General features: G+C 33.7%; 16 protein-coding genes and 4 long non-coding RNA genes across 45 annotated transcripts in view; 11 read left to right on the forward strand and 9 right to left on the reverse strand.

The window, feature by feature from the left end:
• Window positions 1–9,359: 9,359 nt before the first annotated feature.
• On the reverse strand, window positions 9,360–17,228 carry LOC132704911 (ATP-dependent (S)-NAD(P)H-hydrate dehydratase). Its single transcript, XM_060675231.1, has 2 exons — window positions 16,982–17,228; window positions 9,360–10,204 (listed from the first exon to the last, which is right to left on the reverse strand). Exons 1-2 carry the CDS (start codon window positions 17,211–17,213, stop codon window positions 9,444–9,446), a joined length of 993 nt encoding a protein of 330 aa, XP_060531214.1. The 5' UTR covers window positions 17,214–17,228; the 3' UTR covers window positions 9,360–9,443.
• Window positions 17,229–17,902: 674 nt separating this feature from the next.
• On the forward strand, window positions 17,903–22,311 carry LOC132704834 (V-type proton ATPase catalytic subunit A). The gene is made up of 10 exons (XM_060675108.1): window positions 17,903–18,036; window positions 18,488–18,576; window positions 18,630–18,742; window positions 18,799–19,026; window positions 19,084–19,221; window positions 19,273–19,424; window positions 19,475–19,599; window positions 19,657–20,105; window positions 20,159–20,320; window positions 21,329–22,311. The coding sequence occupies exons 2-10, from the start codon at window positions 18,501–18,503 to the stop codon at window positions 21,728–21,730; spliced, it is 1,845 nt and encodes a 614-aa protein (XP_060531091.1). The 5' UTR covers window positions 17,903–18,036; window positions 18,488–18,500; the 3' UTR covers window positions 21,731–22,311.
• Window positions 22,312–23,302: 991 nt separating this feature from the next.
• LOC132705747 (protein kinase C and casein kinase substrate in neurons protein 1) lies at window positions 23,303–63,081 on the reverse strand. Of its 5 annotated transcripts, XM_060676610.1 has the most exons (12): window positions 60,409–60,562; window positions 56,205–56,335; window positions 43,020–43,217; window positions 34,216–34,396; window positions 33,974–34,162; window positions 33,892–33,903; window positions 32,018–32,244; window positions 30,879–30,999; window positions 30,669–30,773; window positions 27,294–27,436; window positions 27,068–27,222; window positions 23,303–24,345 (listed from the first exon to the last, which is right to left on the reverse strand). In XM_060676610.1, the coding sequence occupies exons 2-12, from the start codon at window positions 56,228–56,230 to the stop codon at window positions 24,236–24,238; spliced, it is 1,467 nt and encodes a 488-aa protein (XP_060532593.1). In that variant the 5' UTR covers window positions 56,231–56,335; window positions 60,409–60,562; the 3' UTR covers window positions 23,303–24,235. The 5 variants fall into 5 exon arrangements, with proteins under 5 accessions (XP_060532593.1, XP_060532596.1, XP_060532594.1 ...); XM_060676613.1 differs by lacking the exons at window positions 56,205–56,335; window positions 60,409–60,562 and adding an exon at window positions 62,914–63,081; XM_060676611.1 differs by lacking the exons at window positions 56,205–56,335; window positions 60,409–60,562 and adding an exon at window positions 47,616–47,713.
• A 140-nt stretch (window positions 63,082–63,221) lies between these two features.
• LOC132705749 (alpha- and gamma-adaptin-binding protein p34-like) lies at window positions 63,222–64,670 on the forward strand. The gene has a single exon (XM_060676616.1). The coding sequence runs from the start codon at window positions 63,821–63,823 to the stop codon at window positions 64,595–64,597; it is 777 nt and encodes a 258-aa protein (XP_060532599.1). The 5' UTR covers window positions 63,222–63,820; the 3' UTR covers window positions 64,598–64,670.
• Window positions 64,671–65,028: 358 nt separating this feature from the next.
• LOC132705748 (26S proteasome non-ATPase regulatory subunit 8) lies at window positions 65,029–66,120 on the forward strand. Its single transcript, XM_060676615.1, has 4 exons — window positions 65,029–65,211; window positions 65,264–65,632; window positions 65,688–65,873; window positions 65,943–66,120. The coding sequence occupies exons 1-4, from the start codon at window positions 65,074–65,076 to the stop codon at window positions 66,072–66,074; spliced, it is 825 nt and encodes a 274-aa protein (XP_060532598.1). The 5' UTR covers window positions 65,029–65,073; the 3' UTR covers window positions 66,075–66,120.
• A 52-nt stretch (window positions 66,121–66,172) lies between these two features.
• LOC132705746 (CWF19-like protein 2 homolog) lies at window positions 66,173–68,376 on the reverse strand. Its single transcript, XM_060676609.1, has 2 exons — window positions 68,251–68,376; window positions 66,173–68,194 (listed from the first exon to the last, which is right to left on the reverse strand). Exons 1-2 carry the CDS (start codon window positions 68,251–68,253, stop codon window positions 66,518–66,520), a joined length of 1,680 nt encoding a protein of 559 aa, XP_060532592.1. The 5' UTR covers window positions 68,254–68,376; the 3' UTR covers window positions 66,173–66,517.
• A 352-nt stretch (window positions 68,377–68,728) lies between these two features.
• LOC132705622 (TNF receptor-associated factor 6) lies at window positions 68,729–70,950 on the forward strand. The gene is made up of 6 exons (XM_060676321.1): window positions 68,729–69,056; window positions 69,109–69,418; window positions 69,471–69,622; window positions 69,683–69,925; window positions 69,980–70,117; window positions 70,632–70,950. Exons 1-6 carry the CDS (start codon window positions 68,866–68,868, stop codon window positions 70,819–70,821), a joined length of 1,224 nt encoding a protein of 407 aa, XP_060532304.1. The 5' UTR covers window positions 68,729–68,865; the 3' UTR covers window positions 70,822–70,950.
• A 403-nt stretch (window positions 70,951–71,353) lies between these two features.
• Window positions 71,354–75,508, reverse strand: LOC132705621 (iduronate 2-sulfatase). The gene is made up of 5 exons (XM_060676319.1): window positions 75,275–75,508; window positions 73,797–74,274; window positions 73,470–73,742; window positions 72,185–72,444; window positions 71,354–72,127 (listed from the first exon to the last, which is right to left on the reverse strand). Exons 1-5 carry the CDS (start codon window positions 75,482–75,484, stop codon window positions 71,810–71,812), a joined length of 1,539 nt encoding a protein of 512 aa, XP_060532302.1. The 5' UTR covers window positions 75,485–75,508; the 3' UTR covers window positions 71,354–71,809.
• Window positions 75,509–75,707: 199 nt separating this feature from the next.
• On the forward strand, window positions 75,708–97,497 carry LOC132705620 (breast carcinoma-amplified sequence 3 homolog). 2 transcript variants are annotated; one of them, XM_060676317.1, is made up of 9 exons: window positions 75,708–75,846; window positions 77,429–77,730; window positions 79,204–79,422; window positions 79,482–79,739; window positions 79,793–79,981; window positions 81,310–81,898; window positions 83,300–83,795; window positions 87,626–87,864; window positions 91,989–97,497. In XM_060676317.1, exons 2-9 carry the CDS (start codon window positions 77,440–77,442, stop codon window positions 93,170–93,172), a joined length of 3,465 nt encoding a protein of 1,154 aa, XP_060532300.1. In that variant the 5' UTR covers window positions 75,708–75,846; window positions 77,429–77,439; the 3' UTR covers window positions 93,173–97,497. The 2 variants fall into 2 exon arrangements, with proteins under 2 accessions (XP_060532300.1, XP_060532301.1); XM_060676318.1 differs by lacking the exon at window positions 75,708–75,846 and adding an exon at window positions 76,032–76,132.
• Window positions 97,498–100,225: 2,728 nt separating this feature from the next.
• Window positions 100,226–101,740, reverse strand: LOC132704557 (polycomb group RING finger protein 3). The gene is made up of 2 exons (XM_060674628.1): window positions 101,592–101,740; window positions 100,226–101,486 (listed from the first exon to the last, which is right to left on the reverse strand). The coding sequence occupies exon 2, from the start codon at window positions 101,332–101,334 to the stop codon at window positions 100,657–100,659; it is 678 nt and encodes a 225-aa protein (XP_060530611.1). The 5' UTR covers window positions 101,335–101,486; window positions 101,592–101,740; the 3' UTR covers window positions 100,226–100,656.
• A 264-nt stretch (window positions 101,741–102,004) lies between these two features.
• On the forward strand, window positions 102,005–104,920 carry LOC132704555 (coiled-coil domain-containing protein 22 homolog). 2 transcript variants are annotated; one of them, XM_060674625.1, is made up of 6 exons: window positions 102,005–102,173; window positions 102,229–102,728; window positions 102,893–103,239; window positions 103,292–103,665; window positions 104,331–104,496; window positions 104,552–104,920. In XM_060674625.1, exons 1-6 carry the CDS (start codon window positions 102,124–102,126, stop codon window positions 104,780–104,782), a joined length of 1,668 nt encoding a protein of 555 aa, XP_060530608.1. In that variant the 5' UTR covers window positions 102,005–102,123; the 3' UTR covers window positions 104,783–104,920. The 2 variants fall into 2 exon arrangements, with proteins under 2 accessions (XP_060530608.1, XP_060530609.1); XM_060674626.1 differs by having other exon boundaries at window positions 102,076–102,173; window positions 102,237–102,728; window positions 104,552–104,919.
• On the reverse strand, window positions 104,865–111,590 carry LOC132704556 (uncharacterized). Its single transcript, XM_060674627.1, has 2 exons — window positions 111,422–111,590; window positions 104,865–106,916 (listed from the first exon to the last, which is right to left on the reverse strand). The coding sequence occupies exon 2, from the start codon at window positions 106,191–106,193 to the stop codon at window positions 104,895–104,897; it is 1,299 nt and encodes a 432-aa protein (XP_060530610.1). The 5' UTR covers window positions 106,194–106,916; window positions 111,422–111,590; the 3' UTR covers window positions 104,865–104,894.
• On the forward strand, window positions 106,931–111,214 carry LOC132704558 (uncharacterized). Of its 12 annotated transcripts, XR_009619284.1 has the most exons (16): window positions 106,946–107,008; window positions 107,121–107,138; window positions 107,767–107,818; window positions 108,009–108,059; window positions 108,250–108,301; window positions 108,492–108,543; window positions 108,727–108,778; window positions 108,963–109,015; window positions 109,206–109,257; window positions 109,448–109,499; window positions 109,683–109,734; window positions 109,919–109,971; window positions 110,166–110,217; window positions 110,650–110,701; window positions 110,886–110,938; window positions 111,016–111,214. It is a non-coding gene; the product is annotated as an uncharacterized LOC132704558 (long non-coding RNA). The 12 variants fall into 12 exon arrangements; XR_009619281.1 differs by lacking the exon at window positions 107,121–107,138 and having other exon boundaries at window positions 106,947–107,008; XR_009619288.1 differs by lacking the exon at window positions 107,121–107,138 and having other exon boundaries at window positions 106,968–107,008; window positions 109,824–109,971.
• An 857-nt stretch (window positions 111,591–112,447) lies between the features above and the next one.
• Window positions 112,448–143,563, forward strand: LOC132704354 (myotubularin-related protein 13). 2 transcript variants are annotated; one of them, XM_060674301.1, is made up of 22 exons: window positions 112,448–112,725; window positions 112,786–112,859; window positions 112,915–113,070; window positions 113,184–113,312; window positions 113,873–114,171; window positions 114,405–114,567; window positions 120,183–120,501; window positions 120,555–120,924; window positions 122,646–122,660; window positions 125,690–125,798; window positions 125,855–126,597; window positions 127,495–127,931; window positions 129,480–130,167; window positions 130,223–130,639; window positions 131,710–132,069; window positions 132,832–133,680; window positions 135,564–135,711; window positions 135,767–135,976; window positions 138,129–138,282; window positions 138,335–138,538; window positions 138,596–138,678; window positions 142,732–143,563. In XM_060674301.1, the coding sequence occupies exons 1-22, from the start codon at window positions 112,671–112,673 to the stop codon at window positions 142,822–142,824; spliced, it is 6,075 nt and encodes a 2,024-aa protein (XP_060530284.1). In that variant the 5' UTR covers window positions 112,448–112,670; the 3' UTR covers window positions 142,825–143,563. The 2 variants fall into 2 exon arrangements, with proteins under 2 accessions (XP_060530284.1, XP_060530285.1); XM_060674302.1 differs by lacking the exon at window positions 122,646–122,660.
• A 641-nt stretch (window positions 143,564–144,204) lies between these two features.
• LOC132704356 (cytokine-like nuclear factor N-PAC) lies at window positions 144,205–193,246 on the forward strand. Its single transcript, XM_060674306.1, has 10 exons — window positions 144,205–144,340; window positions 144,402–144,438; window positions 144,554–144,621; window positions 144,677–144,794; window positions 144,928–144,996; window positions 145,244–145,312; window positions 145,788–145,967; window positions 147,529–147,702; window positions 180,964–181,098; window positions 192,328–193,246. The coding sequence occupies exons 1-10, from the start codon at window positions 144,306–144,308 to the stop codon at window positions 192,988–192,990; spliced, it is 1,548 nt and encodes a 515-aa protein (XP_060530289.1). The 5' UTR covers window positions 144,205–144,305; the 3' UTR covers window positions 192,991–193,246.
• Window positions 159,413–175,533, reverse strand: LOC132704355 (leucine-rich repeats and immunoglobulin-like domains protein 3). Of its 2 annotated transcripts, none has more exons than XM_060674304.1 (7): window positions 175,247–175,533; window positions 166,974–168,418; window positions 166,758–166,917; window positions 165,018–165,250; window positions 162,129–162,273; window positions 161,927–162,067; window positions 159,413–160,519 (listed from the first exon to the last, which is right to left on the reverse strand). In XM_060674304.1, exons 2-7 carry the CDS (start codon window positions 168,365–168,367, stop codon window positions 159,872–159,874), a joined length of 2,721 nt encoding a protein of 906 aa, XP_060530287.1. In that variant the 5' UTR covers window positions 168,368–168,418; window positions 175,247–175,533; the 3' UTR covers window positions 159,413–159,871. The 2 variants fall into 2 exon arrangements, with proteins under 2 accessions (XP_060530287.1, XP_060530288.1); XM_060674305.1 differs by having other exon boundaries at window positions 175,199–175,533.
• A 6,802-nt stretch (window positions 193,247–200,048) lies between the features above and the next one.
• LOC132705319 (uncharacterized) lies at window positions 200,049–200,781 on the reverse strand. Of its 2 annotated transcripts, none has more exons than XR_009619379.1 (3): window positions 200,650–200,781; window positions 200,186–200,600; window positions 200,049–200,132 (listed from the first exon to the last, which is right to left on the reverse strand). It is a non-coding gene; the product is annotated as an uncharacterized LOC132705319 (long non-coding RNA). The 2 variants fall into 2 exon arrangements; XR_009619378.1 differs by having other exon boundaries at window positions 200,056–200,354; window positions 200,405–200,600.
• Window positions 200,782–209,727: 8,946 nt separating this feature from the next.
• Window positions 209,728–210,563, forward strand: LOC132705507 (uncharacterized). 2 transcript variants are annotated; one of them, XR_009619446.1, is made up of 3 exons: window positions 209,728–209,864; window positions 209,914–210,328; window positions 210,382–210,563. It is a non-coding gene; the product is annotated as an uncharacterized LOC132705507 (long non-coding RNA). The 2 variants fall into 2 exon arrangements; XR_009619445.1 differs by having other exon boundaries at window positions 209,914–210,109; window positions 210,160–210,563.
• An 18,076-nt stretch (window positions 210,564–228,639) lies between these two features.
• Window positions 228,640–288,358, forward strand: part of LOC132705205 (AF4/FMR2 family member lilli) — a 166,841-nt gene continuing 107,122 nt past the window's right edge. The window contains exons 1-2 of one of the 3 annotated variants that reach the window (XM_060675661.1): window positions 228,640–228,742; window positions 278,521–278,641. In XM_060675661.1, the coding sequence (XP_060531644.1) occupies window positions 228,690–228,742; window positions 278,521–278,641 (174 nt within the window). In that variant the 5' untranslated portion in view covers window positions 228,640–228,689. Of the gene's footprint in view, window positions 228,743–248,128; window positions 248,408–268,122; window positions 268,467–278,520; window positions 278,642–288,358 lie in introns of those variants that run through there. The other 2 variants (XM_060675662.1, XM_060675663.1) reach the window with 2 other exon arrangements.
• On the reverse strand, window positions 249,865–267,973 carry LOC132704830 (uncharacterized). 3 transcript variants are annotated; one of them, XR_009619329.1, is made up of 6 exons: window positions 267,767–267,973; window positions 258,449–258,801; window positions 257,215–257,258; window positions 257,111–257,152; window positions 256,652–256,844; window positions 249,865–250,593 (listed from the first exon to the last, which is right to left on the reverse strand). It is a non-coding gene; the product is annotated as an uncharacterized LOC132704830 (long non-coding RNA). The 3 variants fall into 3 exon arrangements; XR_009619328.1 differs by lacking the exon at window positions 267,767–267,973 and adding an exon at window positions 258,889–259,050 and having other exon boundaries at window positions 257,115–257,152; XR_009619327.1 differs by lacking the exon at window positions 267,767–267,973 and adding an exon at window positions 258,889–259,050.

Here is a 288,358-nt window from a genome sequence, read left to right on the forward strand (position 1 = left end):
ATCATTTTTTGCAGAAAATATACAGGATGGGTCAGAAAGCAGATGCTCCTTTTTTTTCATGAAACAAACATAGTCTTCTTGTTTCGGCGAATTAAAAATTATCAAGAATAAAAGTGTATAACAAGCGGATCTTTTTGTGAAATAATTTTATTGATCGCATGTGGACCGTTTAAAACGTTTCCAATGGATCAAACCGTTCGGAAGTTATAGCGATTTAATTCGGCGTCTACAGTAAAACTGAGAACCAAGAACGAACAGACAAAAAAATTAAAAACGTTTTTTTTTCTCGATTTTATCTGTACCAATGGCGACGCTGTACGATCGACCGTTGCCGAGATATAAATTTTGTTGCCAAGATTGCATTCGAAATATCGTCTACGCGTTAGGCAGTCTACAAAACACCTACGCAGCTTTGTATTTTAAAGGATTCTTGTGCTAGAGAAACTTCCGCAAAATTGATGTAATTTTATATTGCATACACCCTGTTTAACGTGTCTTTCAAGTCCCGCCAAACTTGCAAGTTTTGGCAGACTTTGGTAAATTTTAAAATTTGTATAAGTACTAGACATTCCCAATAATATTTCTCGAAATAAACAACACACCCTGTATACAATACAAAAATGTTTGGAGTAGAAGTTATCCTAACAGTAAATGAGTATCATAGAGTCAAGACTGGAAGCAAAAAATAGTGATTTTCAAATATCTCGAGCAGTGTACTTGACATACAGTGTGTCCAAGATAAGGATGCACAGCATGGGGATCTCGGAAACTATAAGAGATACAGTGTCGGTTAAATTAGACAAAAGTTGCGCATTTTGATACCGAACAAGATCCCGTTTTACAAATTTGAAAATTCCAAGCCGTTCCGGAAATATCCGAGAAAAACCGAAATATTGCGATTTCGTTTTTATTATTTTTTAAAGCTATTTGAAAAGATATGAAAAAACGGAAAACACTTTTCCATTGGCACTTTTTAATCTCTCCAAATTGACGTTAACAAATTTTCATTACAGCGTTTCGATTCCATGGAACCACCATCAACTTTGATTTTTCTTATGGGACGGAAAAAAAGTACACACAGTATTAGGTTGTGCTTTTCATTGCGAATTCAACGATGTACGATACAATACGGTTACTTATGTTTTTATCCAGAAAAATGGTTTTTTAATACATTTCTAGTATTTTATTGTAGTAGGCCATGAGATCCGAACGATGAAAGACAAAAGAAAATGGTTGACAAGTTCGAGTTAATGTGTTTATTTATTTACTAACTCTAACTGTTCATTTAACATAACAACTAAATCCAACAAGTTAATGAAAAACAAATTCTATAACAAATGTTCGAATAAATGACCTCCATTTTCTAGGCATAAGTACGCCCGTCTCACGGTAGACTCCAAAACACGACTTAACATTTCAGGAGTAATTTTATTAAACGCTGCTCGTACTGATTGACGTAATTGTTCCTCGTTGTCAAAACATTCTTTGAATACCTCATTTTTTATGTAGCCCCATAAGAAAAAGTCCAAGGGAGTTAAGTCCGGGGACCTTGGAGGCCAAGGTGTTTCACTGTAAGTCCCAATGTATTTTCCATCAAACCGTTCAGTTAAATATTGGCGAACTTCTCTGGAGTTATGGGCTGGGGCACCATCTTGTTGGAACCAGCAGCCTTGCACAGCGCCTAGCGGTAAATCATCTAAGGCATCTTCTAAATCGTGCCTCAAGATGTCAAGGTACCGCTCGGAAGTTAAGGAATTATTATAGAAAATAGGGCCTATAATCTTGCTACCAAAAATCCCACACCAAATATTAAACCCAAAGCGAACTTGATGTCTGGATAGTCTATTAACACGTGGATTTTGTTGCGACCAATAGTGTGTATTGCGCCTGTTATAAATACCGTTATTGGTCACCATACTTTCATCAGACCAAATCACTTTATATGGAAAATTAAAACTCTCATCACACATCCTGGTATACCACTCACAAAAATGTCTACGTCGTTCGTCGTCACCCGGTTTTAATCCTTGACATATTCTGAATTTGTAAGGCTTAAATTCATTTTTCCTTAAAATAAACTGAGCTGTAGATTTAGCTACCCCATTCTGGTCTTCAATTTCTCTGGTAGAAGTTTGTGGATTTTCGATAACAGATTGTAGAACAATGTATTGGTTTTCTTCATTGGAAGGTTTTTGTCGGGATAATGCAGGCTTCTTAAATGATCCATATTCTTTCAGATTAAATAACAAACGCCGAAAAATACTCTTGTCAGGTTGTCTCCGCTCTGGGTATTTGTTAGAATACATACGCTCGGCTTCCACACAATTTCTTTGGCATCAGATGTAGCAAGACAGCATATCACATTTTTCTTCGTTTGTAAAATTACCTCCCTCCATTGTAGAACAAAATAAATTAGAAAAAGACAACAACAATAAAAATACAAAAACAATAACTAAAGGAATAAACTTATGATCGACTGATAACAAAGACAAATAACATTAATGTGTCATTGAAATTGACTGGATGTCATTTTGTCATGGCCTAATCCATTTAAATGCTGAAATGTATTAAAAATCCATTTTTCTGGATAAAAACATAAGTAACCATATTGTATCGTACATCGTTGAATTCGCAATGAAAAGCACAACCTAATACTGTGTGTACTTTTTTTCCGTCCCATAAGAAAAATCAAAGTTGATGGTGGTTCCATAGAATCGAAACGCTGTAATGAAAATTTGTTAACGTCAATTTGGAGAGATTAAAAAGTGCCAATGGAAAAGTGTTTTCCGTTTTTTCATATCTTTTCAAATAGCTTTAAAAAATAATAAAAACGAAATCGCAATATTTCGGTTTTTCTCGGATATTTCCGGAACGGCTTGGAATTTTCAAATTTGTAAAACGGGATCTTGTTCAGTATCAAAATGCGCAACTTTTGTCTAACTTAACCGACACTGTATCTCTTATAGTTTCCGAGATCCCCATGCTGTGCATCCTTATCTTGGACACACTGTATATCTGGCGTCTCTGTTGGCATCCGTACATAATTCATACAAGGTGGTATCCTGGCAATATACATTTACTCAAATGTATATTTTTTAGGTTTTATATAACGGAGGAAGTGGCATCCACCTTTGCTATTTATAGAACGCACAGAAAAACGACGTGTTGCACTTAATTGGTACATTACTACATTACAATGTTCTAAATTAGGTTGGTGCTATTGGTTTGCTCTTATTTTAGCGACATTTACTAATATTTAGAAAAAAATTGTTTGAAACGTCATGAGGATACAAAAAAAACTCAAAAATCGCTAGAAAATTTTTTTATGGCTCTAAAGGGAAACAATAAAGCGTATTAACTATTGCTATCTGTCAAAAAAACAATAATACCTGTGGCTGAAAATATCAAGTTTAGTTTCATTACTTTTTTGAACCGTCTAAAAAGATTTAGAAAAAAGTAATTTCCTGTCTAGTTTTGGTTAACATCTTTTCGGTTTGCAGAAAACATTAAATCCAATTGGAGGATGTACTTGCGCTTGGGAACACCAAGACCAAGTACAAGACACCAAGACAATGTTGACTTCCATTAGATTAAGACAATAATCACAACTATCACTCAGATATTTAGAATTAGACAACAATGAATTGGAACATGTTGCTTTATTTATGGGTTTAAATGAAAAAAAAAAACAACAATCAGAATTTTATCGTTTGCTAGACGACGTTTACCAAACGACTTAAGTGAACAAGATATTTATACTTTCACAACACAAATAATCATCAGAACGAACTGAAGAGTAGGTTACAACAATTGCTGCGGAAGAAATCCTTAGAAAAAAAAACAAAAAAAGAAAATTTAAGTTGTTACCGTGAACGACAATCAAAAACAAATTACCAAACGGTTTTTGAAAAAACATATTAAAAATAAAAATCGTATAAATCGTGAACTGTCCTGGGATAATAAAAATTTACGTATGCAATAAATTTAAAAAAATATGCTGATCCGAAGAAGATATTTTATTTACAATTTTATTTACAAATTTAGAAAATCGCTGGAAACGGTTTCTATCAGGAGAAGTGAATACATAAAAGTATATTAACTAGACATTAAACATTGACCATCCAAATTTTAAGTAGCAAGAGGTTCGAGTGATGCTCATTTAAGCTTTTGAAAAATGTTTTTGAGGAATACTAGAAAATATAGATTTTATAATATTCTTCTCGGTTTGATGTAAATGAATGCAAACTTTTGAAAGATTTAATTTTCATTTCATTAAGTTATTTTTTATTTATTTAAATATTCAAAAAAATTTTTTTTGTTTTCTAGCAAACCAAGAATTTTAAGCGTTTTTCAAAAGCTTTCAAATAAAGTATTCCTCTGCTCCTTATTTAAGATTTCAGTCGAAAATCTTGCTGTATCCAAGGGATTGCAGATTGGGCTTAATTAATATACATTTTTTGTTCTCACTTCATTGGATACCCTCACTCGATTCTGGATTTCGGATGTGAATTTCGTTCTGTCCAAGGGATTGCATTAACGGATAAGAGAAATGCAAAATTAAATATAATAGTCTTTTTCCTCTAATAACTATGCGTTTGAGTGATTTAAATAAAATTTTCTCGGAATTTGTCAGCACTTTTTCAAATTCGGAAGATGGGATTGAATCCTGGTTTTCTAAAAAGGCTAACAGAGTCATTCTTTGGAGTTCCCCTACCCTCCTTTTGTTAAAAATCATGACACTGCAAAATATCCCTTCCAGTAAATCTCGATAAGCTTTTTCGTTGTGATCATTTTCTGCCAAGACAAGTTTGGCTTGTGAAATAAGATTTTTAAGATACTGGTTCAGTTTCTGAAACAAAGAAAAACTACCTAAAAAAATGATGAAATTTAACTATCTCTATTACAAAATCACTTTTTTTATTGGTAATCTAAACTTTCATTCAAGTCATTAAAGATTATTTCATAGTCTGTATTTGGTGAGATATTGTTTTCTCTCTTACTCTTTTTTTTTAATTTTATTTTTAAATCAATAAAAAACTGTAAAACAAATAAACTTAATATAACCGAAACACAATTTTCTCCATCTTCAGGAGAATATCAAAACTGATTTTTTTATTGGAGATGTCAACTTGGGTACTAAAACGCGCATCTATGAGGTAAAATTATGTTTCGGTTTCTGATAAAACTTGTATTATAAAACAAATTTTTTCGACGATTATGCAAGAAGCTACTTTTTTCCCAATATTTACACAAGTTTCAAAAAATGTTAAATTTAAATTAATCTTGCGCTACAGGTATTAATGTTGGTTCATTAAATTTTTTGTAAGCCAAATTCTGTCCGGCTTCGCTCGAAACCTCAATTGCCGAGTCATTATCAATAAGTTTTATTAATCCCTTGAAATTTTCTATATAATCTCTGCGAGGATATTCCTTTTGAATTTCAATAGAACACGCTGTATTTACTACGTGCCAAAGAAGGGGACTTAAAACTTCGATTTTCAGCGTCATACTCTGCTATGTTTCTTGTAGCTAAAACCAGTATTTTAAACATTTTAGGTAAGAGAATCTCAGCTAAACTAAGTGTTTTATTATTTTTGAGTGTTCTGACGCTAATGAGTAAACGAGCTAATCGTCTCATGTTCCGCTTCGCTACTACCAAAAGAAGTTTTTCTTCTTGATTTTTTATATAGCGCCTACCAACTTCACAGATAAGTTGATCTTTCTTAGCAACCAACGAAGTTTCATCTGCTCGTAACATGTTTATAAGACCACTAACTTTTAAAGTATCATTTGGTCGAAAATTCCCAACCATTACGGTTTGACCTTCAATCTGTGCTTGAAAGCGTTGACTGGATCAGAAATAAAGAAACATTTTTTTCCGTGGCGACGAAGGCCTAGCCTTGACAAAATTTGCATACAATATACTCTTCAAATGGCTTTTTTTTTGTTTGTCATTACAGGTACAATATTTGATGTCGAAAAGTTACCTTCCCAACGAAGTTTGTCAATCAACTTAATCCGTTTCTTCGATTTCTTCTCTAGCGACAAAATTTCCTGTACTTGGAATTCGTCCCAGTGATTACGCTCCATGTGCCTTAAGAAATTTCCGACATCTTGATTACAATATAGGCATTGATGTTTTCTCCTAACATGTCGAGTTTTTTCTGGTGTTTTAACTTCGGAATCCAGATTGTCATTTTGTCTGAGACTGACACAGTAATTGTGGTCAACGCTATTATTTTCTTCGGGAGGTAAACTTGGTTCTTTTGTTTGCAGCGTAGTATATGTACTGTTGGGCAATTCTTGACGCAGTTCAATAGGGCTGGCTATCCAAAAAAAATCATTTTCTCTGTATCCACATTCCCAAGAACTTTCTGCTTCGGATTCTTCTGGTAATATATATTCCGAATCGGAAACTATTTGTCATATCTACAAAACAAAAATTTAACAATGTAAAGAGGTTACGTAATTTTCATTTTTCACTGATAATTCCATACATTATAACAATAACTTTAAAAAATATATCTGTGATTTAAGCCAGATACCAAAAATGCATTTTTTCGAGAAAATTTCATTCATTTAATTCATTTTCTTACAACTCATTTTTTTACAAGAGTAAAGTAACCTTATTTAAAAGTTTTTAGCAAAATGATATTTCAAAATTGGCTCTAATTGTTTTCATTAAGTTTGGATGACAATATTTTTTTGCTTCTTTGGTTTAAAATATCTCATTCAGAACTCATAATCTGAAGTAGCAATTTGCTAAACACTTTAGAATAAGTTTGCTTTACTATTGTAAAAAATTGTTAACGGTTTGGACACTCTGTATACAAAATAATATTTTTTCGTCAATCAAAAATTTTGATAAAGAATGTCCTTTTCTTCAAAGGCGAAAGTTTTTGTCCGTTTGACATCTTGTTTACCACATCTGAAATTCAATATTGTTTTTATTCGGAGTTCAGTTTCAATTTTCTCAAAATTTGAAAACAAACTTACTTAACTTAAATAAGAAACACGGGCACTATTTTCAGCCTTTATTTCTAAAACCAAAAAGTAAATGTGACGTATCATCTAACTGCAGTAAACTAGGAAAATACTTGATGACAAGGTTATACTGCAAATTGCAATTGCAACCGGTTTTTGAAAAGTTTACATTTATCTCAGAAAACATGCATTTTCGGCCCTTTGATTGATTGATAGTATTGTGTTGCTTGCTATACATACCTGAGAAAATATGAAGCTAATACAATAATTATAAAAATTCCTATCTGCTAGGCTCTTGTCTCGAGCTAGATTCAAAATACGTTTACTTCTACGATTCATTGTTAAGTTACGCCGACACAAATTTTTACAGTTAATGAAAATATTCAGAAACGTTGGGTTTAAGAGGTCCCAATGTAGCCACTAAAAATAAAACTATAACGCGTGGTCAGATGGGGAAGCCAACATAACCTGACAACATATTTCCAATATACACGGTAAATTATGGAAGTCAAAGTAACCGTTGCCAATATCGTCACTATATACACATAAATTGGGGAAGTCAATGCCACCGCTAAATATATAACCACAATACAGACACAGAAATCGATGCTAGAGACACAAGCGGAATCTCGGTGAACCACCTCGTATAATTTTATCCAACTAACGTGAAAATTGACGTCCGCAATTTTTAAGTGTTTTTGAATAAGTGGTGCTCAAATAAGTGTAATGCCGACCTAACTTTAAAAATTCAAGTTGGCATCCGTATATCGGAGTTCACTTTGTCCCGGATGTCACCTTAACCGAGGGTTTTACATGGGAGCATCACATATATATATATATATATATATATATATATATATATATATATATATATATATATATATATATATATATATATATATATATATATATATATATATATATATATATATGTATATATATATATATATATATATATATATATATATATATATATATATATATATATATATATATATATATATATATATATATATATATCTTCCGCGTTTTCTGGTTTAACGATCGAGGCGAAGTAGGGAGCACCTGGAACAAGAAAGTATACCGCTGATATTGCATCTTCACTTTTCAGTTCTTGGAAGTCAGTTACGACAAGAGGACAAGCTGTAGTGTTTTTGTTAATGTTATAGTCTATTTCGGAAAGAGGCACGACAATAATACCTGATTGCAGGTAGTAAAGTCCAGTCAGAGCAATTGTGCGGTTACGTCATAGCATCACATCGTTGTCTAGTTCATTACTTTGTTTAAAAGTTTTGAAATATGCGTCAAATCAAAATTTTTAAATTTAGCAAGTATTTACTGTCTCCATACTTAAAACCATCTTATTTTTATGAACGAGCAATTTAAAATTATTAAGTGATTAGGTACTTTTATGTCTTATTGTAGCGTGTTACCGACGCATTAGATATTTCTCTAAAATCGGTGCATAAGCTTGTTTTTGACGGTCGGGTAAACAGTTTTCGAGAAAACAATTTTTTTATGGAAGCAAAAATAACCCAAAAAAAATTTCAACAGTTTCTGTGGGTATCGACTTTTATTTATTTGCCATATTTGAAGTCGATTGCTGCAAATTTGAGACACCTATTACACTCTTTAATACAGCACAGAATATCCCGCACACAATTTGTGAAAACCTTAAATACAAAAGTGTTAGCCGTCCATATAGCCTACATGGCCATGTGAAAGAATACTGTTTTAGTTCTGATCAATTTTCAGTAAAAGAGGAACTCAATTTTCAGTTTTTTTGCAAATACCAGGCTTGCCCTCTATGTTTTTGAAAATTAACAACAATAAGAGTTTATAGCACTGCATCTCGCGGATCTTTTTGTTCAACGAACGGTTTTCGTGCAAAGACTTTTTTTTAAACCTTTGCAAACACAATTTTTAAATTTTTTAAAATGCTTTCCGACCCCCAGCCCCACTAATTTCAAAACGTTCCGTGAACTAAGTTCTATATGTGTACCAAATTTCAAGTGCATAGCTTCAAATTTCGGACATTTATCAGTAAAACATTAAACAGTAAAAAAAGATGGACGCTGGGGTCCGATAGCGGCCATTTTTTATTGAATTATGTATCTCATAGACTGTTTAAAAAGAGCTAAATATAAATGCCGTAGGTCAAACCGCTGGAAAGTTAATGCCGCGTCTACAGAGAAACGGAGAACAGAGGACAGAGAACAGACAAAAAGTTTTTTTTTCGACGCTGATTCCATGTGTGTCAATGGAGAATTCTGTAATACTTTTTGCTGTACAACGCACGGTTACCGAGATATGAATTTCGTTACCAGGCGCTTATGCTTTCGAAAAGTTCAATTTCATCGATTTTTGGAAAGTAACAAGACACTACGAAACCGTTGGAGCTTAATCAATATATTTCATCAGACAAACAACCACACATTACATTCCCATGTGCCCGCTCGTCATTCCAGTTCGAAATCTTCCTGGAAAACGTCGTGTATTTCTTTAATCATGTCCGTTACCACCATACTCCGTCCCATTTTCCCGAAAGCTCGCGAATTGCAGTCCCTGGTAAGTTTACTGGCTGCGTAGCACGCCACTCCCGGTTCCCATCGTTTCTCCAAAGCCCAAGCCAGAAACGTCGACATGGCACCTCCCAACAAATCGCCTTGTCCTCCGCAACGTCTTCCCGAACCACCGCCCGAGATCTTGATGCTCTTCCCTAAGGTGATGATTTCGTCTTCGGCGTCCTTGCAAAAAATCACGACGTTCGGGCCCGTAAGTTTGAGAAATTCGCTCGCCTGTTCGACCTTGGTGCCATCGCCGTCGTTATCACCGACCAGCCGCTTGAATTCCATCTTATTGGGTGTGAGAATCACGACAGCAGGGTAATTTTTCAAGATCGCGGGATTTTTCGCCACGAAAAACAACCCGTCCGCGTCTATAATTATCGGTTTGCTTTTGGCCCTGCATACTTCAACTGCTTTCTCGAACACCCGCTCGGTGGTATTCAGTCTACCCAAACCGGGACCTAAAAGGATCACGTGCAATCTCTCGAGCCACGGTTCGATTTTTTCTATCGCTTGTGGGTCGTCTAAATGCGGAAGAACCATCAGTTCGGGACTGTACGACTTGATTACGGATGCCGCGTCTTTAATAGTGAACACGTAAGCTAAGTCGGCACCTACTTTCAACGCAGCTATAGCGGCGAAGTAGGGAGCACCTGTAACAAGAAAGTGTACCGCTGATATTGCATCTTCACTTTTCAGTTCTTGGGAGTCAGTTACGACAAGAGGACAAGCTGTAGTGTTTTTGTTAATGTTATAGTCTATTTCGGAAAGAGGCGCAACAATAATACCTGATTGCAGGTAGTAAAGTCCAGTCAGAGCAATTGTGCGGTTACGTCATAGCATCACATCTTTGTCTAGTTCATTACTTTGTTTAAAAGTTTTGAAATCCGTGTCAAAAGACGCGTCAAATCAAAATGTTTAAATTTGGCAAGTATTTACTGTCTCCATGTCTCCATCTTATTTTTATGAACGAGCAATTTAAAATTATTAATTGGTACTTTTATGTCTTATTGAGCGTGTTGCCGACGCATTATATACTTCTCTAAGATCGGTGCATAAGCTTCTTTCTGGAGGCATCTTGAACATAGTTCAGACCAGTATCGCAGCAAACGGAACACCCCTTTATAAGGTACACGAGCATAGGATACGGACACCAATTTATGCTATGTACCCAGCAGGTATGAAAAAAATTTGAAAGTGTCCCTCTTTCCAGATGAATAATATAATTTGTAGCACTGCCTCTTTGTACGTAAAGTCTAAAATCTGTATAACCTTTTTGTAGTTTTTGGATAAAAAAAATTCATTCCTTTTAATAATTACTTTTCCTAGCCTATAGGACAACATGTCACTATAGAACCGCTACGCAAAAATTTACACGAAATCAATGGTATTGATATTTCGCATGGTTCATTAATTGATGGATTAAAAAGGTTGATGAAACAACCATGCATTGCACATTTTTAAGAGAATACATGAAAACCAAAATGTTGCCTTTTCATTCAATCCAGTGTTTTTGGACGAGACTTGGATAATTAGAAAAAGCGGAGTGACGATTCTCTACAAACAGTTCAAAAAAAAATGGTGAACGAGTTTTGTGGAGTATGCCAGTCTTATTTTTAAATCGGGTTGCAAATCAGACTACCATGATTCAATGAATACTGAAAATTTTGAAAGTTGATTTATATTTCTTTTTTATGGGAAAAGTACACTTTTTGTGACCTATGAACAAAGATAAAAATGTTAAGGTTTGTACCCACGGAAACTATCAGTTACCCAATACTAATATGCTTTGGGAAAAAACTACCTTATGTTTTTTTTTTTTACTTGTTGTTCAGTCAACAACTGAACTAAGATGAATGTTAATTAATTAATTAATTAATAATAATGGACAATGCATCTTATCACTGCGGACTTACTGAGCCAATCAAAGGATGAAATTCTCTCGTCGAATGGCTGCAAAATAGGAATATTAGCCAAGTATAATCGAAGATCAGCTGTAGATGTTAGTGAAACAACACTTGCCAGAAAAACAGCATATTATTTCAAAGTATAATCGACAAGTTAGATATGTTATAGGTTCCACCAGACCCGTAACATCGAATGCTGTACCGCGTTTATGGACTGAACCACTTGCTCAACTACAATAATAATACTTCTGATGGAGTATTCAAAACACTTTCACCTGAAAAATGGAACACACAGAGCGTCTGATAAGTGAGGCTTGGGAAAGGAAAAAGTTGATCGATGCATCTAATATTCTCCAGTTGGTATCGATAAGCATGAATCTGATTCGGAGGAAAATATTTTTTCTGATGATGACTAATTTTTGTTCCCAATTTTTGCTCGTTGCGTTATGGGTTTTCGTTGTTGATACATTGGGAGTTTTTCAAAAATAAGCCTATGCAATTGATATTTACTTTCTCCCATATATTTGATGCATTTTATTTTGTCCGTTCTTAGAAATACGCCACTGAACCAAGTTGCCATAATCTCATTATAATATGGCATTTTTTTGCGAATGACCGTTTTATGGCCGTGTTTCTAATAGGTTCTACAATGTATAATATGATGACTAATACCCTTACAAAATAGAATTTTAATTTATTTTTTACTATTGCTTATCCGCACTTATTTTAAACTAATGAATTAATTTAAATCGGAACTCATCTAAAATGGTAGCAATGTTAACTGCACAACTGCTCTAACTGGAGTTTACCACCCGTGTTTAGGTCAATTTATGGGTTTTGCCTATTATTATCCATTCAACAAACAAAAATTAGGGGACAAACATCTACACAGTTTATTTATTATCTTCTGAACGTAGTAATAAAAGCAATATAATTTTTAAATTAAACTTTAAATTAATACTTTTTTATTTAAACAATTTAAATGTATCTAAATTAATATTAGTAACCTATCCCCGGATTATGGCTGAACCCATTACGACAAAGGAATTATATTGTTCATTTTTGATCTATGCAACTTCGATGTAAGAAGTTTTATCCTGACCCTTTTAATAAACTCTGTAGGTCACTGTCGAGATATAAATGACGACCCTGTACATTGTATGTATTATTTTTTATCAAACACTTTATGAAAAATACAGAAATAAAATTTTAAAAAATCAGATCTCATATATCATATATATGGCCAAATGTCCAAGGAATCTATAATTTTACTGTGTACTTGTCCATCAATATCGTGAACAGTAATAGTTATAATAGTAACCAATTTTTTTATAGACTTTATACTGTGTAACTAGAGTTATTCTTGAAACATTGAAAAATTTCCATTTCTATTCCCTAAAAACTTCTCTCCAAACGAAAATCGAAAATCGGGGAGTAGAAATGAAACCGGCTGGAGAGGTCCTGCATTGCCAAATTTCTCAACAACATTTAAACCAATGAAAGTAGGTAATTTAATTTTATGCCCTGTCCCTCCTTAATATATTATTCTAGGTTTGGGAGAATATTGGATCTTTTACTACAGTCCATTGTTTGTTTGACCGTGGTCCATTGTCGATGTTGGCTTTTTGTACTTCATTTTAATTGTATAGAAATAAGAAAGTATTTGGTTCGTTTTGGTTAGTTTCTGTTTGTGGTTGAGTTGATAGAGAAGAGAATTATTTAAAAATACGCACATGCTAGAGGGAGAGTACAACTTGGCAAAATGATAACAAGAAAAGTCAGCGCCGAACAAAAGGATCTGATGATTTCGTATGTAACAGAAAAATCTCAAATATTAGTGTTTACACCCACAAGCTAATGAACAAGAAGTTCAGTCATAGTTAAATTTTTTGTTAGAAACCTGAAACCGTTTGATCAGGCACATCTCTTCCAATCCCAATCTCCTCCCGAACCTCCTCACGATCGGTGTTGATAACATTATGCCACTACGCAAGTTGGTTGGTTGATGATTATTGAGATTTTTCGGTAGATATTAATTTAGTAATAAAAAAAATGTGACTAAGCAAAAAAGGCAAAAGAAAGAAAAATCCATTGCATATGCGACAAAGAACACATTGGAGAGACCGGACGAAAAATATCAACTAGGCTCAAAGAACACGAAAGAGCCTTACGACTATGATACATAAACTCATCAGCTGTTGCCAAAGACACTCATGAAAAAGGACATAAAATATTATTCGATAAAACTAAAATTCTTGCATGTAATCAGTTCTTCTACCAACGACAAATCCGAGAGTCTATAGAAATCTATAAACAACCTAACAATCTTAACCGCGACTCAGATCTCTACCTGTCACGAATTTGGGAATCAGTCATCCGAGACGGCGTTTATGCCCCTCATTTAGCTCCGCCCCCTTCAAACAATATATAAGCAGGTACAGAGTAAAATACGGGCCAGTTTCAGTCAAGCTCTAAAGAAGCCAAGAGGATGATTGGTGAAACGTCAGCAATTTCGTCAGCAAAAACCGACGCAGGAGGAATCCAGAAGTTTTGTAAAAAGAAAAAAATGTGTTTGTGCGTAATTCATGGCCAATAGAATAGAAATGTCTCGACAATACGTCAAAATTTTTGGGAAACACGCTCTTTTTTGGCTATTTAGCCACAACATTTCTATTTCCTAAAATTCTAGAATACCCTAGAGTTAATGGTGGAGGGCAGGTGCATTCCCTGCACGTCGGCAACCGAAAAGCGCTCGATAAAGTCAACATAACATTCTCATTGCGAAATTGCCTTAAGCTTGTGCAAGTAAAACGTTTGCGATGTTTTGCCTGATATATTAATATAATGATGAATATATAAACAGCGATAACTAACACTCCCGCTTATTTTCGATTTTCGAATACTCTTCACCAACTTCGGCATGTACCAACTGGTTATAGAGCCCACTCGGGTATACTGATAACTCTAGTTCGCTTATTCAGGTACTGGTCACCAATAATTTATACGTGTGTTTTTTTGGACCTTTAGAGATTTTTCGGCATTCGATAATGAATTGTTTATGAATAGTCTTAGATCAGTTAACTCGGATCTTTTACACTCTTGCAATAATATAAACGTACAAGTTTATTTTCTTGCGTATAGTATGAATTATTTATTTGATTGTCATACTCCATTAAAAACAGTTTGAATTAAGAGACCCCGAGCCCCTTGTTACCGAAAACCTTAAACTTTTAATAAAACTTCACGAAAAGGATATAAACGTCTCATGTCAGATATCGCTTTAAACGAGTATAGAACATTAAGTAATGTTGTGGGCATATTTGGTGAGTACATTTAAGCCTGATCCTATATATTGTTGTAGTACTTTGAAGAGAATTCAAGTGCACAGTAATCCTACTTTAATTACTGAATACAATTTAGGCCAATCTAATATTTTTAATCTTGCTTTTACTTCTTTTGGAACTGTTGTTGCTATTGATTTTCGGTTTGTGTCTGTAAATCAAACTAATAAACAATTAGGTCCTAATTCATTCCGTCTTGCTAAAGTTTTCCGGGAGGAAGTCAATCAAATTTTGGTTAAAATTAAAACTAATACTCAGCGCTTAGACAACATTGATGTCAAAATATTTTTTTTGACCACTCCGTATTTAGTCGATAATATCACTTTCCATTTAACAAGTTTCTTTTGTCTAGGGTTTTCCCGGACTCTTGGAAGCAAACTGAAATCATACCCCTTCCCAAGAGCGTCCAAGTGGCATTAATGATTTTAAACCAATCAGTTTGTTGCCAACCATCTCAAAGGTTAATTTTTCGAAGGAACTTCCACAGCCGACTGTAATACTATTTTGATCATCAACAACCGACGCAGGAGAAATCCAGAAAATTTGTGAATAGCATCTCAAAGGTTATCGAAAAAATTGTTGCTAAACAACTTCGTCAGTACTTATAACAAAATCCTCCCAGACACTCAATCGCGTTTTTGATCTCTTCATAGCACTACTTCTGCTTTGCTTCATATTACTGATGTTTTATTCAGAGCAGCCAATTCTAAACTAAACTTGCGTCCGACACCTTGAATCACTTCCTTCCCTTAGCAGAACTGAAATACTTCGCGATAAAGGTGCAGCTCTTTCATATTTTTTTTAAATTTTCTTTGTCAGAGGCACCAAAGAGTGGTTAGAGGAAATACTCATTCAGATGCAATTGCTTTGGGGAGTGGCGTTCCCCAATGAAGTATTCTGGGAACTATTATGTTCTTAGTTTATGCAGGCGACTTCTTTGCTTTTCTTAAATTTTGCAAATCTCGTCAATACACCGATGATACTCAGTTATATTTATCTTTTGTTGCTAGTAAAGCTTCCAATGCTATGTTATGCAGATGTTATTATTTGGAAATAAAAGGGAAGAGATCTTTTAGTTATAATGCGGTTAAAATATTTAATGAAATATTGTATACCATTTCTTGTATTTACGATGTATATAAGGGTATAATTTGGTGACAATTACGGTGTTGACGGTATTTTCTTGGTTCTTGTGGTTACAGGGAAGAGCACAATTTGTGAATGTCGCCACTCTTGCATTAAAACTAATATTGTAATATTATGATTATTTACAAAGACAGCTTACTATTACTGTTATTATTTATAGCTGCTAAGATTCGTACGTACACTTAAACTTCTCATAAGTTTCTGGTCTTATGGCATTTTTGATATGCAAATAATCGATTAAAGAAAGAATTGCGTATGGAAGCCTAACTTGGGCTGGCACAGACACTGGCCTTATCGTATTTTTGATATGAAAAAGAATTGAGAATAGAGGCCTTAATTAGGCTGACACCGGCACTTTTAAAAATAAAAGAGCAATTTTTATCTAAGTGTTGAGTTAAATCTTAATATTGCGAGCTCAGGATTCTACAGCGACGTTTCCGATTAGTTATGTATCTGCCCTAAACTATAATATAAATAACATATTTTAATAATATTTTGCAAAATATATAACAAAAATTAGCCCCCCCACCCAATTCCAAAAACAAACTCATTTTATGTATCTCAATATTTTCCAAAAAATATTTTCTTGTAATTGGAACCCCCTGTATTTTTATATACCGATTAATATAGTAAATTGTACTCTTTTCAACAGCTGATTGTTGTTTTGCTACATATAAATAGAGCAACTGTGTAGACTACAATTGCCAATACCGAAGCAACAAGCTTGATACTTTGAAAATCGAAATTTCGAATTATTTTACCGAAAAAAAGTGACAATTTCAAAAAAGTTACTTAATCACAACTCTTTTAGGCAAAGTGACCTCTTAAATCACATCAAAACGTTTGTTCACAAGTGAGGAAAAATATTCCTGGTTGCATATTACGAGTACCAATGTTTGAATGTTTTCAGTGTTTCCTTATAGCATTTAGCAAAAAAACACAATTCGTATAAAAATACACACATATTTTACATACTTTAAAAATTGTGCCTCGCAAAAATTTAAAAAAAAACTATATAGCCATTACATCGACTTACCGGTAAATTCGATGCTCCCGCCAAAAACACCAACTCGCCCTGCTTGACCTTTATGCTTGCCGCTCAAAAGAGGCGGCGCTAAGTTTTTGGCCTTAACAATTAAAGAAGTGTCAGAAACTGTAACGGCAGCCATTGTTCCAAAACACAGGGTCGGTGTAGATTCAAACAAGTTTAAACATTCACGAAGATGGGTTTTTAGCAGACTTTGAGAGTACGTGAAGGTTTTTAACATAGCAAAACTTATAGGTTAGCCTATGAATGAAATATAAAAATATCATATTTCCTCTTCGGTTTAAGCAGAGTACTCTATCGTTTCGTAGTTCAAATTAGTTCCAACGTGAAGAGAAATTTTTATTTCACTCTCCTGCGGCTCCATCTATCAATAGGAATTTTAAATATCTTTAAAAATTATAAAGGCAATAAAAAAATCTTATACGAGCCTAAGCAATAAAAAATAGGCATATCTAACATCCACAGCCCCTGATTACCAGTTTTGATAGACACTGCTCATTAACCTTTTACCTCTAATTCCCTACAGCTGACGTCATGACCTTATACCAGATGTTTCTGACCCGTGCAATTTTTCTTAGGTTAGACGAGAATTTACTAATGGATTCTTACAAGTTTAATATAAAATAGGAATTTGCTAATTGAGTTTAGAGCGGTAGGTATTTAACTTAATCAGTACAGATAACCGTGGTTTAGCCGCAGTCAAATCCCATGAGCTTACGGATATAGAAAAGAAAACAGTATAAAATCCAGAAATAACTCAGCGAACAACAGCGACAAGTAGTTGGTTACTTTTCTTTCCGTTTGACTAATTTGTTGCGCTTTGCTACTCCGCTTTGATTCACAATCTGTAATCCATGGTATTTCCATGGATTATAAAATCTTTGGGACGACCACTTTCTTTTCATTGCCCATGAATGGAAAAGGTCAACTGAATAATTGTGAATTGTCAGTCAGCTGATTGTCTTGTGATAAATTTCCCTAAATTCTGATAAAATTTCCAGGCATCTATTTGAGTTTGGCGTGTGAGGTGACTGAAGGAACATGTAAGTTTGTAATTGGGGTTAATGGTTTCCATTTTAGAAAAAAATACCACGCTACAATATTTACTCTAAGACAGACAACATAATATTGATTTTTCTCTCTAAACGACGGGTATTGAATGTTTTAATAGTTTGAAGTAGGTTTTTTGGGTCTAATTGATTCAGTGTGCAGAGGGATTGTAGGGCCTTTGACTGCCTAGTTTAAAAACTATCATAATACTGTTTTACTTCACATTAGCTTAACAAGGCGTAGTCCAGTTCGTTTAGTTAGTATCACAATTTCAAATAAGCGTTAGGAACTTTTGCATCTCGTGCCAGTGGCAACTGAAGTCAGCTGACTTGGGCGCTTATCAGTGATGGTGATCCAAATTAGAATTTTGATATTCACGTGACTTTAGTTTCGACCAGCAAAACTTTGGTTTTCTGAATATTGAAAAGGATTGTATTTTTTTAGACAATCAGCCATTATGTCGAAATTAGCAAAAGTAGGTGACGAAGAACGCGAGAGTGAATATGGATACGTTCACATGGTTTCTGGACCAGGTAAAATATGGGTGCAGTTCTTGTTCAAACACTCTATAAATGTCGATTTTTAGTCGTTACGGCTGAAAAAATGGGAGGCTCTGCTATGTACGAATTGGTAAGGGTGGGATACCATGAATTAGTAGGAGAAATTATCCGATTGGAAGGTGATATGGCAACTATTCAGGTAAGGTCTTATTACTTTATTGTATCAGAAATGCCAAAAATCTTCACGGCTTACAGGTATATGAAGAAACATCGGGGGTAACTGTAGGTGACCCTGTGCTAAGAACAGGAAAACCATTGTCAGTTGAGTTGGGCCCAGGCATCATGGGTTCTATTTTTGATGGTATTCAGCGTCCATTAAAAGATATTAACGAAATGACTCAAAGTATCTATATTCCCAAGGGTGTAAATGTACCTGCTCTTTCAAGAACAGCCCAATGGGAGTTTCAGCCAGTGAGCATAAAGGTGAGAACTCATTCACCACTATTAAAAGTTTATGGTTAATATTTGGAAACATTTTAGTTGGGAGCACATTTAACTGGCGGTGATATTTATGGTTTGGTTCATGAAAACACACTGGTGAAACACAAAATCATTCTACCCCCGAGGGCTAAGGGTACTGTAACTTTTGTTGCTGAACCCGGCAATTACACAATTGATGTAAAAAATAGAGGTCTCATTTTGGATCTGTTGGTGACTTTTCATTTTTAGGATGTCGTTTTGGAAACCGAATTCGATGGAGAGCGCACAAAGTATACAATGTTGCAAGTCTGGCCTGTACGTCAACCTCGGCCGGTGAGCGAAAAGCTGCCTGCCAATCATCCACTACTCACCGGCCAGCGCGTTCTCGATTCACTTTTCCCGTAAGTTTTAATTCAATTTCATGAATTATCTGTTAATCATTTATTTTCAGTTGTGTTCAGGGTGGTACAACTGCTATTCCCGGAGCTTTCGGTTGTGGCAAAACTGTAATTTCTCAAGCACTTTCCAAGTATTCAAACTCTGATGTAATTGTTTATGTAGGATGTGGGGAAAGAGGTATTTTTTGTTGCAACATATGGGTTCACAAATTTAATTTTTCTTTTTTTTTTCCAGGAAATGAAATGTCTGAAGTACTTCGTGATTTCCCGGAGTTAACTGTGGAAATTGAGGGGTTAACTGAATCTATTATGAAACGTACCGCCTTGGTAGCGAATACTTCCAACATGCCTGTAGCTGCTCGCGAAGCTTCCATCTACACTGGAATTACCCTGTCCGAGTACTTCAGAGACATGGGCTACAATGTGTCAATGATGGCTGATTCAACTTCGCGTTGGGCCGAGGCCTTGAGAGAAATCTCAGGTCGTCTGGCTGAAATGCCAGCCGATTCAGGTTATCCCGCCTACTTGGGCGCTCGTTTGGCCTCCTTCTACGAGCGAGCTGGTCGCGTCAAGTGTTTGGGTAACCCTGACCGTGAGGGATCAGTTTCCATTGTAGGTGCCGTATCGCCACCTGGTGGCGATTTCTCAGATCCTGTCACCTCTGCTACTTTGGGTATTGTGCAGGTTAGTTTCGGAATATATATTTTTTAACGCTACTTTACTATTTGGGATTGTAGGTGTTTTGGGGTTTGGATAAAAAACTGGCGCAGCGTAAGCACTTTCCGTCTGTCAATTGGCTGATCTCCTATTCGAAGTACATGAGAGCGCTTGACGACTTCTATGATAAGAACTTTCCCGAATTCGTCCCGCTCAGAACCAAAGCCAAAGAAATTTTGCAAGTATGTAGGAATTACACATGGTTATTTCTTGTTCCCTTACATAAAATAGTAAAATATTTGCAATGAATTATGTCAGGTGCCATTTTATCATCTAGGTTTATAATTTTACACTCAAAGTTTTGAATTAGAGTTCTTCAAAGGATCTATCATTTTTACGACATAATCCGGTTTTAACTTTGGTAAATTTTCATGACGGTTTAACCGCAGGCCTACCACGCTTGGGTTTTTTTTTTTCAACCCTCAATAAATAGATTCGCAATTCCACAATAACGTCCCAAATCTGTACTTCGGTACTTCTTGCATTCAAAATCGTCCATTATAAATAAATTATCTACAAAAGATTTTGTATTGCTTTCCCAGGAAAATACTTTAGAGTCGTTCTGTTAAACCCTTAAAGTGGAAATCAGTTTAAGCTTTCTGAAGTATTTTTAATATAGGAGGTCAACCTATCTAATGAGGAAATTCAACTTGAAATCGACCTACCTACCTTAATATAACAAATTGATCATAGAAAATTTCCCTACTCTTAAAATATCACAGTCCGCACGGCACAGTTCTTGTCGACTAACATCTTAAATACGGCCCTGGCTTGTGGTAAATGTTGTGAAAAGAACACATTTATGCCGTGGTAATAATTTTTCATAATAGGAACTTTTAAGAGCTTTTTAGATATTTTTTCAACACATTGTAATATATCAAAGGATAGGTGAACTTTCTTTAAAAGTCAATTTTCCAAAGTTCACCTGGTAAATGACAGGGACGTCTCTGCATTTGGGTTCAAATTGCTAGCTGATTTAGTTCAAAGTAGGAGTAGTAAATTCTTAGTAATAGCGTGCAAACCTAATTTAATTTTTGGTAACGGTCATTTATAATAATTTATTGAGGTCTTAATTTGTTTATAAATATTGAGGAAGTGTATTATGAATATATTTAACAGTGGACGCTTGAAGATTTACTCATTAAACCCATCGCAGATCAATAATCTAATCACAAATTCTTCTTTTTCAGGAAGAAGAAGATTTGTCAGAAATAGTGCAGTTGGTGGGTAAAGCGTCGCTGGCCGAAGCTGATAAAATCACCCTGGAAGTTGCGAAACTGCTAAAAGAAGATTTCCTACAGCAAAATTCCTATTCATCTTACGATAGATTCTGTCCCTTCTACAAAACCGTGGGAATGCTTAAGAACATGATCGGTCTGTACGATATGGCGAGGCACGCCGTCGAAAGCACGTCGCAGTCTGAAAACAAGATCACCTGGTCGGTGATCAGAGATTCCATGAGCAATATCCTTTACCAGTTGAGCAGTATGAAATTCAAAGATCCCGTCAAGGATGGTGAGGCGAAAATCAAGGCAGACTTTGATCAATTGTACGAAGATATCCAGCAAGCGTTCAGAAACTTGGAGGATTAAACTGGGTAAATGCATAAAGCTGTTTTTAGACGATGGCCTTTTATAAAAAAATATATCCTCACCGATTCAGATTCTTTATCAATTGTTGAGTGTAATAAGAGCTAGGTCGATATTACTGTACAATAATTAGTTGTTAATAGTGAAACAGTCTCTGTGTGATTATGGTTTGTAGTCGCATTTGGTTAGGGACTTAACAATAAACGAAGACTTAGTCCACATAGATTTTGTTATATTTGTAAATGTTGTAGTAAGGTGAGGGTAAATGTACTACTATTCCCTTCATTCCAATTACTTTTAAGTACACACTATTATGGTTCGTTTCGATGTTTTAAAAAGGTGCATTAATAAGTTTATTCCAGTATTATTACTCAAAAACATCTCTCGATGTCCTTTTTATTTTTCTTTTATTTCAAACGCTATTGTATAATCAATTTCGTACTAACTACATACTATGTAAAGTCATTGTACAGTTTCCAAAATGTAAAACGTGACGCCCACTAACATAATCGTAATTTAGATCGGTAAGTGTAGTGCAATTTATTGTTCCATTTTGAACGAAATAAAAATTTGTTCCATGTTTATTTTGTTCCTTTGTTTTCAAGAATCTCTCATTTGTAAGAGGCGTTCTGCTAAAATTTGAAATATGGCAGAAAAAATCGTATTTCATTCAATGACACTATAATTCTTGACTAAATGAATAATTTAATCTGAAACTCACTAACCAGTAAGTATTTATCAGATTCACCCATTTTAACTTGCATATATATTGTCACACCATGTTGGAAACCTTTAAGCAAGTTAAACCAACTGAACTACTTGTATTTTAAATATATGTGACGTAATTGCTTTAAATGAACTTATTCGGAGACCTTACGACTTCAAGTACAAAGATACGTTCGTTGTCCTGAGATACTACAAATACTATTGTAATGTACTTTGTTTAAATAATACTTTTAAAAAAGGGGACCATATTAGCTACTAGATAAAATTAACATAGGTATACAATAAATATTTAAATAAATTGGCGCATTTTTAACCTTTGTATGATAAGATGTATTACATAGTAGCGCTTTCAACCAAAAATACCTTCACGTCCAAGATTGTCGTTGACAGCCTTGGCTGTGAAATTTTTGGTTATGTTTTTTTTTCGAAATTTGACCAAGATGCCATTAAATCTTCGAAGAAAAAACGACTTAAATGTGTTTACAAAAAAATGGGTAAAGCTGTGCACTGTAGTGTGTGAAGTCCATTAGCATGCACAGATAATTCAATTCTGGACAAAAATCCCATAGGCCCCAATTTACTAATATACAGAAAGAAAATTATCAGAAAACATACAAGTTATTGAACAAAAACAATAAATAAAAGTAATAAATGAGAATGCAGATGCTATGCTAAGAATCATGGTGGTTCCCAAGTGACGTCACCCCCTTAACAACTTCATACACAAATCATTGGTTAAAGCAAAGATGTGCCTTTCCTGTGCCTAATCTGGTATGATCTATCGAAATCACAACTAAATTTTAGTCCATGGAAACATTTAGGTCAAGTTATTGTAAATTAAAACATAAACTCTCTTAAAATAATACTTTATTAGTACCGATTTATATACAGTTGCTCCTTTTCTGATAAGAATGGTTTCTACATAACAAATATTTAGAAATATATATTTCTAGTTAACGAATTATTAAGATTGAGGCGTTCGTTGCGCTATTAGAAATATATGTAATCCGATTAGATAACTGACAACCAAATCTGTAGGAAAGCGTCTCCACTTAAAAAAAAAAAAAAAAAAAAAATGGACTTATAAACAACAAATTTCCAAATTTGAACCCTATTTTTGGTTGAGCAATTGCTTTAAATCTAGTTTGACACATTTTTAAAACTACATTTGAAACTATCATAGTATCAGTACCGTTTTTCAACAAATCCAAACGTTTCTTATAATACAAAATTTAGAATAAAACAATTCGGTAAGTTATGTAAAAACATTCTGTGAAGATTATACAAATAATTTAACCAAGTAAATAATAAATTCCAATAGAAAACGATTCAATATCTTCGATGGCGAGAGTTATTGCGTTTCCTTTATTGCATTTTTATGTGCATCGGCCGTTGATAAAGGAATCGGTTAAATCATTTGCACCGACCCAAACTTAAGATCTCTAAGATTGTTAACATAATTCTCTAAGCTAGGTAACAGGCCTATCGTTTAATTTTTATACGTATCAATGTTAGCTTCATTACATATTACCATGGGAATACTTTCGAATATATTATATACTATAAATTAAACTTTACATTTGTACAAAATTTCGCAATCACACGCGTACGGATCGACGGCTCTCAAAGACATTTCTAATTTTAAATTAGCAAAATGAAAATGCATTTAAATACATTTAAAATAATTAATAATAAATAACGGGATAAACTTTACCAGTTGTATCCGAATAACTAACAAACCTGGATCGCTGGTTAATAAAATCAACAAAAATAGACTTTTTATTACTGAACCACTTCAACGTAGTTGGCTGGGTACAATCCGACTCGGCCGTCTTTTCTGCCTTTACACCAGCCTTGCTCATCTTCATCTTCCAACTTTTCAAACACGTCACCTACAAATTAATTAATCTCTCTCTTCTGTTCATACTAATATGGACATGCATGGTCAATTCAGATCTCGCCAGACCAGGTCACCTTTAACCAAGATGACCGCTGACACTTCGTCAATTGGACGGTTGTCAGTTTGGATCTGACATTGGAACTCAAAATGTCCAGCGAAAAACGATTTAAGTGTGTGGAGAAAAGGTTGCCGGAAAACTGCCAAAACTTTCGTAGAGAAAGGAATATTTTCCGCACATGCCTATAAATTTCATACACTAACCTGCACTTTGTACCATTTCTTGCTAAAAAGCGATCTCCACGCACTTAACACATTTTCCTAGAACATTTAACTAAACATGGACACATTCCATATAGATACTAGAGATATAGAGACCCTGTCTAAGCCAATAATACAGAAACCTATGAAGCAACTCTGACTAAGAATTTAGAAAAGGTCGCTTATAACCAATGACTATTTTCTCAAAATATGAACAGATCTCTATATCTACATTATCTAATAGCTATATGCGCCGAACTGTCAGTCGCCATAAGTGTTATTGGTTAAAAATTATATTTCAAATGACCGCGTATGAGCATATTGAATTGTTCAGTTCCTGTTCCTCTGAAGGTCTATTGTGTAATTGTGATTCTTTATGTTATATTGGTCAAATCGAGCAGACCCAGCATAGCTTGCCCCGCTTTTTAATTTCGTATCTAATGATTTAAGTTGTTTTAAGTAGGGCTTTCGGTCGCTTGCACATATTAACCAACTAGCAACTAGAATTTTTCACTACAGGGGCTAGATTTAGCAAATCAGCGCTAAACAGGGATTTCATATAATTCCATAATAATAATAATAAATCCATTATTTAATTTTTGTTTTATTATTTAGCAATTTTTTCTTGTCTATTTTTTGCCATGAACATGTGCGTTTTGTATAAATCACTGCAGAAGTTATGTTATGTTATTTTCACACTTTTTTTGGGTTTTAGATATATACCAAATAATTACGTTAGTATTGCTCGGCGTCAATAATAAATTACCAATTAAGGTAAAACAACTTGTGACGTTTTTTTTTGTTATTTATCAAATATAAAATGCAGAACTTGTTAAATAAAATTTATCAAAAGTTAAATGCTTTTGCCTTATATGGTTTGTTTTTTACCAGAATATGTGTTTTTTAGTATAATAAGAAATTTTGGCTTTTATCAATTATTTATTCAAGCAAATTATTGGTGACTAACGTTAACAATTTCAATGTACTTACAAAAGTTTTCTACTCAAATATTTTATTTTGAATTTTACAGATCAATGCAGATTTAAAAAATTTATTGTGTATCGGCACGTCAAATCAGTAAAACACCAGCTCAAAAGGCGAAAATTGAAACGAGGAGAAACCACCCAGCAGATAATATAACATTATCTTAAAGTAAAACCAAAAAGCCACGAACAAGCCCCGTTCAATAAGGACTTATGTATGGCATTCATTGGGCAATTTTGACTAATATTGTAAATTAAACATCCAGATGAGTTAACTGTACATAAAGACAGTATTGTGCCATTTACAAGCCAACTGCATATGACATTTAAAAAGAAGTAGGTAAAAAAAATGTATGTCAGTAATAGAATAACACAAGCTTCAGAATCCTAAAAAAGATTTCAAAAGTTTTTATATGCAATTTTACTAATTTCGAAAGAGGGCTGGATTTGTAATGGGTGTTTTTTTTCGATGTATAGAACTTTAAGTTGGCATTACTGTTCAAGATGGCGACCGATTTAACAGCCGTCAATTGATTTATTCTCAGTTTGGTTTGGCAATTCATCATGAATAGACTCACGCTTGAACCACGCTTGTCGAATGGGCCCAAAACGAGATTGCCGTTGTCCCCGATTTTCATAAGCGAATTTTGTTTAGCGATGAAGCGCACTTCTGGTTGAATGGCTACGTCAACAAACAAAACTGCCGCATTTGAAGCGAAGCTAATGGTCAAGTATATGTTGAAACCCCGTTACATCTAGAAAAATTGACTGTTTGGTGCGCTTTATGGGCTGGTGGATTCATTGGTCCGTACTTCGCAACATGTCACACAGCTCGTGCGACAATCGATTTATTGAAAGACACATTTGTTGACCGCCTAATTTCACGTTTTGGACCTGTGAATTGGCCTCCAAGATTGTGATTTGACACCGCTAGACTACTTTCTGTGGGGCTATGTAAAGTCATTGGTCTACGAAGACAACATCGAAAATTGGACGTCCAGATTGGACTACATCCGCGCCAGCCGTGGCGGTCATATGCCAGAAATCATATTTAAAATGTAATGCCACAAGATTACGAATAGTTCGTCAAATTTCCGAATTGAATGCTGTGAAAAGTTGTATTATCTTAATGTATCAATGGCATTGTTACATTGTTAATTTTATTAACAAAAATTTTTATAATAGCCAATAATATTTTGCAAGATTTTCATGTTTTAGGTTTTATGTTTTGTAAGTATGTATCAATATATGTAACTAACTTTGATTATGCTTTTTTTTTGTTGCATTTATATTTATTCAAATAGGTCCATGGTATATGTAAATCAATTAGAGGATTTCTTTATAATTTTTCATTTAATAAAAATGCATATTTGCATTTTTTGTTCAAATGCGCATATATTGGGGTTTTTCCTTTGCATTTTTCCGCTCCTTATAAGGATTTTTTTAGAAATATGAAATGTAAATGAAACATACCAGCTTTAAAGCTAAGTTCGTCATTTTCTGCCCCTTCGTAATCGTAAAGGGCCTTGACAGGTATTCCGGGCTCACCGTTATCTACCAAAGCGTCATTTTCCCAGTCTTCTTCTTCAAACGGATTTGAGTCGTTGGCTTTGTTTGACGATCCGTTTCTAAAACGAATACTTCTCTGCAGTGTCCGCCTCATTGAGATACAAACTTTCGACTTCAAGTAACAACTTACGTTATTGTCGATATTCGATTCGACGGGCTCTCGATCTTTTCTACAGCGGGTTGCGGCGATTCGGGTGGAACGTGAACGGGGGTGTTATTTGGTTTAGCTGCCGCCGCTTTGGATTTTGACGATTTTTGATTGATCGAGTAATCCTAAAACGTGAAAAAAACCTGTTGAACTGTTACTTTAGTTTAACTTTTTTTTTACTTTTACACAGAAAACGGAAAGCTTTGTTCACATCCTCAGTACGGCAGCTTGGCGTTAATCAGGAATTATTCAGAGAAATATAATAAAGATTATGCAAAATCACAAATAGCTCCTCAGTTATGATTAGATTTTCGAAATGAAATTCTTTAACAAGGGGCACAAGAGACGGCAAAAGACTTGTATTGTGTTATTTTTCCAAACTGAAACGGGTATCCAAGTAACATTAAAAAAAACTATTTAAATTAAACCCAACGATCTGAATAACACTTGTCTAAAAAAAATACAAATATGCCATATAGTGGATGGCTAAAATACTGAACAAATTCATTTAAAAAACAGGTATGGGATTTAAAAACAAAAAGCTCGCACACGTCCGTCATCATTTCTTCTTGCGCATTTTTACAGTAAACAGAAAATGTACAGGGCGGATCAAAAAGCTTTTTAAATGGAACACTATTCTTTTAATCCATTTCCTAAATTTTTATGAGCAAAAAAAATAAAAAACAGAAATTTAATTTTGAAATGAACAGGTAAGTAGTAAAGCAGTAAAGTTCTTAACATGTCACAATTACATTGCTATCAGTAAAGAAAATGAAGATGGCGCATCTAAATGAAACTCAAAGAATTGAGAGTTTAATTTTTATTGGATGTTTGTTTATATTTGATATGGTTTAAGGCAAAATATCCAAAAAGATCCATTACAAGATCCACAGTCAATTAAATCGAGAGAAAATTTTTAGAACCGGGGCACATCAAAGAAGCTATTCTATTAGGTGTCGAAAATGCCAAACATTACTCAGGATATTTGCCTTATTTCGTATCCAATTTTAAATTTTAATTCATCCAAACTTGGGGTTTATTCTTATGCACTTTTGATTTTACATATCCCCAGAAGAAAAAAATCAGTGGAATAATATCTGGATATATTGCAGGTCAATCTACTGATTCCCTTCTACTACTCGAGGAGCACCATCCTATTGAAACTAAATCTGTCTACTAGGCACATCAGACTGATTCGGCTTTGGGAAAGAAGCAAGAATGGGAATTAAGTGATTTTGAAGAAATTGTATGGGGCTCCAGAAAATTTTGATGGAAGAAATAAGGTTCAATAATTTTGTTATTCAAAATCCCTGCCCAAACATTTATTGCTTTGTGGATGTTGTGTATGATTTTCTCTCATCCATCGTGGATTAAGAATACTCCAAACACCATCTGACTATAAAAAAGTGGATTTAAGTTGCATGTTTCCATCCTAGTTTCACAGAACTATAGTTTGCGGTCAGGATTCATCTTCGTTCAGCTCCTATGGTAATGTAATTCTTGTATGGACAATGCTTTTGTTCTTTTAATACACGGAAAGCTGTTCCTTGGCTAACATGATTATTTGAGGCTACTTTCCTCAACTTGTTTAATGTTTAATCTTGTGTTTTCATTTACATGCCCTGCTTCTATAAATTATCTCTTAATTTTAGGCACTGTGGATCTTAGTCTTTCTGTTAGTGCAAACTTCTTCTGGAGTTTTCTTCTCTTCTTCATTCAATTCTCTGGGTTTCATTTAGATGCGCCATTTACTAGTAGATAACTAATCTGTTCATTTCATAATTTGTTTTTATTGTAGATAGATAGGTATAAGGTTATGCTACATGAATTATACGTGAAATTTGACACAGAGTTCGAAAATAGATTTACTTTTTCACCCACCCTCTATGTTTTCTGTTTTTCTTTAGAAAATACGTGAGAAAAAATTATGATGGGCATGTGCTAGCTTTTTTCTTGAAATGCAATACCTGGTTTTTAAATGTTCCACATTTTAGCAGTTTACTGTATATTAAAAATTATATTTAAATTACAAACTCGTGAAATCAACTAAATTTAAATGCATGCATGCAACTCTCAAGTTTGTTTATAAACAGACTGATTAGAAAAAATTTAGTGGCGATTATTCCACTCAAGGGAATGATTCCAATCCGTATATTTGCAATAGGTATAATAAAATTGTTAGTGAATAAAATACATTCTTTAATGGTGTAAAACAACTTTTTCACTTGATTTCAGTAGGAAATAACCAACTTTCATTTTATAAGTTTAAAAGTAAAAAAACTCATTATTATTTATTATAAGAATTTACCCCCTCCCTCTCTCTGATGTAGTGAAATATAGTGCTGCGTGTTTCTTTACAAATTTACAGATCTGATTCTGGTTTTGTGCTTATTCTTTTTAATGTGTATTAATATCCCGCATTCTATTTAATTATGAATTAATATTACTGTCATTCTGGTTTCTTGTAATTACTCTCGTCCGGAGGTCATTGAGGAAAATTTTAATACAAAAGTTGTATAATTTTTGCCATATTATCCTTTAGACTTGTAAAAGAAAACAAATGCGCATCGCAAAGTTGAGAAGCAGTTTTTTGATTTTTACATGGAACACTCTATATATTTTCTGTTATGACGAAAGAAAGAAAGTATTAATTAACCAATAATACTAAAAAATATTATCTCTCATTCTATGATCAATCACATTTAAAATTAAGTCTGGATGATCTCTATTGAGCATGAATATTTCTTATTCAATTTTTTGGCTCAGCAGTTATATATTTTGAGGTATGTCATTGTATACACGGTTTTTTAAAAACCCCAATAGGAAAATATCAAGAGGTTTTAAATCCGGGCTAATTAGCCCGCCACTGAATTGTGTCATGTCTGCCTAACCAATGATCATATGTCTAAAGATAAAATCTAAAAGGTAATACTGCGAACATTATGCAACTTTCGTATTAAAAGTTTTTCTCAGCGACTTCCTTTAACCCCTGAAGTTGAGTACGCAAATATAAAAAATAACCCTGTATATAAAATCCAGATTATTAGCGCCAATTTTTGTATACCGTTAATTTACATTGCGTATATATTACATTTTCTACATTTAATTTTTGTTTATTGTAAATTCTGTCAAAATATTTATAGATTTTTACTTGCGTTTCTATTGTTAGAAAATATTATATTATTTGATTGATTTTGATTCACTAGTGCAGAAGGCACTAATGAATTGAGAAAATGTTTGCTACTGTATGTATTGCCAATTGTTCCGTTCCGTTTCGGTGCAAAGTTTCTCACATTGAGTGAGGCGTTTTAAAAATAGCATCAAATTTAACATAATAAAAAATTCTGTTAAGCATACATGCAAGTCTTCACCAACAGGTCGCTGATGTATAAGAGTTATTCCGGTAGGTGCCGAGTCCTTCGATTTGCCCTTGTGGATGTCCCGGAACTCTTCCGTGTAATCCTAATTTCATGCGACAAACCAAAACGAAAAACAAAAAAATCAACAACAGAAATTCGAAATAAAATCAAAATAGACATGCGCGAGAAATTAATGCCGATTAATTACCTCAAACTGGGGCCAATTCATCGCCATGTTAACGCCGTGATTGTTAGACCACCACTTCAAATCTTTCTCATAATCCGCGTTGTTGATGGTGTGATACAATTCTTCGTATATTTGATTGAGCCTGAAACAATTTAGAGAACCGTGCATTTGTAGTTTGTTATTTAAAGCATTATGGACATATTGTAAATGTCTAGTTTTCATTTTATTATTTTTTCGGGTTTTTATGAATTTATATATATAAACCTATAACTTATTTATTGGCCGCGAGTACAGCACCAATAAGTTATTCTTCTTCCTTTCTTCGCGGTATTAAAGTCTTGAGCTTAACTGGCCATCTATACCCGCCGGCGCCCTTAGGCGAATGATCCACTAAAAATCACGATCAAGCGCTAAACCGGTCGCTCTCATCGTGTGGTTCAAAAAGTGCCGTTGAACGCATCTGGTCATACGCGTGGTGATCAACAAATTTCCTCACCACCCGAGGCACAGAGGACGCAGCACGGGCCGGCTCCTCCGGAAGGAAGATCAAAAGCGACGTAGGGTCAGTTAAGTAATCAAAAATGTTTTGATCCCGTCTTGAGTAATTTTTTGCGACTTCTTACTGTGCTAGCTGCGGCCAAAATCCGTTTCCGCGCGGACAAAACAGGGAAGATTTGTCATTGTCAATCTATGTGAGTAGAAATCCTACTGTCCTCAGAGAAATTATAATATATATAGATATGCATATAATTAATTAGAGAGGATATCAAATGATTTAAAAAACAAAGTCTTCCGGAATTTCGGAAAGAAGCTTGTTGATAAGTAAAGATTAAAAATGAAACAAAGTGACTGCGCTAATGCATGGGCGCAGTCCTTGATAATTAAGACGGGTTTATTATGAGGGTCGTTTTAGATTTTATTTTATTTTTTAAGCATACAGTTTATGGAGATACGGTCACAATAATACTCATGAGTTTGCGGAGTAGTGGAATCAATAAATGAGTTATTATACCCCTTTTGCTTTGAACAACTCAATTAATATCTAATAAGATTTTGAAGCACAATTTACAATAACTGCAGGTAAATTAATGTCGAAATGAGGCACTTCGTACGTATATAGGTGTTAGTAGAATTTTATTTTAAGTACTTTTCATACTCACATTGGATCCTGAGATATATTAAGATACTTGTGAATGTCGAATAATGTCGCCTTTATAAAGTTTAACCTTTGAGCTTCCATTTCTTGACATTTATCGAAAACGACAGTCATGTCCTCCATATACTTGGGATTATATTGGTTGATTTCCTGTAGAGCCAGCTCATACTTCTCCTTGCACTTCTGTACTTCCTCTTTGGATTTTTGAACCCTATCTTGCATTTTTTTTACCTAAATTTGGGAACAATATAAGATAAGGGTGGAAAATAGTTTTTTATTGTCAATAAAAAAAATAAGTTTATTGAAAAGCTATATCAGGTTCAAGATGTTAAATGCCACTCAAAATATACATGGTAATTTAGGTCCATTTTAACACTACAGTGAACGGTTATTATTCATTGTTCGTTTTTTTCCCACATTGTCGAGTCAGGTACCTGCTAAAGATGCCAAAAATATACTTTCGTACTTACATTTAGCTGGTTCAGTATTGGCAACAGACAGCGATATTATAAGCTTTCCAAGATTTCGTTGTTTTTATTAATTGTTGTTTCTGTTTGTTTGGAAACGTTTTTTTTTAAGTATTTTCAGTGTTTGACTTTAGGTTTATTTTCACATTAGTTTGAAACTTGTTTCGGGGACGTGTGGAGTGTGCGCAGTTGGTCTTTACCGGTTGGTCCGAACCGGGTTTCAAACCGCTAGTCTGTTACTCCATCAATTAACAGTTTGGCAAATGTTCGGACTGTTCCGGCAAATTGTTATAAATATTTTCATTGCTAAGATAAAAAATAATACCACAGTTTTCACGAATATCAAAAATCATCAAATTTTATCTGAAGTTGTGAACTGATATTCAGTCTAAAATCTCCACAAGGATTCTACTCTAGGCGGAAGCACAATATATGAAGTAGCCAAAATTTCCCTATGCATATGTCACTTTGCTATGCTATGCGAGGTGTGAATCATCAGCCTTATATAATAAGCCTTTTAAAGCAAATTTTGTTAGTTATGGGAATGGGAGTGAGGTGGGGTGATTGAAATATTCCAAAAATATAATCCATAAAATTTAGATTGAACTTCACTTAGAATAGACCCTTATGTTTATATGACAGTCCATAATTATATCAAAGAAACCTAGCCTATAATAGACGTGCAAAATAAATGTTCCTTATTTCCTAAAGGTGTATTATACAATCTGATTAAATATTACATGTGGTGCTTCCACAAAGTCGAGAACAAGAATGAGGAAAAATGATTTTGCATGTCTATTTAAGGCTAGGTTTTTTATATGATTATGGACTACCATATAAACATAACAATCTCATAGAAAGAACTTGTGGTGAACTTGAGGAAAATTTAGAGAACAGCAAAATTAATAGATCAAACGAGCTTACCTGTAAGTAAAATTCAATCAAAATTTTATGAGGTTTATATAAAAATGAGAATTTACACCTCGAATAGCATAACAGGTAGAGTGACATGTGGGCAGCAAAAATTTTGGTTAATTTAGACAATGTGCTTCCACCTAGAGTAGATTCAAGATACTGCCTTGTAGTGAATGGGAATGTGGATGATTCTTAACTTTTTGATGAGAAATTGCTGAGAGTTGCTAAGTACCAACCATTAAAGATAACCTAAAAAGAGTCGGTCGACTTTTCTGCTTCCTCGATTATTAAAAATTAAGTTGACTGCATTTCTCTCAAATTTGACAGGCGCACAAGAACGGTTTGAAACTGGTAAGAAACAACCTTTTATGTGTAGGCAGGTACTATGATTATGTCTCAGACCAAAAAAGAAAGAAAATTTACGTGCAGTGAAGAGTAACAGAACATATTAAACATGAAAATTAGTAACAAAGATGAAAATATAAGGAAAGCTTACCATTTGCGTCTTCTATGAATGCGAACGAGTACAAAATAATCGTAGTGTTAAGTGAATGATACTTTTTGTAAATATCACATACCTGATCAGCGGAGAAGGAGCTGTCGCCAGCAGCGTTCCTCTCCTGATTGGCGGCCGATCTTTCCGTTTTGCAGGACGTATGGTAGTCGGTGCGCGTTTTCTCCACCTTTTGCAACAATTTTGCCCACGGCTTTTGCGCCTTCTTAAAATTATCGTCCATATCTTTCTTCTCTTTTATATTCATCATCGACTGCGGGGGTCAACATTAGCGACAAAGTAAATTACGAATTATCGTTAGCTTACCTTGTGATAAGTGTCTTTTTGCCATTGCTTAATTTTATTCGTGACGTCGTTCGCTAAACAGTCCCTGACTTTAGAATGTAAATCGTACCGCCTGTCGGCCTCCACCAGCACTCCCTTCCACGCCGCTTCCGTGGTGCCATACTCGGGACCCTTCTCGATTAGATCGTTCCACTTTTTAGACCTGCAAAACAACGGCATTATTAGTAAAATTTTGCACTTTAAGTATTTTATAGTGTATGGGTAAATGTTGTTAGCACCTCAAAGATGTAATTAAAGACAAGTTATTTTTTTAAATGGAACTTGGTCAGCCTGACAGTATTTCTTTAATAATTAATAAACTTTAAAAAGTATAACCGGAAAGCAGTATTACTGGAAAACTATGAAGCTGCGTGTTGGGGATGATAAAATATCTTCCGGCTGATTCAGCAGTAGTTAGAGATAACGCATAGAGAAGGCTCCAACTACAACTTGGAAAAAACAAGAAATTATCGACTCCTTACCCAAAAAAAAAATCTAAAAATAATTTGATAAAGAAGCAAATTTACGCAAACATCGTTTTATGAAATACGCCGTGGAAGATATAGCAGGGAAACGGACGACGCACAAGGACGAAAGGAATTGTAACAACGTAAAACACGACATTCAAAATCAAAGAAAACCTTAAAATGCTGTTTGATCAAGCCATCGAAGAAGCAACAGCAAAGAACTGGGGAAAAGCAGTCCAGCATGTTATTAAAGAAAAGGAGAAATAGTGGGATCTTGACTACTTGATTCATCGGACCGTCGGTGATTTGATTATAACGTTGATATTTTTGAATCATATATTTATTATAATATAATATATTTTTTATATGTTTAATTAAAACCTAACTATTTATTTATTATTTTATGGTAATTAAAAAAATATTACAAAATTTTGTATAAGTATCTTTTAAACAAATTGAAGGTAAAGTTGAATAAATCCGTATCTTCGCTGTAAAATAGTGTCTGTCTCTTTTATATCTAAAATTACGGTTTCTAACAAGCTTTTTTTGCACACTCTTTATCCGATCGACATACTTGCGATAGATCGGATTCCACACAGGGGATGAGTATTCCAAGATAGATCTGATGCTGCTATTATAAATTAGAATGAGACTAATTTGTGGTTGCCAAAGCCTTTGGTGTTACGTAATACAAAAAGGAAATTTCTCAAGCCCTTCTTTACAATATTTTCTACATGTGTTTCAAATGTTAACTTGAGTAACTCACTTAAGTTTTATGTTGTTTAATTTTAAGTCAATAGTAGTCGGTTCTTTTTTCCTCTGTATATATCAAGATTTAAAAAAAGTCTGCGAATTTTACGGTACATAGTACTTTTAAGTCATCTACGATTGAGGTAGCTGTGCGAGACTCCAGACGTGCGACTTTTCACCGTTCACAACCACAAACTGAGTTCTATCGGTTAGGTAACTAACCAAAACTATGCACATAATGCCTGATTTTTAATTTTTTAAATACGATTCCTAGTGGGGTCATTGGGGTCACTCCGTAGTCCCTTTGGGGTTTTATTACCTACACCCTTCTGAAATACTATTTAATCAATTGTTCCTTTTCTTAATTTTTGATAAGAATTAAATTTATATGTTTCTTTGGAATACGTTGAAACTCGTTTACTTCAAATGAAATATTTATATTAAGACCAAAATAATGTGGTCCTTAACTGATTGGGCATTAACAAAATCATTTCAAATTTCGAACGTTTTTGTTTCAACAACAAAACGCTTGTTTTTTTTCCAAAAGTAAAACCACTCTTTTCAACCATAATAGTCTTCTTCTTCTATGACATATGGCCTTTTAAGCACGTTTTCATTTTTAAAACACCTTAATTATTTTTAACTTGAATGTTAAACTTAATGTTTTAATTTCTGATATTCAATTATGATCCAAACTGACGTCTACATCAATAAATCGCAAAACAGAACGTTGAACCCGCTACGCTCTATATATGTATACGAGACTTTTAATTCTTAACCGGTTTCATTTTTGATTTAAATACTGTGCCTTACTAAACTCCAATACGAATATTTTACTAACCTCGTTAACAACAATTTTATATTACAACGCCAATTCCAATAATGTCTAATTTTCTTCAACGCTTTATTTTTACTTTTTGACAGCTGTTTTTCTCAATATCGTAGCATATTATTAATTAATACCGGATATTTGTCAAATATCAATTTGCATCTAAAATGCTGAACTATTTAATAGTATATGATGTAATAAGTTTTATAAACGATACTTTAGGCACGTGCCGACCGAATGTTTAATAGATCCACCTTTGTACTATGAGCAAAAGAATAAAAAACAGAAATTTAATTTTGAAATGAGCAGGTAAGTAGTTAGTACCAGTATCGTCATAAATTACATTTCTGAAAGTAAAGAAAGTGAATATGGCGCATCTAAATGAAACGCAGAAAACTGAAATGTTAATTTTTATTGGATGTGGAAACAACGAGAACATTAGAAGCAGTTTCTAATTAATTAAACACAAAATATCCAGATATACCCATTAGAAGATCCACAATGAGTAAAAGTGACAGAAAATTTATAGAAACAGTGCTTGTCAAAGAAATTATTTTATTAAGTGTTGAAAATAACCACCATTAACTTCTTGGCAATACGTTAATCGGTTTAAAAACCCTTCTAAATCATAACTCAGATATTTTCATTAATTTGCCTTATTTCGTATCTAATTTTAAATGTTAAAACATTCTAAATTGTGTTTTTTTCGTTATACACTTTCGATTTTGAATATTCCAGAGCAAAAAAATCTAGTGCAGTAATATTTGGAGATCTTGCAGGCCATTTTATTGATCCCCTTCTGCCAATCCACTGCCCAAACCATCCTGTTTAAACCAAATCTGTCTATCTGAAGTAATTTTCAAGAAATTATAAATATGGGGCTCCGGTAAAATTTTGATCGAAGAAATAACGACCAACAATTTTGTTATTCAAAATCCCTGCCCAAACATTTATTTTTTGTGGATGTTGTGTTCGATTTTCTCCCATCCATCGAATATTATTTGTACTTCAATAGCTACAATTTTGTTTATCATCACTAAACAGTATCTGAAGACGAAAAAATGACACACAGTTTCACAAATCTGTAGTCTACGGCGGGGATCATCTTCGCTCAGCTCCTGTACAAATGTAATAATCACTATTATTCCTTATTACTACATCATTATTTGAAACTACTTCCGAGGATAAATGATGAGGATTATCCTCAACTTCTAATAAAATGTTTACTTTTTTGTTCTCATTAGTTATTGCACCACCTGGTCGTAGATCTTACTGTTTACTCACTGTGCATCTTGTAATGGGTCTTTCTGGATCTTTTGCATTACACAAATTACCAACTTCTTCTTGAGTTCTCGTTGTCTCCATATTCAAGAAAAAAAATTAAATTCTCTGGTTTTTATTTAGATGCGCCATATTCATTTTTTTTACTGACAGAAATGTAATAGCTATTTAACAGTTTTACTGATTTTTACTGTTCCTTTCAAAATTTCTGTATTCTTCTTATTTCTTAAATTCTTTTAAAAAATGGTATTAAATTTAAAAAAAGAACTTGGTATCCACATCTAATTTTTGACCCACAGTGTATATTTTCTGCTTACTATCAAAAATGTCCAACAAAAAATAGTAGCTTTTTAATGTTAAGTCAAGCTTTCGCGCAAGTATTCAGGCTTCCTTAGAACTCTAAAATGTAAAAGGGAAACACTCCATCATAAAATCAGAAAAAAACACACAAGGCAGTTAAATATATACATCAATTTGCCATTAACCTCTAACAACAGAGGAACACAAGACTCCTTGCTACAAATAGAGAACCACGTGTTAGCCATTAGTAAAGGCTGATCTCCAATAGGCTAATAGTAAAACACATAATGCACTATATTCACTGTAACAAAAATTTATTTATAATTAGTGTGGTGAACTGTGAGCAACTACGACAGAAATCATTACAAAAGTTGTGAAATCATTTTATCTTCTGATAGAGAGGATCTTTGATCAAAAAATCGTCGTTTTAAGTTACTAGGTGAAATAGGTCAAAGACTGTAAGGGCTTCCTTGAAGGTACGTGACAATTCAGTTAGCTCAACTCAGGACGCTCCCCTAATGGAAAGGTACCTCCCAGGATTTATCAGTGAAGGAACCTTAAAAATGCACAACGCCCAAGCTCATGTCATAATCTAAGCAACCTCCGTTTAGAAAGACAACCGGCCTTAGAGATGTGGCACTGAATTCTATAAAGCAAGCTACTAATGGTGCTTCGAATCTTAAAAAACCAATGGCGTTTGTTTGTTTGAAATCTGGGAAAGTGATTGGAACCACAACAATCCTTACGATTATGATATTTTGGTACTCTCTTCTCTAAAATACTGCACTTATTCGGCTTGCGTAAGACGTCACTTTAAAACCTCAGTTTCATTAAATACAGTCGCGAGTTAGGAACGAAAAGTTTTTCGATATATAAAAAACTGTTATTAAAATTGCAGTAGTGGCTTAGCCAGAAAGTAGAGGCGAATTAGAGAGTATACGTATGAGGAATACCTAAGAACGTGATAATACTAGATGATCCCTCATAATATTGGTAATACATTTTAACGTAAGATGAATTTGAAGTTTTCGCGGCTTCCTAAGCCGTATCTAGAGAACTATTCCGATAAATTAGGTCGGCCGATTATACATTACATTACATTACATAGACATATATATATTTTTGAAAAGCATGTCATCAGACGGAAGATTATTTATTATCTTATCTTGACAATGAAATCGCACCTATTTATTTTAATTCAATTAGCATAAATATTTTTGTTTTTTTTATAAGTCTAGTTTAGGCTTCTGGTCCTAATCGGAGCAAAATATTTTTGCAGATACGGGCACGCCGTTATTTTGAATAGCACGTTTTATTGAATTTTTTTATTAATTGCATTCCTCTAAGTATTTTTGTTTATTAGTATTCTATACCTATCTGCTATAATTAAGCGTTTTATGTAAATTTTAGCTAGATATATTTAGTTAATATACACGGTCGTTTAGAGATACTGACGTGATACACAAAAAGAATCAATTTGTGCTTGCTGCTTATATGTTAAAATTATGAAAGGTAATAAAATTTGCCTGAAGATGATATCGTTTTTTAATTAAACTTCCACACATTGACATCGTTTCAGTCAAACTCTGAAGAAGTCAACAGGATGATTGGCGAAACGTTAGCTAGTTCGAGTTAACAAAAACCGACACAGGAGAAATCCTGAAGTTCCATAAAAAGTATGATGTTTCATAGTGGTACCACGAGGTTTTCGAAATATTTGCAATATTTTTTTTAAATAAAATTATTTTCGAGACCAGATGCCAAAATTTCCATTTCCATTAATATTTACTAAAGTATAAATTAAAAATACATTATATATATATATATATATATATATATATATATATATATATAAATATATATATATATATATATATATATATATATATATATATATATATATATATATATATATATATATATATATATATATATATATATATATATATATATATATATATATATATATATATATATATATATATATATATATATATATATATAATATGTATATATATATATATATATATATATATAATATATATATATATATATATATATATATATATATATATATATATATATATATATATATATATATATATATATATATATATATATATATATATGATGACATGCTTTTCAAAAATATATATGTCTACGTAATAAATGTAATATATACAATCGGTTGACGTAGTTTATCGGACTAGTTCTCTAGGTACGATAAAATATATAACCAACATTATGAGGGATCGTCTAGTATTATCACGTTCAATTCGATTCTACTTAGGTATTCCTCATGCATACTTCCCTAATTCGCCTCTACTTTCTGGCTAAGCGACTGCAATTTTAATAACAGCTTTTTATATGTCGAAAAATTTTCTTTTCGCGCCTAACTCTCGACTGTATTTAATGAAACTGAGGTTTTAATGTGACATCTTACGCAAGCCTAATAAGTGCATCAAACGCCATGGGTTTTTTAAGATTCGAAGCATCATACAGAATTCAGTGCTAAAGCTATGGACAACAAAAGGCAAATAAATGCAGTAAACACAGACATCCACATCTCTAAGGCCGGCTGTCTTTCTAAACGGAGGTTGCTTAGATTATGCCATGAGCTTGGGCGTTGTGCATGTTTAAGGTTCCTTCACTGCTAAATCCTGGGAGGTACCTTTCAGTTCAGTTTCTGCATCTATTTCACCTAGTAACTTAAAAAGACGATTTTTTGATCAAAGATCCTCTCTATCAAATGATAAAATGATTTAACAACTTTTGTGATGATTTCTGTCGTAGTCGCTCATAGTTCACCACACTAATTATAAATAAATGATAGTTACAATGAATAAAGTGCATTATGGGTTTTACTATTAGATTATTGAAAAGCATGTAGTTATATAGATGCAAGGATAAAATTGAGTTGCAAATGGATGTTAAATCTGTTAGACAATAAAGATTATTATTATCATCATAATTCTGCTTTTCCGCCAGTTTAATAGATCCTTTGCTCATATACTAAACAATATTGTGTTGGGATAGCTACGGAGAGAAATCGGAATGCGTAAGCATGACCTCATCTAATTGGACAAATACCGTTATAAGTATGTTATCGCATTTCTTATCAGATGGTGAATATTAGGTTACAATGGAACGCATTGGTGGTATGTTCGAATCATACACCAAATTAAATTACTTCGCTATATGTTCAAATAATGAACTGAACAAAACTAAAGAGTCATTTCGTCACATAACTAATTACTAATTAAAACACACTTTACTATAAACACTGACTCCGCGGCCACGAGTTTGACCGTTTTTACTTTTCACTTTTTTTTTTATATGGAGAAATGTTTTGTCTAGGTTTTCTGGATATTTTGAAAAACTTGCGTTTTCAACTCATAACGCGACCAAGCCATTTTGATATTTTCTTGATTAAAATGTCTATGACTTCGATTTGACTTGACGGGATTTGGAAAATATTCAGAAAAGGAAAGTTGACTTCTTAATATAAAAAAACAGTCATATCAAATTGGTTTTTGGCGCATTCGTCGGAGGGCGTTATTATCAATCATGTTCGAAGGGTGAAAGTATATAATAAAACTCGAGTCAGTCTATTCCTTGCTATGCACAAGAATTTGGACTTGGGCCGCCACCTCTAGAGGATACAACTCACCCAGGAGCTCAAAGTTCATGACTATAAATAACCACTGCCATTTGTTCGCTGACCATCCACAAAGTTAGCACAACAATCAAGACGAGATCGGCCATATTATGCGACATCCCGAAAAATTTGCCCTTCTACATCTCATAATAGAAAAAAAGTTTGAAGGTAAAAGAGGTGCTGAAAGAAGACTTCTGAAGAATCTAAGGCTTAGGCTGTCAACAAGATCACTGTTATGAAAGCCGTCTGCACTGCAATTTCCAACCCCTGATAAAGAAAAAACGAAATATTCTAATGTCAATGACAATAACTTGAAGTTATGGACCCATTTATAAATAAATGTATAAGCACCATCCACAGCACCTATTATTTTAAATCCTTTAATATAAAGCGTTAAATCGACATGATGCTCAATTTTATTAAAAAAACTGCTAAAATTTTTCAAGAAAACAGAAGATTTTGAATCGACTACGCTCGTAGCGGAGAAATATTTTGAGAAGATCCATTCAGATTTAAAACTTGGTTTTTAACTAATGATTTTGAGGTATTCAACAGCCAACATGGCCGCTGACAGATCCTCAATAAGTTTGAAAGGTGGCATTTTGATGGCCGTATTTTCTCAAAATATGCCCAAATGAAATGGAAAATCGAGCTAAGTGTGGGAAAATCAGTGAAAATGGCGCAAAGTGCAGGTTAGGGGGTGAAATGTAGAGGCATGCGAGGAAAAACATTCCCTTCTCCACGAAAATACCAATACCGCATGCGGCGCATCAATTTTTACCGACGATGCGAGGGTGGTATGGAAAGTTTCCGGCCTGACCAAAGAAAACGATGTTTTTAAAAAATGTTTTTGTTTTATTTTTCAACATAACTGATACATTTCTCGTAAACGTAGATTCGTTAAGCTCCTCAAAATACTGATTTACAGCTTCGATAACTTTTTCGTTGCTTTTAAATCTTTTACCGCCAAGCCATTTTTTCAGGTTAAGAAAAAGGTAATAGCCGCTGGATGCTAAGTCTGGTGAGTAGGAAGGTTGCGGCATCAATTCAAACTTCAATTCGTGGATTTTGGACATGGCAACAATGGACGAATGCGCTGATGCGTTATCGTAATGAGAAAAATTTTTTTCTTCGCCAAATAAGATCGTTTAATTTGCACCTTTTGCAACCTTTCCAAAAAAAGTATTTGATGACACCACGTTTTTCCAATTTTTCCATTGTCACGAAAACAACGGGAGCGTCTCGCGCAATGTGGTCTCAAATGCAAAATAACGTAGTGTTTAGCCTGAAAATGTACATACAAGCTCGGTAAGAGTGGTACTGTAGGGCCGCGAGAAAAAGTAAAGCTGGTGGCGCCATCTCTTGGTCAGGCCGGAAACTTTCCACTCCACCTTCGTTTGACACCATTGGTCACTTTACGTTAAAAACGATTTCTTTTCCATTCCATTAGCAAAAATACAAAAGCCGACAATGCTTGGCAAAATTAAAGAGAAAAACTTACCAGACTTTCAGGGCCTTGGCGTAATTTTTCTCTATTTCAGCTCGTTCGCTGACTAACGTCACTAAATCCGAACATAGCTTATAACCGTCTTCGATTCGTTTGGTGGTCTTTTTGTAGTTGCCCGGTTCCCAAAACGAATCGCTAGTGGCTATCAGCATGTTATCGTCGCTGTGATGTGACATTTTGAGGCTGCCACACCTAGAACACAAATTGAGAATGCGAATGTTAGAATTTCGAGTACTATATCGTATTGCAGCTTACAAAATGGAAAACAAAATCGTCAGCGAATAATCATAATCATTCAAATGCCTTTTACCAATAAAAAGCTGTTAGCTGTCATAGGTTCAAAGATCCAAATCGGTTTTTGGTAATAAATTTGCAACTCTTTTTCAGTTGCGAAGACGCTTGGGCAAATAACAAAAAATACCGGTGTAGACTAGACCAACAAAAAAAGAGTCAAATGTGTCATGGAAGAGAAACTTTTTTTTTTAAATTTGTATCTATTATTCATATAATTTTCATATTCAGATAGATTATAAAAAACATTTGTAAAGATTTTAAATATTTTGTCAATTTCCTTAGTTTCAGCTGAAAGCATATTATAGTATGTTTGTCCGGAATGAAAAGATGATTTTTTATAGCATTAGTTATTAAATTTTTTTACTGGCAGTTATTTTCATTTCTTTTCAAGTAAGAATGAATACCAGATCTTGTTTGAAGATTGTCTTTATTTTTATGTATGTAAATTAATAGTTTAAGCAAATAAATATATGTGAGAGTTAAAAAAACATTAATTCTAACAACATCTCTGCAAGATTCTTTTGGTTTTAAGTTGTAAATTAGTCGAATTATGCTTTTATCATTTTTTTGTTGAACAAAGATTTGGTCCGAGTCTACTGCTCTTCCTCAACTAATGATATTCCTTATGATTTGAGATTACTGCGTATACGTTAAAAAAAAGGAAATTAAGGAAGATTTCAATGTTAAAATAGCAACATAAGAGCTAGTAAGTTTTTTTTATACACAGTCTATTGGATAGGACAACCTTAATTGACAGTCAAGTTCTAATCCTAAGAATGTTGTATACGAATTTTTAGTTATATAATTTTGGTCTCTTTTGACACTTAACCCGACTGAAGAACTTATGTATTGACTTGTGAATTGAACTTCTACAGTTTTTTCAGGGATTAATATAAGGTGTTCTTTTAATACTGTGGGTCTGAAATTTTTGTACAGCTTTTTCAAATATTGTATTAATATAAAGTATGTTTCCCCTCTCAACCGTATTGCCCTTCCATTATGCGAGAATATTTTATTTAATTTATAAAAATACAATAAGGCAAATTTTATAAAGGAAATTTACATAAATCTCCATTATTTGATGTATTACTAGAAGAAAAAATTGCTTTTTATTGTAAACAATTAATGCTTCCACGGCTATCGCGATTTTATGAATTAATGATTTGTTGGTGACAATAACACAACAAAACAACTTCGTTGATAGTCAGTGTTCATCTTGTAAACACTTTTGTATTTCAATTAACAATTGTTAAAAAAAATCGCCCACATCTCGAAGCTACATCTCAAATCTTATGTTATTGGACGCGATGACTCAGACTCAGATGCTAAAATTCAGAATCGAAATTAGAAGGAAAGGGCTCAACTTGTCAACTACATTAATATTTTTTCAATTTCTCATAAAACTTTTTTAATTTTAATTTTAACTCTTAAAATATCTCTATATTTATGCATATGTCTGCTTTATTTCTTTTATTATGATCTCTTTGTAGAAAGCTGTTTGAAGTTCTAATGAAATATAGCTGTAACCAAACACAAACAGGTTTTACTCAATGAATGTACCCTGAGCTAAAGCATAAAGTTTCAAGTTGAAATCATCAAATTTTAAATCAAAGAACAGAAATTTTCGACGAGACCATAGTTTTTGCTGTGATTTCTCATCACATAATGGCAGCTTTCGAAGAAACCAAAGACATTTGGCAAAACAAGTAGGTGGACCCAAATGCAAAGAACGATGTCTGTTCAAATTTGCTAAAGGATCAAAGGTTGTACAAGGTCCGAGCGTTTGCAGAGTCTTTTATCAGAGAAATAGACAAATTTCGTCGAAAATATCTGCTCTTATGATTCCAAAGAATTTCCATTTGCACGGCCGTACATAAAATTGGTGCATTAGTGCAATTACTCATTATTGAATTAAAACTATTATTATTGAACAATTAAATGAATAAATAATAATTTTTTGATTAAATTAGTCCGATTTTATATTCAAACTAATTGGGAATTATTTTAACAAATGCAGGAAACAAAAAAGGTTCTGAATAAAACATACAATTTAAAAAATATTTTTTTATATCATTGCATAAATTTTTCCTTAAATTTAGTTCCTCTCGATCCTCTCAACCATTTGTGTTATTATAATAGTAATAAGCGCGAACCTTTTGAACTAACGTTTATATAAAAAACTACCCTTTACTCTAAACAAGGAATCACCCCCTTACGTTTTCCGCATTTGCTTCGAAACACCCCACATTTGAATTGGAAAATCTACCGTTTCTAAATTATTACGGGAGAGGCTATTTTGGTGAAATGTTAAAATATAGTCTTCTTGATTCAGTTTCGGATAACGCAGGCTATAATTCAAGAAGCATACAGAAGAGTCCACCTTCATTTTGGATACAACAAGAAATTATCTACTGGTTAACCACGATAATTTGATAAAGAAGGAACTATTAGATATACAAATATGCCATGGAAGATATAGCAGAAAAACATGTCATTGCCAACTGAATCCTACATAACTTATATGGAGGCAGCAAATGAAAGCATTTCTAAAGACACAACACGCCATTTGAAATAAAATACCTTAAGCTACTGTTTTATTCATTGAGTAAGTGACACCAGATAACTGGTGAAAAGCAATTCAGCATGTCACCCGAAAAGAGCAGCAAATGTGGAATTTTGACTACTTTTTTTAAATTTAATTTTTGTATAATGTCTCATATAAAATAAAGGTATCTAATACTATACTATCTAATCAACTACCTTCTACTTTTTTCTTCAGCATGCTGAGTTGATTTTTTTAATGCAGTAAGAAGTACAGATTGGTTCAACGATAAGAGTTCATTATCTGATTGGTTTCAAAAGTTATGAGAAAATGTCAAATACAAAAATTCTAAACATTCTAAATTATTTTAAAGTATACAGTGTGGCTCAAAAAAGTATGAAGAATAAAACATACATTTTTTAAAATTTTTGAAATTTTGTTTTGAATTCTTTTTAAAATTGTTCAACTCTTTTATTAATAATAATACACAGGTAAACCTAACCGTGTTTCCAATATTTTATTTATTCCGATAGCGTCATTATTTTCAATTAAATTAATTGCTACAGGGTGTTCAAAATAAATGAATATATTTGGATAATTTTAAACTGAAAGATCTCGATTTTCTTAAATGCCACACCATACATATTACTATTTTTTCTGAAAATCTTATAAAAAAGTACAATTGTTATTAAGTATCATATACCAATTTTTAATACTTTGCGATTTATTTTAAGTTTTCCAATATTTCAATTCTTCTTTCAATTAATTCAGCTTTAGGGAAATCCAAATTTAGTATTATTTTTTATTTATCGACAACGCAATAAATTTTATAAATTTGGTTACTCAGCTGTCAGGTAAAAATTGCCAATGTCATTTTGTCGTGGCCAACTAATGTTATAGCAATAGTCTTAAACAGAAAGAAGGGTAAACATGGGAAAAGTTAAAATAAATCGCAAAGTATTCGTATTAAGATCTTTCAGAAAAAATAATAATATATACGGTGTGCCATCTAAGAAAATCTTGATTTTTCAATTTAAAATATTTTCGTTTCTTTTAAACATACCGTAGCATCTAATTCAAATTCCGTTGGATCTTTTAAGTCATTTTCGAATAACGCTAATATCAAATATTAGTAAGCTACCTGTTTTTCTTGCAAGTGTGAAAACAAGAAAAATTAAAATAATGAAAAAACTATTAAGTTTAGGTATACATTATTATTAATTAAAAAATGACGAATTTAAAACAAAATTTTAAAATAGGGTGTTCTATTAAAAAATACATGTTTTATTCATCGCGGTTTTTTGATCCATCCTCTATACTTTTGAAACAAATGAGATAATGTATCGTTGACTCATTCTGTACTTTAAACCTAATTTTTGATATACTTAGCTTATTAGAACCATTTCCGGCTTACATTTTTTTCGAAAATGGCCGGGCGCTAAATGCTAAAGATTAGTTGGCCATGAATTTGCCTCTAATTAATTTTTAAAGCCTACTTACGTCCCACATAATTATTTGTGCCATTTTTTTTTGCGTTAAAATAAAATTCTTGCCTTTTTGACGGGCATTTTCAGTATTGCTGAATGCCCAATGTTCTGAACTTGACTAGAGTTGCAAAAACAATTTGCCTGCCGCGCAATCACAGTTTTTATTTATCGATGTGTTTCGAAAGTTTCCTACAACCTTCGAATGAGGAAAACTAGCAAAATAATACAAACTAATGATGATGGTGATGATGACTTTAATGCACTTACAAACGACAGAAAGGGAAGAAAACCATCACTCCAGAACGCCAAAAACAACAAAAAAAGTTCTTCGTTAACGACTAACACTGGTACTTCGCTTACCGTTTTCTGCCAAACCATATATCATCGCAAGTATGTAAAAATAGAATTTTAGCGTCGGATTTAAACGTGCAAAGCCTCCCGATTGTTTATCGGAATGTAAATAACGAAAATTTATTATGCCGAGACCATGTTCCAAATCAGTCAACTTTTTATTGGAGGAAACAACGTGCGCAACAGTAGTGGAAGATAAAAGTAAACAAATGTTTTCAAGAAAACAAGCTATTCAACTTTTTTTTTTACTTGGGTACTATGTACACATTACAACCGAATATAGACTTTGCTGTTTTTTGTTATTTTTTTATTCTAAAGGACACTATTTAGCATCGTCGTAGCTTTTCTTCCCTGTACATTTTTATCTTTAATCGCATCGTCCAGAGTTCCATCATTAGGAATATTTACCACCTAGTTACTTGCACTTTGGGCATTCTTTGGCCCATACTAATATATGTCGGCGCCCTTAGCTTTAAGTGGTCGAGACTCTTCCATATTTCGGGTTGGGTGTTATTTGTTATGGATTGTTTATTTTTGACTCGAATTATTTATCGGTCTAGACTAAACAGTTATAATTCTACAAAATAAATAAGCACGACATTTTTTATGACTATTTTGATATTTTACATACAGCCACAAAAAGTAGAAAATTAAATTTATTGGAAGCCATGGAGATTAACAAAATGAGACATTCAAATGTATTGCTTAACGATCAATTAGATTTAAATATTCTCCATTATTAAACTTAAATTATCACAACAACATTAATTAAGGTTTTATTTTCATTTTTCGGTATATATAGCAGCAAGTAGTTTGTAAATATTACATTTGATAAAGACACGGTGTTCCAGGGAGGGCTCCTCGCATAGGCATATAGGGCCAGAGCCCCGCTTGGGGATCGCCCCGTGTGTGAGGCGGGGGGCTCTCGAAGCCTGGGCGAGAGACCGGGCCGCGGGGGGCTGGAGAGTTGCTCCGGGAATGAGGCAGGCGAGGCTTATGATGGATGGGCCCGCCCTTCCTCGGACCAGGGAGCTGCTTAGACTGACCAGAAGGGAGTGTAAAGCACTAACAGGGGCCTACACAGGACATTGCAGGCTTAGGAGGCATCTTTGCTTGCTAGGCATTGGAGACGACCCGGAGTGTAGGTGGTGCATGGAAGGGGAGGAGACCCCGTATCATCTGCTCACCGAGTGCCCTGCCTTGACATGGGCAAGATTGGGAGTCTTCGGAACGGCCCTGATCGATCCGGACTCAGTGCACGGTATTGGGCTAAAGGAGTTGCTGACCTTCTATAGGAGCGGCGGCATTCTGGACGCCCTCTAGAGCGGCCTGGGGGTACAACGGGCCCATCTGGTGGCCTAAGTGCTTGGACGCCCGCGAGGGCGCCCCCCTTTAATACCAATACCAAGACACGGTGTTGTCGAAACAATTGTCATGTCAAAATACATAATTTCGTGAAAATCTGAACTTTCAGTTCTTATTTATTTTGATAAATGGATTTTTGGAGTTTGGTATTTTTCAGAAGTGAACGAAACGCTACCCGGCGAGGACAGTCTTGCTTTACAGAAGCACTGGTTAGGTCGGATTTTACGTAGCTCCGATAGTTTAATTTTGATTATTCTATTTTGTAATTGATCTAGCGGGTTGCGGATGGTTGGATTTCCTTCAATAATCAATTAAGTGATTGGACTATTTGTTTTAAGCACTGTGTTATGTGCATTCTTTTAATATGCACGAGAAGTCTAACCCTATGTCGCCCCGCTCGCCATCAAAACCTGCCCCACCGGGTTTCTATTTCTATTTTATTATTTTTATTATATTATTTATTATTTCTTACGACCTCCAACATATATATCGTTTTTGCAATGTTCACTTCGAGTCCGCCTTCTTATATTCTTCAATGCAATGAGTTTTTGAGTTATATACTCAATATCATCCAAGCCTTGTACTATCACGATTTCATCCTCTACGAAACTGAACGTATATACTGTGGACTGGTTAAGCGATTTTTGAACATTTCTGTTTTCGTTTCATTAAGGCTTTTTCAAGATATATTTTAAAGAGTGTCGGCGAAAAACAGCAACACTTAAGTCCCTTATTTGAAGTGAATGCGGTCGAGTTGTTAGAGCTTCCCACAGATTTACACTGGCACTAACCGTCGACATATTATCAAACAACTGACGCGGTTTTCTTTATCACTCTTTTTATAGATATAGATCATATTATGAATTTTTTGGCGAACTTCCACGCCTTCAAACTTATACTTGAAACAATAATGAGAAAATTGAGAATTATTGTTAAACAATACAATAATAAATACTAATATGTCAAGATAATGAGATCCTTAGAATTACTGCGAATAATAGGAACATCTTACTTAGGTATACCACTATCGCACGTCATTTTAAAGTAAATTCTATTATCTTCCCGAAGTTTTGATAATATGTAAGTCCTTCATTAAAAGAAAAAAAAACAATTTGGTCTTTTTTGTGTTATAGCAGAATCATTAATTGTAAAGATCATGTACAATACGGAATAAATTTATCTAAGTATATCTAATCTGTAAATTAAAGTTGTAGTTGTCTCACATTTTCGAAAAAAACCAATGGAAAATAATTAATATATCCAGATATATACCAATAGGAAGTATTAAAAAAAATAATCAGAAGGAAGCAGTGCACCTAAAATTAAAATATAGAATATATTTAGGATAACGAAGTCATCATATATTATTGTTAGAATTGAAACGTTGCATCGTTAAAAATATTTTAATTCGATGGACAAGTATCCAAATTGGAAAAAAAAGTTTCCTTTTGCGCCCTACAAGAAACTCTACTAATGACTATTTTACATTTCATTATGAATAATAAAACACAGTGGTTAGCACAAAGGAAAAGTTTTACTGTCGGTAGAAAATGAAGTAAATCAAAATTGGTAGTACCCTTCGCTATCAAAAACTTGCAAATACCAGTTTTGGACCAGCGTTTATTAAACACTCGCTCCGCTCGTGCCAAATCAAACTACACACCAAAGTGAGGTTCATCAAACTTGTTCCATAAAATATTATTAATCGATATACCGGTTGTCAAAGTAAGAGCAACCAGGTACGGTGTTAGTGAAACAGGCGGTTCAATAAATTTGAAAAAAAAATTAAGTAAATGGACCAAGAGGAAAGAAATTCGGGAAACTATTTTCGAAATTGTAACCAGGAGGCATAAATTGGATTTAAAAACTTAATTTCCACAAAAAATGTTAATGTTAACCATAGTTAAAGTGGGTACTATTTTACTAAATTGATATCTTTTTTGTTTAATACTGTTTGCTCCTGCACAGAGTGTTAAAGTTTTAACTTGGAGACGTTATAAAGGACTCTTTAAATTTATTAAATGTTAGAAAAATACTGATTATTTCAATACACATTTTAATATTGGTTAGTATTCAACAATTTTAGTTAAGTGCTCTAAGAGTGCGCAAGTTGGACCCACAAAAATTAAAATTAAATATGGACGAATACTGTGAATTTCCTGGGTGCAAAAGGCTACCAACATCAAAGTTTCCCAATGCATGCAAAAACAAAAAGTGCTACTGAACATCATTAAAGAAAGAAGTCAGAAATACCAACTGATGCAACTTATCAAAGTAAATACCTGCTAGTTTTCAAGTGTGTCCCATTACCAGATGATTACAATAGTTTCAACTCAAAAACAGGGTAGCATTTTTAAAGAAACTGCTGCCGAAACTCGAAAAGCCGTCGTTAATTATTTATGAATAATGCACGACATCATTCTAGACTTATGCGAAAGTGTACCAAATGCATCGAGAAGAAAAGAAGAAATTATCAATTGGCTGCGCAGAAAATGGTCTTAAATATAAGTTGTTAAAAATTGCCAAAAATTACAAAACAAACTTGCCGTAAGCTACAGACGAAATAATTGCTAAAATGGGTCAAGCAGTTTTAATGCTATAAAAGTGGTGTGGGCACAGTGCAAAATATTTTATAACAACAAAATCGTAAGTGAGGCAAGACACGATGATATTACAGTAGTATCTGTTTGGAAGGCAGCTCTCCAGATAAATAATAAAATAAAATTGGATCAGTTGTATAACACTTGTATATTTATTCCTGGCAAATTATATTTTTTACGGTATGACATATATTTTTTTTAATTTTCCGATTTTTTAGCATTGTTTTAATGTTTATTGCATGGAGTTTTAAAAAAAATTTTCATCTAGATTTACCAATTTAAATATTCGCACACCATTAAGGAACGCCCTGATCTATTATTACATAGAAAATACTGACTACGGGCGTACTAGGCAAATTAAGAAATGCTAAGTACAATTGATTCTGTCTCTCTTACTTCCAAGTAATATAAGCGTGATCGTTAGTAGCGGCTGCCTTGCAATGATCACATAAGACATTTAGGGCGGAATAACATCTGTATATAGTATAAGTGGAAGCAAGATGAACAATTAATTTATTCTGTCTGGCATTTTATTACCATGCCATCACAAATGGTACCGATCATAATAAACATTTTATTTTGATTTTAAAGACCATTTGGCCTCCTAAATAATAAATTGGCGTTTTATTCGGTAAATTCGATATAAATAGATATTAATAACAACCCGTATAGTGGAAAATTTTCCCAAAATCCATTCTGATCGTGTTAATTTATTTTATGAATACCTTAGAATAAGATATATGCGGTTTTCACTGTAACTATCTAGTGACATACAAAAGTAACATAGTCGCATTTATTCTCTTTTTATAAAAGTAGTTTATTTGCGTTTATGCGAGAAGACGCCACCTGGTGGCAGGGTCAGCAATAGCAATCGCGCCACTCATAGCAGAACTGATAGCCTATAGAAACAGCTCTTTCTAACGGTTCCAAGTTTATGAACATGTCTTTTTGGAGAAGTTTACCCATTTAAGAAAAATTTCACGGCAAAAATTGAGTTGTTTTCTTTTTTCGAGCAATTTAACCCCCTCGGGGGTTAAACGATTCCGAAAGCCACACTCTATTTATGAGTCCATTCATCAGTGGTTGTTTCTTTTTTATATTTTTAAATACGCGAATTTTATTTTTAATAAAATAAACCTGAAATCATCATATACTCTTTTAAATTCTGTTAAAAGAATCACGTAAGGTACCATCCGCACCTATTGGGAGCTTCATTTCCGATTTGTCGAGGTCATAGTTGCCGTTAGTATAGAGACTAAATGCATAATCGAAATTACCCGTGTTCCGAACAAATTGCAAAACTGGAATGCAGATTAAATTAGATTTGATCGTTTATGAATATCTTCATTATGAACAAAAATGCAAAAGGAGTTGACGTCAGCCTCAAATTTCTATACGCCCCCATCAAAGAAAATACGCGGAAACATTTCAAATCCGATAACAGAAAAATCACTCAACTAGTGAAATAAGTGGAATCCATTTTTAACACGAAGTCTAATTCGCCCAGTATGCATATCAGTAATTCAAAACTAATCAATCTACGATATCTACTTAAATAAAACGTAAACTTACGTATAGGCAGTGAGGCACATTTTATCCATACGCGTACCAAATAACAGTGCAAAAAGTCCTGATAAAACCCGCTAATTGGCTTAAGAAAGCGTATAGGATATATCGATCACATATTGTAACCTCCATTTTGTTTTAAATGCACAGTGATTAGAAATGTTGATTGAAAACGTTGCAAGCGAAAACGGCCTCAAAGTTCCTGTGAACTTGGTATAGCGAAATATCATTTAAAAAAAAAATTGAACCCTTCTATTGCCAATACTAAAGTGACAAATATTTTTTTAAAAATATATCAATATATGACATTTTCCTTTTTTTTTGCACGTCCGAGCAAACATTCTTAAAGTTAAACAAGACACATATCAACACAGATTTAATATTAACCATAAAGTGCCGGTAGTAATTGTTTCTTAAGTTAGAACATTCAGAGCCCTAATATTTGTGGAGATAAACGTAAATAAACTATAATTAATATTTTTTTGGGTCAATATTTAAAATGTATTTTCTAGACCAGTTTTCTTGTAAACGCAATCCAAATCAAGAGGATCTTTTTTACATGAAAATCCACAAAAATATTATGACCGGTTATTGATGTTTGCCATTCTAAATGTTACGCTTCAAATTAAAATTTTAATGGTATATTTTGGTAAACGATAAAAATGCCTGAATACCAAAATTTCAAAGATATATTTGAAACTGTTACGAAAATATGAATTAAAAATCATTTTCATCAGGAAACAAGCTGGGTTGGGTTGGGCACTGGGATCTGTTTTAGACTTAGACTGAAAATCTTTTACCCCAATTATGGAATACCTTGGACATCAAACCAATATATTTTTAGATGCAAAAAAATATGCTTCTGTTTTCATGGCTATTTTGTGCCATCGGTCTCAATTTTTGTTCAAAAAATGTATCTGCACATATAAAATACACCATAAAAGTCTCACAGGAACCTTTTTGTTTAAAATAAATAAGAACTAGAAGTTCAGATTTTCACGAAATTATATATTATTCAATGACATGACAATTGTTTCGACAACACCGTGTCTTTATCAAATGTCATTTGATAAAGACACGGTGTTGTCGAAACAATTGTCATGTCATAATATATAATTTCGTGAAAATCTGAACTTTTAGTTCTTATTTATTTTGATAAATGGATTTTCATCAAGTAAAAGCCACCTCAGTTCAACCTTTTTATTTTGTGATAAAACGCAACAAGATATCGAGAAACACATTATAAATATAAAAGCAAGAAAATCGGCAATTCAGCGTTTTCTTCTAATGCTTGGTGATCACATCTCTAAAATTTCCAACATATGACGACATTCATTCGTCTATATATGTTTTAAAATAATGTATATATTTAATTTAAACCTTCCAGAGGAAAGTAAATTGTTTTGAAACCTTCTGGAGAATTGATTCCGCTACTACTACCACATTATTTTGAAATTTTTGAAAAAGAAATAAATATTATAACTAAAATACAATTTCAAATAACCGAACCCAAAATTCATAAAACAATGAAATACGTAGGAGAACCAAGCAAGAAAATTTCGAAACATCTATCTGTGGTCTTCAGATTGCTTTTAAAACTGAAAACACCATAGGAAATTTTTGAATGGAAATGGGTTAAATGGATTTTCATCAAGTAAAAGCCACCAATATTAGCAACCGCTGAACGTAGATCTATGGTTACTCTTTATTAGTAATCTAGGTATTAATGTATGTCGTTCATAATATTTATAAACAGCGATAATAGATCAAAGCTCGCTGTCTGTTGTTTTAACGTACAGCTATCATAGATTAATGTATGTCGTTGCAGCTGTTACAGATTAACCGGCAGCCATGGATCTATGCTCACTGTTCATTGATTTAATATCTGTTGTGTATAATATTAATAATCAGTGGTCGTAGCTCTATGCTTGGTAATATTTATTTTGATAAATGGATTTTCATCAAGTAAAAGCCACATCAGTTCAATCTATGCTTGGTGTTTATCGAATGTAGGTACAGCACGATATCGAGAAAAAAAAGTTAAATACAAACATGGTTTGACCCTAAGTATATATTTTATTTCTTATTTTTATGTATACAGAGTGTTCTCGACAGTAACCAACTTTATTTTTTTAAATGAACAGCCCGTATTTAGCACTTTTATTAGGTTTGGGATTAAAATCTGTATCATTTCATATATATATAGCTTGCATTACGAAAATAACTTCTGAAAAAGCTTTTCTCAAAAACTATCGTATGCTATGTAATGACAAAATCAAACGAATAATTAATTTTTTTTAAATCATTCATAGCATTCCATTTAAAAAAAATTAAGTTGGTTACTGTCCTGGCACAACGGAACACCTTGTATACATCAAAATACTATAAATAAAATATATACTTAGGGTCAAACACTTTTTGTATTTAACTCTTTTTCCTCAATGTGGTACTTATTGACTGATATTGAGATAAGGTATCGAAGGTTCTTAAATGGACCACCCTGTACAAAAATCTTAACTTAATGATCAAGAAAACTAAGGTACGAACGTGTATTGTATTAATGACACCTGTCGTTAGCTCAAAATTAATGTTTGCATTCACTGAATTGATGAAGTTTTTTATTAATAACACGTCCTGTTTTCGTTCAGTGAAACTTTTTTGCTGTTAATTTATTTGTTATGTGATAATGTGAGAATAAAGTAGACTATTTGATCTAAGTTGACGAAAGTCTCACTGGTCGATAAACCTGCGATCGCTTCGATCTGCTTAACCATTCCACGTATTCACCAATGAATTTCTCGATCGGTTCTAGGACTGGTTTGATGATCTGAGACGTGCGAACGTAGTAAAGAAATAAACACGGAACAACCTACCCGACAACATTCTTAAAGTCGAAAAGGAATGAAGTAGAAACCCACGGAAAACCACGGCCCTTTTTATTGTCAAAATTAAGCGCTAATAATTTTTTACTCACCTTTCTTCCTCTTTGGGAATCAACATTATCGCTTCCGGTGAAAACTATGGCTCTAGGGTTTCAGTGACAAAGATATTGGATCAAAATCACCCGAGTTCGCAAAAAATCACATCACTGCCAAAAACCGACCACTAAAAATGGCGGAACGATTGCAATACAATACGAAATTTCTGAAATAAACACTGCTTACATTTGGGTGATGGGTTCAACTATTCGATATTGCTAAAAGATTGGAGTTGATTTCATTTTTTCTCCAATTATTGTAATAAAGTAAAGTAAAAAAAAATGTATTCGGTATTTAAAAGATCTGGACAAAGTTAGCAATTCCATTTGAATTTTTTTAATGGTTTACGTTTGCGTTATTGTCGTTTTTTGTCGTAAAAGAAAAAAAAATGTCTCGTCGCAATGATACGACTTTTTACAACGCCCTTAAATCATGTAATTTTGAATTTTTAATCTGATTTGGTCGTTCCTTTTAGCAAGATCAAAATATCGTCAAAACATGTACGCCACTGACTCATTGTAATTTTGTTATTTACTTTGAAAACTTTGAATTGATGTTAATGGGGGAGGTGAGCTTTATGGGCTGGCTGACTAGCCTGGACAATGGTAGAACATTTTGCAAGTGCTTCTTGTTAAAAAAGAAACGGTTTCACTTTATACATCTATCATTTGGGTCCTACAATTCAGTGAAAACATCGCACCAGCTCAGAATATACAACCAATTATATGCTTAAAAATACACCAAGTACTTTTCAAATATCCCCAATTCCAATAATAATAAAAACCTTATGTGGAACTCGTTAAGTTGTTTAATTAAGAACAAAATTGCGAAATTTTGCCTTCGTTAACTAATTGCGCCTAAATAAAATCGTCAGAATATGCATGCAAGGCGAGAAGCAAAAAGAAAACGGAAAAATTTAAATGTGAAACTAGTATTTAACAAATCTAATATACTGCGTGAACGTACGAGTCGAATACCTCAAAATACGGTCAATATTTCGCTTGTGGTGGTAGTGAAAGTCAGTCTCGATTCGACCGTGCATACATATTTATATTCCAATCAATACCATACGTCAACCGAGCATTTTGCTCAAATCAAAAGCTATTAACCGGTAAGTCAGAGAGAATGAAAATACTTTTCATGTCAATCGGAAGTGAAGAATAATTCAATGAAAAATATCGAAGTTCCAAATCCCCCCTGTAGATATTATAGCAAAGTTGTAACATAAATTTTTGAAGGGTATGATTAACTCATGTGCCGAGTTTGATTACATTTTACTAAGCCAATCTTGAATTGAGTTATTGAATTAAATATGATGGCAAATTACAAAAGGTCAATACAACAAACACCAGCGAATATTTTCCATGAAGCATCTCCAAAACTTGATGACGTCAAGCTGGATAATGACATTCAAATAAATAAGTGTTCACACATTCAAAATAAACTAAATATGTAGGTATATCATTGTGTTTTTCTTAGGATCAAAGTCATAATCGGTTCTTAAGACCTCCTTGTCCCTTAAAGCGTTCTTGGAATGAATTTCATTTAAAGGAGGGTTTAAACGACAAGGAAGCTCCAAGGAACGACGGTAAATTTGATCCTCAAGTTTTTTATTAAAAATAATATTTATAACAAAAAATACGGCAACAAAACATTGCTAAAAAGAAACATTATTTAAAATAAACATTATTTTTTAGGTAAATGTTCAAACAGTTTAACAATATCCTAAGCGATCATCAAATTCAGTTCTAACATTGCTTAATTGATGGTTAAATCCTGTCACATTCTAAGGAAAAGGCGGTTTGTGGCTCGTTAAGATTTTAAAATTTAACATTTTTATAGATTTGATTTTCTGATAGATTTTTGTAAATTTCGGCAAAAGGTGACCTCGGCGGCCAAAGGATTTGGCACCTTGTGCGAATAATATTCCCGTTAAAAATATTTCCCAAATACTCCCTAAACATACGGTAATTATGAGAGGGACAACCATCCCTTTGGTACCAGATCTTCGCGAACAACTTCTAGTGCGAGTTCAATTTGATTTTGTAATAATATGATGTCCGCAAATTCTCACCATAACATTTATTTTTTGAGGATATTGGCTTCGAGTATGAACAAATTCATTGGCTCCAATACTAGTTTTGAACATTTGGTTTGTTGTTGAGTGTGAATGTACATTCATCAGTGAAACAAATATTTTTTTTTTAAATCCCTATTAATATTTCATATTTCCAACATTCTTTCTTCATCGCCTGTCCGGTGCTCTTGATGCTTTTCTTATTTCTAGGAAAAATATTTGTGTTTTTTAATGTGCGCAACACTGCGGCCTGATTTTTATTTACAGCTTTAAAATCCTCGTACTAATCATTTTGTTTTCGTCCACATACAGTACAATATTCAAATCTCTGTTGTCCCTTTCTTCTGCTTTATTATCGGCATTTTTAGCTGAACATTTACAGTTATTTATTACGATGCCTTTTGGCTCGAATTGGATAATAATACGTTTCATAATTGTTGAAATCGAAGGTATAGTTTTAGCACGAAAATAACCTGATAATATTTCAGACACTGTTTAGTGCCACTTAATTATGATTTTTTCTTCAATTGGATAACGCATATTTAGCTTTAATTGAAGCGCTTTAAATGACAATCACAAATAAAAATATTGTCAAAATGTATTTTACTAGTATTTGATTTATTACCTAAAAAAATTTCTAATTTTGCTATTATATTTAATTCAATAACTGAAGATTGGATTATTAAAATTTATTCAAACGCGGACATGAGTTAATCAGTAAGTGTAAGTTATATTAAAATTTACATGGGATTCCTATATTTCGTTCATATATACTAGACTACAGGGTTCAACAGTAACTAACCAAAGCAAGCAAACTATCAAGCAAAGCAACCAAGGAGTCATCCAAACGCGCTGCAAAACAGCAATCGTCGAGCCATGAAGCAGTACTAAAAAGGATGTGCTTCATAATGGTTACACTCACAAATATTTTGACAAAATAATACCAAATTCTAAACGGGAAACAACAGAAGAAAATGAAATGATATATTTATATTACATATCGATTTGATAACCTGATTGCTTAAAAGTCTGTTATAGTAACTAATAAATAAATTTTTTGGTGAACCAAAATTGGAAATACGATAAGGTAAATAATTCACTAATCCTACTAATACCCTTTTGATATCTTGAAAAATTTCTTACTCCGCTTCTTATTTCAAAATATCCTCACTTATTACTTATTACAATAATAGTATTTTTGAGCACACATAGTTTTAAATTACTTAAAATTTACACGTGACACATTTATTTTATATTCATTATATGTTTGTAAATAATTGATAAAAACGAATAGTACGGTAACACTTGAATCGATAAGTATAGGAAACAACTGAACTCGATAAAATAGATAGATACAGCGTGTTAAAAATAATAATAATAATAATAATGAATGGTTAGAAAACAGTTTAAAAAAGACAGTTAACAGTTTAAATATATGATAAAATACTGATTTATAAACATGCAAAAATACATAGGATGTTCCAATTAAAAAAATATATTTTTGTAATGCCTACTTTTTTATGAAATAGTCTATGTAATTAAAAATATTTTTAAAATGCTTGTCTATCGATTTGATGGGACACAATAATTATATATATATATATATATATATATATATATATATATATATATATATATATATATATATATATATATATATATATATATATATATATATAGTTCGAAGTGTTTTCGGAGCGCGAGCATTGAAGATGCCCAGTGAGATTTTGGAGAAACGTCTGCAGGATTCCAGTCGGAGTTCAACAAGCGAACGGATGATATCCCGGAATATAGTGTCATCACATTTTTCCATCCGTGAATCAATACGTGAAAATATATATATATATATATATATATATATATATATATATATATATATATATATATATATATATATATATATATATATATATATATATATATATATATTTTTATGGAATTGGGAACTTCTTTCTAAATTGGTGCGATAAAGCGATGGTTTTTCGTTTAATGAAATCCGGAAGTTATGCCAAATATAAGCAAGTTATTTGAAATCACGTCGATACAGCTTCCCTGGCGCAACAATGTGAGAAATGCTATGAAATAGCGCACTTATTATGTTAGCAGTTAAAAACACAATTGACCCATTAAATATTAATCCATATACACTTCGGTTTGGAATAGATGAAATGCGTCGTCTTTTACTGCAAACCCAAACTATCCGCTCAAAACACAAATGGGTAAACGCGCTGAAAAGGAGATCCGAGCCGACTATCGACACGAAACGGAACAGACTTCGCGGCAAACTGAACTGACCCAACAACCAATACACGGAGAAGTGTACATTTCCAAAATGAAACTGGTAATGGTAATGATAAAGTGCCGCTCGTCTAATGTTGACCGCGTTTTCATCGCCACGCAGCCCCGACGGAATTTCAACTTGGGTTGCCGTTAATAAGCGGTTAACTGGTGCGAGTTTCATAATTGCACCCTGTCCTTTTTTAACGAGTCAGAATTAACACCCATCATCGCTTAAATGAATGCCTGCATCGGTTATTTCACTTCAAGATTCTTCGTGATTTAAGCAGGGAACGTTGAAATTCGTTTGCTGTCACCCTGTTCGCTAGCTGGATATTATCAGAAACCTTCTTGGTAACCGGACATATCTGGACGAATCCGTACCATAGCATTTGTATTCGCCAGTACTATACCGCACAGATGTAAGATGTAAGGAGCAATGCAAAAAGAATTGCTGCCTTTGGAATATGCTGTGGGCATAGAGTAAGAGTAAATGGTGACTTTTAAGTGAACAATCGGCAGTAGTGTAAAAATTTAAACAATTTCTAAATTGAGTAAAGGACTGTAAATTTAATATAAACATCAAACCCGCCAGTTTAATAGAATTTTTTTTAACATTTTAAGGGATTTGTTATATTAATATTAACATATAATATACCTATAATATTATGAGTTTTCACTATGTATAAATAAATCTTAATATTTTTATACGTCCGCAAGAAAAGGCAAATGTAAATAGGTAAGTACAGAATTGTCTCATAAACAACAGGCATCGAAAAAATTTACAAGACATACACTAGCTCGGTTAAATTTGAAGAAATTTGAAGAAATAGATTCCACGGGGTAGGTTTAAGTCATCTGACTGCGCAGAACTAAGTGCCTTTGCTTGATCCTAAAACCATTTTCGAACTGTCACCGAATTGGTAAAACTGCGAAAACGCTTTTAGGTTCATTTTGCATTTATATAAAACCCAAGTTATTTGTTTTGAACAACAATTTCAATAAACAACGTTTTTGTTTATTTTACCATGTTACTTACGTGTTCCTATTCAGAGGCGGCTTTGGACGATAGTTTAATAGAATCTTTGCATTTAGCATGGTAAAATAAACAAAAAAGTTGTTTATTGAAATTGTAGTTCAAAATAAGTAAATTAGGTTTTATATAAATGCAAAATGAACCTGTATAAATAATTTATCTGAAAAAATAAAACATATTCTTTCTAAATATGATATCACAGTTTGCCACAAATCTTACAAAATGATAAAACTAATTTTTACTCCCCTGAAAAGTAATAAAAAAAATCAATTTGCAATTTGAAAGGCGTTAAATGTTAAATTTAGAATTTTGCACCGAATACAAAAACAGAAAAATCTAAATAGTATTCTATTAAAAATTTCAAAGTTGTCATGATTTTTAAGTAGATCTGGTAACACTACAAACCATTATATCCCAGATCTAATGACAATCCGCCCAACGTCTCTTAAATTCTAAATATCTAGAGATCGTTCCAAAAAAAAATCTTTATGCTGTTCAAACCCAATTTAAAATACACTTTTCTAAATATAAAGACAAAAAGAACGGAATAAATTGCTAACCAATAACTATCAGCTGCACAAAGATTTTAATTAACTTTATAGTTGATCGTATTTTTTCCTTATAGCGACTTGAACTAACTCTAACATAACCCGCAATTTAATTAATACACAACACTCCGATTACTAACAAAAGTAACCGGTTCGCCTCTGTCGGTAGATACGCTTTGGCGAATAGGTAGAATCCAAATGGTTACATATAATTTTATTTGAAAAACAATTTTAATTAAAAAAAAAAGTAAATTTCTTTAAAGGTTATCGTTTTTGTCTGTGGATTGTGGTCCCCATAAAAAATAAAATATACCTACTTATTTTTGAAATAGTACTGAAATCGCAGTTTGATATTAATTAAATTTTCAGGGAGGTAACAAATCCCCAATTAAAAGAGGTAGTAAAGGCCTCGATAAAAGGTAAACAGAATACTAAATATCTTAAATATTGTGCAAAAGAAACAGGTAATATCAACACGCCCAAACATTACGAATTAACTAAACAAGTTTGGAAACCCTTTTATATTTAAACGAAGTCATCAAAGCAATTTATATACATACCTATTCTAGCAAATGCCTAAACTTAGCTTGTAAATAGGTAGGTACTACTCCTACAGGTGTTAATAAAACCACCAATGACGGAGCAAACGTTAACTTTGTGTTTTCTAATACCATTCCAACTTTGATAGTTAACTGATGATAAAATGGAATTTATGTCACAAAATCTAGCAAGAAAAATTACCAATTTTGCTTTATCACTTTGCCTACCTGGTCTAATATACACGGAAGCCGTTTGACACACAATTGGGCAAATTTACACGCACAAGTACAAACACTGCTATCGTCCTTAGCGAATCACTATAAAACTTAAAAAATAGCCCGCCCGCCAATATGAAAAAAACTCATTCGACGGAAATTGGAATGACTGATCGACTGATTGCCGAATTTTTATTCTATTCTGACATATTGTCAAGTTAGTTCACGCGTAAAACTCGTGAGGACGCTAGAAGGTGAAGGAACATTATGTCGATAATAAAGTCTCCTTTAAATTTGAGATAATGGCGATTCTCTATACTCCATGATAATGGCTTTTTACGTCTAACGCAAACTAGGAGAGGATTGTTAATCCTATTTAATTCCGATCGTTTTGTACGGGCGAATGAAATGACGTCACCTAACTAAACTGAAACATGTTTCATCCATCAAGTTTACAAAATAAAAAGATTAATTTTGGTTTTACGATACTCAGGTAACAGCTGCAATGACGATGTGGTGAGCTAAAAGGATCCAAAACAGCTAAATGCATGAAACATTCAAAGTGATAACGTGACCACCACAGATATTTAAACTTCCACCATTCAGTTAACCCAAAGTACTTTTCTGTGTTTACACATGGAATAGTCGATTTTGTCCTGTCTAAAATTTTACTTGCAGGTGTATAGAAGAATTGTAAATTTTTGATGGTATCTATATATATATATACATATATACATATATATATAAAAATATATATCAGTGATTTTAGTGTACCTTATCTGCTTGGAACTTGAAAATTATAAATAATAAAATTTAAAGAAAATATTCTTAAAAAGGTTACAATTGAATTAATACCAGAACATGTAAAGTACCAGTTTAGTAACTAAGTTCTACTGAATCACCATCCAGTAAATTCAATATGAATTCAAATCCCTTGATTGTAGTAGTTAGTTCCAGCAATACAAAACCTAAATCTATTATTAAGTTGATCACTAAACATAATCCGGAAGAAAGTAGTTCAGGTGTTATAATACATCGGTGGAATATAAACACAAAATATTATACAGCTGATGTCAGTTTTGTAGCTTTTCCAAGTAGTTATGAACGCAGTGAAGAGTTTAACAATCAAGTTGAAGCTCTAATTATTCATATGGATACCAACAAAGAATCTGGCATTGAAGACCTGGATCAATATATGGTGTTGGAAAAAGAATGCAACCCCGATATAAAATTGCTAGTATCTAATTACTGTAATGAAGAAACAAAAATATCGAGAACCAAAGCAATAGAATGGTGCATTAAAAGAGGTTTTGAATTTGTTGAACTCTATCCACTGACTACAGAGCCTGCAGAACAAGATATATTAACAGAAAAATTTGGTATTCACAGGATCATTGAAGCTCTACATGCACATACTTGGTCCAATCTTGTATTAAAACCACAAAAAACAAAGAAAACAGAAGGGGAATTAAAAGTTTGTCAAAAAGCAGATCAGGCTGATAGGAAAACTGCAAATTCCGAAGAAAAGGATTCTGTTCTTGATGATGAATTTATGGAGTTGTTTTCTCAAATTGGAATGATGAGAAACAGTTTAGGTTCGTTGTCAACACATCAACGCAGGCAATGTGCTGAACAAATGGTTACAGCATTTTGGAAAGCTATTGGAGGGGAAGAGGAAGAACTTCTGGACTTGTAAAATATTAATAAATTTATTTATTTAACTGTTAAATGTAAGACATATTGTCTATATACAATATTTTAAAATGAAATATTTTTTGTTTTATGATCAAATTTTCCTTACAAATAAAAATTAAAATAGCTATTTACTCCAAATAATGGAATTCTCAGGCGCCAATTCCTCAAAAAATCTACCCAGGAAGACCAAACTGAAAAATAATATAGAATAATCTCTTATTGCACTTGTCTGCCACGCTTGCATCTCGCATGGAAAGAAGACAATACAAATACTACTATTACTTCTCGTGTTCATTATAAATAAAATTTGCTGAATTGGCCGTTGCAGTTGATTCATCTTCTTTTCCTCCTTGTAGCCAAAATTCAGGATCATTCGACCCACCTTAGCTGGAGCATAGGCTTTAAAAAAGCATGATCTGTGATTGGCTTTGAATTTTGACATTTAATGTGATTAAGCAGAATTTCGGTATTTTGTGAATGATTGTTTTCACTGTGAAAGGTACAAAAATGTCGAAAATAAATGAAGTTGCTTCTTTATATAAACAGCTAAAATCAGAATGGAATTCACCTTCAAAAAATTTAAGCAAATGCAGTAAACTGTTATCTGATTTAAAGGTAAAATTGATTTGCATGCAAATAATTTTATATGGATTAGATTTTTTTTTAGTTGGAATTGACAAACTTAATATTTTTGCCAACGTCTAACGCAAGCGCATCTAAACAAGAACTTTTGCTTGCTAGAGATGTTCTAGAAATTGGAGTACAATGGAGCATTGAGGCTAATAACATCCCAGCTTTTGAAAGATACATGGCACAACTTAAATGTTACTATTTTGATTATCAAAATCAGCTAGAAGAATCTTCTTTTAAATATCAATTGTTGGGACTCAATTTACTATTTCTTTTATCTCAAAATCGTGTTGCAGAATTTCATACGGAATTGGAGCTTCTACCAGTTGATCACATACAAAATGATGTTTATATAAGACACCCTTTATCTATTGAACAGTATCTAATGGAAGGAAGTTACAATAAGGTATAACACTTCATTGTTTAGGTAATTTTAGATTGTACTGATTAAAATGTTTCAGATATTTTTAGCCAAGGGTAATGTACCAGCAAAAAGTTATAATTTATTCATGGATATCTTATTGGATACAATTCGACATGAAATTGCAGTGTGTTTAGAAAATGCTTATGAAAAAATTTCACCAAAAGATGCTGCCAGAATGCTGTATTTACAAAATGAAGATCAGCTTAAAACCATTGCTGCAAAGGTATGTTAGTCATGTTATCAAAAGTAGAAAGGGAAAGAAATAAAAGTCTTACCAATCTTTGCAATCTAGAAAAACTGGAAATTAGGCAAGGACAACTTTTTCCATTTTACACCAGAGATGAGATGCCATGAACCTATACCATCAGTTGAACTTGCCCAGCAAGCTGTCGAGTATGCAAAGGAATTGGAAATGATCGTGTAACTTTTGTTAAATTAAATTATTTTAATAATATACAACTTTTGCAATCTTACAGCTTTTCACTTCCTCACAAAATGAAAATGAAATGTGCATAGTGTAATACAAGATAAATCTGTAAGTTTTTTTCTGCCTCTTCAGTCAATGCTTGATCCTAGACACCTTATTTTACAATAATGCCTTGTCTTTCTGAATTTCAATCTTGTAGGACATGATAGTCACAAATACCTCCTTTATTTTTTCTATCTTTTTTTATTTAATTTACAGTATGCAGACCATAACCATACATCTCAATTTTTATTAAATTCTTAAAATTTCATAATTTTTAATTCTGCTTTTGTTTAATGTAATGGTAAACCAATCTTTCAGGCATGGCATGGCGCAAAATTTTACTCTAGGATTGTGTTTTACCTGTCTCATATATTTACATACATTCTATGTATTTAAATTTAATTTTTAGTACAATCAAATTCTTTCCACTCATTAGAAAACTGCACAACTCTATCACTTTGATCCTTAAACATTTGTCTCTTGGGTTTCAGCCACTTGCTGTGATGTAAATCTAACATTCCTCCAATAATTTCTTGCGCAAAATTCTTTGGAAATATCCTTTCATCTTCAATAACGTGGGCATAACCCTCTTCAAGGCCAAAAGAAACAAAAAAGTAAGGCAAACCCTTAGGTATTGCTTTTCTGACATCCCTGCCTTTTAATGACACTAACTTCTTGTTTTGGGCCCAATCAGTTTCTGATTCATCAATGGCTTTTTTGAAGTACATTGGAGCCATATCTGCATGTTCTTTTGATATTGGAATACATTCAATCACCATGTGAGGATGTTTGTGAAACATCATGGAACATTCAAAAAATACCGTTTTTTTATTTTTTGTCTCAAAATATCTCACAAGGGCTTTTCTGAAATTCATTAACTCTGCCCACTCATTTTCATCTGCATGGGTAGAACAGCTAACATGTCGAATGGGAACTAAGAAGCAGTGTCCTGTTGTTAAAGGTTCATAAGCAGGCAAACTTAAATAAGCATACTCTCCCATGGAGACAATTAAATGGTTTTGACTCTGCTTTGATTGAATGCACAGAGTACAATTATCAAGCTTTGTCTCCATCTTTTGATGTTCAATTATAGCTCTACTATTATTGGCTGCATCAGATTTCAAATCTGATTTCTTCCTTCTAATTGTATCAACAAATAAATTATCTAAATCATCATTTTTACGGACTTTGCTATATATCTCCACAAAATCCTTATTGTGATCATTAGGCATGTTATATTTTTCCTCCTCGAACATTTCTTTTAAAGAATAATTATCATCATCTGCAAAATACTTAACCCGTTCATTATTTTTGTGGGTTTCAATTTTCCTTTTCTTATGTTTGACACTTGAATTTTTCAAATCTGACTTAAATTTCAGTGGCTGTGACCTTCCCTGAGAATCAGTCTTTGTTAGTAAAACACCTTCATACTTTTCCTCTGATTTTGCCAATTCAATAGCCTTTCTTGCTTTATCCAGTTTTGCTGTTAATTCAGCCACAAGTGTGATGTTGCCCATGATTTCAGCTTTAACGAGCTTCCCAGCTAATAAATTTAATTCAGTCTCAGAAGTAATGTCATTATTACCCAAATCTGATTTACTACAAGTGGGATTAGAATATTCATTTGCTTTTATTTCTGACTTTGATACATTTGTTTTTTTCCAATTTGATGTCCGTCTTAATTCATTCCTTGTATGAACCAAGTTACCCTCATCTTCCTTTGGCTTTTTGAATTTAGGAAGACCATCACCACCATGTTTCCAATAGGGATTTAATTCTCTTGAGCTTTTACTTGGGTCATATTGTTTCAACCCTTCTTGATTTTTTTTCTCCTGATTTCTCTGTTTTTGACGGTCAATATTGGAAATACTGGTGAATGATGTAGGCAAATCCATCCAATTTTCTCTTTTTTGGGATCCTTCCGAAATAAAAGTTGGCTCTAACTTTTTACCTTCAGATTTGTTTCTTAAATCTTCAACTTCAACCCATTCCTCTTCTGACGAAGAACTTGACTTAGAAGCTGCTTGTTTCGCCTTGCCTCGTGTTTTTGCTTTTTTCCGCTCACCATGCCTACCCTAAAACAAATTAATATATGTTTGAAAATAGCCGTAATGAATACAAAAAAAAATACCATTTTGCATTATTTTTGTAAGAACTTGTCTGAGACAACCATAACCATAACATGCATAGAAAACAACATTGCAGTAATGTACATAAACTATCAAATACATTGGGGGATTCTGTGGTGGAGCATTGCACGCGGCGGTTTAACTTCCTGCCGACAGAATCCCTTGTATTCGTCCTCAAAAGTTTGTTATCGGTTTCCACTGTGTGGATCCTCGACCGAAGTCGGCAATGGGCAAATAATCCTAACAGCTTAGCCTAACAGTCATGTGAAACGCATTATTGTACTTGTAATCTATGAAATAGAAAGTCCCATTTATCATAAAATGATAAATAATAACATTAATGATATGTTCCGAATGATTAAACTTTATTAGTAAGTCCCTTTTAGCGAAAGAAATTTGAATAATATGCTGGTAGTTTCAAATTTTGCTGTGGATAAGCTACGATCGCCATACCAACCATAACATTTATCTATGATCATTACCAAGTATTTTGAACTATTGGTATGAGTTCATCTATTTTAGTTTGAATCCATTTCCAAATCCAAGAAAAGCTGGAAGCTATTTTTCAGAGTAATCAATAAAATGTTAATAATCTAATTCATAATAATCCTTGTATAATGGACCAAGAGAGCTCATATGACACTCATAAAACAGATGCTTCTTTAGCACAGGAAAGTTCTATTAATGATTCATTTGCCACTCCTGAAGCAAGATTTGAGTGTCCTATTTGTTTGGCATGGCTGAGAGACCCTGTTTTAACTTCTTGTGGACATCGCTTTTGCAGAAGCTGCATTTATTCATGGCTGGAGTACAAACAGTAATAATTCCTGCAAATTGTATATTTTTCCAATGTTTTTCAGAAAAGAAAAGGCCTGCCCTGTTGATAATATGAAGTTGGATATTGCAGCTGATATTTTTCCTGATAATTTTACTAGGCGTGAGATATCTCAACAGAAAATAAAATGTCCTAATATTATTCGAGGCTGTTTGAAAGATCTGTCTCCATTGGATGTCGAATCTCATTTGTTGGTGTGTGAATTTAGGCCACCTTCATTGCCTGAGAGTGAAAAACTACAGTGCACTTTTGTAAATGTTGATTGCAGAGATAAGTTTGAAGATGAACTGGAATTAGAAAGGCATTTAGAACAAAATGTGCCCAAGCACTTAACAGTAAAAAATAAGATGTTTTACAAAGTGTTGATACATATAATATCTCTTTTAGTTACTTTCACAAGCTTACGCAAATATGACTGCTAGTCAAAATGCTAGTGCAAGTACATCTGTGATTCCGCAAACCAATTTTTGGGATCCTCCCTCGAAAAATGAGTCAACTAGTCAGAGCTTGGATGATGATAGGATAAGCAGTTTGTTAAAGTAATAACTATATATATTGGCATGTTCAGTATTGCAATTATTAAAGCATTGTTATTTTAGAGCTCTATATGAAAAGATTGTGATGTTGGAACAAAAGACCCGAGAACAGGATATTATAATTGCAAATATGTCACAACAAATTTCATCATATAACCTTACAGTCACAAAGTTTCAGCAGCGTTATTGTAATGGCTGTTATATTTGGTATTTTAATGATTTTAAAACTAAAATCAGTACTATGAGGGAAAATCCTGGAATTTTTCATTATAGCCCAGGATTTTATACTTCTGCTTATGGATACAAGTAGGTTACAGCATTATTTTCTGGCGTTTAATTTAAATATGTCCTATTGTCTAGGTTAGGAATTAGGTTAAACTTGTCTCCTAAAGATGTAAACTATCTGGCCATTATAGTTCATTTCATGAAATCTGAACATGACAATGCTTTAGACTGGCCATTTTGTGGAAGATTATCCATAGAAATTGTTCATCCTACGTGAGTACATTTAATTTTTTTTTGTTTTATTTATATCAGGTCCATCAAGATACCCTAAACATTTTTTTGTAACTTGGCAATTTTACAATTCAAGAGACCTCTGGTGGAGAAAATATGACTCTAGTTTGTAAGTAAAATTGCATTGTTGTAGGAGGTTCATTTTTGCCTTGTTTTTTTTTATGTTGATATGGTTTTAAAAAATAGTTTGACATAATTCGCGATTCAGTGCCTTTAGAGATTCATCAGGAAGTTCAACATTAATGGAAAGAAATTGTTCTTTTGATGGATATTACTCAAAAAATATTAAATAACAATTAGCTTTTAATTTTGTTAGGCATTCTATAAAAATGTCCTTTAAGTTAAGGGTTCCTGCAGTAGACCCAATTCAAATTATAACTGTTTTCCTGATATTAATTTCATTTTTTGTCTACTGAAGTACTCCCAATTTAAATTCTTATTGTTCCCTAATTCACCATGATTTTCATTAAATAAGTGCCATAAATTTAATTTGCAGCCAATCTTTTCGCAATATTAAAGAGACAATGATGACCCGTCCTGAATTAGCCGCATTCAATCGTCCAGTCCAAGACATGAATCCTAAAGGTTTTGGTTATACAGAGTTTGTTTTGGTGGAGGAATTATTTGAACAAGATTTCATTGTTAATAATCAACTTATTATAAAAGTAAGGGCTCAAGCCGTCTAGCAGTGTTGCTATACTTGTGTACTCATTCCATTTTTATATTGTACAGTTATTGTTGTATTGTTATTGGTTACTTATTATTATATGCGCCAAAACTGTAGTATTATTATTAATAAATTATTTTTAACCATTGCACATATTGATATTGTGAGCTTGGCTACTTATCTATAAATAATGTGTAACAACCATTATTCTATTTTGGTTTTGTCTTTCTTAGCGGGTCATTAAATCAACTATAACTAGAAATACCCAATGTGAGTACAAATTTTGTATGTTTGTACAATTTTGGTTTGTAAGGAGTTTCATTACACAGCGTATAGGGTAGGTCAAATACACTTTAAATAATAAATTTTCATAAAAACCGCGAGTGTTATGGTATCAAAATTGTAGGGGCTTTTTCAAAAAATGTGCATTTTGCTATAGAAAGTTTTGGGCTTGTCAAATACCAGGCTGCAACCGTTAAAAAGGATATCAAAAATAAAATTTTACCCCAACGGGTAAAATGGTTCGGGTTCATCAAACGCGACGGTGAAACTAACTAACAAGTGACTTCGCGTAAAACTGAACAGAGTGAAATTTTATTTCGTCCAAAAACAACAGTCACAACTATTTACAACTATTATTCACTATAGACACTATTAATAAATTATATGACGTCTCTATTTACATTCGTTGACTATATTTCTGCGTTGCACAGTTTCTCTTTTAGACTAACCAAGACCCGCTGCTCCGCTAGTGCCTGACCAGGTCCATTCGACTCGCTCGGCACAATATTTGGAACCCGTTAGGCGAGCATTATACAAATCGGTAGCGTAATTTACGTCAAATAAATAAATGTTTGAAAAATGCTAGCGTAATAATTTAGTCTAGGTAAAAGTGATGTTTTCTAGAGATATAAGAGTGTCTTTTTTGAAAACTACGAAGGCGACTTATTTTTTAGATACTCTATTTTTATTTTCTTAATAAACAAATTACGCCTTAAAACATTAATTTATACATGCCTCCACCCCAAAATTAATTTTTTCCTCAAGTTTTTCTGGATTTCGTGAAGCTCTGGTCGCCCAGCTAAATTCATATTTTCCCCCGGATCAATCGAATGATCGTAAAGTTCCTTCCCGTAGCATTTATTCCAAGAAATGTTAAACGTGCTCGTATTAAATCCGACCCACTCGGTATACCTATATCGCCTTGTGGTCATGGAATACCCCATTATCGATATATTTTTTAGTATTGGTTTATCGCTGTTTAATTCTGGATAAGGGCCTGGACGTGGATATTGAGAGAAAACCGCCGACTTGCCTTTACTTGCCTGAAATTGGCATATCGGGTAACATAAAGGGACATTGAGTTTTCAGGAATTTCTCACGTTTCCCCACATTGCAGATGCCAAACTCCTACCTTCACTGCAAAGGGCTGTTGACTCATTATCAACAGGACACAAGGACAATGGCTTTGAAATTTGTGTTAAATCTACCAGTGTTGGAAAAATGTCTACCAGTTCTACCAGTTTCGTGATTTTCTTTTTATTTTTCGTTAAATTTGGCACATGTATCAGTAAAGGTACCCTTGTAGCTTCTTCAAAATTGCTATACTTTGCAAGTTCACCATGTTCTCCTAGCGACCAACCTGCAAAAAGTTTCATCGAATAAACAAACTTTGTAACTAAATCAGACAAAAGTGTAAGACATTAAAAGGACACATACATAAGTAATTATATGTACTATACATTAACATAATACATTAAAAAATAACATTCAAAATAAACATTATTTTTTAATTAAATGTTCAAACAACCCTCCAGTAACAGTTAAACAAAATCCTAAGCGATCATAAAATTTATTTCTAACATTTCTAACAATGCTTAGTTGACATTGTGAAATGGGGTCATATTCAAAGAAAATAGCGTTTTGTAACTGGGGAATTATGGGCGGGACAACCAACCATCTGGTCCAAATACCACTGCCCTGGAACATTGAAATTAGGATAATTTTGACAAACTTTGAACTACATATTTAAAAAACCTTAGGTTTAGAGTTTATGCTATCGATATTTAGACAATATAGTGGCCCTAGTAAGGTACAAAATGATGTCCCTCGAGTGGCAATATTTTCATAGAGACGGGAATGATCTTCCGTGCATGCCTATAAATTTCAACCCCTAATCATCATTTTGCGCCATTTTCGTTCTAAATAGCTATTTCCGCGTCCTTAACTCGTTTTCCCAGAACATTTAACGCGCTGTTAACACATTTTGAAAAAATACTGTCCTAAAAAATGCTACTCAAACCTGTCAAATTATCGAGCTGTCAGCGGCCATGTGGGATGTCAAACGCTATTGGTTGGACACGGGATTTCAAATGGCAGCGGATGCGCATATTATATAATAATCAGAATTTTTTTCATCTTCGCGTCAAAAATTCCTGTATTATCAGGACCTCTATATGTTTAGTACATATAATGAGTTATCAACCTTTTCTAGTTTAGTGCAACTTGTTAGGTTTGTATAATAGCTGCCAAATTTTGAAGCTACCAAAACGACTGGAGCTACACCTATATCGAGAACTTAAACTAATATAGAAATGAGGGGAAAAATGTTGACTTCGACGATGATTCTGCGTTTTAGCCTTCCGTAGTCTACGGTTCATACCATACCGTGATCTCCTACAAACACAATAATAGTGTTATTATCAACAGCTTCTAACAACTGCCCAATTAAATAATCGATATATGACGTCGACGCATAATAACACTGAATTATTTTTTTCAGAGCATCGTCTGAAATTGGCCCATAGGGAAAGGGAATGTTTAAATCCTTCATATCGTCTCTTGTTCTTATGTCCACCCAAGGATTCCAAGCAACCTCAGGGAGAGTGGCAGGCCGCCATCTATTTTGCGGTAGCGGAATGTTTTCAAGCGGATAAAGGTCTTCAAAAATTTAATAGGAAATTATTTAAATACATACTAGAGGTCATGTAGTACCTAAATATTCTCTTGGAAATTTAAATGGTATGTGAGGCTTCTGAAATCCCACCGCCAAAAAATAAGGGATCGTTTTATTATTCTTTTTTTTCAAAAAATGTAGCGCTTCATGTAGCGACTCTATGTCGGGCAGAGTTCCGAAAGGCTGAAAGTTCACAATTACGGGGCATATTAAATTTGCCCCGAGCGAGCCGTCCTCATTTTGGCACAATTTTGCGTTTTTGTATATTTCACTTTTCGGGTGGAACGGTCTTTGGCTCCAGCTGTATGGAAAATCGTCGCTGAAGTTCGACGTGATGCCTGGATGAAACACTTTGCCGATCGAGTGGGTATGATACCCGTTTTCTTTAAAATGCTGCGGCAGGGTTGTGTAATTCCCCACGGTTGTTCTCCAGTAACTGTGGAAGTCGTATAATCGTAATGAGTCCGGCCTACGACTTGTTAGCAACGAGTTTCGGCTTGGGGCACATAGAGCTTGCTAGAAATTATTTCAAATACCAATGAAAACAATGTTCCTTGTATATTTAGTAAAATTTTACAAAACTGCGTTTTCTTCAGAATTGCATTTCTCCTTTACTTAATATGGAGGATTATCTTTTGGGAAATAAATAGTTTATCGGACGTTGCTACTAGGAAGGAAAAGGCGGCGGGTTAGCAATATTTTTCTACTCCCGTCTGTAAAATGCCTAATTACACACTGATCTAGCGTGTAGGAAAGGTCACTTTAATACTTCAGTTTCGTTTCTCACTAATCTGAGCCACTTCGGACATTTCGGGGATTTTACCGCACGGGTTTGGGAGCGATCGGATGTTTTCGGAGATATTTCCCACGCCTTGAATTGCACTTGTTGCATGATATACTAATTATGCAACAAGTGCGGTAAGCGGCATTTGACTAAGGAGTTTATTTGACATGAGAGGAGCGAATGTTTAATAAACGAGTGATTTAAAAAGTTTACAGAACGTGTTGCATACTATACTTTTTCTACGATACATTTTCGCAAAACAACACGAATACGTTCACTGACATGACCGTGAGAATTGACAAACGGCACAATTTAAGGCGTGGGAAATATCTTCGAAAACATCCGATTGCTCCCAAACCCATACGGTGAAATCCCAGAAATGTCCGAAGTGGCTCAGATCCGTGCGAAACGAAACTGAAGTGGTAAAGTGACGCTTCCCGCACTCTAGATCGGTGTGTAATTAGGCATTTTAGAGATGGGAGTAGAAAAATACTATTTACTCAAACAAAACCAATAGAGAAACCTTTCAAAATTTGGTGAACCTTTAAAAAAAAATTATGGATATATTTGAAAATTGATTTGAACAACTATTATGAATATACGCTCAAAACATTTCAATTGCCATTTCTCCTCACAATTTTGTTAATCATATTAATAATAATCACAGCACAGTACTGCACACCTTCGTGTGTAGTACAAAACGTTTACATAATATCAATGTATTTTACTTACTTGGACAAAAGCGTTCTCAAACACAAAACTTTTGGAAGCTAGCTTGTCGATATTTGGGGTAACTGCAAGTTTGTCTTTAAAACTGCCTATAGCCGGCTTTAGATCATCTACGATTATAAACAATACGTTATTTTGCGCGACCGAACATATTTCCACAAAAACAGAAACGCAAAAATAATCAACCATCCATTTTAAAATTTTATTCTCCATTTTTAAACAAGGAGGCAGTGGGCGCGAGGAAGAGGAAACATTTAGTTCATCTCTGTCTTTCACCTTTGTTGCGGAAGGTTGGTTTCTGTCTGATCAGCTGATACGTGTTGTGATATTCTGACAGTTGTTGGCAAAATATTTCTCCAGTTTTTATTACATAGTGCGATTGAAAATATTTTTTAAAAGAATTTTTAAGCTTTATGTAATTCTTCATTAATCAACATTCAAATTGAATGTACTTCTTTGAGTTTTAAATAGGGAAGAAGTCGAAAGGAATGACACAGGTTTACGTAGCCCCAGCTTTATTGTTCTGAAATGACGCAGTTGCAAATTTGAGAGGATTGTTTGAATTGTCAGCCAAAGTAAGTGATAAAACTCCTAATTATTTTTTTACTGTTCGAAATTAGCTTTTTTGCACGTCTAGTTATGAGATGTCCTTGAAATTCAAAGTTGCCCATCATCTTTGTTTTGTTTCCACACCCTCTTTGTTTTTGCTATGTTGGTTTTTTCATTTTTTTTAAGATGTGTGGTTTCTTTTTGTAGTTTTTGCGTGGTTCGATCAAGCAGGTTTTTAACTCTTGAAAAATATTTATTTGTGCATACTTTATCTACAGTAATAGTGTACGCACTTTGTCAAAGAAATAAAAGGTAATAATTCTTGTTTAACAGAAATTTTGGGTCCTACATGAATAAAAACGGTAAAAGCTCCGGAAAATAAATTTCACAGAAAACACGTTTTATTTTGGGTGTAATTGGAAAACGATTTTTCGTAGTTCGATGTGATCTCCGAATATATATTTTTTAATTATGAATAAAAAATACAATAATAATTTTTTAGATGCTACCGACGTCCTCTTAATTTAATTTAATTTTTCTTGAAGAAGTAAAAACAATGGAAGAACACATCATATTAAAAGTAAAATTAGCAGCACCTAAAAAATCTCAAAGAAAATTTTAATGCGTATCTATTTTGAAAAAAATTAAATTGATTTGGTTACAAACATTTTAACACCATTAGATAGAGTTGGAAAACACGTTTTTATAATGTGCAATTTATTTTTAATTTTGTTATTAATTAATTCTATGTACATTTTTTAAATAAAACTTCAAATATCTCCAAAAAAAGGTATGGATCGGAACCTTGTATATGAAAAATTAATTGGCAACTTCAGATATAAGCGGAAGTTCCACACTTTCTGAAATCTAAACAACTTTTGTCTAGAGTTCAGCCGTTAAATTTAAAAAATGATGCTTTTTAATCTCGGCGGTAAGAGATTTTGTAAAATGGCAGGATTCATAGGACAAGGTTATAGGACAGCTCGTGTGATATATTTTCAGATACCACTTATCACAGCTCAAAACTTTCTTAATATTTTGGGTGCATGCTTGGATGCATAGCTGGATAGATATCTTTTTGATTAAGATTAAGAAATTAAGCATTTTAAATATTCTAAAACTAACAAAAACTATTTTCGGACGTTTTTTTTCCAAAAGAGTAAGCAATTTATATAAACTATTTATTTATTTTTTGCTACTCAGATTCAGATTTTTGGGCTGTAGTGGTGTAAATAAATAGCAGGTGTTTGGTTTTATATGTGCTGATAACACAGACACTTTTGCAAGCTATCTACGCATGCAGGAGTGGTATCAAACCTCGCTTTCAACCAATATGACCTTGTAGTGCAATATGGTTCGCTGACAGATTTTCAGTTTGAAATGACTCGCGCAGGCGCACATTGAATATCCAACCTGGAAATGATTTAATATTGGTTATTGCTATATTCAAATTTAGTAGTTATCTTGATCACTTGATCGATGCTTATAGGTTGTAAAATACAATATCATTTAGTTATATTTAATCATTGACAATCATTTAAAATCTTGGTAAAAATGATGTAAAAACTGGGAAGGTGGAAATTTGCTAATTAATCCGTTTATTTTCAGCTTAGATTAAAATGTCTGCAGAATCACCAAATCACCCTACTGGAATCGATAAAAATAGACACAATGTAGTTCTACCTCAGCCTGTTACGGACCCAACTATACTCGATAGCGTTGCTGGATTTATCAATGAAGTGGTACCAAATACAGCTAGCGACACTTTCGATATAAAGGACCAAATTCAGTGGGCTCACTTTGAAAACTTAGATTGGGATGAATCATCATTTCTGCCAAGCTACAGCAACGATGTGGATGTCCCCGCGTCTGCTTTAGTTCTAGTTCTTGGTTATACTACAGGAGTACAGGTTAGATATTGAGGAACATTTTTTATGGGTCCCTTAAAGCTCTCGACAGGCGGTATTGGGCACAAATTTTTTTAACTGCCATCATAATAATAAAGAAAAACAACTTTTATCAAAATGCAATATTTTTTTGGAAAAATAAAATAAACATTTCTCACATATTCAACTCACAGGGTTTCTAGGCAGAAAAAAAATCATATAAAGTAATTCTTTTTCTCTTATCTTATCGCCTTTTCGTGTGACAGAGAACGCAATATTTTCTTGCAACCTTTTACTATCAAAATTGAAATATTTTAACTATTTCAGGTTTACTCAAAATCTGTATCTTACTTATGTTGATGTATATAGCCACACAACTGCTATTATCATTATTATTATTAGAAATCAGAACAGAACAATTTTTTCATGATAAATGCTTATTCTTATCCAGTGTTCCACGTTGCTACAGTTAGATTAAACTTAGTTTTTGACAACTGATGATAAATAGTCCGCCACGCAAAGCAATAACCAACAAACTTATAACGTATATTTTTAAAAAATGTTTACAGTTTTATGTATATGTAGCTTTCTGGTTAGAATGGGTACCAGATATTTCTTACATAATTGAATTTAGGTAAACAAAAGTTGAGGCAACTAAAGTCTATTTGAGAAAGGTGTAGAGTAATAAAACCCCACTAGAAATGCAAAGGGCCTACAGAGTGACCCAATAAATATTTAACCCACTTTCATTGTTTAGCATTGATTTAATTGCAAAATCTCCATCGTCATCAATTTCATTTACTTTTGTATAATAGATATACTCATTTTAGGCGGTTTTCGAGAAATTAATTATTTTCCCCATTTTTTTTTTCAAAATATGGCGGCAATTAAATTATTACAGCCACATTTGAATTCGTAGAGAGCTAAAATTTAAGTTATACTTTACGGAAGTCTCATGCAATAGTTTTATTTTGACAAGTAATAGAACATATATTAAGAAGGACAGAAAAACACTGCATTGCACAGTTGAAAGACAAAACAGGCAAAGTTTAAAAGTTTTGCATTACAATGTGATAAACCTAAGTAGCACTACAAAAATTAGTAAGCAAGAATGAAAATCGTCAAATAAAAATAATAACATAGTACCCAACCAAATACCCTGCTGGATTTTGCGTCCTATGAAAAGATGAAGCTCAAAAAGGTTCAATGAAAAATGTATTTCCCATCTTTTTAAATACATTCGTATTTTTTTTCTGTATAAACATGGAGTTGTATTGGTAGTTTTTTTGTGTCTAAATATTTGCCTTAATAATCTAGAAATCGGTGCTAAAATGCAAACTTAATAATCCTGCTGGATGTCGATTAAATTTGCTTTCCAAACTGATAGAACTACCCTATAAGTTCTTTCCTAATTTCAAGCCATTTTTTTTATATTGTTTAAACGTTGTGTTTAAAATTCTTGAATGGAATATATACTATATACTATAATATACGTAGGTGTGGGCGGTTCTTGCGAATGGGGAAGCGACCGAAATTTTTTCTTGGCGCCACGGTTCCGTAAAAGTTTTGAGGATACTCCCGGCGCCGTACGTCATTGGTAATTCGAACAGGGACCTTTTCGAGTCCAAGAGACCTCTGATAGCGTTGTGCGACATCGCAATACACGGATCGCCTGCGTGTTCGTTGAGTTTTTATTCTCTAAAAACTGGTGAACAGGTAACGTGTTTAGTTTCATCTTTATTGTTGTATCCATTATTCCGTAACTTGTGCCAAAGGTGAAGCAAATAAAGTTCAAATCTATGATATCGGATGTGGTGGCGAATAGAAGGTCGGTGATTACCACGTTCATGGAAAAAATTGCAATTTTCGACGCATTTACCCTCGAGGACAAATTATCGGTGACCACTTGTTATCTGAGTCCGGGTATACAGCCTAACCCCATTGCTCTTGGGCCAAGATGGCTCGCATTTGCGGAGAAGAAACTGATCCCATCTAGAAGAAGTAGCGGCGGGAACGAGGGCGAGGGTGTTCAGGTAAATCTCGTAATCTTTTATCCTGTCTGTTACGATGTGCGTTTCATTATTAGAGTTATACCGCTACTGTTCTGCACGCTGCCAAGTCTCTGGGTAGAGGATTGAGAGAGCTAGGAGAGACTGTTGCATCCAGCTTTACGGGAAACCAGAACTTTAAACCTGGCACATCACCAAACAGTCCACAAGCGGGCGGTCACTCCGATGTATCCCAAAAGGGAATCGTCACCGTGTTGGACATTGAGGTAATTTACTGCTCTTTAAAATGATCGTTTGTTATTTTTGTTAGTGTGTGTCAGTCTAACTACAAACATTTTTTTAAAAATATTGTTTATATATTTTGTGTATTTTTTAAATAGACTATTGAAATATATGTCATAACGGAAATAGTACTGACATTAATTAACACAATTAAACCGCGGGTTAAACTTTGATTTGGGGTAGTCTTAATTTTCTTTTGTACCGAAATCCAGTTGTAAAATTGCAACGCGAAATATCGTGTTCCATTTTTGGATCTCCCAAGCTGATTGAAGTTTGGCTCAAGGTTATTATTATTCCTTGTCCAAGCCCAGAAATAATAGCAACACATTTTCTTTGCAACCAAATGCCTTATCAATATGAAAGGGATGACCGCGTTTAAGTTAAGTGGTATGGTAAGCTGTTAGAAGGGTTTTATTAGATGAAATTGTTTTTTGGGAGGTTGACAATGTGATTTTCTCAGGTTGACCCTGCATCCAAATAAACTCCACAACATTTAACCTCTCTTGCAGAATATTGGTATTTTTCAATCTAAAGCTGATCATCTGCCATTTTGAATCATTCATTGACAGTTGGTTAGCCAAGAATTGCGGGAGATTGGTTTTTGTCTTTTAGTAGGACTAAAGTGGGCCCAATACTGAACCTGGGGATACATCATACTTGAGCTGTTGCTTTTCTGCATACTGATTGCACTGAATGACTGGTGACTGAATACGTCTAAATTTTATAGATTGAGAGTCATTTTTAAAAGAATGTCATGCTCCACACAATCATGGATTACTAAGGGTTGTTTATAAACTACTTTGTGCAGCTTTACTTGGTTCTGTGATAAAGTAAGTGAAGTTTGATTAATTTTCAGTATTTAGTGGGTTTCAGACATTTAAACTCTTAAAATAAAAAATTACCCATGCAGTTTTATCATTGCAACCATTATTTCTACTGAGGTATTAATGAAACAATATTCTACTTAGCTACAACTTGGCCATCGTTTGCCGTATTTATTTACTCCAATAACCAAAACAATCGAATTTTATGAAAACCATTGTAGTTCATAAATAATATAATTCTTTAATTGTTAATTACCATTAAATTTCCATCTTCGTTTGGAAGAAAAGCATCCACAAATCATATTTTTATTAGAGAGTTGTGCAAACAATGATAAAGCAGTCAGTGCAAAATAGACGTGTTGGAACAACTGGAATTTGAATAATTTGAATTTTAAAAATAGGCGCGCCAATCTACTTAGATTCATTTTTGTGTACTTAGATAAAATACTTGAGGCTGGTTAGGGTACATGAAAAATTATTGTTTTCAGAACCCGTCAATACAAAATGGAGACAGTTCGACGCAAATGCAAGCCACCATCGCTCATTTCGTGGCGCATACGGAAGCGATCGTGCGGCTCCAGTTTGACCCCTCTGGTCTATTGCTATTAACTGCCGATAAACGGGGACACGACTTTCATTTGTTTCGCCTTAACCCTCACGGGATGGGATCGACGTTGGCAGCCGTGCATCACTTGTATACCTTGCACAGAGGTGACACTTCGGCGGGCGTGCAAGATATGAGCTTCTCATTCGACTCGCGCTGGGTAACAGTGTCGACTCTTCGCGGAACCACACACGTGTTTCCAATAACGCCGTACGGCGGTAATATCGGTGTCAGAACACACACCACACCTCACGTGGTCAATAAAATGTCAAGGTTTCATAGATCGGCGGGACTAACGGCGGAAGGAAGATCAAATAGTCCCGTTTCAATATTCGAAAGCCCGATTAGTACAAATTTTCCATATCACAATCCCAGGTATCCGCCGTTTCCACACCCAACGGTCGTGCATCCTCTTGCTCAAATCAGGCAACCCGTATTTACTCAAAATGTGGGCAGTACGGTACCCCGTCAAGGTGGGAACTGCATCACAGTGGCTCATTTAGCTAATCTACGTGTACAAAAATAAAAGTGACAATATTGTTATTTATTAAAAAATAGATATGAACTTAAAAATAGAGATTTCTCACTTTATCAACAAATTGTTGCCTTCATTTGTCAATTGACAAATTGTTGGCTTGATTTGTCAACTGACATACATTTTTTGTAGTATATTTTCAAATAACATATGAACAAATCAGTGCCAGAACAGTATCTTGGTACTTCCACTTTTGGACAATAAGATATCAGCAAAAGTTTTCTTCAGGTACTACACAAGAAGGCTCAGATAGTTTTGGTTAGTAAAAGTACACCAATTAATTTACTACTTAAAGCAGAAAATGAAAACCTTATTAATTTGCGAGGCTAGTCCAAAAGAAATGAATTGTCTTAAGAATATAGAATCAAAACAAATCAACCCAGAAGCATTGCAGTTTAGACTTTCCCCTGTGCACGCCAAAATTCGTAACTTTCAATGTCTTTTAAAAATACATACTTACGTTGGCTTGGATGAGATATTGTTTAACTATTTTTTTGATTTGCTACAAGCTATTTCAAATCTTGGCACCGGAAACAATTTCTCTTTTAAAAGCTCCACCTGTAACTGTACTTCTGAAGAAAATACTCTGGATAGTGCTGATGAATATTCGAACTAATTCAAATATAAATTTTTACTTAACACCTTTCTTTTAATTTTCCAACTCAGTGCAATTAGTCCAATCAAATTGGACCTTAAAATAGAAGTAAGATTACGAAAATTGGTACGAATGCTCAGAATGAATTGTGAAAAGGCTCCCAATGCTCAATGCCCCTCGGGCAAAAAATTTGATAGATAGTGAAAGTTTGCAAAAATAGGTTTTTCAGCTAAGCGATTAATTTTACAGCAAAAACGGTTCAAACAAAAATTGTAGATCATCCGATTCTTTACAAAAAGTGTCTCTATACTTTTTGTCATAAGTATTCTCCTGGAAAATAATTTTATTGATTATATATTATTATTATATTCACTTAATATGCTTTTATATACATTTTTGTGTAGAAACATTTTTGTAAGGAATCGGATGATTTACAATTTTTGTCTAAACTATTTTTGCTGTAAAACTCACCGTTTTACAGCAAACATTTTTTTACAAACTTTCTCCGTCAATAAAATTTTTTCCACAAGGAATTGATGGGGACTTTTCACAATTCATTTATATTAGTGTTCTGAACATTCATACCAATTTTTAGCTTTATGCTTTCTTTTGTTGCTCAGACGAATATACTTTTAGTCATTTATGTCATTTTTGTTTTTTTTTTCACCTAGATTTGAAAAATGAGTCACCGTGCAGCGGGCGACGTTTCATCAAGCAAAAGTTTTTATTTAATTTTGTTTGTAGGCCGACAGAGGTTATCATCCTCATCCGAGGACAATATAGCTTTAAGGGTGGTAGCTTGTTTTGCCCCCGCTCGAGCTTGGATAGATACCACACCCGTGCCTAGAGAAATTACTCTTTCTAAACAAGTCAAAGCCGTCGAATCCCTATTTATCATGTCGTGTCACGGAAACTTGGTGCAGTATGACTTGGAGCCGCAGCATGTCGCTCACATTCCTAAAGAACGGGTATGCGATGACTCGCCGATCGAACTAATGGTGTCGGCGAAAGCGCAGTGGACCTTGCAGAGACGCACCTTCTCTGTCGACATACCTCTGCCGTTACCGGCTGACAGTTTAAAATACGTCAGTCAGTCAGTGCCGCTAACGAAAACGAAAAAAGCGGAAGGGAACGACGACGACTGGCTGTCTCAAGTAGAGATTTTAACACACGCCGGCCCCCACAGAAGACTATGGATGGGGCCCCAGTTTACGTTTAAAACGTACACGACAACTAACGGGTGAGTAAAATTATAGGCCAGCAATGGCGAACCTTTTTGAGACGTGAGCCAAGTTTTGTTCATATTTTTTAATACTTAGTGCGTAGCTAATGCCCATTTAAATATTTGTCAACTAAACGTCATAAAAATTCAGTTGTCCTGACGCGTACAAGTGGACATGGTACATGGGCACTAAGTGTTTTGATGAACCATTATTAACGAAAATTACATTCAATATATAGTCGGTTGGATTTGCGATGGCATAGTCCGTCATAAAAGCAGGAGAGAAGGTGCCTCAGTATTTTACCGGCTTCCACTCTTATACTATGAATGGCAAAACCTACCTGCCAGTGTTCTACATTTTTCTGTTACGCCCCGATGTCATACACTCTTCAAGAATAGCACCAATTACCGGATAATACACAATACAGTAGTTTTCACTACAAAACGGGGTCGCATTTTTGATAAGCTGTTGCCGAAACTCGAGAGGCCGTCTTTAATTATTATGGATAATGCACGATATCATTTTGGATCTAGTGAAAGTGTAAGAAAATAAATTATCAATTGGCTACGCAGTAAGCAGATTAATTATTCAGAAAATGTCGGTAAAAATTGACAAAAATTACAAAACAAACATGCCGTAATGTACATACGAATTAATTGTTAAAATGGGTCATCAAGTTTTAAGATTGCCTCCTTACCATTGTATATTTAATGCCATAGAATTGGCGTAGGCTCAGTGCAGTAGTGCAGTGTTTTTTAATAAAAATATTGTAATTGTGGCAATGTATGATGATACTGCAGAAGTATCTGTTTGGAAAGCAGCTCTCCAGACAGTTAGCAAAGAAAATTGAAGAAATTGTATAAAACATACGGAAAATATAATAAAGTAATATTAGGAAAAAGAGAATACGCTTGATATAACGGTACCATCATTTGTTATTAATATAGACGAAGAATCATAATGCGATAGTGGCAGTTTCAATTTTGGCCCTGATGATGAAGATGTTTCATCGTAAATACAAACTAAATATGGTTTAGTCGTATATTTAGTCTTATATTTTATGCGGTATGATATTTTTTTTTTTATTATGACGTGGTGCTTGAGAGGGCCCTTTGCAAATTAGTTCCACCACAGAGCTATCATCCTGCTTTTTCTCAAGATTAATAATTGTTGTAACCATGCCTCAGGCCTGACTCCCGAATCATACTTTCACGATTTTAGGAATGCAGATTACTTTCTAATAAATGATGCTCTGGGTTCCACTGATTGGGAGGGGCTACTGTGGGGTCGATCTCTTAACGATATGCTTACGTTATTTTATAAGATTTGTGCCTTTCAAAAAACTAGCCCCAAGCAAGTTTCCTAAGTGGTTTACACGAGACTTAAAAACCAAAATTTTCTTGAAAAAAATTTAAGCAATTTAAGCATTCTAATTCTATTGATGATTATCGTGAATACTGTAGACTCAGAAAGTCTTGCAAAGATCTATCTATCTGTGCGTTCGTCTTGGTGAGACCTCTATATCTCATTTTTATTGAATCACTGCATTTCCAGCGCAGTTTTACGTAAAATGCTATCAAGGCTTACAACAAACTCCCTGTCCAACTGAGATCAATCACCTCACTAACTTCGTTCAAACAAAAACTTAAACGATACATTGATCTTAATAGAAACCGATCATAAAACTAGTAACTATCAAATTGTATATATGTATTTCTTTTTGAATTCACTCTAGCAGTGTTAAAATTATTGACAATGTTTTTTTCACAATTTAACTCTACCATTTGGAATAAATGTGTAAGTAATTTATATGCTATATTTTATTTTATAAATAGTGTCATATGATCGTTTTAGTGGGTTGCATGAGAGCAACTATGTTGGATGCCGCCCCCACAGTTATGTATTTTGTAAGATATCTCCTTCGAAACTGAATAACGGCCCTTTATTAATATTATTATTAGATTTTCAAAATGTATATTCCATAAATCTCCTATATTGTGCTCTGATTGACCCCGCTTGGCATATGCTTCACCTCTATGGAATCCGGATTATCACTGTCATATTCGCCGAATTGAACAAGTTCAGCACCGTTTCCTTCGCTATAAGTCGGGTGGCGACTTGGCTGACATCGATTATATGGCCCTTGAAAGCTCATTATGTTTGAAAACGCTTTAGGCTCGTCGTGACGAAGCCGACCTGATTTTGCTGTTCAAACTTATTAACTCCAGTTGTTTTTGCCCCTCCATTCTGTCAAAAATTGGATTTTTAGCATCAATTTCTCACCAATAACTCGCCTAAATAGTACATTTTTTGTACCGTACCACAGGACCAATTATGGACGTAATACATTCATCGCAAGGGCGGCCCGGCCCGGCTGCCCAATGAGAACGAGCATTTGGATTTTTTCACTACTGAGGGTAGGTTTAGAAATCAGACTCAAGCAAGCATAACATAACTTACATTAGTTATTTATTTTGCTCTCCTCAGCTTTAGAGATTGTAGCCTAGGCTTTTACTTTTAGTTTTCACTTTTGAATCAACCGGTCATTTAACTATCCATTTTTCCTAAGTTTCATGTAGAAATGGACTCGGTCCGTAAAATTAATAATAAATACATTTTCAGATTGTTTTGGTATTGTTTTAATTTTTGTTGCATGCGCAGAGGTTTCGGACAATAGTTTATTTAATAAATTGGCATAATTTTTTCATATAGATTGAACTACTCATCTTTAAGTATGGGCGTACTAGTAAAATTAATAAATGCCAATAGAACTGATTCTGTCTTTTTTACTCCCAAGTAATATAATCGTGATCGTTAGTGACGACTGTCTTGCATTGATCAAATATACACTTAGGGCGGAACAACATCTGTTGACGTATAAGTGGAAGCAAGGTGAACAATCTAATTTATTCAGTCGGGTATTTTATTGCCGACTATCCCATCCAAAATCGTATCGACTTTATATTGTGAAATATTGTGAAAATTATGTAGTCCAATGACACCCCAAATAGCATTCGAATAAACCACCTAATGTAAAACTTTTTTGGCTCTTGAGTTGTTTTCGTATGTTACCTTGTTTTCTAGCGAAAAAAATGAAAATCATGAAAATTGCCAAAACATTCCTTCTACTTCAGAAATTCAGTCTTCAAATTTTGTGTTCCCCATTATGCTGCTTTAAAATTTAACTAATGTCGATTCAAAATTATAGACACCCAGCCATACAAATTGATTGAGTCTCTATTCAAAAGATTGTGTTATTTCCTCCATATATCATTATATACTTTTAATGTGATTTCAAAAAATGTCAACGGAGTTTGCTAAAATTGTTGTGTTTTCAAAATGTTCTTGTAACCGAAACCAAAATATTTCATGATTTTCATTTTCAAAATCTTAGTAAATATGTCATCATAACAAAGTTACAGTAGACTACTTTTTGCACTAATAATTTATATAAGGTCTCTGTTTATATCCGTGGTTTATTTAAGTTTGGCGCGTTCCGGCTTCTCTTTTCAACTGGTCGACTAGCGAACGCGGTGCTCCGGTTTTTAAAACGCAGCGCCTACAAAAATTCGACCTGTCTTTCCGACCACCTTTCCGGCCAGTTCGTCACAAAATTATAATATACGTATAAGTTTTTAGTTTAGTTAATTTAAAGGAAATATTATATTAATTATCCACACAAATTAGAAAATCTTAATACATCCGCATAAACAAACAAATTGTTGTTCAATAGCAATCGTGGGTCAGTTAAAAGGATCCTGTGGGTCAGTCTCTGACCCAGGGGTCGTAGGCCCGCCATCACTCTTATAGGCTATTCCTTCAGTATTTTAAGATTTTTTTTATTTAGTACCGCCATGTCATTGACTGATGCTCAACCGGTGGATTTAAGTCGCTCCAAACCAGTAAACATGCCCATAACAAAGGCAAACGCGGTACTAATAGAGTCGGGTTCGGCCAGCAGTAGCGAACAGTCACTGTTGGATGTTTATCGGAAAAGTTGCGAAGAAATGGGCGCAGGCGGTGAGCACCAAATCAGAGAAGACCTCGCGGATGCGATGATCGAATCTCCTGGAATTAAAGAAAGTGGTAAGTGCTTTTTTGTCATATTTGTTTTTTTATTCAGCCGTTTTGCTTGGACTATTTACTAAACCCATTCTTTTTATAAAATTTTGTTTGGTTTTTATTTATTTTGTTTCGTTACGCGCCCCTGATAATTATGTCGAAATTTGGTGCAAAGAAGATGAGTACCTATAAACACCACACATGTTAAAGCTCAGATTATGGCGCTTGAAGTCTTTCTAAATAGCAACTTTTCTAAAATACTAGAATGATTATAAACTGTTCAATTCTTGGAATGTATGGGTACATTTTCTAGAACGACTTTTCCCCCCTCCACACTGTAAAATATTTTATTGCCAACAGAGTGGGGAGTAGTTTTCACGTATATGGACTGTAGTATACTTGATCTATAGTATAATCGTCTCAAGGAAATCGCTGCTGACACGAGATTTAGATAAATAAAGACAAATTATAATATCACTTAAGTTTCTTTTGGTTAGTTTGCAATGAAAAATTGATCGGCAAAGTAAGATAATTTTAGATGAAGCACTAATTCTTACTGATGATGATTTCAGCTGCAATAGTGGATATAAATTCTGTATTCACTGTGTGATGTAATGCACTTTTTTATTTGTACTGCAGAAATGTAAGAAACTAACTTCGATGTCAAATAATAATGTAAAATAAGTATTTATGTGGCGATCCATATTCTGAAATAAACAGTTTTTATTTTTATTTATGATTTTTATAGTGCCATGCGAATATAATTAGGAAAAATATTTTTTTGTAATAATTTAAACAAAACAAAATCTTATTTACTACCTTTTATTCATAAGCAGCTTCAAAGAAATTAAAAACTTTTCTGCCACATTCAGCAAATATTCAAAAGAGTTTTAAGACAAATCAACTAAACTGTGTGCGCTTAACTACCAATTATCTGCCTTCATTTTTTTTTTATTTCTATTGTTTATATTTGCTATTATTTAAAGGAATTCCGGCCTCTTGTTTAGCCTTTTATTATGTTGGAAATGTAATTGTATATATAAAATACTAATACACTAATGATCCCTTTAACTAATTGAAATGAAGAGAAAAGGATTATACAGATAAAATTATTGTGAACCAGCGGGCTTTGTGTAAACAGTTTTACAAGTATTTCCTAAAGTAAGGTGGGATGATGGAAAGAAGTTTTTCTTAATACTTGGATAATCATAAGGTATAAGGGGTATACACAAAAAATTTTTCTGCCACAATTTTTAAAAGAACTGAAAAATTAACTGCAATGAGATCGTGGTTTTACAATAAACGGCTAAGTAGGTAGGTAATCCAGTGCCAACCATACCACAGTAAATGTAACATTTTGGATTAAGGAACAAAGTTTTACCTTATGCAAAGATTTAATTTCCAAAACTTTCGCGGTAAGTACGTTAAGTTAAGCCGAATATGGTTATTCTATTCAAGATATTGCATGAAACATATCGGCGTACTTTTTTTTGTCTTAAATACATTCCTCAAACAAATGAGGAGCAATCAAATAGTGTTATATACCTAGTGTTGGATTTTTTAAATTTAAAATGTCTTAACTGCCGTTTTCAGTTGAGCATATTACAAGGCAAAAACAAAATTCACACCCTAGCTATGAAAAGTAACACCTCTCACCCGCAATCCAATCTCTATAAAACCTCTCTCCCCCATCTCCCTAATTTTGAGTTTTTTTTTATTGAGTAGTTTAATGATTCATTTATATTTCCATACAAATTTGTAACTATTTATGTTTATACTGAAAGCGGTAGTTTTTTTGTTTTTTTTTATAGCTCTACTGGTTGACATTGCGTTCCTGGGAAATAGAGTGAAGATTTGGGAATCACAGAGGCCCTGTACGATTTAGTGGATTTAAACTTTTGCCTTGATTCTACGATGTTCAATATGAACAGACAACCTAGGCAGCTAACACATGATATGTTGATATTGCAAGATCAATTACTAGTACACAAAAATATAAAAGTTTGCAGAATATATTCTTTCTTTCAAATTTGAGGATATAATATGACTAAACATAAGTGCCGTCAAGTCTCTTTCGCGCTTCTACAGAGTTGAATGTGGAACGCGAAAAAACCTAGACGCATTTTAATAGGTACAAGCTCCAAAATACAATACAAAAAGGTATTTATCATGAAAAAATATATGTATTGGTTATTAGGTTCTTTGTTCCGAACATTATTGTTTTCATATAAACAAATTCTTGATCTTTTCAAACAGGAAAGCTGTTACTTTCATTTTGCGTTTGAGCGAACGCGATCTCCAAGAAGTAAATTGTTGATCCCATGTGAGTTTCTGTAATGAAAACTTTGCTAACTCAAAATGGACAGGGAGGTACGTATAGACAAGAATAATGCAAAAGATAGTAAACAAAGTATTCAAAATAAAGAATGGAACTGTAACATAGGATGAGCCCAAGAACTTACTTTAGGAAATAAATAACTAATATCACAAGCCTCTATTTTTGTTGGGGATGATAATACCCTTATCGAAAATCGACAATGTTATGTTTATTTGATTTATCGTATGTGCTCTCCTTACCTGTAATGTATTTTTTTTTCTAACATTAACGACTGGTTATGGCATTTGATTTGGGGAATCAGCCAAAGGCAGGCGCAACTGATTACTTACTTCTAGCCTGTTTATTAATAGCTTTGAAACGATCCACTTATTTGCAAAAACTTATGTGCTTTGCTTTAGCCATTTTCTATGTATAGTCGGTATAATTTTTTTCACATTTTGCATAATTTTTAACTTGATTTCTCCTAGATTCAGAAAGAAAAGTTTGTTTTTGATGTGAGACCTTGTATGATCATTTTAATTGCGCGAGTGGTAACACGTTTGCTTAACTCGCTTACTACTAATAAGTACCTAGGTGCCCACTACAGACTACAGACAAACTTCAAAGCTTAAAGCGCCACTGCATCGTTAATTTAATTTGGATAATATAACGACATGCTATGTTTAACAAATTAATAATAATTTCTCTAGCGAAAGATTCTTAGATTGAAGAGCATAACAGATTTTACCAAGATACTAGTTTCGGAATTTCCCCTAATAAATCGGATTGGTACCATTAAAATAAACCCTCTGCCTTCTGGACTAAAGGTAATATTTAAAGGTATTTAAGCTATAAATTCAAATTGATTGACCTATAGTATTGTACTCGAGGATTATAATAAGAATAATACCGTGTATTTTCGAAAAATAAATACTACAATAGTACAATATACTACACCGGCAACGAAAGATAAACTTTAGGATATCCACGGAAGCATTTAAGAAAGCTTGTGAGTAGAATCATTAGGTATCAAAAAAATGTACCTAACAGATCTATGATATAGATATAAATTTGAACTTATTATATTTACTTCAAGTGAATAAAATCAGTTAAAAGCTGTCGATCATTCGCAATTATCCATTGTATTATTTTGTAATTAAATTGTTGTGGGTTTTTTGTCTACATGTTGGTAGCATAGGTTAGCATCATATTTAGTTTATAGGCGGAAAATCAGGGAATGACCGAAGAGTTTTGCCAGGAGTTTCAAAAAACGCCAGTGTTAATAAGAAAAGTAATGTGAGGCTAAGGAGAAATAGTAACATTCTTAAATATTGTCCTCACCTATGACAAAAGATTAATACTGTTGACAATTTTCTCTACTGTTAAATGCCAACTTTCCTACAACAATAAAGCAAGGTCGACCCTACAAGTATCATTTCTGTACAGGGAGCAGCAAATGATCTATTGAACTTAGTATTGATGTGTAAATATCTATTAAAAGATTTCATTAATTGCTCAGATAAATATTACTACTGGTGGACTACGGGTAGTGGTCTGTGGTTCTTACCTATATAATAAAATACCCCATTCCAAATCTGTGTCTGTCACTAATCACAATTTGTTTTCGTGTTCGGAAAGATCCACACCAAAAACTCCCACGATGAAGTAACGCCATTAGAAAGTTTTTGCAAAGAAGTGTGTCGTTTCCGCGTTTTGCACTTTTAAATAACCGCACCGCGTTTAACTCGCGTATTCGCGCGTAGCATGCGAACCGTCACGAATTTTGCCACAACAGGAACAGTATAACCTGCCATTGGCTTTTTCTGTTCAGGTGGGAGGTGCGTTATCGTGTCGATGAAACCCAGGTCGACTTCGGTGGCGAAAGTCGTCAATCCCCTCGGGACTGTGGTGACCGTGCAGTCGGACAGCGACAACGAGGCTATAGTCACGGAGGACGGCGTGATCTACGAGAATTGCGACGAGGCCTTGTTCAGGCCGATGGTGACGCCGCGAACGCTAGCCGTACAAAAGCCCGCCCGGCCTTACAACAGTAACATCATTACGAAAAGTTTAAAGTCGGATACGGAAGTTACGGTTCAGATACTTAATAGGAATAAAACCGAAAAAAAACAGGAGTCGGCGACCGTCTTCGACGTCAAACCTTCTGCGACAGAGGATGCGACATCTGACGGGAAAAGCCTTCCCAAAATTAAACCGCCGAAAACCAAAGAGGACTCGACTAAAAAGTTTGAAAAACTCGAAGTCATATCGTTTTCTGATACGATTAATCTGGACTTTCCGCCTCTGGAAGAGAATTTCTTTTCGTTGGAGACGAAGTGCGACAAGTTCGAGGACGCCGAAGACTGCGGTTTGGAACTTTTGGACCCGGTCGATTCTTTCTGTAAAGAGAATCCGGAAAAACAAGACGACACACTAGCCACGTCTGAAGAAAAGGAAACGGAAAATGGTAAAAAGAAATCGCTTCCGAAGAAGCCTAGAAAACCAAAACACAAACTCGGCGTTAAAATCAACCTGAATAAAGAGAAGGAAAACACCCCTGAACGATACTTGAACGAGGTTAGGGCGGAAATTGTAGTTACTCCACCAAAGCGAACGTGGGCCCGCATAGCTTCCTCGTCCAAAGAAACCGATCAGTCTCTGACGGATACGTGCGATAAGAACGTCGAGGCAAGCTTGGACGAAGTGGTCGAGCATTTTACTATTCAGTTACCCGCAAAGTCCTACGGGAGCGTGACGAATAAACTGATCGATTTGGATACGCCCGTCGAAGACGAAAAAAAGAACATCGTCTCGGAGGAGTTGATAAAAATTGATAAGTCGTCGGACGACGAGAAACCGGAGTCGGGAAGTTCTCCCGTCGACTCCACCGAAAGCGACGATTCGGGTAAAGTTAAGGGGGAAGTGGAAGACGCGGACGTGTCATGCGACGTTAAATTTATCAGCGTGCAAAACGCGCGGGCGGCGAAGAAAAGGGTCAAGAAAAAAAAGAAATAAGAGCATGGCTAATTATTACCCCATTAAAAAATAAATTTGAATTATTTTTACATTATGTTGCGTTCTATAGTCGAGACCAAGTAACTTTTAATCGTCGGCTTAGTTGCATAACGTCATCAAGTACTCGCTTCACTAAACTTGGTACCGTTCTTGCAAAAATATATTTAATAATTAATATTAAAGCCACATCAGGCGACTATGGAATTTTCTTAGAGAAAGGAATGATATTCTATGATAAGGCTAAATTTTACACACAATCTCATATAATTACTACTAGAAGGCTGCTAGAGAAACCGCTCATGAGGAAAGAGAAAGGAGGGAGTTGGGATGTTACACTTCTGCGGGGAACTGTAATAGGTCTCTAATGACATTGTTACGAGGGTGGAGTGAAAAGTCTCCGGCCTGACCAAGAAAAACGATGTTTTAATTTTTTTTTGCTTTATGATCTCCATCAACACACAAATGTGTTCTAATTTGGTTATACCAGTTTTAAACGTAGATTCGAAAATCGGTGAAAACGGCGCAAAGTGCAGGTTAGGGGGTGAAATGTATAGACATGCGAGGAAAAACATTCCCTTCTCTACGAAAATACCAATAGCGCCTGTGGCGCATCGATTTTTACCGACAAGGAAAACGATCTTTTTAAAAAATGTTTTTGGTTTATTTTTCAATATAACTTATACATTTCTCGTAAACGTAGATTGGTCAAGCTCCTCAAAATACTGATTTACAGGTTCGTTAATTTCTTCAAGACATTTTTTGAGGTTAGGAAGCAGGTAAGTCTGGAGAGTAGCGACGTTGCAGCATGAATTCAAACTTCAATTCGTGGATTTCGGACATGGCAACAATCGAAGAATGCTGATGCATTATCGCAAATTTTGTTCTTCTCCAAATGAGGCCGTTTAATTTGCACTGCGTGCTTCAAACATTGCAATAACTCTGCGTAGGATTGCCCAAGGATAGTCTTACCCTTTTCAAGGTAATCAATGTATATAGTTCCTCTTGCATCCGAAAAAAGAATAGCCACAACCTTGTTTGCCGATAAAAAACCCTTCTTTTGAATTGGTTCCCCTTTTGAGTGTATTGATGGGCCCAAGTCATATCAACAGTTATGAATCGACGCAAAAATTTGTTTGGATTGTGCCTATAAAGCGGCAAATTGTCGATAGAAATGTTTTTTGGAATCAGTTTTTGGTCGAGCGTTAGCAACCCTGGCACCCACCTTGGACACAGCTGCAAAATATTTCGCACACGTTCAGCTGACATCCTACAGGTCTCAGCTATCTCATTAACTTTCAGTCTGCGGTATTCCAACAAACATCAATCATTTTTGAAGTTGTGACTTTAACAGGCCGTCCTAAGGGATCAATTTGAAATAGTTGAATATAGAAGTATTCGATGACAGCACGTTTTCCAATTTTTCCATTTTCACGAAAACAATGGAAGCGTCACGCCACCCTTGTATATACTCGCACTGTTGCCAAATAAAGAAAAAATCTTATTTCATTTAAATTTTAAATACATAATTATTTGAGTAATCGTCTAACATCAGAGGTAATATTTTGATGTATTTTCTCCTTATAATGCTAAAATCTTTTTAGTAACTCGATATTGCCGCGCCGTGGTATTTTAGGTTTTTTGCCTTCTATAGATTTACATCCATGGGTTTCCTTAAACATTTCGAAATTTCAGTAATATTTGTGAAAATGTTTCTTATGTCACTATAAACTTGATCCAAAAAATCCTAATATTAATGCACAGGTAAATTTGTTTCATATGTGCAATAATTTCTTAACACATTTCTAACACACGACTGGCCTATATCTCTTTCTTAAGGAATGAATCGGTCTGTATACTCATATACCAGCCTTCTAGGAGTATTAATTTTATGCTGAAATCTGTCGAGTTGAAGAACTTTCAGCGACCAATTTGGTTGTTATACGTGTCTAGGTCTTATTGGTTTGTTTGACACATATAGCTATTAGATGATATAGTGGCATTACTACGGTAAAAATTGATGCGCCTCAGGTGGCAATGATATTTTCGTAGAGACGAGAATGATCTCTCGCGCATGTCTCTAAATTCAAGAGATTTTCAGAACGGCAGAAGAATTAAATTTTTTGTTGATGCAAAGATGAAGCATAAATAGGTTAGGTTTGAAAAGGGGCGGACTCAGGCGACACTCTTCTTCGTAAACCATGATTCATAGACAAATAATAAAAATAATGATTTCTATTTAGTAAATTTTAGTTTGTATTTTAGCTGCAAAAGCTTGTTAAATTTTATTCAAACGTCAACGTCAAAGGTTTAGTTGGTCTGATGTATTGTATTGTAGTATTTTATTACAGCTTTGTCAATATTGTACAGGGTGTTCCCTAAGTTGAGTTTTCTTATTTGATAGTGTATAGAACTATAGAAACATATAACTTTTCAAATAATGCAGATATTGACCTTAAAATTTCTTCCATTTGCTATGTGTGGGCCAGTAACGTCCAACAAAATGAATTTTATTTTTGCGCCAATATGCTTGTGTCGAACTACATTTTTCACAACTTTTTTCCGTTTGTCGCAACCGATATTAACAACATTAAAATATTCGTCACTGGATTCTACGTAAAAAGTAGTAAAAGTTTTATATTCATAGTTATATAGTTAAATAACAGAGTTGTAAGATATAGAAAAACCGGCCAAGTTTTGAGAACTATCCTGTGTCTCTTAATCCAATAATCTAGTTGACGTCTGAATGCGTCAATAAACATAACACTAAGAAATAGAACGGAACTCATATATATTTTTTTTAATTTCTAAATATGATTTTATCCGAACGTTTGAACAGCTAAGGTTATTTACAATTTCTGAAAAATGATTTACCGAGACCTTTGCAAAAAAATAATAGCTCAACTTAAAAACACTCTGTATATATTTTTAAAATTAAAAAAAAATCTAAGTTTTCAGGTCAATTAATCGCTATATTTGGATTCAAACGCAAGAATTGTCTACTCTCATTTCGCTAAACAGCTCTCAGTTGTACTAATAATAATATAGAGCTGTTCGATATTTTGCGCTAGATATTTGAGGTATACCAAAAGCTGTACAGTAATTCTTTTATGATTACAAACACTCGGAGATGCAGGAGGTATTGTGGGGTAGAACCATATAGATATTAGATAATGTAGCAGTCTGACTGTAAAAATTGATATACAAAGATATTTCCCTAGAGATACACTATACTTTGCACCATTTTCTTTCCAAACAACGTTTTCCCACACACTTCACTCGGTTTTCCAACAACAAACGATATTTCAGATGACCGCGCTTGCGGCGTATAGGCTTGCCCTTCTCATTTTTATCGTCGCTGTAGGTCTAGTTGCTATATGGTTGTCCCCAAAATACTTGTCTGTCGTAGAAAATGTTGATAAACTTCTTCAATCCCGAGTTTATTAAGCATTCGCTACGCTCGTGACTAAAATTGTGTTTAACTTATTGCATAAGAGACTAGTTTGATACTTGAGATGTAATGTTTGAAATTTGCAAAGAAATACTGCACGCTAAAACGTGAACAACTTAAAAAAGCTTTGCATAAACCCAGCTCTAGCGGATAAAATGCGAACTCATATACCGAAGTCTCTGACCACATATTTCAATAAAATAGCATGTTAAAACAGCGTTTTACTCTAGTATTAATTAAAGAACTGCTTTAATTGAGAAAATTGAGTAAACTTGATGACTTTTTATTTATTTATGCATAATAATTTTCAGGTGGTTTTTAAGTAGGTACTTAAGTATTTATCTAGTTCTAACATGTATAGAGTAGTTTTATTATTATTAATTTATTTATTAATTTAGCTCGGATTTTTATTCGTTTGTATAATGTATTAATTGCATACATTTTTATTTATTGAAAATTTACCTAAAATGTAAGGTGATCATATCGTAGAACTTGAACGTAAATATCACGCATTTATATTTTTGTGCTATTCTTGGAGCTACATTATTAGCAGTGGTATTTCAATTACGCCACATTGTTACCATGCATTGTTCGTGGTAGTTATGTGCCATTGTTAACAAGTCAGCTAAATTGCCAAGCGTCTGTTTCAGAAGATAAATATTACTAATTATTTTTCTGTTTATTGTATATATATTGTTTGTGCGTGGATAAACTAATAAAAATGTACATAAAGATGTATATGTATTTTAGAACAGTAATAATAAATGTTTATTTAAAATATACATATTATATACTTTTTTTTGTTATTACCTACTAGGCTCATAGCAACTCCAAAAATTAGAAATACGATCATTTTTCATTTGTAATTCTATTTTAATTTCAGGAACCGAACATAACTCATCAACCGAATATATTTATAGAGAAATAGAAGACTTAAGTATTGGTAGTAGTTTCAGTTCCGCCAGTAGAGCCTCGCCGACCCCTTCCTATGGAGAAGGACAACCTTTGCATTTCCCAGGTGACTCTAGCGGCTCTATATAAAGTAACTTTTTTTGAACCACTTTTACATTCACATTATGTATGGCAATAGGCATAGACGTTAGCAAGAAATATATGTCCATATTATTCTGCATATTATGTCGGTCGTGGTATTTACAATAAAACCAAAAAATACATAAAGCCAATCATCACCTTCATCAATCAATAAAAACTATAATTCATTCCTGGCAGTGTTGGAGCTAAAAGCAATTTAAGCAATAATATCCAAAAGTTTTGCCAAATATCTACCGAGTTATATGTTTATTTACTTTCATTTTGTGCTTGGCACATCCTTAATGTTTATATTTTTAATATTCCTATTGTTATGCTAATTGTATTATTGTAAAAATAGTTATGTTGCAGTATCTTGGCGGCTTTTTGCTTTTAACTTCTGAATAGTTCTTTTAGATAAAATTTTGTAAACACCCTGTATGCGATAACTTAAAATTCTCGTGTCAAAATAGTAATATGATGCAGTAGCCTATTGGCAAGCAAGAAAAATTAACAAAATAGTAGATGTTTTATGTCAAGTTTCAATTAAAAAAATTAAAATATCTAATGTTTTAAAAATATACACTATTCTCCATAATATACCAAATTATACCTACATGTCTTGCGATAATAACCTTTATGGTAAACTAATCTTCAATACTACATGTGTAAAATTAATTTGTATGGAAAATCACTTAAAAACATTACAATTAAATATTGTTTAACATTCATCAAACGTTTTTTTTCTTGCAACCGTCTATGTTTCTGTAGGCTTTATGATAATATAAAATAATGTACCAAAAGTGGATATTTTTAATAAAAGCACAAGGCAGATGTTCTTGGAAGAGGCTACCAATTATATGCACTAGTAATATAACTTAGTAGTTCCAAAGCAAGATCCCCACCTATTTATCAATAAAATTGATCCATCCACTGTAGTGCTCATATATCAGGTAATTCAGAATGCGACTAGAACAGTTTTGGGACTATTGAACTTTTCCAAATTATTGCTGTTCATTGTTTTATTTTAAAGCTTATAAACAAAAGGCAATTATCAACTAGCATAGATAAGAACTTCTTTTGCTTAACACTCTGCTGTTTCCGCAGTTTTGCTGTAAATTTAATGTAAACAAATGGGGTATCAATTGACAAAATATTAATTTAATATCAAGTTCAAAAATTTATTAGAAAACTGTCCTCAACAATGAAAAAATTTACTTTTTATGAAACTGCTGGATTCCTCCTGCGTCGGTTTTTGTTGAGTCGAACTAGTTAAACTAAAACCGACTCAGGAGGAATCCAGAAGTTTTATAAAAAGTATTACAGTATGCTGTGGAAGTTTCTTTGAAAAATTAATGATAAAATTTGTTAGTTGATAGTTGTTATTTGTAAGTTTAGTTAAATTCAGAGACAATATAGAAAACTAAAACGAAATAAATTTGATCTCCATGTAATTAAGTAGGTAGGATTAGTCACAAGGCATATTATTATAGTTTGAATATCTGTAATATTATACCTTTCGTACGAATTATGCCAAAAACGTTGTCATATTTCTTTTTTTATTCCATATATCTTGAGTTTATTTACTATTAACTAGAATAGCCGGCTTGCATCGCAAATTAAATATTACACTTGCAGGAAGGTTTATGGCGAGTTATCGTCTACATTCTGAACATAATCTCGTTATAAGCAAGTAAGCAATTGTTTCAGGCGTTTTTTGTCGAGATCAAAATGAAAATGTGATAATCTGAGGAAATAGTGTGATTAAGAAAATTATATTTTCTCAAAAAAAATTGGAGTGATAACTAGGTTTAGTAACATTTGTATTTTGATTTAGATTTTTGTTAAATATGTGCTGATTATTGTGTTTTTCAATATAATCATTGTGTGATGTAGTTTAATAAGACAATTGAGTTTCTTCTTCGAACTTAATACATTACACAGTCCATGTTACAACAATCAATAAAGTAGAAACAAAAGAAAAACCCATATGCTGTAAGCTGTTATATGAAAACATTTTGTTATTTTGTACTAGGACATTTTATACCGAAATAAAATAAATCATAATATTTAATTAATGTTAGTATTTTCATTTATAATTTGCTCGTAACAAAAAGTAAAACTCACCAAATTTTTGTACTTTCCGCTCCAATGAAAACACAACCTGGCTATTTCTTATGATTTCCAAAATAATTGAAATTTTGATTTATAATATGCCCCAACTAAAACTAACGAAGTTTTTGTACAGTCCCTACTTCTAAGAAAATGAAACCTAGTATGTCAAATATTAACTCAGCTAATTTTCTAAAGAAACTTTCACTTTTTATAAAACTTCTGGATTCCTCCTGCGTCGGTTTTTGTTCAGTCAAACTAGCTAACGTTTCGACAATCGTCCTGATGGCTTCTTCAGAGCTTGACTGACAGGTTCAACTCAAGCTCTGAAGAAGCCAACAGGATGATTGGCGAAACGTTAGCTAGCTAGTTCAACTCAACAAAACCTATGCAGGAGGAATCCAGAAGTTTTATAAAAAATATTAACTCAGCTGTTTATAAGTTGACAATAAAAAATTCAGATTAGTAAAAAACTGGATTTATTACTGTTCTTTAAGAGAATATTACAAATATCACGCAACACATTTGATACATATACTACAAAATTTTGAAAAAATAGTACATATAGATTCTCTTTCACAATAAAGATTGCCAAACAGCTATAAATTTTTTCGAATAGGAGAAGTAAGCAAATATACAAGGTGAAAAGAAGTTGATAACTAAACAATTGAATAAGAAAGTATGGTTTGATAATATTGCACAATGTACATTCAGAATCAACAATTTGCATTAAATAGTTAATGTATAAATTAAAAATAATAACACCTTGTAGAAGAATAAATGTTCGGTTTTATAACTTGGACCTCCTTGTATTATTTACAATTTTAAGTACTGATAATATCTACACTCAATAAACACAATCACTGGTGCCTCCCAAAGACACTAAAAAAACTTTTTAAATATCAATCCTCGGCCTATACTGCAAGGTTAAGGGTGGATTCTGAAATCTCCACCGTGTAACATAAACAAATTTTAAAGTATGATCTTTGCCCAGCAATTCATCATTGCACAAAATATCAATGTCCCTATATTTCTCCATCCCATTTAAAACTTTCATGGCAATAAATTTCTTAAAATGTAAAATAGTAGCCTGAGCAGAACATCTTATGAACCTCCTTTTCAAAGTTTTTAAACTGGAACTTATGCATTCCAAACAAACATTTACTTGTTCATCCTGCCTATGGTAATCCGATTCTGCATGAGGGTCCGCTTCATGGTCACCATTGATATCTGTATTTGGAAGAGGTATGTCTTTAGGATTAGGTAACCCTCTCACATTATAAAACTCCCTCTCCCTATTAATTTCATTCTTCTGCAAGTCTGGAACTAGTTTATAGACAATATCTTGCATAGTCCGATCGAAACTAATATACTGCAAGGGATGTGATTGGTGTATAACAATGTTGCATGTTGGACATGTATTATTTTCTTCTAAATGCTTCACAAGACAGCTCTTGCAGAATGTATGCAAACATTCTGTTACAGTAGTGGCATCAATCAGATATCCCCTGCAGATTTTGCATGTTATATGGCTGTTTAAGGATCTGAGTTTTATTTTTCTTTCCATTGTCATAATTTTACAAGTGAAAATACAACCACCAAAAACAGTAGCAATCTTTCCATCATTCCCAGAAAAATAGTTCAGCAATTCTCAAACTTTTCCTTGGCGTGTGCTTCATTAATGCAGTGTAGCTTCATACATTCTTTCATTTTTGATGACTGTTGCTAAAAAATAAAAAATAAAATAAAACCGGGAAAGCTGCACATTTAGATGGAGGATAGATGTATATTGGTATCGCTATATAAATACGTAGTTAAATAAATACTTACCATTCAATTATCTTAAAAACGCAGAGATATTATAAACATAAATGAAACATATCACCTCAACAATTACCAATTTTTCACAGAATATGAGTGCAAGGTTTCTGTGAAGAAAATTACCACAGAAATGTTACTGTTACAGTGCAAAGGAAAGAATAATCACGGATGACAAACAAGAATGGTAAAGTCCAAGGACGGAAGTCAACAGCTTTTTATTTTGGCGGACTTGGCGTGAGCTGTGAAATGTGACAAATATTTATGCACCATTTCTATAGAAACTAGGAACAATGGATTTCGTTTGAAGCATAATTTTTACCATTACAGACCATTGTAAAAAATACTGGATAATATTTGAAAAACGGAACATAGTATATCACACATTTCTTTCTGTTCACCAGTTTCAGTCGAGCGCACTGCTTTCAGACAGTAACCATCTTTCTTTGATCTTGGTTAATTTTTTTTGGTTTGCCCATAGATAAATCTGCCATCACTGAGATAAAATTATAACCTGTTTGGTATATGAATTCTATTTTTGGAAATGGAAGAAGTGGATAAAATAATTATAGATTCTTTAAAGAAATTCCATTGGTAAAGTTTTTTCCAAAATATTTGTGGTATTTTCAAATTTTTTGTAATTTTTTAGTGGAGTAGATGAAGTTACAAGTTTAAAACAATTTGACGCAGACTTGGCTGCGACGGCAATTTCAACATGTTTAGAATATATAAACTCGCAATCAAAATTACCAAAAAAATTACCACCATCGCTAAGTGCTAGAATAAAAGCTTGTTCCAATTTAGCTCTTCAAATAAGAGATATGGGCTTCAACAGTGAAGTTGGTTATCAAACTATACTCTATTGTAATGAAGTTGAAATTCGCAGAGTGTTGATGTTCCTTATTGAAAGACTGCCCAAAGAATCAACCCAAGTTACACAGATTGAGCCCACTGGGTATGTCCCAAAAACCATCAAACAAATAGAAGCAAGTTTAAGAGAATCGCTCATAAAGCATTGGTTGCCTACAGAAGCAATAAATTTAGGTATTCGCCCTTGTGTTAATGGATATGTTGTGAGCAGTTTTGGACACAGCTGTCCATTAAAAGCGGTTGATATAAATATTCCCAACACAGTAAGAGATAGAGAAGGTAAATTTACAACATTTCTGCATAATGTAATTGAAAGTGTTAATGAAGGTGATTTGTGATTATTTTTTTGTTTGGCAGTACCTATAAAAAAATTTACGTATAAAATATTTTTCAAATTCTTCATAAAATATTTACATGCAATCTACATTTGATATTATATGTAGTTTTAGAACAGTATAGTAGATACATTGGAAATGTTACCCAGCAATGTAAAGATAGGGAATTCGTACAATCTATTTTATTTATGGAAGAAGAGTTTCAATATACAGTAAAGCAACATTTATCGCAAATACAACCAAGAGATTTTAAAGAAGTGTCTAAAGTAGGAGAAGATTTAATTCTTCCTGACATAGTGCCACCAATATCGAATAGTATCCAGGACAATTTTGAGAAATATAATGAAAGTCCTGATAGCAATAATAAAGAATTTCCTAATCAAATAAAACAAGAACAAGAACTCTATGTTGTTTTACAAAAATCAGTCAAAGACTGTGAGAAATCTTTAAGAAAGGTATTGGATATGCATTAGTGGTATTTATAGGGTATACATACCTGATTTTCAGATTAAAGAAAGCAAAATAGAAGAAGAGAATTCTTTTAAAAATTCCACCAACAAAATGAAATTGAAGAGAAAAACCAACGCGGTATTGAGCAATAATGACAGTATTTCCAAGCTTGAGAAGCTGATAGAAAATTCACAAGAGCATTTTGCAAAGTTATCCAACCAGTGGGAACAAATTAAGTTGCCATTAATTGAGGAACATAGAGCACTTACTGATTCTGTTGGCTCTAAAACTTTAAGGAGTCAAAATGATCAAATTAAACTACAGAATTGTAGAAAAAAATATTCAGAAATTATGATGGAATTTAAGGAAAAAGCGATATTAGAGAAAAGCCTTGTGGAAAAATATAAAAGCTTGGATACAAAAAATAACAGGTATTTTAATTAATTGATTAAACAATTTTTAGTTTTTTTTGTGTTATGTTCACTGTTGAGTCATTTTTGGCCCCTTACTGATTTCTAATAATAATGATAATTTCTTTATTGCATTATTATATTTGCACTTATTTGTATTGGATATTGTATAAAATTGTAAACAGATAAATACCTGTCATACTGCTGACATATATTATAAAAATAAAGAATAAAATTTAATTATACTAGTGGGCAAGCATTTAATGAAATGGTGAAAACTGAATAGATTCTGGAGAAGTCTAAAAAAGCGACAAGCAACAAGACTTAATCTCAGAAAAACATTTAACATTTTATTTACTACAATAAATGTTGCATGTACCACTTTAGTAGTAATTTCTTCTAAAAAAGTGCATTTTTGTAAGGACCATAGTAATTAGGCTCCCATGAGGGAGAGAAATAAATTAGCAAATATAATTTTTTTAATAGAATTTTTTCTGATATTATTGTCGAAGCTTATGTGTGTGATGTTTTCATTAATTTAATTAATGATATCTACCAAAAATACGCCTTACACACTTTTAATTAATTATTTAGCTATTTTAGCTAAGTTGAGATCCTATCTAGTGCTACTTATGTAGTTTCAAATTAAAAAAAGCTGCTTTTTAATATTTTTTAAATTAATTTAGGGCAGCTTATACAAGAAGAATATTGGAAATTGTAGGAAATATAAAAAAACAAAATGACGAAATTCAGAGAGTACTTAAAGATACTCGCCAAATCCAGAAACAAATTAATAATTTATCTGGGCAAATTGATAGATCCTTTACTTTGGCGGATGAACTGATTTACCAGGTGAATATTAAAGGCAATAAGTTAAATTATTTTTCCTCAATATATAAAATTTTAGGACGCCAAACAAGGGGAGGTTGCAAAGACAGCATACAAACTATTGGTATCGCTAAGAAATGAATTTTTATCAATTTTAACCGCAGTGTCTGACCTTGGCCAAGCAGAGAGAGAGTTAAGAAATTTGGAAGAACAAGTTGAATTAGAAAAAAGCAAGGAAGTAAAGTTCAAGCTTGAAAAAGTGAATCATGATTTGTTAGAAATAAAAAAAGATATTAATTTACTGTTATAAATATGATTAATGAGTAATTTGTTACATAACCCGTTTTTCATTTTCTCTATGAACTTTATAAAGGATAATAAATAACCAACTCTCGAGAACATTTTAATATATTTAATTAAAACTAACTTAACTTTGACTTATCAAGCCTCTTGGCTTGCACTTCTGGCGGCACATAATCTTCATCTGCTGTAACTGTGATAGATTTTTTCTCTTCTTGTGTGTCTGTTGGCATATCAATCATATTGCTTTGAATTTTAAAATCAATTTTTTCTTCATTCTCAAAGAACCAAAGTTTCTCTTCCTTTTTCTTTAATTGTATCTGCAACTCTTCAATTTCAGCCAATCTCTTAGCCCTGAGTAGTTGTTCATTTTCTAATTGAAAGGCTCTGATTCTTTCTTGTTCCCACTTATCAAATATTAAACACTGATCACTGATATCCTTTTCTGAAGTTTCCTGATATGCCTTTTTAGTAAGATTATTTAACAACTGGTTCACATCTTCTGAATGTGTTTTTAAAGATGCCACCACATTGTTTGATGAATTGTCTTTTGGAATTAAGTCAATTACTTCTTTTATCAAACTTGATTGCACTTTTTTGCAATATTCAGTTACTTTATCTGGTTTATCATACAACGCCAAACCAAGAATATGAAATGATTGATGCAAAATATCATGTTTGGATTTACTAATCATTGCCAATGTTTTGCCCATAATTTTGTCTGGATTTGTCAAATCAAAATGATCATCATCAAAGGGATTTCTTATATATTTAACTCTTACCTTGATTTCTTCTTCAGGTTCTTCCGGCTGCTTTCTTTCGAGCCAATGCTTAGGATTTAATAAATACTTATAGCAGTGCAATAATGAGAGACCACAAGTTAAAGGATGATCTAATTCTTCTTGAAGCATAAGGAAGCTAGATACTAAAGCTCCATTGGCATATTGTTCATTTTTCCAAAATGTATCAAGAAGCAAATTTGCTGTATAATAATCTAGGAACAAACCATAATTTAATCGATCATCTAATGCTGATAAGAGATCTTCTACTTTATTCCATTTCAGCAGTATTCTCATAACTGCATGTGTAGTTGATTCTAATGTATTACCCGTATTTGCAGTTAACCTTAGCTTATGTACTAAATCTAAAAGTTCATCGGCAAAAGAGTCATCTTTTACTACATTTGCAAATATATCCACACGAACTGGACTAATAGAACGGGATTTTTGAAAACTCTGATCAAGTTCTAAGTACAGTTCCTCCGGTCTTACATTTTGTAATATAGGATGCCTCAGCCTTTGATCCCATACTTCATTGCAATAATAGGCTTGGGATAAGAATGTTCTGAAATTATTATAATTGCTTATATCCAGTCTACGTACAAAACGCTGTTTTGAGAAAATTTTAAAAACTGTCAACATTTTAACGAAATCTTAAAAATAAATTTCTCGACGAAAAAGTTTTTTGAATATGCAATTAAATTAAGTATATTTGTGTTGTAATAATGGGCTCCTATACTAGGATCAGTCGCCCATCGTCTGAGATCATCCAAACAATTTGGTAATTCCCATTTCGCCATTCCTATCAACCTGCCTCTAAATTTTTATGTATGGGTTTGTAGCATCTTCTATATTTCATAAACTATGTGTGTGGATATTGCTGTTAGAAAAAGTAGATTTGTCCTGTTCACCTCTACGAAAATATCATAGCCATCTGAGACAAATCAATTTTTACGGTAGCAGGGCCATTATATTATCTAATAGCTAAATGGTTCTTCCATTACTACATTTTAGTCTACCGTTTGTTCGAGATTGACGGCACTAAGGAAGCGTGAATTAAAAAATATAAACAGAACATATTATTTTAGACGCATTGCATTTTGATTATGAGAACGGCCGATCCCTGTCCTGCAGTTTATTATTCTGTGACGAATCGGATGGTGTGCGTAGCTTTGAACATGTAATGGCGAATCTCAGCTACTTCTAACAGAATCCGCTATTTTCGGGAACATTTTCAGTCAAAATGTTGTGCCAGGTAATAGCGCCGAGGTAATATCTTTGGATAGTATAAGTATGCCGGGGTTTTGTCGTTTACTCCAGTCCGCAATGGACTATAGAGTCTGTAGTAAAGTTGACCAACATTACCTAAAATTTAAAGACGAGGACTATTCTCTGACAAGAACAGAGGTTAGGGAAGTATTTTGTACATGTGGACGAAGCATGGCGACTGCAATTAAGTAAGTAAATTTTTCTCCCATATATTTTGTTAAGTTTGGGGTTCCAAAAAATCTGATAATACACGAAAAATTATGTGAATGTATTTTTTTTTTCTGCTCACTCTGGGGTCAGCAGGAATTACCTAAAAAGGTGGGTCGAATTTGCTTGGGAACATTTTGGCGCAATTGGTGACACTGTTTTTAAAGGTGATATTTAAAACAAGGATTCGGCAAAAAGTTACTTGATATTCTAGTAGCAGTGACGTTTTCGCCAGCATCACAACGACCATGCTCGTTACCAAATAAATTTTTGTGCCACAGACGCTATAAGTGCAACTTAGTTCTTTAATTGATCCTATATATGATTCTATACACATAGTACAAAATCGTAACAACATTTATTTTGCAATTATTATAAGCTCTGATAGTAGTAGAACACATAAAATGGTGAGTATTTTCAAAATAACAGCATTAAATTTACAAAAGTATATTCTTGTGATGAATTAAAAATAATTCTTTGTGGTTTCTGCCATAATTTCAAATGAATGGACCATTTAATTCATTACTTCTAGGCAGAGAACATATGTTATGGTGGCCATTTTCAAAATAACTGTATTAAATTTATAAAAGCGAGTTCGTGTGATGAATTAAAAATAATTCTTTTGCGGTTTCCAACAGAGACTTAGTTCTATGAAGGTTTCGAATTTCTGAAGTTATTAATTGTACTATATCTCTGCAAAGCATTGCTCATCAGTCAGCTAATGATTGCTTAATTTCAGATCAATGGTCCAGACTTTCTTTGTTACTGGTAGGTGAAGGAGACATGTAATGGTGAGTATTTTTAAAATAACATCATTCAATTTACAAATATATGTTCTTGTGATGATTTAAATATAATTCTTTTGCGGTTTCCAACGGAGACTTGGTTCTATGAAGGTTTGAGATTTCTGAATTTATTAATTGCACCATTTGTTTCTGTAAGGCATTGCTCAGCAGTCAACTAATGATTGCTTAATTTCAGATTGATCCTCCACACTTTCTTTGTTACTGCTAGGTGAAGGACACTTCAATGGTGAGTATTTTTAAAATAACAGCATTAAATTTACAAAAGTATGTTCTTGTGATGAATTAAAAATCATTCTTTTGCGTTTTCCAACGGAGACTTGGTTCTATGAAGGTTTGGAATTTTTGAATTTATTAATTGCATCATATGTCTCTGTAGGACATTGTTCAGCAGTTGGCTAATGATTGCCTAATTTCAGATTGATCGTCCACACTTTCTTTGTTACTGATAGGTGAAGGAGACTTGCAATGGTGAGTATTTTTAAAATAACAGTATTAAATTTACAAAAGAATGTTCTTGTGATGAATTAAAAATAATTCTTTTGCGGTTTCCAACGGAGACTGGGTTCTATGAAGGTTTGGGATTTCTGAATTTGTTAATTGCACCATTTGTTTCTGTAAGGCATTGCTCAGCAGTCGGCTAATGATTGCCTAATTTCAGATCGATCGTCCACACTTTCTCTGCTATTGCTAGGTGAAGAAGACATGCAATGGTGAGTATTTCTAAAATAACAGTATTAAATTTACAAAAGAATGTTCTTGTAATGAATTAAAAATAATTCTTCTGCGGTTTCCAACGGAGACTTGGTTCTATGAAGGTTTGGAATTTCTGAATTTATTAATTGCACCATTTGTTTCTGTAAGGCATTGGTCAGCAGTCAACTGCTTAATTTCAGATTGATCCTCCACACTTTCTTTGTTACTGCTAGGTGAAGGAGACATGCAATGGTGAGTATTTTTAAAATAACAGTATTAAATTTACAAAAGTATGTTCTTGTGATGAATTAACAATAATTCTTTTGCGGTTTCCAACGGAGACTTGGTTCTATGAAGGTGTGGAATTTCTGAATTTATTCATTGCACCTTATGTCTCTGTAAGGCATTGCTCAGCAGTCAGCTAATGATTGCTTAGTTTCAGATCGATGGTCCACACTTTCTTTGTTACTGCTAGGAACAGATGTAATGGTGAGAATTTTTAAAATAACAGTATTAAATTTACAAAAGTATGTTCTTGTGATGAATTAAAAATAATTCTTTTGCGGTTTCCAACAGAGACTTGGTTCTATGAAGGTTTGGAATTTCTGAATTTATTAATTGCATCATATGTCTCTGTAGGACATTGTTCAGCAGTCAGCTAATGATTGCCTAATTTCAGATTGATCGTTCACACTTTCTTTGTTACTGGTAGGTGAAGGAGACTTGCAATGGTGAGTATTTTTAAAATAACAGTATTAAATTTACAAAAGAATGTTCTTGTGATGAATTAAAAATAATTCTTTTGCGGTTTCCAACGGAGACTGGGTTCTATGAAGGTTTGGAATTTCTGAATTTGTTAATTGCACCATTTGTTTCTGTAAGGCATTGCTCAGCAGTCGGCTAATGATTGCCTAATTTCAGATCGATCGTCCACACTTTCTCTGCTATTGCTAGGTGAAGAAGACATGCAATGGTGAGTATTTCTAAAATAACAGTATTAAATTTACAAAAGAATGTTCTTGTAATGAATTAAAAATAATTCTTTTGCGGTTTCCAACGGAGACTTGGTTCTATGAAGGTTTGGAATTTCTGAATTTATTAATTGCACCATTTGTTTCTGTAAGGCATTGGTCAGCAGTCAACTGCTTAATTTCAGATTGATCCTCCACACTTTCTTTGTTACTGCTAGGTGAAGGAGACATGCAATGGTGAGTATTTTTAAAATAACAGTATTAAATTTACAAAAGTATGTTCTTGTGATGAATTAACAATAATTCTTTTGCGGTTTCCAACGGAGACTTGGTTCTATGAAGGTTTGGAATTTCTGAATTTATTCATTGCACCTTATGTCTCTGTAAGGCATTGCTCAGCAGTCAGCTAATGATTGCTTAGTTTCAGATCGATGGTCCACACTTTCTTTGTTACTGCTAGGAACAGATGTAATGGTGAGTATTTTTAAAATAACAGTATTAAATTTACAAAAGTATGTTCTTGTGATGAATTAAAAATAATTAATTCTTTTGCGGTTTCCAACAGAGACTTGGTTCTATGAAGGTTTGGAATTTCTGAATTTATTAATTGCATCATATGTCTCTGTAGGACATTGTTCAGCAGTCGGCTAATGATTGCCTAATTTCAGATTGATCGTTCACACTTTCTTTGTTACTGGTAGGTGAAGGAGACTTGCAATGGTGAGTATTTTTAAAATAACAGTATTAAATTTACAAAAGAATGTTCTTGTGATGAATTAAAAATAATTCCTTTGCGGTTTCCAACGGAGACTGGGTTCTATGAAGGTTTGGAATTTCTGAATTTATTAATTGCACCATTTGTTTCTGTAAGGCATTGCTCAGCAGTCAACTAATGATTGCTTAATTTCAGATTGATCCTCCACACTTTCTTTGTTACTGCTAGGTGAAGGACACATGCAATGGTGATTTTTTAAAAAATAACAGTATTAAATTTACAAAAGAATGTTCTTGTGATGAATTAAAAATAATTCTTTTGCGGTTTCCAATGGAGACTTGGTTCTATGAAGGTTTGGAATTTCTGAATTTATTCATTGCACCATATGTCTCTGTAAGGCATTGCTCAGCAGTCGGCTAATAATTGCCTAATTTCAGATCGATCGTCCACACTTTCTCTGCTATTGCTAGGTGAAGAAGACATGCAATGGTGAGTATTTCTAAAATAACAGTATTAAATTTACAAAAGAATGTTCTTGTGATGAATTAAAAATAATTCTTTTGCGGTTTCCAACGGAGACTTGGTTCTATGAAGGTTTGGAATTTCTGAATTTATTGATTGCACCATATGTCTCTGTAAGGCATTGCTCAGCAGTCAGCTCATGATTGCTTAGTTTCAGATCAATGGTCCACACTTTCTGTGTTACTGCTAGGAACAGACGTAATGGTGAGTATTTTTAAAATAACAGTATTAAATTTACAAAAGTATGTTCTTGTGATGAATTAAAAATAATTCTTTTGCAGTTTCCAACGGATATTTAGTTCTGTGGAAGTTGCTAAGCAAGCTAAGGCGTTGGCTAAGCAACTATATAATGACGAATAATTGAACCACATTTTGTTGCTGCTAAGCGAAAATACATGTAATGAGTATTTTCAAAATAACTGTAACCTTATAACCAAATAAATGTTTGTCAATGTTATTATTTTGTACCATGTTAGACTTTGTTCCATAAAATATTTTATGATTAGCTACTACTTCTTTGACCCCTCTTCTGATTATAAGAATAGGATGTGTTTATGACGACGCAACAATTTTTCTGAGCGGCAACTGCCCTTAAATTATGACTATTTGCTTTTCCTGCACAGAACTGGTAAATACTTTTTTTAACGCTCTTCTAAAACTCAAGTAGTGAAATATCAAAAAACTAACCTGCGCTTTAGCACATTTTCTTTTCAAACAGTGATATTGACACTTAACACACACTTAAGTCCTTTTTGTTTGAAAAAAATGGTATCTGAACATATTTGGAGAAAATACTGCCGTAAAAATGTTTTCAGTATATTATGCAACAGGTTTGTTAAGTCTGCATTTTCGGCATAGGCAGCTACTAGCTATATAGGTAAATGTCATTTGAGTCACGAGCGAAGCGCAGCTGAGCGAATGCTTAATAAAGGAATGAGGTTCGCAGTCTTAGGTAACGAAACTGATCTGTGTATAATTGGGTAATTTAGAGAAGAAAACAAATAAAAACTTTGGTTTACATGATACAATACAGCTTTATATAGAAAATTAATTACTGAACAAATTGAACTCATTTTAAATATGCTGTTTTTTAGTAACATAGTAGGATCTACATCTGAAAACAGATCAAAGATTTAAATTAGATTCGCGAGGGAACCATTGGCAGACGTTCCTGCCCGGTTCCATAAAATGTAGAAATCGGTTGAAATTAGTGTCGTTTGATTTAAAATAGTGTTTTGTATATTTGTTATCTGAAGTGATAGAGGTGCAGTGCTTTTAATTTTGGGAAATATTGTTTGTTTCAAGCGGATGTATATGGATTTGTGATATGTTATTCTATTATATATTTGTTAATGCGGTTTCCGTATAAATTTATATCCGTTCTGCTTGGAGGGTGACGGATTCGTCCAGTCCCTTTTAATTAAGGGACCCTTCCAAGTTTCAAGAAAAGTTGCAGTATTTGAAGTAAAAGAAGAAGACTTAAATTATTTAAATGCAAAGGACAATTCGATTCTTTATGTTGCCCATATCTAATCTAGCAAGGATAACAAGGAGACCATAAAAACGGACGTTGCAGTAAATTGAAAAATTGCAATATTGAAGTAATAAGCATATATGCTTTGATTTTTTATAAACCCACCTAACGTATTTTCTATGATCATTTGCATGTTATTTTTTAGTCTGTGACTAATTGTCAAGTTGTCTTGGGTTTGTGTCAAAAGTTTAAATACTAAAATGGCGTGAAAAGTTATTTAAAATTAAATAAATGGGGTGTGGCTATCTATAGCTGATTAAAAAATCTTGGTAAAAAGTTAATTTGAACTTTAGTCCGTCTTGCTGTGCAGTTAGGATATACATGCACTGCTAAGAATTACATTCACAATTTTTTAAAAATGATTCTCCAAATATTTATGCAAGATAGGCGGTTTATTTGAAAATGTCTCGATTAGCAGACTATTTTGTTGTTGTTGGATATGATCATAAAAAAGAAAGTAAGCAGATATAGGTGCATTTCTTATTCTCTTATGTATGGTACAATATTTCTGTTTCAGGAAATGGCATAATACTTCAAAGATTTCCAGATAAAGATTGGCCTGATACACCTTTCATAGAAGGAATAGAATGGGTGAGATCATAACAAGTTTTCAACATGTCACAATAAACATCTTGTGTGTTTGTAGTTTTGTCAGCCTCAGGGATGGACCCTTTCTACAGAAAGACAAGAGCCAAGATTTTTTGTATCCGTACTTACCGATATAGACGCAAATCGACATTATTGTGCATGTTTGTGTTTTAATGAGACTGTTTCTATTACTCCTAGCAAACCTGTAGATGAGGTATGTGCTAAAAAATGTAATTTTACTTATATTTTTATATACTTACAGCATTTAATGTCCAATATTTATGTTTGACTTAAGGATTTTTGACTTTTACTGTTTTTTCCTTTAAGGAAGAGGATACCATCGAAGGAGACACATCTCTTAGACCTATCATACCCTCTGTATCACTTCACAGCATTATGTATGCACCAAAGTGTCTAGTGCTGGTTTCAAGACTTGACTATATAGAAACATTCAGGGTAAGGTTATGTTATTATTTTTACATAATTTTATTATATCAATTTTTCAATAGAAATTTTAAATTTGAGGGTAAAGTAGGTTTAGTTCTTTTCGCCATAGCTATGCGGCATAAATTCATAACGCTAAGATTGCCATATTCTGAAATATCAGACTGTTTTGTAACATTATTTATTCTAAATCTGACAATAATGATATCCGAATCAATTGTTTACTAAACCTTTAAAGTGAAAGTAACTGAACTGAATTTCAATGAAAATTCTTATTTTCCTTAATGCAATTTTTCCATTAGGAACCTAAAGAAAAATAAATGAGAAAACTGTCTTCAGATCTAGATAAGTATCTGTGGAAAAATGTCAACTACAAAGAATTAAAAATAAGTTGAAAGTCACTTGCTCCCATCATGTGGCACCACATTCTTAGTTTTTGTCAATACTTCTTTTATTCTGTGGCTAATTGTTGAAATTTTGAAATTTGGATTCCTTGTGATTTTGTATCTCTACTGCCTACTATATCAAACACCACATTCCAAGTTAGTGTGTTACGTTGTAACCATTTTTAGAATTGCTTGGGTATAATATACTGCGTCTACGTCGAAAATATGCCAATACCACTAGAAACTTTGGTTGGAAACATATTAGGTTGTATTCAAGTGCCTCCACCTGGTGGTCCTCAAGTTCGGTTCAGTATTGGGGCTGGAGACAGGCAAGCGTTGCAGCCCCCTCTGTCTCCATCATTGCCCGTTACTCACACGTCTGTAAATTTGCTCTTCCAGCAACTTGGAATAAAAAACGTCCTAGTGTTATTTTGTGCCATAATGACTGAACATAAAATTTTGTTCCATTCGAAAGGCTATAACAGGTAATTTATTTTAAGGATCCCATTGTAATGAAGAATGCTATTATGGAGCACATGCCAAATATTCACTAAACTGGTAATTTCATGTTCAATTTAAAATGATTAAACTTAAAAAAAAAAGGAAAAATTTTAGCAAGAGTTTGATTTTAAAATTGGTGTGTGTTTTAAAAATGGTTTAGTTTAGTTAATTTAGGAGTTAGTGTTTGACTTGCTAAATACATAATTTACTTGGCTAGATTAACCGAAGCTTGTAGAGCTTTGACAGCGCTGATGTACCCGTTTCGATACACTCATGTCTACATACCTCTGCTGCCCGCTCCTTTGGTTGAAGTTCTTTCCACTCCCACTCCATTTATTATGGGTGTCCATTCGTCTCTAAAGGCGGAAGTAACGGAATTGGTGAGTAATATTGGTGAATGTAATAATCAAGAGGTAAACTGTTGATTTCCTAATCCAAACTCACCAGATCTACAATTACCACCATTACAGTTTGTCATAATTTGTTAATTGATTAAACATTATATTGGTTAGTAAAATTATCATGATCATTATATTGTCATTATCGACTATTGATATTTGTATAAGCAATTATATGCTTATTCCCCCATATACAGGGTACCTCTGTAAGGGCAACGAGGGATGATATTAGCTGACTGCACCATTTTAAAAACGTGTTTTCCTGAGATTTAAATAGTGCTATAAGTGACATGATTGTGATTGCGTACTTGCCACTTTGCCACCAGGTGGACTGACAATCGCAAAAATTAAAAAAAAAGAATGAATGCAAGGATGGTGGCTTTTCAAATGAAATAAAGGCCTCACAACCCAGTGAAAACCGCATCCCAATATGGTTATCCTAACATAAAATATGAATAAAAGAACTTAATCCTCAAATAAAAAGTATTTTGAAAAATTGTTTCACTTTACGGGTTGTTACTAATGTCTAATTATCCCGAATAATACCAAATAAAATGCTAATTTATTATTTATATTTTATATTTATTATTTATATTATTATATAACTTTTTTGAAATATAGTCGAAGGGCACCAAATTACATCATAGCTGTCATTTCTACATTTTGACTTGCTTGGCAATTTTCAAATATTAAGTATAATCACTTGTTTTTCCATTAATAAGGTTTAGTCAACTAATTTAAAATTTTAATAAATATTTAACAAATTTAAACTAATTAAAACGGTAATCAAGACACTTTGACAAGCATCAAATAACGACATGAAAGATGCCAGCGTTTGATCAGATAAAAAAAAAATTGTTTTCAATGCAATCTTGCTAATAGTAAATGGATTGTTTCTGTCAAACAAGATGTTTTGTTCACTTTTTAAATGGTTCACCACATTTTACTCCCTAAATACGTCAATACTTAATAAAAATAAAATTAGTCTCCAACAATGGATTAGTGTCCCAGATCGTTTTCGGTGTTAGTTTTCCCAAAATTCATCATTTTTTTAACGTTAAATTCTTTTGTTCATATTTTAGATTAGGATAAAGATATTGAGATGCTGCTTTCACGGGATTGTTGGGTCCTTATTTGGCTAAGTGAAATGAAACTCACATCGTTGCATTCAACAATGGATTAGTGTCCCAGATCGTTTTCGGTGTTAGTTTTCCCAAAATTCATCATTTTTTTAACGTTAAATTGTTTTGTTCATATTTTAGATTAGGATAAAGATATTGAGATGCTGCTTTCACGGGATTGTTGGGTCCTTATTTGGCTAAGTGAAATGACACTCACATCGTTGCATTCTATCTTTTTTCCGAAAATTTTTATTTCTTGCGATTATGTCAGAAAAATCCACCTGGTGGCAAAGTAAGCGACCACAATGGCTTCTCTCATGGCACTATTGTTAGCCTAGGAACAGCTCCGTTTAACGACTCCAAGTTTAATAAAATGTTTTAATGCTTTTGGGAGCAAACTTACTAGGATACCCGGTATATTTATGGGGCTAATTACTCGAAAAACCCATTTTAGAGTGTATTTTTAAAGTTTTGCAATTTTATTAAACTTTATTGTTTCCAAAATAGACATAACTAAATTACTAACAAAAATCTCTTTTTAAGGTTTATAATATTTCGATCATTTTTACAACTTTAGTTTAGGCCTCCCATAAATGAAACAATGAAATAAACAATTTGTTATTGAATTATTCCTATTTAAGTTAAGTTCTTCTGAAACACCATATTTAAGACAGGGAATTAAATTATGAGACTACAGCCTCAAAGGACTAAAGGAACTAGACACATGGTACTTACATTAAGATAATATAACAATGTGGCCACGTCAAGCCAAATTGTCATCCTGATATCCATGATTGATTGTGTTTAAGTGAACCAGTATAGGTTTGAAGAATGGAATATCTAGCTATAGCAATAGTACTGAAGGTGATACGGATGATGTGGGAGTGAACTGTCAAGGAAGGGAAAACGGAGAGTGAGAAACAAACATTTATATAAACATGAGGTTGGGAAAACCCCGCTTACGTGTGAAGCTTTTTCAAGTACGACAACGGGACATATTGTGTCGGGCAAAACAAATACCGAGGATGACCAGCCAAACTAAGTGCACCCAAAGCATTAGCATTAGTGGAGGAAATGGAAGGAGCTCTACGAAGTTTAGACAGTGGACGGGCGAAAAACGAACAAGATACTTTCCTCATGGGTCTTATCAAGACAATCGTCTGTTCGAAGATATTCGAAAAATGAGAATCCTAAAAAACGGGACACAGACCTATTATTTCCTGAATAATAATTCTCAAAGAATTGCAGTATGTAGACAGACGTTTTCCATTTTGTGTGCTGTGAAAAATAAAGCTATTTTTCGGCTTATGTCTCTCATTGCTCAAGGAAAACCACCGATCTATTGCTGTGCTCTGCATTCAAATCTTATATCTAATGAAGCTATTCTTGCACTTGAAGAGTATATTGGACCAGTCCGATTAAAACCGGCGTACTACAGCAGCAAACATTTAAATTCCGATCTTAAAGTGAAAATAATACACGAACTCTCCCAAAAAATAGCCCGACCAAGCCGACTACATCAAATATGATTTTTATAGGAAATGTGTCAATGACTACCAGGGGTATAGATTTGGAAGACTACAAGTCGACATTTGTTAACTGGTGAAGAACCTGAAGCTAAAATAAAGAGTACAACACTGAATGTCAATGCGAAACGTGTGGCAGTGGAAAAAATCGTGCATTTGGGAAGAGCTAATATATTTTACCAGAAACAAAAGGATGTTAGCACTATTCAAAGACAGAGATGATGTCGGAGCTATTACGTTCGATTACATGCAAAACCTTCCACTCCCGAAACTACCAGTACAAGAAATGTTTTATCTAAGAATACTACGGCTGTCATTTTTTCCTGCATGATTTAAAAACAAATTCTGCGGACTTCTACACATATCATGAAGGAGAAGCTAAGCGTGGGACCGACGAGCAGTTTACTGTGGAAGACCATCCAAAGGATGGATCCCGCTATAAAGGAGCTCCCTGTTTTTAGTGACGCTTGCGCTGGCCAGTATAGGAACAATACTAAGTACTTTCCTGTGTGTGGACATTCGTTCTCCAATGCTAAAAAAAGGGAATTTTCAGTAACAAACATCACATCAGCCGACATTCTCGACTTTAAGAGTATTTGGCCACTCTATTGCAAGAAAGCTTGTAAATCAGTAATTACAATAATAAAAAATAAATCACAAAAAGATGGAAGACATCCGGGAAATAATTCAGTATATACCAGACGATAAAAAATATTTCTATGAGAGTAGACTGACATGGCCGACTACTTCATCTGAAATACCTGCAGACGAAGAAAATTGGAAATTATAATTAACCCTTATTGTTTTTTCAAGTGTTAAGAGAATAATTTTAGTCTAACCTACTGCCTATTTTTGTGCCTTCTGCAAATAACATGTTCAATAAATGACTAGTTTCCACAACCAAACTGGTAACTTTAAAGAATGAAATAAATCAAACCTCTTGTTTTTAGGAGTTCTAACTATAAAAAAACACTGAAGTGTATCTAATTATCCTAGAAGACTCATAACATTGTATTTTGTCACATCCAAGTTAAGTACAAAAAAAATGAATAAAAAAGTTAGACAGCTTTTTTCGCTAAAGTTAACTTTCAGGATTCATTTCCTTCTAACTGGTGGCTCATATAAACTAATTAGTGAATCTGGCCCCACCCTAATGCCCTATCGATATTTTGTTCGTTTCAAATTGGATAAAACAAAAGCTATTTTCTCGTTACGTGGTCTGGTTCATTAAGACGACTATGACCGCAACCCGGCATCTGACAATTTCAGACTGACATTCGGCACGGCTATCAAATAATCCCACAACGCGAAATGCGCTGCAAAACCCATTTAAGCTTTTAAGCTTGTTGTTTATGTTCTTGTGACTCGGGTTAGGTTTTTTGTTGCACCGCTAAATTAATTTTTAACAAATTTCCAAAGTAATCTTTATATATCGCTTAAACACGTTGGTGGTTGCTCACTCTACACTTATTACACATTACACTACGACAATGTAACAACAATGTAACAAGACTACCATAGAAGAATATTGGCCACACAGAATTAGCAGAATAAAAGATAGTAAACAAATAGAAGCCTGTTTGTGGACCTTGACCCACCGCACTTGAACTCATTACATAGCCCTAAGAACAGATAGTTTCGCTTACTTTAAATTTTAGCTTATTTATAAAAACACTGTACTTATATTTTGATCGAAAATTAATATAATAAAATGTGATTAATGTAGTCCAATCTAGAATGAATCGGAAATTTTCCTTGCTTGTGTTAAACTGGAGATGACTTATCGAATAATGTTTGTAGACCTTTCTCATGTATCATTTTTTGAAAATATAAAATTCTCTCTGAATTCTCAAAGCAAGAACATTTGCGGTGCTGAAAGAAAAAGTAGTTGTTCGGGTGAGTCTCTTTGATTTAACTATTGGTAAACTAATGATGTTTAAATTTGCACCTTAAGAGTGGATTAGACGATTTTTTGCCGTTTGAATTTATAATGATATATTTATAAAATTCTTTCAATTTATTTTATTAAATTTTATATGTAGAATTGCTTTACAGAAAAACTGTTACACATTACTATTGCATTATTGGAAGGGCCGCGGGTTATATAGTGTTTATTTTCAACAGCTAAGAGCAATACAAAATCCTATAGTTAAAATTATGTTTAAAAGACCGAAATTTTACTCTATTGTTGTATTTGCAGTGATAGTTCATTATTTTTCTTAGCTAGAACTAATATTTACAGAAATCGAGCTATTAATCAACAGAACATAATTTATTTAAAATCAAAATTAATCTGCTTCCCATGTATAAAAGGAAAAATAAAATAATTAAGATGTTAGTATTTACACATCTTCTGGATTGAAGAAACCAAAAGGATCATTGGCGAAACGTCAGCAAATTTGATTATCACGAACCGACGCAGGAGGAATACAGAAAGTTTGTAAATAGTATTAGAGTAGCTTGTGGAAATTTCTTCGAATAATTAAGATATGCTCCAGAGAAGCCAAAATAATTATTTTTGATTGGTTAGCTTTTTTTTTTTTAATTTTAATTAATATTAAATTGTTAAAAATTGTTAATTTAATTAAATTTTGGGTTTGTCATATTCAGGGTGTTTAAACCAAAGTCAAGTAGGTATGATACTGTAACCTATGCTTATACTTTGAAATATCATAGCATTGTTTGAATTTATGAGATTAGTAGTGTTAGTTTACAATATCATATGTGCGCAGAAACAGTGCTCTTCATATTTGAGCTTATTAGGCGCAGGATGCAAATTATCCCGCCGAAAGAGCATTTTTGATCATTAGATTTATTCATTTCAATAACACCAAGTATGTTCTTAACCCATGTTTTCTTTGTTACAAACGCACCAAGAATAAGAATCGAATCCTATGCTATGCGTTAGTTCGGATTAGAAAGTTGATATAAATTGAAACTTGTATTTCAGCTAGACGTTATTGTAGCCGACTTGGACGGCGGTTCGATAAGCATACCCAGTGGTGTAACGGTACCTCTGCTCTCTGATCCATTACTGAGTAACACACAAGAAGCTCTCAGTTTAATTTTGCAACCGGAACTGTGTTTCGCCGATCATGCGTTCCCGCCTTTAGCAATAAGGGCGCCGCAACCGCTGATGTTAGACAAGGAAATAAGAGCCGTGTTCATGCGAATGTTCGCTCAATTGTTGCAGGGCTATCGAAGCTGTTTAACGCTCATTAGGATACACCCGAAGCCCGTAATTACTTTTCATAAAGCTTCGTTTTTAGGTGCGTTTTTTTTTAAATCGTTTTCACTTGCAAATTGTGAAAGTTATTTTTAGGAGAGAAAAATTTGAAAGATTGCGATTTTACGACGCGGGTACTAGATTGTATGTTTTTCACCAGTTTTATATCGGAAAGGGGGCCCCCGTGGCGTCCGTGCGACGTATGGGACGAGTTGTACAATAATCTGCACGACATGTTAAAAAAAGAGCAGCAAGACTCGCGTTTCGTGCTCGCGCACATTCAAGAACTTGCGACTCAGTTGTACACGAATGAGATACCGAATCCCCAGTCGTACGCTCAGAAAATTCCGATACCGCCCGAGGGAGCATTCGCTCGCATACACCAACCCGTGTTACCCACCATAAATGGCGATCTGGTTGAGGCGATTATTAACGAAGGAATGACCAAAAACGATTTGAAGTCCAGGTAAGATTTTCCGCGGAGTTAATGTTGTCAACGTTGATACACTTCAATTTCTTAGGCATGAAAATTACGCAGGTGTTAATCATTCCTTAGAATATAACGTAAATGAATTTATTAATTAACCATAGAGAAACCTGATAAAAACAGAGTTGTAGATTTTCTAGTAAGTATATAAGTGTTCACCATCGTCACCGAACTAATTTTCCCGCGTTAGGGGCGGGAACTTTGAATTGAAATGAAATAATGTCAGAGAAAAGTAATAAAACAGCAAAGTTTCCTAATTAAGGTCGGTTTATTAAAAGAATAACAAATTTAAATAGTACAACATGCAAAATAAAAAGTTCTTTGGAGTTCTTGGAGATTTGTTCGCTTTGATCGTTTATAAGCAATCATAGGACAGAACCGTACCATAACTGTTAAATTGAACTATAACAATAAAGTTTTCCGTCTTTTGTTTTCCTATGTAAATTGTATTGTAATATAGTACTATGGGATGATACCTTTTCTCAGAATTTGCAAAAAAATATCAAATATTCTAAACACAAGTTGTTTGAATGCACTTTTACTTTTAAAATATTATATTGCAATACATATTGTATTTTATTAGACAAGTAACAACTTTCTTAAATGGAACACCCTGTATATGAATACACTTTTGCATTGCTCTGAACTTTCTAGATATATTTGATAAGCTTGCCTTTCTGTTTCTGACATATTTTGTATTATATTCTAAGAGTGACCTTTGTGGATTTAAATGTATCCATCGATTTCTCCAAGTGAAGACCTTTCTTGTCTATATGGGCTTGATTTTCTTATAGAAAGAGATCTACTTTTCTTTAGAACCTGGTATCGTCCCATAATGCACAGGCCTCCCCTGGTATTTGAACTATTGGAAACGAAATACTTATTACAGAAAAAGGAAAAAAACCTTTGGGCATTTTGTTCAACTACAAAATTTTTGTTTTGGAGTTATGGTTTATTTTGCCCAATATGACACAAACTAAACTAAACTAACTAAATTTGATTTTTGCGCTATAGGCACAATGTAACCCGACTGTTCTCATTTAATTTGTCACTCTCTTTTTAGTAGTTTTCTCTATGCAGGGTTGTAATTGTGCTATGGCGTTTTGATTTAATAGGTTATGTATTTAGAAGCAAAAATATATCACCATTTTAACGAAATTAGAAAGCGAATTAAAATAAAAATGTATATAGGATGTCCTACAATTAAAATAAGGTAGTACATATAAATGATGTTTCTTTAATTTAATTGGAGTTTTTATTAATATTACCAAAACAATCAATAAGGTAATATTATTTCGTGACAACTGGAAAGTGTTATCCAGCGAGAGCAAAGGTCAGTGACACAAAAAACAAGGTATTTGATTCTTAAAATTAAATAATAAACAATGATATATAAGTACATTACCAAGACCAAGACCCAGACAGCAGTCTATAATTAGATCTCATATAAAACTGATTGGACCATACAATATTTCTTAGCATATTTTGCATCTTCTAAAAAACCAATTCCAAATTTTCACACCTTCTGACAGACACTATGGTCATTTCCATGACTACATTCCTCTTATAAAGTAATCAAAACGTACTTTTGTCAGCCGTACTATTTGCTATTAAATTTGTAGGTCTTAGTGGTAATTTTTGTTGTCACTTAATTTTTCTTTATTGTTAATATTGTTAAAACTTTTTTTGTTGTTGCATAGTGATGATCTAATTTGGTAAGTTTTGTGTTTATCTGTGGCTAATAATGTTTCATATTCATGGTTCACTTCGAATTTTTTGAATTTGGTTAGTTAGGTGAATAAAAATGAATTAAACGAAATTATAGGCGTGTTGAATTAGAACTTGAAGAACTTGAACATATGTAATAAATGTTTTCGCGCTTCTGTATCACAAATATTCATACCAAAAACAAAAACTTCACAATTTATTTTTCAACTTCACAATTGAATCGGTACATGCAGAAAGAGGACACATATAAAAAAAACTCATTTTTGGTAAATCGATAAATACTGCGGCACCTCACTGATGTATGTGTGTGCCCTGTAGGCTTAATCCGATGCCTCTAAAATACGAAAACAAATTTTGGGACAAACATTAATTTCTGAAAATACTGACATGCGTCCTTTCTGCGTCCTTCTTTAGGTAAACATATTGCCGTTTAACGAAACACCTTAGTCCAAAAGTTGCTATTAAGCGAGATACAGAGTGTCAAAGTTGCAATTGCATTTTTTTTATAAATCCTGAAATAATCTAGCTTTTTGTGCAAAATTTGGCAAATCACGATTTTTGGACATGAGAAATCCATTTTCGGGAATAATGTTTTTTAAATAAAATAATGTTTACAGGTGAAGCAACATTCACATAAGTATGCAAACATAAGTATGTGTTTGATCTAAAAAATCCCTATTTGACAATTGAACGGCATTTGTAACAGGCATTTAAAATAAACGTTTGCTGAAAAATTATTGATACATTACATATTAGGACCCACCTAACTGCCACCAAATTTAAACGCGAGCTGTACCTCAATTTTTTGCAAACTCGATTCGCCGATTGTCTGGGTGAGTTCGAGTTAGTAGAGAATAATGATTTTCACGTAAGATAGCGCACTCTTCGAGACATATTAGAGATTGGCTAAACAATCAATTTCTTTATCGTTGCTCGTAAGAGTCAAACACGTCTAGGAGTCTGAAGTCTAGGAATCTAGATCTCAATCTTGATTTTTGTGTTTGTGGAAATATCAAGCCGCTAGTGTATGAAGAAGTAGTCGATATTTGTGATGAATTATGGTACATAATTGAAACTGCCGCTCAATGGAAATCATTTTGAACATTTATTGCCGAAGAGAATTCTTTTTTTTTATGTAATTCGTTTTAAATTTGTATTTCCATAAAATTGTTTTTAATAATAATAGCACTTTAGCACTTTATTTCCAACAGGTAACATGACCCAATTACAGGAAATACTAAATATAAGTCATCCAATATATATAACAGGGGCCGTAGAAACTAATCTTAAATCTACTAATCTTATAACTAAAAAAAAAGAAAGGAAGAATGATAAAGAAAAGGGTAAGACTTATCGGTACGGATAACCCGACGCCAATCAAAGTTCATCACAATATAAATCGCAGTACAATGATAGTTTGTTGAAGGTAGCACACATTTTGTAAATATGGTTTTGAAAATGGATATTGGATCTGAGTAACTGCGGTAAGAAAGTTGATTGATATCTTCCTTCCAGCGGCGGCACATGAAAGCGTAATTGTTCCAGAAGAAACAGACAATCGACTCTGTAATGAACTAACTTATAGAGAAATGAAACAGATTGCAAGTCTCTGCGCAAGCTCAGAGGCAGTATAGCGAACCTTCTTAGCAGAAGATTGTGATTAACTCCCCCCTCAGGATAGGAACCGTCCTTCCTGAACAGTAGATACTTTAGTAACCTTCTCTGCACACTCTTAATGAACTGAGTGTGGCAGTTATAAATTGGTGACCATATCAGCGAGCCATAGTCAAGCTTGGACCTAACGTAACAGTTAAATGACAATTTAATAGTAGCTGAGCTACAAAAATGCCTGCAATTTCTTATTACAAATTCTAAAATTAGCATTTTAGTTTTCATTGATGTTGAAGTTTTTTTGAGTTTCTCGTAAAAATCTCAAAGTACATAATATTAAAAACGCTGTTAAGTTCTGGACTACTAAATTAGCTCCGTTGTATGAATAATCTAGGTTATTTTGAAATTGATGATATAAAAAATGAAATTTTAAATATTAGGTACTTAAAATTTCAAACCCAAATTTCTCGAAAATGGTGACTCAGGCCGAAATTTAAAAGGTAGAACTCTTTTTTGAAAAAAAGGTGTAAGCAGTGATATATTTGTTAAAAATATGCATACACTAAGGTGCAAAAAAGTTAGAAACTATCAAATGCACGAAAACTACCATACGTAGCGCTCTCTACAATTTACAAAAATCAAAAATGAAATTGCAACTTTGACACCCTCTAAATCGGTTAGTATCAACAAGGTAAGTTTCGTTAAATCCTAATATAAGTAAATTAAATCCTAATATGTTACACCTTCAATTGGACGAGATTCCATTTGGTTTTTCAACGTCCCTTGTCAGATTTTTATAAAATATTAACTGATCCTGTATACCTGTCAGTTGTAACAGAAGATTATGTTGAAGCCTAGTATTCTAAAAAAATAGCTCCAAAGATTTGGACTGGACATGTCGACTCCAGTTTCATTTTTCGCAATTCACCAATGCCATATTTTTAACCGTTATAAAGTTGGTTGCATGCATATTATCCAACATGTCCTCCAAATCGCGCTATACATGTAAAAGATCAATATAGAAGCTCGGCTCAACGTTTCCCACCCGCACCTGCATTTTCTAAAAATATTGTATGCTCATATAATTTTGTGCAACTTTACGAATATTTGACTGGTGAACTACAATAAGAAAATCTATAAGAAATGTTCAAAATGAAGCTTAGTTTTGGTTAGTTGGTTAGAATAGTTTTTTTTTCAAATTTCTTCAAATTCCTAAGCAACCTAGTCTTTGCATGATCAATTGAATCGCACTCGTTTGTTGTAGCTTTCGTGCTCTGTTGCTCTTCCAATGCCAATGAAAGTACAAACTGGCAGCCATGTATTTATTTGCTCAATTTTCAGTTCTTGAATATTGCACATGATGTTTTGTTTTCTTCTCATCTGGCACAATTACGTAATATTTCAGGCTATCTTCGTTAAGGCCTATTCAACCGAGAATAGTTCCTATCGGACCACACATATCGAATTTGCGGGACAACAAACACATGGTCAGCAATTCGGCTAGGCGGTTGGAGGTGATTTGTCTAGGGTTTTTCCACTTTCTCATACCTATTGAAAATCTTTACTGCAGGTTTTGAGGAATTGCGTAAATTGCATCTTCGAAAATAAAATTTCCGACGCCAGGAAAACGTTTCCGGCCGTGTTGCGGGCGCTGCAATCGAAACAAGCCAGATTAGCCTTGTGCAACGAGTTGTCCCAACAAGTCAGTGGCACGAAAGCCATGCTAGAAGATCAGCAATTCGATTTGGTCGTGCGTTTGATGAATTGTGCTTTGCAAGATGATAGTTCGATGGACGAATACGGGGTCGCCGCCGCGTTGTTGCCTTTGGCCACCATATTCTGTAGAAAACTTTGCACCGGAATAATCCAGTTTGCTTACACTTGTATACAGGAACACGCGGTTTGGCATAATCAACAGTTTTGGGAAGCGGCCTTCTATCAGGACGTTCAGAAAGAATTAAAGGCTCTCTACACGTCGAGGGTGGAAAACATCGGTGCGAAATATTCAAGCGAACTGTTGAGTCCTACGTCTTCTCGTGATAAAGACTACATGTGGCATCGGAGGTCCGTGTTGGCTCGCATGCACGAGACTTCGGCACTCGAGATTGCCGCAGAACAAATGAGGTTATGGCACAGTATCGACCCGGAAAAGCAAAAGGAGCTGGTAACCTGCGAGGAGAACACCATGTACAGTCAGGCCATACATTACGCCAATAGAATGGTTTATTTGCTCATACCGTTAGACGTGGGAAACAAGGCTAGTAAACAGGAAATTTTCGATGACGAACGAGCCAGCAACAGTATAGCGAACAGGTAAGAAAATTGAAGGCTATGTGATGTTTGTGGCAAGCAGAATCGAAGATCTCATTGTCCGAAAGTGGCCAATAGTATGGCGATGCCACTTTATCTTTTTTTTTTAAGTTTATTATTTCTGTTTTCTTTCTTTGTGGCATTTAACAATGTTGAAAAAGTTGTCTATATACGAGGGTCACTTGAGAAGTCTCCGACTCAGAAATAATAATATTAATAATAATATATTTACCAAATAAACACATAATAATCTACAGTTATACTACTTTTTTATAATACTGCAAATATAAAACAAAAAAACCCACTAAAGAAATCTCTTGAGCGTGGGCAGCGTTAATTAATACATTATATTTTTAACGAACTTTTAATATAGTTAATTGAGTACCATCAATGATCAATGATAGGATTAACTAACAAAGTTTGGCTTAAGTTCCAATAGAGATAAGCAGTATAATAAAGTCATGAGTTAAATGAATTATTTAAACAATAAATTAATTGCAGTGGCAGCGGCTGCCGTGCATGTTGCTTTGTTTAAATATGTTCCGATTCCGATTAATTATTTATTGTTAATTAAGTATTGCGATTTAAGAGTTCATATTTGGTATAATATGTTTTCATATATAAACACACATTTTAGCAAAATAAAAAAATGGGCAAATTCTCTATTCGTGTGGATGTAAAATGGTTGGCTAGTTCATTTAGTTAGCTAGTAACTTTTTTTTGAAACTGCATACAAAAATATTTTAATTTTAATTAACCTCAATCCTCAATTAAAATTAAATCAGTTTTCCTTTTATGCGTCTGTTTTACTTTAGGACTAAGCGTTACGGTTACATGTGCGACTGAAGCGCCGCCTTCTAATTATCCGTGAAAGTATGTGTTATTTAATTTATTTTGTAGTGTTGCTGAAAGTGATAGTGTAGATGCAGAATCTGGTTTTGAGGATCAAGATCCAAGCGAAACTGGCAGCACCGTCATTCGTATAGTATCCCGATTCATAGATCGCGTTTGTAATGAGGGTGGTGTGACGAGAGAGCACATCCGTAATCTGCACCAAATGATCCCCGGAGTAGTGCACATGCACATAGAAACACTCGAAGGTGTTTATAGGGAGTCAAAGAGGAGACCACCAATTCAGAAGCCCAAGATTTTGACCCCAAACGTGTTAATAGGGGAGGAATTGATAATGGACGGTCTGAGGGTGTATTTGTTACCTGATGGTAGAGAAGAAACGATAACAGGGTTATTGGGAGGTCCGCCATTGCTACCTGCAGAAGGAGCAATATTCCTTACCAATTATAGGATTATTTTTAAAGGAATGCCGTGTGATTCGTTTGGTAAGTGTGATTTAGTGACACTGCAAATAAATGTAAATGAAATAAATTGTAGATCTGTAAGTATGAGGTTTTTTAGATAATATAAAACACACTTGATATACTTACATTATTGAAAATATTTTTTGATATACTCTTGTTCTGTAGATCGCAAACTGTAAATAATCACCTCTTGTTGTGTAGTACACCGTTCTCTAAAGTCGTTGACGTGTTAGAAGTATATGGAGAATGGAAAAAGATAGGCATTCAAGAATCAGATTGCAGCCATTGGATCTATATTTTGGTACCATGGCAACATTGGCTCATCTATTTGAACCATACATCAACTTTATTTATTTAAATGGAATGCCCTATTTATTATTACATTTTTAGATTTTATGAAAAATTCTTTCTATGTAACACAACGTTGTAGCTCTCTCGAGGTGTTATGTTTAAAAAAAATATTATTTATTATTTTGTTATTTATTATTACATTATTGCGAGAGATAGAATTACAAGCTTACAAAATATAAAATTTTAAAAGCTAAGAATAATATAGAGAGGCCAGACCTTACCTTAAGTTAATATAATAATATGTCAGTAACAGTCATGAAAAAAAATTTAAGTCGGTTAATTTGTTGTATAATCGGAGGGTACGAGAGATGAATGAGCGATAAGCATATTTAATTCTATGGAACTTCTGGTGAAATGTTTGTGTAGCACGAGTGGAGTTTGGATGGAACATGTAGACCAATCCTCGTTAACGAAGGGCAGTCGATTGTAGAGTGCATCAGTGTCTGAATTAATTTTAAGTCCCTCTGTTTCCTTTGACAGGCAGACAAGGCAAATGTTATCGATGTAGACTGAAAAATTTTAGTTGGAATTTAACAGCACACCCAAATCCCTGATCTGATCAACGGAACCCAATGCGCTACTATTAATGCAATGCACGAAATCTCTAGCCTTACAGAATCTTATAACCATATACTGAAGTACATTAAGTTCCATCTATCCAGGCCTTCTTGGAGTGCTAAATAGTAATTTTGAGTGGTTGACTATGCTTAAACTATGGTGAAGATATTGAATAGTAGGGGGCCCCTGGGGGACGCCTGATGAGACTAAGATTTAGGAAGATGAAATGTTCATCGTCTGCAGCGCAATAAAGTACCGGACACACCCAAGAACTCGAGTTTCTTAATCAACAACTCATGGTGTGCTCTGTCAAACGCCTTGGAGATGTCGGTATATATTACTGTTATATTATATCTAAAAATATAATAATGTATACTAGGCTATTCCATTTTAAAAAAGGAAATGCTGCAACGATTCAATTAAAAAAAAAAAATTGAAAGACTCCGTTAATTAAGAAAGTATATAAAAATATAATATTTGCTGCATCGCTGGAATTATAGATACATTGGTGAATAGTTAATTCCTATTGCTTCATAGTACTAAGAATGCGCCCTCATTTTAACGTTGGGGAAATTAATTATGTTGAGCACTCTTTGCCATAAAAGTTCTTAAAAACGTCAAATACTAATGACATTAATTATATGTGTTATTTTTGGTTAGCTTGTGAACAAGTAGTGGTCAGATCCTTTCCGGTCACATCTTTAACAAAAGAAAAGAAAGTAACGGTTCAGTATTTAGCGCATTTGGATCAGTGGCTGCAGGAAGGACTGCAGCTTCGCTCCTGCACGTTTCAATTAATGAAACTGGCTTTCGACGAGGAAGTAACCGCGGAAAATATCGATAACTTAAGGAAACTTATCCACAAAGTGCGCCATCCGCCCAACTTCTGGCATTATTTCGCCTTCGCCGGACAAGTCGTGGTAAATGAAACGCCGCTGCACAAGAGCAAGGAGAAGAACGCCACCTTGAGGGGCTTCGCCAAGAAGACTCTACTAAAGACCGCGAGAAAGGTTGGAGTCAAGCAAAAATCTTCGTCCAAGAGACAGAAATATGTGCTTCCAAATATGAGTATTAACAGCAGCAACAAGTATATGACATCGCCGGGTAGGATGGGTCTACCTGTTAACGACTACGGTAACGACGACGACATGTCGGTCGACGACTTTGAGCCTAGCGCGTTGCCCGCCACACCCACTCAAACCGACGCGAAAACTTTGGAACGGATGGTGGAAAGGAGCTACGTGAAGGATTGGCAGAGGCTAGGGATTTGCTCTCCTATTAACAATAAAGCCGGCCAGGATCAGTTTCGATTAACTTCGATCAATTCTATTTACACAGTGTGCAGAAGGTGATTATTGCTTACGTCTAACGCACGCGCGTTGCTACAACAGTTTATTTTGTAGTTATCCGGCTTTGTTGGTAGTTCCCGTTTCCGTTAACGACGATAGTATAAGAAGATTCTGCCGGTGTTACCGGCAAAGTCGAATACCCTGCATAACCTGGAGACACGGTCGTAGCAAGGCTTTGCTTCTGCGCGGTGCCGGTCATCACGGCAAAAGTGTGATGGGAATGTTGAAAAGTCACCCGGCTCCGAACACGTCCACGGAAATGACCTCCTCTTCCGAACAGGAAAAGTATTTGTCGGCTTTGGTCGCGGCCACGCCCATTTTTTCGCAGAGGCCCGGATGGGATATGTCCGATAGTTGCTTGAGCATCGATTCTTTGCTGTTAGCTACCGAGGATCCCCTGGCGTGTGCTACCCTCACACCCGAAGTAGCGCGAAAATCGAATCCTTTTAATAAAGCGATCGGTACTTTGGGGTAAGCAAACTTTTATTAACGAGACCTTTATTACTTTTGTCACAAAATGTTTTGGTTAGTTTTAATGAACATTTTAAAAGATTCCTAATTATTTAATTTTGATATTGTTATGAAGGTGTTAGTAGAAAATATATTGTTTTTAATGTAGCATCCTACTAATCAACAAGGTTTGAAATAAATCTTGATGAGTAGTATGGATTCATCAACACATGAGACGGGCTTATGAAAAAATTAATCAAGCAAAAACTTTAAATGATACGATATTCCTACTTGCAAAGGTAGTAAATTTCTCTCAAGTAGTAATCACTGTTAGGAGATTATTGTCTTTTTCTTATTCAAGACGAAATTAATTATTTGAATCCGATGTATGGAGGCCAAGGAATATCACTTCATTTTTTAGAAGTATTTTCTCCCTATTCGTCTTTTAAATCTTTCTAGATGTAAAATAAAAGTTTCCTTGAATTCTTTATAATAAAAGTACTTAAATTTATGATATTGTTATATTTTTGTCTTAGATCAACATTTTTAATTTAGTTTTTCTCGGGTTTTATTGGCATTGCGCTAAAGTGTAATATACTAGGGTGTGTAATAAAAAACAGATTTAGGTACTCACCCGGACACCCGGTATTAATCTTTACTCCGTTCAGAATAATCCTCCAGCACTGACCAGATGTAACGCTAGACCAACTTAAAAAAACAACACACAAATTCAAACCACATGGTACCACATCCATGATGATACTGGTAAAATGTAACAAATCCGGATTTTTCTATTGATAACTATTAAACAATTAAGTTTACATTTAAAGTATTAAATATTTTGTAAAAAGGTAATTTTGAAATGTTTTTATTGAAACACAAAATTTTTCGCTGGATTTTCCAAAATAACTGGATAACTCTATAATGGTATCCATGTGTCGTTATTCATGTTTAGTTTAAAATTTACAAATACATGTAGATATTTTTGGTAATGTAATGCTAATTTAAATTAAAAATTGAAAAACTTACTGCTTTGTCTGTCGGGAACGGATAAAAATGTTTAAATACTAAATTAAAATTATTTATTCTAGTGTCTTTCCGAGACACTCCGGTGGCAAGGGTCCAAAAAATTTCGGTAGATGGGGTTCATTGAAAGACAGGAGGCAATCATCTCAAGCCTCTTTGGCGGCACAACAAAATCGTACTACGATGAGGCATTCGACCGATATGGACAGTGCAGCCGACGGAGTCCATACCTTGCAACGAGCGGCATTGTATATTCTGGGTGAAAAGGCTCATATGAAGGGCATAAAAATCGAATCTGCGCCAAAGGCGGAATTTATTCCAGTCGAATATTATGATGTCAGACATACGAAGGCAGCATTTAAAAAGCTTATGAGGGCGTGCATTCCAAGTTCTCAGAATGTCGAACCAGAGCATAGTTTTCATAAGTATGTGCATCTTTTTTTATATTTTCGGGAATCAAATATAAAAAATGTTTCTAAAGATTGATGTTAAGTCAAAAACATTAATATTCATTAGAATGCAAAATTGTATTGTATTACTCTAGTAAGAAAATATTGTATTGTATCTTTTGATTGAGATGATTAAAGAAATAGACTGTTTTAGGGTCGGTAGATCAAATATTTTTTATCTGCATATGTAAAGGATATTTATCAGATAATTTGATCCTTCCTCATAAAATATGAGGTGCATATTATTATATTGTTATCTGCTGAAACTTGGGCGTTGTTAATGGTTGGCACTATTTTTTTTTTGAAGCTAAGTAGGTCCTAAAGCTGCTTGAACAAGTTTTATAAGCTAGCAAGCTGATTTTTTTAAGCAATTTTAAAAAATCTAGAGGGAATTCCGTTCATCGATACTTTATTTATATAGTCGAATCATACTTAACAGTTCACCGTAATTGTTAAATGTTATTATTTTTTATTATTTCGTATCATAAACATCTTCCATTAAATTTTTCCAATAAGAGATAGTGGTATCTCTACAAACCTGATTTATCCTAAATTGTTACATCAGCTATCTTTTAGTTTTTTTTTTTCATACTTCATTGTAAAAATCACACTTTGCCAAGTGAAATTTAAATAGTGCGATGCTTGCGTAAATTGAAGATAGGAAGATATCAAAGCTAAACAGCAACGAATTGGTGTTCCGGTTTGTTCTAATATTTTTTGCTTCGAATATCTTTGCAGATTGATTGAAAATTCGGAATGGCTTCAGCAAATTCAAAACATAATGCAACTGTCTGGCGCCGTGGTCGATCTTTTGGATCTTCAAGGTTCCTCGGTAGCAATATGCCTCGAGGACGGCTGGGATATAACCGCGCAAGTGTCCTCTATCGCGCAACTTTGTTTGGATCCCCACTACCGAACCATAGAAGGTTTTCGGGTACTCGTGGAGAAAGAATGGATCGGATTTGGTCATCGATTCAGTCACCGAAGCAATCTCAGTGCAAATTCTCAGGCAAGCGGTTTCGCACCAACATTCCAGCAGTTTTTAGACGTCGTTCATCAAATTCAAAAACAATACCCTATGGCGTTCGAATTCAATGATTACTATTTGAGATTTCTGGCGTACCATTCGGTTTCATGCAGATTTAGAACGTTTTTGTTTGATTGCGAGTTTGAGCGGGTTGAAAGCGGAGTGGCGGCTGTCGAAGACAAAAGAGGCTCGCTGACGTCACACCATAAAAGCGTCGATACGACCTCGGACGACGAAAACATCTATCCTGGAGGACGACTGTGCGGAACGACGTCCGGAACCAATCTGGGACAAAGCGTGTTCGATTACATTGAAAAGCAACATGCTAGGAATCCCCTCTTCTTCAATTTTATGTACACGCCCGACATTGAACATCCTGTTTTGAGACCTCAGAGCCATCTTCCGTGTCTGGAAATTTGGAATTACTATTTAGATGAAGATTTACATCATGGGCCGAGCTACGACTTAGAAATTATCCAGATGGATATGCAACAGGAGGAGGAAGCGGAAGCCGCTGATGGTATATCTACTAAATCAATGAGGAAGATTGTTACTTTGGGGTAAGTGTTTTAAATATTGTGTTTATATTTTAGTTTTCACAGATTTCTTTTTTGTTGGAAAAGAGTAATTGGGGTTGGTCATGTGGTTTGGTTGGTTAGGAAAATCGAAAAGTAACTTGTCATTGGAAAACATTTGTGAATACTATAAAATTTCTCTAAATTCTTGGGGTATCTTTTGGTTTGTTTCCATATTAGAAACTTGTTTGGGATATTCTGTGAGTTCAACATTTCCTAACAGTTTGGCAACTGTCAGGGCAGTTTGAGGTTAATCCTCCAGCAAATTGTTATACTCAAGCGCGATACAACCTTTATATATGATTATAAATATTTTCTTTGTAAAAGTAAGAAAATAAAGCACGGTTTTCCAGAATATGAATTCCACATGTGGAATTTTTTTTACAAGAAAGAAGAAGGCCTAAGAACCAGGGTCTTTTGAAGGACATTGTGTCTCAGTTTAATGCAAATGAATATATGCAAGAAGAACTAATCAAAAACTAACCGATTTGATGGATTTTGTAAAAAACATTATCTTACTCATGATGTAGCTTATTCTTACTGATGGTAGTATCATACCCTGACGGATCAGCAATGTATTATGAAACACCCTGTATATGTAAGGCGATTGATGTGTGATATTGCGACACAGAATATCTGTGATATTTTGACAGAACATCAAAGCAAGGTAATAAAGTACAACATTTCTCTTTGATGCGCCGCGGAGATGATAATGATTGTTACGATGTAGACTGTATTTTTGATTGGTCAGTCTCAAAACGACTAAGAGAAAGTTGAAAAAAATGATTGTCAATCAAATTACACAATAATCGGGTGGCTGTAATCGACTTACCCAGGGTTTTCTTCATCTTCCCTGGTGTTGCAAAACTCCTAAACTCCTTATGTGTAGTGGTGGCGAATTCATCCATAAATTTGGCGATGTTGCGATGTGAGTTTATGAAAATAACTCAGTATCAAAAATAAAACAAATATGCGAACGACTAGCGGCTTCGTTGAGATACAGAAGCCAACTGCAGACAACTTGTTGAACTCCGACTGGAATCCTACACGCTTGTTGAACTCCGACTGAAATCCTGCATCCGACTGGAATCCTGCAGACGTTTCGCCAAAATCTCACTTGGCATCTTCAATGCTCGCGCTCCGAAAACACTTCGAACACTGGGAGGTTATCGGCGGTGCGTGCGGTATTTATACCCTGCGCCGGAGATGATAATGGTGCTGCTTGTGCGGGAGGGGAGGTGGCTCCGCCCCCCGAATTGTCGCGTAGTTAATTTCACCCGATCGTAGTTGCGATGTCCCCGTTGGCTGCTGCGTATCGCTCTGCTGTTTGATTATCGTTCTCCACGTATTGGATAAATGCAGAACGTCGTCTCTCGTATTCAGGTGTCCGGACTTTTCTATCTCGATATATATATATATATATATATATATATATATATATATATATATATATATATGTATATATATATATATATATATATATATATATATATATATATATATATATATATATATATATATATATATATATATATATATATATATATATATATATATATATATATATATATATATATATATATATATATATATATATATATATATATATATATATATATATATATATATATATATATATATATATATATATATATATATATATATATATATATATATATATATATATATATATATATATATATATACAAGGCTGCCCAAGATTGAACAATGATACTTACACAGCATTAAACATGCAGGAAATTCAAAAATATATGATGATCTACCAATAAACAGAAACGAATTTCTATTATGTTTTTGTCTTCAGACGTATGTCACTGTTATTTATTTATTTAATAACAATATTATAGGTACAACTGTGTCGACAAAGCAGTGCCGGACGCCTTTAGCCATTTGCTTGAGGAAATTCATAAACTGGAAAGCGAATTGGGACACCTGCCGCAAAAGTGGAAAGTCCTTTGGGATAAATTGGATATTCCGGTTACCGATTCTTTAACGGTAATTATGCGGGCTCGATTTTAGTTGAATCTTATTAACTCAATAAAAATTTTAGCGTCATTCTTCCTTCAATACCGCACTTGTTCGATCGCATGGTCGGCTGGTGCACAAACGTTCAACTCTGGAAATACTAATGAGAGGTAAAATGGTGGGAGCCGCGGAATCGTCATTGGTCTACTCTCATCCGCATAGGTTCGAGAAGTATAATTATTCGACCCCATCTCATTGCGATCTGTGTTCGAGTGTACTTTGGGGGCCTGTTAAGGTAATTGCAACTCACACCTCCAGCAGTTAGTAGTTTCTGAAAATTTCACAAAAATTAACAGTTTTTGTTCTGTATAAATTAAAATAAGTTTATCTATCAAATCTTGCTGAAAAAATAGTTCTTAAATATTTCTCAACCCTATAATATAAAGCTCCACATGACATCGCAATTCAGGCGAGTTCTTCTGTTTCTATTTTTGATAATAATGTTCTATTTAAAAGTCATTCGTCTATTATTTTAAGTTGCGCAATCTTCTCTCATTGTAAACCAATAAAACACAAACAAGAACGGTCCAGACCATTAGTTGCTAATTTGGTAAAACAACCACAATCTTAATTCATATATATGTCAGTGTTGGTATAGATCTACAATATAACAAAAAGATGTTTTTCTCTCCTTAAATGGCTTTAAAAAATTTCAAATGTACCGAAATTTCAATTATTTCAAGCACCACTATGTCCTAACCATAACGTCAAGAAGTATGTATATAAACAATTTATGTATGTTCTACAGAGAGGATTTTTATTTTAATTTATTCACCAACGGTATAACCATACAGGGTTATTGGCACTATAGGTAACAAAATATTGCTTGTCCCAGAAGTGCTAAATGTATCAAAGTTACATTTTTTAATTTTTATTTTCTTAACTTAGATTTTGTCAAAATTTTAACTTGTCAAATATTTATACATTACAGCTTCAATTAGGTTTATGATACCTAAATCTAAAGGTTAAAGAGCAGTGGCGACAGTGCATCTCCCTGTTCGAACCCACTGTTAACTGCAAAGAAGACTGAAGAAAGGAAACAAAAGCATAATGCGAACAGCCATTGCAGAGGCAATACTATTTAAAATCCAGGTAGCTTGAAATTTCTGCTAAACAGGTCGGTTTAAGGAAGACCAAACAAAATACATGATAACAGCAAAGGCAGAGCAAAGAGACAGAATAGGCCAAAATGTTACAATGGACCAATATAATATTGAAGGGGTTCAGGAATTTAAATATCTTGGTGTCAATGCCAGCCACAGCTGTTTTGCTCTTCAAAGTTCAATGAAACACGAACACGAACCTTCGACCAATTATGACATATGCATGTGAGACATGGACGCTGATAAAACACAATACGTCTAATAAAAAATACACAACAGTACCGAACGAACAAGGAATGGGAAGAACTAGATAATCACCCAGACGGCGTCAGAATAATAAAATTATAAAGATTCAGATGGGCTGGCCATCGTAAAAGACAAGAAAATCAACGTCTAATTAGATTAGTGTCGGATGGGAAAAGACCGCTGGGAAGGTCGAGATTGCATTGGAGAGAAAACTGAACCACGAGACAAAGCAAGAAAATCTTAAGATTTGTAAAATAATTTAAATTTTGTCGAAAGTAAAGTAATAGCGAACCGCGTTTTTCCAGAACATGCGAAATTATTATTTTTGACCTTATTGAAACGTTTGCGTTGTAGAACGAAAAAATCCTATAATATATGGCCTGTTCTGATTAAAATATAAAACTTTGCCATTTTTAGCACTTTCAGGACGACTTGCCTAACATGAAAGTAATTTTAAAAAATCAGCATTATAATAGACCCCCATACATTTGTTTGTATTTTGGTTACAATATCTTGTGTGGTACAGTGTGAGTAATCATGGAGAAAACATTCTCTAGAATTTACTAAAGCGTAATTGAAACAAAAATCTCTTAATAGTTTGTGAGTTACAATGCTCTCGGTAAATTGAGACCATATGTAAAATGATTATGTATATTTATTTAATCGTATCCAACAAATCTATGCTTGCAAATGTTATACAAGACAATGAAATCAGCATATCCTCTTCCCTATTAGTGTTTATGTAAAAAGAAGATTTAGAAGAACTGAATATCAATGGCAGTCTTTATACTTAAAATTTAATTAATATTAAAATTTGATTATGCGCAGCTTAGATCCTACTACTATGTACAAAATAGAAAATATTTTGGGTCATTAATTTAGTCGCGATGAAAACAAATGGAAGACATCTTAGGCAGCAGTACAGTGCATTGGTTTTAGATTTAGTAAAGTTTATATACATATATATACAGAGAAACACGATATTGATGATTCTAACGCTCTAATTTTAATAAATTTTTTTTCGATTGGTTTTTTCAGACGGGCATGCGATGTATGGATTGCGGCTATAGTTGTCACGAAAAGTGTGCCGAGAGTGTCCCAAACAATTGCACGAAATATAAAACTATTTCTGACACGAGTACTTCACAGACAATGCAGATTAACACCGGAGATAACGGATCCGTTAGTTCTGGTGGGTTATTTTACGTTCTCGAACGTCGATGACGGAGTTCTTTTAACCGCAGGTAGCGCACGACAAACGTCTAGTCAACAATACTACGAGCAATTCTCTTCCAACGTAGCAGAAAACAGGACTCACGAGGGATATTTGTACAAAAGGGGCGCGTTGTTGAAAGGATGGAAGCAGCGCTGGTTTGTGTTGGACTCGATTAAGCACCAGCTTAGGTATTATGATGCCATGGAAGATTCGCATTGCAAAGGATACGTCGGTATAAGAAAATAATGGGCATAGGTTAGAAGTTTTTGTGTAACGTTGTCAATTTTAGATTTAGCAGAAGTGGTATCGGTGAATGCGGCGCCACCAGCACCAGGTCCTCCTAAGAAAACGGATGATAAAGCGTTCTTTGATGTAAGTATAAATTTCTACTACTGATTTTATTCATTCACTGACTACTTTTATCTAAGATGGTTAAAGTGTGATCTGAAGAATCCGCCTTCTTTTGTTTTGCCTCGTTTTTAATCGATTTTTTTTTATCAAAGGAGTAATTTCATTGAAAACAGCTATTATTTGACGTCATTTTCTGTACATAGTTGTTTTTCAAAACATAAACAGCAATAATTTGATTTTGTAATGTCGGAATTTGTGCTGAATAAAGTATTTTTGTTTTTAAAATGGGTAGAAGTGCTGCAGAAAATCATCATATTCTTGTAGATGTTTATGACGAGACTAGCTGAGCAAAATTATTTGCACGTTTTAAAAGTGCCGATTTTAATTTTGAAGACAGAGAACGACCTGGACAGCTGAAAGAAATTGGAAGAATTAGAAAAGTTGCTTAATGAAGATTGACGTGAGACTTCAAGAATTGGTTACTTCACTTGGAGTTAGGAATTAGAAATGATTTGCAAGGAGGGACGTTGGGTCCCATATGAATTAAAGACAAGACTTATTGAAAAAGGAATTTTTGATTTGTGATTTACTGCTCCAATGCGAGAAAAGAAACGGATTTTTGCATCGGATCGTCACAGAAGACAAAAATTGATTTATTACGAAGAAAATCTGAGGTAAAGCCTGGTGAACGATCAACAATAGTGGCAAAAAAATATCCAGGGATCTAAGATTCATTTGGCGGGATCAGCTGGGTGTGGTTTATTATGAGCTGTTAAAACGAAATCAAACGATTGCAGGAGCACATTATCGACTACAATTGAATTAAAAAAAAAATGGCTTAAATATGACAAACTGAAATGGAACGTCCTACTCCACCAGCCGTACTCTGCATCGAGTGATTACCATTTATTCAGAAAATGGGCTGCTTCGTGGATCGCATCTAAAGACTAGCAGTTTTTCCGACGTGGGATCCGTCTTTTGCCGAAAAAGTTGTAGACAATATTTCAGTCCATGTTTTGATATTCATTTATGATAAATATTTTTCCCATTAAAAAAAAACCCTACAAATTAATTCCAAGGATTAATAGTTAATTTAATGTAATACATGATTTATTCCATAACATTAACAACAAATTTAACGCCATTTTGACGGGAAACGTAAACTTCTAGTTGGGGTCGCGAGACCAAAACAATTTTTTCTAAACTAATGATGATGTCACCTTAAGTTTTGTTAACATCGTTTATTTGGTCTTGTTGCTCCCAGATGCATACTTTTATAATTATGCTAAACGGATAATTAAAAATGGTCTAAAATTATGCTAAACGGATAATTAAAAATAGTCTATATAATATGTTGGCCTATTAGAAGTATACAGAGAATAGAAATCAATAGGCTTTTCAAAATAGACACCCACTTCATTTTTTTAACGCCCTGTATTTTTAAAATTTTGAAACTGCGTTAACGTTAGTCTTGATCTTTTTTTGGAAATAAAAATTATTTTTTACAAAATTTGGCAGAAATAATAAGGAAAATAATTGCATTATTGATCTACAAGTATTATAACATCCCGACCTAGACTAAAATAATACAACTAAAAAATATATGACCGTTAGTACAAACCATTAGTATAGACCATTAGACCATTAGTATTAAATTAAAAAACTTGTGGACTTGAACTACTTTAGCTATGGTATGTTAGAGTACTTTTAGGTCAAGAATGAATCGCTCTTTTTCTTGATAAGCTAAAATACAAGCGGTTTCATTTAAAATTAATTTCGTATTTTATAAAATGTGCATAATTTTGTATACACCCTATACGCAATATCTTATGCGAGACAGTAGCCTATTGGCAAGCTGTAACCAAAATTTCTGATTTCTAGGTAAAACTATTGATAGATAGGTAGATAATTAATTATTTTAGTGATATATGCTTTATACCAAGAGAGCGGTTACATAGAAAGTGTTTGGTTAGTGACCATTGTTTTCCATTTTCCATAATAATTCCAACAGGCCTGAAAATGGACATCAACTTCAAGGAGCCCTGTATAATAATAGAATTAAACTGAAACCAATTAATTTCTACCAACAAACAGCACTCATTAACCTCAGATGATTTCCAGATGTTATACGCCATCCCGATGTTTCCCAACGTGGGGCCCCCGCCCACAAGGGGGCAATTTGATAATAAAGGTCAATTTCAGAATACACTCTATACGACTTTATCGGTGACATCGGTGACAACAAAACAAGCAAAATCATAAAAAATCGCCGTAAATAATTATTAGGTATAATTTCGTTTGACTTTACTAACACATCAACTGGGTGATTAGAATCGTCAAGTAAACTTCCTCGGGGATTCACCGCAGGGTGTGTCGCTTGCCATGGGGAACCGAATGTTTAAAAACTCGCTAAACAACGCTGTTGTCCGCACCTAATCTGCCCAACTCAACTTCTGTAGTGCTTTGCACATCTTTCAGTTGGTGTTGATTTGAATGAGTGCCCATCAGTTAATCGTTAACGATTGATGAAGCATTTAAATTTCCAGAAAATTATATCAAGTGGAAAAAATATTGCTAATGTTTTATATACATTTAAATAAATATGTTTTTTTTAGTATACCTGTACTCTGTCATGTTGAATTCAGTATGACACATATTTTGTCGTTAGTTTTTAATTGAACTTTTTTTTAGACCATAGTAAAATGAGTGATACAAGCAAAAAAAAAGATCGTCAATATTCCGAGGAATATTTAGAATTTGGTTTCATACCTGCTGCTTACGAATCAATGAAAGGAGCTCGTTTTGAGGCGCATTTGAAAGCTAAACATAGTGCTCATATTAATTCAGATATGAGTTACTTTAAAACTTTAAAGAATTTTTTTGAAAAAATAACAAAATTAACGTCACTATTTACTGCTCGTACTTCAATTAATAATCATCTTACCGAAGCTAGTTATCAAATTTCTTTATTAATTGCTAAAACTAGAAAAAATCACATTATAGGAGAGAATTTGATAAAACCGTCAATATCAGCATTTCTTAAAACGGTTCTGGAAGAAGATGACAAAGATGTAAAACCTATGCCGCTCAGTAACAATATTGTTAGCAGAAGAATAGACGAAATGATCGAAGATGTTGACATACAACTTGTTGAAAAGCTGAAAACAAGAAAGTTCTCAGTGCAAATGGATGAATCAACTTCGATAGACAGTAAGGCAGTATTAATAACTTATGTAAGATATATTGATGAAAGACATTTTGCTGAAGAAATGTTGTCCTGTAAAAGATTAGAAAGCACCACTACCTCGAAATATATAAATATAATAAATATAGAATAAGTTAAAAAGCTACTTAGATGATATACCAATGAAAAATACATCTTGTGCGGCATATGGCGGCTCCTAATATGATGGGCAAGAAAAATGGCTACTTAAAATTGATGAAAGGTGCGAATCCAGAAATGATTCTTGTACATTGTGTCATTCAAGAAGAACTCGCAGAACTGCAAAATGATGAGTGAGTAAAAATTTTATTTAATGTAAAAGGAGCGATGGCATGGCTTTGTGAAGAAATTATAACTAAATATCCAAATGCAACCAAACATGCAAGACAACTTTTACTACCGTTTTCATCTTCATATTTAGCGGAGTGTGGATTTAGTGGTGTAAATGATTTACTGATAAAAAAAGAAATCGATTGGATATAACATAACGTGGAGACATCAGATTAAAGCAAACTAAATTGGGACCTAATATAAAATATATGTGCAGCAAGCATCGAGCGCAAGGATCGCACTAAATTAATATAGAAAACCTGTCTTAAAATTATGTTGAATTAGAATGTTCACTTTTTCATTATATGTTTTGAAATATTATTTACTGTTTTTTGATAGGTATTTCATAGTGATATCTTCCTTAAACCTATCATTTATGTTTCTTAAGTGAACAGATCGATTTTTTAATGTTAAGTTAGAAATGTTACTGTGAGGCATGGCACAAAAAAGGTTGGGAAATACTGCTCTAACCAGTTATTTGTCATCAACTTAAATTAGTCTAAAAACGATTTTTTTTTCAGTTACGTACTAGTCGTCGAACCTATAATTTTTGCGCGACAGATTCTGCCTCCGCTCAAGAGTGGATCGAGAAACTTCAGGCGTGTCTGCAATAAACAAAATACTCTTAATCCAAAGTTAGGTAATCAGTGTTGTCTTAAAATCTTATTGTAACAGTTAGCCAATGATAATATTTTATAATTATTTATGTATTTTTTACACAAGGCGAATGCACAAATATGTTAGTTTACGTTTTACGTTTTTGTAATATAGTGGAATTTTATATTTTTTTATATTAGTTGTACAGCAAAGCTCAAATATATAGAATAAATTGTTACTTTCATTGAACTTTCCGAGTTTATGTCAGTTTTTTTTATTGTTCCATTGACATTGTTTTAGAATTGCTTTCACCTAAAAGTTGATGTTGGTTCATGGTGTAATTTGCTGTCTATCATTCAAAAAGTGACCCATCACGAACAAGAATATCTAGTTCAGTTAAGTTAAGGAGAATTGTTACATGAAAAGGGCAATTCTACTATACAAATAGTTTATAGTTATGAAAGCAAAGCGTGAGCAATCCTCGTGAGATGTGGGTCTTATCAAACGGTAGAATTTGATTTTTTTGTTATGTCATTTTCAATATATAAGGAGCACCATTGAATTTCTTGAACCAAACCTAAATTAATTATTTTTTTTTAAATTCTATCGTTTTATAAAGGCATGAACGCTTTACAATAAAAGCTCTAGTTTGTAGTGGTGGTTTTAAGCATTGTTGGTGGTTAATTCTGATCATTTGTAAAGTGCATGTCATTTCACAATACAAACAAATAAAACTTGTCAGACACAAAACTGGAAATAAATGTGCTTCTTAGAAAATTAAAAACTTATTTTTAATACTTGAATATCAATTTCATTATAAATTGCACTTTGCCCACCACCAACGAATTTTTGTTTAACGTGATTAACTGAGATTAGCTAATTATGAAGATACATCAAATTTTGGTCTAAATTCTTTAAAATATAAGCAAAATAACAGCATTAAAAGGCTAAACTGTAATAGGGATCGTTCTATATGATAATATATGAAATTTCATACTAGTGGATTAGGTGACGTCATTCCTGCAACTGAAATAAATGATAGAAGTAACTAACCTAAGCACATCCAAAACTGAATGAAGCAATATGTATAATATATAATATGTAGAAACTATTTTTAACCCACCGTGCGTTAAAGATATATTATAAATTAATCGTTCCTCACTCTATGAAGGTTGCATAACTGCATTAAAGCTTAAATTTGCAATGAAACATTCTTTCTAGATAAGCATCTATGGCACTTGATGTCGTTACAGTATAATTCAAATTGAACTCAGTTGTTTTTTGTTTTCTTCATTATCAATATATAATGATAATTTATAATTCATAAAGATTGGCCCTTTGGCTTACGATTAATTGCCCAGCTTTCCTTAGAAAGAAGCATTAGTTTAAGTCGCATGCGCCATTCTTCCCCCTCTCTGGTTATTAACAGCGAGGCAAGGAACGATGGCAACGAATTCAGTTTGAGGAAGACGTTTGGGCAGTGAGGGTGTTGTTAATCATGCAAGGAAATTTTAAAGTTGGAGATTTGGTTTGGTAATTTTTTTATATTTGGCTTTTATAATTAACAAAAGGAAAATATTTTTTCTTTTTTTAGGGCAAAAATGAAAGGTTCCCCACCATGGCCTGCACGGGTAAGTATGCCGCCACTCGGAGCTGTTAAAATGCGCGCGCATTAAATTCAAACCGTGTGTTAACCTACAAGTTTGTTTTGATTTGTTAAATTTAAAAACACTTTTGTTGGTACAGGTTGAGAAAGCGACGACGCCGAGAAAAGGCCAAGTGCACGTTTATTATTTCGGTAGCAAACCCAGTCAGTAAGTTTCCTTTTATTTTGGTTTGGGTGTGTTACTTTGTTTGTTGGCATTTTAGTGGTTGGGTTCAAGAAAATTGTGTTAATCCTTTTGACGAATACAAAGACCAACTCAAAAATGTTTCCAATAGATCGGATTTCAAAGTCGCTCTTCAACAGATTGAAGAGTACAAATTGGTAAGCAATATCTTATAGAGGGTAAACTTATTTGTGTTAACAAGTTACTGTCATTAAATTGAGTATTGCTCTTAAATGGGGATAGGTATATTAAGAAACAATGTGGGTAACAGTTTTGTTTATATCTTTTTAGCAAATGGCTCCAGAGTCAAATGAAAATGAAGGGGATGAGGAAGATATCACCTCTAAGAAGGGAAAAAGGGTATGTGTAAAGATTTTTAATGATCCTTGGTTGGTTTTTAACTATTTTTATAGTAATCTATTGAATGTTTCATTGTTCTGATTACCATTTGTTGGTTGTGAACTTTTATTTCAATTGTTAAACTGATTGAAAAGTACCAATTGGTTAGTAATATTGTGTACAGGATAAACTAGATGTTTTGTAATGGTATATGTGTACCAAGTAGCCTCGCTATCACATTTATCTAATATAACTCTTTGTTCTAAAGCCAATCACTAATGAGTCAAATGAAAAAGAAGACGAGGAGGAAGATGTCAGTCCCAAAAGAGGAAAAAGGGTATGTGCCCCAACATTTTTAACAAATTTTGTTTGTTCTTTTTATTTTAGTACCCAAAGTAAATTGCCTGCTTTACTGTTTGTTGAATCTGAACTTTTGTTGTAATTTAAGTCACAAGGCATGGCATTTAATTTTCGATACACATTTTAAATTGAAAAGGTGTATAGTTTTGTTGGAGTGTTTTACAAATAATTCTATAATTCATAAACTAAAAGAAATTTGGCAACACTGTGAACAAAAAGGCAGCTTTAAATTATAGCTGTTATTTCGGAAATAGCAATAGAGATATCACTTAATATGGACGCCATCTGTATGTTGAAAATTGTATATTATTAAAATTTAAAAACTTCTTGGTATATTTTTAATATAATGATATAATTTTGCGAAATTTATCAAAAGACAAAAACTGTGATGAGGTATAACTTAGGTTGGTGGATTTTTATGTCTTTGGTTATTCTTATATTTTCTTCCTTAGACAAAACGGAAGGCGAGCAGCAGTGAAAGTGAAGGAGGCTCCATCTCAAAAAGACCACTCAAAGGGAAATCTTCCAGAAAGTCAGAATTTCTCTCTTCTCTCAGATCAGAGGAGAATGGAGTGAACAGTGGAAGTTTGGGAACAGAACTGCTTAATATGCCGTCTGTTCTTGAAAGGCCGGTAAGTATGCATTTTTTATTTTTTTTTTAAATTAAAAATTATTGTTCATTTAATATTATGGGGTTAAAACAAATTACAAATGTCCTAACCGATGCACACAACACTTGACTTTAGTAATTATAGATAACTAAAATTATTGAAAAATTGCACGTTTCAACTCTTGTTCAATTAATTTCATGTAGAGTTCTCACAGTGATTAGTGTTAAATATTTTGATGTATAAATGTTGATGCTTCCTAGTATATAGATTTGTATGTAAATATCCATAGTCAGGTCTAATTGTCTATAAATTTAATTCAACTAAACTAAACAAAATTGTGTCTTGCCAGTTTCTCTATAATGGGTGTTGTGATTTGGATATTTTTTGAAAGAATTTTTAACTTTTTAACGTGAGTGTGATAAATTCTACTTATCAAGAAATATTTTAAAAATAAGAAGGGTGGTAAAGTGGTTATTATTTATCTCTGTTGTGAAAAAATCTCTTTGCAGATATTGCCTAAAATCAAAAGGTAAACATTTAAAAAATATTTTCAACTATACATGGTCTTCCATAAAAGCCTGTTTTTAAAAGTGGAACATCAGATATATTTTTGCGATCTAAATGTACCATTTCAATTGAACTTGAATTGATATGTATGAGGAACAGTTACAAAAGTGGTACATGATAAAACATCAGAAAAAATGGTTTAGAATTTGGCAATTTGGCTACAAACATTCTACTAAACTCTTAGTTATGCGATTGATTGAATTACGATATATATTGTATAATAATATATTAGTAATATTATATTAAGGCAGATTGACAGAAATGTTTTTGGCAAACAAATTCGATAATTTAAAAAAAATCGCGGTTTAATATAAACATAATTGCATAAATGGAATGTTTTGAAAATTTGTCTTTTTTATGAAAACATCTTGTAAATTGTGGTAAACATGCACACTATTGCGCCTGTTTCGAAATTAATATACACAAATTTTATGGTTTCTTTCCCCAGCTACAGTGGTTAAATTCAAGCAGCAAAATACATTTTTTGATGTGAAATATAAAAAAAACCTGTGACGTCTGTGCCAGATTTATTTGGATTTTTTTAAGAAAACAAGGTGAGCCAGTCGTTTTTGCTTGAAGGCGGTCGACAAAATATCAATGAAATATCTAAAATCGTTTGAACATTATGAAAATAGTTTTTTTTTTCTCAACAGCCTGTAATATGAATTGCAAACCTTTCCGGACATGCGTCTATATAGTATACTAGGGCTTATTGTAGAATAGGTCATAAAAAGAAAATATAAGAATAGAATAAAAGAAATATATTGTATATTTTTGTTTAAATTTCTCCAAACTGAAAAAAAAGGATTAAAAAATTCTGTTATATATAAGAAATATACAAAATCTACTAATAGCATCTGCATCTTCAGATAAGGCATAGATTGATAGCGCTTTCCTACATAGTAGTTATCCTTAAGATGGAGGAAGGATTCATTTTATAAGAAATAGTAAATTTTTATGCAGTTTGTATAAAAGTCCAGTTTTGCATTATAGTAGTATACATATATTTCAATAGGATTCTCCGGTTGTCGATCTGAATACATGCTCGGAGTTGCTGAAAACCAAAGATATATCTGCTTCAACTCTGACATTTGGATTTTTGGGACTCGGAATAATGGGGTCGGGAATCGTCAAAAACTTGGTCGCTTCAGGGCACACCGTCAATTTATGGAGCAGGAATCCAGAAAAGGTAAGTCTTGTAGAGGCTGGGGATTGTATCTATAACGCCATACATGGTCGCTCTTAGTTATTTGCTTTCTAGACGGTTTATCTAGATATGTCTTTATTATTTTCAATTTGCGTCCGTTGGAAATATTTTTAGGTGGAAACCACATGCAAAACCAAAATTCAATTTTAATCGATGTGGCGCTTGACGAATATGACAGCGTATCATTTTGATTGCATTTATGTTAGTTAGCTATATCTTACCGTTATCGAAAAAAAAGAGTTCTAGATTTTAGGATTTTAATAGTTGCGTGCTTTAATTAAACAGAAGGTCAAACTTAGATAGTTCCCTGAAAGCGTACAGGCGCTCTTTCCTGGCTTTTTAGATGGAACATACAGGGTGTTTAAAAATAATAAGTTTTATACAATTTTTAAAACAGTTTATTGAGTATATTAAATAGCACACTTTGTATATTGTTCCATTTTCAAATTCCAGGAAAGTAACTAACCCAATTTTGGTCAAATTTCTCTATACTTAACTCTTGTAATTTCCATAATCAACATTGAACATAGTCATTTTGAAGAAAGTTTCGCACATAGAATGAAATTTGTAAAATCTCATTTTCATTTTATTTTAGTTATCTTGCCCTTTATTGACAGGCAATAATCAATCAATCAAGACAAAAGATTCCTTCCTGTCAAGCTCCAAAGTCTTCTGGAAACTGGAAATATTTTCTTTGCGTGTGAAATTTTCATGGAAATTACTATGTTCGATGTTGATAATATGTAATAATTATTAAAATTACAAGAGATTAGTATAGGGAAATTTGAACAAAATTGGTTTAGTTCCTTTCCTAGAATTTGAAAAAATATATTGGGTGTGCTATTTTAAGAAACTCAATAAATCTTGTGTCTAGAATTCCAGTACAAGATCTTATTTTTGAGACGCACTATATATTAATAAATTAAAGCACTGACCATTAAGATTTTTTCAAGGTTCTTAAAAATCTAGTAAATTAATTTAACGGTAAGATATAGGTATATGGAAACGTGAACAAAATGTACTTTGTTTGTTGAGTAGAATCTAAATATGAAATAATATACAGGGGGTGCCATTTAAACTAAGCAAGATGTTGCAACGTTTATAAATAGGCGACAACACTAAATATTTAAAAATATTTTTGAGCACCTCCTTTCACATTACCATGTATAATTTAAAGTAAATCCACTGATCTGTTCGCCAGACAATTCTAATATCCACAAATCCACTGTGCGCCACCCCATATGTTGGCTGAAGGCTTGACGTATTTTATGCATATGCAATAATATGCTAATAAAAAAAGGAAACATGAAGACAAGGAAATATGTTTTTAAAGAAAGCGACAAAAATTGCATCTGAAGCAAGCTGTAATATGATGGTGCAAAGTTCAGATCACAGGGATGTATTTAAATTATAAATCCCATGATTTACTTAGATATTGAGAAGGCGTTAAATGTTTGATAAGGTATAGTTTCTGTTATTCTGCTGAGTTAATACAGAACAGAGGAGAGAGAGAGCACAACTTGGCAACAATGAACGGCAGTCGAACATAGGTATGGCTTTATTTATTTCAACTAAATATATGGTGCTTATACTATGGTATGGCACTATAAAAACCCAAATCGTCAAATCGCTGTGCTTACGGAATAACCTTACGTGCTGCCTAGACAAGCCGTGCCAATTAGCGTAGAGAATAACGTATAATCAATACGTCCATGATGCTAGAACTTTAACAACGTCAAAACGGTTAAAGCTACAAGCCTCAAATGTTCATAGTAAGTTGTAATGGTAAAAAAAAATGTTGTAAAAGCGACATTACACAATCGTTGGGAAGTGTGTAAACTAAGATAGCTAAGGGTCTTTAATTTACCGTTTTTAGACTTGTCAAATGATTTGTTTATGAAGAGTACAATGGTTTTGTTGTGTTAGTAGAGCAAGTAACTACAAAATAAGGAAGGAGAGGGAACTTTTGACAGAATTAGTTTTTTGGTTGGAATTGACTTTTCGCTAGTAACAAAGGATTTTTGGCAACGGGTTTGGAACTAAACAAAAACATTCTCTAAAAGTTCACGGAGTTGGTTGCAAAACCCTGTCCATTCCGAAATGACTCAGACCGTTTTTTCGTGACGATAATTTGATTGCATTATAATATTTGGCTATACCATTATTTCTAACCAAGAGCAATCAAATACACAAAGTCTATTGCAAAAGCTCACCTTTTAGTTTTGGTTAGGTACCAAGTGGCTGAACACGCTTGGACGTTTTGGAACTATATAGCGACAACCTACCTTTATATCAATCCCCAATTATTATGATGTGATCTATAGAAAAAAAAAAGATTAAACGTGCGTTTTAAGGTTCTGAACACAACCGATGGTCGGCTACCGAAGACAGAATGATTAATGCGCAGATGCATTACTTTTTTTTCGTATTGGTCAATGAAACATACGTTACAAAACATAACCCCAAGTGAATTTGTTTTTGCATTTGTGTAAGTACACAGAACAAACTTGGTTCTGATTGCTTCTTAGTAGCGCTCTCCCTCGAGAGCTGTGTTGAGACGTGCAACGGTACAAATTAGGGTGAACGGAGGGTCATCAATTACCGTATCTTGTTACTTTCAAAAATAGATTAAATCGAATTTTTCTGATGTATGAAGTATATGAAGTATGAAATCTGTAGGACGTTCTCCGTTCTCGACTTTTGGTTTTTCTGGAACAACTTTGTAACCGTTTGGGCTACGAATTTGAGATTTACCTCATTTTTAACCCTCCACGAGATCTATAAGCCTATAAAATGGCCTCGATCTGACGCCGACATAATCTTTTTTCGCGATTTTCGACTGTTTTTTGGACATTGCTATGAAACACGATAAGTGTCCGAAATTTGAAGCAATCGACATCATATTTGGCACATATATGCAGTTGTTTTCTTTTTTTTGCGCGAGATATTTGAAAAAATATCTTTGGAAATCGCTATTATTTGCACAAATTTTTGGTATTTACCAAAGTGTGTCGTAACTTTAAAGTTCGACGAGATGTGAAAAACACTTTATACAGGGTGAATGCACAATTAAGTTACATCGATTTTGCGAAAGTTTCATAGTGGTCCGCAGGAGCATGATAGAAAAACAATCCGTCCCTCTAGGACAAGAAACCGCGAAGCGCATTCTTTTTAAAATTAAAAGCTGCTTCGCGCTACGCGTTGCGAATTTGGCCCGCCCACCGATGATTTTTCGAAAGCAATCTTGTTTAGTAAATACAGCGGTTTGTTGTATCCAAACTATAAAAATGACTGTCGTTCAACCTCTGTTTTAAGAGCTACAATAATAATTATAAAAAATAATTAACGTTCCAATTTGGTAAATAACAAGTTCTACGACGTCGTCTGTGACGTCATATTTTCAACCGGAAGTAACTCTGACGAGAGGAGTTTTCTTCATTATCTCCACTTACGAAGAGTTTGAGGTTATGTCGAACATCTGATAAAGGATAGATCTGTGCCTCCAAATCCCGGCTGTCATCATTATTCTTGGTTGGTTTTAACTCGAAAGACACATTATTAGGCGATAAAGTTAAATCGAAATTTGAATCTAGTAATTCCCCAACAGTAATGTTAAAAAGTTGATGAAATAAGTCTGCATCTGGAACTGTCGTGGAACTGATTTATATAAAAGTTCAAAGTCAGGAAGTTGATATTTCCTAGAAATTTCATAATTAAACAGCGTCACTAAAAAATAATTACAACAAAAAAATCTTCTCCATGTCCATAAAACGCCAACAATAAACAACCATGGTAGGGTTAGAATTTCAACCAGGTCTATGGGAAGGAAAGCCGATTAGCGGTTGCTTCGTGACATCTGACCTCAAAAGGTCAACCACCTAAAAACCAAAGTTGAAGCAGCGCCATTTTTTACCAGTTGATCTTGTTAGAAAGTCGTCGAAAAAAAAGTACCTACCCTTATCAAATGCACTATATGCAATTATACCAATTTATAATGACGTCATGCTGGTTAATAATGTTCGTTGATTAGAACAAATTACAGGTTGCTAATTGAAAGTGACATTTTCATTATACAAAAATATTATGTTACCTTGAGAATGTTAGAACAATTTATTTGTTGTTTGTTTTCTTTTTCTCAACATAACTTCCGGCTATTTGACCAACCAATATTTTTGACTTACAGTGATGGATATTTTACATAACCTTAAATAAAGATATATAAAAAATGGCTAACCATTGGACATCCATTTTTTTCAAAACTTTGTTGTCACCGCTGCGTGCATTAAACAAACATGACGCCATTGCAAATGGGTATCATTCCCGACTGTAGCGGTTATGCTTTAAAATTTTTTAAATCCAAATTAGATAATATTTTATTTCTTCATGAAGCTGTATTAATAAATTAATAAAATTACTATCTAAATTTAATTAATTTAATTTACTCGTTTGAATTGAGTTAAAGGTTTCCTATAAGAACGATGCGCGAATATTCAGTTTGCAATCGTCATTTTTGAAAAAAATCAATATTTCAAGAAAGGTGAACGTTGGCGACTTTATGGGACTATCCATTCAAATATCCCTAAAATTTTCCTAGTAATTAAAATATGGAATCGTATTTAGAATGTTCCATTAACCCATATTACACCAAACATAAAAAAAATAAAAAAACACTTTTTTGCTCTGAAATTATTTATTTTGTTGTTAAGAATACATTACATGTGTTAAAAAAAATAAAAACTCGAAATTTACAAAAAAATACTGGCACGTAAACGAACCATTGGGAAAAAACATTAAATAATGTTTTCGGGCACATAAAATGTAACATATAATTTATATATAAATATAAAAAAGAAAGTTCAAATTCGACAGGAAACAACTAAAAGTAGATAGAACCTCATTTGATACAAAAAAACGCGTAATATTTTATGGTGCGTGAGCGCACCACTGGTAACACCCGGTTTCATTTTTGGTAATATTTTACAAAGCATGAAGTATGTAAATACGCATTACACTTATTACAAACGTAAATTGTGTGGCTGTGGCAGATTCTACATCGCCTTCGGGCTTTATTAGCATGAAGAATCATGAGGTGACCTTGATTATCATAACGTACTTCATCTATGGCAAGTGCATGATTTCTTTGAGTAAGTGTTTTATCAGTTTTTAAAAGTCGCAAAGCAATGTAAGATTTAAAATCTACCTGGGAAATCTTTTCTTCGTTGACAATATACAATTTCCACGCATTCACTACTAAACTATCCAGTGAGTTACAAAATAAAGGCCACCACCATTTTTGTCCAAATACCTGGCACCGGTAATTAGCAATTCCGTTGTCATGTAAATCTACATCTGAGCCTATTGTATTGGGCAATTACATAAGGTTGAAGTATATTTACATCTTTCCGTTCTTTTCTATTATAGCGTTTTACATTCTGGACAGGGTGTACACTAGAAACAGTACTTGCCACAGTTACAACTGAATTGTCGTTCCATCAATAGAAATTTTTGATTCAGATTCATATGCTGAAAGATAGGATCCGCGGTCTTTTCTCCAAATGATTTATAATTTTCCACTGGACATTTATTTGTTCTATTTTCCCGGATAGTACCGGTGGCAAAATAACCATTAGTTTTTAAATGTACAAATAGTTTGAATGATGAAAAAAAATGGTCAAAAAGATTTTGGTGATTTACTGGCTTATCTACAACAGAAAGTAGACTCATGACAACGTCACCGCCAAGACCAAGGTCAGAATGAGGTTTATTTTGAGCATCACCATATGGAAGTGCATAAAATAGGTACCCATCAGATGAACAAAGACACCAAAGTTTAAAGCCAAAACGAATTGGCTTACCCCTTATAAACATTTTGCAGGAATGGCAGCCAAAGTAAGGTACCATTTGTTCATCTATGGATAAGTTGAACGAAAATATGCCAAACTGAGGTTTTTTTTTTATTATATCAAAGAAGGGTCTAGCTTTTGAAAATTTATCATTTTTATCCAACAGATTATTGTCAGATAAGTGCAAGTTTTACTTTATCAATTGGAATCTATTGCGGCTCATACATTTTTTTATAAGATCAATTCCTTTGTCTTCATTAGTAGACCAATAATGCTAAATACGTGGCTATGAATGATAACCCGAGAACAATAAAATACTTACAAAATTTACAAGTTTATTTTTTGACAACGAGAATTCATGGCGGTTATTGTTAGGAGCATATTTTACCGAAAATTTTAAAATCAAATCAATCACTTCGTCATCAAAAAACATAAAAAATATTTCAAGCAGAGTTTTTCCAGAAAGCCTCTTTCATATCTGATGAGTCCCATTCCTGTTCAGTAGTTGATGAATTACAGGACTGTTGAAGGACAGCTGTATCATTCGGTGTATATAACTCGAAAGCTCCAACTATATCAGTTGGTTCCCCAAACTCTATATTTTTGTTATCGTTCATATCTTCGTCAGTCAAGGTATCCACGTCGGATGGAATATAGACCGCGTCAATATGTTCTGTAAATATTTTTTCACGTTATTTTTAGCATAAATTTACAAGGAATGGAATGCTACAATACATAAGAATACGTAAATCCAAATAATACTTACGACTTTTATTGTTATTGTCCTCATCGATCACGATCTCCTGCATAGCCGCCTCTAATTCCTTTTGAGTCAAATACCTCGGAAATGCCATATTTTACGAACTGTAACTGTAACGTTGCACAAGGCACAAACTAATACTAAATAACACGCTAATTGTTGGATGTTTATTCTAAATGCGCTGACTTGTCTAGACTTGCAATAACAAAGTTTTGTTTCACAGATAAAACCAGTGGTGCATTAACGCATCAGTAAATATTTTCATAAAACAAAGCATAATCAATATAGTATTTCCAATGTATGTTTTCTGCGATGTAATCTACATGCTATAGACTTAAAAAAAAATAACAATACAAATCCAAAATATATTTTTTCACTATTTTGGATTTACTTGAAAATGTAATACAAATTTATTTACCGCTTTTGTTAACTTTTAAAGTCATATATAAGATCTTTCTTTTACACATAAATTAGTGATTTCTACGATTTTATGTCCTTTAGTAGTGGTAATAATAAAATTTCTAAATGGATGTGCAAAAATATTTCCTGGATGTGACAAAAAAAAATCATAAAATAAGTGGTGCATTAACGCGCCACTGGGACAAAATGGGTTAAAAATAAGCAATATTTCCATAATTTCAATTTCAAACATCCTGTAATATCGAATATGTTTTCACATTTTATGAATTTTTATCTTCTAAAAAGTCATTCAAAGATTTTCTTAAAGTTACGGAGCTAAGTTAACTTATTTTTTAAAATAATTGGTTATCGTGAATATTGCGGGAAGGGTTGAATCGATAGGTATAGACAAACCTTAACAAAAATGGTAAAGGGTTAATCGCTGAAACAAAAATTGCTTTAAATGTTGGCTGTTCCATTTAGAAAATCAGAGTTCGCCAAGTTAGCAAGACTTTGGAAAACCTGTATTAGATAATAAGTTTTGCGTTTTTTTTTAAAGCTATTATTGCTTTATTTTCGGTTCTATACCTTAGTTCCGTTCATTCATTTTTATTCTAAGCAACAAAAGTGTTATTGTTTCGGTTCCAACTCTGTTATCTTTTCCTACGTCAACCTGCCTCGAACAGAAAGAGTCAATCTTGCATTTAACATCAGCTTACCGGACACCTTCGTTTAATTTTAATATGTTTTTTGTAACATGCCGTGAAAATTAAGGCATAGGAAATTACTTCACCATTCAATGGACAAATTAAATTAAAATTTAAACCGCCTAAAGTTTTCTTTAAAGTCGCTAGGTTCATCAACATTCTAAAGAAAGTTTTCACAACATGTATGAATTAAATCGTTTCTTTCATCAAAAATAGGACATTTTTATAATAGGTACTTCATCTCGTGAATTGAAACGGTCTCCATGATGATAACTATATCTCTAAAAAGATTTTCTAGATTTTGCAAATTTAGAAGTGTAAGTGTGTAATTACATAACATAAACTAAACCTCGAAGTGGCATTTTTTACCTTGCCCCTTATTGGCAGCGTGCGCATTTGATGAGAAATAACATTTTCCATTATCTGATAAAGTTCAACGCTACCTACGGCCGGCTAAGGTTAAGTTTTCAAACGTAGGCGGTGTTGTCAGAAGTAATACGATGTTTCGAAAATAGCAAATATAGTGAGTTATGAACTAAAAAAAAAACATTTCATTGTAGTTGAAGGCTTTTTAAATATTTTTGTTTGGCTAGTTTATTTTTTGTTTATTCTAAAAAAACATGTAATGGATCGAAAACACCAAATTTTCTCATACTAAAGAAGAAAGAACTCGTTTCTATAGTCTTTAAACATTTGAATCAGTGGTTTGAAGGTTAATTTTTGTAGCAGAAATATTTAAAGCGAGGTTTAACGACCTAGTGCTGCTGCGGCAGGCCTAAAATCTTTTTTAACTTTAACTGTGTGGAATTTAATTAAGGAACATGCTAGTCTGCTAGTTTAAATTAACCTCATTTGGGGGTTGATAATCAAAAATATCGCGCAAAATAATGTTCTTTATGAGGTTGTGATTGTGATTCGCAAGTATTCTTCTGCATCTAAACAACTTTATCAAACACATTTTCTCCAGAGTTAAGACCGATTCTCATATGCGATTCACCGTAGATCATTAGGCCTCACTTCATGTAGTGTTAAAAAGTCTTCGTGTTTTTTTACGTGTTAGTTCTTGACGCTTCCAATTGTGTTTAAATGGTAAGTGATTACGGAAATAGCCGTAAAAACAATGGCCCTGACGAGAAAGTTGAGGAGTCAATATGAGCAACAAAAATTATAGTACACAGTTGAGGAGGGGACAACACATTCACACAATATCTATGGCACACTTTACACATCTGGTTTCGCATGAACTGTCGCTCTGATGCGCCGACTTGAAGCTTATAGGTGAATTCATCTCTCTAGACTAACGGTTTGTCGCCAAGCCTAGTGAAGTGTAGTGAAGCACGGTGAACCGCATATGAGAACCGGCCTTTAATTTTTAACCTTTTAATGCAACGTCAACAAAAAATAACGCACAAAAGCTAAAAGTGTCTATTTCAAATTAAGGTCATAAAAAAATCATTAAAGGTGCAAAAGGTCCCTATTATCACGCCTCGAACTTTACAGTGACCTTTCATCATGTCACGTAAATTTTTCTTGCAAAAATCATGTATATTTTATTACTCTTACAACGAGCTTCTTTAACTTAACAAAATTTACCCAATATTTACTTTTTTTATTATTTTCAAAATAATTTGTTTAGATTTTTTTCCTTCTGGGAATTCTCCTAAAATACTCTCTTAAAAGATAAGCAATAATAACCAAATCAAAAATTATTACAGTTTAAGAATAATTTCCATTATGTCATTTTATGTCATGGGAATGTCATGTATGACCCAGTTTTGGTATTCTGTGTTTTAATTTATTTGGTTTCTAACGACTTAATTTTCTGTCATGTATGACACAGTTTTGGTATTCTGTGTTTTAATTTATTTGGTTTCTAACGACTTACTTTTCGTGCAAGTTGAGACATGTTCAGTCCTACTACGGCTGTAAATTTAAACCTATTCAGTTGCATGTAAAAAGGGCTTATCTGACGGAGAACTTTTTTATTTTGATGAATGATTCAGAAGAAGAAAATGAAAGGGAAATGATGACTGAGGGAACATATAGTGAGTCTGATTCTGATAATATCGGGTCGTAATATTGAAGTTGCTGGTCGTATATGGAAATACATACGTAGCTCCTAAAAAGGGGAAGAGAATATGATTTTGATCGTAAAGAAAAAGGTTCACAGAGAAAAGCAAAGATATCGATTCTATGCCGGATTGTTTTTATTTTTATGGGACGAGATTTTTTACATCATCATAAAATTTACTAATCGAAGAGCCAAAGAAATTATAAATGAATATAATAAGACTCATGAAGAGAATTTAATTGAACCATGGGTAGATGTAGATGTTACGGAATTACGTGCTTTCTGTGCAATTCCGATTTTATCTGGAAGATTTAGAGAAGATTTATCAAGCTTTAATGAGCCGTAACAGATATTGCGATATATTAAGCATCCTTCGTTTTGACGATAGTTCTACAAGAGCATAGAGAAAAATAACTTGAAAGATAACTTGAAGTTGTGAAGTGTTATCTAGGAGAGGAGGGTAAACTTCTGAAAAAAAATCAAGTATCATTCGTAGTAAAGATTTTACCAACTGATTAGTATGGAAGTGGACGCAATCATTTTTTCACCGAAATAACTTTTGCGGAGATCTTATAAAAGAATAGCTAACACTAATTGTCACTATACTCAAAAATAAAAAGGACTTACCAAAGAATCTTTTGGATATAAAATCATGTGCTCTTTATTCATCTTATTTGCTGTACACTAGTGTACACTAGACCTAATATTAGTGTCCTATGTTAAACCAAAAAAATGTGTGATATTACTTTCTTCTACTCATGACGATTGATGAAATTGCTGATGAAAAGGAAAAATTGAAACCTGAAATTGTTCTGGCATACAATAAAACAAAAAGTGGGGTCAATGTATTAGACAAACTTGTGCGTGAATATTTCTTCCAAAGAAGCGCAAGATGGCTGCTTAAACTGTTTTGTGGATAACAAAATATCCAGAATGGCATGGTAATTCTTCCATTAACATATCTAATATCTTCAAGATATTGGGATGGATTTTGCTAAGCCGCATATTGAAAGAAGGACAAAGAAAATTGAAGAAAATGGTCAGGGTTTTACAACGATTGTGACTGTAGCTATAGAAAGTACAGGAAGAGAAATAACTACAGGTATTAAAAGAGTTCGTTGTCGCTTATTAGTGGAAATAATAATATATATTCTAAAAAATGCAACAAATGCAATAAATTGTACAGTAGTCTGCTACTCTAAGAACAATCGGCAACTACTGCGTAAAACATGAGGATGAGGAACCTCTTAAGGTTCACAAATATTATAATAATTATAGTTTTTTGTTTCTAGGTTCCACCTAATTAAGAATATGCCTTTTCATTTGTTTATATTTTTCGTTATATTTAAAAATTATTTTTTCAATAAGAAAGCTCAATTGAGTAAACTGTTTTATTTAAAAACTCATAAATTTTTTTAATAATATCAAAATATGTATATTTAAATAATAAAAAGAATGTGTCAATATTGACCCTATTTCATTAATCAAGTTTTGTAATAATTCCAGTCAGGTGAGTGTTAAATAAAATCAACATTTTTTTTTAACTGCTTTTTTTTACTAGACTTAAGCACTTTTTCTTTGGATTTAATGACATTTCAATAAAAGCGCATTAATTCGGTTATATTCCTTTTACTTCATACGTTCCTTGGGTTTTTATCGTAAGCAATAAATACCGCGGGATTCCAATGCTATGGACTAAAGCCCAAAAATGTTAAATATTATTCTATACGTCCCCGCCCCTAATGAATTACCATACTATACCTTAATCTACGTCCAACGGAAAGACCCATTTTTTTTGCAACTTAAGCTGGGAAAATTGAGGGATAGGAAATGTTTCAAGTAGTGCTGTCAAAGCCACTTCTGGTCACTCAAAAATCACGCGAGCGATTAGTAAAAGCAAACCAAATGGGAACTGCCTAAAAGTTTTATTTAAAGTCAATAGGTTCATCAACATTATAAAGAGAGTTTTTACAACATGTATGAATTAAATCGTTTCGTTCATAAAAAATAGACTTTGTTAATAGGTACTCTGTCTCGTGAAATGAAACGATCCCCATGCCATTGTAAAGAGAGAGAGAGAGAGAGAGAGTATTAACTATATCCCTAAAAACTTCTTTTAGATTTTGAAAATTTAGAACTATCAACGGACAAACGTATATGGAAGCATAATCACCTAAAGTGAACTAAACCTCAAAGTGAACACATCTAGACATAAAATAACGCGTCACTGTTCAGTCCTCACGAGCTCGGCAGCAACGTCACGCTCGACCAAACCAAAGTTCATCGGATAACTTATTAAACTAAAATTCGCTGCTAACAATTGGCACTAACGCAGACTACGCGTCCTCTCTCGGACACGAGTGTCGCCGACTTATAGTGACGTTTCGCGATTCACTTTGCCGTTGTCGCCTTTCTCGTCGATCCCGTCAAATTTCGATGACATGTTCTGCATGCTGGTGGAAGTCCGGACGTTTGGTTCGTCGCCGTGCGTGGGAATGTCCGCGTTGCTTTTCCCGAGATCGGGAAAAATGTATACGTCTTTGGACGTCGACGGCCCAGCGAAGCTCACCATGACGGGTTTCTCCTCGATGTAGTTGATGTGGATGCCGGCCAACGTTTCGTTGCTGGACGGCGTTAGAATCTTGGACCCGACCGATCTTTCCGTAGGTGTGTAATAAAGCGACAACCTGCTTTGATTAACGTCCGTGTCGTCTTCGATCCCGTTCAAGTTGGACAGCTTTTCGATTTTCGATTTGATGTAAAAGTCTACGCTCTCGATGTCGTTGGGGTCGAAGACGAGCGATTCCGCGCGGCCGCAGGTTCCCGCCCGGCAGTTTTCGAAATAGAGACTCGGCAGGTTTTCCAAAACCTTGTTCAAGGTTTGCTGCTGGTATTTGTACGTCTCGCGCAATTGCAGCACTTTGTGCGCGCTGAATTTCCTGATCTTGTTTCGCTGGAAAACGTAGTTCTCGCGGACCCAGTTCAGCTGGGTGGTGGAGTAGTCCCGTACCTTGCGCACCTGTAAAGGAGAAATTATTTTATTATTTTCTTATGGTCGATGTAGGGGAGCATAATAGAAACCGTTGAAGTTTAAACCTTTAGCGTTCAACTCGTTTTCTCGATGAAAACTTGGGCGTAAGACTGAACCATTTTGAATGCTTCAACGGCTGATGTTGGAATAAAAAGAAATCATAGTGTGCCAAATCCGGGGCCCACTACGATTCGTCGTCCTTTTTGCCTTTTTGGAATTTCTCCGATGACATTTGACAAACGAATAGTCATACTATTTACAAGTCTTCTGGATTCTTCCTACGGTAGTAGAATTGATTAGAGGCAAGAATTTTTATGTCCGGTTTCATGATTGTGGTCGACAACTGCTGATGGGTTCATTTGTCGTAGTCTTAAAGCTTTTTCATGTTCATTAAGCCAATTGATATTTTTCGTCCCGTAAACTTTGGAAACGGAATTTTGTCTTTGACAGATCGGAAGTATTGAGATTTTTGGACAAGTGGTAAAAAGTGGTAAAAGGAATCCAGAAAATTTGTAAATAGTATTATAGTAGACTGTGGTAGTTTCTATGAAAGAATGTTTATGTAATATCTTATTGATGCTAGTCATAGTAAAGCCCATAGTATGCCCTATTCTCACGATATAACAAATGTCAAGCTTGCTCCATCACTTCGTGCACAGCAGCAATATTGTTCACTGTCACTTAGGCTAACTAGCAACCCTTTAATACAGCTACTTTGCCGTTGCTGCTAATACCGGAATTTTTTAAGCAACCAATAAGAGCTAGCGATATTTTTCAGTTTGTCAAAATATTTGTGAAATGTAGGTGGTAATAGCCCGAGCAAACATTGCGTATATTTTCACCTATTATTAAAATATTTTAGACCAAAGAGCAAACTCCGATCTTGATGGATCGTACAAGATTCCGAAAATGAGACAGTCAGAGCAGTTGTGCAGTTACGTCTCGTATAGTGACGTAATCAAAAATGATCCTTATATATATATTGCTATATTGCTACCATAACCATAAACAACGTGATTGCACCATTGCTCTGACTGGACTTTCCAAGTTTGCGGTCTTCAGTCCTGTTGGGCAATAATGTTTGCTTGCTCCATTACTATTTTTATAGTTATATAGTTCAGTTAAATAGTTAGTCACGAATAGTTATTTGACATTTGACTTGATTTGTAATGTCTATAGAGACATAAAAACTTACATGAGATATTAAATAAAAAACCAGGTGAAGGAAAAAAGTACAGGTTGGTTAAAGTTGCAACGGTGGGAACGCATTAGGTCGGTTTTAGTTTTATGCTCGGCCATTGGGAAGTTTTTTCGCATACATCTATTTTAAAACCACCGGAAGAAATTGCACGATTCTTACCTTATGCGTTCTCTCTATGACATTTTTCGACATACCTGGTCGCAATATTGGCCGCGCAGTGTCGTCAAGTGTTGGGTTCCGATATCCCTGAAATCTTTGAGGTGTTTCGCTTGCGTTTGGTAACTGCCTTGGATCCATTCCATTTGCTGCGCGCAGTTGTCTTTGATGCGGTTCACCTGCAACGCGGAATAGGTTTAATAGACTTCTTCTGTCTGCAATCGCAGTAAGTTTACTAACCTGTTGGGTATAATTTTCGCGTAATTTGTCTAGTTGTTGCGACTTGTACTGCTCGATATTATCGAGCATGGTGTAGATCTGTTTGGCACGCGGCGACACCCTGTCCCGTTTGCAGAAACTGCAGAAATTGTTCAAGATGCCGAATCTGGAAGGGAAATGATTAAGAGAAAAACACATTTCTATACTGGATATTGAAAATACTGAAGGATATAGGGCGACCATTTTGAAAATTGATCATAACTTTTTTATTTCGGAAGATTTCTCGGTCGAATATAAGGTATTTTTTTGAGTCAAATTCAGTGGCGTGCTCAGATTTTCTCTACAATTCCCTGTTTTCTCCCAAATGAATACAACTTATTAATTTTTTATGTGAATCTTTGACTATAAACTTTAAATATGCAGGAGTCCTTTTCAATCATGTATGGATGTTGGGATTTGTTTGAAAAATTGGCGGGGATGCCAAGATGCTTAAGTAAATACACACAGCTGTCGATGTCAATTAAAGCCATCTTATACACACGCTTTAAGAATAATATAAACTAACTAACAATTTAATTTTAATATTATTGTTTGAAGTTACCTATTCGAGGAACACGCTGCATATATTTTGAGAAGTATTGGAACCATCACAATAATTTTAATGTAATATACGAAGTACTACAATTATTAGAATGCATGTAATATACACAATATAATATACAATAATAAAATTTATTGTAAACAATTAATTGAGCATAAATAAGCTGCTAATAATAATTTTGATACTTTTTTAATTGCTAAACTTAAGTTTGCCCACTATGTGTGATGCAGCACAAAATCCAATAAATCAAAATGGTTCATTGACATTGACAACTAAACGCACTGCCTACTGCCTAACAACCATACGATTTCAAAAAAGGGTTTCACTGTAAAGACCATCGTGATTGCCATATAAAATAAGAAAGTTGTATTTCATTTGTGAGGAAAAAGACAGAATTATAGATACGTAAAACAGACGGACACTATTCCCCTTTTTTTACGATTTTCACTTATATCAATTCCTTCACAACCAAGCTGCATTTTTTTTTCTACCGCTTATGTCGGAAATTTACTTTGAGGTGAGACTTTTCTGTAGACTGGTCAGATTAATAAGATAAGCAATGTTTAATTCATATTTCATTTTTGGTGGTAGTCTGATGCTCTTTTTTGTCGTTTCTGTGCATTCTGTAACCACACAGTAAAGAATGATTTTTGCGTTAAAAGTCGCTGGAAAAAGACATTTTCGAAGTTTTTTAAGTAAATTAATAGTATATTGTGCAACAAGTGCGGTAAACGGCATTTGACTCACGAATTTATTTGACACGAGCGGAGCGAGTTTTTAATAAACGAGTGAGTTAAAAAGTTTACCGGACGTGTTGCATCCTATACTTTTTCTACGACCGTTACTTTTTGGTTACATTTTCGAAAAACACGAATACATTCACTGACATGACTATCAGAATTAATAAACGTCAAAATTCAAACCGTGGGAGATATCTCCAAAAACATCCGCTTGCTCCCAAATCCGTGCGGTAAAATCCCGAAAATGTCCGAAGTGACGTGGTAGTGACGCTTCCCGCACGCTAGATCGGTGGGTAATTAGGTATTTTAAAGACGGGAGCAGAAAAACTATTTGATGATACGATACAAATTTTCTAGATTATCAGTATTTGAATGATGTTAGGTGTAAATTATTTAAAACTTATTTGATTTTGGAAATTGAAGTTTGCTTTAACTGCGATTTTTTTTTCATATTACTGATTTATTACAACTCCTCCATATAAGAAAAAATATCTTATCGATGGATCGTAGGCGAGACCGAAAATAAACGTAAATGTCATCATTATCGGATCACTTAACATTAACCTTTACGTTTTCCTGGTGGCTTATATAAAGCCTAATTTACCGAGCATCGAGAATGGGGTCGCTAAACATGAAAATATAGTGGGCAGAGGAACGTAATTTTTAATGTTTGTAGTACATAATTATTTAAAATCGCAAAACATTCTAATAGTGTTGTGTATACGAAATTTCGGTTTTTAACATCAAACGCAAACCAACGTTATCGCATTTTAATTTACAACTTGCTTAATTAAAGCTTTTATTTTGGCAGGCTCGATAAAAATAGAAAACGAGATAAATTTTAATGGGTTGATAAGCGTTTTCAGCTCTACCGAACTAATCAAAACAAGTTTCTGCAAATTTACATTTACACGAAACTTGCACAAACAAATCCGTGTTTTAAAAAAATGCATTTTGGAAATAACATTGATAGTTGGCATTCATTTGGAGGCGGAGAAATTGTAATTGAGATAAAACCGTAAAAAATATGCTTGATATCCGCCATAAATTGCCTTTATTTGAAAGACCAACTTTTGAAATTACCATTTGAAGAACATTTGTCAAAAATCAGGGGCCGGTTGAGTTTTTAATTGCCAATGGTGTCTTGTTTAACGAAATTCAATAAATTAAATCAATTTCAATAAGTCGTAAACCTTGCCCCGACGCCATTTTATTGGACAAACCAGACTGACCTTAATGCGATTCTGAACTGTCACATCAGGTGATGCCACAAAATGATTACCAATTTAAAGTTTCCCGCAAGTAAAAAAAAAAAACGTTTATATGGAGTGTTTAGAAATGAAGGCTACGTCGCAAATAAGCTTTAGTTTCTTATGTTTTAAAATAAATTTTAATTCTCATATTTCATTCCCATTTTGTACATTGCTTTCTAGCAGGAAAAGACATTTTTTTATACGAAATATATTTATAAGAAAAATCCAGTGGCGTCCGTGTTAGATTTGAAACTAGGTTTATAATATTTTTTTAATCATTTTTGTACTTTTACTTGTTATTTAAAAATTATCTTACCTGTTGAGTATATACCGCAGAAACTGTACGATCAAAGTGAGGCCGAGAAATCCGGCCGCACTTTGGGTACCAACGACGAGGCTCAAGATGCGAATGTGATTCCAATCGGTGGGATCGATGTGCAATAGCACGTCTTCCGTCTGGTTCGCGATCGGGTTGCTAGCGTAGCAGTAGTATCGACCACAATCGCTGCGTGTTACATTTTTTATCCACAACGTGCCGTTGTCCAAGATCTATAAGTACGTTAGAATTTCAACAAAAATAAACCAAATCGTATGTATATTGGAACTAATACTCTTGTTTCTGTTGAATCCTCTCTTTAACTGGGGACTGTTCAACTCATTTTAATAGCAAGGTCCATCCATAATCCATAATTTATGCGCGGTTGACAAATATCTTCAACGGAAAGTTTCACTTTTTTTTGAGATTTTATAAAAATCAATAGAAGGAGAAATTGAGTAATGTTGGAACTTGAATGAGACTCTGTGCAATTCCACATCCTTTTACTTGTCTTTGGGGCAAGAGAATAAGCATGCCTCGGGTAACTAGTCAGATACCGACAAGAAATAAGATCAAGTCAGTAATAATTATTGAAAGGGAAAACTATGATAGAGGGAAGGCCAGCCAAGTAAACTATTTGTTTCTGATTTTCAAGCATAACAAGAAATCGGTACCCACCGGAAAAGGCCTCAGAAATGAAGCAACAATCAGTGTTCGATTGTAGTTAAGGAGTTCAGACAACCAAAAACCAAGTGACCAAAAAGACTAAAAAGTGTGTTAGGTTTCGTTTTGCGGAAACAAAGGTACAGATATAAGTCGATGGAAAAGAAACAAACCCTGTTTAGAACCATGTTTTGCACGCAGTCTTTCGGAAAAATAACTTCAGCAGCAACAGCTTATGCAAGCACTTTTCATTTTTTTGAAATTCTCAAATAACTAATACGAAACAACGTTAAGGATGTATTCCACTATTATTGAATTTATACTCAGAAGCCACGTATGAGGAACAAGAAATGGGAGTAAAAGTGAATAGTGTGGCAATATGCAGATACTGTTTTGATTGCCAACGATGCTGAAGAACTTCAAGAAATGCGTAAGTGAAGTATTTGGATTTAGTCAGCCAATGCCGCATAAGAACACCTCAATCGCAATCCAAAATCGACAACTTGAAATAGTAACGGAAAAGAAATCAAAAGCAGGATTGAAATGGCACGTAAAACATTAGTAAATGTAATGTAAAATGTTATGTTTGGTCCACCTATATGGGGTAGAGGTTTGGGCGATGAAGATGAACACTATTAATGAAATAGCAGCGTTCGAATTGTTGCTTAAGATTTCTTGCACTGATAACGTGCATATATTGGTCACATGTTTATAGTTATTTCTGGAGGCCAAATTTTAGGCAAAAAGTCCGGAATAAATTAATAAATTGGAGGAGTTATTCAGAGATAGATATAAATTTGGAAATATGATCGCAGTTAAAGAAGAAGAAACTTGCTTTCTGTTACTATGTAAATAAGAGAATTTACACGGAAATAACTAAATCCTACAAGTAAAAATGCCAGTAAAGATTTACGTGTTGAAAAATAATAATTAATACCTCGTAAAAGTCATGACTAATATTACTCGCATAAAAATCTTTGGCTACTAGCCGACGAGAAGGTTTATAAATACTATTTGGAGAACACTTCTATTTTTTATTTTTCAATTAATTTTATTCAATTCAAGTGATGATTTTACCTGTATTCGCGGAGGTATAACCCTCAAGGGCGTCATGAAGCGGTCGTGGGCGTGAGGGTGTTTGTCGAAAACGTCAGAAATGCTTGGGTCGGGGTTCCAGTGGAAAACTTCTCTCGTCGGCGTGATCCAAGTGATGGACGGGGGCGGATATGCCGCGTACCTGATTCAAAATAACGCCGTGGACTTGGTAGTGATATGCGACGCGAGTTTTCGTACCTGCATTCCAGTAACGCGTCCGATTTCAGACGGTACAACCTCGTGGGCGTTTTGAAAACGATCCTGGGTTTCGTGCAATTAAGGTGGTGCAATGTAGGCAACATGTCGTTCGGATAGGCGTAAGGGCCGCAACTTAGATCGGACATGGTCATGTTCTCGCGTCTTCTTGCTTCGGCCCAGTTGGCGAACCAGTGCATACGACAGTCGCACGCCCAAAGATTGTCCGAGATATTCAAATACGTCAGGTTTGTCAAGTTGGCAATCGATTGAGGCAGAAAGGTTAAAGCGTTGCCGCCTATATCTAATCGACGGAGCATGGGCGTGTCGGCCAGCACGTAGTTCTCAATTTCCCTGAGCTTTTTGTTGTTTCTAATCGACAAGTTTTGCAACACTGGCACCCCCAGCAGTTCGCTGTTGTGGATCTCTTCGATCTGAGTGTTTTCTATGGTAAGCGTCAACAGTCTCGGGCTGAAATGCATCAGACCGAAGGTCAGGTGCGTCATCCTGTTCCCGCTCAGATTCAGCTCGCGCAAACTCTTCAGTCCCCTGAACGTGCCGCTCGCGGGGTTCGTAAGCGGATTGTTGGCCAAGTTGAGGTATTCCAGATTGCTCAACGAATCGAACAGGCCTTTGGCGAAGAAGTGGAGCGCGTTGTGGGATAGGTCCAAGGTCTTCAGCGCGGTGAGGTCCGCTAAAGAGTTCGAGGTCAACTTCGTGATCCTGTTGTTGTTGAGTAGCAGGAGTTCGATGTACTTATTGAACTTGAAAAAGTGGTCTAGGAACGTGGCGAGACTGTTGTACGACAGGTCCAGTTCTGTCATGTGCTCCATGGCGAACACTTGGAACGGAAGAGCTTGTAGTAGGTTATGCGACAGGCTTAGTTTCCGCAGCTTCTGGTCCTTGAAAACGTACCGCGGAAGATCGATGATACGATTGTAGGAGAGGTTCATTTCGACCAAGCTCGTGTAGTTTTTGAATTGGTAGTTTTTCAGTTCGGTTATGTTATTATTGCTCAGATCTAGCGACTTCAGGTTTTGCGGGTGTAAGACGTACTCTAGGACGTTGGGCAAGTGGACGGAGGTCCAACGTAGGTGGCGGACGTTTTCGACGTCCAGTCGGGCCCCGGATACATTTCTGAGCTCCAGGTGCGTCACACCCGTCGGGATCGCGATAAAATCGGCGGATCGGTTGGCGCACATCATCATCGTCGGTTTGACGTACTGGCAACTGGGAGGGGCGCTTTGTGAGAGGGCAGGGTCGCCTCCTCCGTGACGCGCGTGCGCGGCGGTACCACAGACGAACGTCGCCGTCGCCGCTGCGACCAACGCGCCCAAGAAGTGCCATCGCGACGCGCGCGTTTTACCGGCAACGATTAGCCGGTACGGGTTTCCCATATTTTTCTAAAATTCATCGTCCCACGCGGGCAGTTCCTGACACGATGGACTCTGAAAGCGAGGACAAGTTGGGAAACTTTTATAGTAGGTTATTTTAGAAAAGTGTAGAGTGATGACGTGGAAATTTCGTCCAGTTGCACTCAATTTCGGCGTCGGAAATAAGCGTGGGTAAACTTTGTGCGATAACATGATTTTCGATCCAAATTAATAATAATACTTCTTTTCAATCAAAACTACCCGTAAAAGGAAGCAATATAAATTGAAGTGACGTCACAAAAAATAACTCTGCTACGTGTATCTTTTTTCGAAACACTTACTAATTACTAATTCATTTGATTGTTTCGGGTAAACTTAATAATAAATATAATAAGATTTGAATTTCTTTTATTACACAAGTGATTATTTAGCTCTTGAAATTGTGCTCTGTTTTTATACACTAACATTAAACATCCATAAATATACATCGCGTAGACTATCATTATACTTAATTCCCTGAAAGCCCCTGTACATGACTAAACATGCTACCAAATGCGTTACTGCCCGAGAACATCATAGCATACTTCACGGCTGATTCAAAGTTAGCGTAATATACGATTTTAAGAGTTTGACTATTCATATATGAAGACATCATTCTTATACCTAGTCCTTTAGTTTAAAATTGGTTGATATAACGCTCTAAGAATTTGTTTCTGTTTCTCCTACTTTGAGTAGTTTCGTAAAAGTTTCATTTTTCAGGTAAAGTTGTTTCGTTCTGTTTTATTCGTTAGTTTTATTTTTATTTGGTATAAATTTATTTTCACTAAACCAGTTATCGATTTCAACTTGGATCCTGTATCCTTTTTTTGTAGTTCTAGAAATGTGGGACCTGGTATCAAAAGATTGGGGTCATCTTGCATAATTCCATGCTTCCTTGTGCAATACCTACTCTATTTTCCCTAGTACAAGATTACTTTTTTTATTATGTTCCCTAATTACTACTCTATGTATTCTCTGAAATAGATAGGATTGCGATCGATTTCCTCGAATTCCATGTTTTTTTCATTTATACGGAAGCAATTTTCCATCAATACAATCGTAGACTTTACTTAAATGTAATAGATGGTCTAAAATCGCCGTGGCAAACCATCCCGTTCGATATCCGTGCCAGTGATTATTTAGAACCCCGCACGAAGCCTATCAACCTTGAACACAATTATTTAAAAAATATATTGAAAAACCTGATAATAACAAAAAACTGAATTTATAGTTTAACCTCTGATAGGAATCACATTTTCACCACTGCTGTATTTGGTTTTTGCTATATCACTTATTCCTTCTTATTAGTTAAGATACATTGTTTTCAACAATAGAACACTGAAAAAGCACAACTGTTTTGCTTTTTACGTTCATCAAATAATTATTAAAATGTTCTGCCAATATTTGACAGGTTTCGGTTAAAAACAATGTTTTTATTATTTCCGTTTATTTCATTACACATTGCTAGATACATTTATTTGGGCTTGGGAAAAACACATTGTTGAGGTATCAAAAAAACTTAACAGAACTATATAAACTTATAAAAAAATTTGGAGCGTTGTTAGATTTGCAAATAATATATTTATATGCTACCTTTTTTCTGCTTAATATAAAAAGTAATCTCACTAAATTTTAAAATAATTATGATTTCGACTCTTAGAACACGCGATGCAAGGATGATCTGATCCTATGTTATAATTGAACGCAAGTCTCAAGAGATGGTCATAATTATTTTAGAATGCAATTCTTTGAGCGCAAGTCCTTAATTATGACATTCCAGAACTGTATTATCTCATATCTCAAAAATAGCATTTTATTACCTCGATAAATATAATTGCTATAATATGGAATAGTATCATGGCCCATAGGTGTACATTGTGTTTTTGCAATGATTTTACTTTTGTCCAATTCGTTTTAAGAAATTTATATTATCGTAAAACTACAGTTTTCAATACCGAAATGTGAAAAGGTGGGTAACGTGCTACGTCAGTTTTTCAAATTTTAATCCATGTCCCACCCTAAACTAAAAAATATCAACAAATTGTGAAATTTGTCTATCTCTAGTTCTACTTTCAGAGCTGATTTTCCACAACAAATTTAGTGCTTTAGTGAAACGAAGAAGCTTTACAAATTTTCGATTTGGCAATAACAAAGGATCACTTTGAGCCAGAACATTTCTGGTGGCGTTAATTAGTTAATTTTTCAAAGAAACTTCTACAGGTTACTGTAATACTTTTTATAAAACTTCTGGATTCCTCCTGCGAAACATTTTCAGTCAAGCTGTGAAAAAGCAACAGCACGATTGGCGAAACGTTAGCAACTTCCACTCAAGAAAAACCGAGGCAGGAGGAATCCAAAAGTTTTATAAAAAATACGTTAAAAAGTTCTTCAGCACTGTCAACATTGCGCAAAATATCCTGCCATAATAATAAATTATAAATATCTATTCTAAAATTTAAATTTGAAAAGTAAGAACTGTTAAAAGAAAATGTTTCTTGTCGCCAAAATAACTCAAGAGAACTTTCAAGGAATTAACACGTCCACTTTCTCTTCTTTTTTTATTATAAGGGCCCGGATATATTGCCCCTCATTATGCATTTATAACGGAGTAAAGGGAAATGACACCTTAATGACAGAGTCATTAAAACATACATCATTATTGGCGTTAAGTTGTACTGTTCGAAGTACTTTACGATTAGTAATGAACGACGAACGAATTAGTCCGTAAAAGACAGCAGGTCAAGTGAATCTCACAAGAAAAGTCCAAATAGGTCAGTAAATGTTCATGAGGAAGGCTTCAAAAGTGTAATTCAAAAAAAGGTAACTCTTATTCTCTTGAGAGCAGAAAAAAATCAGCTCTCGCCAAGCTTGCAATAAGGATTAGAGTGCCTTAAGGCAAATAGACCCTAATAAATGCTGAACTTAAGAATGTTATGGGACAGGCAATAAACAACTGCTTTCAAAAGGCAGGAATTACACTTAACCATAATAACTGATCAGGAAGATGATAATACGGAAACCTTTTTTAATAAAATTGTAAAAATGTAATGAAATCTAATAAGTTATCAGTGACACTAGAGAAGTCATTGTTTTGGTGAAAACAACTATTGAATTGAAAGAGGATTAGCAGCAAAGCACATGTTATCTGAGTTATCCGTGTATGCAAATTAGAAATATATATATTGTATTTTTTTTCACACATCTTCCCTTAGGTGGACATAATAGTTACTAAGGTGTTTTCTAAATAAAGGTTTTACTGTACATGATAGCCGTGAAAACCGGAAAAGTCGGGGAACAACATTAAATTATCCAAGTCAGAAAATTTATTTTTTCATTCTGGAACACTCGGGAAACCTATTCTTTCTGCGATCTAATCCCTCATTTTTTATGAAATATATTGGATAAATGACCTTTCTCTCCGATTTTTGTTGAGTGAAAGAAACGGGGTTTCCTGGTTTTGATTGTTGTGATAGAAGTATATCATTTGGTCATACGTGTTTTGTATTTCTATTTAATTTTAAAACGCAAAATTGAAAAATTGAGTCGTAAAGTCCCAAATGTGGCGTTGTTAAAGATTACAACCTGATGATCGCGAAACACAATTTTTAAAGGCGCATCGACAAAGTACATAAAGCCCACAATCCTAATACTAATTATGTAAATTAATTAATAGCTGACGCAAATATTTGTGTATTTGTAAAACTCTATTTGCATAAGAACAAGTATAATGCATTTTAAACTTACAGCAATGACGGCCTGACATTCACGTTGTTGTGGTTATCATTAAGGACTTATCGACTCTTAACAATTCTATTTTTTGGATTTATTATTTGTCAGCGTTGTCGGGATTGTTTTGTCGATATTTTATTTGGTCTCTAAAGGGAGGTCGACTACGCAAATCGGCAACTTTCGCATGAATCTTAGGAGAAAATAAACTTCCCACTTTATTCGCACATTTATTTGTTTTGGACCCTTTAAAACTGATATCGTCCTCCCTTGTAGCGAATGAAGCTATATTAGTAGAACTCTGTGCTTGCCAAGAAATACGCCCAAAACCTTAAGTATTTGGCAAAAATACGTGAAGAATTTATTGTATCGAAGGATTTAATAAATTTAATACATTTTTTAAAATGAAAATCATGTATCATCATTTTATTATTATACTTTAGAGTTCCCTAGTTTTCAGTCATTTTAGTTATTAGTTAATAATAATAAGAATATCTTTATCTCCACATCATAAATTTTGTTGTTAAATGGAATATAGTACTATAAAAAAAAAATTCAGTGTAGAACTAGCCACATATTATTCATCCATTTTTACTACTTCAAAGTGTCAAGAACGACAAACAAGATTTCAAATTTTCCGTTTCACGGTACTGACTTATTTATTCATGGTACTGACAAAATAAATAAACTCCCTGTTGTGACGTACTTTTAACACGATTCATTAAACGTTTCATAAATCTCAAAGTTCGAACCGGAATTCAGTGTTAACTTAAAACATTAACCAAAAAAGTCTCATTTTTTTTAGTTTGATCATAGAAATAAGAATTTGGGAGGTAATTAGTTTAATTCATTTATTGCAACAAAAAAAAAGAGTTTATAGATAAATTTTAGAAATGGACATGACACGCTCTAACATTTAGTTGATATGTTGTAGGTTCTCTCTGAATGACAAATTATATTATATAAAAATATAACGAAATATGTTCATGCTCATCTAATACAGAAATTTTATTTTTAGATAAATCATCAGTGAGAACAAATAATACAAAACATAAAAAATCGCATTTAAAACAGAATCAAGACTTTTGTTAACTAACTTTTTATTTTTTGCCCGAAATGTTCTAGTTAAAGCAAAATTTGTCCTTTGTCATTGTAAACAACGTTACCATATTTCAACAAACATTTTAATATTGTCGGAACGCCCTATATAGGTGCGGTTGATTTTATCGATAATTTTATAGAAAGAACACTTGTGTTTAATATATGCAAGACAGTTAAGTGTCCCTATTAAGCAATGTGTATTTGAATACTCTTACAATATAGCATAAATATTATCCACCGCAGATAAGTTCATTAGATTACTATTTGATAGTATTTAAACAATTTCATTCATTCATTTTTAAGGAGTTGTATTTTAAAGTTCATCAGGACAAATGTAGGTAAAAGTGGCATGATATCTATTTTTGTATTTATTAAGAAACAATTATTAATAATTCCGTAAAACCCATAGAAGTCACTAATCCCATATTGCAATTTTACAAAATTTACAAAATTAGCAAAACGAGAACATAAATTTTGATATCGCCCTAAATTAACACTTATATTTCGCCACTTGTTTTGTTTGTATCATTGCTGTTAACTTGCAATAACCTTGATTGCTCTGCAAACATGTGGCGTGTGGCGAGACTACTTGTGAAGGAAAAACATGTAATTTTTTGGTAGTTGTAGTTTCTAATTTTGCCGTTGGGGATCCTTTTCCGATAGGTTTTTGTTCAGGTCTAAATAAGGCTGTGCCTCCACAATATAGGCATCTAGCATTATCTTCGGGTTTCAAGGTCGTATACAATTTTCTATTTTGTCAAAATTTTATCCTTTTTTTAATGTTAGAGAGACAATTACAGTTATTGCTCAACTAAACAACCACATGCATATTATTTATTGCATACTTCAAATTGCTTGCATGTAAGTGATGAACTTTGTCAATATTAATATGAATTAAATGGGCAGCAAAATAATCTGATTTATTCCACTAAATTTTCCGGAAAATACTGGAAAGTAAGAAAACTAATGCACTATTTTATTATGCTGAATTAATGCTGTTGTCCCAAGCTCAGTGAATGAAAAATGATAAAATACTTATAGAGATTTAATGAAACCGCGAGTAAAAATAGCATATTAATTTAACTATAAATAACATGAACTGTTTGATTGAATAAAAAAGGGAAATGTGCGGTAAAACTAGGTGTAACAAGTACTCAGTGGCAATAGCAACTAAAAAAAATGGAAAGAGGGATTGTGGAACCTCAGGTGAAAAGTACTCTATTCAAACCTTTATTTAATACTTATTTTTCTGTGGGTTAAATCCATGGATTAACATTTGCTAAAATTGCAAAAAAGATAGGCAAGACAATTTGTATTACAGTCGGCAGTAAGTTAAAATTAATTAAAACTACGGTTAAACAGGTGTTGCCAAGTGTTTCAGTAACAAATTTATTACAGTTAAAAAAAATAAATATAGTGTCAAACGTGCTGATATTGGAACCAAAATTTATTTAGCCAATATGTGGAGTTGAAGTGATTTATCGGCCCTAAATCGCTTATTTTTAGTTGGTTAGGTAGAATTTCTTATAGTCTATTAATTTATTTTATCACCTTTTTTGCATCTAAAATTGTATACATGTAGATGTTTTTTTTTAACTCCTGGATTTTTAGTTGTTAGTGAAAGGGTATAGAAATTACATCGAGATAGTCGTATGAATGTCAGCATTTGAAATTTTGGGGCATGCGTTATTACCCAACCGTTAAGAAAAAAATGAAAACGAAAGGAAACAACGCGTTCCAACAATGACACGTTACCTATTTACGGAAACGTGCAGATGTTGATTTGTTTAGTTGTAATTAATGCACAACACATATGCACAAAACTGCGATGTTATTATTACAAAAAACTTCCTAACCAAGAACGGCATAAGATGTCAAAAGTCGCTCGACTTGAAAGCACCGTTTATATCAATTGGCACTTGAAAATTAAGTGACCAGCGAAAAGCAGCAGCATTGGCTATTTCTCGTCATGTACTATTTTTTTCTAACCTCTCGAGTCGTGTGAAGGAATCGGTAGAAATACGACACACCACTAACCAAATTTAGGAACAAACGGCCATTGCGATGAAATTCAACAGCTCCGTAGGTACTGGAATAATTTTCTTTATTGCAAAATGGTTATTGATCATCCGCGATCGCCTCTGCAAAAAGGATACAATCGCCCAGATAAAACGCTATCGATGTACACACAGTAGTACTAATTATTGTCTGTGTTGTTGAGTTCGAATACACTTTTCCGCGATAACGAATGGTGTCCCGACCCGATGATCGAAACGAACACTTCTTTTTACCCGACAACCTCGTCACCGCTCGGAAGAACGAAACTGTCCGGCTGTTTCGCTGGGCGTTCGCCGCGCTCGTAGCGTAAAATGCGGGCAACAAATCATGGATGCGACGTTGCCATATCCTCCTTTAATAAAATAATCGAGAAGCGAATTATTTTTCGTTTTTTTTTTTTCGCAGGCCCCCTCGGCCGCCTGAATGCGTTATACGTTTTTCAAAATTATAAGAATTTTCCTATAATTTTTATAATTTCGTTGAGGTTGTTTTTGAATAAAATATCCATTTAACGGAATACATCTATGACAACTATAGAATAGTTTTTTTAGGCCGTCTTTAAAGAACTTTTTCGGTGTCTCTTCAATCTACCTATTTATAGATAGTATAATAATATAATCTTTATTTTACAAATCGACAAATACTATGTTTGTATAGGACAATGTCCAAAAAATGAAATAAAGCAAAATGACGCATAATCCAAGACCACAAATAGTAGTACATAAGGAAGGGAAAAGACTAACTAAAGTACTCTTCTACCGAGTACAGGCATTTAATCACAACATATTGCTTCAAATGTTTTTTAAATGCACATAAATTATCACACGTTTTTATTTCTTTCGGTATGATATTAAAAAATCGCACACCATTTATAGTCTTTCTCAATTTTCATCGTGTTGGCTTTCCACGGACCCTATTGTTATTGGGTAAATCCATCACTATTGTATATTATGCAACAAGTGCGGTAAACGGCATTTGACTCGCGAGTTTATTTGACACGAGCGGGGCGCAGCGGAGCGAGTGCTTAAAAAACAAGTGACTTAAAAAGTTTACCGCACTTGTTGCATACTATAATTTTTCTACGACCGTTATATATAACACGAATACATTTACTGACAAAGCGTGGGAAATATCTCCGAAAACATCCGATTGCTCCCAAACCCATGCGGTAAAATCCCGGAAATGGCTCGGATCCGTGGGAAACGAAACTGACGTGGTAAAGTGACGCTTCCCACAAGCTAAATCTGTGTGTAATTAGGCATTTTACAGACCGGAGTAGAAAAAATGTTTATCCTTACTTGAGTGACAAGAGGCCGAGATGAGCCAAGTATATTTCTTTTTCTACTCCCATCTGTAAAATACCTAATTACGCACCGATCTAACGTGCTGGAAGCGTCACTTTACCACGTCAGTTTCGTTTCCCGCGAATCCGAGCTACTTCGCACATTTCCAAGATTTTACCGCACGTGTTTGGGAGCAATCAGATGTTTTCGGAGATATTTCCCACGCTTTGAATTTTGACGTTTGTCAATTCTGACAGTCATATCAATAAATGTATTCGTGTTGTTTTGCGAAAATATACTATTCTTTGTGATATATTTTTTCAGTGTTGACCATTTGTGGCAGTGTCGAATAATCGTTTTCACCGTGCGTTTCGAGGAAGTTATTTCAAAATCATTTGTCGCTTGATGCAAAAAAAGTTTGTGAAAAATGTATATCAAACTTTAATCAGTAGTGATGAGTAATTATCGGATAGTATTTTATTGTTTTCAAGATACTTCGAGAAAACCATGGCGACTATAACTGGTCTGTAAATATTAATATTTGTTTTACTACCTTTTATGGAATAACCTTTTCAATTTTTTGTCGTGAAGGAAATTTTGGACACGATATACAAAATAATATTTTTATGTATTCAAAAGCATAGCTAAATTAGAAATAAAACTCAATATACGTTAACAAAATTTGTTGCTATTATTTCAATGAACATTACCGATAAAATAACTAATAATTCTTTTTTCAATGGTTTTTCGGAAATGCCTTTTTTCCGATGTAGACGGGAGTTTTCAACCTCGATTTCGCTTGCGTCTTGTACTGTGTCTGATTTTGCTGAGTTTTTGTGGGAAAAGCGACTTTTTGAAAGTGAAATGGTGTTTTTTGGATATTGCTATTTCAAAGACTGATGCCGCAATACTGCGAAATTTGCAATGAACACATTATCCATTGTAGATTTCCAAATAACGCTCAAATGCACCGGATGTGGTTTGCATTATCTCTAAAAGTATATTAAATTTGTTTAATTTAACTTTTGAATAATACAATGATGAAAATTATAACATTTTTAAATTATATTCGCACATGCCAATGGTTTATTACCCCTCTCGGGATTTATTTTCTCACACCTTAGGTGGTTACTATAGTAACTAACCATCACACAACTCGCCCCTTGTCCTTGCCTAAATGTTTTTATTTGCATTACAACAATAGCAAGCGGTCTCTCGCTATATATATAACGTACAATAATAATTCCTTTGCAATCTCGAAGTACAGTCGATCGTCTTGTAATAGGTCTTCGACGGCAATATTATTTCTTTCATTTACCGACGTACTTATTGCTAGTGGTCAATCCACCTGCAGACTCACCAAATACTCATTGCTGATGCCGAATAATTTCTGATGGTTTTAAGCCTTCCTTGCCTTCTTTCCAGTGCTACGGAAATGCGTCTAGATCAGTCGCACATCCAGATTGACCAATATTGCACTAGACAGTTACATAACCATGTAAAGACTTGACTGCCACAATTTCCAGAACATTGAAACCATCCCTCGTACAAAACAATGTTATTTGCTTCAATCTTCGCATAATAATAGACTTTTGACAATAATTGAGTTTAAAATAAAATTAAGGAAAAACCAAATTCAAAAGGACCATTGGCTCATTGCGTTAATTATCGTTCTAAAAAAAGACGGTTATAGATTTACTAGCTAGCGCCATTGTGAGCTACAGGGCGAACTAATTCTCTGGCGTTAGATGGCGGGAAATTTGAATTAGGACAGAGCTATCTTTGAATTTTTGGAGGAAAGTAATAAAATTGCAATGCTATCTAAATAATGTAAAAATGTCATCAAGCCGAACAGAAAATCGAAAGAAAACATTTACTTACGTACGCAGATATATTTGTTGGCAGAATCTGGCAACGTGGCATCATTGTTCGCCCTTTTATGCGTAGGCCTCCTTCTTCAGGTAGAATGCAATCCCTTATTGACAGATATTTGCTGACACTAATGTCACCGAACAACGACTGGAAATAGCGGATTCTAAACATTTAAAGGGTGCCAGGCGAAAACAAGGAATGTCATTTTCTGATGAAAATGAATGAAAGGTATCTCCTATCTAAAACAATATATTATCCCGTGAAACTAGTAACGCCGCATCTTACAACAATATCTTGTACTGAAGAGTGGATGACTGTTTCTATCCAAAAATCATCAAATGTTAATCGTCAAATATTATTGCAAGGCCATTCCTTCTTTACGCCCTTAAATCGCTTAGATCGCTGGGGGCAAGATTATAAAATAATAATAATAAACAGTCAATTGTATTTTACATTGCAATTGCATTTTGCATTTTTAACCGTAGGGAATTTAATTGAGTGAGGGCCAAGTTATTCTCAATTTCAATTCTTTTCTTTGATTACTGGTGGTAATAAAATAACATTTTAGAAAATGCTGTATGCTGTATTAGAAGTCACGTCATCACAATATATAGCAAATTTCGCAATCTTTCTAACAATTTTGCCATATCGGTCAAAATAGACTAGTGAGGGAAGATTAGAAGATAGAAACGAAGATTGTGCTATGGCCATTATTACTGTATATTTTACATAATAAAAAATAATAAAATTTATTTGCCACTAGACGCTAGCGGGCGTTGTCTTACAACTCAACAAACTTGGCGCGTTTTTTTTAATCAACACTAAAGAGGAATAAAACCTTAAATCGTCCGATGATATTTGTGAAAATAATATATAATAATAGTATATTATGCAACAAGTGCGGTAAACGACATTTTTACCGAACGTGTTGCATACTATACTTTTTCTACGACCGTTAGTTTTTGGGTACATTTTCGCAAAACACGAATACATTCACTGACATGACTGTCAGGATTGGCAAACGTCAAAATTCAAAGCGTGGAAAATATTTCCGAAAACATCCGATTGCTCCCAAACACGTGCGGTAAAATCCCGGGAATGTCCGAAGTGGCTTGGATTCGTGGGAAACGAAACTGACGTGGTTCCCGCACGCTAGATCTGTGGGTAATTAGGTATTTTACAGACGGGAGTAGAAAAATGATTTTTAAAACACTCTATTCAGTGTTTGTTTTTCCCTACATAAATGTTAATATTTTTGCCAAATACTTCGGTTTGAAAAAAAATATATCAAGCTGTTGTTGCTGTTGAATTTAAAAACACGCAATGTTTGTTAAATCATAATAGAGCACCTACTATTAAATATCATATTATTATTGTTTATTATGCAGAATATAGAGTAAGGGCTTTTTTAAATGAGATCGAGTCGATTTAATTCCGTTAACCACATTACGGAGTTAATTAACATTTAAATACAAACACATTTAACCTCTCCCCACTACTTTATTTTAGAAGATAAGGCAATTTTTTTTTAAACAAAATCCGACATTTGCTGAATATTGTGATTCCATCATTTCTAATACCGTTCCGCTAAGCAAAATTGTGCAAAAATCCGATTTTCTTATCCGTTACAAAAGTTTCCCCCCAGAGGCCGTTCCAGGAATTTGAATATAATTTCCGACAATTCATCAAGGCTTCACTTAAAAAAATAGCACGAAAACAGTTTCAGTAATGAAGAAAACTGATCAAATATACCAAATAAAAAAAGAATAACATGAGTGCTCTCCGTATATTAAATTTGTGTTTCTAAAAAAGAGATGAGAAAAAATAACACTCAGTGTCGATTTTAAGCTCAAGTCTATCAAAATTATTAAAGACATTCGAGATATTCCTTAACACAAAACGCAATTCTAGTTTGTATATAAAATTTGTAAGTTTCAGAAGAAAACTGACTACGACTAGTTTTTACCTCTTCTATAAGTTTACGCACCACCGAGCTGCAAAAAGTGTCAAAATCTGTATCTAAAGAAACCAAACAAAGTAATAAATTGTAAATTTGCGATGACGGGAATCATTAAACACAGTTTTTCACTTTCACTAATCCGTTTCTCAGCAACAAATTCAGAAACATTAATTATTTTCCAGAATGACCTTTGCCAACAACTGGCGGAAACTAAATCGCATTTTAAACATTAAGCACCTGTAGGTCAACTACCTGAAACTCTCGGGACCCTTGACTACTAAGACCACTAAGTTTTACAGTGCAATAATGATTTATATAACTCCCTCGCATTAAGAAACAGAAACTATGCTATTTGTGTGGCTAGCTTTATTATTAAGAGACACACTCTACAAAAGGATGTAACGCTAATTTCGTATATTTTTGAATTTCTTCTATCATCCAACTTGTCGAGATTGTTTTGTTTTCCTCAGGTTTGCTCGGGTCGTACGAAAAATGTAATGACAATTTAGATTTGCATGAGCGTTTAATATACCTAAATCCATTTTTCACACGTATTATCGTTGTTTTAATTATTGTTGCAGTGTAAAGTGATCAAAGAACAAGCGGACAAAATGTTTAAGGAAGGACTGGTTAGCACCTTCATAGCGCCGTGCGACGTGATGCAAAATTCACATATCGTCTTCAGCTGCGTTTCCGATCCCAAATCAGCCGAAGTTGTGAGTATACATATACATTTCATTATTAAAATTTATTGTTTAATTACTGAAAAAAAATTGCAAATATCTCAACGTTCAAAAGACTTCCATTGCGAAGTAGGATGAACACTAACAAGTTTTAGAAATAAAAATGGATCCAGAACAGCCTTTGTGTTTCTTGTCGCTCGTGGTTACTGTTAAGATTTTATAAATCTATCGCAGAAGCCACAAAAGCCAATTAAACCGTCATAACTGGTTTCATACTGCAAACTTAACGTTGAGCGGTTAATGAGAAATTCTTTTGAAATTCGGTTGATTTTAAGACTGAGTATTAATTAAGTGGCGAAATAGTAGTATACAATGTGCCGTTTAAAAAGATACAAAATAAAAAGTAAATAAGTTTCTTTAATGTATTTATTTTTGAAACAGGAATGAGATGTGTTCAAAAAGTAAGGTGACTTTTATCAGCTTACACGGTTACTTTTTTTTGTGAGCGTTAGACGTGCTTTGTGTGCTCAGCGATTTTCTGCTGTCCAAAAAAATGGAATAAAGAATTTGCTTAAAATTTTGTATAAAAATGGAATACAGTGCTGCAAAACACTTGAATGGTGAATCTACTTTGATAAAAAAAATGTTTACAAGCGGTACAAGCTGTTCCAAGATGGCCAAAAAGACGCCGATGATGAACCTCGCTCTGGACGCCCCAGAACATCAATAACTGATGGAAACGTTGAAGAAGTGAAACAAATGGCGCTGAAAAATCGTCGAATCACTATTAGGAAAACGGCTGATGCGTCGGCAAGTTTTGGGCATGTAACGTGTAGCAGCAAAATTTGTTCCGAAACTGCTAATTTTGAGTAAATGGACGGTCGAAGGATCATCAAGAGCTATTAAACGACGATGATGTTCCTGATATGCTCAAAAAGGTAAGGTCATAAGTGGTGACGAATCATGGGTATATAATTGTGACTTCAAAACCAAAGCCCAGTTGTCCCAGTGGAAGAAACCAAAATCACCAATACCGAAGAAAGCACCTAAAGTTCGATCAAATGTCTTGCTTACTGTTTTCCTTGATTATCGTGGCGTACAAGGTCGTACGGTCAATAAAGAAAACGTCCGGAATTGTGGGAAAACATTTAATGCATTTTGCTTCACGATATTGCACCAGCATTACGGTGCTTGTGTCTAACTTTTTGGCCAAAAACAAAACCACAATCATGCCTCAGCCGCCATATTCACCAGATATGCCGCCCTGCGACTTTTTCCTGTTCCCTAAACTTAAGAAACCGATGAATGGAAAGAGGTTTGGAATGATTGCAGAGATAAAGACAAAATTGCTAGAAGAACTCAAGATCATAAAAGAAAGTAGTTACGAGAAGTGCTTCGAGGATTGGAAAAAACGTTTGCACAAGTGGGGATCACTTTGAAGGGGATAACATAAATTTTGATAAATAAATAAATAATTTTTGATAAGACTTGAATGTCACCGTACTTTTTGAACACAATGGTATGCTTATATATTTGCTAACATTCATAATACGGAGCAATCGTATTCTCAAATTGAAATTTTATTTTTCGTTTTATCGTTATACATTTTGAAAATAAATATATTTTTTATCCTCTCCTTAATTTTAAAAATATGTAAATTTAAATGATGTAGAAAATACTAAAAAATACGTAATCTGTAGTTAAAAAATTGTTTTTTTCTGGGTGCAAATGGAAAATAATTTTATTTTTTTGTCGGATTTATTCGTTAACGATTTGGAGCTTAATCTTAAAATATTTCTCATCCTATGGTTTATGACAAGTCATAAATTTTATCAGGTAACTCAATAACATTTAATAACTCTTTGCACTTGAAAGTCAGATGCATTTAATGGAGAAATCAATTTGGGAAGAAAAGTAATTAAATAAATCATTGTACCCGGGAAAAGTTTTTAAAAATCGTCACTGTTCCCGATATACGGAGTGTTCCAAAACAAATGCGAATAACTTAAGGATGCGATTCCATGTTTAAAATGAGGCGTAGTTTGTTATGTAAACGTTGGATCAAGAGTCAACCATTAGGGAGATATGGCGCTAGAAATATGGAGGACAAATGATGTTTTTATTTTTTATCTTGAAACGAAAATAGATACAACAATATTACAAAAGTATTACTATTATAAAAACACAATTTCCAAAATATTTTTTTATTTTTTTTAAATTGATTGAAAAACTTTTGCAATAGCATAAAAAATCATTTTGTTTTATTTGGAAACTTTTGTCTCCTGCAATTTATTACACATACCGTTGCCAAATAAGAAAATATTTAAAATAAAAAATAATAGGTTTTTATAGAATGTTTAGTCATAGTTTACGCATGAATACATCAGTTATTAGTTTCAGAAATATTTATTAATGAATTATTTTTAAAATGTAATTGTTTAGAAGGCAACTGATAAATGTTGGTATAAAATACAACTGTTTCACAGGACTCAATTTTTCGACATGCAAGCAACACTTTAGATTTTTAAAAATTTTTAAGCTGTAAGTTTAATTATTTGACCCCACCCACTTAAATTATTTTTCTAAAATAATTTTTTGGGAATGCAGCGCTTTACATTTTATTTATTTATTTGGTATCTGTAAATTGCACATTGTACGGGGAAAAAGTTTCTAATAAATGTAAATTTAGCTAATAAGAATGATAGAGGTGAGCAAAAAAAAACAAAAAGTTTGTTTTTATAATAGTAATACGTCCGAAATATTTTATTGTGTTTTCTATTTTCGTTTTTAAAATAAAAACGTTATACTTCAGTCATATTTGCAGCGCAATATATCTCTAGTGGTTGACTTTTGAAACAACGTTTATATAACAAATTACTCTCTATACTTTACACATTTTTTGTAGGGTACTTCAAAACCTGTAATCACTACATAATTGCTATAAATTTTACGTTCTTGCGCCCTATGTAACAATCCTCTATCATGGAAACTTAAGCCTAATTTCTTTTTTTTTTTGCGTAAGTCATAAGTATTCTTTTTTTTTTATTGGTTTTTGCCTCCTTCTGTGGACAAGTTGACTTAAAACGGACATTTGGAAAACAAACTTCCTAAACAATAGGTAGGGGTAATTCAAATTTATGGGGTATGTTACAATATTCTAAAACCATTGAAATGGTTTGCAGAATGTCTTTGTAAATTTCCATTTTGGTTAAAGGGGGATACAGGATGTAAATGATAAAATCAAATTTTCATTCTTTCCATTATTAGCACAAACGGGTGCAGTCGATTTAGTTATCGAACATACAGACTTTTTATTCAAATTACAGCTGTTTTAACTTTTTTCGAACCATGGAATTATTGTTATACATATTCGTATTTTTCGACTATAAGATGCATACGAGAACTTACGATTACAATGGATCTATTTTTCTGATTAGCTCTACTAGAAAATCAGAAATTGTAAACGGCATTGGGACTATTTTCGAAGAACATAAGACGGTTAAAATTTGCACAAACAGAAACAATAAACTATTGGTATACAATTTTATTTAGAAAAATCAGCAAAGCCTATATCTTCGCCATTGGCCCATCTAAATTTTGGCAAAAGCCTTGGGGTCATATACGTTTTTTTAAATCTAATCAGCTTTTGCGAATCGCCTTACATTGTGGGATGTGGAACATATTACATGCAATCAAAAAATTTGGTATTAGTTACATTATTTTGTAACAACAATTTACCTGCCCAGCGAAATGGATAACATTAGAATCCGAAGTATCATTATGATCAAATAACGCATGAAACTTGATCTGACGAGGACAGGCGAAGTCACCACTCGCGCTAAAATGGCGGAAATGATTCGTCTATGTAATTATGTGGTGTACTATCTTTGGATTAAAAATGTACAGGCGATTTCTCGCTATCTTCTCTGAACCTACTTGAGAGTTAGTTAAGGCGACTTAAAAAAGTTAAGTCTGACATCATGGACGGACATCCAGCCAGTAAACGCTACAAATCGATAAGATCCTGTAAGAGCGAGACGGGACATCCACCAACGTTGTATTGCTTCTAATAGTAAGAGCCAGCGACCAATTTGGAGGTATTTTAGACAATGCTGATGAATGCGCAATGACGAGTCGGGTAGGCCGTTTCTGGTGATGTTTGCAAATGGGCAACATATTGCACAAAAAGAAATAAAACTTTGTTTTAGACATTCCAATATTTTGTTTTTGTTTCTAGAATCCAAAAATAAAAATGCAAGATTATTTAGTGCAACCCTACATGGATGTGTTTTATTAAAATATGCAAAAAGTGTGCTTTAGGCATTTTGGTATTATTTTAGTACATTTATTAATTAATTAGATATGCAATTGCAATAAAGCCTGATAAACTGAGCGGTCTTAAATATTCATTTGGAGACAAATAAAGTTTTACATAAGTGCGTTTTGTACTGGGATTGGTTGTTGATGGACTACGTCGCCGCAGCTGCGTGGTAAAATAATTTTTAATTTTATTTCTAAAATACAAATATATGTATATCGGCAATATAATTTTCGACAGAATTTAGTTGCAAAGTTAACATTTACAATTTAAAATTAAAATATTCTCTGCAGAAATATTTTTTGTACTCCCCTCTGTAATATACCTAATTAGCGCACGAGTTTGAGGCTGCGACTACTCCAGGGTCAAACAACGAACGGATGAACACCCGGATTACCACCAATACACATAGTTCCATATATATATATATATATATATATATATATATATATATATATATATATATATATATATATATATATATATATATATATATATATATATATATATATATATATATATATATATATATATATATATATATATAATATAGGGGGTGTTCCATTTAAAAACTGCAAGTTGACAGCAACTTCCGGAAATGACAGGATGTTGACAATATTTTAAAAGAGCAATACACTCTGAATATTGAAAGGCGTTTCTAAATTACATCTCATTAAGCTTTTAATGAATATCTCTTTTATCTTTGGTTAATAATTTAAGAGATCTTTTTTAAAACAGTGTTTCTGTTATCCTTCTTTAGTTTTTGTAGTTTAGCAAGTTTATTCCCGAACCTAAGAAGCGATCTATAGATACATATTTGGTTATTGTTTAAAAATAGTTTTCCTTCTCCATAATAATCGGGATCTTTTAACCCAATGCAAAAACAAAAAATGTTGTATAATTATATATCCCTCGTATCTTTTCGTAATAATTTAAGAGATCTGCAAAAAATCTTTCTTTTTTCCTTCATTTTTTTTGTAACATGATAAAGCTTAAATACTAGATCAACTGAAAAATTATTCAAAAACCTAGAGGACTTTAAAGGTGAAGTTCTCTAGATGTACCTTCTGGAGTCCCTCAGGGTTCTCCTTTGGGACCTCTGTGATTACATCATATATCACAACTATCAATAGTTTTCTTATCGTGTCTGCATCTCTCATTTCTGATCTATGAGGCCAATCAGAAAATTTCTGCGTAAACTAAGCTTAAAATATTTTCTAAAAATCATAAGCTCAATGCTAACCAAACTACAGCAATAGTTTATGGTAGAAAAACAGAGAATAAATAATTTTTTTGCAAACCTCAAATAATGTATTAAATATAGAAGATAAATCAATATACTTTAAAGATCAAATAGAAAATTTAGGGTTGTTAATTGATTCATGAATTTAAAATTATTCTTTCAAAACAGAAATATTTTCTATAGACCCTTCAAACCGTTCATTTGTGATTCATTAGTCTTATTTCAAATGACGTATTGCCTCCCTCAGTGAACATTTTCAAGCACTCCTGTTCTTATTGCGTGACAAAAGTATTTAATCTACTGAATGAATTAAAAATATTAAAGATTAAACCAGCTCCACAAATTTCTGCTACCAAAAGAATAATCTTCTTTTTAAACTGCTGGTGTTCAACTTCAATATGAAATTCTTGTCCATAGGTTTATTATCTCTCGTATTAAATGTGGTTCATTACTGTTTTGTGTAGTGCGCAGATACTAGGGATATATAATAAAATATTTTTTTGCTTTCGTTCTATGTTCAGCCTTGGAATGTTGACTGTTCTTCCGTTAAACCTAGTGTCCAACATAAAAAAGTATACAGAAAAACGGATTAAACATATTATATGACATCATCATCATAAACGTGGATTTAAAACCCACAGTTTGCCAACAAATACAAAACAGTAATGAACCACATTTGATACGAGAGATATGAACCTATGGACAAGAATTTCATATTGAAGTTGAACACCAACAGTTTAAAAAGAAGGTTATTGTTTTGGTAGCAGAAATTTGTGGCGCTGCTTTAATCTTTAATATTTTAAATTCAGTCGGTAGATTATAAAATACTTTTGTCACCCAATAAGAATAGGAGCGCTTGAAAATTTTCACTGACGGAGCGGGTACCTTTAAACCTGATACTGATAATACTTATCATGTGCTGTTAGGCAGGGATCATACACAGGGATATCGCAATACGTCATTTGAGATAAGACTAATGAATCGCAAATGAACGGTTTGATGGGTCTACAGAAAATATTTCTATTTTGAAAGAATAATTTTAAATTCATGAATCAATTAACAACCCTAAATTTTATTTGATCTTTAAAGTGTATTGATTTATCTTCTATATTTAATACATTATTTGAGGTTTGCAAAAAAAAAATTATTCCTTGTTTTTCTACCATAAACTGTTGCTGTAGTTTGGTTAGCATTGAGCTTGATTTTTATAGAATATTGTAAGCTTAGTTTACGCAGAAATTGCCCGATTGGCCTCATCGATCAGAAATGAGAGATATATCTGACTATCATCTCCATACAACACATGCAGACACGATAAGAAGACTTTTGATAGTTGTGATATGTGATGTAATCACAGAGGTCCCAAAGGAGAACCCTGAGGGACTCCAGAGGGTACATTTAGAGAAGTTGACCTTTTGCCAATAGAAACAGTTTGTTCACGGTCGATAAGATAATTTTAATGAGCTTTCGTGCAGATACACTCAAACCAATATAGTTCAAAATCGATAAAAGCAACAGGTGATTAATTGTATTAAACGCTTTAGAGTAATATAGCAAAACTCAGTCAACTTGCCGTTGTTTCAGGACTTCAAAATATCATCAGTAATATTGAGCCTGAATCCTTAAAAGAGTGTCGACATTAGTCGAAATAAATTCTGCCTTTTTGTCCGCACTTGCAACATTATAAATGTTCTGCCCCGGAATTCATCTTAGATCAGCATCAAACTCGACAAAATTAAAATTTTTAAAGTCCTCTAGGTTTTTACATAATTTTTCAGTTGATCTAGTATTTAAACTTTATCCCGTTACAAAAAAAAATAAGGAAAAAAGAAAGATTTTTTTGCAAATCTCTTAAATTATTACGAAAAGATACTAGGGATATATAATTAAATAACATTTTTTGTTTTCGCACTGGGCTGGAAAATCCCGATTATTATGTAGAACGAAAACTATTTTTAAACAATAACCAAATATTTATCTATAGACCGCTTCTTAGATTCGGGAATAAACTTGCTAAACTACAAAAACTAAAGAAGGATAACAGAAACACTGTTTTAAAAAAGATCTCTTAAATTATTACCCAAAGATAAAAGAGATATTCATTAAAAGCTTAATGAGATTGAATTTAGAAACGCCTTTCGATATTCAGAGTCAACATCCTGTCATTTCCGGAAGTTGCTGTCAACTTGCTGTTTTTAAATGGGACACCCCGTATATTATTATATTTTGAGATTGTGTCAAAATGTCCTATAATACCTATAATTGTTTTTCAAATATTTGGGCTTGAAAAAAATTGTGCCTCTAGCTTAACCAACTTCAACAATGCATATTTTTTTAGTTTTTGAAAATTTGATCCTCATATTTAGCAAAATGTTATAAAAACAGGCGCAAGTGCACGTTTTCGTTATTGTCGACTGCTTTTATACAGGGTGTCCAAAAGTATGCCGTAAACATTCACCTTTTCAGAGTCGTTAAACTAGGGTTTTTAATGCGACATCCTGTAACTAAGTGTTATCAAGTTCCTATCAAACTGAATTGGGGTTATATCTATTCCGAGCCATATTCGAAATTATAAAGTTTTCTGATGGTATCGCATTTGTTCAGCTGAACATTTTCCCTTTACGTAGTTGGCTATGGAAAAACAATTATGGCATTCTGTTGTTAAACAAGACAACTAATAATTAGTTTGCATTGTATGTTGACATCTGTCACTAACAAAATAAAACTTTAAATTTAATATGGAAGTATACTGAAATACTGAATTTGTGCTGGAGAGAACCTGTCGTGTTTTTAATGCATTTGCAGCCAATGAACACGAAAAAAATCTAGAAGATGGAAACAAACCTTTTCGTTTGGAAGAATAAAAAAATTAAATTTTACTCAAGTGACCAAAAAAAAAAGGATTATAAAAGATGTTCTATGTTCTATGCCCGTTTGTTTGAAGACACTTTTTAATCAGTCCGCATCTTCTCAAATAATTCTTCTCTGGTATTCACTGGAGAATAATACACTTTCGATATATCCCCACAAATAAAAATCAGGTGACCGCCGAGGCCAACTCCAGTGGCCATGGGCCATCTTCAAATATTCGAGATAGTTCGAGATAACCCACGTGAGAACTTGTGCCCCATCTAAGTGATACCAGAAAGTTTAACGCTTACCGATAACAAATTCTTCTATAAACTGAGTAACCGTTCGTCGTAAAATTTCTAACATTTATCGCTATTTAAATTTTTGTCAAATAAAATACCGCACCTCATTGGTTAATATTAGGCCAAAAACATTCAAACTAATCATATTTGGAAAATGTACATCTCATGAAACGTGTGGATTTCTCTTTTGCTCAATAATGTTGGTTTTTTCTGTTTGTTATTCCCTCTCTTGAAAACTTCAATTTTTCTTGGATTTTCAACAACATAAATTCGCATAATCTAATTCGGGTGCATGTGACGTTGATTCAGAATTCTTTGGACAAATGAAGTGGCAATTTCGAAATCTTCTTTTACAGGCGGTATTGAACTTTTCTGGCGTGCGTGGAAATGTATTCGTTGCATTATTCTTGTCACCATTTATTGGTTCTGGAACAGGTCCTCTCCAGTACTTTGTAACATTCACCGTAAATATAAAACAAATTGAGAATATCTGCATTTGAGTATTCTTCCATATTAAATTTAAACCTTTACGTAATGACAGCTGTCGACATACAATGTAAACAATTATTAGTTGTCACTTTGATAACAGAACGCAATAATTGTTTTCCCAGGTACGTGAAGGGAAAATGTTCAGCCGAACAAGTATAGTACCATTAAAAAAACCAATATGGTTCGGAATAGGTATAGGTAAACGTTTTAGACTTGAAAAAAGCGAGTTTAGCGAGTTTGAAAATTTGAACATTTGCGGCTTAATTTTGGACACCCTGTATAAAATCGTAACCAAAACGTAAACTTAAGGCTATTTTTGAACGTTTTTCCAAATAAGATGATCAAATTTGCAATAAACTACAGACATATGAATTTTCAAAATTGGTTAAGCTGGAGACACAGTTTGTTTTCAAGATCGAATATTTCAAAAACGGCTAAACATAGGTACAGGACATTATATATAAAATATCTTTTTCTACTGTCGTCTGTAAAATACATAAATAGACACCGATCTAGGGTGCGGAAAACGTCACTTTACCACGTGAGTTTCTTGTCCCACCGATCCGAGCCGCTTCGAACATTTCGCAATTATTATGTAGAATGTGGTTTTTTTTCAATGATACACGTATTTACAAAACTTCTGGATTCCTCCTGCGTTCGTTGTTGTTAAATCGAACTTGCTGACGTTTGGCCAATTATAATGTTGCCCTCTTCAGAACTTAACTGAAGCTGACTCGCATTCTATTCTGTTCCTGCTCATATATTGTTGGAGGGGGTGGAGCTAAAGGAGTGGCTTGAACAATGTCTCGCATAACTGATCCCCATATTGGTGAAAGACAAAGACCTGAGTCGCGGTTATATTAGGTTGCTTATAGATTTCTATAGATTCTCGGATTTTTCGTTGGTAGAAGAACTGATTACATGCAAGAATTTTAGTTTTGTCGAATACAATTTTATGTCCGGTTTCGTGAATGTGTTCAGTAAATGTCGATGAGTTTATTTTTCGCAATCTTAGGGCTCGTTCATGTTGTTTGAGCCTAGTTGATAATTTTCATTCGGTCTCTCCAATGTATCCTTTGCCGCATATCCATGAAATGCTATAAACTCCTGGTTTTGATGTTATATTTCTTAAGAAGTTATTTTTAATTGTGAATTCAGTGACTCGGGTCGAGATAGTTTTACGGAAATGTAAACAAGATATAATAACCGATGTGTGGGCGTAGATTTTCTGTAAAAAGAATGACCCAATGTTAGGTCTGATTTTCTTTTGATAAGAATACCTAAGAATGGGAGATTATTAGTAGTTTCTAATTTAATAATAAAATGTATATTAGGGATTCTTGACCATGATGCCAAATAATAAAAGAATCATCGACATAGCGTGTCCATAATTTTGGTTTTATGTGAAAGGTGTCGAGAACTTTCTTCTCAACTGGCGATAATGGAGAACCCATAGCTGTTCTCGACGTTTGTTCAAAAATTTGACCTTTTGAAGAAAAATATGTTCCCTGCAAGTATTTTTCTATTATAGGATGAAAAGGTTTGGTTCCAGATTCTCGGATTTTAATATATGATGTTGAGAGTTTCAGGGATAGTAACTTCAGTAATAAGGGATTCTACGTCGAAACTAACCAGAATTTCCTATGCATCTAATGTAATGCGTTGTAATTGTTCAATGAAATGAAATGAATGAAGTACAAGACTATCAGTTTTCCCTGTAAAGGTTTTTAATGTAGAAGGTAGATATTTTTGTCTTAGCCGCGACTCAGGTCTTTACCTTTTACCACTATGTGGATCAATCAACTCCTCCTTTAGTTCCGACCCCCTAAAAAAATATATATAGCAGGTACAGAGTAGAATGTGAGCCAGTTTCAGTTAAACCCTGACGAGACCAATAGGATGATTGGCGAAACGTCAGCAAGTTAGATTTAACAACATCCTACGCAGGAGGAATCCAGAAGTAAATAGTATTACAGTAGTCTGTAGAAGTTTCTTTTAAAAATTATCCATGGAAGAGTTTTTATCATTCAATTTGCACACTTTTATTTTTTACATTCCAGGTCGCCTACGGAAACTGCGGCGTTGTCGGACTAGATGCAGAAAGCGACGCTTTGGAGGGCAAAGCGTTCGTGGAAATGACCGGCATCGATCCCCAGACGTCGCAAAAGATTAGCGAAGTGATCAAAAACAAGGGCGGCCGTTATCTCGAGGCCCAGATTCAGGGTAGCAGAGACGAGGCGGAAGAAGGAAGCTTGGTGATTTTGGCCGCCGGCGATCGGTCGGTCTTCATGGACTGTCAGTCGTGCTTCAAGGCGATGAGCAAGACGGCGCTATTCCTCGGCGACGTCGGCATGGCCAGCAAAATTTACCTTATTTTGCAACTGATGCGGGGAATCTCACTGGTGGGATTAGCCGAGAGTCTCGTCCTGGCCGATCGTTGCGGCATATCCGCTAAAGATATCCTCAACATATTCAACATGACTAACTTGTGCTGTCCCTATTTGAAAAACAAAGCCGAAACCATCATAAAGAAAGACTTTAAGAAAGTCGAACACTCGATCCAGCACATGCAGAAGGATATAAAACTGGCGCTCGATCTCTCCGACCAATTGATGCAGCCTTTGATGATGGCGTCCGCGGCTAACGAGGTTTACAAACACTCGAGGAAGCTCGGTTACGACGAACATGACTGTGCCTGCATATACATGAAAACTAGGTACTAGGAAGATTTTATCCGACAAAGATTTTTATATGCGTTGAATTTGAATAATTTTCAAAAGAAAAAAATATGAATTAAGATTTATTGTGCTAATTTGTTGTTAATATTGTAACTGCCACCGAGATCTGGTTTTCTTTTTTCGACAGAAACAAAATATTCGCGTGTGCGGACTCGAGTATGTAATTTTAATTTTTTTCGCAATCTTTACCTTAATTTGTTTTCATTATGTAATCTTGGTATAATATATTCTACAAAAATGATGTCATTTATGTTTTTTTTATTTAACTTGATGGGCCCGATGGGTAAGTGTAAAATATAATAAGGACGGGACTAAAATGGAGCTAAAGTAACATTGATTATTAATTATTTGACAATATACCTGTTCAACTTTATGAATCAAAGTAACGAAATAAAAAAAAAGTGTATCAATCACGCCAATAAAGCTCTCTCCCCATCTATCCTTGTAAAAGTAGGAATTTTCTTGAGATATGCTACAAGACTATTAACTTATTAAGGATAAAAAGCCCAACACCTAACTTTTTGAAATTCAGCATTTTGATTTTCGTTAGATCTAGATTAGAAGATATCCTAACAAAATGACGTTATTTAGGTAATTAATGGGCCGCACGGATGAGTGAAAAATGTAATAAAGACAAAACTAAAATGGAGTTTAAGTAGCATTGAATATTGAATATTTGAAAATATGGCTTTCCAGCTTTATAAATGACCGAGCAAATGACAAACCATACATGAATATTGCCCAAAATTACTATTTATCAAAGAAACATTTTTTTTTTTAATGCTGTCAATCACTCCAATAAAGCTCCTCTTCCCTTCCACGCTCTATTTTGTAAAAGTTGTAATTTCCATGAAATACGCTACAAAACTATGAATCCCCAGATATAAAAACCCCAACGCTTGACTTTTTAAAAAACGCCATTTTGATTTGTCCACAATAATATGATTAATTGGGTTTTTATTGTGTCAAGGTTTCCTTAGAAAATATTAAACTACATAAAGCATCCGCAACAATATCTCGTGTTGATTTAAAATCGTCTATTTTTAATTAAGTTTAATCTATATTAAGTTTAAATGTTTTTTTATATTGAGGCGTATGGATGAGTGAAAAATGCAATACAGACAAGAATAAAATGGAAAAAAGTGACATTGAATATTAAAAATTTGAAAATATGGCTTTCCAGCGTTATAAATTACCGACCATATGACAAAGGCTACATAATTATTGCCCTAAAATTGATATTAAAAAAAACAAAATATTCAAAAAAAAAATTAAAAGAGTTTGACTTTATAAATATCTTATTTTCCTTAATTTTAACGCCTTCAACACTTAGATTTTTTAAAATTTGGCCATTATGTATATTTTTTCTGCCCTCGGACTGTTTAAATAAAAAACTACATAAAACATTCACAATAATAATAATATGGTGATATACCAAGTCGCTAAGCAAAGTACTGGTTTCAATTTGGTTAAAATAAACCGAATAATTTAAAAAATATCCCAAAAATTATATTTTTAGATATAATTGATCAGGAAAAATTTTGTAAAATCGCAAGGAATAACTGCTAATTTTTACGGACCATGTATCTCAATTTAAAAATAAATGAGACTAATTGAAAGTGTTCCTGAGGAGGCTTAACTGCAACATTAGTTAAAGTCGGTGAAAGTTTCGAAAATCTCAAATTAACACATTAAGTGTGCAATTATTTGAACAAAATTTGCTAGAATTGACATTATAAAGTAAATTTAATAAACTACCAAAAATAGTCTACGACGACTACTCGCTCTTAAATTCGCCTTTCATAGAAAGATTGCCATCCAATTTTAATGTCTCCTATTTGCAGTATTAAATAAAATCATCGAGTGACTCGCCATAGTAAGAACAATTGGCCGTTGACTTTTTTTCCAACATTTGGTTCCCAAAACAAACGAAAAATGAGTTAAATACATTTTCAATTTTTTTATTATTTTATTATTATTCCCCTCCTATTTCTTTGACAGATGATATATTTTTTTGGTTCGTTTTCTTTATCTCTCGTTAGCTCTTAGGACTGTTTAAAGTACCTGTAAATCTGAACAGTACTTCATTTTTAACCAGCAACAAAGCGATATGCGTAATAAGGTTTAAAGAAAAACTCAATTTTATAAATAATAAAAAAAACAATCCCCCTCCCCAATATACCATACAAAACATCACTACCAGGCCGCAATGGGAATTAATCTAGCAGTCTAGAGACTACAGCCTAAAGAATTTCTCGAAGTTCTCTTCGGTCTTTACAGATTTAAAATAAATTAATGAGACGAATAAAAGAAAACATAACACATGAGACTAACATTATACAAACTAGTTAATATTACTTTTTACCTTCCCGGCAGCCCATGTGATCCAGGAATTCAGCTGAAGAAAAACATTTTTCTATAATAAGTTTTCATAATAGGAAATCAGAAAAAACACTGATGCCTAAGAATTTTTTTTTGACTAGCAGAGAAGCTTTCCTTTTCCTACAGTGACCGTCATGCACCAAAATTTACTTGCAACGTAAACAATTAATTATATACATATCATAATTAAATATGTATTACAGTTACTTTTTCTTTTATTTTCAACCGACATAGAAATTGCAACATAAAACTTAAAATATAATAGTTTGTATCAAATAATTTAACTATTCGTAAAATTCAATGGGAAACTTTTTTATTTTTAGTTTTGGGAAATATGATCTGCACTGTCTAATACTGGAAATACAACCATCACAAATAACATTTGCTGAGTGTATACAAGGTTTATGGAAAAATACGAATTTTATGCAAGAGCGAAGTACCTTCATTTTTTAAACTATCGACAATTCTTATTAAGAAAATCGGTATTAAACATCAATATTAATATCCCCCTGATATTAATATATATAACTGATATAACTTCCCTGTATCAGCACAAATTTTTGTGGCAATTAAATCAAGTAGTACTATATACACACAAGATTTTCACCGTCAAAAATACACTATATATATATATATATATATATATATATATATATATATATATATATATATATATATATATATATATATATATATATATATATATATATATATATATATATATATATATATATATATATATATATTATAAAAAGAAAGAAAAATGGACGATTAAAGTGGTTCACAAAGTATCCGTTAACAAATGATTTAACCTCAAAAAATCTAAACACGTAGAAAAATTGAGAAATGATATAAAACAATCTCCTATTACACTTATTTGATAAAGAAAACGCATATTACTACCCGTCTCCCTGTAAATAAAATTTCCCCTGGCCTATTCCAGTTGAGGTCGCTGCCGGCAAATCTGACTCTCCTTTTTTGAGTCGCATGAGTTCAGAAACTTAATGCTGATCATACTAACAGGTAACGAAAAAATCCATAGATAAAAAATCCAGTGTTACAAAGATACTTGCAGTCAAAAAGAGTGCTGTTGCCAAATAGTTAAAGATTTCTGAATTGCGTCGTCCAATGTTAACTAATAACGATGCACACAGCAATTTGCATGAAAAATAAGTGGACAAAAACAAATTTTGAAATCTACCAATTCAAATAATTAAATGTACTTTTTCCTATGACGTAAATGCCGTTTTTCTACTCCCGTCTGTAAAATACCTAATTACCCACCGATCTAGCGTGCTGGAAGCGTCACATTACCACGTCAGTTTTTCCCATGAATTCGAGCCACTTCGGACATTTCCGGGATTTTACCGCACGGATTTGGGAGCAATCGGGTGTTTTCGAAGATATTTCCCACGCTTTGAATTTTGACGTTTGTCAATTCTGACGAGTAGATATATGTATGCTTGGGGACATCCCCACTCCTCTCCCTTTTGTGGGCGTATCCTCCTTCCCCACGACTCTCTAGCTCCTCCGCCTTTACCCATAATCCCTTGAAACTGGTCCCCATTGGATAAGCAACCAGAAATGCGGTTTAATCAATCTCCCCACCTCTAGTTTGCGATGGCGGCGAAGCCAATCAGAGCCCAGATATTTTCCCACCCGTATGAAAAGCAATGGCGTCAATGAGACTTGATCATATTGTTCGCGTGACCATCTGCACCCTCTAGCGGTTCGAATGTAAACTAGTGTCCCCTCTTGGAATAAGATTTTCTTTAATAAGGTAACCCCACCTAGTGAATATTGACCAAAACATTTATTTTAAAAACATATAATTCTGCGAATGTGTACCCTCGCGGGTACAAACTGTACTTTTATTGCGCACAAAGGACAGGGGAAATAAAGACGAAAAGTGTTGGATTTCTTTTCTCGGAACTGGAAGCTGGCAGGCACCACCAATAATATCTGCAAAACAAAAAGCTGGTTAAAATTTTCATTAATAAAGTAGGATATTAGAAACCATATACCTTTTTAATTAATAAGCCATCTACCGTGCGTTAACTTCATACATATTTCCGCATGCTTCTGTTTTAAGGTATCGTGAAATATTTGACTATTTATCTGGGAAAAGTTCATATGTCGAAAATATTATGTGTATGTGGCCGTGGTAGGCTTTCTTTGCTATTATAATTTTATTTTTATTATTTAATATTTACAAAATTAATTTATCTATCTTATTGATGATTTTGATTTTCTTTGCTATTTTATTATTTGTTTTTATTATTTAATATTTTCAAAATTAATTTATCTATCTTATTGATGATTTTAAGATATTGCAGTCAACTTTACTATTTCATCAATTTCTTTTATTTATTGCTGATCTTTGAGGATAGTGTACATACTTTTTTTTGTAACTTATCTGTATCTACCCTTTAATTTCCTATCAAGCCATAAAGCAATCTCGAAAGGCATCTTAACTAAAAAGTCATATACTTTAAAGCTGCTGCGACTACTACTACATGAAAGTGTGTTTCTATGGCAATCTCAACAACAATGAAATCTGGACGCTTATATTAAATACTGTAATACTCTTCTCTGCTAACGCTCTAGGAGACGCTATTTGAACCCTGTTCAAAGAAAAACTTCTACAGCCCAAATAACCTCTCTGAACCACACTTAAGCGCATCACTCTTTCACTGTCTTGCAGCCTTCAGATTAATATTCCGTACTAACTACGTATGCCATACACGAAACGTTCTCTTTTCTAATTTTTTTTCTATGCGCTACATTAACGAACAGGATCTAAACTTTTCTGTCTGTGTATTTTGTTAGCCACCTTAAAAAAAAATTAAAAAAAAAGGTATGCGAACCCAGAGGATATTTTCCATATTTTTCACAAATGGTGACAACAATTAATGCAAGTATTATTTTTAATAATAATCCATCTTTCGCTATGACACGAAAACATCGACTTTTTAATTCTAATTTTTCTCATAGAGCTTCCCTTTAGTCTCTATCTGTTCTTTAACTAAATCCCCACCTTTTTGAAAAACCAACCTCTAAAAATAGTTAATTTTCTCTAATTTAAATTTGTACGTTTTCCGCAATATGTGTGAATATTTTCGCTAGAGCATTTAGTTACTTAGTACATGTCCTAATCAATATTTTAAAAATATAATTCTAATGATACGTGTTTACGATTTGAAGATAACGAAACATTCCCCAGTTTCATAAATGAGAGCTCACTGCCAAACTACCAAACATCACAGTACAAACTACCGTACTACGCCCCCCTGGACAAAATCAGGTCAGTTAGCGTCATTAATTCTACCTGCGTTAACGAATAACGTATTGTTAATTAAGGTTTAATACGTAGAAAATTTAAGTAACAAATAATTGCAATGAAACTCACTAACATCATAAATTATTAAAAAAAAATTAGAACAGTTGGAATTTACTGGAGTAACCAATTTGGCACTAAAAATGGAAATTTTCGATACTCTACTAGGTGCCTACAATAAATTTTACTATTATTTTTAATGCAGAGACACAACGATTTTCTAGTTCTGAATTTGATCAGGGGTATATGACCATAGTTTACGCCGACTCTAAAATGCATGCAGTCTATTGTTTTTGAACGCCCCATTTTGTGTATTATGTTCAAAACAGAGACTCTCTGGGCTTATGACTACAGCTACCAGCTACTACTTTCAATAATATTAACACAAAAAAAAAGTAGGTGGGATTTCTATAATACGTGCAAAGTTTATGTGAAACTGACTGGAAGACAGAGTAATGCACCAATATGTTACTAAACATATTTCGATAGAATTCCGTAAGAGCTTACCTCCAAGTTTCCTCATTTAGTCAGTCAAAGCATCAAATGGGAAATTCCAATCCAACATATGTAGTGGTGGAAATATATCAATCGCCTACGTTACCGACGGTACCCGAGTGAAGCTTCTGCGTCTTCTTTACCCCACATGCCTACTTAAAAGATACTGGTCTAAGTCTCAATATTCCTGTTAAAAAAAGAGAGGTTCTATATTGCCATAACTATGTGTTTTCAAAATTTTACCTGAATGGTTCGTGATTCCTTATATATGCAGTGTTGGCAGCAATGTGGCGACGACTACGCTGAAACTTTCCATATCTCGTGTCCCCATGACTGGTCTGTTTCATATATCAAACCTTACCTCGCACGGGTTTGAACCTCCTTTAAAAAAAAAAAACAGGCAAGACTTATACTTATATCAAAGTAATACGAGGAACTTATATTTTATGCCAAAACTTATTTCATCACCTCCAAAGGGGAGTAGGGGTTTCTAAAGTATGGTAGGTACATCTCTTTCATTTTTTAATTAAAAAAGTGACACAATTACGCGACGTAACTCGATCCGGATCGTTAACGCGTCTCAAGATGGGGGTTTAGAGATGCTGAGGTCATTAAATTGATTCACTATTACCAGTACACACTGAAACCCCTTATTTCCAAAATAAAAAAATTGTTAACTGTTAACACAACAAAAAAAACTATTTTCTCACCAATTATATTTCTGGGTCGTTTTCAGAATTTGTCCAACGTAAAATCCCAAGAGGATAGGGCCGCAATTTCGAAAAATGTTCATGTCTCCCCCACTTTGCATTTGTACAAGAAGCAGGGCCGGATTAACAGCAATTATATTCTTGTCAGTCAACATACAGCCGCCGATTGAATTCTCGGATTCTGCTTTACTAGTTGCCATGGTCTGTCAAATATGTTACTTAAAAATTGTATATTTTTTTTTTACAAATAATATACCTTTCCTAAAATAATTCCGCCTTTGTCAAGTGGGACACGGGCACGTCTGTCCGCTTTGAAAAGCGCAGGCGTATGTATCTTCCAAAATGATCCAAGCAGGCCCGGATTGCCAGCAAATACACAACTCCCCGATTCAATTCTGAGATGTTGCTTCACGAGTTACCATGATCTGTCAAATATTTTAATTAAAAAAAAATCTATTATTTAGCAACAATATACCTTTTTAAAATAATTTCGTCTTTTTTCAAGTTCAACAGGACACGTGTGTTCGTTTCAGTTGGACAAGGGCACGTCTGTCCGCTTTGAAAAGCGCGGCGTATGTATCTTCCAAAATGATCCAAGCAGGCCCGGATTGCCAGCAAATACACAACTCCCCGATTCAATTCTGAGATGTTGCTTCACGAGTTACCATGATCTGTCAAATATTTTAATTAAAAAAAATCTATTATTTAGCAACAATATACCTTTTTAAAATAATTTCGTCTTTTTTCAAGTTCAACAGGACACGTGTGTTCGTTTCAGTTGGACAAGGGCACGTCTGTCCGCTTTGAAAAGCGCGGCGTATGTATCTTCCAAAATGATCCAAATTGTTAACCTTTTTTTGATTCCTCGTTCCCCGATTCAATTCTGAGATGTTGCTTCACGAGTTACCATGATCTGTCAAATATTTTAATTAAAAAAAAATCTATTATTTAGCAACAATATACCTTTTTAAAAATAATTTCGTCTTTTTTCAAGTTCAACAGGGCACGTGTGTTCGTTTCGAAAGGTTTCGTAGTCTGTAGCTCTGTCGAATTCTCCAAAATTCGTTAAACCTTCAGATATTTTCAAAATTTGTCCAACGCAGACTTCCACTCACGCAGTTTCGAAAACTTTCTGGTCTCCCCGCCATGCATTTGTACACGAAGCCGTTCTGGACTATCAGCAAACAGCACATCCGTCATTTTTCTTCTCGGATTCCGCTTGACGAGTTACATCGATCTGTCAAATATTTAATGTAAAACAATCTTATCTATTACTTTTACCCAATATTAAGTACCTATTCAAAATTAGTAGCGCCTTTTCGAGTTCGAATGGTTTCGTAGCCTATAGCCCTGTCGAAATGGCATTGCATTTGTACACGAAGCAGGGTCGGATTGTAAGCAAACAGCACCCCGGTCACTTTTCTTCTCGGATTCTGCTTGACGAGTTACATCGATCTGTGGAATATTTAGCGTAAAAAAAATTATCTATTACTTTTACCAAAAATGAAGTACCTATTCAAAATTAGTAGCGCCTTTTCGAGTTCGAAAGGTTTCGTAGCCTATAGCCCTGCCGAAATGGCATTGCATTTGTACACGAAGCAGGGTCGGATTGTAAGCAAACAGCACCCCCGGTCACTTTTCTTCTCGGATTCTGCTTGACGAGTTACATCGATCTGTGGAATATTTAGCGAAAAAAAAAAAATTATCTATTACTTTTACCAAAAATGAAGTACCTTTTTTCTTTAAAACAGTTCGTCCTTTTCGAGTTTGAAAGGTTTCGTAGCCTATAGCCCTGCCGAAATGTCATTGCATTTGTACACGAAGCAGGGTCGGATTGTCAGCAAACACCACAAGCGTCACTTTTCTTCTCGGTTTCTGCTTGACGAATTACATTGATCGGTCAAATATTTAATATAAAAAATATCTATTTTACCAAAAATACGTACTCTTCTAAGATAAATTAGCTCTTTTCGAGTTTAAGAGGACACGTATGTCAACTGTAGGATGTTTTATTTTTATATTTTCCAGTGTCTATAAATTAATAAACAACAGAAGCTTCCGAATACAAAAATTTCAACATGAGTTTTTTTTTCTTGAAACTTAAAAGTTCTAACCCCTAAAACCATATTTTTAATACGCTGGCGGACGTATAACAATCCCCAAAAATTACCATATTTAAATTGTTACTATTGACATATTTCTATTCCGAACTGAACTCAATACATGCAAAAAAAAAACTAGCGAATGTTATTTATTATCTCCGATGGGTGGATGATTGAGAAACGTTTAAATAAATCTACCTTTCTGTCTCTGTTTTTCTATATAGGTCACTCATTCTCTCTATCTGTTACTTTCCACAATCCGAATTTACACTAGGCCCCCCAAAAATCTTGTAAAATTTTATCTGCTTAACTTCTTCGCGTTGTTCATATGGCTGAATTTTTTGGGAGATATATCGTGCGTTATTTGTATTAAAATTCTGTTTCCTTTTTACCTACTTCAAAAACGTAAGCGAGCATTTTTGGTTGTTTTATTAAACAAAAATTGATACTAAACAAGATCCGTCTCTCCGACCTCAGCCTCCTTCGATCACTCCCCAATTTTTTTTAATTAAGTATAGAAACCTCGTCGAACATATACATAATACTAGGTCAAAATGTTACGCGGTTACTCATTAAAGTCGCAATTCCGAAAGCTTCTTACCTATCTTTTTCCAGTCTTTTTTGTTTTATTTATCCGTATATGAAACACACATTGAACACAAAACTTAAACTCGTTGACGATATTGCATTAAGCAACAAACGCGTATAACAGAAACGAACCCTTAACACAAACGCTTCTTTAAACTTCGACTGACACGTGAAACAACCCGCATTCCTACGAAAGGCAGGTAAACCAAGCAGGTCAAATTTTAAGCTACCCTCCAGTGTCGTCATAGGTTGGGGCATAGTAAATAGCGAATACAACAAAGCGGTAATTTATAATAATTTAATGTGCATTTTATTTAACTTAAGTTGTTTTGTAGAAAATGAGATATTTCTACAATTAATCAATATACTACGAGTACTTTTCCGCTTAATTACTATTTTTGAGAAACAAAAGGAAACGTTAGATTCCATTCAAACTTTTTCGGTTTTCATGATATCTCGCGTTTATTTAGAAGCTAATGGCCTGTGGCCTTAACCAGACGTTTCCAAAGCCTGGTTCTTAACAAACACGAAAAATAGAGTTATATTGCCACCGAAAATCTGAATTTATGTTTAAAAATGTAACTTCCCGTATTTAAACTATTGCCTGCATTGGCGCCTATATTTTATAGTTTTTTTTTATCCTATTTTTTTTGTTTTGCTTGCAAATGTGTGTCCATTTTTCGGGTACTGGATTTTTTTTTTTCTCAAATTATTACAAATTACTCAAAACGGAGTTAAAAAGAGACGAGGAGAAAAGGGAAGAAGAACCCTTATTTCTCCGACACTGACCTCCGATGTTTATAAAAATTGACGCCTTGACACCCTCCCCGTGAATATTTTACAAAGGATTTTTAAAATTTAACTTCCAAATAACGCATACTCTCGCCTAGTGTCACAGTTTTGGGCCCCATTTTGCTATGGTTAGACAGGTTTATTCTTGTACATTGTCGGGACAAAAGAAGCATCTCCTTCATCCAAATTGACTTTTTCATACCTAATACAACAGCTGCCGGGCATCATCTCGCCTTAATTGTTTCTATTGAATTAATTTTAGTTACAAAAAATTAGATGATCGTCAAAATTGGCATAAAAAGATAATCAAGATTTAATTAAAACAAGAATATGCACAAAAGAAAAGAGATAAACTCCGACACGGGAAACAAGGAAATATCGCTGAAACGGCAACTGATCTAGCGCGCGCCTTTTTTAAAAATAATAATTTTTTCAAAAGAATTCTAGGCTAAGCTAAATACCTGGTGCAACAAAATATTGAAGGATCTTCATGATCCTACCTGTGAGCGAGTAGAAAATTATTTGCAAAGAGGATAAAGGTATATCTTAATATAAATAGTTTCACTATTGTTAATATGTCCCCTTTTAAAATGGCGCATTATTTGATACGTACTTTTTTTTCTTGTCAGAGCTTGTCTAAAACAAAAGCGGGATGGATGGAGGTTCTCCGTCAGGTTTTTTTCCTGTCGAAACAAGTTTGTGCGGCGTTCGCTTTGGATCTGGGGAATGGGTGGGGTTATACATATATAAGCTATAAGAAATTTTAATTTTTTATTCAGTTTCCACTCATACAATTTCGTGATAAGTGCAGAGTGAGAAAAATGTCCGAAGTCGAAAATTATCCAACGCAAGCATTGGATTCGTGGGGAAGATTTGTGGTCAATGCGGAAATAATCCGCGAACAAAAATACATTTACGAGGTAGCAATTACGCTGCCGGAATTCGGACTAGAAATTACCTCAGGTCTTAGCCCCGCAAGAATCTTCGCTCCGGCAGTGAAAGTGAGCTTTCTCCCCTACGTTTTGTCGGAGAAAAGAAGCATTTCGTTCGACGAGATAGACTTCACAGAATTAATACAACAGCTTCCACTGTTATTGTTAGCAGGTCCGACTGGTAAAGTTATGTATTTAACCTGCTTCAAACTCAGCTGTCTACAATGTGATGGTGAAGTCTTGGTCAAGATTGAAAATAACGAGGGTATACTCTATATTTCGAAAGACTGGGTACAGGAATTAATTACCATAAGCAAATTGGTATTTAAAAGAATACGAGTACTGTCTCGTTTGAACTTTTACGAGTACTACGATAGAATATTGTATTTGACTATACATGAAAATTTGCTGGAAGACGCCAAAATCTTTCCGCATATAGAATATTTATGTTCTACAGAAGAGAGTGAGCAGAGCTACTGCATGGAGGACTACATGCGTTTTGGAAAAATGCAGATAAAACAAGATATCAACAAAAGGATAGCATGGGACATACCTGTGTTTTAATAGAAATTTACCTGTAAACTAATAATAATAAATGTTTTTTTAAAATTCAGTGTGTGTGTATGTTTTATCCTTACCCCCATAATAAATAGTAAAAAAAAATAACTTTATTAAAGAAAAAAAAAATAACAACAAAATATAATCAAACAAAACATAGTACCACTGGAATGAAACCTTCAGAAATTACCCCAACAACGGAGATTCTCGCACATAATTTACCAAAAAAAAAAATTTGCAGTGGAAAAGTCAAAGTTCAAAGCTGGCGATGCAGTGAGCATAATTCGCACAAAATCGGTTTTTGACAAAAAGCTATGAAATTAATTGGACACCCCCGAAAATTTCAAGATTGTTAAAGTAAGTGGTTCCTTCCCTCTTACGTATATTTTGGAAGATATGGAGGGGCGTTAAATCAAAGCTTCGTTTTATGAAGTCGATTTACAAAAACCGTACTACCAAATAGTCGATATCGACTATTTGGTAGTACGGATTTTGTAAATCGACTTCATAAAACGAAGCTTTGATTTAACGCCCCTCCATATCTTCCAAAATATACGTAAGAGGGAAGGAACCACTTACTTTAACAATCTTGAAATTTTCGGGGGTGTCCAATTAATTTCATAGCTTTTTGTCAAAAACCGATTTTGTGCGAATTATGCTCACTGCATCGCCAGCTTTGAACTTTGACTTTTCCACTGCAAATTTTTTTTTTTGGTAAATTATGTGCGAGAATCTCCGTTGTTGGGGTAATTTCTGAAGGTTTCATTCCAGTGGTACTATGTTTTGTTTGATTATATTTTGTTGTTATTTTTTTTTTCTTTAATAAAGTTATTTTTTTTTACTATTTATTATGGGGGTAAGGATAAAACATACACACACACTGAATTTTAAAAAAACATTTATTATTATTAGTTTACAGGTAAATTTCTATTAAAACACAGGTATGTCCCATGCTATCCTTTTGTTGATATCTTGTTTTATCTGCATTTTTCCAAAACGCATGTAGTCCTCCATGCAGTAGCTCTGCTCACTCTCTTCTGTAGAACATAAATATTCTATATGCGGAAAGATTTTGGCGTCTTCCAGCAAATTTTCATGTATAGTCAAATACAATATTCTATCGTAGTACTCGTAAAAGTTCAAACGAGACAGTACTCGTATTCTTTTAAATACCAATTTGCTTATGGTAATTAATTCCTGTACCCAGTCTTTCGAAATATAGAGTATACCCTCGTTATTTTCAATCTTGACCAAGACTTCACCATCACATTGTAGACAGCTGAGTTTGAAGCAGGTTAAATACATAACTTTACCAGTCGGACCTGCTAACAATAACAGTGGAAGCTGTTGTATTAATTCTGTGAAGTCTATCTCGTCGAACGAAATGCTTCTTTTCTCCGACAAAACGTAGGGGAGAAAGCTCACTTTCACTGCCGGAGCGAAGATTCTTGCGGGGCTAAGACCTGAGGTAATTTCTAGTCCGAATTCCGGCAGCGTAATTGCTACCTCGTAAATGTATTTTTGTTCGCGGATTATTTCCGCATTGACCACAAATCTTCCCCACGAATCCAATGCTTGCGTTGGATAATTTTCGACTTCGGACATTTTTCTCACTCTGCACTTATCACGAAATTGTATGAGTGGAAACTGAATAAAAAATTAAAATTTCTTATAGCTTATATATGTATAACCCCACCCATTCCCCAGATCCAAAGCGAACGCCGCACAAACTTGTTTCGACAGGAAAAAAACCTGACGGAGAACCTCCATCCATCCCGCTTTTGTTTTAGACAAGCTCTGACAAGAAAAAAAAGTACGTATCAAATAATGCGCCATTTTAAAAGGGGACATATTAACAATAGTGAAACTATTTATATTAAGATATACCTTTATCCTCTTTGCAAATAATTTTCTACTCGCTCACAGGTAGGATCATGAAGATCCTTCAATATTTTGTTGCACCAGGTATTTAGCTTAGCCTAGAATTCTTTTGAAAAAATTATTATTTTTAAAAAAGGCGCGCGCTAGATCAGTTGCCGTTTCAGCGATATTTCCTTGTTTCCCGTGTCGGAGTTTATCTCTTTTCTTTTGTGCATATTCTTGTTTTAATTAAATCTTGATTATCTTTTTATGCCAATTTTGACGATCATCTAATTTTTTGTAACTAAAATTAATTCAATAGAAACAATTAAGGCGAGATGATGCCCGGCAGCTGTTGTATTAGGTATGAAAAAGTCAATTTGGATGAAGGAGATGCTTCTTTTGTCCCGACAATGTACAAGAATAAACCTGTCTAACCATAGCAAAATGGGGCCCAAAACTGTGACACTAGGCGAGAGTATGCGTTATTTGGAAGTTAAATTTTAAAAATCCTTTGTAAAATATTCACGGGGAGGGTGTCAAGGCGTCAATTTTTATAAACATCGGAGGTCAGTGTCGGAGAAATAAGGGTTCTTCTTCCCTTTTCTCCTCGTCTCTTTTTAACTCCGTTTTGAGTAATTTGTAATAATTTGAGAAAAAAAAAAATCCAGTACCCGAAAAATGGACACACATTTGCAAGCAAAACAAAAAAAATAGGATAAAAAAAAACTATAAAATATAGGCGCCAATGCAGGCAATAGTTTAAATACGGGAAGTTACATTTTTAAACATAAATTCAGATTTTCGGTGGCAATATAACTCTATTTTTCGTGTTTGTTAAGAACCAGGCTTTGGAAACGTCTGGTTAAGGCCACAGGCCATTAGCTTCTAAATAAACGCGAGATATCATGAAAACCGAAAAAGTTTGAATGGAATCTAACGTTTCCTTTTGTTTCTCAAAAATAGTAATTAAGCGGAAAAGTACTCGTAGTATATTGATTAATTGTAGAAATATCTCATTTTCTACAAAACAACTTAAGTTAAATAAAATGCACATTAAATTATTATAAATTACCGCTTTGTTGTATTCGCTATTTACTATGCCCCAACCTATGACGACACTGGAGGGTAGCTTAAAATTTGACCTGCTTGGTTTACCTGCCTTTCGTAGGAATGCGGGTTGTTTCACGTGTCAGTCGAAGTTTAAAGAAGCGTTTGTGTTAAGGGTTCGTTTCTGTTATACGCGTTTGTTGCTTAATGCAATATCGTCAACGAGTTTAAGTTTTGTGTTCAATGTGTGTTTCATATACGGATAAATAAAACAAAAAAGACTGGAAAAAGATAGGTAAGAAGCTTTCGGAATTGCGACTTTAATGAGTAACCGCGTAACATTTTGACCTAGTATTATGTATATGTTCGACGAGGTTTCTATACTTAATTAAAAAAAATTGGGGAGTGATCGAAGGAGGCTGAGGTCGGAGAGACGGATCTTGTTTAGTATCAATTTTTGTTTAATAAAACAACCAAAAATGCTCGCTTACGTTTTTGAAGTAGGTAAAAAGGAAACAGAATTTTAATACAAATAACGCACGATATATCTCCCAAAAAATTCAGCCATATGAACAACGCGAAGAAGTTAAGCAGATAAAATTTTACAAGATTTTTGGGGGGCCTAGTGTAAATTCGGATTGTGGAAAGTAACAGATAGAGAGAATGAGTGACCTATATAGAAAAACAGAGACAGAAAGGTAGATTTATTTAAACGTTTCTCAATCATCCACCCATCGGAGATAATAAATAACATTCGCTAGTTTTTTTTTTGCATGTATTGAGTTCAGTTCGGAATAGAAATATGTCAATAGTAACAATTTAAATATGGTAATTTTTGGGGATTGTTATACGTCCGCCAGCGTATTAAAAATATGGTTTTAGGGGTTAGAACTTTTAAGTTTCAAGAAAAAAAAACTCATGTTGAAATTTTTGTATTCGGAAGCTTCTGTTGTTTATTAATTTATAGACACTGGAAAATATAAAAATAAAACATCCTACAGTTGACATACGTGTCCTCTTAAACTCGAAAAGAGCTAATTTATCTTAGAAGAGTACGTATTTTTGGTAAAATAGATATTTTTTATATTAAATATTTGACCGATCAATGTAATTCGTCAAGCAGAAACCGAGAAGAAAAGTGACGCTTGTGGTGTTTGCTGACAATCCGACCCTGCTTCGTGTACAAATGCAATGCCATTTCGGCAGGGCTATAGGCTACGAAACCTTTCGAACTCGAAAAGGCGCTACTAATTTTGAATAGGTACTTCATTTTTGGTAAAAGTAATAGATAATTTTTTTTACGCTAAATATTCCACAGATCGATGTAACTCGTCAAGCAGAATCCGAGAAGAAAAGTGACCGGGGTGCTGTTTGCTTACAATCCGACCCTGCTTCGTGTACAAATGCAATGCCATTTCGACAGGGCTATAGGCTACGAAACCATTCGAACTCGAAAAGGCGCTACTAATTTTGAATAGGTACTTAATATTGGGTAAAAGTAATAGATAAGATTGTTTTACATTAAATATTTGACAGATCGATGTAACTCGTCAAGCGGAATCCGAGAAGAAAAATGACGGATGTGCTGTTTGCTGATAGTCCAGAACGGCTTCGTGTACAAATGCATGGCGGGGAGACCAGAAAGTTTTCGAAACTGCGTGAGTGGAAGTCTGCGTTGGACAAATTTTGAAAATATCTGAAGGTTTAACGAATTTTGGAGAATTCGACAGAGCTACAGACTACGAAACCTTTCGAAACGAACACACGTGCCCTGTTGAACTTGAAAAAAGACGAAATTATTTTTAAAAAGGTATATTGTTGCTAAATAATAGATTTTTTTTTAATTAAAATATTTGACAGATCATGGTAACTCGTGAAGCAACATCTCAGAATTGAATCGGGGAACGAGGAATCAAAAAAAGGTTAACAATTTGGATCATTTTGGAAGATACATACGCCGCGCTTTTCAAAGCGGACAGACGTGCCCTTGTCCAACTGAAACGAACACACGTGTCCTGTTGAACTTGAAAAAAGACGAAATTATTTTAAAAAGGTATATTGTTGCTAAATAATAGATTTTTTTTAATTAAAATATTTGACAGATCATGGTAACTCGTGAAGCAACATCTCAGAATTGAATCGGGGAGTTGTGTATTTGCTGGCAATCCGGGCCTGCTTGGATCATTTTGGAAGATACATACGCCGCGCTTTTCAAAGCGGACAGACGTGCCCTTGTCCAACTGAAACGAACACACGTGTCCTGTTGAACTTGAAAAAAGACGAAATTATTTTAAAAAGGTATATTGTTGCTAAATAATAGATTTTTTTTTAATTAAAATATTTGACAGATCATGGTAACTCGTGAAGCAACATCTCAGAATTGAATCGGGGAGTTGTGTATTTGCTGGCAATCCGGGCCTGCTTGGATCATTTTGGAAGATACATACGCCTGCGCTTTTCAAAGCGGACAGACGTGCCCGTGTCCCACTTGACAAAGGCGGAATTATTTTAGGAAAGGTATATTATTTGTAAAAAAAAAATATACAATTTTTAAGTAACATATTTGACAGACCATGGCAACTAGTAAAGCAGAATCCGAGAATTCAATCGGCGGCTGTATGTTGACTGACAAGAATATAATTGCTGTTAATCCGGCCCTGCTTCTTGTACAAATGCATAGTGGGGAGACATGAACATTTTTCGAAAATGCGGCCCTATCCTCTTGGGATTCTACGTTGGACAAATTCTGAAAACGACCCAGAAATATAATTGGTGAGAAAATAGTTTTTTTTTGTTGTGTTAACAGTTAACAATTTTTTTATTTTGGAAATAAGGGGTTTCAGTGTGTACTGGTAATAGTGAATCAATTTAATGACCTCAGCATCTCTAAACCCCCATCTTGAGACGCGTTAACGATCCGGATCGAGTTACGTCGCGTAATTGTGTCACTTTTTTAATTAAAAAATGAAAGAGATGTACCTACCATACTTTAGAAACCCCTACTCCCCTTTGGAGGTGATGAAATAAGTTTTGGCATAAAATATAAGTTCCTCGTATTACTTTGATATAAGTATAAGTCTTGCCTGTTTTTTTTTTTTAAAGGAGGTTCAAACCCGTGCGAGGTAAGGTTTGATATATGAAACAGACCAGTCATGGGGACACGAGATATGGAAAGTTTCAGCGTAGTCGTCGCCACATTGCTGCCAACACTGCATATATAAGGAATCACGAACCATTCAGGTAAAATTTTGAAAACACATAGTTATGGCAATATAGAACCTCTCTTTTTTTAACAGGAATATTGAGACTTAGACCAGTATCTTTTAAGTAGGCATGTGGGGTAAAGAAGACGCAGAAGCTTCACTCGGGTACCGTCGGTAACGTAGGCGATTGATATATTTCCACCACTACATATGTTGGATTGGAATTTCCCATTTGATGCTTTGACTGACTAAATGAGGAAACTTGGAGGTAAGCTCTTACGGAATTCTATCGAAATATGTTTAGTAACATATTGGTGCATTACTCTGTCTTCCAGTCAGTTTCACATAAACTTTGCACGTATTATAGAAATCCCACCTACTTTTTTTTGTGTTAATATTATTGAAAGTAGTAGCTGGTAGCTGTAGTCATAAGCCCAGAGAGTCTCTGTTTTGAACATAATACACAAAATGGGGCGTTCAAAAACAATAGACTGCATGCATTTTAGAGTCGGCGTAAACTATGGTCATATACCCCTGATCAAATTCAGAACTAGAAAATCGTTGTGTCTCTGCATTAAAAATAATAGTAAAATTTATTGTAGGCACCTAGTAGAGTATCGAAAATTTCCATTTTTAGTGCCAAATTGGTTACTCCAGTAAATTCCAACTGTTCTAATTTTTTTTTAATAATTTATGATGTTAGTGAGTTTCATTGCAATTATTTGTTACTTAAATTTTCTACGTATTAAACCTTAATTAACAATACGTTATTCGTTAACGCAGGTAGAATTAATGACGCTAACTGACCTGATTTTGTCCAGGGGGGCGTAGTACGGTAGTTTGTACTGTGATGTTTGGTAGTTTGGCAGTGAGCTCTCATTTATGAAACTGGGGAATGTTTCGTTATCTTCAAATCGTAAACACGTATCATTAGAATTATATTTTTAAAATATTGATTAGGACATGTACTAAGTAACTAAATGCTCTAGCGAAAATATTCACACATATTGCGGAAAACGTACAAATTTAAATTAGAGAAAATTAACTATTTTTAGAGGTTGGTTTTTCAAAAAGGTGGGGATTTAGTTAAAGAACAGATAGAGACTAAAGGGAAGCTCTATGAGAAAAATTAGAATTAAAAAGTCGATGTTTTCGTGTCATAGCGAAAGATGGATTATTATTAAAAATAATACTTGCATTAATTGTTGTCACCATTTGTGAAAAATATGGAAAATATCCTCTGGGTTCGCATACCTTTTTTTTTAATTTTTTTTTAAGGTGGCTAACAAAATACACAGACAGAAAAGTTTAGATCCTGTTCGTTAATGTAGCGCATAGAAAAAAAATTAGAAAAGAGAACGTTTCGTGTATGGCATACGTAGTTAGTACGGAATATTAATCTGAAGGCTGCAAGACAGTGAAAGAGTGATGCGCTTAAGTGTGGTTCAGAGAGGTTATTTGGGCTGTAGAAGTTTTTCTTTGAACAGGGTTCAAATAGCGTCTCCTAGAGCGTTAGCAGAGAAGAGTATTACAGTATTTAATATAAGCGTCCAGATTTCATTGTTGTTGAGATTGCCATAGAAACACACTTTCATGTAGTAGTAGTCGCAGCAGCTTTAAAGTATATGACTTTTTAGTTAAGATGCCTTTCGAGATTGCTTTATGGCTTGATAGGAAATTAAAGGGTAGATACAGATAAGTTACAAAAAAAAGTATGTACACTATCCTCAAAGATCAGCAATAAATAAAAGAAATTGATGAAATAGTAAAGTTGACTGCAATATCTTAAAATCATCAATAAGATAGATAAATTAATTTTGAAAATATTAAATAATAAAAACAAATAATAAAATAGCAAAGAAAATCAAAATCATCAATAAGATAGATAAATTAATTTTGTAAATATTAAATAATAAAAATAAAATTATAATAGCAAAGAAAGCCTACCACGGCCACATACACATAATATTTTCGACATATGAACTTTTCCCAGATAAATAGTCAAATATTTCACGATACCTTAAAACAGAAGCATGCGGAAATATGTATGAAGTTAACGCACGGTAGATGGCTTATTAATTAAAAAGGTATATGGTTTCTAATATCCTACTTTATTAATGAAAATTTTAACCAGCTTTTTGTTTTGCAGATATTATTGGTGGTGCCTGCCAGCTTCCAGTTCCGAGAAAAGAAATCCAACACTTTTCGTCTTTATTTCCCCTGTCCTTTGTGCGCAATAAAAGTACAGTTTGTACCCGCGAGGGTACACATTCGCAGAATTATATGTTTTTAAAATAAATGTTTTGGTCAATATTCACTAGGTGGGGTTACCTTATTAAAGAAAATCTTATTCCAAGAGGGGACACTAGTTTACATTCGAACCGCTAGAGGGTGCAGATGGTCACGCGAACAATATGATCAAGTCTCATTGACGCCATTGCTTTTCATACGGGTGGGAAAATATCTGGGCTCTGATTGGCTTCGCCGCCATCGCAAACTAGAGGTGGGGAGATTGATTAAACCGCATTTCTGGTTGCTTATCCAATGGGGACCAGTTTCAAGGGATTATGGGTAAAGGCGGAGGAGCTAGAGAGTCGTGGGGAAGGAGGATACGCCCACAAAAGGGAGAGGAGTGGGGATGTCCCCAAGCATACATATATCTACTCTGACGGTCATGTCAGTGAATTTATTCGTGTTTTGCGAAAATGTACCCAAAAACTAACGGTCGTAGAAACAGTACAGTATGCAACACGTTCGGTAAACTTTTTAACTCACTCGTTTATTAAAAACTCGCTCCGCTCGTGTCAAATAAACTCGTGAGTCATATGCCGTTTACCGCACTTGTTGCATAATATACTGTTACCACACTTGTTGCACAATATGCTACTTCTATTTACTGGGATCTCAACAGGTCTAAACGCCCAAAAACTAAGTTGACCTTGAACAGAATCCCTCACGAAAATCGTTTTTAATATTGGATAGTTGCAATAGTTTCCATTACGCTGACAGTCGCTCTCAGTCAGTTGTCTAATAAATGCTGTTGTAGGTGCGGTCGTGAGCACTGCACATGGCGGTTCAACCTCCGCTCGCTCCCGACAGAATCCATTGTATTCACCCCAAAAGTTTTTGATATCGGGTTCGATCGTGTGGTTTTCGTTTCCTAAAGTATTTGGTGAAGTTTTTAAGTGTTTAAGTATTGCCGGCCCCACTGCCTTTGCCATATACGCCGGTTAAAGGTCGGATGGGCCGGATAGTCCGTGATGGAAATGGGGGGTGGCCGGTTTTTTGGGATCGGTCCTTTTTTGCAAGCTGAGAACAAACGTTGGTTATAGGTTTTTTTACGTGTTGGTCTATGACCGAAAAAAAAATCCTCTACAAACATTGGTAATAGGCAAATAGACATAGTAGTCTTACACAACTGTTTGTGAAAAGCAAAGAAGAAGAAGTACTCTGGTTTTTTTTGTGATAACGTGCTATGCCAAACAATTACAATGGAACAAAGTATGTATATTCAAAATTATTTTCTTTTCATTCATTTACACAGTTTGATCATATGTGGCTTATATAATAGAATTTTTTCATATTTTATATGTTTTAGTACAACAACAGATTAAAGTTTCCAAGGTTATCCACCCTTATCAACTTTTTTTTTCTTATATCCGCTTAGCTTACTTCTTTCAAACGGTATATACTTTGTCCGCTACTTTTTGTACTTTTTTTATTTTACCATATTTTTTTACAGGAAGTCAAGAAGTGCAAACAAGCCGCAAAATACAAGTAATTCGGCATAAACTGTTTTCTTTGCTACAAGTTATCTCTTGAACATCCTTCACAATGCAGAGAACATATAACTATATTTAATTTAAGTGAAAGTTGTTTAAAAAATTTATTTTATACAAAAATCTACCCACGTTTCCGTTGAAAATGTAAAGCCAAGGTGGAACATAAGCAGACGTATTAAGTTGACAATAAAAAAGGAAGACCAAAAAAATTCTGTAGCGAGAGTTCTGAAAAAACTGAAAGCATTGATTTATCTGCTTATTCTACAATTTCATGTATCAGTACGGACAAACTGACATTTATAACTGTGAAATTTTTACGCTTATCAAGAAGGAGGAAAACTACAGAAGTAGTAAAGATAGTGACAGGTGCTTCACCTAAAAGCATTAAGCGAATTAAATCAGCAACCTTGAGTCAACTGAGCAATTTAAACCTTGTTCGCGGACAGAATCTCTAGCGTTCATGACTGATCTTAATTAAGGTAGAGAACATTACATTACAATATTACAAAGAGGTGCCAAACAAAAGCTATATACTAATCCGCCACACAATGTTAAGCACGATGTTTGATGGCTTAATTTGAAATATTTTAACTGAAACTGCAGCTAGCCAGCGTTGTTATATATTTGGAATTTTAGGTAAAAAACATAAATAATTTGGAATTTGTTTTAACAATACAGTGCGTATATTCGAACATTTGAATTATTTATACACATATACAAACTACCTTTAAAAACTTGACAGTCTAGAGGGGTTGAAGCACAGCAACTGGTAAAAGATAGGAAATATCCTGTTTGCAAAAGGGTTTACAAAGAGATGAAGCCAATATTCCGAGTTTGAATGTTGATCTCATTCAGAAGTTTTCAATTATACTTAGTACACTTACTTGTGAGTGCATATGATATCGATGTATCAAAATTTACAGCCTCAGTATTGGAACTGCCAGACTTTACATTGACTTTTATAGCTGGTACCCTATAAGCATAACTGTTCATAAAGTGCTAATGCACAGCCCCAGCATAGCAGAAAATGTTCCACTTCCCATCGGCCAATTTTCGGAAGATGTTCAGGAATCTCGACAGAAAGAGTGGAAAAATTGTCGGCTGCAACATACTTGGAAAACTTCTAGAGAAAACACAAAAATATTAATTACCTCGTAAATCCACGAAACTATATGATCTCAAAGTTCTTGTCTTGTTAAAGTCCTAAAGGTAAAATGTAATATTAGTTATATGTGAAATTTAGGATTTTTTTATTATTTCAATGGTTGTATTTAAATCAGATATTATTTAGTTAAAAATATTAATTATTAATAATTAAAGCTCGAATTGATTAAGTTATCTACATCTTATTTTGTTACACGTAATAGTGTGGAAATACTGACAAAGAAGGATTCCCTTATTTAAAAGTTTCGGTGTATCTTTGAACCCTTTGTTATCAAACGTACATAAATTCTATATATGTTATGTAGTTTATAAAAGTCTTATTAAATTTTATAATCAGAAAAAAAATTGACAAAGCACAGAAGTCTTGAGTTAATAATAGATGTATCAACTTGCATTAACTTACTAAGTTAGTACGTATATTAGTCACTATTATACATTAAGTAAGTAAATAAAGTATTTTTTTACAAAATCGACTAATATGTATAGTTAAAGTTACTTTTGCGATGGTTAACGAAACTCGGTAGTTAGTTTAAATTAACAATTTCCTCGAGCTGGAATATTATCGATTACCTTGCGCCTTCCCTGGTTAAGTATATAGGTATATTGAGCTTGACTTTTGAGTTATTAAGCACAATAATAATAATGATTGTATTGATATTGATATTTATTTTGCCAAATTTTGCAATCGAGAAAGACGACTAGTAATAAGGATTCTTGTCTTTGTTCTTGTTGTTTAGCTACTTTATTTACCGATGTTTACTGAAATAATTTATTATTTTTTCGAAAATAACAGTATATATTTTTTCTGAGGTATTATTTCCAAAAAGACTTAAAATACACATACAGCGATACGTAGCAAAGTATAGCATAATACATATACACTAAACAAGCGTTTAAGCAATATTTTGGTATTTCTTGAAAGAAGAAAGAAAGAAATAATATGCACAAATATACTATGCGTGTTATTATTCCGAATGAGCCATGGGCTGAATCCGGCCCTGGCCTAGCCGGTCCGGCTGGTGTTGGAGCGAGATTAAAGACGGCTTCTCGGGAAGGCGGCTCGAATGGTGCACCTTACGGCTGCCATAGAATGCCGTGTATGCGTGTCATAGAAGAACGTCATTCACCCTTGCGCTTTGATATTCGTTAGTGTGTGCGGCAAAACCCATTATTCTTTGGTTTATTTTTAGATTCAGATTACCTCTTCGGTACGTGTTGGATGATGTCCTTTTCAATTTGCTTCTAATTTCTTTTATAATACACGCATACGCCAATGATAAATGTGGAAACTCGTTTTCATCACCTATCTTTCACAATAAAATTATACACATTATACATATACATACACGGTAGTTTGTGGCCACCTTTATGCTACGTTTTACAAGAGTCAGAGTTAAGCCAGTTGAAACGAGGAACCATAGCCCACAAATATAAATAAATCGACGAATATAAGTAGAGCCATATAAATTATTAGTAGTGTGTATAGTATTGTAAACAGTTGGTAACCTTGTTACTTTTGGACGAAATAAACACTTTTTGTCAGTTCGAAAACGTAACAATAAATTATAATCATACAAATACTTTATTTATATAATTATATTATCACATTTAACTTATATAATAACTCGAGGAGTTATTCTTTGCCTATAAAACAAAATCAGATTATGTAACTAATAAACATTTTAAAAAATGTTTATTAGTTCTACATACCCACTTGGTATGAACAATAAACGTTTAAAATTATTTCAACAATTATCCGTTAACATTCGATTTCACTGCAAAAACCCGAAAGGATAGAAATATCGAAAAATAATATAAAAACAATCTACTATCTACTAAATAAACATTGCCTCACAAATCTAATTAAGGTTTAAAGTTGTTACAGTGAAGAATGCACAAAATATATCACAACCAACAAGCATAAAATATAAGAAATAATATAAAACAATATCTCATTGCAGTTATCTGCCCTCATAACCTAATATATTGACATGCCAATAATATCATATAAATCATCACGGTTTCATGGAGAAAAGATCCACCACTACCTACATTACTCAGTACATCTCAGAAGTTTTGAACAAAAACCGACAGATATTCAGAAAGCGCTCAACCCAGTTAAACACCAAATATTACTGCGTAAGTTGCAGGATATAGGAGTTTGGAATGGCTTTTTGATTTGATATCTCATCATAGAGAGGTCATGCATTTTTTGTGACTGCAACAGGAGCACCTCAAGGGTCGAATTTAGGTCCCTTACTTTTTTTTTATTTTCATCAACGATTTATCCATTGCGTTAAACATACCTCATTTTTTGTTCGCGGATGACCTAAAGATATTTCTAGACATCACCTAGCAGAATGATTGCAAGAAATTACAAAACTGTGAACTCTCTGAAACTTAGTTTTGCCACATGTAAAGTTTTGTCTTTTTATCGAAATAATAGTCCCATGTTCTATGAATATACACTCAACGGTGTGCCCTTGAAGAGGTATGATACGTTCAGAGATCTGGATGTTGTGTTTGACACTAACTTTACTTCCATTGAGCATGAAAATCATACTTCTAGTTTGGAGAGTCCAGCGTAAATGCTTAAAATAGTTGGGATTTGATCAGCTTTTGTTTCTCCCAACTGTTTGAAATTGTGTGTCTTAGGGTTAGACGGAGTTGTATATCAGTGGCCACACTGTACAAACTCGTCAATAATTCTATAGACTGTCAGTCCCTACCAGAGAGATTTAGTTTTATAATGCTGGCTTTTGTTATTATTTTAATGGACAGACCACCAACTTGTCAAATGTGTCTAAAATTTCACCGTATTGGATGATCTAAATAAGGTTCCCTACCCTTAAATAAGAAACTAAGAAAAATAAAAAAAGTAAAAAGAAAAGTTGCATAGTTTCATTTCCATTTTTATTTAAATATTTTTTTATATGTAAATATATATTACATATAAATTATACATGTAGGTTTGTTTATCATTAGTCTAAGGGAATGAGAAAATAATTGCAATCCGACGTTGTGGCAAATTTAACAAAACTGTATTTTCTTTTATTTACACTGCACCTCGTACAATAAATTCGTCATCACTTGCTATATAGACAATAATAATTAGTCTATGATCCGTCTTTCGTCTCTTTATAGAAAAAGAAAAAGCGGCATGGCTTTCCGCGGTACCGACATCTTTTACGTCTTTTTGAACTACTTTTAACCTTTCATCGGTACGCATCAAAAACTAGTCCCGAACTCCAGGAACCACCGCAGAAGCGGCTTCCTTTTGATTTCGTCTGGCGTCTACTAAAAGAAATAATGTAAACATAGCTTTATCTAATTACATGTAGAAATAACAATACCGTGCTGGCGAAAAATAAACTAAAGGATATCTTATTCTACCTACATATATATTAAATATTTATTTATATAAATACATAGTAGTTTTATTTGTTTTAAATGGAACATTCTGTATATTTATTTCCTTCGACAAATCTTAAATTTTGTTATTAATTTCTATGATACTGAAGTTCTAAAAAATATAATTAGCAACGAATATTCAATTCTTCCAAAAATTGTCCGTTATTCGTCGTTATTATAGTCAATTATTTCGGAGTAGACCACCTCATACAAAGTAAGTGAATTTTTAATGCCAAATAATATTACAGAAATAAAGGGGGGAGGGTCCATTTAAAACAAAAAGTACTTTTTTACTTTAATTTCTCTACACCAATAGGCCCCCTTAAAAATTAAATAATAATTTGGGCTCCCTTATAGGAAAAATTTTAATAATCAAAGGGCCTGCAAACATCAAGATTTGTCAAAAACGGTTAGACTACTCCCTTAATATATGAAAAATTAAAAAATCTAGATGAAACTACGCAAATTTTCTATTTCACTTTTTTTCTATCGCTAGCAGTTTTTGTTAGTTTTGCTTTCCAATAATATATAGGATGTCTTATTTAAAATAAAAAGTTGGTATTTACCCCAGGTGTATGAAACTCACTGTATATATGAAAAATTAAATGAAACTGCAACTTTCCTATTTAATTTTTTTTTTTTGGAAAGCCAGGGGTGGGTGGATCAAGTCCACACGATATTTTTATTATTCAGTTTTATAGAATCAAAGATGGACGATCTCCGTAACTTATAAGCAGCAACATCGGACATATAGACTGTTAAAAAGAAAAAAAGAAATAAAAAGAAATAAATGAAATGAGAAATTGGTTAAGGCTTTCGCGGCCCGTTGATAAGCTATTATCTTGGTTCGGGTTTAAAGGCCGTCGTCGATTGGAATTACTTCCTAACGTTTCGCTAGCACGAGTGGCGAGCTTATTGAAAAGACACGACATCAAAACAATCTTTAAGCCTACAAAGAAGATCCAGCAGACCATCAGGTCAGCGAAGGACAAGAGGGGCTCACTTTCAGCTGCAGGAGTCTACCGCATTCCGTGTTCATGCGGAAAGGTCTACATCGGGACTACCAAGAGATCAATGGGAACGAGACTTAAGGAGCATAAAGCAAGCTGCAGGCTAGGACATACAGAGAAGTCTGCAGTAGCTGAACACGCACTGAGCAGCGGGGAACACAGGATACACTTTGAGAGCTGTAAGTTAGGAAGTAATTCCAATCGACGACGGCCTTTAAACCCGAACCAAGATAATAGCTTAAATGAAATGAGGTCAGAAGTTCTCTCATATCAATTTGTTGGAGGAATTAAGATTAGAACCTCAACATTGCTTGGCATGAAAAAACAAAATTGTGACTTAACAGATAAAAAAATTTAGCAACGGGTGGCAGTTACGAAGAGTTAAAATAAACCTTATCTGCTCAAGGTTTAGGACAAATTGTACCACCGTTTATGTTCAACATAACTAACATAAAAGATGAAGGAAGACAACTTCTTTCTTTATCAGGATTCTATCTTATAGCTTCTCGTCCGCTCGAAGGTTTTGATACGTCTCAATCGATACGTCTATCAACCTGCTGCAGCAAGCGTTGAATTCCTGCATTAGTGTCATCTCTGTAACAGAGACATCCCCGCCGAATATCGCTTCATGGATGATTGACTCGTTTCTCTGAGGTGTTGGCGATTGTTGTGGATTGGTTGGCGCAGATAAGGTTCAGGTCGAGTTTTTGGGAATTGTAAACTTTGTTAAATTACAGCGTCCCCGCCTTTCTAGGTGTTTCTTGGTCGTTTAAAAAAGGAGGAAGTCGCGCTATAATAAATTTAGTTTATCCTGTGATAATGCTATTAACGCTTTTATCTGCTCGTAGACAAAATATATGAACACAATCTGTTGCCCTTAGTCATCTGTGCTGTAACCAGGATCCAAGGATATAATTAATAGTTTTAGGCTGTCACAATTTTTTTATAATTAGTTTTTACAAGTACATGATTAACACATTCTCTCCAACTGCTCCCTGGATTCATTTTATTCCGTCTAACTTCATTTCATCATTTCTATAGGATTCAAATCGCATTGATAAGGTGGCAATCTAAATTTTATCAAATGATTTGTTTTTTAAAACGTCAACTACTTGATTGATGTATGATGCAAAGTACAAGTCATGCTGACTAAGAAACACTTGCAATACCACTTTTTTTGCGGCTCATCATTAGTACGTTTTTAGCTAAAGTGCTGTGATAACTAGCATAACGCTACCAGGTGTTACATTTGAAAGAAGAGAATTTTTTACCCAATTTTCAAAAAGTTCACTTATCATGTCCTGAACAGTTGTCAATGTTTTTTGCTGAAAGTAGCAAAACATTTGGCACCCACCTTGCCTCGAGCCAAAATTCGTTCTATCAACAATTTTGCAACCCTTGCTTTACAGTGTCATGGCGGTCGAACCAAGTCATTCACCATATTGGTGAATCGTAAAGATCTAAGTCGTGCTTCTTATTTCCTTTCACTTCATTGAACGACTAAAAACCATTACTTTAGATCCATATTACATATTCTGGATAGTTTCCACATAGAGTCCCCCTTTAATTAAGTGCCGGTTCCTGAGACTTTCAACATTATATCAAATATATTCAAATCCGAGAATCTAGAACCAAACCTTCTCATCTTAATTGAAAACCTGGAACATATTTTTCTTGTAACGGTCAAATTTATGAACAAATATGAAGAACAGCTATGGGTTCTTCATTATCACCAGTCGCTGCAAATATAATTAGGGTAGCTTGTGAGAAGAAAGCTATGGACACTTTCGCTACTTTGATGATGCATTACCACATCACCATCCGGCCCAAAAATCATCGGTTATCTCTCTCTTATTTACAGAGCCGTAAAACTCCGTCAACCCGAGTCACTGACCCCAGAATTAAAACACCTTACATCTGCTGTTCTCTATAATAATTTCCACATTAAAGAACGATCACATATCAAAATTTCAGTTGAATATTTTTGTTTTCATTCTCTTTTTACATCAACATTGGATTTTGTGCAGAAATCGGCGCAATGTTTCACGACTGCCAGTGAATCTATCATATTTTTTAACTTCTGTTGCTACGATTCAAGTGACGGGATTTGATTGCTTTCATACATCGTATACACTTTTCTGCGAATCCATTTTGCATCACCATTCCTAAACACTTTCATTATGCCTTTATCACATCATTCAAGGATTGGGCGCAACCTTGACCTTAGAATGATGTCCATTGTCCTCCCAATGGCAGCTTCCACGCCCTCTGATGTTTTTAGAAGACCTGCGGACAAATTTTGAATTGAAAATAAAAATGCGTCCCTGTACTGATAAGCTCTTGTAAATCGGCTTTTTATCGGTTTACCGAAACGTGAAAAACCCAAGTAGTAAAGATTTTAATCTTAATCAGTTTGGGTACCGTTCTCGCAAATCAATATTGAAAGCAATCATAACCGATTCTGGAAAAAGTTTTGGAGGCTATTGATGGTAAGGTTATTCCCTGTATGATCTTGTTGGATCTTTCGAAGGTTTTTGATTGCGTTAGCCATGAGTTTCGTGTAAACAAACTTAAATTTTACGGTATAACAACAGACAACAAATCGTTACGTTACCTAAAGGTAACAGCTGATTTTGAACCACAATTTGCTTCACTTAGTCTATTTTTTTGCCTAGTATATATTAGCGACTAATTACATGCAGATGATACAACAATACTTAATTTGGGTAGAACATTAAGTGACGCCGATTTTGCAAGAACTCAGAAGAGTAGTTTTGTCTTTTTTCTTAATTCTTTCAACGCTAAACTTCTGGGTGGATACATAAATAGCAGACTTAACTTGCTCGTACATAATAGATGTGCTTCAACTTATTCAACTCACAACTTTTGAGACGGCTCTAACTTTTCTTTCTAGTAACTTCATTAACGTGATATCATATAGGATATTGTTGTGGGATATTCAAAAAAAGATTGTTCGAACCTTGTGTGGTGCACAAAGTAAGGATCACTGTAAGCCTCTATGTAAAAAAATGAAAATACTAACTGCCCCTTCAATTTTCATCTATCAATGTATGTGCATAGAAATAAAATAGTATATTATGAAACAAGTGTGGTAAACGAGTAACTTAGAAAGTTTATCAAAAGTGTTGCATACTATACTTGTTCTATGATAGTTAGTTCTTGTTTATATTTTTGCAAGAACAACAACAACACGAACACATTCACTGATATGACCGTCAGAATTGACAAACGTCAAAATCCAAGCCGGATTTGTGGAACAAGAAACTCACGTGGTAAAGCGGCACTTTCCGCCCGCTAGAGCGGTGTATACGTATTTTACAGAAGGGAGAAGAAAAAAGGGTTTAAAATACCTATGCATTTCCGACCCCGTTAAATCAAATAAATCGCCGCCCAGATTTTGTGACCTATTTAGCGAATTGGTGCAGAATCATGTTTTAGCTCAAAATTTTACGTATTTTAAAAAAATGCATTTTTAAATTAAGTTAAGTTCAGACCTTTAGAAACCATGCAGTCCTCAAGTCGAATAGGCAAAATCTTAAAAATGGCCACAGAGAAATTTAAAGCAAATACGGTATTATTAGTCATCACCAACATTAACAACGATCTAACTAATATCTATCATCAAATCATGTCCCAAAAATAACTTGCTGTTTCTTATAAGATACCTTTGATACATTTTTGTCTTAATTTTACAAAAAATCGCCAAAAATATCACAATTCGAGATATTTTCTTTTAGCCAATTTTTGTTAGAAGTGACAATCAAAAATGTTTATTTTTAGATTTTAAATGAAAACTCCAGATAATTAGTCTTATTTATTTATGTAGGAGAAAAAACTTAGCTTGTTTTGTGTAAAATTGCATATTTATAAAAAAACAGTTTTTTGCATTTTCTGGGAAATTTGTTTTTTTGACTTGTGTCGCTTTTAAAGCAAAGATGTGATATTCGTATGTAAAAAAAATAAAGACGCTGGCCAACAGTGTTGGGCAAACTTAAATTTTTATTAAAAAAATAAATAAAAATAATTTTTTGTTGTTTTAAATCATTGATTTTTTGTTTTTTTTTATTTTAATTGTTTTTTTTTTTTTAATTTCATCAGAATATGTATTTTTTGTAGCAATTACAAAATATTTTAAAGCCACTATAAACAATATACTAGAATATACACACTAAGTATTCGTCAGAACGCGCTTTTTGCAAGGAACTTTCTGTCGCGACCTTTTTTTTCCCGATTTATAAACTGTTGTCGAATGCGTCTAGCGTATTTAGTGTGTGGAATTAATGGAAAATAGAGCGTTAGGTGAAAACATTTAAATGGCTGGTAGAAAAGAAAATAGCATATGGCAGTTTTGCATTAAAACAACAATAGATCGATTTGTAAAATCTGCGAGAAAGTAATTCAAGAGATAGTTCCAAAACTTCAAGCACACCTTGATGATACTGGTAGTTAAATAATACTTTGTTTTATTTTTACTTATTTCATATTTATTTAACTTTCCATCTCGTAAAAGGTAGAAGTATGGTATTCACAAAAATGTTTTCAAAAGAATTAAGGCATTTATGATTTCAAAAATGCCATGTCCTTTTTGTCTTTTCTTGCCAAAATTTGATCTCATGCATATTTTATTTATGTTCATGTGTATAATTTTTAGAAACTTACTCATTTTTATTTTTTACGATACATAAAAAGAGTGTTTCGCATTCTTATCGTATAATTTCTTTATTTTAGGAATGAATGTACAAGATTTTCAACGTATTTAAAAAAAATTAACCGTATAGATTTAATAAAACCCAATAAAATCTTTACTAATTTTTTAAAGGAAAATTGTTCGCGTATTTGGTATATCATTTATTAACAATGGTATACATTTATAAATTACGTTTTTAATGTTTTTATTTTCTTTTCAAGCACTCCAATGCAGCTAACCAGTTCTATAGATCTTGCTACTACATCTGCCTCGAGTTCCACGAAACTCATGACAGAAGTCCAAACAAAAAAGAGGTCCAAACAAAGAAAAAGAGAAAACCTGAAAATTTGCCTAGTTTCGAAATGCCAACATCAACAGCTGAAAAAGAAAAGATTGGCAAATACCAAAGGCAATTTTTGGTACTAATTCGAGCGTTCGATGCATTGAAAACTCTGAAAACCTGGTTATACGCCGCCTTTAAGACTACAAACGTCATCAACAAGCATTTTAGATGACATCTATGAGGACGAAAAGGCAAAAACGTATTTCTTCTCTGTCAGGGCAATGCGTGAATAGGTCCATTGGCGGGTGGTCAAACGTCCACAATGAGTAGTTTATATGTGCAACAATAACAACTGAAGACGAACGACCGCTTCTTTACGAAACTATTGATACTTCGGAAAAACGTCATACTTTACAATATTTGAATGAAGTAGTTTGTGACCTAACTTTCTTCTTGTAAATCACAATATGACTGCGAGGTAAAATCTTTTGTGACAGATGACGCAGCAAATATGGCCCTCATGGGAAAAGCTTTGGAGGAAAAGACGGACTCAAAAGTTATAATTTATGGTTGCTCTGCACATATTTTGAATTTACTGTGCAAAGACTTAGAAATACCAGACGTCCAAATTGTTAAGTACTAGCTAGAGCGAAATTCAGTCAACCAACGATGTACGTCACTCAACCGGTTTGAAGTTAGCAGCTAAAAGTTGTCAACCAGTTTAGGAAGCAACTGATTTAAATTAAATAGATCTCTTGCTTTCGTTTCTAAAGAAAATTTTCGGTTGCAGTCTCGTGCAGGGGTTGCTTTAGAGTGAAACTAAAAAGTTTTAAATATGTACTTTTTCTAATTTAAAAAAAAATTACACTTTCATTACTGGGATGAAAACATGTCCACAAAGGCTTTCGTTTCCAGTAAAAATATTCTCTTGCACTCACGCACCGGAGTTGCTATAGGGTGAAAGAAAAGTATTAAATATTTTTTTCCTACTTTACTCAAAATTTACCCACTTTCATTTTTTGATGAAAATGTGTACACAAAGGTTAGCCTTCGTTTCCAGTAAAAATATTCTCTTGCACTCCCGTACGGGAGTTGCTATAGGGTGATATAAAAAAGTTTTAAATATTTTTTTTACATTAATCGAAAACAAAAAGAACAGCACGAACAAAAAACATTGGTGGAATGAGAAGATAGAAGAAAAAAAAACAAAAATATCGGAAATGGCCGTCTACAAAAAATGAACAAGATCTTGAAGAATATAAATACATAAAAAGGAAACTAAGAGTGCAGATTAATAGGGCAAAAAACGAATCTTGGGATACGAAATGTGAAGAGACTAACAACTATATTGGAGGAAGAAAATGCTCAGAAGTGTGGAAATTCATATCTACTCTAAAGAATCCAGGAAAAAACAGGGTAGGCATTCAATTTATTAAACCCGAACAATGGTTAAAAAAGACCTCCTTCGGGAATCTAGACCAGAATATTTAACTGAATCTCCAAGGCACTTCAATGTACAAGGAGAAGAAGTTGAAATACTTGAGGAAACTTTCTTATTGTTTGAATTGTTATGAATCTTAAACCAGGTAAATCTAGTGGCCCAGAAGGAATATACTCCGAAATGTTAAAATATGGAACTCAAAACCTTTTCAGAAATCTGACAATTATTATTAATAAATGCTTGAATGGACATCCCGTTCCCACGGAATGGAAAGTGGCTCTTATCTCCTCTATTGACAAAAAAAGAACTAAACTGGACTGCAATAACTATCGGGGCATTTCGGTTACAAGCATAATGAGCAGACTGTACGGCAGAATTTTACGTGTTCTCATTGAGGAAGACTATAAAGAGAGAGAGGAAGAAGAACAATGTGGTTTTTGAGCAGGAAGATCATGTACTGATAATGTGTTTCTCCTAAAACAAGTTATAGAAAAGAGAAGTGCCAGGAACTTGGAAACGCACCTAGCATTTGTTGACCTACAAAAAGCATACGACACAGTCCCAGTAATAAAGCTATGGAGGACCTAAGAGCAATCCAAGATTAATCACACCTACATAGCAGCCCTTAAAGAACTATATAGGGAATCAAAATCTAGAATAAAAGGTGTCAAACATGGAGCACCAGAATATTGAAGCACTTTAAAACCAATATCAGTTGCTCTTGATATTTTGCAGAGAAAAGAAGCTATTATCTCAGATGCTGTAGAAAATATTTACAATATATCTTCAAGAATGTTGTAGAACTACCTTTATGAAAAATAGGACAAATTCAGGATCGATATAAGCAGGTACTCACGCCATATCATTTTATAGCCTATATGTTGAACCCTCAAAAGCAAAAATATGGACCTATTGAAAATAATCTGGCTTTAGAAACAATTAATTATTTATATGGAAACACTGGACTTTTGTCATTGGTAATTGCCCATTTCCGATGAAATAATAAAAAACGTTAATGGACCCAGAAATTGCGAAACAGCTAATAATTATAAAACTGTCCCTGTGTGCAACTGCTTTCTCAGCGTCAGTAGAATGAACTTTCAGCACTTTTGGTTTGATACACAAAAAACAGGATGGGGATAGAAAAAGGAGGCCAAATATCTGTAATGGGTGTTTTTATTATATGTCATTGACTGCTCAATAGTTTACTTCGATAACTCATATTGACAGCTTTAAATGTATTGTTTATACATGTTTTTATTTTATACCAGTTACTCACTTCAGCCACGCATTATATTGTTTTAGTTTTTAAGTGTACGCTTCCCATTTCGTAAACAATGTTTGTTTCCACTTGCCGGGCTCGTGCGTGCCATTTTTGGAAAATATGGTTCAACGCGAATTAGTTCAAGACCGTCGGCGGTGATGGTCCGAAGGGTTCCGGCTTATTCCTGGCTGCGGATTTTCGCTAGCCGAAGAACTAGGTGAACGAGAGAGCCAGTTACTCGCATACAGAGGCAGCGGCCGATACGTCGGCCATTAGTCGCCGAACGCCGTGCGACAAGTAGCCTGCGAACTCGGTTCACTTGATATCAAGGGCACGGAACGAAATATCACCGAAGTAGACCGCCCGCGATCGCTAATAAAGAACGATTTTGAAACGTTCGCGATCGCAGCGTGCCCTGGAGGGGCAAAAAACACCGACACCTGTGAGGCGGTGCGCGCGCCTGTGCGAGTGAAATTATCGGAGCCAAGCATCGGCAACGCCGCGGTTTTTCGAATTCCCGTGCTATCTATCAGTGGCTATTTTTTTGTTATTGTTTTGTGAATTACTCCTACATGTTCGGATTACCGAGGGATACGTTTTCCCGGAGGCAACATGGTCGGGAGCTCGTTCGCGAGAAACCCGCTGCTCAAAGGGAACTTGACTAGGTGAGGAAACGAAAGGGGAGCGCGTTTTCGAAAAACGTTCGAAGGGTGTTGTCGAGTTTGCGAGACGATTGCGCCCCCGCGGTAATTTCGAAAGGTGGAGGCGTTATTTGCGGCAAAGAAAACGCATACGCGTAAATTTTAATTATGTTCAAATGTGAAAGTTGTTAGGTAAACTATCTTTCGAGTCGAATAGAATGCGATGTCTGGGATTGGATCGCAATTATGAAACGAGGAACTGGCACGAAGCACATTTTTACCACAAAATTTTTAACAACTAAAAGTACAGACAAATGACTCGTATATTTTAGTATTTTGTGTACGGGGTGAGTCAACGAAAAAAGAGTAATGTTGGTTATGTCATTGGTTTCTAGAGTTACGAGAAAATGGTAAATGCAAAAGTTGTTAAGATTGTTGAGATGCAAAATTTTTGTTTGAATTCCTTTTAAAATTCTTTAACTTTTTCATTGATAATAATACATACGCAAACCTAATTTTTTCCGATATTTTAATTTTTCTAAAAAAATTCTTGTTTTCACATTTACTGCAGTAATGGTGCAGTTAATCGTCATTACGTGCAATATTATTCAACAGTTAGTTCATTCATGGTATAGTCTGTCTCGATCTTCATCGTTTTCGACGGACCCTCCCCAATAAAACTTTAACGTTGTTACTACCTATTTTTATATGCCATTAACAAAAAATTTATTCTTACGTGAATGACGCGGCAGGGGTGGCCCAGGTATATTTCTTTCTTTCTGATATATTTCTTGAGTGTGGACCGTTTGTGGCAGTATAATCGTTTTTACTGTGCGTGTCGAAAAAGTTATTTTACGAGAATATAACGATGACGCGTCGAAATCATTTGTCAGTTTGTGAAACGTGTACGAAACTTTAATCTTTAATAAACGTAGTGATTTTCAAACTCATTGTATAGTGATCAGGAAAATATATTGTCTTTATCAAAGCGAAGTTGTTCCTACCTTGGATAAACTGAAAAAGAAGCTAGAAAAGGATGAAACCAATATAAATATAAGTCGCGTCACCCTCCATGCGGTTGTTTGTAAAACGGGATTTAAGTACCGCAAAGTAGACAAAAGGCAAGTAGAAATGGAATCCTCAGATTGGAAATTTAATTATCTCCAAGAAATTAAAAGATATAGATTAGACCACAGATCCATAACTTACCATGGTCGATACACACGGCACTATCCAAAGGATGGGTTGCTTCCACTCAAAACTGCCAGACGAAAACACCTTCAAATAAACGAAAACGCATCACCACAATACACGCTGGGTCAGAAGACGCATTTGTTCCAAACGGCTTGCTGTTGTCTGTAATTAATATTAAGGATTATGGCTAGGATTTTTCTGATAATACAAGTACCGAACTTTTTGAAAATTGGTTTTAAAATTGTAAAAAATACTCCAAAACTACCACAGCGCTCTGCTAAGCAAATTCAAAAACTAAAATCTAGTAATATTTGTTAGAAAATGATAGTTATTTTCATTTCAATGTGACTTAACACCGCTAGATTTATTTTTGGGTGAATATGTTAAATACCACTATATCAGAAGGTATGGAAAATAGAATTCGTCACGCATGCAGGAGAATAACACCGTTTATGCTAAGGAACGGCCAAAAAAATATACGAAAAAGAATAAACATGTGTATCCCAGTAGAAGGGCATATTTTTGAACATTTATTCCTCCATGATAATAAATAAAATTAAGATAAACTTTGACCGTTATTTTTACCAAAATTGCTATTAACTTTATGTACAGCTATAATAAACTTCTTTCTCCTGTTCATTTTTTAATCTGAACAGTTAATAGTTAACAATAGATAATAGTTTTGTCATGCCCAATGAGTATTATAGAAATAGTCTTAGGCAGAAAGAAGGAAAAAGTTAAACTAAATCGCAGAGTATTAAAAATTTAAAAATAGGTATATGACATAAGAGTTTTTGTAAGATCTTCCAGAGAAAATAATTTAAGAAAATCGAGATGTTCCAATTTAAAATTATCCAAATATATTCGTTTCTTCTGAACACCCTGTAGTATCTAATTCAAATTCCTTTGCATATATCTTTGACGTCATCTTCGAATAACGTTAATATCAAATATGAGTTCCACCTTCACAAATAATGACGCTATCGAATTTTTTTTGGTTAGTGTGAACCTAAAATATTGGTATGTATTATTATTAATAAAAAAGTTGAAGAATTTCAAAACCAATTCCAAACAAAATAAAAAAAAAATGTATGTTTTATTCGTCACGGTTTTTTCAGTATATTTAAAATAATTTGAAACAATCTTTACAAATTTTGTATTCACCATTGCTAAATAACTTCTGAAACCAATGAGATAATGAATTTACTCCAGCTTTGGCTTACCCTGTACATCCTCTCACCTCTAATACATTTCACATACAGTATCAGATAATACGGTTTAACCAAATAAATGTTGCCGACATAAAAGATACAATAAAAAATTAATTATTAATAATATTTTAAAACCATATTTTCTTTGAAATCGAATACTTTAACAACCCCATGCTTTGGATGCTCTATCATGTGTATCGAACCAAGTTTCTACCTTTTAATCTTCTTAAGATCTCCAAGTGTGTAATACGTGTGATTTCAGGACCACTTTATCAATTTGGCGGTATTTAAGTCCCGTTTTAGGGGGTGGCTCGACTAATAATTATCTTAATTTCATCATCTTCCAGCTTTCTTTTTAGTTTCTCCAAAGTAGGAACATATGATATATTTTTCTTCTTATCAAATCTTGTTCATGCGAAAGCGCTGAAACGCCACAAAAATAAAATATAGTTTTTAATATAGTTGGCAAATTTTGAAGGAAAACGTGAAAATTTCTGAGAACCAAATCAGAATTGCTGAAAAACAAGTCAGAATTTCTGGGAAGTAATTCATAAAGAATGGCCAATCCCTAATCTTAATTGTTAAATATTAGTTTTTATTTTTTCCCGTACCTCTTTATCAGAAAAAATATACCTTGAACTTTTTAAATGCAAATAAACCAAGAACCTACAGAATTAGACGGCCTCTCTATGAAAAATTTAATATTCTTTCAGATTTCCAACATGTTTCAACTGGACAGATAAAAAAATTATGATTCGATTTATCTAAAAATCTTAATAATATAGTAAAACTAGCACCCCCTAGTAGCAACGTACAAATACGTTTCAAAATCGTAATTATCATGTAAAAAAACCTAAAAAAATAAAATTAAAAACTTGAACGTCCTGCGAAACCAGTGACATTTGTATGAGGCGTAATGAGCTCAATCATAATATTTTACTGTCTAGTACCTCCAGTTTAGAGATTGCCAGTTCATTATGAATTACCTTGATGTTTTCTCATGTCAGAAACTGAGAAATTCTGACATATTTCTCAGAAGTTTTGACATATGTCAGAAATTCTGACTTATTCGTCAAAAATTTGCCTAAGCTAACTAAAACCTATATTTTATTTTCGGTGAACTCTCAACGCTTTTGTATGTTCACTATCCTCTATACAGTCTCACTGCGTTTCTCTCAATTCATGGTTAACAATATCTTTTATCGAGGTTATTATATTTATTGTATTGTATTGTATTATTGTCTTTGTAAGTAGGCAGATTTCTTTTAAAGCTTCTTGTTTAATTAATCGCCCGCTTATTACACACTCCTACACATTTTTAATAATTTGTTTATATTAATTTTATATAATTGTTAACTACGGATATATTATTGGTTGTTGTTGTAATTACGTTACATTTTGGGGAACGGTCCGTCAAAAGCCGAAACGATATACTTTGAGACCCACCATACTAAAAAAAAAGTTAAGTTGTAAAAACGTGAAAAAGATCGAGTTCGCTAGATTTTCTTGAAAATTGGCACATCGGTATAAAACTAAAAAAGTAACGACTTTTTCTAATAATTTTTTTCGATATTTTCAAAAACAATCTATTTTTTAAATATTTTTTATATCAAAATATCAATTTTGATAGGTAAAAACAAATGTTTTTAACGTTTTATAAATTGATTTAGTTGTTATTTTTTATTATAAAAAATGTCACCGAGCGTTCTGTGATATTTTAAAAATAAATGGATATTAAGTGATCAAAAACATTAGAAATTGAACATTTTAATGAGTTTGTATAAGGTTAAACATCTAAAAAAGTTGTATATTTTAAAATATTAACAATCAAACACTTTTCCATTATAAAATTGCCATGACTCGAAACCTGGCGATAAAAAACAGCAATAACGGAACGTTACTATTAGAAATCAATGTTTTTCAGTTACGCGCCACCTATCATATGTAATTTTTTTTTGTTACAGTACATAAAACAAATTAAAAAATAGTGCATTATTTGCAACAGTAATTTATGTAGATTTTATACCATATTTTATACAGTCCTGATGCGCAGAGTGTTTAAAAACAAATGCGAAAAGCTTGTGATTTACCATTATTGAATTAAAGCTCTCATTGTTGAACAATTAAATGATTAGATAACAAATTTTTGATTGGGTTGCAAGAGAATTGATTTTATTTTTTTATTTGGAAACTGTTAGGAGACAAAAGTTTCTAAATAGAATATAAAATAAACAATATACATAGTTTTTAAAGTCATTGCATAAGTTTTTCCTTAAATTTAGTTATGAAGAATGATATATTCCCATCCACTCATTAAAAATAGAATATTTTATTGCTTTATCTGTTTTCGTTTTTAAGTTAAACAATGAAAATATATAGCAGGCATGTATAAAATATCAGGATGTCCTGACAGTATGTATCTCAGTCAAATAGAAAATAAATGAGTAAATATAGTTGGGGTTTGGGGTTTTGATGATCTGTATAGATTTGGCAGATTATAATAACGTGAAGAATGAAGTACCTAGCATCTGTAATATTTTTGCAAAAGTAAAAAGCGTATAACATTGATCACAGTACCTTGCAATTTATATTTATTAAGTTTTTGCAAAATCTAAAATATAAAATAAAGTACTAGGTTCATCTATAGATTTAAAAAAATGTATAGGTAAAAATAGAAGCCACTTCTTTTTATTTTACTTTTTGTTGAATCATGGAATGTAAAATTCTCAAAAATTTAAGTTGAAGCTTTATTTTTCGTTAACTGAGGTACGAGGGGGTTTCTAGTTTTCAGTCTAGTTTTCAGCTTCGCCCTGTATCTCAAATATGAAACGTGGCGGATACATTTATAACCAAAATTGTACCTACTTCATAGTTTGGTAAATTTTTCTATTTTAATAACTTTGATGATATTTTAAAAATGTGTCAAATCTCACAGATTTCACAAAGATTTAATGTGGATTTGAGAATTCACGGGTTTCGCAGTCATTTTATGGATTTTCAAATAATTTCTACGAATTGGTCTGATTTTGAAAAAACAATTAATTAATTAATTTATTAATTATACTATATTCATACGTTATTAAAAATGAGAAATATAAAAATACGCTATTTTAAAATATCTTTTTAAAATTATCTAGAGCTGTCTCAGTATCAGTATTAAAATAAAAATAATTAAATTAATTATTTAAAAGGTAAATGAACTAATGAATACATCTATAAATTTTTAAAATGGACATAAAAATGATTTTTTTTCAAATCTTTTTTTTTTCTTCAGATTTTTCTTTTCTTATTTACTTTGAAAGTTAAATAAATAAAAGTAAACTTGTATGAGTACGTTGTGTATGTTTGCTCAAATGTATATGTGACAACAATTATAGTGTTACATACAAGATGTCTCACCAGGAAGATCGATCTGTTATAGCACCTATAACATAGAATTCTACAAAACACGCGATCTCGCCGTTGTCTAATCAGTGCGTATCATGTAAAATTGGAACCATTGACCATTGACCATTGACCGCTTTAAATGCCGCACTGCGGCAAGAATAGAATAGTGCTGAAAAAAAGGTTTGTAATTAATTTAATGAAATTCAAAAGTATCACAAAACAAGTTTAAAATGTTCCAGTATGTCACGTTTTCTATTCTAACAAGTGACTGTATACTTTTAAAACTTCTAAAAACTCTATTTTCTATACATGTCTTTTTATTTGCTGCGGTTTAGTTTTGGATTTACAATTTTGCATTATTTTGACCTTGTAACCTTATGTAGCTGACGACAGTGGGAGCTCACCTGGTCCATTAGCATAACGCCATGTTAGATAGGTTAGGTCTACTATTCTACCGGGAGTTGTCAAAGTTGTCCAAGAAAGAAAAGAAACTGGCTGAAGTGACATCATTTTAGAAAGATATGCTGAAAAGGGAGATACTGGAAATTGTAAATTTAAATAAACGTCCATGTAGGAAATTTGCTGTTGACAAAATTGTTTCAAAACGAAATATAACCATGAATTGAACCAGTTCTTACTTAATATTGGAATAATTAATATCTCATTTATACGCCTATCTCTATAATTATAATCATGTATAATTATTTGTATTTATTATTCCAATAAATTACCTGTAGCAACGCCTTTGTTACATTACTGTCATTCTAGAAACTCGTCTTTCTAGTGTATGCTTTCTATTGTATAATGTGACCTCAATTTAGGAACGATTTGAGGTGTGTACGTCTTAAAAACTCAACTAGGGAATTTATCCAACAGTATCATTGCAATTTATTTAAACTTTACGATATAACCTTTAAGTTGTCCATCCTATTTAATGATCCCTGCCATTGAAAATTTACATTTTATTACTCCCTCGCATTAAGAAACTAGGCATAGCGTTAATTTCTCCGTTAAGCAAAGAATTATAAACAGTTTTTATAATTTACTTGGCATCGAGAGATAAAAGCTTTTTTTTAGTACCTCGTTCCCTACGGCTGCGCGACACTTCGGAGATTTCCGGGATATTGCCGCACGGGTTTGAGAACAATCAATCGGATGTTTTCGGGATATCTCCGACGGCTTGGCTTCTGACGGTTATGTCAATGAATGTATTCGTGTTGTTTTGCAAAAGTGAATCCAAAAACTAATTGTCGTAGAAAAAGTATAGTAAATAAACTTTTGGTAAAGTTTTCGAGTCACTCGTTCATTATGTATTGTAATAAACTGACTCAAATGCCGTTTACCTCACTTGTTGCGTAATTTCATCACTCGCTCTTAATTTCTCACGGCTTCGCACTACTAAAGTTGATGACCGTGATAAAAAATCTGTACAATAATTCCTAGTAATTCAAAGCAATGCAATTCCAATTTTAGATAACTAATGCCTCTAATTCACATTAATTCCCTTATTAATACCTACTAATTATACCTATACCTAGCATATTAATGCCATATTAATACCGCAAATACCAACTAATTTCGATGACGAAATATACACTACTACATTACACACATTGATTCCCTTATTACCTCTAACACCCACTAATTCGGGTACTAATGCCTCTATTACTCTCCAATTCCCCAGCTAATACGTAGTAATTCCGCTAATACCAACCAATTCCGATGATAACAAAAAGCTCTTATACACATTAATTCCCTTATTAATATCTTTACCACCTACTTGTTCTTTACTAATAACTCTATTAATCTCTAGTTCCCTAGCTAATATCTACTAATTCCCTTAGCAATTTCGGTAATGCTAATTCCGATGACAGCAAAAACCTCTTATATACATTAAAACGTGCCCAAAAAGTGTATTAAAATACAAAAAATTCGTAGATGGAGGATAAATGTTGAATAAGTCTAACCAAAATTAATTTTTTAAAAACCAATAAAGTCAAACATAAGCTATGTCTACCATCTTCAATTTTTAATAGCTCTCATTAGGCCATCTATCTGTGAAAGCACTATAAAGCATATACCATCCGCAATTTTTAAAGAAAACAAGATAATGCACGGGTCGAGAGGACTGCGACGTGTAGCAATTATTTTTACGCGAATAATACGAGCATTACAGCGAAATAACACTTTCACCGCTACACGATGCCGGATTTCTAATCCTCGACTCCCTCGCCCTCGAGGTTACCATTCTCTTTTACAAGAACGACATGAACTTGCCAGTAACGCCATCGGCGAACGCTCGCCTCGAGTTATTCCTGCAATGTATCGTTTCTTAGATCGATTGCCGGCGATGCCATACTTAAAATTTACAGGATGCCCAATGATAATCAAATTGATCGAAATAGACCACACCGCAACGGTCTAGGGATGTTTCTAGCAAATTCAGTTTTAAACTTCGCGTCTGAAGTAACGGACCATTGAAGTTGCTGTTTAGTTGTAGATTATATTTTAAGAACCTATTCTACTATTCCACATTAATTCATTGTAATGCCTCTAAATTTCCAATTTTGGAGCACTAGCACGTTACTAATAGCTCTGTAACGCTCTTATTCCCTAGCTAATACATCTAATAACTAGTAGTTCCATTAGTAATTGCACTATTACCAAATAATTCCGATGACAAGCTTATGTTAATAAGCATGACAATTTATTTCAAAAACACCTTAGGTATATAATCTTTATTTTAAATGACTTGTTTAACAAATACAAAGAAATGTTTGGTATACTACTTTATGTTATAGTAAAACCTCTGTTGGTGACCACACTCATAAAACGACCACTCGTATATCGACAATTTTTGAATTCCCCAACTTATAAATCTAGAAAATATATCCTTTTTGACCTCATTGAAAATTGAGCTCAATTTTTTTTTTCATATTTTATTTTATTTGAAGTAGTAGGCTATGATTAATCTATTAAAAACAATATCCAAGTAAACAATTACTAACATACAAGAAACTCAATATTTTAAAATTAAATTATTTAAATGTGTTTTATGCGCTACAAACTACTATTTGTAATAATTTTCAAGTTATTATAGTGAATTACGTTACACTAATTAATACGACATATCATTATATCTAAAGAATATTAACATATACGTAAAACTTTTGTTCAAATTGGAGACCATTTTCTCGAATGCAAAACTCGCACATTTTTCTTATTTTTGCAATGGGATTTGAAGAATGCCATTGCAAGACTTTGCAAAGTTAAATCAATTGCTTCTTAAAGTTCTGCTACAGACTCATATCGTATCTAAAACTGAAAGATCCGGAGATCGTGGAGGCCATCTTACAGGTCCGTTGGTACCTATCCATTTTTGAGGGAAGTTGTCTTCTAAAAATGGTCTTAAAAGTCCAGAGTAAGGACTTGCGGCACCATCTTACTGAAGATATATATCAGTATAATATTAATTCTGGAATGACTTCCTTAAGAATGTACATACGTGCTGTAAGACCTCCTTCATAAATTCGGTAGGCTATTCGCAACCCTTCGCGTCCTTGATGGGGTCTTTCAAATATTAAATGATGGTTTTGTGTCGACCGGTTCCTTGTGTTATGACAATTAAAACTTCCCGAACTTGAAAAGTAACATTCGTCGAACCATCTTATAAGTCTCCCAAAAGAATCGTTAATTCGTATTTGTTGCAAATACCAGTGGCAAAACTGCATCGCTCGGTATCGCCGGATACAAATGTTGAACACTCTTTAACCTGTATGAATGATATTTGATATGATTTTGGTACTCTTACTTGTTGTTCTATGTGTTTGCAAAATGATGACGACATTGCTTCTATGTAACCTAATTCATTTGTTTCTGTTTACTCCCTTTTCTCCATCAGATAATTTTTAGGACGTGCTAGAATAAAGGATTCGTGCCTAAATAGATTTATTTTCAGACGAGCAAATATATCTGGAAACGGTTGTCGTTTCTCTAGATATCTAATATAAACAAAACACATTTCCATAATATAAAAGTTATATTGACTATATATCGCTTTAAAAACCTTACCAGTGGTAATATAATTCCTAAGCTTCTTGGTCATTTTCATTGCATTGTATAAAACATATCAACGTATATTGTTCAGAATTTTCATACACTGCCATTATGATAGAAAATAAATTAAAATGAAATAAACATGGAAAAACAACTGGATAGGTAATAAAAATATGATTAAAAACTGACAGTCTTGTAAGTCTTTGAAACATTAGTTTTTCTGTTTTTAATAGATGAGTGAATCTATTTAAATAATAACAGAATATTTATCATTTTAATAAGACATTATTATTTTAAAAAAATATATTTTCATCCTGTTTTTTCGAAATTAAGTAAAGAATCTCTTGTATAGTAGTTGATTTAGTTGATTTACTATGGTCTAACTAATTAACTAACTAACCAAAACTAACCAAGTATAGTAATAACTGGTTAGATACATCTTATTTTTAGTTGATTTAGTTGATTTACTGCTACAAATAAAGTGAAAAATGAGAAAAAAATAATTTTGAGCTTGATTTTCAAAACAATTATATACTAATATATATTTTTGAAAAGCTTAAATGATTTACAATTAATTCTCTATTTCTTCTATTACTACTTACTTTCTATTACTACTACGCCACTGAATTCTACGGAAAAAATCCTATATGAACGTTTTTCAAACTCTTCAATAACTTTTCAAAGAAACTTCCACAGGCTACTGTAATATTTTTTACAAAACTTCTGGATTCCTCCTGCGTCGGTTTTCGCAGTTTCAGTCAAGCTCTGAAGAAGTCAACAGGATGATTGGCGAAACGTCAGCGAGATCGACTCAGCAAAAACCGACGCAGGAGGAATCCAGAAGTTTTGTAAAAAGTCTTCAATAACTCACCAGACGACGGAGATACGGGGGTGGTCCCAAAATCGATAGTTTTCGATTTCACCTTGTACAATTTCACCAAAAAGTACCACAGTGTCGCGTAGACCGCGACCCTCTATCTTTAAAAATAATTGAGATACCCCGAAAAGTATATACATGTAATATTACGTACATATAGGAAGCATTTTGTTAAATTATTTTTAAGTTGTAGTTAAAATTCTGAATAAATGAATCATATAAAAAACCAGCGCTTGGCTTAATTTCTGTGTTTTCCTTGTAAGTCTATGCGAGCAATATTTGATTCTATATTATCGAGTTCGTTAATTCGATCCATAAAGTTTAGTTCCAAATTTTCCTCTTTAAATGCTCGTTTCATCAAAACAACAAAGAAATATCAAAATATTTAAAAATGTAGTTGGCTATGACATCACAATCTTTTTTTTGACGCAGTAGTATCATGTCTTTGCTATTAAAAAAATACCTAATATTGCCCACAAGTGAACTAATGTGAACAGCTTTAAATTCAACAAGAATTTATACGGGTGTTATCTTAATTCACGAATATCTCAAAAAGTAAGTGAAATTTAAATACAAGGTAAATTACAAATTGAAGAATTGATATCTGGACAAAAATATTTGAAAATCTTCAAATTCTGTTAACTGTATCCACCAGAACGACACCACCTATTTGGGACACCCTGGATAAGCTGAGGCGCATCTGTCAAACTGATTGAGCAATGCATCATTTCTTTAGTCTGTGGTTAAAATTTGGTTGCAATGCCTGCATCAATATGAAAAAAATACAACCTCAATTTCTGCTTAAAATATGCAAAATTCGAATAGGGATTTCTTAAGAAAGTGATTTTTATTTTAACTTAAAGTATTCCAAAGATGTGGAACTACACAGAGTGTTCCATTTAAAATAACAACAATCCTCAGGAGAAACTTTTTTTTCACACGGTGTAGATTTGAACTACACATAACAGTGTACACATTAACTAACTTAAAATGTATGAGACGAGTAATGGAACGACCAACACTTTGGCATAAAAAACAAACATATTCATTGGATTACAGGTATAGCAACTCTGGATATCAGTGTGTTTTTTTAGGTGAATCTTTATTTTTATGTGTGATTTTAAATAGATATATGCATCGCATTGTTAATTTTTTATGCTGTTGAAATATCTCTTCACAGGAATGTCTCAGAGGCAGTTTAAGCAGCCGCTTTTGCTGTATAAACACATATTTTCAGAATAATTAGCTTGTCCCCAGTTGAGTTAATATTGCCTGGATCGTTTTGTTTAGTTTACGGCAGACACTGTCTATTTCCTGGTCCCACCTCAAGTAGTCAATATAACCAAGAAACTTCGTGGTCTGGGTTAGTCTAATGGCAATACAGTAGAACTGAAAGGTTTGGAGCCTGGAAAAGGTTTGCTATACTGGTCAGTAAACTGGACCACAACTGTCTTCTCCAAGTTTACGATCAAGTGGTTTTGCTTACAAAATTCATTAAACTGTGTAATGACAACTGAGACACCATTCATGAGTCCTACCAGGCATCGGAATAGTTTAATTGGACCGATCTGTCTGGTCCTAGCCACTAATTCCTTGACTAATTCTACTAATTCCTCTACTGTTGTCACTAATTCCCAAGATTCTTACACCAATATTCCTCCGCGGTTTACCCCTCGGAAACGATGTTGTGAAAGACTGTCAGGTGCCTGTCTAAGCCAATGCGTGGAGCTATGTTTTCTCAACATTTTGTTTCTTTGTTCGTGTTTTTATCTCAGTTATTAAATGAAATATGAAATTTTGTTACCATCGTAGGCTAGGATCGGATATATTGTGTGATTGACATACCTGCCTTCGGCTGCGACGCCATTAACTCTTCCATCAAGTCTGTGAGTATGTGAATTGCCGTTTCCTTATCTTGCAAGCACAACAGGCACTCGTAATTACTGGCGAGAACGATCTTGTGCGTATGGCTGTGCTGCTGTGTCCAGTATACACCCTTAAGAGAATTTTCAGATTTGGTTAAGTGCTAATCGATTGTCGGCAGTGGCGGAAATTGCAGTCAGTGTGCGCGAGTTTCCTCGGCTGTAGACTTTGATTTGCATTTTTTGCCGATTGAAGTGATATTGCCAACATGAAGATCCACACTTCTGACGTGTCTGCTCTTTTGGTTGGCCAGTACACTGTGGCTTTATTACAACACCCTAACAAAGATAGGGTTTCCAAGTAGTTTCTTCAGGTTTTGGAAAAGTATTGGGGCATTTTTAACCGAAGCGATATTTCCGCTTTCCCGATAGTCTTCTCTAAGTGAGAAGAGAGTTTTTATCTGGAGTGAACTCTTAGATATTTCGCTTGGGTCGAGAAGTTTATAATTTCAGCCAATAAGGAAGGCGATACGAATGTCAACCGTGACAATTAAAGTTTACTTAAACCTTAAACAAATAAAAAGTTAAAATCGGGTGTTGCCTCCCCTATAACCGATTGGCACCATATTAGTCCATGTATCCCTGATTATATTTTCTACATAATCCAAGAGTCAGGTGGAGGTTGATCATCTCTAAACTACCAACTCATTTGATCCCATAAGTGTTCTATTGGGTTAAGATCTGGATTGGATTAATTTAATCAGGCAAATAGTATATTATATATAAACGATATAAAAATTAGATTTCTGAAAAGACGGTTAATTGGTTAAACCTAGAAACTAAAAAAGAATACATTTTCTGTTATTCTTTTAACACTGTTAGTTATAAGATTTTGTCCACCTGGATATTTTTCTGCAAATGTCAAAACATGTTTGATAAAATTTATTCCATTATTAGAAATTGAAATAACTTAATGACTTAATTACCAGGCATGCTTTACAAGATTTATAAAAGATTATCAAAGGACAGCAGAAATTATATGTTATTTGTGTAGCGCTCGATTGTTTTTTGTGAAACATTTTCCAATAGTCAAATAATGTCTAGAAAGTTCCAAGGGGTTAAAATGTAACTTCATATATTAAAAAAAGCAAGTTGTTACTTGTCCACGAAAATATATATTTTAAAAGTATGAGTGATTAATTTGGCTCATTATAACTGGGCCGCCCTATAAACATATTGGTAGTCAATGTGCACGTTCTCAACAATAATGTCCCCGTCGAGAATTGCCAGCTATATTGAAAAAAGCGGCAACATAGTCAACATCAACATTTAACTAAAAATACATCATCGTACATTTATCAAAAACAACATTGAATTGCGTTCATTCGGTTTCGGTTCATTCGAACTTCTCGACAATTTACGTTATCTTTTAATTATTTATCTCTACCATCTTTATCGTTCGTGCTTCGGATGTGACCGACGTTGCCAGACATTAAAGCGGAATGAAATTTTCCACTTGGTATAAACCAGTTTGTTATTTTGCTTCATATTCTTTTAAATTAATGTCGCTTTGTTTGCTGGGTCTGGACGTGTGCCTGCAGATGTCCTATTTCCGATGTATTATTAGTAAAAATACGAAGATGGTGTTTGCACACTTCTTATGGACACAGACACAGACTACGGGGGGAAATTGAACAGTTGCGATTTTAATAAATTGCTATATTTTCCTTAATATGAAAGAGATATTTTGAATTTGTAATTCCTGTTTTTTCGTAATTTTGTTTTCGAAGTGTTTTAACTCTCAAAAACATTATGTTTTAGATTTTTAGTAATCAGGTCCTGTTATGTTTTTTAAAATTGTTTTATGTTTTATGAGGTCCTTATAATAAGATTATTGTTTGGGTGTTTTAAAGTGTGATTTATAATTATAAAATTTTTAAATAAGTTAACCTTATGCTTTATAGGTAACAATGAAACTACTTAAACTAGAAAATGTCATGAATGAATGAAACTTCGCCAGTCATTTAACATACGCAATTTTTGAAGAGGGAGTAGGTTCTGATAATAAATTGTATATAATAATAACAAAAACTTATTTGAAAAAATCAGCTATTCGATATAAAGCAGCTTTGAAATCCTAAAGTTTGAAATAAAAAATGCACATACTCAAACCCACAAAGAAAATGCACGTCGGACTTCCTCTTCAAAAACACGTGGCCAAACGTCATTCAAATACTTTTCACCTAGATTGTATATAAGTTTTGATCTACCTAATTGAGTTAAAATATCTAAAACTAAAATAATACAAGAATTATTCCTCTAAGAACATGTTATTTTAAAAACTTTTCTTCTTCTTGCGAATGTGTAATTTTGTGAGCATAGATATTTTTTTATGCTTTCTTGAATTTGTATCTTATATTGTTTGCTATGAAATGTCTGTCTTGAGAAACCGTTATTATTTTTAATGTTATTATGGAAAGCAACTAAAATGGATATGAATGAAAAAACAAAAAGATTCGATCAAATTCTTAAAATTGGCAACTTTTCAATTGTCCCCCGTAGCTGCATAACATCTCTTTATGTCATTTTCAAGTCTCAAAAATTGGCAGCAATGCGCGACCGGCATCTAGACATTTCTAATAATTCCAAAAAAATATTTTTAACAAATTAATTGTATCTTTATATATATGAATAAATAAATTTTGGAAATCAAGTATTTAAACATACATTTTATATAAATTGATTACAGTATTCAAAACTAGAACACAGTAAAGTAATACATCTCATTAAATGAAAGGTCAAATCAATGGCTACTTGCAACTTGTGTGATACATATTTTTCGTTCGTAAAATATGCATTTTTTCATTGTCCTACTAGCATGTCAAAAATTTCTACATAGTTTAGCTATTAACGAGTCCATTTCCTGCAAATTTTAAATCAAAATGATCGTAGTGAAAGACAAATAATCTCCATATAGGTATATTAAACTAAAACGACGCCCGTTAAAAAGGTGCACATTTAGTTACTCGGTTGCTGGCCGTGTATGGCCATCTCATTTTTCCAAACTCTCGTTATTCTTGTCTCTCTCTATTCTGTGCGATCGAATGTTATTCTACCGCCACTGGCGGCAGCACCATACGAACAACGACTCGAGAACGTACAATTAATTTATTCTCAGATATTTCGTGACACATAGGCGCACTTCAAAGCAAATGTTCCAATTTATAACTTATCAATTGCAATTGTTTCTATTGTACGTAAATAGTTTTGGTTGTCATTTTGAGTTTTGGAAAATGCACAAACACCTTTGTCGAAAAAGTGCCTGTTATTATTATTCGGGTCACAGTTTTACATCCGTCTCTCATCCTGTTTGACGTTCTGGAGAATTACAATTGCAATGCTGTGCCGGGAATTGAGTACAAATAAAACAAGGAAATTAGCGTGATATATTCCTATGGGAGGAAGCGGGATAAAACTCTATTGTCATGTTATTTTGTGACGAGCTATTATAAAACGTTTAAGTAACGCAATGTGCATTGGCTTGGAGGCAGTGGAAGTAAATATAAATAAAATTGGTTTTTACGTACAAGTAATCTAAAAATAGGAGTTGGAAGAAAATATAAAATAGGGTTTTATTTCATTCTCTCTTGTTTAATTAGAAATTCGGATTAGTTAGGAACATAAGTGACAGTTGTAGATTTAGATAACTATATGTAACTTATAAATATTTATTTTGAATATAATAGATTGGGCCGTAATATTTAATAGTTAGAAGGTGTTCTCCAAGGGTCGCTTCTCGGGCCACCGTTGTACTTCTTTTACGTACTTAACTTAAAAAATTCCAAATTTAAATCGCGGTATTAGCTATATACTGAAAGATCAACCAACGAATATCGCTAAAACAAAATATATGATTTTTAAACCGAAAAATACGTATGTAAATTTTATAAATATCGTGAACTCAGAAGATGATAAATCACATTGGACCGAACATACAAAAAAAATTACCACTGATTTCGGTTAAGATCCAGGACTTATCTAAAGAGTAAATAAATTATTGATCAACAATTATTTTCTTCAATTTCATTTTAGACATTTAGTACCTATATAAGGGATGCATATTAAAAAATTATAATAAAACGATAAGCTATTTGTACAATGTGTATCGAATGTCTTGAATGAATATCAAATGATAATAAAACAAGAGTTTAATTAAGTATTTACTATTATTATACTTGCCTTTCTATATTGATCAGTGATCAACTCTGAAGAAAAATTAATACTCGAGGCTAGACTTGAAATATTTAATTATTCATTTAAACAAATAAAATTTTGTTAAAAACGGTTTAGAAACTAAATTTGTTTTGAAATTCATGAAATAATTCCAATTAGTTTTTTTTTTACAAAATTTATTTACTCTATATTCAGCTGCGTCTTCCGAGTATGACAGAAATTTTCAAGCTAAGGTACAAAAGGTTAATGTGTCGAAACTACTCTTAGGCTATTAATAGTGAAATTATAATAATATTAGACAATTTATATGCTCTGGCTGTGCTTTATCAAATCAAATAAAATAGGTCATTTCAAGTAGGCACAATTTCAAAAAAAAAAGATGAAAACAATGTTGGGTTTCATCGCGGTTATAAAGAGCTCAAGCTCAATGTGTGGCACTGCTATATAGAGTGATTCACATCGAGTGTCCTAATTAAAAGTTCTGGAGAACTAACAAAGACAACTTTCCAAATTTGGTATGTGGCCATAATAGCTGGTAATTTATATTCTAGAAATATTTTCGCATACTCAGCGTTGCCAGATCTACCCGAAACCAATGGCAACTTTGGAATTTCAAATGAAACACGCTATATTCTATTGCAAAATTGGTTACAACATGTTTTTTAATCGCAACGTAATATAAGGTTCCACATTTACAGTCGTCAGTGCTCGTTTTTCTTTGGTATGTATGTAAAAGTCAAAATGTTATATTACCTACAGAATGTCTAAAAAATGTTCATGTGTATATCCCTATATCCATTTATAGTAAAATATTGGAAAAAATGAAATTTTCATTATTGGGTAGTTAAATTTCGATAAAAATTGTTAACACGTAGATTTATCTAAACTGAATCCCTTGCGAATGTAGATTACGTGAGAGATATTACTAAGAGAATAATGATTGTTCACAAAAGTTTTACAAACAATGTACGTGTACCAAATTTGGAAAAGTAGAGAATAAATTCCAAAGTTTCCCTTATTTTCTGATTGATTTGGCAACGTTGCGTTTGATAAAAAATAAGGAATAACATATATTTCGTTATCACTGCTAAAATAAATGTTTAAAGTTAATATCATAATATATATGTTAATAAACATAATATCTACAACGAAAACTAATAATAATTGAATGAATGAATAAATAAATAAATAAATAGTAGTTGATAATAATAATAAAAAGTTGACTCTTATTTATGGTCCGATATTCTCCAGGGGGTTGTTTATCTGCATGAAATGTTAAGTCAGCCGTAAGTACCCTTTGTTGATGAATCTATTCTAAGAATCATTGGGTAGGATACATGTCATAAATTTTTCTTTGAATGAATTTCTTATCAGCTTCTTATTAGTTTTATTTTTGCCGATATCAGGTCGTTGTTTTCTTCCACGTTTAAACCATACCGGAGTAACGAATTTTTACAAATATTTGGCACCAAAGTGTCCTTTTATAGTAAATTTAATTTTTTTTTTATTAAAATATATGTCAAGCAATTATGTTACCCATGATATGATAACAAAAATTGTGATATTTTTTGATGAAAATATCAAAATGAGATATTTTATATCAAAACTTGAAGTGCCCCTAACGTGTAATTTTTAATTTTTATTATTATTAAAATTAAAATAGAATAAAAATAATAAAAATAAAAAATGTCGGGGATTTTTAAGAATATTTGAACCACTTCTACCACTGACTGTAATTTTTGTCAATTTTCTAAAATTATTATTACGTACTTTTTGTTTTGGTATATATTTATTAGTACTAAAGAAAATTTATTTGTTGCTTGTACATATGTATGTTTAATGTAAACAACAATTCTCCCTAATCCTACAGATGGGCGTCGAAAACTGGTTGATTAAGAATGATATAGATCTAAAATGGGTAAAAATATATTATTTATAATATGTGCAATTAATGCGATTTTGATGACCCTACCTAACACAACCTGTGCAATGTTCAATATATGCAGTTTACTGCTTTTTTTGTTATCGTTTTTTATCAAGCTTTGCACAATTTATTCAGTTATTTATTTTTTTCGAACTTCTATTTGTCCACGCTTTTCAGATAACATAAGAACCTATTTATTTAATGAAATTAAAAATATTAAAACATTAAATTAAAATTACTTTCATTTTCTTTCTTATCCACTAGGTGTAAATTATATTAAATGATTTTCCGTTTTGACACCACATAATTGCACAATTTAAAATGTAAAATTTTCATATTGTTAAACACTTCATGGAGTAAAAAATATAGTCACGTTTTATCCGATTTACTACATCCCTAATTAACTTACGTAATTACGCTGCAGCCGTTCGAAGTAGTTTTACATATAAATAAAACTTACGGGGTTCGTAAATCCTTTGTTGATATAACGAAGATTAGCAATCAATCCCATCGGATTCACGTAAATTTCGCGCGCCGGCAACGTTGGTTCAAGGCACAGCAACAATGACCGACTAGACAGAGAAAACTTACTCGGGACCTGATCGGTGGCGCCGTCAAAATGCGGCCTCGCGAACAACAACAGTAACGGGTACGTCCACTATCGGAAAGGAGAAGACGGTTGTCAAGTGAAATCTGTATGTTCCTATGTGCGCCGTGTCGATTTTCTTGAACGCACGGTATTTTGATAAATATGTCATTCTGATTTTGTTTATAGTGTAGGTTCGCAAATAGTCGTGTGTAATTCGCGAATATCTAGTTGCCTGTGTCCGTTTAATGACAACAAGTGGTCGACGATTCTTTTTCGTTAATCGAAGGACTTATAATTGATATGGTTCAAAACGGATTATGCATTTTTTCAACACTATAAATGAAGAAACCACCTGGGTAAGAACCAAATTCAGTGCTAAATCGGTACGATTTCTCGGTTTTCTTGTATTTTTAGAATGTTACTGTCATTCGGTGCCCTTAATTTTCATTTCCGTGTTCGTAAACAAGTTTTATCAGTGTTTTTTTGTAATCTTGTCAACCAGCTGTAGTTGTTTCGTGTTATTTTCGTTCTTTCTTTTTATTTTCACTGCCATTAATCGTTTATCTTTAGCTACTCAAGCGGGAGAGTGTATTTTTAAACGAGGCCAAGGATCATGCAGGGGTTTTACTAATCCTTCCTAGGCGAACCTCTGAAATACCAGTTTTAAGCTTTACCGTAGAAATTTTGGAAATTCCAACGGAACAATAGTAATGGGAATACTAGTAAATATGTGACATGACATTTCCATACACTGTAATATCCTTTAAACATCGCGGAGTGCTTAATATTCATTAGCTGCGGTGTTGCCAGGCGTACGCGTTCCGTCACTTTCTCGTAAAATAACAAAACGGGCGCTTATCTGTCAGATAAAATCAATTTCCGCCCCTAAGCGAAAGACTCGCAAAAAATTAGTTATAACTTTGTATTATATTGAACTTTCGAATTAACTGTCCTTCGATGCTTTCAATACATTTGCAACAGAACAAGTGAGTGAGTTCTATGCGCTTGGCCCTTACTAAACACCCCAAAAAAATACATAAGTGCCTGGTGTTACATTCCTACTTAAATACTTTTAGAAAGCTTGGTTTAATTGTAGCGCCGAGTCAAGGTGGCACGATTAAAAAATGCGTGCCTCTCGAAGCAAATAACACTTGATAGTTCCTTCAGAATATAATTATTGCATTGCGATGACCCTAGTAATCGAATCCATCATTTTGATATTTATTTATTTACATGCTTTCTTTAAAAAATTCAAGCGACTTTGAATAAAATTTAATATATAAACTTTAATTTTAAAAGTGTCTGCCAAGTTAGCGTTTTTTCAAACAATTGCGTACTATTATTAAAAGGCATTTTGAAATTGACCATTTATTTTTCATTATTTGTTATAATTTGCTATGACGTTATTGAAGAAAAACTCTCAAATATCAGTGCTTCATAGTTCTGACAACGAGAATAACAAAAATAGATTCAATGGAACAATCAACATCACTAAAGTACATCAAATTTTGTAATTAAGTAAAATATTTACTTAATCGATAGGACATAGCTGAAAATTTATATACCTATCAGATTTAGAATAGATCAGTATAGGAAACACAATTTTTGCGTTGCATTTTTGTTTTTTGTAAATAGTCTTGAAAATGACACTCGACCTCGCATAGGAAGTATGTGTTTATATTACCTTTAACGTCTTATTTTGCGAACTCTGCATTGAACCAAAGCTTGTAGGGAGTGGATATATAAAATGACTCAAAAAGAACACTTAGATTTTTACGTCAAATAATACCTACATTTGCACACAATCGGGATAATAGGGAGAAATTGGTTAGAAACGAGGTTAGAAATATAATTTACGTGTTCAGACCAGTTTAGGTTTTCAAGTATATGTATTGGGATGTAGACTCAAAGCTATTGCAGTAATCCTTTTGCAATGTTTTATTATTAATCTTAATATCTATATTATTTATAACCGTATTCTTTTGTAAGTAATCTATATTAATTTTTATTTTGTGATAAGTAGTACTGCACATAGACCTGAAGGTCAACATTAATTTCTTGTTTTTCCACTTGTTTTGCCTGCGAAAGTATATAGAAAAGCCGTGTCATCTGGCTTTAAATTTTTTATTTTTTAAATTTAGAACATATATTGAATAAAACAGGGGTCAAGTACACTACCCTGTGGAACTCCATATGCCGGTGTTGTCTGTTTACGTTCCGATGTCAGACATACTATCACAGAGATTTTTGTTATACATGTATACAAATGTTATGAAGCTTTATTAATTACAATTATTAATATAATTAATAGATTTGTCAAATGCATTTCGTTGAAAATAACTTCTGTAAACCATTTGTAAGGTTGGGAATTTGTAGGACCGGGAGAATTTTTTTCCGTGGGTTCCCATATTCTTCGAAGTGACTGCACCTAGTTGATTCGGATTGATAGTTGCTGTTGCACATCTGGGAAGATTAAAGGGTTCACTGGGTATCCACATGGTCCACTCATTGGGGTCAATTTGGCCATTTTCGTTCTAAACAGCTGACGTTGAAAAAATATGATGAAAAATTAAATAAATAAATCATTTCATAAGTTATTGTACACTTCCTCCATTTAAAGTTTTCTCGATTCTCGTGTAAACCACTGACTTCAGAAATAAATAGATCCAAGTTTGTTCGAAAATTGTTAACGTTTTTATAAAGGTCTTCGATATTTTTACCCATTTTGCCTAAATTAAAACGGCAAAAGCTGCGTGAATTAGGGACGTTCCATATATAGCGTACCGGATGTGTTGAAGTCTTAAATTAGCCCGTATTATATTTATGGCATTATACACCAACTACAGTTTTAATTGGTAGGTTATTTCATGCGTTAAAATGTTGCGTAATTGCTAATACGAAACTCTCCGCTATTGCATTTTCTTTTTCGCGAAAAAAGCATGACACCTGTGAACGAAAACTCGAAAACAAAACGAAGGGAGACCCCGAAAAGGAAAACGCCTGCAATAAGTACCTAAAGAATACCTAAATAATTAGTGTTGGCTTTGGTTAGCTACAATTTTTACAGAAATGCACATTTTTGCTCTTTATCGGACGATAGCCTAAGTCGGCAAGTTTCACAAGTTTTCGTCCTCTGTTATTAAACGTATGAACTCGCATTTTGCATTTCCATTATATAATAAAACAATTTTTTTAAATGCCGGTTGTTAATGCATATCAAAGTGTATGTAATTTGCACGGCGTTCCCATCCAAATAGAGATGCTAAGCATACCGAAGCTTCAAATTTGAAACGAAGTAAGAGATATAGGAAGATATATAATAGGAACGCTTAGACTTTGATTCGCTATTCACAATTGCAATTCACGCGAAGTTTAGGATTGCACGGTACGTTATATAATGATACGATATTAATCATTTGTTTGTTTATAAATAAATACATAGCAACCATTGTTTGTTGTTAATAATTGCCGAAGATCATGTCGTAATTTTTCTAAAAAGGGGCAATTTGACAATCATTTGCTACTGGTGTCGAAATTGTACACTCGTAATATTTAGCACCACTTAGGGGTGTAGTAAAGTAAAATAGGGCTGATAATCGCCATTGCGATTACTTTTTTAATGGTGAAAACCTAGTTTTCTGTTGTTCAAGACTAAAAGTGTTTCATTTGAGTATTAAGACTTTCAGGAGTCATACTTCGAGACACACTACCTACAGATGTGTCGTATTTTATTTTAAGTTACAAACTCTGATTTTCAAAATTTTGCAGCATATTACGTGTTTATCATTATAGATATAACATTAGATATCGCTATTTGTAGATAAGTGGCCCTGCTTGGCTCTTTATTGGTGGTACATGATTATATTTTTTTACTTAAAAACAAGCTTTCGACAATTTCACGTAATGATTCTGTAAGTGATCTTGTTATCACATAACCATGTAAGATAACGTAGATATATAAAATCAAAAATGCTTGACTGACGTTTGCCATAATTATTTTTAAAAAATTAAACTTAAATCATGGAAAAATGTATTTAAAAAAGAAATATAATCTAGAAAATTCATTTAAGTAAATGTTTTTTTAATTGATTATCAAGATAACGTTAAAGTTTTTAATTTTCATAAATGTCATGGCTAGAGACATCTACTGGCTTTAGGATGCGTTCTCATTTATTGTTCGTTTGTATATTTCAAGGGAGTTCTGACAATAAAACCGAAAGTTGTTCCTTCATTTTTCAAAGAAACTTCCACAGGCTACTGTAATACTATTTACACATCTTCTGGATTCCTCCTGCGTCGGTTCTTCACAAATCGAACTTGCTGACGTTCCTCCGATCATCCTGTTGACTTCTTCAGAGCTTAGCCGAAGCTGGTTTGCATTCTACTCTTTATTTGTTTATACACTGTTACAGTACCAGTTTCAGTTAATCTCTGACGAAGTAAGTAGTACCTTTGCATATGCGTATGCTGTCGATAGTAGTTTTATTTTTTATTTTTTTAGTTCTACATTGCCATGTGAGACAACAGTTTATTTTTTTTTTGTGTGTATTGTGGATTTGAATACTTGGTGTTTGACTTCGGTCACCTCCGCTGTATATAAGACTGGGTGGGAACTATTACAACTTTTGGTAACTCTCTGGTAAAATGTTAAGTGTTTTAAATTGAATTCGGATTGTCAGCGTCGCATCCTAAGAGCTACCGGTGTCCGGATTTATGATTTTTAGTTGTAGCTATTTTTGTTAACACGATTGACATGGTGCGATAACCCTGGACGTTACAAAAACAGTTTTTTACATATTTTGCCTAGATAGCGAAACCATGATATTCTTATGAATTAGTTCTGCGACATCTTTAGGATTTATTTGTGTTTCTTCAAACTGTACGATTGTTAGCATTGTCAACCGACATTAGAGACATGTTCAACTCCACTTCAAGTGAAAAGTGATAAAAAATGAGGAATAGGCAGCTTGGTCTATTATAAGAATCAAACTCTACAATAACTGAACTTACTTTAGAAAATTTGTCGCTTCCTTTCCTTCATAAGTTAATGACTACTAATATGCCTCTAAATACGCTTCCTGAAAATTATTTAAAAATGAACGTAGATAGTGGAAATAACATATTCTTCAGCCTATCATTAAAAACGAAGTCTTTAATATTATAATGTCATTCTCTTATGAAGTATAGGAGATTTCCACCACAATTTTACAAAAATCAGATAATTTTATTGCATATTCGCTTACGTTTTTGTTTAATGTGTTACTGAAAAATGCGACTTTTCTAGAGATATTTAAAACTGACTAGAATTATTTCGTTACAAAAGAAGGATGACCACAAATTTGTGGCGAATTCTTAATTGCATGCAAACAAATAACTGAAGTTTATAATAGCAGAAGTAAAGAAAAATATTACCTTGTGGGTCCCACAAGGGTCTGTTCTCGGACCCTTATTATTCCTGATCTACATAACACGCCGGGCCTGGAAAACGGATGCTTGGCAGCGTTTGCGAATAATAATTCCTATCTACCTTGTGAGCGTTCGGTCGAGGCAGTTTGCAATAAACTTCAATTAATGTTATATGCTTTTAACGATTGGTTTGTCAACAACAAACTTTGTCTTAACAAAGACAAAACGGTTTTTATAAATTTTATTTCAAGGTCTATACAATTTGACAAAAAGTTACCTTGTGAAAGTTGATCGTTAATTTGTATCACAAGTTTCTGATGCAAGTGCTTGGGCTACACATTGATAACAAGCTTTGTTAGGTCACACATATTGCATATTGTGTCGTAAACTATACAGTTTGTATAGACTAGAGCAAGTCACCAACCAAAATGTTTTTTTTATCTTATTGTCGCTCATATTTTTCTCTCGAGTTAAATGTGGGGTGGAGTGTTTCCCCTTGTACTACAATATTTATTTCTTTTTAAACTCTGTCCTTTTTTTTAAGAGACACTTTCGTAATTTTAATAACATATATGATAACAGATATTTTAAACTCTAAAAAAGTTTCGACGAACCTTTTTAATAGAAAATTGTCTCTATAGTGTTTTTTTCAAATAAACTTCCACAGGCTACTGTAATACTATTTACAAAACTTGTGGATTTCTCCTACGTCCGTTGTTATTGAGTTGAACTTGCTAACCTTTCGCCAATCATCCTGTTGGCTTCTCCAGAGCTTATCTGAAACTGGCTCGCACTTTACTCCCTACCTGCTTATATATTGTTTCAGGAGGCGGAGCTAAATGAGGGGCATAAACTTCGTCTCGGATAACTGATTCCAATATTGGTGACACGACTGATTCCAATATTGGTGACAGATAAACTCCGGAGTCGCGGTTAAGATTATTAGGTTGCTTATAGATTTCTATAGATTCTCGGATTTTTCGTTGCTAGAAGAATTGATCACATGCAAGAATTTTAGTTTTATCGCAGAAAATTTTATGTCCGGTTTCGTGATTGTGCTCGGCAACTGCGAATGTCTTATGGCTCTTATTTCTTTATAACTTTTGATATGTGGTCATTTCAAAAAAATGTCTAGCTTCTTTATTAAAACCCTTTACAGGCAAAACTGAAAACTATTACATTAGATACACAAGATATTCTGGTTATTTTCGACGTAGCATCCCTCTTTACTAAAGTCCCTATTCCTGAAACTCTCAACATCATTTCGGAACCAAACTTTCTCTCCTAAATTGAAAAGTGCTTGTCTGGAACATATTTTTCTTATAACGGTGAAATTTTTGAACATGGTCAAAAATTCCTAATAGATTTTCTTAGTCATTTTATCTCTATACACCCTAAAATACGTTTTAGCATTCAATTAGAAACTAATAATAACGTCTCATTCTTAGCTATTCTTATCAATAGAAAATCAGATCTAACATTGATGCATCGTGTTTACAGAAAACCTACGCATACAGACGGTTACCTTAATGCATTGTCACATCACCATCTGGCCCAAAAATCATCTCTCGTTTACAGAGCCGTAAAGCTATCTCAGCCCGAGTCACCCAGAATTAAAACACCTTACCTCTGCTCTTCTCTCTAATAATTTCCACATTAAAGATATTAGGCATTCCATCCCATCACAAAATACACTTCACCACAACCTTCCAATAACAATGAGCCTGAAAGTAATCTCACACTTGCCACTGTTGTCCTTCCTTAGATTCAAAACATCAATGACCATATATCAGAAGTTCTAAATAAATATAACGTCAAAACCAAATTTACAATTTGTCCAAAAATTTCTCAACACCTTCGATCCGTCAAAGACAAAATTTGAGATGCCAAGGGTTTACAGCATTCCGTGCATATGCGGCAAAGAATACATTGGAAAGACCGGACGAAAAATATCAACTAGGTTCAAAGAACATGAAAGAGTCTTAAAACTAAGAAAAATAAACTCGTCAGCTGTTGCCGAACACAATCACGAAACCGAGCATAAAATTGTATTCGATAAAACTAAAATTCTTGCATCTAATCAATTCTTCCAATAAAAAATCCGAGAGTCTATAGAAGTCTATAAGCAACCTACCTACCTAATAATCATACCATAATAATCCTAACCGCGACTCAGTCATTTCCAATTTTATTACTCTACACCTTTCTGAAATAGCCTATAATAAAATAGTATATTATGCAACAAGTGCGGTAAACAGCATTTGACTCACGAGTTTATTTGATACAAGCGGAGCGAGTGTTTAATAACCGAGTGACTTAAAAAGTTGACTAAACGTGTTGTATACTATAATTTTTCTACGATCGTTGGTTTTTGCGCATATTTTCGCAGAATCGACAAACGTCAAAATTATATATATCTCCGAAAACATCCGATTGCTCCCAAACCCGTGCGGTAACATCGCGGAAATGTCCGAAGTGGCTCGGATACGTGGGACACGAAACTGACGTGGTAAAGTGACGCTTCCCGCACGCTAGATCGGTGTGTAATTAGGTATTTTACATACGCGAGTAGAAAAAATAAATTAATAAGCCTGTGGGGGTATTCGTAGAAATTTCTTACTTGATCCAAACTCGTTGCCTTCCTTAGCCCATTTTTGGAAAGCGTTATGGTAACTATTAAAAGAAAGCGCCAATTAAACCCTATTCATGTTAATCGTGGTCTGAATCCGACCCTATTAGTTTGCAAATGGAGTAGACCGCTCATCGACAACTGCGATTGATGTATCATTGAAAGTGCATAGAGAGGGAAAGGCCAATAAATACTCGGAAAGTTTCTTCTTTGTTCGCTTGCTTTTGTCCGCACTAATTTATAATATCTCTTCGGCAATTTGTTAGGTAAAACTTAGTTGGTTTATCGAATTTTTGTTTTTGAACGACACTAAGGTCTCGATTTGATTTAATGATATTATAAAAAGGAGAAATGTCGAAAAACTTGCACAGCTAACACCCAAAGAGCACAACGTTTTCAAAATTAAAGATGTAAGGATGTCGGATTGGGTTTCTTATAGATGTTTTGGTCTTGGTCTTCGGTGCATATAGTTACGTAAATATCACTTACATGTACGTATTGTGAGCAAAAAGTATGCTTTACGTAATTTTCATGATAATATTTTTACGATGTATTTAATACTCACACAAAGCTTTTGCGTACATCAATATGACGTTTATTCACCATTTATGCCTTGAAGATGTATGGAGGAATGAATGAATGTATTTAATAATTTATTGTTTACATTTGGGTATGAAACAAAACATCTAGTTGTCTTCTGATTTTAGCTTATCTTGAGCTTTTCCCAGCCAATTCTGTATCGACTTCTTCAGCTTAACCTACAAAATATTACATAAAGATAATTAATAATTAATCAGTTTCATAAAGTTGGTAACTTATTAGATCTTTTTAAAAAATGGTATACTTCAAAAACAAGGCAAACTTTACTCAGTTTAACATTACTAATACTTACTAAATAACTAAAACTACGATAACTAATATTTGCTAATAATTCAGTTGGAATTTTAACCGCCAAAATTTAATAGATAATCCTTCGAAAATATTCCATAATAATAAAATCTAATATACTTTATAATGAACTTACTTACTTACACTATGACCTTGGGGGCTATCTGTTTTAAATAATCTAAAAAAAATACTGCATAGAAATAAAATATTTGAACTTAACATAGTCAATATTGAACTTACTTGACAATTTTAACCAGGACACTAGAAGTTCGCATAGGGACTAACTGAATTAAATAACAAAAAACACTACATAATAATAAATTATATGAATTAAACACAGATTCTACTGAACTTAATTGAGGACATTTTTTTTGTTAGAATAGGCTTCCCACTCTCTTAGCGATCGATTGGGTTTATTCTAGAACGTATTTCTTGTAATTACGGAGGGTGGAAAGAAACAAATTGAAATGTTTGATATGAGGGCAGCTCATTTTTATTACTCTCAAAAAAAAAAAAGAAATTTTAACTCTAAAATTAGGTATTTAATTTAATTGATATAGATAAAATAACTTCGAAAATAACTAATTTCAAAATTCCTGTTACTTAATTTTTACTTTAGTTTGTAGAAGTCGGAATTACATCACCCGGCGGTTTCCTTGCCGCATGAGATAAGCTTATATACACCCGGAGCAAATCAAGATCTACCAAATATTTTTTTATCACTCATTTGTAAATATACCTAAGCGTTTCATGAAACTTGTGATACCTATTGAAGGTATGCCGACCGAAAATTTGTACCTATAACAGACGTAAGGTTGATGAAAGGGAATGAAATCTTGTTGAAAGTTTTAAAATTAAAAATAATGGTGATGGAATTTTGCTGCATTGACCAAAAAGTAAAGTCCTCTGTAAAAGTTGCACACCAATAAATGTGACATATGATGGTATTCTTATGCGTTCAGAATGTGACCTATAAATTTGAACCTTAATGGTTTGCCGGGTCTGCTTTGCATTATATATGAGGGTTTAGTACCTTATCCGCAGTATAGAGTAATAGGTGACGCTATATATAATGATAACAATTTATCTTCAATAAATATGCTGGCAAATGTCAATGAAAACGTTATTCATCTCTGTATAAAAAACTAATGTTTAAAAATTAAAAATTTTCAAAACATAGTGTTCCGTATATCGCTCACTGGGTGCAATAATGGCACATATTAAAAAATAGTTGTTTTAAAAAGAGAATTATACAAATCAATTTGTAATTATAATGACAGATCACTATAAATTTTGTAATAAGTGGGAGAGTTGATATGAGTTATCTCAATATTTCAGTTTTTATTTTCCTAAATCACGGATTATTTTGTGGATGGGCCACTGTTGCATCCAGTGAGCGATATGTTTATCGGGCTAATATGTGACATTATATTTATGTACCATGTTAAACTAAAAAACAATTATCAATACATACCTATCGGATGTGGCGGCGGCGGTAAAAATAACACGCTCGTTTTCATCTCATCTAATCGCATTGCGTGTCATCGTAGGTAGCGGAGTAAAACAGAAGAGAGAGGGAAGGATATAGCCGCCTCGTTTTTTGCCAGCCGTTAACGAGAACGTGACGTAGATCGGATAACGTCACGTATACGCCGACACAACGTACGGTGTTGCCGCTAGCGTATAATAGTCCTTGTCTAACGGGAAATCGTTTGATGTTTGTTTGTCGCATCTTGGGCGGAGGAACAAGAGTGACGGGGTCATTGGGTGTACTGAGATATGTCAATAAAAATCGTTGAAGTAAGCAGGAATACATTGTTTCATCATCTAGAATCAAAGAGAAATTAAAGCCGTAAGATGCGCTGTAGGTTTGAATAGATAGGCGTCTGGGTTCCCACCTCCGTTCTCACTAACCTGGGAAAGAGGCCTTAACTTGTCTTTAACTCGAAATCTAATCTGTAAGTTTTCGATTATTCGTCATTCGTCTTTTTCTACCAATTAATTTCGCAATGAAGTTTTATGCTCCAATGGTTTTTTTCAGATATATCTTTCTTTTTAGATTTTATGTTGTAAATCGTTTTCCTAAAAAATAGAGACAAAAGACAATCTGCCGGAAATTTCCACCAAAATGAAGTTACGTTTTTCAATTTAGGTAACAATTTTTTTGCTACATATTTTTAAATCAAAATGTACACTGTACAGATCAAGTATCTTCGAATCGTATATATATATATATATATATATATATATATATATATATATATATATATATATATATATATATATATATATATATATATATATATATATATATATGGTTACATGAACTTTTCACAACTAATTCATAACTTCGTATAATATGTCCTGTGTTTTTTGAAATACGTGCGGTAAAGTTGTTGGCCACACTGGATAATAATTTTTACACTTTATAAGCGTCATCGTCAAATCACTCTTGGTTGTTTTTTCGTTGATTTATTTTTTCCAATTGTTTAAAAATATATATATCGCAAAAGTTAAGATGTTTAGGAAATACGTTCATGTGAAGTTTTTTCTCTAAAATGAGCTCAGTATTAAATCCATACATCAATAGTTCCCACATCTCTGAACTTATTAAAGCAGCGAATATTTGATATACAATTAACATTTACATCAAGGAAGTTAGTTCTGGTAAGCTGTAATATTTAGACCAGGTTATTATTAATTAATTAATTAATACATGCTTTAAATGAAATGCACAACAACAAAAAGGAAAATGATGTTCGTAATTTAACTTTCTGATTAAAAGTTTAAAAACTTTTACAGAAATTAAGTTTCTACTCAACACTAAAGTGTAATATTTGAAATCAGCTGTTACTTCACTTTAACAAATTAGTTCTTCTAAAAGGAAGCGTTTTTCGATCCTACCCTGTAGTCAGACACCATGGGATTGAATCTTTGTCGATCGACCCCCGTATACCGGATTCTCGTTCCAAATATTCCGATCTCGAGTGTGTCGCTTCGTCATCGACCCGCATAATAATACGCCGATAAAGAAAAATATTCATCCATATGGAAAGCTCTAGTAAAACAAAGATGCGCGGATCCTTTTAAACCCAAAGAGAGGGAAGTTAAATCTACGGTGTTGTCATATTGTTAAAAACTAGTAGCACATCTCTGACCGAGTTGTCTTTTGCTGCCACTGCAGAACGTTTGGCTATACTAGAATATTACCACGTTTGTAAATCCAGTAAAACCGTCCAGGTTCGTGAAACTAGAAGGTTAAATTAAACATCACTCCGCGTAAACGTTAACACAACTTAACAAAATTACTGGTAAAACTGTATGCATCTATACAGATAACAGGCACGCAGTTCTGGTCTTTCATAGACCACATTTACGCCAGAGCAATCACTAGAATGTCTCTCTGCCCTGGTTAATGCGTCAGTCGACGATGTGATCATCCTTAGTTGGATTAGAGGACTAAACTAAGATGGCAAACTTCTGTCGATGTCATGACGTCAGTCATTAAAGAGCTGATAAAGGAAAACTACCGAAAACGATTTCTAAAAGAATGGGATGAGAAAGAAACATGTTGACTAGCTAGGAAGCTACGCATGCCCACAGATATTTCGTACTTAACAAACACAAATTCAGATTAGATTTGAATAGCATCTGCGCGTCCATGTTGTGTACACAGGAAGACCAGGTAATTTAAACACTTTCTATCGGAATATCCTAACATCTCGTTTAGGCGTGACGAATCATATCCATCCCCTACTGTAATCAGGGAAACGACTCTTGCAGTTGTCATCTTGATGTAAAGCTGAGTGCTGTCGTGTAGATTACCCTCATTCTTTTACCGATATAGATACAACAAGTTTGATAAAGGCCACTCTAGCCTCGAGTGATTGAAGAAGTTTTGGCATACCATTCAATACCAATATTAAGTATATTTATTTCAACCGTATTAAGTCTCGCTGTGACTTTTTATGAACCCGTCCATATTCTTGTGTTTTTCGCTTCCGCTAACTAAAAAAAATTGAGTACTCTCACTACTCCACTGTGAGAAGGATGAACTATAATATAAGCAAAAATATCGATAGGTATTGGTTTAACCTGTATTTGCCATCTTTTGTGAAGATACTCTTCTATAGTTTTCTTATAAAATGCAATGTGATTTACCTACGTGATTTCAAAAATCAGTCGATATAACGTGAAAGTAACGTTTTCAAGTCGTAAGATAAACTTTACAGACTTAATCTCTGGAAAAATAACTAGCGACTGGCTCGTTAGGTAAATGGAACGTTTAATAAAAGTATCGCAACTGTGAATACCTGCCGTTCGAATTCTATCGTGTGCAAATATCCGTTATCGGAGAATTTAGATTATCCCAGCGTTTAATCCAGACTCCACGTATGAAATGTTAATCATGGCGAATCTACGGCAAAGCGAAACCAGCACTCGATGCTCGAAGCGCGTTTTAATTAATCCTTTGGTCGGTCGAATAGTCGGAGCTTATTTACGACAATACAAATTCTAGGTGGGTGATGAGATTGAGTCAACAGTGACGGTTTTGCATACTCTCTAAAACCCACTGTGAGTAGTACGAGGTTTGACCGGACCAGAATGTTTGGAATGAGTATATTGTTTAATTGAAAAGGCTAATAGAAGGGCAATTTCAGTGATTTCGACAACTGGGGGAGGAAATTGACGGTATTGATTTTATCCTATAGAAAAAAGAATTCAACGGATAAAAATAAAAATAATTATTAACAGGATGGCTATTTTTTAGTTACAAGCAACTTGTAGATACTTATAGGGTACTAGAACATGATAAAACAATAAAATATAAAAAAAAAGCAGAAAGCAAGTTAAGCAAAATTAACATTAACATTTTTTTTATTTGATTTTTGAACTATGGAATTAAACAAATCAATGCGTCCCGGTAGTTCATTTGTTTTTCTATAAACACGAGAGAAGGAACAAAAATACCCATAGTTTGTACGATGATAGGCAATACTAAATAGCTGTGTTTGTCTAATGTTTCTTGCAGAAGTTCAGTTTATTATTATGCACCGGCTGAAATAGAAAGCAAAGATCATAATATTTTCTACGACTTTTCAAGGGTTGAATATTAACACGTCAGCCAATTCATTGAAGTTGATTTCATCCAACGGAAAATGCATTTTACCGTAAAAAAGACTTCTGTGCGCTCTGCAATGAGACAATATAAGTTCTGTAATATACACTCTTGATCACGTGGATATTGGACAAATGCGTCAAAGTGTGGAGCACGAAACTCAGTCAATTGATAGCCTTATTGCGTACAAAATCAATGAGGTCACTACCAAAGGCTACACCCATATCTTTGACTGAATGAACTCTTTCTAAGTATTCATCACATAGTTTATAGTCTAATAAAATGATTCTTGAAATCACACCTCCATGTAAAAAAAAACAGATCACAATTATTTCTAGAATGAATTGGGCTATACATACATCATCAGCTTACAGTAAAAACCTACAATTTGTCTCTTGCAACTTCATTAATGTTACAATTACATTAATGTAACAATTAAATAAATAAGGGGAAAGATGATGAAAGTATATTTGTATATATATATATATTAAACTTTTTACTTTTAAATGTGTCCGTGTCCCAGGAACCTTCAGTAAAGTTCTACGCAGTCCTAAGGCTTGTAACTTTTTTAGTAAAATTGATATTTTCAACCTTATATTTGTCCTCAGCGAAATCGTTTTAAAACAAAACATAACGGTACTCCGCCTTCGGCCATATCATTTTGAATTAAACCGCATAGAATCGGTATGGGAGCAATCAAAAGGCATAACATATTTTGAAAATGAGGGACGTTGAAACCCTCATGCAAGAAGGAACAAAGACAGTGGATAGTAAAAAATGAAGTGCGTCAAACATGTGATTGAAATAGAAGAAAGAATATGGGAAGCTAGTTCATCAGACTACTCGGAACATGATTACTAAAATTTGCAAATGAATTTGTATTATAAGTAGTAGATTTTTTTTTTAAATAATGATTATTAAAATTTTTCTTCATATTATTCTTACTTCTATATAAGTTTTTGTTTACTTGATCATAGAATAACTAATATTTCAATTATGTCCATCTCTATCACCATAATCATGTATAATTATTATATTTATTTTTCTGCTTCCTTCAGTAAAATACCTAATTATACACCGATCTAGTACCTGGAAAGAGTCACTTTACCACGTGAGTTTCTTGTCACACGGATCCGAGCCCCTTCGGGCATTTCCGGGATATTACCGCATGAGTTTGGGGGCAATCGGATGTTTTCGGCAGAGCTTGAATTTTGACGTTTTTTAATTCTGACGTTCATGTCAGTAAATGTATTCGTGTTATTTTGCAAAAATGTACCCAAAAACTAACTGTCGTAGAAACAGTATAGTATGCAACACATTTAGTAAAGTTATTATTATATTGGTAAAGCTATTTTATTAAGATGTCATAACACGTAATATCTGTTGACATAAAGGAACAAAAAGCAATGCGAAAAACTTACGGTGGTGATTCCTTGCTTATTATCTGTTATGTTTATTACAATTACAATATTCTTACTCTGAGACAAGTCAATCCTATCATAAAACAAGACTTGGTAAATAGTTTAATGGTTTGTTTAGGCCAAAATTGTTATGATTTTAATGGTCAATTTTATATTGCTAAGGAAGGATTAATTATGGGAAACCCACTTAGTCCACTAGTTGCAGAAATTTTTGTGGACAATTTGGAAAAAAAATCATACATAAACATCCTCTGAGTAAAATATTTCTTTGGTGGTATAGATGCGTAGATAAGGGTATAAAATTTATAGAGACGGAACTAAATAATTCTTTAAACTTTCTGCACTTAACTATAACTAAATTACAGAACAAATCAGATTTTTTCATTTACCATAAACCCTCACACACAGACACAGTAATACATAATAACTCAAATCACTCTCACACACCCAAAATGGCTGCCTTTTATTCTCTTATACACAGACTACTTACTTTACACAGAAAATTTTGAAGGAGAATTAAATATTATAAAACAAATAGCATTTAACAATGTTTACGAGCCCTATTTGTTACATTAGATTATAGTTACAGTTAAAAAACAGTTTCAAATAACTCGGAACCCTATGTATCTCATATAAAATACCGAAGCCAAAATTTATAAAACAATAAGGAGAACCTAGCCAGAAATTTTCGAAACATCTATCTAAATTTGGTCTTAAGATTGCTTTTAAAACGGAAAACACCATTGGATTTTGTTTTAAACATTAAAACTAAATCACGAAACACAAAATTAATATCGGACCAACATGTAGAACATTTAAGAAACGAACATAAAAGAACGTATAAAAATAAAAATTCGGATTACAACTATGCTATTCCTTTAAATTCAGAAATACGCAAGTTTGACGATAATTTTGATATTTTATATGAAGCAAAAAGTAAAAAACTAAATCTGTTGCAAGCTATGGAGATTATTAAAATGAGATATTGGAATCTATTACTTAATGACCAATTGGATTTAAATGTGTCTCCGTTGTTAAATTTAAATTTATAATCTTACACCGCTAATTAAGAATCTATTACCACTATCACCACGAAATATTTAATTTTTTGTATTTGATAAAGGCACGGTGTTGTCGAAACAACTGTCATAAAGTAATAAATAACTGTGAAAATTTGAACATTTTTTGTTCTGATGTAATTGTGTTAAACACATTTTCATCAGGTAAGAGACACGTCAGTTCAATACTTGTAACAGAATTGTGAGGAATGTTTCTCGTTTTAGAGTGCTCATGAGGCGTGTGTTCGTAGGCGAAAACAGGATCAATAAAAAATCACTTCAATTGAGCTCTATACACATTTTATCCCTCCTTTTCTCTGAACGTTTTTCTGAGCTATCCCGAGTCGGATCATTCCAAAGGCCCTGTGCTGGAGTCCACGTCATTATCTGTTTTGGTAGTCGCTTATTTGTCATTCTCAGAACGTAGCCGTACCATTTTCCTGTGCTCAATACCCATAATATCCGATATTCGGTCATTGCGGATTTTTTCCAGCTTTGACCTGCTGCACGCTTCTAAAAATTCGTTTCGGTTGCTTCTAAGATTTTTTGTTCTCTCTTTCGGTGGTCATATTTATACATTTTATCCCTCTCTTTCTCTGAACGTTTTTTTGAGCTATCCCGAGTCGGATCATTCCAAAGGCGCCCTCTGCTATGCTTCTTTCTATCTCTAATATCCTCTTCGATTTCCTCTGTCCAGCTTCTCCTTGGTGTTTCGTCTTCTTCCTGTTGGAGTCCACGTCATTATCTGTTTTGGTAGTCGCTCGTTTGTCATTCTCTGAACGTAGCCGTACCATTTTCCTGTGCCCAATACCCATAATATCCGATATTCGGTCATTGCGGATTTTTTCCAGCTTTGACCTGCCGCACGCTTCTAAAAATTCATTTCCGCTGATTTTTTGTTCTCTCTTTTCTTCCCTGTATATTTCTATCTTTAATTGCATCGTCTACGGTTTCATCGTTGGTAATATTAAGCCAAGGTACTTGCACATTTGGGAGTTTCTTGTTCTCTAGCAATTTGCCAAAATCAGGTCTTACGGGCTTTTTCCCGCACTCATTTATTCCATTTTTGTAATGTTTATTGCAAATTTCAATTATAACCGATTCGAACTTTTACCAAAAATTCAGCACTTTATGATGCGGGAACACCGCTTTTTGGGTAGCGCATGCGAATAGTTTCGGAATTGGTTGGACTCCGCGAACAAAGCTAACAATTTTTTTTTCGCGCCATCTAAAAGGAGTTCGCGAGCCGAACCAAAGCGGCGGTAAAACGTCGGCCGCGCATAATCGTCGCGTGTCGTTAAACTCTCAATCTGTCCGTCTCGTCGGCATTTTTTTTCTCCCCGATTCCCGTTCGGCAAAGCCGCCGCTGTTCGGCTGTTTTTACTATCTGGCGCGGAAAAATTATTATATTTCGTCCTCCTCGCGTAAATAAGATCAAACGTAGATTTTGGAGGCAATGTTTATGAGTTCAATTGCATGCCTTAACTGCGCTTCCTACATATTTATCAAAGTCATGAAACCAATTGTTACTGTCTTAAGAGGGAAGGATTTTCGTTCGGTTTCATATTTACATGATTTTTTATTGTTTGGAAACAAACTCTTTCGAAAAATGTGTACTAAATATTAAGTTCACCATTTTTGTTTTTGAACGCTTTGGATTTGTGGTAATTTATGAGAAAAGTATGTTGATTTTTCGAATTTTTCATATGACCTCCTGAAGATAAGAAACCAGTTCTTATAAAATTTATAAAACATATGCTAAAAATGAACAAAAACGCCATTTTGTTGTTTGTAGGAAAAATAGCCTTTATATTTCTAGCTATATGTTATGGCTCGGGACAAGCTTTCGAAAAGTAAAAATTTTTAGCCTTGCGTCATTCTGGTGGAAATTACGATAGAGTCCTGAAAATATTAACTATTTCACATAACGATCTCAAATAGTGGTTGGATAACATCCCCCAGGGCTCAAATTGTTTTATTTCGAATGATTCTCAGACCCTTCCTTAATCGGAGTAGCGAATTATCTAGAACTAAAGGCAGCCTTTTTTTCGCCTTAAAATAGCCTGCCTGGCCATAATATTCTGTTACAAATAGATAACACAACTAAACTTGCCTATGTTAATAGGTTTGGAGGTATCCAATTCCACAAATTTAACAAACTTTCTTTAGATATCTGGCACTGGTGTGAAAAGAAAAAGCTTTATGTTTTTGCTTCCTACAAGCAAAAAATAATACAATTACGGATGAACAATCGCGAAAGAATAATTTTGAAGCTGAATGTGAATTAAATATCAAATATTTTGCAACATTCATGGTAATGCCGAAGGTATATTGGTTGTCCCATATTGTCTGCCAAACAGTAACTAATAACAATTGACCACTTCTTGATTGACTAGTTAGTTGAATAATATTTTTATACGTTTGTGATGTTGAACTTACGTGTAACTATCGGGGAATCCCAGCAATAATATGGAGCGCATTTGGTTCCCAGAATGACGCGATAACGACGTAACGCACAATATAAATAAATATAAATTTCATGGCATTTTTAAAATTATTTCGGTCGATGACAATGATACAAAAAAAATTGACCAGTCAATTCCACAACCCTAGATATTTATCAAAATAGAAATTATTAACAATTTTCCTACATAAATGTCGTAAGGGTAATTTTTAAATATTACATATATACACATTGTATTGAAACAGTAATATGAAAAACTGTAACAAATTTGCGTAAAATTAAACGCTAACGAACTTGCACAATCGTTGTCATGTATCCGTGCAGATGAATTCTGATGATTTCGAACATCTTTTGTAAAATAACTCAAGACTAATAGTGAAACGTTTTTTGATAATACTTATGTAAGTAATATTGTTATTTTTTTTGTGACAAGTAGTAGGTAAGTAATATGTTTTTAATAAATGAAAATATATTTAACTGAAAATTTCATAATAATTACCAAGGTTACACAGTAGAAATTAATACAAAAAATAAAATCTTTTGCTAAAAAAGACTAATTTAATTTTATCCAAATATTAGATTTATCCAATAAAAACTAGAAACTGATTGGTTGCAGAATCGTAAAGTTTAGGAAAATGCTCCAACTTTGGTCATTAAAACTTCATCGTGGGATCAATATTAACAAAGTTTTCCATTTGTTAATTAATAATGGGACACACCCTGTACTTACTTATTCTATAAATATCGCGAAGAAACACACACCTTAACTGGCTGTTACACAACTTGCACACATTACATTCAAAACTAAGTTGCCTGACAAGACGCTTGACTGTGTTGCGAATCGGATGGTATTTTCCCAATGTAATGATAGATTGTTTGTGAACAAATTTTGTATATCGTTATGATTTTAAATATTCCCAATTTTTTTTGCATTTTACTCGCCAGATAATCAAAACTGACCTCCGTGCGTCGCTCACCCGTCTTATAAACGTCTCGCTCGCACGCGTGGCAACACCGCCACGACAAACCGTTCGTCGGAAACGATCGGCTCGATTCACGGACACCGATCGTAAACGTTTTGTTATTGTGTGTCCGCAAATCTGGAAAACGTGATGTTTTCTCTGTACGCCGCCGAAAAAAATCGTTCGCTAATTTTGGTCGTCGTTAACGCGTGCACCCCTTAAGACGGTATGCGAGGCGAGGGGGCTCGGTCGGCCGCGGCGGTGTGAAATTTATTTTGCTTCGCGTTCGTGACCCGGACGCAGGACCGGATCTGCCGCTACCGCGGGTGCAATGTGGCACGTGTCGTTTTCCGCGATCTTCGAATCCGCCGACGATGCTATCCGCGCGTCGTTCATTAAGACGGAAATGTCGCACGTGAGAGTCGAGTGCTCTTGTGTACTTTAAGCGGCGTCGCCGATATATAAAAGGTTCGTTTCCATGAAGCGCTATTGGGTCCACCCAGTAAATCAAAAGAGGGAAGAACTGGACTGTGCAGGGAGCTGCGATCTCATGAAGATCGTTTTTTTTTTATTACATCTCAAGGGCAAAACAAAATTTTGAAGAACTGGGTAAGGTAAACGTAGTATCCTTACTTGTGATTCCCAGCTCGTTGGAAATCTCACCGCCTCTTCAGTTCAGAGTAAAATTCATTATCATGCAAACGCTGTAAATATTGTTGGGATGCACAATTTAAAATTATTTTAAAGTATACGGGGTGTCTCAAAAAAGCGTGACGAATAAAACATATCTTTTTTTAAAGGAACGCCCTATTTTTAAATTTTGTTGTGATTTCCTTTTTAAAATTCATCAATTGTTTTATTAATAATAATGCATGCTAAACCTAATATTGTTTCTAATATTTCATTTTTTCTAAATAAAATTTGATATCAGCGTTATTCGAATATGGCGTAAAAGATATGCAACGGAATTTAAATTAAATTCTAGAGGATGTTCAAAATAAACGAATATATTTGGATCAGTTTAAATTGAAAAATCTCGATATATGTTATTATTTTTTCGGAAAGTTCTTACAAAAAGCGACAACTTTCATATATAATAATATATTATATATATAATATATATATATATATATATATATATATGATGACACTATATTCCGGGATATCATCCGTTCGCTCGTTGAACTCCGACTGGAATCCTGCATCCGACTGGAATCCTGCAAATCTTGCATCCGACTGGAATCCTGCAGACGTTTCGCCAAAATCTCACTTGGCATCTTCAATGCTCGCGCTCCGAAAACACTTCGAACACTGGGAGGTTATCGGCGGTGCGTGCGGTATTTATACTCTGCGCCGGAGATGGTAACGGTGCTGCTTGTGCGTGGGGGGAGGTGGCTCCGCCCCCTGAATTGTCGCGTTGTTAATTTCGCCCGATCGTAGTTGCGATGTCCCCGTTGACTGCTGCGCATCGCTCTGCTGTTTGATTATCGTTCTCCACGTGTTGGATAAATGCAGAGCGTCGTCTCTCGTATTGAGGTGTCCGGACTTTTCTATTTCGATGGCCTCTCGTATAATCCTAGTCCTAAAATCAGGAATATTAGCTATTTGTTTACAAGTGCCGAAATCAATTTTATGGCCTGTCTGATGTTGGTGCTGAAACAAAGCAGATGTTGTTTGTTTGTTTCTTATGGCTAAACGATGTTCCTCGAGCCTGGCTGAAATCCTTCTGTTGGTCTGTCCCACATACGTCAGGCTGCACGATCCGCATGCTACACTGTATACTCCTTGGTTTTCCAAAACAAAAAATTACTCTGGAAAACCAAGGAGTATACAGTGTAGCATGCGGATCGTGCAGCCTGACGTATGTGGGACAGACCAACAGAAGGATTTCAGCCAGGCTCGAGGAACATCGTTTAGCCATAAGAAACAAACAAACAACATCTGCTTTGTTTCAGCACCAACATCAGACAGGCCATAAAATTGATTTCGGCACTTGTAAACAAATAGCTAATATTCCTGATTTTAGGACTAGGATTATACGAGAGGCCATCGAAATAGAAAAGTCCGGACACCTCAATACGAGAGACGACGCTCTGCATTTATCCAACACGTGGAGAACGATAATCAAACAGCAGAGCGATGCGCAGCAGTCAACGGGGACATCGCAACTACGATCGGGCGAAATTAACAACGCGACAATTCAGAGGGCGGAGCCACCTCCCCCCACGCACAAGCAGCACCGTTACCATCTCCGGCGCAGAGTATAAATACCGCACGCACCGCCGATAACCTCCCAGTGTTCGAAGTGTTTTCGGAGCGCGAGCATTGAAGATGCCAAGTGAGATTTTGGCGAAACGTCTGCAGGATTCCAGTCGGATGCAAGATTTGCAGGATTCCAGTCGGATGCAGGATTCCAGTCGGAGTTCAACGAGCGAACGGATGATATCCCGGAATATAGTGTCATCATATATATATATATATATATATATATATATATATATATATATATATATATATATATATATATATATATAATGTCATATACCAATTTTTAATACTTTGCGATTTATGTTAACTTTTCGAACATTTACCCTTCTCTCTGTCTAAGACTATTTTTATAATATTAGTTGGTTATGACAAAACTATTAGCCAATAATACTAAAAAGTGAACAGGAGAAAAAACTTCGTTAGAGACGTTTCACCAAACATGCTGGCTTCTCTAGAGCGCTGTCTGATACTGACCCCGAACATTCATACACCACACACCCAAATTTCACTGTCGAATTAGAAATTAACAACACTTTTCCCTTTCTAGAGAAGTTCTTACTAATCGAAAACTATATTTAACCTTAGACCATTCCGTCTATAGAAAACGGACTCTAATTGATACTTAAATGCAATTGAATGTAACATCACAGCCCAAAAGAATTCCGTGATTAATTCCTTAGTTTTCATAGTAATATCTATCTCAACCCGAATCTCTTACCTAGGAATTAACAATCTCTCATCAGCCCTTCCGTCAAATAATTACTATTATTAAGATATCATACGTTCGATCAAAAATACACTTCACCTGAACCACTTACATAAAGTATCTTAGTAATTGACTCTCCGTTAGCCGCTGTGGTAGTACTTGTATTCCAAAGGCCACCCACAAAAAAATCCTGAAAAAACATAACATCCACTTTTCTTATAATCTTTCAACATCCTCAAAATCCTCTCGAAAGGCCGATCCAAATACAAGAACTACTCGGACTCAAGAGGGACCTCGTCAGGCAAAGGAACCGCCTGAGAACGCAAAGTAAAGCGAAGTTCCTAACAAAAACCTTGAAAAGAAAAATTTCAATTCTTAAAACTGAACAAATCACGGACACAACTCAGCATGAGAAACGAAGGGTCAAAACTGTGGCCTTTTGTAGACAAAGAAGCGGAAAACACTAAAAGAATTGCAAGGAACGTGCAGAGAGCTGAAGCCCTGACTCAGCCACACCCAGCAGAATTATCAAACAACTCAAATGGAACAAAGCACTTGGCCCGGACGAAATCACAAACTCGACATTAAATAAATTAAAGAACTTCCCCGGGAAGCAGGTCGCCGAATGACAAACCTAATCGACGCAACATTAAGGCCAAAACACTTCTCCAAGTCATGGAGAAGCGCGAAGGTAATTATGATTCATAAATCAGGGAAGTGGCAAAGCGTATCATCCAAAGCAGGCTAGAAAGCCTGCCAAAGATCCAAAGCCAAATCCCCGACGAACGATTCGGCTTTCGTCCCAGCCGTCCTAGCAGCCCCACTCACGGAAAACATACTCGAGACTTTCAACAAGTCAACATTTAGCAGCCGCGTTCCTGGATGTCTCGCCTTCCACATACTCTGCTACAAAATACTGCCACACAAACGCTAAGTTAGAGGCCTCCCCTTCCACCCCATGATCTTCTCAAGCCCGTTCCGAAGGAGGGGACTTTCCGCGACCAGATGAAAAGCTCACGCTGCACACGCTATAATCACCATGCGCCAGTCCAAATCTACCAGAGCCACGGAACCCAAAGTATGACCAAAATACTTAAGTTGCACTTTGTTCCTGCTCACAGAATCCTCTGTAACCTTTTAAAAATACTTGTTATCGGTCTAATTTAAGTAATAATAGTTAGTAGTGAGCCTAGTACTGTTTTTAGTTTATTGGTCTGGCACGGTTACTCCGTTTTCGCTACTTATGTCGATTGGGAGCAAATGGGCCGGATGGCCCGTCAAAGTTTAAGTAACGAACCAAAAGTACGATCATAGAAAACAATATTAAAGGCTGAAACTGAGAGAAACGTCCAACGCGCTAGGTATAACAGTAAACTAATTATTCGGGCACAGTTTCGGAGATGCCAGTGCGTATCGTTCGCATCCAAAAATAGAAACCCCCAATAAACACCTTATCATGGCAAAATTATTTGTCGCTCCGCATTCCCTGTCGCCCACGGGTTCTCCGATGCGTTATTACAATAAGCCGATTTGCCTTTATTGTTTTCTGTTATTGTTGTTTCTTGCTAGTCGATTTGAAGGTAAGGCAGCTTCCTCTTGTACAGTGCGTCCTATTTGTGATGGTTTTACGGCGTATTTCCCTTATTGATAAAACTAGCGTGTTGCGGGTTACTTAAGCCAAGGCTACTTTTTCATACAATGAAAGCTGGCACAAACAGAAGTATTATAGCTATCTTGGCTTGGATTGGATTTTTTGACACCCTTTGTGGCCGAAACTATCGAAATGGTGAAAACTGGTCTGGATAGGGTCCAGTGGCGTTTTCTTCTGATACTTACAAATTTTGAGATATAAAAACTTGTGTTTTTACCACTGACAAAGTAAATGACGATAAAAATAGCAGAGAATCCAGAAAAAAAAGTTTGTTTCTCTTATAGTTCCATAATTTTTAATCAGAAAACATTTTTAACCCATAATACGTGCTTGAAATATCGATGTTGATACAATAACAAATATTTAATGGTTTTTGGAAAGTAATGCATTATAAAATAGTATAACACAGCAAGAGGTCATTATTTTGGGGATTGCTATGGTATACTCTAGTCATATCAGTTAAACAGTTATGTCACCTATAGTATAGTATGTCTTGACGCGGTTTTTGACACGGATTTTAAAACTGACGAACAAAATTCCTGTGCGAATTTAATGAACTAGATAAAAGTCATGCTGTGACGTAACTGCACAATTGCTATGACTGGACTATATGAATGAATTTTAAAAACTGGAATTTGGAATATTTTGTTGAGAAGTGGAAAGGATTCATTTTTTACTTTGTTGAAGTTGTTAAATATAATTGAAATGGGCGCTTCGTTTGCAAAAATGGAATGTTGATTTGAGATACCTTACGAAATGCAATAAGTAAACAAATAGAAATTATAAAAAAACAACACACTTGTATCGTTTACCTAAAAAAAAAGTTGAATTAATATCAATCTAGAAGCAACAAAAAATTTCAATACACTTCACCATCTTCAAAACAATCACCAAACGCCATCTGTAGCATGTATTAAAAGTACATATTGCGACAAATCTACTAGTTCGACAAACGCTATCGCTAAGGTAGCAGGTGAAAAACAACAAAACAAAAAAATGCAAAACGGAAATAAGTATAACAGGCAAAGTTGAAACTAAATGAAGCCGTCCACTACGATTTACGTGAATTAACTGGATTTTACCAAAACAGAAAAAGCACTTGAAGGGTTTGTAGAACCCAATATATTGTGCAGAAAACTGGAGAACAGAAACAGCAACCATGTGTCATCGTTTCGATTCTGCGCACAGTATCAAGAGAAAACAAACCACCTCTTTGACCAGAGGAACGGTTAGTATTAGTAGGTACTTTTTTCCACGCAATGATTTGGCAGATAAAGAATCAGAGGCAGAGATTTTTAAAACCAAACAATGATAGACAGAAGTTTAACATAATACACTTTAACATCCAAGGTCTTTTCGGTAAATTGTCCTGGAACTGTTTGTAAACTCTTGGAATATTCACGTATGAATGAACTTCTACACTTTTCATTTCTTGATTATAAAATAGCACTTATGTATTGCATTTTAGAGCAAACTGCATCCGCCGGCCATGGCGAGATGGAGGGGGGGATTTTTCAAAAATCATTTTAGTATTAAATTAATAATGAACATTTTCAAAATAAGGAGCCAAGTTTTTGCAGCATGCTCTAAAATTCCTTTCGTTAAAAGAAACGTAAATTAATTTACGGCTAATTTACAGATCTCCTTTAATACCTTTCCAGAATTTTTATAATAAATAGGGTAGGCCGCCTCACACATTGTATGCTGAGACCTCAACGTAGATGCGCTACTGGAAAACAATCAGAACAGGTCACTAGTGAATGTTTTTAAAGAATTTGGCATGAATCCCAAAATATTCGTCCCGATGCTATAACTGAGACTTCTAAACCTTGGATCGATAACTATAGATAGATAGATTGGGACAGTATAATTTGCGAAAATTTCAATATTAGTACAATATGATTTTGCGTTCTACTGCGTGCATACTATAGAAAAAGATCAAACAAATATTAAAAAAATGGATATCTAAACAAATAAAAGGTTTTCTAATTTGTTAAAAGAAATGTACCCCTTAAGCAAACGATCGAAAAATCAAAACTACACGGTATAATTCAGTATAAAAAATTAAAAATTAAGTCTATGCTGCAAAAATCAAACACGAAAAAAAAGTTTGAACAATGAAAGGATTTCGTTATCTAAAAATATTAATAAAGAATGCTGGAAAATAATAAATGAGAACCGCGGCATCAAAAACAACCGTAAGATAAAATATAAATTTAATGAACACTTTATTGTTTTATAAAATTCATTTAGTAAACCTCAGACAAACATACTGGGGAGACGAACAATTTTTTCCCCATAAATTCTATCGAGATATTCCATATTATTAATAAAATAATGCAACAGGAATTCATCTGGAGTGGACGGTATAACCACAACGGTAATTAGGGAGGCGGCACAGGTTGTAGCTGATCCTCTTTCTAACCTAAATTTTTAATCAAGGAGTCTATCCTTCAGCATTAAAAATCTCTACAATACTATATATACAAAATACAATACATACAATATATAAAAGCAGAGATGACAGACAAGATATTAAGAACTATACCGTCCTGCAGTACTAAAAAAACATTTTGGAAAGTTTTTCGAACATTTCTTACCAAATGCGTTGAAAAATATAACCTAATGTGACAGCAACAAAATGGTTTTTGCGAGGGTCGGTCGACAGAAACCGCACTAAATCAGGTAATTTATCATATTTGCAATGGTTTAAAGAAAAAAGAGTTGATGGTGATATTTCGAAAAATATCGCTTTTAACAGCATAGCATAGAAGCAGATTTCTTATATACTTTATTTTAGTTAAAACGAAATTTTATTTTATATATTTATGTCAACACTCGATGAACCACGCTGCTGTTCAATCTTCGTATGAATTCGTATAAAATTTCAGCAATATTTGGAGAAAACAAGCAAATTCTAATTTGCAAATTGATAGCTATGACGATCCCAATTTCATCTTGGAGAAAATAAGAAATTATCAACTGGGTAACCACCAAAAATATTGAATTTGGAGATAATTTAATAAAGGAACTATAGCATAGCAAATTTACACTTCGTTTTATGAAGTACGCAGGAGAAGTACAGTGCAGAAAAAATAGTGCAACTGGACGGAAATGAAAGGACTTGGCAAGACACCACACAACATTCCAAATGAAAGATCTTAAATCACTGCTTGTTTAAGCCATTCAGGAAGAAGCAGCAAAGAACTGAATGTCATTAAAGCAGAGACGAAAACTAGGGATCTTGACCGTCAAGAGGAGACGAGAGCGGATAAGAGTAATTTTTTCTGTTAAAATAAAATTTTTGACTTTTTAAGATTGTCCTACCGGAACGCCTTTGCCGCACCATTTTTAGTATCAGTGAATGGATAACAATAGACATAACCCATAAAATCTCTAAAATACTCTCCAGCCAGTCCCTTTGCATATCTAATAAGGTTCTATTGCTGTACACCTTTGTGAAATAGACCATAATTTCATCTGTCAAGATGGTTAATTTACCAAATGCTCAAACTCTTTGCATCACGCTATAATTCTCACAACTAATATAACAGACTCTGTTTTATTATTTGATAATTTAATTATATCTATTGCAAGAGAAAATGGCGAAATGACAAATGACAACTGGTTATTCGGATAATCGAAAACACATTGCCGCGCCGGGAGCCGACACTCCAAAGGCAGTTTTGCCGTCCGCGCCATAATAATAGAGTGGAATTATAATTCGTCCAGATTTCTATCCGGATATTTTTAGAATCGCATAACGATGGGCCGCATCATCGAGAGGGAAAGGAACGCTCGTTTTTATAGTCTCGTAACAGTTTTACTCAACAAGTCGATCTGCTTTCGTGAGCCAAAAATATCGCCAAATCAAAGATTGTGATCGCGGCAACATCGATTTTTATTCCGTACTCCTTTCATACGCTCCAGCTTCAGTCGAAGCAGATTATTTAAGTATGTCCGGTGTGTGGAAGCATGCAGAACACGTGGACAACCCCCTCTCTTAAAAGCAATATAGAGGGCTACTTTTCCATAACATGAAAAGCGGCACAAACATAAGTGGCATGGGTATCTTCAATTTTTAGATACTATGTGATTTGGAAAATGGTGCATTCAAACACACCCATTGTAGTTCGGTTATGCGTAACCTTGTCGAACTGGTCTCGATAGGATTGTTTATCTAGAATCCAGTGGCGTAGTCAGTTATTTCCTCAAACTCAGATTTTGATGTACACATTTAATTTTTTTTTAATGCAATTTATTTTAATGCAAATAACTAATTTATTGGGCTTAAGAAGTGCTCTTCCAAAATATGTAATACATTTTTTTAATAAGTAAACCACGATATTGATATAAAACCCCTATTATATATAATTTCACGTAATTGTCATATTTTGAAATCAAAATAAATTAATAAATTAATAAATATATTAGCAAAATCCATAAAAAATTTATTAATCAGGGAGGTGCACTGTAAAACTATCAAATATGGACACACTGTACAGGATGATTGTAATTGGAGTGTTTTAGGAGAAAGTACATATTTCTGAATTAATAATAATAATAGTTCATTTATTCATGGAGATTACCATTTTTTTATGTGAAAGAAATAATCAAAGAACAAAAAACAAATAAATGATTACCCACAAAAGGTAGTTGGGTAGTTAAAAGAAACGATCGGACTGTTTTGAGAAATTTATAGACTTAATATATCACTTGTGCGTAGTTTAAAATGTCAAGTTCGGGGTAATAAAAATTGGGAATAAAACGGAAAGAACACTACTTAGTCAATGTCGGCTTTGGACAAATTAAGCATATTGAATATGGATTATAATATTTATATCAATAACCGATATAACTTTTTCTCTATTAGTGCTTAACAACCATTCTTTCAGTTTTATTTTAAATAGTTCTAATTTAGTTATTGTTTTTATTTCGTTTGGCAATTCAGCGTGCATTTTGGGTTTTATATAGAAATATTAGCATTAGAATTAGACGGATGACCTTTTTATTTATGAAAATTTCTGGTTCGGATAAAAATTATCCGGTGGTGGTAATTCATCGATTTTGCCACAAACCAAAAAATTATTTATCGAACAAAAAAAAAAGGCAATTAATCTTTATTGAGATTTTTAGAGGCTGAGCCCGTCTATCATTATACCAAACAAAGTCACACTTAAAACGTAGGTTTTTATAATTTTCATTCGAGATTAATTTGAATGTGTTATAAAAATTAGGTAATTATTTGAAAAGGAATACGATTTTTCTAGTGATTATTGAAATTTCTAAGGTTTTAGAAGAATTTACGCAGTGATTTGGGTCCTATTTAACATAGATAAAAGCGGGTCGTCATGCTTGCCGAACGTACATACCACAGACAGATCACAACGATCTGTATTACCGACAGCATACATAGAGTTTAAAAATGAAAATTGCATTGCTACCCGAAGCAGATTTACAAAATAAAATTGATGAAGAAATTGTTTTTAGTTGTTTTTTGGACATTAATGCGTTTTTTTTTATAGTGATTTAGATTTTTATTTACATTTGTTTGATTTATCAAAAACCCAAATGGATTCAACAATTTGACTAATTTAAAATGAGTTGTTTTTTTTGACAATAGTAAAAATGTAGTTTTGTTTAAACAAATACCACTAAAAGTCAATCAACATTCAAATTGTTGATCCTCGATTTGCAATAATCATAAATTAATCCTCAAGGATGCATATCTCAAAAGATCTGCATATTTCATATAGTATTTTAGCCAATCATGTTAATGTACGCACCAAAAACCACATCATTAGATACAATAAAAAAATATTGTTAGCAATTAGTTTTACAATTAAATATTACATATTTTGTCCGGAATAGAACCCTCAATATTTTTTTTGCTTCAGTGTGGAACGAGACCGCCTCCGTGAGCGGGAAAGGCAGGCGCGAGCCCAGATGTCGTCACAAGTGGCCGAGCAAGAAAGTCCGGGCGTTTCCGGAAATTTCCTATTCAAGGAACCGATTCGGGTAAGTTCTACTGATATATGCAGACTTTTTGATTACGCCTTCGGATTGTAAAAATTGATCCAACTTTAGCTATGTATTAGTAGTATATTACAAGAATCTGGTACAACCAAAGTTCACAGAATAAATTTAAGTTGCATCACTCTCTTTCTCTAGAGCGTTGGCATGTGTAAATTCGAAGATTAAGTAGTTTTTAAGAGAAAATGTAGATTCATCACCAATGCTTTATCATATTTGTTTTTTAGAGCATAACATCAACTCGTAAAATTTACTGATAAGTACATCCCCTAATACAAAATGTAGTTTCCGAATACGAGTAGATGTCATCCTATATGATTACGTTGTAGTTTATTATTTATTACATCTATCGATATGCATTCGGAGTAAGAAGCCTTTTGTCGGCAATCCGACTATCGCACAACACAACCGCCGCTTATTCATTCTGGTTTTCGTATCCATCGAGTGAACAGAGTTTGTGCGCGATTATTTTCGGTAGTGAAAACGCCGAAACGAAGTGGCTCACCATTAGTTAATATTCAAAAGGGCCAAAAAATTGACAAGCTATTACAAGAGCTTTTTAATAAGAAATTTGTAAACTTAGCTGCTACCGCCACAGGTAAGTTTAAAAAGTAAAAAAAAAGTATACTGAGGTAAATAATTCTAACGGATAGCCGTGGGTCTATCCATTCTATTGATTTTACTCTACCGTGGGTAGATTGTTTTAGCCGTGGGCAGCATTTGTGTCTACCTCTTGGCCGTAGACCGTAGGGGTACTTATTACTTAAAAGACTATTGGTTGCCTGTTGTTGCACAGTCTTTATCATCTAAGGATGAAGATAATTCTTAAGTACACCCTGGATTGTAGGATATGCAGGTCGATTTAGAAAGAAAATCAAGTGGAAAATTCTTCTCGACCTCCCGCACCACAACCGTAGATACAGATTTTTCAACGGCCTTGGGGGCGCAACCATCAGATAATGAAATTTAAGGGAAATAGCGGCATGATGAAATCTCATCACGCTGGTAATATTATTTGGAAAAGGGCGTCAAGAAAGAAGACAGATAGAAGATTATAGAGAAGTATTCCATTCCCAAAAACGGGGCGCTTATTGCAATGTTATGAATGCAAAGGGTTTCTGGCATTAATTAGATGAATTACAACATATTAATTACCTTGAACTACAGGCTATTTTTTTACGGTTTGAAATTATTTACTGAAACAAAGAAGAATATTCGAGTTTTATTAAGGAGGGAGCGTAAAATATCGAACCCTTAGCAAGATAACCTGTCAGCTTTTATCTTGGTGTGAACAAAATCAAATAACACTATCTGCTTCCTACATTTCTTCTAAAGAAAATACAGAGGCTGATAGGGGATCAAGGGAAAAGTCGATTGGAATTGTGTACGAATTACATAAACAAATTTTTAACGAAATAATTAAAGTGTTCGGGGAACCGGAAATAGACTTTTTCGCAACTGACCATAATAAAAAATGCAGCCACTGCTATATTGGTAGTGCCTGCGTGAGCATCGCAGCATTGGCACCCATTGTTTATATGTTTTTTGTTGGAAAAGTCTTTGTTGTGTAAACTTAACGAAACTTTATTACTCTTTCCGTTTCGTGAGAGGGAAAGAGACATTTCCTACCGGGTCATACCAGTAATGTTTTTATCTATCTCGGAATGCACAAGGAAACAGTTTAATACTAGTTTTAAAAATTATTGACTGTATTGTACGGTTCATCATCTCAATGAATATGAAATATGACTTAAATATTTATCTTGATTTTTTAGTTACCGAAAAAAATAAAGATGCTTCTTACGCAACAATAAACATAGACCGATCAGCCGTAAATTTCAGGTTTTCACCTACTGATACTGTTAAAAAAATATCAAACGATTTTTAAAACCCCTCAAACCTCAAATAGAACCTGTATTAGCTTATTTAGCAACTCTTTACCTCTTAAAAAATTAACTATCAAAAGAATAACGCTTATGGCTTTTAACTTCTGCCCATCGGATTCAAACATTAGGGAAAATCGATATTACTAATGTAAACACTTATAGAGACAAAATTGAAATTGGAATCTCTGAAAAACTAAAAATTTCAGCACCCTACAAAAATCAACTTATTTTAAACGTTTCCTTTTTTTGATAAACCCGAATGATGTGTAGCCTCTACTCTAAAACATTATCTACAGGTCACAAAAAATATTCGAGCAACTTTACTGTTTATAACATGCAGAAAACCCTATCGTCACAGACTTTGAGTAGATGGATTAAGGGAGCGTTAAAAAATAGCAAATGTTGATCAGGGGTAAATATAAATGTCAACAAAAATACGGCCGGCTGGATGGTATGGTACGCCTAATAATATTTTCGCCCATACCATATTAAATCTAGGATTACCTTAATATCACGTAATTTTTAGTAAATATAGAAATTATTCTCTTGTTCATTTTTCTATATGTATTTTAAATCTAGTTGTTTTTACATACCTAACGGCATTGTATGTATTTCTGTTACCTTTTTCATGTTACGCCTAGTTATTTCTTGTAATCATTTCCCATAATTTTTGTTTTTGGAATGTTGTTGTTTATCTTCAAGAGTGGTTATTGTAAAATTGCACCGGCCTGCTTTTAATCACTACAACGTAATCGTATCGGAAGGAAGATTCGAAGGTTCATCGTATGAAGATGAATCGTAATTTTTCGTGCTTGTCTTCCGATATGATTACAACCAATCCGCCCAACCACGTGCCCCTATAAACCAATAAATATTAAAAAACAATGTATATATATATATATATATATATATATATATATATATATATATATATATGTGGCAATAGGTATATGACCTTCGTAATTTTTGAAGTCTTAAATAAATACATTTGACATTTATTAAAAAAATTGCTGGCAACTCCTAAATAAGGTAAATGGTAGAAGTTGCCTTTGTCCTAAAAATAAAAAATATTAGTATAGGATTTTACTTGGACAAGGCACAGTCAAATAAAAGGAAATGTAGATGGAAAAAAATATGACGGAAATACTATGTTTTGGGAATAATTATTAAAATGCTTGTGCTTAAATTTTTTGTTTCATTACAACCATTTGAACAGATTTATATCATAAAAGAGAACAATCCGTACAAATATTTTTTGCTACACCAGTTCAACAACAAAAGATTTAATGGGACCACTAGGGACATTTCTGGGCCGCTCTGGGGCCGTGAATCCAAAAACCAGGTCCATGATGCTGCAGATTTAAAGTATTTTTATTTAAAGTATTTTAGTAGGGACCCAAAATGTGTGTTATCCCAAGGCACCGTGAATTCAATCAGCTTATAATCAGTTTTATTCCCATCATCAGCTGTAAACCCTACCTATTTTGCTAAAAAATGAATTTTGTTGTGGACATTGTCATTCATAACATTTTTATAAATTTGATTTGATAGACGTCAACTTTTACCTTACCCGGTGGCTGTAATAAATAGGGGGTGATAGTGACAACAAAATATTCAAAAGATACTCACGGGTTAATAAAAAATATTCTTTTGAATGCGGGTTGCAGCACCCTTCGATAAAATTTTAACCTATATTTTTTTGGAAACAATAATTGACCGGATATTCATAGGAATTCATGTGTCCTGTGTGGATTTAGCAACCGATGCTAGATCGGCGTGTAATTAGATATATTACAGACGGGAGTAGAAAGACAAACTTTCTGCCTATTTCTTTTTAATGAGTGGAGGCGTTTAAATTAGACCACCTCTTATCATTCTTCTTAACTAAATTTAAGAAAAAACTTATGTAATAATGATGATCTTTTTTTTTGTTAAAAAATTCTCTCTTCGGGCGAAGCTAGATTCTCCGCAATTTAAAACTTTCACAACAGGCATGTGTGGGCTGAAGGTAATCAGCATTCAATAACAGGATATAGATATCAGTATTTATTTGCCGTTAACGTTTGGTTAGGAATTATCACTGATTATTTAATGTAGGTTGTTAACTAGGAGAAGTATTATTGCATTTGGGGATATCTAAAAGAATTAGTTTACACTACCCCAGTACGGAATATCCAATATCAAAGATAATTTGCGTCTTGTAAATATTCCGGGCATATTCCAGTGTATTAATTAATGATGCGTAGGTGTCTTGCTTATTTGTTGTGTTTTTATTTGAGTTACATCGTTTAAAATGGAAATGTTTATTAATAAATTATCTTTAAAATGTGATTGTGTGTTTGATAAGATAAATGTTTATAAATGTTTGAGAGCACCCGACTAATTGATTTTTTGGGCAAAATCAGAAAACGCAGTAATATACACAATGTCCCATTTAAATGTCCAATGTTCGCGTGTGTGTCGAGCTAATTTGGCACCCCTGCAGGTGCGTAAATATTTAATAATTATTGCGCACTGTTGTCATATACCAAATAAAAAAAATTATCAATAACATTGATTAAGTAATATTAATAAAAATTTTATATACAGTTATTTACGGGCGGGGTTTTTGTATAAACTGTATAATATACTCCTTAAACTTTGATAAAACTAACGACTTTAAAGAAGTTCAATCAAACGTCCATATAAAATTTATTGAAGCCATGCGGTTGTTGTTTCCAGAGTTATTTCCTATTTAACTAACTAACTGCGGTAAAATATGGACCCAAAACCTTTGCTTAATTGTAAATACCGGACATATTTTTTCGTAACTACAATTTCGTCACCAGACCGCACCTTTTACATTTATAACATGGTTTTTCCAAATTTCCCGCTACGTTATTAGTCACTTTGCGGATATCTACGGGAAAAATTCGACAATGTTTGCGAATTTTTCCTGTAGTTGATAAGTGCTTTCGTCGATTTTTTATTCGAATTTTTGGCTTTGGCTAATATTGCCAATATTGCGAAACTTATCGAAAAGTCCCCAAATGTTTTTTTTTAAATTGATCTGAAGACATTATATTAATTGTCTTAATTATCAATGAGAAGAAGATTAATACGACAATTTTTTGATAAATTTTATCTTCTAACGGGTGCGATATAAAAAAAATAATTGTTTCTTTTTAAAAAAAATTATTTTTGCTTTTTTTTTTCAAATTTTAATTATACGATGACCATAAAATCAGAATAAATATTGAATTTAAAAAACTGCGCAATATCTTTTATTTTATGGAAAACAAATATTTTGCTTATCATCTTTATACAGACACAAATATATTTTTCTCACTAAAAAAATATGTTAAACCTTGAGGACATTTTGGTTAAAACCATAGAGCTACTAAAGGTATAGAGGTCCTGCCTGATGCTCATATTACAGGAACTTATAAACGAGCTCTGAAAAAAAAAAGAGATGGTCGAGATTTTTTTTTAACCAATGACGCCTGTAATTGCAAATTCTGCTTTTCGGCCGATAGAACATTGCGGCATTCAACAACCAATATGGTGATGGATCCCCAATAAGTTTGGACGCGACATTTTTACGGCGTTATTTTTCTTTTTTAAATATTCTGCGATCCTATTAAATCTTCAAGTAAAAAGAAGTTATGGTGTGGACAGCGCTGTTAAAAAAAGACTCTAAGTTTGTGAGTGAGAGTCCTTAAATCTTTTGAATTAATTTTTAAATAAAGCAACTCTTATTATTTGCCTTAGTTTTCTAGTGAGTGTGCCTTTTGTCACAAAAATTCGAAAAATGTAGGGATGGTACACATTGGTGGAATTCTGTGACAATAACAATAACTTTATTCGGCGTTGCCAATAATGTCTCGATTTCAGAGACTGATATTGCGTTTCTATAAAAATAAATAAATTTTTTATATTTTATAAATGTGGTAGTATGGCAAGTGTTCTAAAATAGTAAAAAAGTGAATCCTTGCGGGAAAAATTAACCACATTTTGTGTTAACGAAAGCGACGTCTTATTTTTATTTCTGGTTAATTATATTGTATAACAACAAATTATGGTTCAAAGTAACACTTCAGTATTATATAACATACGGTTGCTTTATATGTGGTGCACTGTATTACTGCAAAAATGTTTGAAGAGTTATCATTTACGTATCTGGTCCACTAAAAGACATACTTTATTGAATCACTAAAATTGAATATCGAAATCTGCAGTTTGATCTAAATTAAGTGTTCATCATTGGTAACTAATTAAGTGTTCATCATTGGTAACTTTGTTATGAGTAGAGATATAAAGTCGGTTAAATTACGATGGTGAAAACAGAAAAAGAATGGGATGTAGGGTTTAGTCTAACATTCGTAAATCACCAACAGAATCAAGAATCATATGCAACATTAGCCTAAAATTAAAAATAACCGATTTATCCTCTTTTAAACTAGATGACTATGAGTGATTGCGAAATAATTTATTGCTTTATTGTTATTGTTTTTATGTTTTATTTGAGCGTAAGAAATATGGAAATAAGGAAATAGAAAAAAGAACTGCCTTCCATCTGGTTATATTTTTTCCCTTATTGCAGCCTTTAAAACGTCAACGTATCTTTTCTTCTAAATTTCCTCCCTTAAATAACCCCACAAGGGAATGGGCCCATTTGTAGCAATCCATGCCTTCTTGTGAGGTCAAGCTCATCTAGAAAACCGTCCAGAGTTTCAGTAATAATTGCAATGTACCGCTCACCGGTGAGTGTGCCATCACCAACAATGCGAGAACGACCGAACAAAACAAACTTGTACCAACAATAAATTTTCTCTTTCTCTCAATAATGATGTTTTTTTGGATTATAAATTCCAGAATTTGAAAAATTTGATTCGTCAGTACAAAAAAAAAAACGAAAATTATTTATGTTTTGGTGGCAAAAGTTAACATGCCAACATAGCAAGCAGAAAAAAAAGTCTTGTCTCTGCATCCCGTGCCAAAAAGACCTGAACTGTGTTTTTTTTGGACAGTATTAAAGGAACGGTTAGAGTAAAGACTGTCATGTTTCGAATAGAATTGCCACGATATGCTTCAAAATATCCAAGAATACCAATTTCCACGTCTTCACTTATAATAGCAATTTTTCGTCTCTTTTTTGCAAAAACGGTTTCATTATTTCTAAAGATTCCATAATTGCTTCTTTTGCCCTAACAGAAGATTTACAGCATGCCAAATAGAATTCTAACATACTGCACTTTTATTAATGTGTAAAAACCCCTTTTGAATAAGTTTTAAATTCATTTAAATAATTGATAACAATTGTTATGGAAATACTAATAATTAATAACTATAACTATACTATAATAATAACTAGTTTTCTTCAATTTTAGGCTTTTAGGCTGTTCTGTTGGTGATTTATGAACCTTAGAGAGAAAATATACAATATACAATACAATACAATACAATATACATTTAAATTGAGTACATATTCCTCATTTTTTCCTATACCCTACATTTAATTGTTTTTCTGTTTATTAATATGAATAAGAAAATTAATATGAATTTTTATAATTGAATCTACCAACACCGTTCTTTATATTTAAGACAAAAAAAACTGTTTAAAAAGATTAAATATTCTTTCAGTAATCAGTATATTATTTCATATACAGATAACGAAAAATGCCTGAAAGCCACAATATTTAATGAGACTGACGTTCTAAAGTGACACTTTTCTCGCAAGCGTTTTCACTGTATGATTCGGAATTTTGGACTAGGGCGTAGAAACGGATCTTTTTGACCACTTTTATTCCAGTTCATTCCATGGGCTTCCCAGTATTGGATAGGACACACCACGCAAGCCGTCGATTTTTACCAAAATTACTTAATAATAATCACAATTTATTATTTTATTACTATAAACTTACTATGGAATCTGTGGCGGAATGAAATACAAACGCCTATAAATTTTTGATTTATGGCTGTCGATATATATATACGATGTATACCTATTTCATAGTGATAAATTATTTGTGTAAACTGCGGTATATGGGATTTTTACGTCCTTGGCATCTAACATTGAATCCGTTTGGTATGACGAGATTCCGGAAATTAACAGAGAAAGAGCGTGGGATTAGAAGTAAAAAATGGAGAAGTTTTAACAACTTTCATTTTTAGTAAAATACATACTTAATAGTTTTAACACGCAAGGTTAATTATGTGCATTTCGATTGGCGTTAAGAGAGCGTCAATTGCGTTTAATAACCGTGTTGTACTTCAATAACGAACGTATGTACGGTGTGTTCAAAAAGTAAGGTGACTTTTGTAATTGGATGGTCTCCGTAAATTCGATATTCGTTTTTTTTATGTTGGTACACATGTCCCTAATATATGTTCTCAGTTTCAGCCAGTTTGCACGTTTACTTTTTGTTTGTGAGACAGAAACGTTAGACGTGTTTTGCGCGCTCGACAATCTTCTGTTATCAAAAAAATTCTGTAAAACACTTGAAATGTTTGCAACTGCATATGGTGAAACTACTTTGAGCAAAAAAATGTTTATAAGTGGTATAAGCTGTTCCAAAATGGCCGAAAAGATGCAGATGACGAATCTCGCTCTGAACGCCCCAGCACGTCAATAACTGATGAAAGCGTCGAAGATGGTGTTGAAAAATCGTCGAATCAATATTAGAGAAGTGACTGAAGACGTCGGCATCTCTGTTGTTTTGGGCATGAAACGTGTAGCAGCAAAATTTGTTCCGAAACTGCTTAATTTTGAACAAAAGGACCGTCGAAGGGACATCGCATCAAGAGTTGTTAAACGACGTCAATCATGATCCTGATATGCTCAATATGTCATCATAACTGATGACGAATCATGGGTATATGGTGGTGACGTCGAAACCAAAGCCCAGTCATCCCAGAATCGCAAAGACCGAAAAAATTACGTCAAATGTCAAGGCTTTGCTTACTGTTTTCTTTGATTATCGTGGCGTAGTACATCAAGAGTTTTAAGGTATGCGCTGAACTTATGGGAAAACAATATTTCGCATTACGATAATGCATTTGCTCACTCATCGTTGCTTGTGTCTAACTTTTTGGCCAATAACAAAACCAAAATGATGCCTTAGCCACCATATTCACCGGATATGGCGAACTGCGACTTTTTTCTGTTCCAAAAACTCATGAAAGGAAGGAGCTTTGGAACGATTGGGGAGATAAAAAAGAATGGAAGAATTCAAAGTACTTGCCAGAAGTGCTTTGAGGATTGCAAAAAACGTTGGCGCAAGTGTATTATATCTAGGGGGATTACTTTCAGGGGGACAACATTAATTTTGATAAATAAATAATCCTTTTTGATAAAACTTTACTTCACTTTTTGAACACACCTCGTATATTATTTAAGTGCGAGATTTTTTAAAAATTATATTGAACAAGGTGGGTATATAATAATTTGTCACCCAGCGCGTTAAACAACTTTCTTGAACCAAAAAAATAAGACTGTGATGTACAAACCTGAACCAGTACAGACCATGGTGCCATTAACCCAGGGTGGTTGGGCAGGGCAAATGGTGCTCGGGTTTAGGGCCAAGGTTAGGTTTAATCGGGTAACGGTGATCTGGTATTCTCATATACATTGTAACATCTTATCAATCAAATATTTAATTTATTTAGTTTAATTTAAAAAATTAAATAGCTAACATCGCCCAAAGCCTTCTAGTTCTTGTTAGTATATAATTACGTTGCTCTTTTCAACACTTATCTATCATTCTATACTCATAGAAAAAACGTTGTAGAATTTAAAAAATATAACGCTAACGATTGTGATGCCTCTTAATAAATC

The sequence above is a fragment of the Cylas formicarius genome, unplaced genomic scaffold, assembly GCF_029955315.1.
Source record: "Cylas formicarius isolate icCylForm1 unplaced genomic scaffold, icCylForm1.1 PGA_scaffold_7__23_contigs__length_41026272, whole genome shotgun sequence".
In the NCBI taxonomy this organism is placed as follows: Eukaryota; Metazoa; Arthropoda; class Insecta; order Coleoptera; family Brentidae; genus Cylas; species Cylas formicarius.

Coding starts and splice junctions, on each gene's coding strand:
- LOC132704354 (XM_060674301.1), top strand. CDS start 112,671: ATGTCTCGATTAGCAGACTATTTTGTTGTTGTTGGATATGATCATAAA. Junction 114,568..120,182: donor AGGCGGAAGTAACGGAATTG/GTGAGTAATATT, acceptor CTTGTATTTCAG/CTAGACGTTATTGTAGCCGA. Junction 127,932..129,479: donor AATGCCGTGTGATTCGTTTG/GTAAGTGTGATT, acceptor ATTTTTGGTTAG/CTTGTGAACAAGTAGTGGTC.
- LOC132705747 (XM_060676610.1), bottom strand. CDS start 56,230: ATGTTGATTCCCAAAGAGGAAGAAAG. Junction 34,163..34,215: donor AAAAAGACACTTATCACAAG/GTAAGCTAACGA, acceptor TGACCCCCGCAG/TCGATGATGAATATAAAAGA. Junction 27,437..30,668: donor CTGTTGGTGAAGACTTGCAT/GTATGCTTAACA, acceptor TTCACGTTTTAG/GATTACTCGATCAATCAAAA.
- LOC132705749 (XM_060676616.1), top strand. CDS start 63,821: ATGAATTCAAATCCCTTGATTGTAGTAGTTAGTTCCAGCAATACAAAA.
- LOC132704557 (XM_060674628.1), bottom strand. CDS start 101,334: ATGACAATGGAAAGAAAAATAAAACTCAGATCCTTAAACAGCCATATA.
- LOC132705620 (XM_060676317.1), top strand. CDS start 77,440: ATGTCTGCAGAATCACCAAATCACCCTACTGGAATCGATAAAAATAGA. Junction 77,731..79,203: donor GTTATACTACAGGAGTACAG/GTTAGATATTGA, acceptor TAATATACGTAG/GTGTGGGCGGTTCTTGCGAA. Junction 79,982..81,309: donor TCACCGTGTTGGACATTGAG/GTAATTTACTGC, acceptor TATTGTTTTCAG/AACCCGTCAATACAAAATGG.
- LOC132704356 (XM_060674306.1), top strand. CDS start 144,306: ATGCAAGGAAATTTTAAAGTTGGAGATTTGGTTTG. Junction 144,341..144,401: donor AAAGTTGGAGATTTGGTTTG/GTAATTTTTTTA, acceptor TTCTTTTTTTAG/GGCAAAAATGAAAGGTTCCC. Junction 144,439..144,553: donor CCCCACCATGGCCTGCACGG/GTAAGTATGCCG, acceptor TTGTTGGTACAG/GTTGAGAAAGCGACGACGCC.
- LOC132704834 (XM_060675108.1), top strand. CDS start 18,501: ATGTCGAAATTAGCAAAAGTAGGTGACGAAGAACGCGAGAGTGAATAT. Junction 18,577..18,629: donor TCACATGGTTTCTGGACCAG/GTAAAATATGGG, acceptor GTCGATTTTTAG/TCGTTACGGCTGAAAAAATG. Junction 19,600..19,656: donor TGTAGGATGTGGGGAAAGAG/GTATTTTTTGTT, acceptor TTTTTTTTCCAG/GAAATGAAATGTCTGAAGTA.
- LOC132704355 (XM_060674304.1), bottom strand. CDS start 168,367: ATGGGAAACCCGTACCGGCTAATCGTTGCCGGTAAAACGCGCGCGTCG. Junction 166,918..166,973: donor GACGCGTTACTGGAATGCAG/GTACGAAAACTC, acceptor ATTTTGAATCAG/GTACGCGGCATATCCGCCCC. Junction 165,251..166,757: donor TTATACCTCCGCGAATACAG/GTAAAATCATCA, acceptor ACGTACTTATAG/ATCTTGGACAACGGCACGTT.
- LOC132705748 (XM_060676615.1), top strand. CDS start 65,074: ATGATTGTTTTCACTGTGAAAGGTACAAAAATGTCGAAAATAAATGAA. Junction 65,212..65,263: donor AACTGTTATCTGATTTAAAG/GTAAAATTGATT, acceptor ATTTTTTTTTAG/TTGGAATTGACAAACTTAAT. Junction 65,874..65,942: donor TTAAAACCATTGCTGCAAAG/GTATGTTAGTCA, acceptor TTTGCAATCTAG/AAAAACTGGAAATTAGGCAA.
- LOC132705621 (XM_060676319.1), bottom strand. CDS start 75,484: ATGGAGAATAAAATTTTAAAATGGATGGTTGATTATTTTTGCGTTTCT. Junction 73,743..73,796: donor ATTTCCAAGAGAATATTTAG/GTACTACATGAC, acceptor AAATTTTTGAAG/ACCTTTATCCGCTTGAAAAC. Junction 72,128..72,184: donor CATCTGCAATGTGGGGAAAC/GTGAGAAATTCC, acceptor TGCCAATTTCAG/GCAAGTAAAGGCAAGTCGGC.
- LOC132705622 (XM_060676321.1), top strand. CDS start 68,866: ATGGACCAAGAGAGCTCATATGACACTCATAAAACAGATGCTTCTTTA. Junction 69,057..69,108: donor TGCATTTATTCATGGCTGGA/GTACAAACAGTA, acceptor AATGTTTTTCAG/AAAAGAAAAGGCCTGCCCTG. Junction 69,926..69,979: donor ACTTCTGCTTATGGATACAA/GTAGGTTACAGC, acceptor CCTATTGTCTAG/GTTAGGAATTAGGTTAAACT.
- LOC132704555 (XM_060674625.1), top strand. CDS start 102,124: ATGGAAGAAGTGGATAAAATAATTATAGATTCTTTAAAGAAATTCCAT. Junction 102,174..102,228: donor TCTTTAAAGAAATTCCATTG/GTAAAGTTTTTT, acceptor GTAATTTTTTAG/TGGAGTAGATGAAGTTACAA. Junction 102,729..102,892: donor CACAGTAAGAGATAGAGAAG/GTAAATTTACAA, acceptor TATTATATGTAG/TTTTAGAACAGTATAGTAGA.
- LOC132704911 (XM_060675231.1), bottom strand. CDS start 17,213: ATGTTAAAAACCTTCACGTACTCTCAAAGTCTGCTAAAAACCCATCTT. Junction 10,205..16,981: donor CGGGAGCATCGAATTTACCG/GTAAGTCGATGT, acceptor TTCTTGTTACAG/GTGCTCCCTACTTCGCCGCT.
- LOC132704556 (XM_060674627.1), bottom strand. CDS start 106,193: ATGTTGACAGTTTTTAAAATTTTCTCAAAACAGCGTTTTGTACGTAGA.